Genomic DNA, 228,567 nt, shown 5'->3' with positions numbered 1-228,567 from the left:
AAAATTGAACACGAATCTAATTTAGGGATCTTAAAAGTCTCCTGTCTGGAGAACTGGCAACTCTTTTACATTCGTGAATATTATAATATATATTATTACATATACAGACTGTTCTGTACCAACCTGTGAACTCCAAGCCATCTTTCATAAGGCTGGTAATAAATGCATGCACTAGATCATACTGCTTTATATTAACCAGAACCATAGCTTATAACAACTTACACAGAACAGAAGCTGTTCTCTTAACAGTGATATGGTGCCCCATTAACCACATTTGTAAGTTCAAAGGGGAGGGGGAGTTAATTAACTATTAGCCAATTTGCATTTAGTAGCATTTAATATGTACCTATTGACTTTTTCCTAACAATGTCAAAAATCTTCATTCCCCCCCCCCCCCCGACAGTGTTCAGGACATTGTTCACAGGAGTCAATACTGTATATGATTTTCACAATGCAGATTTCAATCATTGTTGCCCACTGGATGCACATTAGGTGCAATTAGGCTAATTGTGCATTCTGTTCCCCATTCATACAACACAGACATCTCAGTAAGCAATATAATGCAGATTGGAATAATTGTTGCATATCACAGAAATAATTATCCCAATTACACAGAAGCTTGAGCACCCAGTCATTGCTTTTTTGTGCGGGTCTGACGACAACAATCTCAACCCTGATGCTGTGTCCAGTATACTAACCCATAAAAATGAATATCTGGCTTTTGCATAGAGAGGGGGCAGTCAAAAATATTCATAGGATTGTTAAGATTTTCTAATAACAACATCTTCTGTAATGAAGAGCTGCTTGCATTACTTACCATGAGGCAAATTTCTTTGACTGCTATCTCTTTCTAGTTGCATAATAATTTATCCACTAGAGATATTTGCTAAAAATATTGCAACAAGCTCCAGGTAAAAAGAAGCAAAGTATGTAACTTTAAATCGTTTGGTACATAAATAAAAATATATGTTAATGTATCATTTGTTTATTAAAATGTCCTTAGAAACATGTGTCAAGCAGTACAGACTTTCTGCAACATTTTGTTCAAATCTTCTCACAGTAGGCAGCTTACTCAGTCTGAAAATTAATTTGAAGGAACATGACTGACCACTGAGTAATTTTAGCAATAGTTTTTGCTGAACCTTTTGTGGTAAACAATGTTGTTAGCTGAGCAGAAGAGTGACTAGACTTCAAAATGAATAGGCCTACAGGCAAGTACTGAAATACTTCATAGCCCAATAGTATGCTAGAGATTCTTTTATTGGGAGTAAAGCACATTAAATTCCTAGGCAGTCACCACACTAAAACACACACACAAGCAGAGAATGAATCCACATTTAATTCTTTACTTCAATTCCTGGAAACTAGGAGCATGCTTCCAAAATCTTCCCTACAAAATATTTTATAAATCAAATTGTGTTTTCATACAGGGAAAACCAAAGTACATTGTTATGGGTGACATGTAACAATATTTCTAAATAAGAGAGTCTATGTTTGAAATGTGCACAGGGCTGTCTTTAGCAACAGTCACCCCCCCCCCCCACCCCAATACACGCACACCACAACACTTTGCATAGTGTTTTTGCTACAGCACCAAATTGAAAAGACTTCCCCTATCCTAAAACCTTATTGGAGCACAGATGCTTCTACTATTCAGGAGCCCTGGAATCAAGCAGATTCATCCCTCTTGTCTCAGTTTTCAGGGTCAGTTCCAGAGGGTGGCAGGACTGGACATTTCCCAGGGTCCCAAAACAAACAGAGGGCCCAGCAACCTAACTGTGATATCACTTCCATTTTTCACAAATTATCCAACGAGATCAGCTAAGGAAATTCTCAGCTTGCATGGCCCTCCTCTTCTAGGTTAGAGAGACTCACTGGAGGTTCCTCCTAAATCCTGGAACCATCGTTGTCTGTATTCCTGCAAGTTTGCCTGCTGGTCATTCCAGCTACAAATGGGTATATAGGAAACCAATCCAGCCCCACTCATTGTTCCACCCTTCTCAGTGTTCAGCTCTTCCTTTCTGTTTCTGTTCCTATCAGCTTTTCTGGGAAAATACCAAGCTTCTACTCCTCCTCCATTTTCCCTCCTACTTTGTGAAGACAGCCTGTCACGCAAGCTCCTGCCTTCCCCTCTCTTGTCTCTCGAACTGCCAGTGTGCATCACAGGCTGTTTCCCCCTCCACCTCCTTATTGCACTTCAACTCCCAAGTTAGTTTAAACATTCTTTGCCCCTGAGTATTGAAGTTTTTACTGTCCTAAAACCTCCCTGGCATGTCATGGGGAAATGGCTAACAATTGTTATCACGAGGGAGGTATTTATCTAATGATTTTATTTTCTGGCTTTGGAATAATGGTCAAGTGTCGCTGTTAACAGAACCTGTTAAAATACAGTTGCTTGGGAACCTGCTCTGCACCCACATACTTGCTGCAGATTCACCTCCCTGCTTTGAGATCTTGTTAAAGTGCTCCATTCTTGGAAGATTGTGTACAGTTCTGGTCACCCCCGTCTCAGAAAGGATATTGAAGAGCTGGAAAAAGGAAAGAACGGTTATTGAAGGACTGGAACAACATTCTTGTGAGGATCACAACTTAACTTGGCTTTTTAGTTTAGTAAAAAAGGTAACTAAGGGAGGGACATCATAGAGGCCCATAAAATTATGAATGACCTGGACAAAATGGATAGAGATCTTTATAGAATTCAGGGTTCAGGGACACCTAATGTAAATAATTGACAGTAGACTCAAGTCAGACAAAAGTACTTTCTTCACTGCTACACGACGTGGTAATAACCACTAGCTTAGAGGGTTGGGTTTTTTTAAAGACATGTAGAGAAAATTTAATGTAAAGTAAGCCTGTTAAAGGTTCTTAGGCCTCTATCACAATGGGCATTTGCTGTGTAAGAGCCACATATTCTTCATTCACTTTTAAATATAGTAACTGCTTTCCCCATAGCCACAGCCTTGGATTCCAGGAGAAATCAAGCATGGCTCTTTCTCTCAGCTGCCGAGCCTGTAGCATGTTTCTAGCTTCTAGCTCAAACACACCACTCTGGCCTTGAGGGAGGGGGCCCACCCATTTGCTTTCTGGTACAGAGCCCATACATAACAACCTATACTTGGGGGGGGGCATTATGGCCTTCGCCTGGTTAATTCAGCAGTTGAATCCAGGAATTGGAAAAGACTCAGATATACAGCCTAACCTCCCCCACAAACTCACAATAATATTGTTTTCATGCCCTGTCCATGAACCTTTCATTTGCCCCAGTGGGAAGCAGGATGCTAGACTAGATGGACTTTTGGTCTGATCTTGCAGGCTCATAAGAAGCTCTGAAAGGAGTCTGTTGCCCTGTCACTGCAGATCTGAAAGGAAGAACCAACTGGCATCTGCCAGGACAGCTGGGAGTCTGCACAACTTGCTTTCCTAAAAGAGCGGCATAGCAAGGGGCCAATCTGGCCCTATGCATCAGCCAGGGATTGTGCAGTTGTTCCAGTGCTTGTTTTCCTCTTCCCTCATCATTTCTTCTTCCTTTTGAATCTGTTTGATTGTGAGCCTGCAGGCAGGGGTATCCTTTAATATATCTACAGTACTTAGAAAAATGACAGCTGCTAAGTGATGATAATGAAGGTACTGGCTTGTCACAGAGCTGGAGAAAGTTCAGTAGTGCCAGGCTCCGACTAGATCATTTGGATTTTTAGGAAATCCAAATTCTCTGCATGGAGACTGCCCTTATGGCAACAGACTCCAGTATTGCCGTACTTTGACAGTCCAAGGAAAGTGGTCAGAGGGTCAGACATTCCATTAGGTTTGCTTCATGATACCCTCTGCTCTCTTCTGGCAAACAGCATCTCTAACCTTCAGAAGGGCATATGTGCACAGAAGCATGCAGTGCTATAATCCAGCACACGTTATATCTGCTTTCAAAAATCCAGAATTTTCCCTTGAGAGAGAAAAGTACAGGGAATGGGAAAATACATACGGTAGAAAATGTATCATCAAAATATGCCTGAAAGGGAGAAATGAGATAAACAGCTCTTAAAATCAATCAATTAAACAGTGAACATTTTTTCTTTGTTCATAACAGAGCTAACACTGCCCTTCGTATTATTGTAATCTTTAATATGGACAATTTAAAAGGCCGTATCTGCATTGGAAGTGGTTAACCACAGTCATGCTGAATCAAACCGAGAGCTGTTTTAAAGGACATGCAGCTATCATGGGAAAAACTGTATGTGGATAACCACATTGAGCAGTTGGCATTGTTTCCAGTAACAACACCACAAAAACTCCTATGATGAATTTCTCCTTTTAAGCAGAGTTGGGGGAAATTATGCATGGTGCAAATGCAGCAAACCTGCCAAAGGTAAGCTTGTCTAGGTCTAATAAGTGCTTGGATGAGAGACTGCCTGGGACTCCTCTCTCTGTTGCTGCCAGGAGTATCATGAAACAAAAGTGGAATATAGGGTGTAATATAGTAAGTTAATAAATATGCCATGCTCAGTGGAGATCCAGAAAGTTACAGGCTAGCTTCTTGACTGCATAATGTGTCCTTTTTTTCACCAAATGGGTAACATTCACAGTTAATAGTTCATCACAATTTATCTCAGCTCTAATTATTCCTCTCCACACACTTCCTTGCAAGTCAACAGCCATCATCTAGCACTTCACACACAAGAGGATAGACTGGTGGAGTGACTCAGCGAGGAAGACAAAAGCCACATTGGTGGTGTTCCCTCCCAGCACTACAGTAAAGTGTCTTGATGACGTATTGCTGCTCCAAGGCAGTGGGAAGCTGCAACCGCAGGAGCACTGGTAGCCACAGCAGAGGTGTTATGGGTTAGATTCTAGCAGTGGCGCAACGCTGCCAGTTATCCCATTGCAGTTATATTGGCAGCAGGCTCCTGGTGCCTGGCCTTATGCTGTGCTGGCATCTGTGATCCTCATGGGATATCAGTGTTACCTTCTGATCATGCCAGATGGCTGAATTGTACATGAAGGGCAGCTCGATGATTCATCTCCTTTAAAAAAACCGAAAAGCTGCCATGAAGGGCTGAAATTTGGGGCAGTGGAGGAAATGGGCTAGTAATTGTCTTCCTGTTATTTGTCAGCTCAAACTTGACCCCATTAGATGCTTCTGTCTTTCATGGAGGACAAGGCTATATCAGTGGCTACAAGCCATGATGACAGTGTTGGAGGCAATATGCTTCTGAATGCTAGCTGCAAGGAATGAAAAGTGCAGAGAGTGCTGTTGCGCTTATGTCCTGCTTGTGGTCTTCCCATAGGTATCTGGTTGGCCACTGAGAGAACAGGATACTGGAGTAGATAGGCCCGGTCTGATCAACCAGGGCATTTCTTATGATGGAGAAGATATGAGTTCACATCTTTTTCTCCACAGATGGAAAAACAGTTGGGGCATGGAAGAGGGCAACTTTCAGAAGACAAATGGCCAGGAAACAGTTAAACAGCCTCTTTCCCTATCAATCATCTCTTCAGTGTTTTCATTTTAAAAAATTTGGACGAAGAATTGCAGAACTTTCCTGCATGTGCAGATTGGCCCAAAGAATGGACACAAATATTAGCAGAAGTTGGGATCCAAAAGCAATGTGATATATTCAACTACAAAACAAAGCTATGGTGTGAGAATTTGATTGCAGATTAATTTTTTGCTTGACTTGTTTGAAAGTGGAACCTGCTAGTATGAAAGGTGAATAGTAAATAGAAAGTATATTTTGGTACAATGTTTTCCTCATTTTCAATTGTATATATTAATTAAAATACTTTCTACACATCATGTATATGTAAAGGTACTATTTCAGGGTAACAGAGAAGATTGAACTGGCTTGATTTTTTTCCAGCATCATGCACTGTGATGAAGATGTAAAGGTAATTTAAAGGCTAAATATAAAATTTAATATAAATAATTAAATGTAAATGATGCAAAATAGGTGAGGTTAAATAACATAGTTTTACGCTAACATAGATTGTCCATGAAAATTATTGGGTAAATACATTAGGTGTAGACGGGACGTCATGTATAAAGATATGAATTGTAGCATAACAGAATGAAAGAGTACTGATATTGTAGTTAACTGGAAAATTATTAGTGTTTTTTCCTTTGATGGTCTTTATTGTTTCTATCAACTTGTAATGCAAATTCTACGTTATGTTTCTTTTTGAATTTATCAAATAAAGGGGGGTGGAGAAAGAAAAAGAAAATTATTTAAAAGTATGTTTTGGGATCTGTAATTCCAGAAGATGTTAACATTTTAAAGTCTGAAAAATTCTGTTCCTTGGAGAATTAACAATGCACTCCCATACTGGAATCATGTTTGCTGGGCAGGAGATAAAATCACTACTTGAATTCCGTTACACTGGTGGAATGTCCAACAACATTGACACTGCCAAATTATGCATTGTGATTCTGTTATGTCAATCATACATATCACTGGTTTAAGCCCCATGGTTGGTGATGGGTGGAGGAAGAGATGCCAGGATTGTAGCAGATGTGCCTGTTAGTATTGCTATGTTATCTCTTGTTTTTACTTGTATTGTTTTGCTTTCTGCTTTGCTGCTGGGAGTGCACATAATTACAATTAAATTAGGCTGGCGTGTGACCCTGGCATAGCCCTGCGTAGCAACCACCAGCATAAGAGAATCAGTCTGTGAATCTAAAACACAAGACTGAGATGATTTCAGATTTATTCTCACCACTTCTCACAGCTTCTTAAAATTTTTGTCACATCAAGCAGGACAAAAATGTCACATGAAGCTGCTGTATGTTTAAGCGTGTTGGTTCAGCATGACTGAAATGGCATACCATTGGCATGGTATTTAATTCACAAATGTGAGCTAAATAAATAAGAGAATAACTAGAACCATTTTGCTCATCTCCAATATTTAGTATGGACATTTAATGGTAAAAGGCTCCCTGGGGAACAGAAAACTCACCCAACGTTTGTTTTAGAAAACTGAATAAAGGTTTTTCAAAGCTCTCACCGTATGGTTGCTTTGGCCATTTACTTTTTCCACTACAAATCCTGCTGCTTGTTTCAGAATCTTTTATGCAAACACAGATTAATAGATTTTAAAAACTGCAGGCTCAGTGAAGAGATTAGTTATCCTAGTAATGATATATTACTGGGTACAGTCCAAATTCTACATTCTGATACACCTGGGCAACCCCAGTCTTGCATCCAATCATAAGCAGCTTCATTTGGAAATCCAGCCGCGTTTGGAACCATCCCAAGCACAAAACTAACACAATACCTCACCTATTATATTAGTCAACTGAGGTTATCAGAGGTCATCCTGTATCATACACCCATATTTGTTTCTGTAAGAGGGAAGATCGCCCTCTCCCAATAATGCAGTAGAGCCTAGTATTCTATTGTGAACAGAAGATGATCAGCTAACTGTTATGCTCTAATTCAAATAAATGTGTTGCTAAATGCTCCTGATCAATTGTCATCATTTCTTCAGTAAATCATACAATTTTAGTGCTGGAAGGGACCCCAAGCGTCATCTAGTCCAAACCCCTCCAACACTGGAAACTTTAACCTTTAAGTGAAATAGGCACATTTCTGCCAAGGCCTATGTACAAAGAAAATTCATCCTGTTCCTCATTGCAGCTTCGCAGGCTGAGAGAAGCACATTAGGTGTTCTCAAGGGCTTGTGGGTGCTTGTTGTATTCTTATTATTTGAAGTGCTGGCCATCCTACAGCATCTCAGAAACAGCTTTTGATTTCCCCACCCTGATTAAAACAAAACAAAACAGTTTTCACTGTGACAGGTGGGGCTATTATTGAAATGTAAATCCACAAGTCCTCCCAAGGGCACTGAACTAGTCATACAATTCTTTCATTATTGGCCTATATAAGTCTATACCAATATTATACAAAGCCAAGGAATATATATCCCTCCATGACTACAGGCAGAAGTGATCAGGGAATGCCCTTTCATCATTAGGGCATTCCTTGCTTTATATTGCCACAAGTTCAGAATGACATGCAATAGATCTGTTTATTCCACATTCTTTTTTATACAACCAGTAGATACAGGGTTATGTGGATTATTGGCCAAATCCAATGAAGCATTGCTTATTTCCTTGAGTAATTGGATGCTAATGTTCAGTGTCTTCTCATGAGAATAAAAATATCCCTGGCGTGGTTTTCCTCCCCCATTTTTATGTAGTCTAATCATAGTTAACCAAGCCATTTCTTTTCCTACTTATGAGAATGGATTTTTGTCTTAAGTTTTAGATTTATGGTAATATGATTATTAATATGAATTTAGGATCATAGAATTGTAGAGTTGAAAGGGACTCCTAGGGTTATCTTGTGCAACCCTCTGCAATGCAGGAATCTCAACTAAAGCATCCATGACAGATGACCACCCAGCCTCTGTTTAAAAACCTCTAATGAAGGAAACTCCACCATCTCCTGAAGGTGTCTGTTCCATTGTTAAACAGCTCTTACCTTGTGTGTATTTTTCCTTCAGGTTGGACCTGTCCCTTTCTATCCAGAATAAAATCCTCTGATCCATTCAGTTTAGCAGCTAACAAGAGGTAGCCATGTATAAGAAATTCTGCAGTTAGAAATATTCAGTGCATTACTATTGGAGCATGTATCTTCCTAAACCCCAGTAGGCAGAGGATGTCTTAAGTCTTTACTAATAAATGGAAATCTGTTTCAAATGCTTGTTTTGTTTATTAATGTTTCTGAAGACTAAAAAAATATCATTCTTTCCATAAATGTGTCTTAACATTCCAACCAGAAGTAAATCCTTCTATATTTAACTGGGCTTACTCCCGAGTAAGGGTGCAAAGGATCGCAAGGCGATTTACACACTTGCCTTAAAATTGTTCCGAATTCAGAATCACTTCCTTCCCAAATAAAATGCATTGATTGGGCTCAGTTACAAGCAAGATAAGATCCATTGGATACAGCAGGGCTTATTTATTGTTAAACATGCTTGAGATTATGCTGCACACCTTCTGGGATCTTGCAATGTATTTTGTTTCAGATGTTACAAAACAATTTGCAAAGGAATTATACGTTGTGGGGAAATGTGTTTTCATGTTTTCTATGGTTTGTGTTTTGTATGCATTCTTCTTTAGCAAATAATGACAACCAGAATAAAAGATTCTAGCTTGTAGTAGTCTAAATTTGCTCATTCCGTATTTGATACATCACATACTGGTCTGGCTGATATTTCAAACTGAAGCAGGTTGAAACCCAGAAAGTTTAATTGCAGTTGTAGAACCATAAACTAGTTCAGGCTCACTGAAGTGGAATGGTATGTGAACCTTCGCAAGCCTTTTCTGAGTTTTCTTCTGAATCTTTTGTTCGTTTATCGCTTTGGTGGGAAAAATCACTGCTGAGGCCTCAGAATAGTTGAGGGAATAGCATCAGTAAGGGGCCTAATATTGAGATAGCAAATTGGAACATGATAACTTGCAGAAAGGCATCCATTTGGTAACAGTGATTTGCTTTTCTTATAAAAAAGGAAAACTGAGTTGTCACACAACTTGAAACTGAAGGAAAAAAGTTCACCTCCACAGGTACTGTTGAACAAAGAGCAGCAGCAGCTCTGTGGGTCAGCATTATATGTTTTATAGTCATCCATATGGAGGTGTTACAAATGAAAAAACCTCACAGACACAGATTCCATGTTGCAGAGCCTGCACCAGATCCATTCACCACTCTTTTCCACTCAATGTACCATTCATGCACCACACACCACTTCAAAGAGACACAGTGAAATCTGAGTAGCCACCCCTAAAACTAGTAGAATTCTTTTCGAACAAAGACTCGCCATAGAAGAAACCTGAGTGCACTGTAGGAATTTGGTTTGGGGGCTGGTATTAATGTCCTGGTTTAGATAGAAACAGGTTAGACCTAAGAAGAGCCCAGCTGGATCAGATAAAGGCCCATCTAGTCTAGTATTTTGTTCTCATGATGGCCAACAATATACCTCTGGGAAGCCTGGAAGGAGGACCTGAATGCAGTGTCCTGTGTTGTGATTCCCCAGAACTGGTATTCCAGAGACATACTGCCTCCAAAACTTGAGGTAGTACATAGCCATCAGAGCCAGTAGGCACTGGTAGCCTTATCCTTCATAAAGCTAATTTTATTCATTGTTTATATCAGAGGTTTTCAACATTTTTGAGTCCACGGCTGGCTCCCTTGACCAAGTACATTCTTTCTGTGCAGGCTCAGGAGCCCAGTTATGTCACCCCTTGCTTGCAGAGCTGGGAGCCTCTCACCCCTTTTCAAACACTCTCTATTGTGGAGTGTTCCCTCAGCCTCCTCTCCTCTCTCTTCTCCTTAGGAGTCCTCTGAGCTGTTGCAGCTGCCACCCCTGGTCTCTGAGCTCTCCCCCCCCCCCCCCGGTCCCAAAGAGAGGTGCCTCCTCACACTGCCCCACAGGGGCCTGGGAAGCACCCCCTGGCTAGCTCCAGAGGCACCATTCACCTGGGGAGCTTGTAGCCAGGGTTGCTGCAACAGACAGCTGTGCAAGCCTTGGGGAGGCAGAGACACAAGAGGGCATCAGAGGAGGGAGGGAGGAAAGAGGGACAGAGGCCAGTGTCCCACAGCATTCCTGACCAGCATTCAAGGCCCCCCAGGGTGCCATGGCACACTGGTTGAAAACCACGGGTCTATATAATTTTAATAGGATATTTCAGTTTGATTGTGTTGAACAACAACAACAACAACAACAACAACAACATATTACCTACTCCAAAGCCCAGGGGTAGGTTGGGAGGAAGAAAAGAGATTAGATAGATTCCCAGATCCATAATTCCCCTACTCCCCTCTTGGCTGCCATTAAGTGTCAATGATGGTTTCCATAAACCAGTCTTTGTAAAACCCTCTCCCTTGGCAAACTGGCAGTCAAAGAAATCTAGTACCATTGTCTCCCACTCTTTCCTATATCTTTCACTTAATGGGTGGTATAGGTATTGAGTAATCCATTTGGCTTTATGATAAGCCATATTTCCCCTTGCACCCCCTTCCAAATCTAAAATAGATTTCTTGATACATCTTATCTGTAGAATATAGGGGCAGTATGAGCCTCTTAGCTAAATTCAGTTAGGTATAACATCCCATATAGTCATGGGTTGACTAGACAATCGTAGACAAAAAGGGGACACTCGTCATTCTGTTACAACATGTAACAAAACCATATTATAGTGTTACTATGAGCCTGACAGGCACCATACCTTTGACTGGCTCTCTCTTTTCATTGGCCTTAGAGGACAATTTATATTGAGCTAATGTATACTTGTGTGTCATGACCCATGATCTGCAGACCTTGCAATGTGTGATGGAGGAATTGGATGAGGATCAGGCTATTTCCCTGGGTAAGAACTACAAGTTCATTCTTTGGGGCCCTTCCAGTTGGAGGGTACCACCTTGCCACCATGGTGGAGCAGAACCATTGTGTTCCAGCCACACAACAGCCAAAGACAGCAAGATAAGGTGAGGGTAGCCCCTCCAGGGAGGCAGAGCCTCCAGGTCTGATCAACATCTTCTGCCACTTCCTTAAGAGAATATTTAACCAGTAGCCTCCACCATTGTCCCACCACCAGCAGTTTCAGGTCCTGTTCTTATCTGTTCTGACTGTTTGCCATCCACTTCCAAATTATAGGAATCCAAACTACAGGCAGCTGGCTAGCTGGGGTAAATTACGACAGTGTAATTTACCTGTATTCCAACCTTTGTTCGGGAGCAGGTAAGGACTAACTCTGTGCAGCCCCAGCTGAGCCCTGGCTCAGCTTGGAGAGGCCAAGCTCTACCAAATCCAAACTCTGAGATCCTGCTGGATCTTAGGTTTAGATTGTGCTTCATGACAACTTTCCCCCCTCCCCAAATAAACAAAAGAAAATATTAACATCCCCAACCTCTAAAATTCCATTGCAGGAAAAATACTGTAACCCACAGATCATTCCAGTTGCTCTTCTCTGTACCTTTCTGCAGCTCTGTGATATCCTTTCAGAGATTGGGTGACCTGAATTGTACACAGTATTCTAATTGTGGCAGCACCAAACAGTTATCTAATGACACCCACATCTGCTCTTCTGTTGCCTGTAAAACCCAAACTGAACAGATCCTTTGGAGCTCTTCATAGTCTGTTCTGGATTTAATCATCCTGAATAATTTGGTCTTGTCTGCAAACATATCTACTTCACTGTTTACCCCTGCCTAAAAATCATTTAGGAATGCAAAACAGCACCAGTCTCAACACATGACTTTAGGGATCCCACTGCTTACTTCCTTCCATTGTAAAAACTTCCCATTTGTTCCTTCCCCACATTACCTTGTTTTTAAAACCTGTTACATATCCGGCCATAAGAGGAACATTCTCTTACTTCACCACTGCTAAGTTTTCATAGAAGCCTTCTGTGAAGGAAGTACTTTGTCAAAAACCTTTTGAAAATCCAAATATATTATGTCTGTCAGTTCACTTCTATCTAGTTGTCTGTTGACATTCTCAGATAATTCTAAACGATTCAAAATTCAAAAGCCCCAGACCCCTTTGAAGGCATTCTATGGGTTCTAACTCAGAAAGGCAGCATCATGGTTGCTTGTTTGCTGCTTTGTTTGTTTTTAACCGTTATAGCCTTTTCTCCTATTTTATCTGAGGCAGAACTTAGGCTGACAGGACTATAATTTCCTGTCCTCTATTCTTCTTTATGTATAGACTCCTAATCCTAATTCCTTCTTTGTAATTTGTGGAAATTATGGTTCTGCACACACACACACACACACAAAACCTGCTAATGAATTTTAATGACTTTTATATTTTTTTGACATTGTAAATTCACTATATCCCCATATCACACATCCATACTGGCTATGTTGTAAAATATATCACAGTGATGATCAAACTCAGAAACATAGCACAGACTTCCCTATCCTTTTCCTAACTTGATTTCCTAACCCCACATAGGAGCAAGCTGATTTTAGTCTTGTGTGGCCTACTCTTTTTGATGGAATCCCTATGGCCCACTGCTGCATTTTAAATTTACAAAGCAAGAGTGCAAAGCCAGAATCTCTTAACAGTTAAAGCATAACTAATCTGTGGTATGCAATCCTTTTGTATGAACTCTTACCTAAGAACACAGGAGCCACCTTGTAGAATACGACCCAGATTCCTCTGTTCCAGCATACTTTGCCAGAATCTCAGCTACCAGGAATTTTTAGGAAGTCTATTAGAGAAACTGACCTGAAACTGGACAGAATGGTCTACCCTTCTTCCCACCCCTGCTTAAAACACACATGAACCACTTTCTTTACATTGTAAAAGTTGTGATATGGATCCAGAAAATGCTGTGCCTTGAATGTTGGTTCTGTGATGACTTGGAAACACCCTTGATTTTTGCTGTTGGCAGCAGGGACAGTTATGAGGTGTGTTTGTATAATGAACTTCAAAAGTCTGCATGCAATTACTATTAGAATCTGTGTACTGGATTTGGGATTTTACAGCAACATGTCACTAGGGAATGTTGTGGATCCTGGAGATGCACCCAGCAGTGGATATGGAATGCACGGAGCTCTCATATTAACACAACGTGGGTTTAGGAGGATCTGTAACCCCATACCAGAGCTCCTTTGGATCCATAATTTGTATGATGCAATACTACTCCTGAATGTATTAGATGGAGACTGGCTTTGTGTCATTTGATTATTATTATTTGTCAATTCCATGGGGGATGTAACACTTGGAATTATTGTGGTGGTAGTATTCAAGGTCAGGGCATTTTGCTGCCTGAGGTGAGGGACAAGTTGTACAGGGAATTGCAGGCGGGGTGGGTGCAAAAGCCAACCAGACCACCAGTTGATTTTTCAACATTGGTTAAGGGTTAGCACCCTCCAACACACCTGAGGTCAGCAGGCCAGCTTAGGGGGGTGACTTTGTGATACACACACCTCTGACCTTCAACACTTCACTTCTGCTCCCCTCCCCCGCTATATCTGCTGCCTGAGGTAGGCACCGCACTTTGCCTAAGGGCAGGACCGACCCTGGATATTTGTTTTTGTTTGTGAGAGAGAGACAGACACAGAGACAGACCATTCCAACCAACCAAAAGAGTTTCTTTATTAACCAAAGGCCGTAACAATGAGAGACCATTCACCTATTGACTTGACTATTGTGGCAACACGATTATGTTTGCAAGCTGTCGGTTGTGTTCAAGTTGGTTTTGCAGGTACTCTCGTGACTGGCTGGGCTGGGGGGGAGCGGGCAACCTGAGGCAAGCTGTAACTGCATACGAGGGCTGGGTGTTTGTACTGCTGGGTTTGGCGGGCGGGGACCCGAGGGGGCCCTGCGTGCCTCTGGCTCTGGCTGAGGAAGTGGTGGCGGCGACGGGTCCTCCTCGTTGCCACACGTGGGCTGTTGACATGCAGAGAGGTTGAGACTAGTGGAGCAGCTGCGAGAGGCGGGTAACGTTTCTGCTCTGAGCAAAACAGCAAGGGGTGCAGGGGGGGCGGGTTGCGATGCCGTCGAAGCGAATACCCCGCTAGTTCAGCGGGTTGCAGGATGGACGGAGAAGGGGGCAAAGCCGGCCGCGCGGCGTGTGCTGAAGAAAGCCTGAGCCTCCCTCTGCATTGTGCCGGCTGCTGAGTCCAGTCCACAGTTTCCGTCTCTCCTCAGCAGTCTCCGTCTCTGGCAGCGGCGGAGGGCGGCGAGGCAAGCGCACGGAACAGCCAGTTGTTTAAAATCCTTCTAGAACCGTTTCTAATTCCCCCTTGCGCCGGGGAAGGGAGAGCGGGAGGGGGAGGAGGAGCCGGAGGCTGGTGGGGGGAGGGAGCCAGCGGAGAGGGAGGAGAGAGCAGCCTGTCCTGGTCTCCGCCTGTCAATCACGGCGCGGGAGGTGTGTCCGAGCTCGCGGCGGGCCAATGGCGTGTGTGTGTGGCGGCGTCTCCATGGTGACTGGGCTGTTCCTGGGGAGGCTGTGATGGGTTGACAGGTGCGTGACAGTCGGAGCTCTCTGCAGGCATGTACGGCAAAGGCAAGAGCAACAGCAGCGTCCCGTCCGACAGCCAGGCCAGGGAGAAGTGAGTACAGCCCGCCGGACCGCACAGCCCGACTGGGCGGGGGAGGTGGGCGCGCGGAAGCCCCGCGCAAAGTAACTTTCCCGCTTGTGGCAGAGATGGGGGGCCTCGCAGGAGCTCGCGGGGGAGCAGAACCCCGGCGCGGGGGGGAAAAACAGGAGGCGGGAGGGTGGGGGGGTGTGATGCCACAAGTAGGGGTGTAGGCAGGAGGGTGAGTGTGCGTTTGTGTGTGTGTGCGGCGGATGCGCGCGCGCGCGGCCGCGTGTGTGGTAAAAAAGTGAAGTGCGCGAGACCCTCCCGGTTCAGGCAGCGGCAGGGGGTAGCGGAGCCTCTTGCGAGGGGTGGGGGGTGGGGCCTGGGCGCGGGGCGCTTTGCCTCCGCTCGGGCCGCGGGGGAGCGGGCGGGACGAGGCGGGACGTGCCCAAGCCCCTCGCACGCCCCGGACGGGAGGACGGGCGGGCGGGCGGCGGAAGGTTGTAGCTCTCGGGGTGTGCGAGGGGAGAAAGTGGCTCAAGTCGGCGGTGTAGTGCCTCAAGCCTCGGGAGGCTTAGGGTAGGGATTAGTATTTAGGCTCGGGAGCGTTTTCCCGTGTTTGTGTTTTTCTTTTCTCTCGCCCTGCCCGGGTCGGGCTGTCGGCTCGGCTGCTGGGGGGGGGGGGATGGGGACGAAGATGGTGTTGGAGTAACTTTGGTAACAAAAGAGTCTGGGGTTGTGTGCTGGTGTAAAGCTTCCGCTGGGGAGGCAGAAACAGAAGCCTCGTTGCGTTGCCTGCTAACTCCGCAACACTCAACGCTCTCCCCGCTCTTTATTATTATTATTATTATTATTATTATTATTATTATTATTATTATCGAGACCTAGTATCTTTCTCTCCCCCCCTTCCCCTCATTATTTCATACAGACAGGAACTGTTTCAGTTGGTGCATTCTGGCCTAGGTTTGGGGGTAAAAGGGTACATATGCGTTTAAATGAGAAAATGACTGCAATAGTTTGCAGGGGTTTTTTTGTTTTTTGTTTAAATGTGTGTAGAAAGGGCTGGGGTAGGAAGTGTTCTGAGGCTGAAAGGTGAATTCCGGTTGTTTGTCAGTAAAGCTGAACATTCTGTAATGAGGAGAAGAAAAACTTGGACCTGAGTTTCCAGAAGAATTGGGACATAGTCCTTGTTGGGGAGTGGTGTTGAGGGTAATAATAAATGGGTGTTGCTGTGTTTTAAGTCTGTTACAGTGTTAATGAAGGAAAGACCCCCACCCCACCCCCTTACAGGAGAGTTATTACTTCCATTGCAGTACCTTGAGTCACCTGTTATAAAGACACCAAAACTTAAAAAAGTACACAAAGTCTTGTTGTAAACAGTGGTTACCTGATCTGCAAAATTGTAAACAATGCTACACACATTTTTGTGTTCTCTTGTAATAAGACATCTCATTCTCTTCAACTTGTTGTGTGATTATTTTTACCAAAAAATTGGTCAAAGAGAGTACATTGAAAAGTAGTCTTAACAAATTCAAAGTAAACCAAAATTTATAGGGGTTATTTCAGTTTGTTTGTGATTTAAAGTTTTCATTTTCCTCATTGGAAGTAGTAGAACACAGAGGGGAGCTGGTCATGAAGCTCGGTCCTGTTGCAGATAGGAAAATATAGTACATAATAAATAGTATCATTCTCAGGAGTACTCCTCCTGTACAGAGGCTTGGTCATTGCACTTGTCACCTTCACAGGCTTAGGGTGAGGTTTCTGAGATCAGGGACCCCCAGCCAGAAAAGGTTTTGGTATACGTTGTCTTTAAAAAAATGTCATTGTACATAACTTTTAAGCTTTACTTAGGATGAGAATTAATGTGCTAAACATGATTGGGAAGTTTCCCTCAAGGCAGTTTGTGCTGAACCTTCACCTAGAGGTTTTCCTTGCTGCAACCTTTTGAAGAAGAGAGTTACTTCCTGATTCCAGAGACAAAGAAGCAGGCCACAGAGACTTAAATCATTTGTCAGATATTTGATTTTTGCATGTCTAAGTCTATGTGGAGAAAGAGACACAAAAACTAATAGTGTGACTAAAATGTTAAAACAAATGGGTGAGTTACATAAACTTAAACCAGAGAACCAGTTAAAACAAAGCTTTTAGAAACTCTTTCACCCTTTTATGTACATAATACAACATTACATTTCTTGGCCAAAGTTATGTACAGTAGCTGGATTTTTTAGTTGTGATTATTGTATTGCTTCAAGTTTGTAAACTTATCTTGCTGAGTAGGTTGTGTGGGAACAAATGTAAAATAGGGCCTTGGTGTAGACCTTAGCTGTGTTGATGTTTCTTGGAAAGTTTGTATGCATCTGAGATGTTTGGTTCTTTTTTCTACTCTTAACAAAGGCATGCTCTAAGATAGGACACTACGTGAATAACTGTTTAGTTATAGAAGGCAAACTAGCTACACTCAACTGCCACCAAATAATAAGTACCTTCTGAAGTGAAGTTTAGGGAACTGCTAGATGGTGCTATTTGATCTAAATACATTTGTCGCTCCATTCATTACAGCTTGCAGCAAAGGATCTGTATTCCTCTTGTACAGTTTGCCTGGTCCTATGCAATATTTTAAACTAATAAATCTGAAAATACTTGAGTGCTATGTCCTCTTTGTTGGGTAAGGACCATAGTCTAGAATTTGGGGGATCATTAGATGCTTGATTCTTTTGGATATTGCTATATATGCAATTATATGTACTATTTTTTCATTGATAAATCTATAAAGCAATGTTGCTTTTTATTAGAGTATTTTTCCACCACTGTACAATTTTAACCCTAGGGATATGGTTCTATTGAGAGCAGTTGTCGTGATATCAAAATAGAGGTGGGAGGGAAGAGAGAAACATCTTTCTGAGCTTTTTATACACTAATAATGTTCTGAACCACAAGTATGATTGGAGGTTAAAAAATTGACCTGAAACATTTTGTTTAGAAACAATTTCTTTTAAATAGTTCTATGATTTGCTGGAAGAATTTGATGTGGCTATATACTTTGAATGCATTTATCTTTCTGTATGAGTATTTGCAGGCTGTATGTAAACATTACACATGGCTTCAATCCAGGTTCCAATTTTGCATGTTTAATGTCAGTTGACCTAAATGGAATATATATGCTTAAATGGATCCAGGATTACAGAAGGTGAAAGTCAAATTCTATTCATGTTGACTCAGAAATTTTGTTTAATGGGGCTTACGCCCAAGAAGCTGTGTTTAGGTTTGTAGTTTGAAGATTTGGGTGCTGGAAATCATGTTTCAAGATACTTGTAAACTGCAATTTATTTACTTCATCAGTTCAGGAAGAAAATGTATCGAAAACCTCTCTTAAATAGTATTCAGAGCATTTATATTACAGTGCTGTTAATATACAATGTAAGTATACAAGCGAAGTTCTACAGCAGGAGTGGGCAGTCTGTGATCTTTCAGATGTTGCTGGACTACAGTTGCTGTCATCCCTCATGACAGATCATACTGGCTGGAGTTTCTGGGAGTTGGAGACCAATAATGTCTGGAGGGCCACACACAGGTTTTCCATGCCTGTTTTATAGTGTGAGCCTGTGGCACTATAAACCTGCTGAAAGTGAAGGTTTATATGCCTGTCGACAAGACTGCGTATGTTTTGGTAGTCTTTAGATTGGAAACAATGGATTTGGCTTTCTGTCCAGTAATTCATTTTGGGAAATATTTGTTTTTCCTATGCTGACTTTGTTTCAGGAAGTAAGTGTATTGAAGACATCAGATGGTGAATTTCTATGTTGGAAAATACTATAGGTATATTTATCAGCTTTTACAAGTTTTTCTTGTGGTAGAAAACTTTTTATTCTTTCTGGCTCTAGAGAAAAGTGATTGCAAAGGTGCCATATGAATGTTCTGATTTGTTTTAAAGAGTCACATATGAAAAAGAAAGTATATAGCTATGCTGAAGGAGAAAATATTCACTTTGATCACTAAAGCTACTATTGTAATAATGGCTGTGGACATTTTTCTAAATTTAGTATTTCTCTTTCAACTGCTTTGATAGTAATTTGTAATGGGTGTGTCCCAAAAGATGGGTTAATTTTAATGAGGTGGTAGAACCTGCAAGACATTGCTGAAATAAAATAAAATAATATCTTCCATTTCTTCTAAAGTAATTTCAGAGGAGTGTGTCAGCAATTGCAAGCTGCCATAGACCTTGCCGACAAAGGTCCGTATAGTTAAAGCTATGGTTTTCCCAGTAGTGATGTATGGAAGTGAGAGCAGGACCATAAAGAAGGCTGATCGCCAAAGAATTGATGCTTTTGAATTATGGTGTTGGAGGAGACTCTTGAGAGTCCCATGGACTGCAAGAAAATCAAACCTATCCATTCTTAAGGAAATCAGGCCTGAGTGCTCACTGGAAGGACAGATCCTGAAGCTGAGGCTCCAATACTTTGGCCACCTCATGAGAAGAGAAGACTCCCTGGAAAAGACCCTGATGTTGGGAAAGATTGAGGGCACAAGGAGAAGGGGACGACAGAGGATGAGATGGTTGGACAGTTTTCTCGAAGCTACCAACATGAGTCTGACCAAACTCTGGGAGGCAGTGGAAGACAGGAGTGCCTGGCGTGCTCTGGTCCATGGGGTCACGAAGAGTTGGACATGACTAAATGACTAAACAACAACAACAACAACAAGGAGTAGGTTATATGACTGCTAGTCAAATGAATACCACTCTTGTCAAGGAGAACACAAAGGCCAGCTTTGTATGTATATATCTCATCTTAATAATCTAAGATATGGGCAAGCTTTGTGCCTGCCGTCCCTTTTCTCCTTCCTTTTTGGTGTGCTGTGATTAGCCCAGGAAATCCTAGTTAGCCATCATTTCCCATATGGATTCAATTGGGAATTATTGTTCTCAGGATTTGAATAAATCAGGATCATAAACTGTGGTTTAAATTTGATTTAAGATCCTGTCTTGTTTTGATCCTGGTAAACATAGTTTCCCAGTTTAGATGCTGTAGGAAACTATAGTTAATGAAAGATACTTGAGTCAATTGCAGCATGCTCAGGAGGAGAAGGGGTCGTGTGAGGATGGGATGGTCAGACAGAAGGCTCATTCATATCAAGACTTAATTAGCTGAAATATGTGTGTTTGAACCAGGTTTAATCCTCTGAAAACTGAATTCTCTAAAACTCTGATGTGCTGACTTGGTTGTAATTTTGGTTTTAATGAAAATTTTATTAATGTTTTTTATGTAAACCATATTGGGCTTTGACAATGGCACTATAAAGCTGAAATAAAGAATAAACGGAGAGTCTAGCAACCTCTTCCCCCTGAACATCGTGGTGACTTTGTATTGTTTGTGACAAAATGAAGTTGGATCATATAATGAGAGACTTAGTACTCGCTTTGATAAAGGACCATCCTGGCATGCAAGTATGATGTCTGGAATTTGACCTGTTTTGGAGATGCCTGTTCTGCTGCCATGAAAGAAAATGCTTTTCTACTTCTTAAGATATAGAAAAGGCTTGTCAGGAAAATGGTGGGGGGGGGAATGACTTTAATATATTTCCTGTTTCTGTTGCTCAACAGTTACAGGTATTTGGCTGGGGCACAGTACAGAACACATCATGATGTAGTCCCTTCCCAGAGAACTTAAAATTTGCACTGTTGCTGTGAGTTAGGGCTTATTATTTCTACATAGTTTTGAGTTCCTGCTTCTTTTAGAATGATTGTGGATTTAAAGAGATTGTGTGTAGTTTGGCTCTGAATGTTTTCTTCAGAGAATACAGTGAAGCTTAAAGTTTGTGTGTGAGAGAATACCAGCAGCTAGTGGTTTCAGAACTCGTGTCATACAGTCTGTTTCTAGTTAGCAGCCAAAGAGGCTGTCTTCTGAATTAACTTAAATTTGGGGAACTCATATATGTGTATAACATGGGTTGATTTCTGTAGCATCCATATGTGCTAGGCTCTAGTATATAGATGTATTAGCTCTGACTGTATTGTAGCAGACAGTTTATCTTAGCCTTCTTATAGCCACTTGTAAATAGTGTTCAAAGTATGAAACATGCCTCTGAGCAGCCTTACAACATAGCTAGCAGAATGTGGAGTATATTGCATTGGTTAGTTCATAGAGCACAACCCAAAGATGGAGGGCTTTTCTCCAGAAGCTTTCAGAAGCCAGAGTACACAGGTGTTTATACCTATGACCAGCACAACAGATTCCTTTTCAGTGCAGTTCAATTTCTGCTGTTTAATCATAAATAGTTACTACTCTTGTTATAACAATAGTACTGGCTACTTGACCAAACTCTGGGGACAACCTGCTTCACTGTTGTTGATATTTTTTAATGACTGCAAGCCCTTTAACTTGTTATTAGCCTTCTTTGTAATCAAACCTATATTTTAGTGTATGGAGTCCCAAAGTGTCTTACAAAGCCAAAATTATGGTAAATAAATTTAAAATACGTAATATGCTATAATACTTTTGCCTATTTTCGCTTGATACTAGCCATGTAAGATAATAAAACAGTAGGTTAGAGCATTATTTATGAGCATGAATAAGTTGCCAAATTACCTACACAACCCTCTGTGTGCAGGCTCTTTTGAGTTGGTAAATGTTCTTCTTCATAAGCAGGGCCCTGTATATGGGGGACTCAATGGTGTGCACCAGGAATGCTGGCTTATAACTTTTAAACTATTTCTTGCCACCATACCTGAAGCTGTAAACTAAAAGCATGGTTTTGAATTGGAATATTCCCAGTCAAGGTAGCCAAGATCAGGGATACCTTTCTTTGGAAATGACTGTGATGCTAATAAGTAAACCGTTTGCATACTTCAGGGTAAGCCTTGTTGCAATACAGGTAAACAAGATTAGAATTTTCTTGTAAAAGTGCAGTACTTAGATAGAATGTATCGTATCCATGGTCATGTACTGTACCTCCATTGAGTCAGCACATCTTGCTGTTAACTAGAAAGTGGTGGTTCAAGCCCACCCAGGGACTGTTGAGAGCAGTATTCCTCCATTGCTGGGGGTTGGACTAGATGACCTTTGGAGTCCCCTCCAACTCTAAAATTCTATGATTCTATGATTAAATAATAGGGATCAGTGAATGAAGAATGGAAGCAGCAAAGTACTGGAAAAGTAAGCTTATATAAAATTAAAAAGTACTTCAAAACAAGTAACGACATTAAAGTAACTTATATGACACATTGTGAGTCTGTGTCCTAAGGTTAATATGTCAAGCTTACCATTTTCCTATCTGCTAAAATTCTAGGGAATATTTTAAGTGTCTCTGCAACTCGTGTCTAAATATGTGTTTCCATTTCCTATGTTGGTATTTCACCTGTAAAGCAATGTTAGAAATTAGCCAGGCACTAGGCGTGTTTTGCAATTGGTGCAGGTCCACTGCAACCACGTGGAGAGCTTTGGATGCCAGGTTGGCAACTGGGGAAAACAAAATGTCACATAGAGAAAGATCTGAAATATTTTCCTTGAAGCTTGGATTTGTTTTATTCTGTTTTATTTGATGTTTAATGTGTTGTATACTGCTTTGAAATTTGTTATTTGAAATACAAAGCGGTATTGAAATAAATAACAGCAGCAGCAGCAGCGACTCTATTGCAAAAAAAGTGGCACCTAGACATTCCATTGTGGTAACTGTAACCTAGGTTTAAGGTGCCATTTGGTGATTAGATTATGTATCTGAATTTCTAATACTGCTGTAAAGTCTATGCTGGCTGGAATGTACATTCAATTTAAATTTTGCTGTACCCAAAGTCTCCCACATTTACATTGTGGCCATGAGAAGCTCAATGCTACTCTTCAGTATTGTGTGCAAATATTGTCTCGCTGACTGTACAAAAAAGCAGTTCTCCTATACTGTGATAACAGAATGAAAAGTTGAAATTTAAAATTACTTGTCTAAATTCCTCTGCTGCAAAAGATTGTGGTAATACACAAAAATTCCCGAATCTAGTCTGTAAAGAAGCTAAAAAAATTACTAGCTGTTCCTGGGGTTGATGATGGGGAAAATATGGAAGTATTCCTGTTCTAAAATATCTCTTACTACAGTAGTCATGTCTTAATGCAAGCAGGTTTATTTGCTTAAAATGGCAACAATACCTCTCTTCTATGTAACTGTGAAAGAAAAAACATTCTCCCCTATTTTGCAATGGCCCTTAGAAGCACCCCTCCCCATTTTCACAGCTGCTTTACCCATAAAACCAACTCTGCATAAAAAACCCTTAAACGGTGAATTGGCTCACTATAATAAAATGAGCGTGTCTTGCAGCATGAACCACAGGTTGTAGATTTGTTCCTGCTAGCATGCTTGTTCCTCAGATTTGAGCTGTGATCCATGAGTAAAACCAGTTTATGTGCAAACGCCTTAAGTTGTTTGCTCTTTCGTCTCCATTCTTCCCTTCATAACGTTTCTATTTTCCATGCTAGTGGGAAAGAGCACCCTTATGCTATTCAAACCTCACTACTTCAACATTGTTTCTTTCTGTATTGGTGTTTTTGATACTTTTCCAGTTTAGTTCTAATTTAAGTTGTTCCAGTTTTGGTTCAGGACAATACAGTTTAGTTACAAGTTTGCTATATTTCAACCAGCTCAGTTTTTAGTTCCCATTGGGAAATGTGGACATTATTGACAATACACTGATTTGTACATACATTAAGGTCAGTTGATGTCATCATGCATAATGTTATTTAGTCTTGATACTCAGGGTTAAACATACTATGCAGCGAAGCCTCAGTCAAGACAGAAAAAAAAATCCATTCTTACAGGATTTTGGAACTGGGGAAATGGAGATAGGAAAGGAACAATTTGAGATGATGGGGGAGTTGTTCCCAAGTTAAACTTCCATTATCATGCACGCTACCCACCCACATGTTGTAACCCCCCTTCGCTTTTTCTATTCCTTATAGCTACCTGTCTCAGAGCGTGAACAGAGCGGTGTCTGGGTTGTGTAAGACCCTCCAGGCTTAAAGAAGCAGCTTCTAAGGGATTTTGCTTCTTAATAAGCTTCTGTGTATAGTGATCCTTGGTTCAAAGGTTAGAAAGGAAGGCTTTAAGCAACCATCTGCAGAGACTGACCAAGTACTGCCCCATGGGGAAGAAGCTCAGCATTGTGACAAATGCAGAACACGTTCTCTTCTAGCCTGTTGAATTGACCTTCAATTTATTACAGTGAATTCATACTTAAAGCAGCATGCTGCTGTCCTGCATGCTGTTTCCCAAACATAAAGATCATCCTTGTTGTATCAGTCTAAAGCTCTGCCTAGTCTACCACCTTTCTTCCCTCAGTGGCCAACCAGAAGCTCAGATGTGGGACATGAAAGCAGTAATCATTTGCTCTTGCCCCCCAATGACTGGTATTCAGTGGCAAACACCCTCTGAACCTGCAGAGTCCATATAGTCATAATTAATAACACTTGGTAGACCTATACTGTACTACTTGAATTTATCCATCTTTTTAAAACCATCTAAGCCAGTGTCAATCCACACAATACAGTATGTGGCACTGGTTTCTTTAAATAACATGCTGTGTGAGGAAGTACTTCTGCATCTGCTGTCAATCTATCATTGGGCAGCCCTGAGTTCCAGTAGAATTACACCACACAACATTTTATAAACCTCTATCATATTCCATCCCTTTTTTATATTATTCATACAACATATGATTTTGGCATCGGAGTGCTAGATAGAGGATGAAGGCATAGCTGTCAACTTTTCCCTTTTCTTGTGAGGAATCCTATTCGGAATAAGGGAATTTCTCTTAAAGGGAAAAGTTGACAGCTATGGACGAAGGTGTGAAACTGTAAGACTAAAGAGGAGAATATTGTAGTAGTATAGTTGAGTGGCGGCCAAGACATAAACCAGGTATTTTGCTGAAGGGAGAGAGCAAGGGCTGTATTTTTGCAGTGCTGCAAGGGGAGAAGTGACATACCGGTACCTTGGATCCAGACTGAATTTGGGGAAACAAAGGTGAGAGAGCAGTCAAAGAACTACAAGCCTGTTCAAATGGACAGGCAGCAACATTGTTGGTGTATAAGAAAAATGTACAGAAGAGATGGGGAACCTGTGGCCCTCCAGATGTTATTCAACTCCAGCTCCCATAAATGATTGACCATTGGCCATGCTGTCTGGGGCTTGTGGGATTCTAATGACTAGAGGGCCACAGGTTCCCCTGCCCTGATGTTCAGTAAACGGAGAGTGCTTTTCCTTAATAAAAAGCCTTTGTTTAATAGCTTTGCTTCACAGGTAAGGTGCTCCATTCCCATTTATACATCCTTTTTTGTTGAGCTCTACAATATGCGTCTTGAAAGTAATTGACTAGAACTGTACACAGGGTCCCAAATGTGCCCAAAGCATCGGTTAATTCTTGAAAATAACAGCATGGACAAACTTAACTGTATAAAAATCTTCCCAGAGATTTGTCATCTTTTATACTTTTGTGTGCCAGTGAGAGTGCCTCTATACCATTTTTAAAGGCAGAAACTCAATTGTAAGTAAGTTTACTTGAATGTCTTTTTTTTTTTGTAAGCTCAGGTTTAAGACAACTGGATAGATTTGTAATTCTATGTGTTGGCTCTGTCCAAGTTCCTCTTTGTGATTTTTTTATATGGAGAATTTATGTAATTTGATTTAGGAAACAGTGCATGCATCATTTGCTTTTGCTGCAGCATTCTTTTAGTTCACCATGAATTGTTTTTCCATTTAGATTGGACATGCTCATGAATGGTTCTGCGTGTTAACACAGTGGGAAATTTGTACACACCACTTCATTCTGGGAAAAGTAATGCTAGTGTCCCTATTATTAAATGGGAATGTTACTGCTTCTTGTTCTGCACGCTGTGTAGATCCTAATGGTTGTTGTAAGGATGGAGACCCTCACATTAGGAATGCAGGATGCTGGGAGGAGAGACTTATCCTTTCTCTCGCTAGCCATGTTCCTGAAGAAAATTTTCCCCTGAGCTCCGCAATTAGGAATAGGAAAAAGCTCCCTTTGGTGCTAATGGGAACTTTATTCCTATCCCTAATTCCAGTGTATGAGAATTGCGAGGGTATTCATGGGGATCATGGCTGCTGGGGAGAAAAAGGTTATATCTGTCCTCCCTATATGCCTCCTGAGGGCCTCTCACTCTTCCTCTTAAAACAAAGCTGATGTGATTGCCAGTGATGCATTTAGCGTCACATGTAAGTTGGCCCTCATTTCCACATTGAAACAACAACGACAAAAAGAATTTGGGAAACATTTGTAATAAATTGGATATCCATTTTATAATTGTGTTAGCTTTCCCCCCCTCTTCTGTCATTTCCTATATTTGTCTAATGCAAATATAGTAGTAATTCCTATGGTTAGTTTGTAGTAATTCCTATGGCTAGTTTCCCAAAAGCTGCTTCAGAATCTTTAAAAAGAAACAGAATCATGGGATGATATTGCAATCGTCTTGGAAGCAGTTCCCTTGGATTTCCTATAATGGTCAGTGTGTAGGGAATCCCAAATTCACTCTTGAGGTTTATTGGCAGAATTAAAAAGGGATTGATGTTTGTAGCACCTCTTTGTTGGTTAGTCCCTGTTTGAATTTGCTATCTCACACAGTTAACTCTTGCCAAAGACTTGCTTTGGGAATTAGGAATGTATTCACTTCGCCACAGGCAACAGTGGAGTCCTGTCCAATCTAATGGATTGAAGCAAGTGTGATCAGAATTGGGTTTTTTGGAGATCAGACAGTTTGAAATGTAATGTTAAGTGCACATCAAAGGAAAAACATGACTTTAGGGCACCTGTGGTGTGTTTTAATGGCAGGTGGAAGGCACAGGAGAACCATAAGAAATTCTTGTGGGAAACAGCATTGTATTGGTTTGCATGTAGATTGTGGGGAGCACATAGTCCTCTTGTATTACACTAATTGGAGGAGTTACAATGCCATTTTGACCCAGTTAAGATGCAAGGAGGTAAGGGTCAAGAATGAACTTGTCTCCCCTTGCTAATTGTGTCTCAGTAGGGGATTTTGTCTCATGGCTGAAAACCATTGCTCTTGATATATCTAGTTTAAAGTGTATATTATACTAACTAGGTTTTCAGTGGCTTCAGAATATTAAATATAAATGCACCTAATATGGAAGATTCAGAAGTCATGTCTTCAGTCACTTATCCAGGCAGAATGTGTTCAGAAACATTAGTTTTGGCCTTCTGATGGGATGTGCACTCTGTTAGGCACCCCTAGAGGATTGTGTGTTGAAGCTTGAGCTTCCAGTAAATGCTCCCCCTTGCCACTCTGACCCTGGCTCTTCCACAAAGCTTTCCCCCCATTTCCCAACCCTGAAGAACTGATTTAAATGAGGAATTAATTTCAGTGAAGTAGAATAAATTAATTGGAATAGGAAAAGAGTTCTGACTATATAATACTCTAGGGTTTATATTCACTTTTAATGTGTTCACTATCCCTGTCCCTTTGGGGGAGAATCGCTGCCGCTTACTAAAGTCCCCATTAATTTTCTAGCAAGGAGTCAATGTTTTAAACCACAGTGTCTACCATATTACCAGGAACTTATATATAAATCCTGTGTTTGACCTTCTGAATTCCCATTTTTCATGTTGATAGCTGCAAGTAGGCCTACTTAAAGTTAAAAAGTGTAACATAGTTTTGGTAGAATAATGACCGGATAACAATTTGCACATACAGTTAACATGGCATCCTCAGTTTGGTGGAAGCTTTCCACCAAAAGCTCGTATCCTATTTCCACAAATGCCCAGCCATTCTAATTTAAAGAGAGCCATTACTCTGCATGGCATCTCACAGAGCACAAGAGGACAGGTCCCTGCCCAGAGAGGTTAGAATCAGTGGGGAGACAGTCGAGGCTGGGAAGTAGAAGCAGGGTCAAGAGGGAAAGAATGGGTTTATTCAACTATACTTATTTAGTCTTAGTTACAGTAGATAATAGACTCTACTGTAATTTTAAATTCTGGTATATATGGAGTGATAAGAATACCACAAGCCTGCTGGATCAGTTCAAACAAAAGGCCAGAAGCAGGACATGGGCAGAATTGCACTCTTCCCACGTGTGGTTCCCAGCAACTGGTATTCAGAGGAATATTGCCTCCAACATTGAGGTAGCATTTGGCTAAAATGACTCGCGACTGCTAGGTTTTCCGTATTAAAAAAAAAAGTAAAAATCAGGACACTTTTTTAAGACACAAAAAATTGTGATTTTTGGATTGACTTATAATAATAATACTTTATTATTTGTACCCCGCCCATCTTGCAGCTCCCAATCGAGTGTTAAAAACAATACAGCATTAAATATTAAAAACTTCCCTAAGATCCAGGAGAGAGCCCTGCCTTTCGGAAATTCCCCATGGAGGTCAATTCCACCTTTGAAATCTCGTTAATGTCTGGAAAAATCCAGACGTATGACATCCCTACTGTTGACAGCGTAATCATCCAAGATAGTATTTGCATAATATTTACATTTGATGCTTTTTTAATTTAAAGTTTGTGTCTGATGTTATTTCTCTGTATCAGAAACAATCAAGATCCTAACCCAACCACTTACATTGCTTTAAAATTACCCATCCCACACCCTCAACAAATAATCCTACCTGTTTATCATTAATGGTGTCTAGACTCCCCCACCCCCACCCAAAAAGGTGAACAAATATATGAGAGACAAAATATACTGAAAAATTCTGCATAGGCCCAATTAAAACATTTTTTTGAGATTGCCCAGGATTAATTTTATGTAGCCATGCAAGTCTTATATTGACATTCAGTTCTGTATAATATAGGTAGAAGAAATGAAAACTTTGTATTACGTGATACTACAAGCGCAGTCTGAAGCAGGCATAGGCAAACTTGGCCCTCCAGATGTTTTGGGACTACAACTCCCCTCATCCCTAGCTAACAGGGCCAGTGGTCAGGGATGATGGGAGTTGTAGTCCCCAAACATCTGGAGGGCTGAGTTTGCCTATGCCTTGTCTAAAGAATACCTAAGGAAGCCCTCCATTTTTCTGTTACTAGTTCTGTTTCCTCTGGTAACCATTCATGCATTTAAAAGGCCATAGATTGTTTGATGACTGAAAGCCCTGTGTTTTCGTGCTCAGGCTGAGAGGGGGGAAAATTGCAGAATAGACCACCACAATAAGTATGGAAGGATAAGGGAATCTGCCTTTCAGAAGTGCACACTACTTAAGTATTTGGACAAAATTAACAATGCACTACTTTCAAACTGCTCATCATGGACAGGATACAAAAAACTGTGAAAATCCAGCGAACCCAAGGATGATACCTGAGTGGGGTCTCCCTAAGTACCCCCACTCACATTTCACATGTTAAACTGCTTTTGGAACTGAAGGAAGAGTCCAAAGTATTGTCTAATATAATAGTGGGGAAGGCCTATGAGCTTCGGGGGCACTTTGGATGCTGGTGAGCCCAAACAGCTCCTTGGATCCTGGCCACTCTTTCCTTTCCAAGTCTACAAGGGGGAATAACGTGGGTGGTGCTGTGGTGTAAACCACAGAGCCTAGGGCTTGCCGATCAGAAGGTCGGCGGTTCGAATCCCCGCTACGGGGTGAGCTCCCGTTGCTTTGTCCCTGCTCCTGCCAACCTAGCAGTTTGAAAGCCCGTCAAGTGCATGTAGATAAATAGGTACTGCTCCAGTGGGAAGGTAAATGGCGTTTCCATGCGCTGCTCTGGTTCGCCAGAAGCGGCTTAGTCATGCTGGCCACATGACCCAGAAGCTGTATGCCGGCTCCCTCGACCAATAAAGCAAGATGAGCACTGGAACCCCAGAGTCGTCCGCGACCGGACCTAATGGTCAGGGGTCCCTTTACCTTTACCTTTTTAAGGGGTAAGTACTTCTGCTCAAGTGTGAAGTGCACAGCTGCAAAACGCATTCGGCAGTGAACCAGGGGTAAATTGCCTGTGCAAATGCGCCTTACCTAGGTATGAGAGACTCTGAATTTAATTATAGATATCCAGAAGAACCTAGTTTCAATTGTCTGCTTTTGTCATTGCTTATTTAAACAAACTGACATCTTGCATATTGTATATGCTTTGAAACAAAAAAAAGTGTGAAATAAGGATTTTTTGAGTGTCTTAACTTTCCTGTATCTTCTGTGAGTGCTCCAGATTTGCTGAATTGCTGTTCAGTGACATGTATTGATTTGATTCTCCAGTGACTTCCACCAGAAATAGCAATGGCATGTTGGAAGAATTCTCATGCCTAAACATTGTTTCTCTTTCTCTTAATAATGATATTAATTAAAATATTAAGTAATATAATTGTGGCAATTTGTAAACCTAATATTAGATATTCTGTCTGGATTTTTAAAATAAACCAATGGATATGAAAAGAAACAAGGGATGGGACTTTCTGCACAATTGACCTGTCTTCTCAAATCACATTTCAGAGTTTCAGTGATAATCCTGCAAGTTACTGGTCAGTGTATTCCAGTTTGGGGTAGGCCTCCAAACAATAAAAAGAAACAGAGGAAAAAGCTAATACGAGATATGAAATTGCTGCTGGGGGTTAGTCCTGCTGCTGGTTGATGTTAAATTTATGCAAACAGTCCTTAACCTAATTTACAGTTCTGTGGACAAACTGAAAGATAAACTCAACAAAATACCGAGATTTGGCAGTCACAACTAGGAAAAGTATTGTCTTTTTTTTATTAAGCATGAGATACAAAGGGGCCCTCATGTATACATGAGGTGTCTTCCACTCATTTGTTTGACCCTGTGCTATAGTTTTGTAGAAAACAATGAAACTAATCAAAAGATGTTTTCCGACCTGTGTGGAAACCGGGATAGAATTTGTATATTAAAAGGCGAAAGATCTATATCATCTTAAGGGAAACCATAGCATCTATATATTGTGGCAATGAAGAAACTCATCTTCTAGCACTCACATAAGCATTTGTGGAACAGTGCTAGTGGCTATAATTCTTTGGCTCCAACCCATTGTGCTTTCTTATGCTGGGGAAATGTCTTGTCCCTGCAACAGAAGTGCAAGCTTGAGGGGAAGATACATGCACACTGCACAAATGAAAAACAAATGCATTATACAGACATACCGCAGAAGTAACTTTAAAGAGCTAGAGTGCAATATCTGGAAGAGATGAAGTAACAGTAACAGCATAACAGAGATTAGAGAAGTAGGACAGTAGAAGGAGAATTGCGCTAGGAATGCAAAAGTATTCCTAAAGTAATGTTACTTTTTAATTCGAATTAAAGTATGAAATAGTTTCAGCATCACTCATAGCCTTAAATGCATTTGTTAAGATGGTGTTTTTTAAAGAATGTTTTGATTTCGGTTTGAATTTGGTTTTAATTTTCTACAGTTCTTGAAAGAAAATGACAACACAGTAAAAATTGTAAGAGGCATGCAATTTTAGTAAATTAGAAAAACAGCGTAATTGGGAAGTGACATCTTAAAATGTGTTGCTAAATTGATTAAAAGAAGAATAAAAGCCAGTGTGTATCTCCAGTCAGTTGTATTGGTTGTAACAGTATATCCTGTTTTTCAAGCCTTGCAAAATATTCCCCGAAGAGCTCATAATCTGCAACTGCTTGATCTAGTTGCAGAGATGTAAAGGTTCAGGGGAGGGAGTATTTAAAATTTTGGTAAACTAGTTTTCTTTCCTGTTGGTATCCCCCTTATTTTTTCAGTGGAGAGATTGGAAACCTTCAAGGAAATCTCATGCATACCCTCCAATGTCCCAATTTTCTAGAGACACTCTGGGAATTATGAAAGCCATTCTGGCTTCTGTTTTGATCCTGGAATGTCCCTATTCACCCCCCCCCCCACAGCGCTGCCATCAAGCTTGGGGAGGAGAATGAGCTGGCGCTTATCCCAAACAATGACTATGGCAGCAGCTGTGGCTGCAAAGGAGCATCCTGTTGCCTCTGCATGGCCGCCACTGCTGGCCTTCTCCTTTGGGCAGCTCGTAGCAGCTTCCAAAGAGTGGAAGAGGAGAGGCTGCAGCTGCCAAGGCCCAGCATCACGTGATGCACTGGCTCCAAGGGGCAGGCAGAGTGCAGGCCTGCCGTGGGCAGGAAGAAAGCAGGAGCAGAGTGCGAATCTTGATTTTTTTATTTTTAATGCTTTGTGTAACTGCTTCTAATCTTGCCCCTTAAAAAAATTTATTTACAGTATTTGTGTATGTTTTTCTTTTTGTAAATCTACCAAAGAATAAAATAAAATAAAATTGGGATTAAGGGGTTTTCTCAGGATGGCGGAGGGTGTGTGTGCCCCATTGGTGTAGTGGTGGCGGCACTTGCCCTTCTGATAGGAAATGACCTGGGGGAGGCACCAAAAATAGGAGGTCGAGGAGGGTCAGTTGGAGAGTGAGAAATGTCTATACTGTATTTTCATCTGAGGAATGTTGGAGAGTATGCTGATGTGTTTTCTCAGTTAACTTATTTCTGATGCAGCATGTTCAAATATTATTATTGCACAGCTAATTCATGATGCAGCAAATAACTTGTATCCAAGATATTAAAGGCTGTATCCAGTGTTAGTCATACTCAATGTATAATTGAAATCAGTAATATGCACAGGTCTTTTGCCTGCGCACTCCGCATGATTGCCATGAACTATTATTAAACCTAGAAGTCTTTAATTAACCATAGGTTGCCATTTCATCCAAATTGGTTAACTATGGTTACTAATTTTAGAACAAAACAGGATATTAAATTATAATTTGAAGTTGGTTTAACTTCCTTGTTTGCTCCAGAGTTGGTAAGCATGATTTCCTAGTTCAGATGGAATGGGAAACTTGCTTTAAATCACAGCTTGTTTGAATGGGCTTAGTAAGCAGAGATGATAGTCTTTACTGGGCCACGGATGGAAACTCTGTTCAAATGTTACAGAAGATATTCAGGTATTTGGTGCAGGAATTGAATCATGGGAAATAATCTGATGAATGGTTGAAAGTGCATATACAAAATCTTAATTTTTGTACATGTTGGTAGTAAGCAATTGAGCAGAATATTCCACTTTATGGAAACCTTCAATTTAATGAAGTCCACAAAGCTCAGATGAATCAGTATCAGGCATTATGAATCTTTCAGATACTGATAAAGAGAAATCTGAGTTATGCTAGTATTTTTTTTAAAAAAAGTGTATACTGAGAAGGAGTATGATATAAATACGGTAAATATGGTTTTAGGATAACCAATTTTCACTACTGTTACTATGGATACTGGTTACTAAAAAGGTGCATAGGGCAGGCTTCAACTCCCATGGAGTTCTTATGAAGCTTCCTTCCAAGTATACATGCACAAAATTGTGCTGGTGATATGTTGTTAAGAGGTTCAATGCTATGTTCATAAAGTGTAACCTAATAAGCAAATTGATTCCAGATTGCTTGCAGCACCAGGTAAAAATTTACTTGTTCACCTGGTATTTGGAAGTATCTGTTGGTTCGTGGTCTTAGTGTAATTACTCACTGCTTCAAACTTGTATGATTTTTTTATTATTATAAAAGCTTGACTTCTCTGGTAGTGGTCTTTATTTTTTAATTGTGTTTCTGTTCATTGGGGGGTGGAGCCATTGTTTTGTTTTTAAAATATCATTTGCATACCATCCTGGGATCTGAAATGCGTGAAGGACAGTCTAAAAGTTCAATAAATGAAAAACAAACTTACTTTTATATTGTACTGATAGCTAGCCTTTGCCATGCTTCGCATTCATTAAGGATACTTATTTTTCTCAAGTCCACAAGTCACATTTATGTCCGTTCATGACTTTAGTGGTTTTAAATCTCTTAAATGGTCTTTTGAGATATTTGCAACATATGTACATTTTAGGTAAGAGTCTTAACATTTCGTTAGTTAGGACAAAATGTGAGCATTAAGTAATTACAGGCTTTCTAACCTGATTTGCTAAAAACTCAACTTTTCCAACTCTACTGATGAAATCTATTTGCAAGTGGCTGAAATGAATAGCTACTGCTTAGAATATCTCATTTAAGAGAGAGGTCATTTAGCACCAGTATAAGCCTTGCATTGAGAGAGCTGCAGAGAGACTTCGATTGGTGTAATTCCCAGGTCTACAGGAACAAGATGAGCTTATGCTCTTGAACTTTCTAAGCAGCAGTAGATTTCTATCATATATGTATCCTGCCCTTCCTCTAATGAATTTAGAGCAGTGCTTGGGACACTCTCAGCAACCCTCTATGCCAGTTATGAGAGAAGCTGATATATCCAAGGCCAACTTGTGAACAGTGTAACTTGGAATAAATGTACCGGTAAGTCTAGATTTGCTGCATCCAAATCTAATGTACCTCAACTGCACTGCATGCTCCCAGTGCTGCTAGCGAAAGAGAGCTACCAAACTGCCCACTGTTACTTCTAGCATGTGAGCAAGAGCCAATGGCAATGCAAGGAACACAGTGAGGAAAATGTCTGTGTTCATATACAGTAGTTCACTTGTGTGCACTTTCTTATCATCTTAGATAGACCCATTGAAATTAATCTGGGAGTATGGCATCCAGTCTAGTATACCATTTAATAGGAAAGAATGGGGAATACTTGCATGTACTGGTTTCTGGATTGTCTCATACTCTTGTCTGCTACCAAAAAGGGTAGTGTTAAGGAGAAATTATTGATTTATTACAGTTCTTGACCTTTTATATAAGGTTTTTGCTCAGATCTCTTGCATTATATCATGTACAGAAAATGGCTTGATTGTCTGATGTAGTGCCAGTTCCAATTTTCCATTTCTGCTCCTTATCCTAGCTCCCAGAGCCAGCCTGTAGATCCATGTTGATGCAGTGAATGAGAACTTTGTACGGTGGCAAATCCAAATTCATCTATTTGTATACATGATGGCAGACTATTGGGGGAGTATGGATTATGAGTAAGGGCCTTTCTACACAATTATTTTTACACAATAAAAGTGATGTTGCCACTTTCTCCAGGAAAATGAAGCATCTTGCCCAGGAGGTCTGCCTTTTAGCAGGATATGCCATTTTTTTTATTACTGAATGCCAATGTTTTCTTGTTGCTGTGTAAAATGATTGCTGAACCAATTGCTTTGAGGGATGCGGTAGAGCAAATGTCACCAAAGCCTATGGTTATATTGTATCAAGTGAAAGATGTATGACCCCTTTCAGCCTCTAGGAAACATACTGTCCTGTTCACAACAGTTGTTGCAAAACCATGTCCATGATATTCCATTAGTATGCAAGTTGTCTTTGTTCATATGAGTGCATTCCTGAAAGAGGTAGGAACTGATGTGGCAGTATGGTGCAAATTCAGCTTGAGGTTTTGTCAGTTTCTGAGTTCTGAGTTTCGTGGAGTAGATAATAATTATCTAGACTCCAATGACAGGCTTTATATCCTGTATACTAGGGATGGGGGACCTATGGACTCTAGCTCCCATCTTGTTCAGCAAGCATTGGTCAATAAAGATGGGAGTTCAGTTCAAAAAGGTATAGAGGACTGCACCCCGTTCCTATTATAGAGTGAACCAAGTAATTCTCTTATAAAGCTCATGAGAAATTGATTTTGAAAGGTATGTAACCAGGAAAAGCGGTTCAGTTTGGGGTGAATTATTTATTCATTATATATGTGGAGTGCTCCCCCCCCCCATAACTAAATCCAGAACTTAGGTAGAAGGGAAGCCATTCTGCTGGATGTGAAATAATCCAGTCTGTGGACACTGAATAACCTCCATTGTTCTAAATAAAATTCAGAAGACTTCTACCCAGGTACTGACCAGGCCAACCTTTTCTTCGTTTTGCTTATGAGATCTGACAAGATCAGCCCTTGTGGTTTTATTTGTATTCTTGGAAGCCTTAGGGAGAGAAATAACTGGAGCAGCAATGAAATCTAACCTTGCTATATAACATAACCAAAGACGTATCAGTAGGCCACCGGAAAAACAGCCATATATGACAGTGAATATCTAGCTCAATGTAAATAAATTCTGGAAAATGTATTGCATCAAGAGGTAAAATTGTTAATAGCAAGTAGTTTTAAGTGTATAGAAGCTTGCTGTTTTCTGTAATAGTTTATGTTTTCAACAGTAATTTGGGAAACTTATGGTATATAACTCAGCCTTGTAAATGATCCCACAAAAGTTACTAGTCTGAAGATTTGTTTAGTAGCCTCTTGGCAAGCTTGTAAGAAAAACTTCTTTCTTTCAACACACTAGCAGGGAAAGAGGGATTCCTGCACCACTGTTTTGCCAGCTCACCCACTCACATTCTTGTTTTCCTTTCCCCTCTCCAGAAACTGCTATTTGCCTTATGGTAGGACACATGGTGGTACTGCATGATCATTTAAATTAGGTTAATGGGCAGGAGAATGAGTTGAAACTCCCATCTTCCCTGACTGCCATAGCCACGATCCATTCTAGGAGGTCCTCAGCTGCTTTATTATGTGTTGTTGTTTTTTTGCTGAGAGGGTTTCCCACCACACCATACATTTAAAGCAGCATCATACAGCGTCACAAGAACTACAGTTCACAGAGTTCCTTGTGAAAAGGGATTGACTGTTAAACCACTCTGGAAATTGTAGGTCTTTGTGGGGGAATGGGCGTCTCCCAATAACTCGCAGTACTGTTGTTAGCAAGCTACAGTTCCCTGTATTCTTTGATGGAAAACATGACTGTTTAAAGTGATATGATGGATCAGATATATGAATGTGATCCTTGGTGTTCTACTTTAAAAAGGTGTAAATTGCCTAGTTTTGAATTGGTACAAGCTTCTTTAAGCACCTACAACTTTCGTTGTTAACCTTTCAGTCGGAGACTACATCAGTCAGTAGTGGTGACTGATGGGATTGTTAGAAGTATGTGTGTGTTTTTAATACCTGTTTTGGTTCTGGTGGCTTACTGTTACAGAACAAACAAACATTAAAATGCTATTCGTCTAATAGTTTTCTTTCTAATCGTAAGGAAACTGGAAACGAGAGAGATGCCTCAGGGCCATTGCAATTTCCAAAATAAAATAATACCATAAAAACTAACCTAGTAGCAATTTTCTTTTTAATTGATTTACTTATCAATTATCTCCTTGATTTTCATTTTGAATATACACAAACTGTTACAAGCCAAAGGTTGCAGAACTCGTGACTATTTAATTGGAATATATGACGTTTATATCAGAAATATTATAGAAACATATGTTGAAGTTAACTGCAAAAATGTGGCAAAGATTTATAAACTGGAAAATAAACTTTGGACAAGCATAGAAGATGAAATATGGGCAAGTATATGGATTGTATGGATTTAAAATAAATTAATATACTGATGGTATTTAATCCCATCAAAGATTGCTAAATAAGATCACAAAAGTAAATTCATTACATTGGTGCCTAGGCTATTATCTTGTCTATTGATAAAGGGCTATCCATAGGACACAGTCATACAGGCTGTAATCGATGCAGATTTCAGACCCATGGTTTGAAGTGGAATTGTTTTGAACAAGCCATAGTTAAGATTAGCCACAGTTTGTAGGACTTGAATAACATGACAAGCTGTGGTTAATTATTTTAAAAAATGATGGAAGTGAAAGCTTCCCAACTCCTTATGATTGCACCAGAAAAAAGGAACGAGGCGAGGGAGGGGGGCATGCAAGCCCAGAGTTAGTTGCAAAGTCTGGTTCCGGTGACCATAATAAATTTTTCAACCTGACACCCAAACACAGCCATAACAAGGCGTATTATTTTAAGTGCTTGAGCACATGACGACTGTGAAAGTTGTGGGGTATATACCCTGAATACAGAGAAGTAAGGAAAATAGTTGTTTACTATGTAAAGTCAAAAGACAAGAGGTAGATTTATGTCAAAATAAGCTACTAACATGAGTTTGGCCAAACTGCGAGAGGCAGTGAAGGATAGGCGTGCCTGGCGTGCTCTGGTCCATGGGGTCACGAAGAGTCGGACACGACTGAACGACTGAACAACAACAACAACAACAAATATTGGACAGTCTTTCAGATGCCACAAGACTTAATTGTTGGTGTTGCTTTGAAAAAACTAATGTATCTAGTTATCTTCTGGAATGTAACAACTAAATATTACATGCAGTGGAGTTTAAAGACATGGTCTGGTGATAAAGCAGCTGGCAAACTGAACATAAAAGCTGGTGGTTTGCATGCATTTTGAAGCACGCTTTCATAGGTTAAGCTTGCAATTTAAAATTTTGAGAGGTTGATTTGTGGGCCCAGTCAAAGTGAGTCTGAGGTTGCTGGGGTGGGGGGCACAGGAAGCAATAAGCGATGAGGAATTTTTTGAGATTGGAGTGGCCACAGTTTTATTGAGTACAGATGTCAGTAGGCATAGGGATTGGGTATGTATCCCAACCTTCCCGATTGCTGGCTGATGACTTCATCAAGGTGAAACCTGGGTTAAGGATCAACATATGATACACATCAAATATAGGCAACTCCTCCAGGATGCCACTGGGGAGTTCTATGGCTCGTCTGCCCCCCATCTGGGCATACAGACAATATCCTTCCCCTAGGAGATGGGATTTAAATATGGGTTTCTGTGGTTCTGTTATAGCAACATTTAATTTCTAGAGTGCTGTGGCTTTCCTATTTTTGCTTCTAGAAGTCAAGTAATAGAAATTGAAGTGTTTTCAGCAGAAAACTATTTTTAAACTTTTTTTAAAAAAATGAGCCTAGACTTGTTCGGCCAGAGGTACTTGATAATCGCCTGTATAAAATCTTAGTAATACTCAGAGGGGACCCATTAAAAATAAGTGGCCTTAAGTAACTTAAATTCCTTCCATTTCTGACTGTTTTTGACTTCAGCATCTTATAACTAAAACGTTCACACTTTGGATTCTTCCCATATTTATATGCACTTTGGTGCAGCATTTCCTTCTGCCAAAGAAACACAGGTATTGTTTTAGTTGCAGATAAACAACCACAAAGTAGGTGTAATGGCATTCACTCATCCTCTCTCCCTGCCCCATCCCCCCCATCTCCTCAACTGTTGAAAGTGATATAATTTCCTTGAGGGAGGGGACCTTTTTTCTATGTTATTGTGTGCCACTAACCATCAGTTTATATAATATAAAGTGTATAGTACCTTACTAATGTTATATAGATGGGGAATAATAATACTAACCAGCCTGTCTGCTTGGCCAACAAAGCTCTCTTGGGTATTTGTACTTCTACAGTACATAAATACATCTTTGTGTCCCCAGTACAGTATTGTATAAAACAGGCTTCCTCAACCTCGACCCTCCATATGTTTTTGGCCTACAACTCCCATGATCCCTAGCTAGCAGGACCAGTGGTCAGGGATGCTGGAAACTGTAGTCTCAAAACATCTGGAGGGCCAAGGTTGAGGAAGCCTGGTATAGAATGATACAGGCCTTGATGCAGTGGCTAATGTACAGTTATTCAGTTATTTGTTGCTGTTGAGTTCATTTTTCTGCTTAAAGTCCTTTATCTCATGCTCAATTATCAAATTATTGCTTAAAAATAGCTTAAATTGTTTGGTGCATATGGCATCATAATAAAAGGATATGGTTTTTAAGAGAGCTAATCTTTTGCCAAGTAGGTGGTATGGTTGGAGCTGGAAGCATACCATCAGAACTTGTAAAGGGTGGTTCTATAGCTTCTTAGGCATGCTGACAGATAGTTGAAAAGTACCAAAACTGAAAATTCTCATAAAAAAACTTCTGTTGAAATTTGAAGCCCAAATATTTTCTGGATATTCTCAAAATATATTTTTGTGTGCATTAAATTGCCCAATGATTTTTGGTTTCTGAGAGCAACAATATCTGATTGCCATGTCATAGTGCTTTGTAGCATTTGTCAGTATCGGTAGCAGATACACAGTGGCAGTGTGTGATCATTGTGCTTGTCATTGCAAGAAAGGAGTCAGACTCTTGGGGGGGGGTGTTGAAATGAATCCAGACCTGGAACTACAGGCAGAGACAGGCCAATACTCCTCCTTCAGAGGCATGTGGGCTTTGCTCTGCAACCGGAAAGTGCACTGAGCTTCTGCCCCCCTCCAGCTCTGAGTAAGGGCTTGTTTTCTGAACCTCCTCCCCAGCTCTAGGCTTGGAGTGAAAATTAGAGAAGATTTCGCCTGACCTTCTGCTGCATTTAAGTTTTAAGACAAAGTTAGGGACAATACCCTGTCCCTTGGAAAAGGGATTTCACAACCAATTTCTAATTGAATTCTCACTCAAACTTTGGCAGATTTCTGAATGTTAATACAAGATACAAAATCAATTCCTTTAAACCTTCCGTTTTGATATATTGTGATTTTTAAGGTGGTTGTGTTAAGATTTCTCATCATGGAATGACTTTCATATCTGAAAATGCTTATGGATCACATCTAACTACCGTTGGACATTTACCAAATTAATGGGCTTTGTTTTGTTTATTTTGCTATTTTTATAATATCAGAACTGATAGATTATAACCTTGTTTTGCTTGTGTGTGTGGTTTTTTTGTTTGTTACCTAGCTTGTTTTCAGCTGTTTATCTGCATGCAAAGAACTTCCCCTGTATCCTTGATTTGCTTTTATTTGGTTAATTCACGGGAACATCATGCTGTTCTGGCCACTAAAATACAACAGTATTTTAGCCATCTGGTACTCCATGTTTCTAAATTTGCTTTTACTTTTCAAGCAAGCTTATTGGTGTGTGAAGTAGTTGCTGACTTTGGTGCATGCATTGTAAGTGTATTTTTCCCTACTCCCCTACCCCAGCTATATGATCTCTTATCTAGTGTTGGAAGTGGATACAAATAGTTGAAGCCACATCCAGATAAGACTGAGGCAATCGCCTGGCAACCTTTTTTTAAAATGTATTTTTATTTTATTTTATTGATTTACAAAAGTATGTGCAATGTCTCTCGTATTTTTTCCCATGTAACATTTTTACAAATCAGTTTCATTTGTTGAGACATTAGGAAGAAAAGGGGGAAAGAGGGGGGGCGGGAAAATGGCTAGCAAGCTTTGTGAGCTAGAGGCTGATATCTACTGTACATGGCACCTAGCTTCCCAGATCACTTAGTCTTACATTCTTTGAGTGCTCCTGAATCTGTCACTACCATTGTATCTATAAACCGAGAATGCAATAGGGCCAGGAATACTCCCATCATTTTCAGCATGTGAGAAGGTTGCATTTTCCCTCCTGACAGATGCATATCTAGTAGTGGTTTGCTTTTTGGCTTGAATCTAGACTACTGCATTTATGTAGTGTTCTTTACTTCTTTTCAAAAACTTTACTTAATGCCGAATGTGATGAAGCACCTTCTGATAGCAGTGGGTTGTAGAGAACAAACCATGCTATTGCACAAAAGTCCTTTTCCAGGATCGATAGACTAGGAGTTGCTGCCTTCTTTCAATTTGATGTTCCCAGAACTGCACAAACCATTATTTGGACCCAAATCCTAATCATAACCCATAGATCTGGTGGCTGTCCCACAACTGTGGAACTAGTTTGCACCAAGATTCCTCAAGGTCAGACCCTGATCATTTCACTGAAAGTGCTGTGATCTGTTTTGTTTAGGCTATCCTAAATAGGCTGACCTAATATGTGGTGGTCACGTACTATTAGCATGAGTATGTTAGAAATAATAAATCAGTTTTGTATAAGTGTATTGTCTGCTTCATACTCTCTGCAATGCATGATTTCTCCTACACGGATTAATCCCAGTGTAAGAAATTGTGCTGTCTTAAAATAGAAAGAGGAAGCTAAAACATTCCTCAAACCTCTACCATCTCATAATGTGAATAGCTGTGGCTTTAGAGATCTGCCTTCGGAGGAGAAAATGTTTTGTGTTCCCTAATAATCGGTTTAGACAGTACAAAGACCAGACATCCATGTGAAGCTTACCACAATTCTCAGAACAACGGGTGACTTTCTTTATGACAACCCAGAGAGTTTCCTAGGAGTAGCCCCAGCATGAATTTTGTCCCCGATCCCACCCTACTCTGCCATTTTTGAGCGTACTGCAAAAAAGGTGGAATAAAAATTGAAAGAAATTGACAGTTATCATGTTTTTCCTTCCGCTATTCTGTTTGAATTTGAAACATCTTCAAGAAAAGATCTGACATTGTACTGATATCATAACATATTTGTTCAGTCAGTTTCTGAGCCATTCAGCAATATCAACTTTGGCTCAAGTCAGTGTATGCCACTGACAGGTGAACTGCAGCGATGACCACAAAGTGGGTTGAGCTGCTGGCATTGTCAGAGACCAAGGAGGACGGGGAGAGAGGCTGGTGCGTGAGAGGGATATGCAGGCAGGCAGCCCAGGCTTGCTGTAGAGGCTTGATGAGGCCTCAGGGGAGAAGGGAGGAGTGGCCATGGGGAGTAAAGGGAAGGGTGGCTTAGGTGAATGGGGTTGTTGGCTAGGTGCAGTTGGCAAGCGAAGCAAGCAGAGGCTCAGGCCCTAGTGCAGTATTTCTCAAACTTGGGTCTTCAGCCGTTTGTTGGACTACAACTCCCATCATCCCTGACCACTGGTTCCATTTCTCACTTGCGCACCTGCAAAACATGGAGGAGGGAATAGGCAACTGACATGTCTGATTTACCAGCCTGTTAATTGGGCAAGTTAAGAGTTGTAGTCCAACAACAGCTGGAAACCCAAGTTTGAGAAACACTACCCTAGTACAATAATAAAAACACAGCAGTAAAATAGTAAATTATCACTTAAAAGTTTGGATAGGAAGCCTTTTTCTGTACAAGGAAGCCATCATTTCTTCCTGACTTGAGTTTGTCACAGAGAAAGCGACTTCCCTGTTGGTCAGGCTATTCTTCCATTCTTTACTAGAATGGAAATGTTTAAATAAGAGAACAAAATTCTGCTTTTCTCTAAACTATTCCGCTTGCTCCTCTTTCTGTTATGTGGGAACCTAAGGATTAGTTTGCTAAGCCAAAATTTCTCACCAGAAATTATGGAACTCCTCAAACCTGATTGTGTCAACATTGCCACCTATGGCAAAGCATGTGGCTATGTCTTTACTTTTATGTTTTCTTCCCTTACCCATTGTTACTCGCCAGCCCAGATTCTCTTAAGAGTTCTTGGATTTTACTTTTATTTCTAGGTGCTGGCATATCTCTAGCTGCCTAATTTATTGGTTTTTCCTGTGCCACCGTTTGTACATCAGTGCTTTCTCATGCGTTTCTGTAACTGAGCTCAGGTGTGAACTCAGTCAGCTGTGTTCATAGTTGTGTAATGTTGATGTCTGTTTATAGAACAGGGAACGTAATGCCAGGTTCTAGAAGCTTAAACTGTGATGTTGCCAGAGACCAATTGCAGTTTAGTTTTTTTCTCTTGACGATGCCTTCCTCTAAAGCCCAATGGACTTCTGAAGTGTCAAGGGCTACTTGCTATCATACTGGATAGGCCCTTCAATTTCTGAATGTTTTTGACTTCAGTGTCTCAAAACTAAAATGTTCACGCTTTGGATTCTTCCCACATTTATATGCACAGATCAAGGTTCAAATGGGACCCTGTTTTGATATAGTTGTTTGGTGCCGAATGACATTTGGTGTCCTTCTATGTTTTTCACTAGGTGTAGATTAGAGGAGGCAGACTTCAGCCATATATGGTAGTTCATATATCTACCAGAATTGGTCATAAAAAGTCAGGATGAGGTCAGGGGATGGAGCTTCACAGAATAGGGCATAATCTCTAGAAAACGCTTTTAAACTAGTGTACAGCTATTGCTTAAATGTGCCTTGCCATAGTCAACACATAATATATGGCCATTAGAGATCAATCTAACACAATCCCTCTACAACTGTGTCACTAGAGTTAAGTAAAAATTAAAAGTGCATGCAGAGCAGATAAGGGGATAGCAATCTTTGGGACATTGAGAGTGTTGGAGGGGGGTAGTTTAATCTTTCCCACCAATGCTTCCAATCCTGCATCTTGTCTGCATGTGGGAGGAAATGTTAAAATGTGTAGTGAGATGGTGCAGAGATCATGTGTGCCTGACTGTAGCTATTGACCCACTGTCCACCACTGCCTGTGTCCCTCGAGGCCAAAAGGCTTCCCCATTCCTGCTTTAAACCATGATGGGATTGAGAAAGTGCAGGTTGGGGTTAGTAGAATATGTAAAGGAGATTGTGAATATTACTATCATTCCTTATTTCATTTTCTCTGATCATTTTCAGGGGGGTAGTTGGCGGTTGGAAGACTGCCAGTTCCTGAGCCCCTAGTGAACATATGTCACAGTTATTGAGACAGAAGTTTATTCTTTAATGAGAAAGACATGTTCGTTAAAAAGCAAAAGTGCCCCAAAGTGGGAAGCTGCTTTGTAGCAGTTGCCCAGAAAAGACTGTATACTCTGCTGTTTTTAAGTACAGTATTTACCTTCCAAAAATAGATATACTGGGTGGTTTCAACTAACTTTTACTCAGAGTAAACCCACTGAAATTCATGGATCAAACCCATTTAGGAACTCCATGCATACCACCTTGGATATAAATGTACTAAACAAATGCAGTTTTTAAAAACTTGATGGTGAAGGGTGTATGTTCGCAGGGAAGCTAGAAAGGTCAAAATGATTGGAACATCAAAAGAAATTAATCCAAGATGTAGCCGGTTTCACCCTGAAAATTATTCTTTCCTTTCACAGTCAGTTTTAGGCACATCCCACTTTAATAAAAGCATAAATACATTGTTTCTTCACTCTTTCAGATGAGCAGCAAAACCAGGGCTCCCACAATAAGAATTTCAGCATGATTGATTATGCTCATTAATTTCAATGGGTCTACTCAGAGTCAAATTAGCTATATATTAATATATACCCAAACTGCAGTCCCACTGATGTTGTTTGATCAACCTGCACATTGTGTTTGCTTGATAACTCAGAAAAGGGGGAGGGGAGCCTTTTGTGTTGTAGCCAGTGGTGATTGTTGGCTCTGGATAAATGTAGGTTACTCTCCTGCTCGCCTCTAGAGACCTGCCTAAGGAAGTAGTAGGCTCTTTATTCTTTTATGTTGTGTCTATTCTTGCTCGCTCCTCCCAATCATGTTATGTAAGCATGCCAAACTATTATTTATTCTGTCCCCCCCCCCAATACAATTTATATACTGCTTGATTGTAAAGGGGAGGCGGGAAGGCTCAAAGACTACATTCCCCCAGTATCAAATCCCCTGGCAGGGTGAGGGGAGCGATAGAAGAGGAAGGAAGATGAAGCATGAGAGCCAAAGGGGAATGGGTTACTTGCTTCTCACTTGCACACCTGCAAAGCATGGAGGAGGGAACAGGCAACTGACATGCCTGATTTATCAGCCTGTTAATTGGGCAAGTTAAGAGTTTGTAGGTGTGAAAGTGACTTCCTCTAAAGCAAGGGTCAGCAAACTTTTTCAGCAGGGGGCCGATCTACTGTCCCTTAAACCTGGTGGGGGGGGGGGCAGACTATATTTTTTTGGGGGGGAGGGGAGGAACGAATTCCTATGCCCCAAAAATAACCCAGAGACGCATTTGAAATAAAAACACACATTCTACTCATGTAAAAACACGCTGATTCCTGGACCGTCTCTGGGCTGGATTTAGAAGGTGATTGACCTTAGTTTGCCTACCCATGCTAAAGCACATACCAATATAGTTCAGTTGAATTGGTACTGAACCAAGGGATGTGGTATATCTATGTGTGTTATAAGCTTGGTGGTGATACCTAGTCAGAGGGGAAGGAGAAATAGGACCAGGGTGCAGAATTGGATCCTGGGGAGGAGCTTGAAGCTGCTGATCTAGAAGCATCCTAATGGATTGTCTGGGGAGAGTCCTGCCTTAGATGCCCCAGCCACCATATCAGAGCCACCTGACTTGACAATGGCACCGCATCCTGTCACTGAAGTGCTCCCCGCTCCCGGGAAGGCACCTGAGGCTAGATTGGAAAGTGAGCTGGCCAGGTCAACTCTGCCTCCATCATAAACAACTGCAGTTTTCAGATCCTCGTGACTTCTTTTTTTAGAAATACAGAGCATCCTCAGTATTTCTTATCCCCTTATTTGATGATGCTGTAACCTATTTAATTTTAATTTATGGCACTATTAACTAAAGTGGTTTATCCTTTGTTAGTGTTTGAAGCTCTTTGGTATCCTTCCCAGTGTTGGCTTGAGTGCACTAGCAATATCCTTTATCAGAGTCAGTTTTCAGGCTGGATTCATCAGCATCCCATGTCCTTATTTGTATTCACAGCCTTAGGTATGTATGTTGCTCTTCCTGGCTTTCAGTTAATGCCTCTTATTTAATGTTGCCTGATGAGCATCTCTTATTCAGTAAATCAGTCCTTGAAAATATATTTGTATTGTAGTATTTTTAGGTATTGAATAACAGAGAGACCCGAATCACCAAAGTTTTATCCCTCTTTAAAAACTGCATGAAACTGTGTCTTTGTTTTGTGAGAACAAAATTTAAAGCTGAAGGAGGCAAGAAGAAATGCACAAACTTAGCAAGATTCTAGTAGCTGTATAGCTGGAAAAACTAGTTTTGTTTTGTTTTTTGAATAATTGCATCAACCATCTGCTCTCATACTGCTAGGTAGTCTGTAGTTTCATAAATGATTGGAAAGCCCATTGGGATTGATAAGCCGCTATGGGGCACTGTTGTGATGAAATAAACTAATAAATAATAGGTGGAGCCAGAGTCAATGACAGGTGAGGTCACTAATTTTAGGTTTGTCGGATCTGCACCTTGAATTAGACAGGTTGGTGGTGGGGCCATTTGAGATCAGACTGAGGTTGAAATGGCAGTGCCCCTTTTACCCAAATACACCACCCAGACTCCACTACTGGAAATAATAAAAAGTAGATAGCTGAAAGACCATGCTTTTCACACTTGACTTAAGTAAATGCTAGTTTGTACAAAGAACTCCCGCAGCAAATGCTTAAAATGGAAATGCCTTGATAGCTGCCTTGAAATGCTTTGCTATCAGTAGGTGAACTTGTTAAAACACTTGCTAGCATAAGCGGATGTACCGGTAATTAATTCATATTTGTTGGTCTGCAAGTCTATGTGTAGATCTGCATTTTTAAAAAACAACAAGAACAAGAACGTATTTGTGGACACGAAGTTACTTTTGTATATAATCAATAACTTCATATACCAGTATTCAGCATTGTGCTATTTCAAATTTTCCATCTGCGCAAGCCATCAGCTTGACAGGTGGATTGATCTCCCTCCTCTTTTGTGCTGTTCTGTGGGTTCTCCTGATACCCCCAGAACCAATTTTGGGGGCTTAGGAAGAGAAAATGCCCTTTTGCTCCTTACAGAGGGCTTCCATTAGGTTGAGCCTGCCCTTTAAAATGGATAAAACCAGAAGCTTAAAATATTTTGTAGCTTAACATTTTGGAACTTTTTGCCAGGGAAGGAGGAACTTTTTAACCTTTCCTTGCCCAGAAATCTCTCCCCTGTCCTGCAATACCTTTTCACCCTGGTTCTTCTGATTGCTGTAAAAATCAGCAGAAATACTTTTTACTTTTAGTCTTTTTCCTCCCAGATCATTCTTAATAGGGTAACGATTGTGTGTGACTTTTATTTTGCTACTTTAACTTTAACTGCTCATCATTTCACCAGGCAAGAACTTTTGTTTTGCTTTTCCCCTGTGACACTTTAAATAAATAAAAAAAAGCTAAAACTGTGTTGGTATTTTCTTTTATCAGCCTAGGAAGCAACAATGCTTGTCAAGTGCCACCCTTGTGTGGTCTTTTAAATTCCATTTTAGCCCTATAATGTATGTTACCTGTCTGCAGTTTACCCTCTGACTACAATTCAGTTACTTCATTCCATGACAAGTTAAGACGTGCACCGCCATGTTAAAGGAAAAACAGATTCCGTGATATCTGCCAAGAAGTAGTGAATAGGGATAAATTACATTCTGCCAAGGAAAGATGTCAACTTTTTCATCAGGCCTAATTTACTTTTGTAGATTCTTCCTTACTCATTCAAAGTGGCTATGTAGAATAAAGTAAGCTAAGCTACTTGGGTCCCACACATCAAGCAGGCCACACACTGGATTTGATCTTTGGTGCTGGCATAGATGTGATCATGCTCCCCTCTGTGGAAGTGCCATGGTCTGATCACTACGCTCTGAGAGCCAAGATTGACTTTCCGCTCCTCCCCTGCTCGGGTGGCGAGCCTATTTTGGCTCGCCCGCGAAGGCTGATGGATCCAGATAGATTCTGTCAGGCTTTGCGGGACCCTGCTCCCCCTGGCGACTCATTAGATGACCTTGTCAAAGACTGGAATAACCGACTCTTGACGGCCATTGATGAGATCGCACCTAAGCGCCCTCTGCGACCCCGCCGAAACCGGACCCCTTGGTTTACTGAGGAGCTCCGGAAAATGAAGCGGGAGCTCAGACGGCTAGAGCGAGTATGGCGGCGTGCTCGCGACGGAGCCTCAAGAACATCTTATAGGATGCTTATGAAAACCTATGAGATGGCAATGAAGGCGGCAAAGAAGTCTTACTTCTCAGCTTCCATTGCATCTGCTAGCTCTCGCCCAGCACAACTCTTTAGAATAATTAGGTCTTTAACAACCCTAGAGGGACAACCAAATTTAAATACAAATTCGACTCATAGCTGTGAGGCATTTGCGAGCTTTTTTGCGGAGAAAGTCTTGCTGCTCCGCCGTGACCTCCCTGCCAATTTGGATACAATAATGGACTGTCCTCGGGTCCAGTATTGGACCACTTTGATCGGATACTCCCTGCCGATGTAGACAGATTCCTCCAAGCTGGAAGGCCCACCACTTGCCCCCTTGACCCGTGCCCGTCTTGGCTGATTAGAGCGTGTCCAGACGAGGTACGGGCCCCTCTGGGTGAGATCATAAATTTGTCCCTTGGCACGGGGACTTTCCCACAGGAATTGAAGGAGGCAGTGGTGCGTCCGCTCTTAAAGAAAACATCCTTAGATCCTTTAGATCTATCCAATTACCGCCCAGTTTCGAATCTTCCGTACCTGGGTAAGGTAATTGAGAGAGCGGTTGCTGAACAGCTTGGCGGATTTCTGGATGAAACATTGGCTCTGGATCCGTTTCAGTCCGGCTTCCGCCCTGGTTATGGGACCGAGACAGCTTTGGTGGCGCTAACAGATGATCTCCGTAGACAGCTGGATCGAGGCGGTTCGGGCCTGCTGATTCTTTTAGATTTGTCAGCAGCCTTCGATATGGTCGACCACGATCTTTTAGACCACCGCCTTGCCGACGTGGGGATTCAGGGCACAGTCCGACAATGGCTGAGCTCCTTTATCTCAGGTCGGGGACAGAGAGTGGTGCTAGGGAGGGAGTTGTCGCCACGACACTCCTTGGTGTGTGGAGTTCCGCAGGGCACAATCCTTTCCCCGATGCTTTTTAATATCTTTATGCGCCCTCTTGCCCAGATTGTCCGGAGTTTCGGGCTGGGCTGTCATCAATATGCTGATGACACCCAGCTTTATCTGTTGATGGACGGCCGCCCTGACTCGGTCCCAGACACACTGGCCAGGTGCTTGGAGGCTGTGGCTGCATGGATGCGTGGGAGCCGGTTGAAGTTAAACCCTTCGAAGACAGAGGTCCTCTGGCTGGGTCGGGACGACATGGGGTTGGGAGGCCAACTCCCATCTCTTGCGGGGGCCCAACTAGTGCCAGCGCCTTCTGTCAAGAGTCTGGGTGTAACCTTTGATGCCTCTCTTTCTATGGAGGCACAGGTTGCAACCACAGCAAAGGTGGCATTTTTCCATCTCCGCCGTATTAAACAGTTGGCCCCCTACCTCTCTCGCCCTGATCTGGCCACAGTGATCCATGCGACGGTCATCTCCAGACTTGATTATTGTAACTCGCTCTACGCGGGGCTGCCCCTAAAACTGACCCAGAAACTCCAGCGGGTGCAGAATTCCGCGGCGAGGCTCCTTACCGGGTCTTTGCCGCGGGACCACATTCATCCAGTGCTTTACCAGCTGCACTGGCTCCCGGTGGAGTACAGGATCAGGTTTAAGGTGCTGGTTTTGACCTTTAAAGCCCTATGCGGTTTAGGACCCTTGTATTTAAGGGACCGCCTCTCCTGGTATGTCCCATGTAGGACCTTAAGGTCCTCAAATAATAACCTTTTGGAGGTCCCGAGCAACAAAGACGTTAGGTTGGCCTCAACTAGGGCCAGGGCCTTCTCAATATTGGCCCCGACTTGGTGGAACAGCCTATCACAAGAGACCAGGGCCCTGCGGGATTTGGCATCTTTCCGCAGGGCCTGCAAGACGGAGCTGTTCCACCTGGCCTTTGGGTTGGTTTCTGTTTAATATTTACGCTTCATCTTTTATTGGTGGGATATTTTTGAGATTGAGACCTGCAGTTTTAATTGAATTTTTAAATTTGTATTTTAATCTGTTATTTTAAATTGATCGTTTTTATGTTTTCTTGCTGTGATTTTAATTGATGTTAGCCGCCCTGAGCCCGGTTTTCTGGCTGGGAAGGGCGGGGTATAAATAAAATTATTATTATTATTATTATTATTATTATTACATCTATTAGGATCAGAGATCTTGTTTCATAGCAATTCCTTCCCCCCCCCCCCCGATGGAAAAGAGTATGCAATTTGTAATAATCTGCTCGACATACAGTCAACCCCCCAATTTATGCACATTTAACTTGCACGATCTCAGCTTTACGTGCTTGGTGGCTGACCAGCTGAAATTGCACAAATTAAGCGCTCACAAGGTGGAGAGCTTTAAAGTTCTTTCCATGTCAAGTTTTCTCAGTGCAGAAAGAGCTTTTAAGCTCTCCACCTTGCTTTCTAGGCTCTGGTACACTCTCATGAGATCTTGAATGGCCCCATGAGAACTTGTTATAGCCTCCCAGAGCCCAGCAAGCAAGGCAGAAAGCTCAAAAGCTATCTGATTTGCATGGGGGGCAAGGCTTGCTGAGTGAGCTGACTTAAGAAAGGTAGGATGCTTACGTGGCGGGGATGGTTCTGTGGTTGTTTTGACTATATTTGATTTAGGTTTTACACGCAATCCCTGGAACACAGCCCCCACACAGAAGTTGCAAATTGACTGTATTATAACTTAAACTAGAATACTGCAACAAAATAGAAAATTCTTTCCAGTAGCACCTTAGAGACCAACTGAGTTTGTTCTTGGTATGAGCTTTCGTGTGCATGCACACTTCTGCACACGAAAGCTCATACCAAGAACAAACTCAGTTGGTCTCTAAGGTGCTACTGGAAAGAATTTTCTATTTTGTTTCGACTATGGCAGACCAACACGGCTACCCACCTGTAACTAGAATACTGCATACTTTAGTGTAAATACTTGGACATACATTCTTCTGAAATCTGTACCACATGATGTACAGATGGTAAATAACTCATATAGTTGTTAGTTGATGGAAGAAGATTAATCCACCCTCTATCAGTGAGTGATGTATAAGAATATGGCTAATATGGACAAACTCAAAATTGTGATAAAAGCTAGAGAGGGGAAAAAATAAAATGATCAATTTATACAGAAATGGAGCATGTTCATTTGTTAATGGAATGCTAGGATTCAGGATCAACAATATTCTTTGTTGATTAGCCACAATTTCTTTTATTCATTCTATTTTACGTAACTCGGTTTACTGATACGAATGGCTATGGTTATGATTATTCTGCTATCACATTATATACCTTACTTCATGCTATTTATTTTTCCTGTTTGTTGACTGCAAAATTGTAAAAATTATTATAGTGCATTGTGGGGTTGTAAACTTTATTACTTTTTGAAGAAAAAAAAATCAATGGAGCCTACTTCAGAATGAACATGCTTAGGATTAATGAACAGCACACAAAATTGCCTTTATACCCGACAACTTGGTTCAGATGTAGTGGTAGACTATGGTTTGTTCTAACAAACAGGAGACTTGGACTCATGCATGAGGAAATATTATAAAGATTTAATTCTTGTTGGTTCTAAACTGCAGTTTCCTGTTTTGTCTGATTTTGGGAAACTCTGGCTTGAACATAAGGGCCACTTATTTTTGGATGACAGTGAGCACCGATTGTAACCTGGTGTGACTGCAGTCTGAGCCCAGGGCAAACTTGTGGTCCTGGACAATAGGTTGGGAGATGACATTCCATCCTCCTTCGACCATGGCAGGTTGCTGGGAGGCTTGTAATCAGATGGACCTACAGGTATTAGCTTAGAGCAAAATCCAGGACTGAAACCTTTTATTCTTGTGTTGCAAGTGAATCTGAGGCTCATGCCAGCTTGTATTTCTAACACTTGGTTTTGTATGAACTCTGCCACTGAGCCAAATCAGCAGACCCACTACTGTGTACTTTGGTTAAGCTTTTAAGTAGGGAACCAAGGAGGTGCAACATAGTTTTATTTTGTGGGCTGATGCTACTATGTGAGAGAACTCTGCTCACACTATATATACTGAACAAGAGAGCAGGTTGGTTACCGGTAGTTCTGAATAACTCTGGGTTGTTCATGTTGCAAGCTGAAACACGGAGTGAAAAGTGTTAAAAATTCAGAAGATTTAATGTTTAGGCATTTTGTTTAGCAATGTTCAGTACTGGTATAATTATAGATGCATTGTATTGTTTACTGTAAGCATAGCGTGTGTGGATAAATATAGATTAATAGTAGCTGAACTGTTATGAGCTGACTGGGCATATGTCCAAGATAATAAAATATTGACAGACTCAGTTTTTTGTATAGTAACATTTTTAACTTTGCTGTGATGGTGCTCACATATATAGTTGGGAAAAGTTGGAAATGTAGATCAAGCAAAACTGACTACTTTTTAGTTCATTTTCTTTTTCTGATTTAATGCATCATTCTGTCTAGAAAGTTGTGCATGATCTTGCAGTTTAGAGTTTTGTTTCAATAGTGAATATTGTTGTTTTTCCCTTTCAGGTTAGCACTGTATGTATATGAATATCTGCTCCATGTAGGAGCACAAAAATCAGCGCAGACATTTTTATCAGAGGTATGTTTCCTATCATTTTCATGTCTTCCAGAATTCTAGATAGCCACTTTCACTTGATGGATAGGATTCAGGCTAGTCTTGTGAATTCAGTGTACAGTATTATGAGCTGTCATTTTGTCCACTTATATGAGATCCGGTGTGTACTCCTTCACTCTTTAAGGACAACTAACATGAAGGTGAGAGTGAAAGAGTACATACATGCAGCAGCCACAGTTATTTTTCTTCAGCTGGAAAAAAGCAGCTGTGTGCGGTTGTTGCTTGCTTCTGTTCCCTCTTACTTGGTACTAGGACCATTTCCTGGAGGCAAGCTTTACTTGCCACAGGTGATCGCTTATTTAAATGAGTTGGTTTGAAGCAAAAAAGATTTTTTTAAAAAAGGATTCAAGTATTGTATAGCCACATTAACAACTAGATAAGATTTTCCTGTGCTTTTCTTGCTATGCTCTCAGTAGCATAAACTTCACAGTATTGTAAATTGCTTCAAGACTTTTTGAAGAGAGAAGCAATGTATACATTTATAAAATTTCAGCTTTTGAAGGAAATGGCTACCTGCGTCTGTTCATAAAATTCATGAATAACACAAGTAACACAACAGAATAACACAGGTTTTCAACATGAATATCTGTGCATATGAGTCAACTCATTATGCTGTTCTGTATTGGAGTGGTCCATTTATTTCTATGAATATTTTCTTTTTCCTCTGGAGTCCCTGCTGGGAGTAAACAAATGTGTCTGTTTCAGTTTCTCACTTTTTCAGCCATCAGTTCAGTTTGTTCCATTTCAGTATCAGTTGGCAATTAAAAAAATATCCACATGAAAATGTTAAAACATTTTGTGTATGCTTCTCTTAATATACACATATATGAATGGAATTTTCTCTAATATAGTGCATTTCCTTAGGTATATTATGGAAATTATGTACAAGTCTTGGGTTGGAAAGCTGCATCACAAAATTAAGAGAAGTGTAAATTTTGAAGGATAGCAGCACTTTGGCTCATGTAAAGGTAAAGGGACCCCTGACCGTTAGGTCCAGTTGCGGACGACTCTGGGGTTACGGCGCTCATCTTGCTTTGCTGGCCGACGGAGCTGGCATACAGCTTCTGGGTCATGTGGCCAGCATGACTAAGCCACTTCTGGTGAACCAGTGCAGTGCACGGAAATGCCGTTAACCTTCCTGCCAGAGCGGTACCTATTTATATACTTTCATTTTGACGTGCTTTCGAACTGCTAGGTTGGCAGGAGCAGGGACCGAGCAACGGAAGCTCACCCCGTCGCGGGGATTCGAACCGCCAACCTTCTGATTGGCAAACCCTAGGCTCTGTGGTTTAGACCACAGCGCCACCCACTTCCCTTTTGGCTCATGTATTGGAGTGCAAATTTCATGTACCTGATATTTGATATCATTGGCCATTGAGAACAATAGACCTTTTGTAGGTGTCTGTTTTGGCACCTTTCAGTAAACTTTTAGAAAAATTATCCATAGTAGTTATGGCTGTCAGCTGATTCATCTTTCAATCCATTAATTACCGTAAACTTGAATTTTATTAAAACATTGAATATAGATGTTATTTTAAGGATAATGGAGAATGTTGTGTTGTTGTTTTTTGTAAGGTGAATATTTAGGCCACATCTTTCAATATTTTCTTTTCAGTAATGCGGCTATCCAGCATAGCAGACAGAAAAATACACTATAGAGCAGCAATGGTTTCAATAAATTATCCCAAAACACCAATACCATGAAAGAGACAAATTGGCATTGAGTTTAAGCTAGGAACCGTGAACTTCAGCATGTGGATCTTTTTGCTAGAAGAAAAATGTATCTGCTTCCAGTCAGAAGGGAAATAGACCTTTTTAACTAATATGTACCACAGTAAGAGGAAAGGTGGCTAATCTGTGTGATCAGCAGGATGTTGTTATTTCCGGTTTTGGCTTTCCTCATTCATTTTGTGGTTCAGATGAGATTTGGTCTTTAATTCAAGCTTCATGTGACTGATAATGACTAGCATGGAGAAGATGGGTAGATAGGTTATTGAGAATCTCTTTTTCTTGCAGTGTCATTGATCACCAGTAGGTACAAAACAAACAAAAGGAAATACAGTAGTGTTTTATACAATGCATAATAGTGCCTTAAGATCACCTGAAGGGGCGCATTGTGCTTCCACAAAGAAGAGGGCCTTTTCTGCAGTGATGCCCTGCAGTTGTGCCCCTAAGGAGGCACAACTGATGCCAGCATTACAGTATAAGCTTTTTGACACCAGGTGAAGACCAGCCTATTTGTCTCAGAATTTTTGATTAATTAGGGGAATTTTGCAGTATTCTGTTGTTTATATTTTGTCTAGATGAAAAAATTTCTAATCACTATTTATGCTGGTTTTAGATAAGATGGGAAAAAAATATCACATTGGGCGAGCCCCCAGGATTCTTACACTCTTGGTGGTGGTAAGTATTTCAAGCTTTTAAAAAGACTACTTTGTTTGTTTTGTGTTTATTAAAGTGTTAGTGTACAAAATCTTATTTTTATTAAAAAATAACTAGAATCTACCGTTAATCCCTTGGTTTCTTTTTTGGAAAGACTAATGTTCAGGTTTTCCAATATGGTGTCTCTTTCACTGGGTTTCCCCATCCAAACCCCCAAGCTAGGAAAAAAAAGCACATTTACTTGGTTGCTAGTTGTTTGTAAACTTCTGAAGTCCAAGGGTAACTTGCAGAGTGTTTTTTTCTTACTGGGAGGTGGAGGAAGGCCCCTGTAGCTGCTGGTTCTCTGTCTGCTGGCTGGGCTTGGGTAGGTCTCCCCCTTGCCATGATGTTCTCCCTGGAAGGCAGGGGGAGCAACTTCCAAGACAGGTCCATGCAGCGGCCTGGAGTGGGGGGACAGGCAGCTGGATACACTTGCCCTGAGCCTCGGAAGGCTAGGCTGGCTCCGGGGCTCACCTGGGACTGGCTGCTTTTTTGTTTTTGTTTTTAACTTTATTTTAGCAAGACTCCCGCCCCAGGCCTGATGAGCTCTGCATGGGCTTGCTCCCAGAGGCCTTGGTCCTGTTACTGATGGCAGCGATCAGACTGTGTTTCCTTTAACTCTGCAGAATTTAAAATAATTGCATGCATTTGTATATGTTAGCTTGGTTTTCATAGTCCTCTTTTTATTTTTTAAATAAACATATAATTTTTAATGTTTACAATCTGTAATATTTACAATGTAAATAAACATTGGAGTAAAGTAATAGATTTTTTTTTATCCCTCCTGCTCCGCCAGCTCACTGTTCTCCTTTTCTGTCCCTTATATGAAAGTTTTGCAAGAGAATACATGCTGCACCCTGGAGGTTCAGGCTGGAAAATTGTTCATGATCTTTTAAATGTATTTAAAGCTTTTTTTCTGATGTTGTTTTAAGCTCTGGATTGATTGTTTGCTTTTAGAATAGGCGCTCCTAAAAAAAGCAGCAAAAACAACTTCACTAGTTACGGTAGATTTTCTTGTTATCCACAAGAGTTCTGAAATCTTTTCTTCATGCTTGAATCACAAAATATATAATTTGGATATTCTTCATACAGCACACCAAAATAATAAGTAAAATGTACTGTATACATGTTGTTTAGTCTGTGTAATAGCCAGTAGTCTTTGGTGTTCTTAAGTTTGCAGAACTTCAGCAGTTTGTAATGCCAAAATGCTGATGCTGCACAAAACATAGCCGGAAAGCATGAAGAGAGATGGTAATCAGTACTGTAATTACCATAATAATTTGTGCATATGTTTGGGATCATACACCTGAAATACATGTAAAGTGTTACCATGCTTTTTTTGTGTGTGTCCCCCATTTTTAGTGTGTTTTGGGATCTCTACTGCGCAGCTCCAGAAAGACGTGAAACATGTGAACACTCAAGTGAAGCTAAAGCCTTTCATGACTATGTAAGTTTTATGCTTATTGACTCTGTTTTGCCTGTTGGCTTGTTCACAGGTAGAATCTGCAATGTATGTGGCACTTTCCCAGCATTTAGGAGAGTTTTCTTTTGCCAAGTTCTTCAGTTCCTGTGATACATAGAGGAAGGGAAACGTACCGTTGCTGTGAAAGAGTTTATTTTATGTAGGTTAGCAAGGGTTTATCCTTACAAAAACCTTCCAGATATCAGCCCTATGGTTGAAGTCAAAGTGGTCATACCTTCTTATATTGGATAAGTTTGGCATCGGAATAGTGGGAAGCGTAAGCAAGAGCAGATCTATAGGCAAGAGCAAAATTATCTAAGGCTATAAATTATTAACCAACATCACTGTTGTCTGAAGGTACCGGGTAGCTAACGAGGAAAAAACAGTTTATGGGGGAAACCCAAAAGCAATAAATAGAAGCATATGCAAATCTGTTAGTGGTCTACTTATGCAAGCTTTAAGAAATGGTTTGGGTGCTACTAGCTAGCGACTTGAGCATAGTTTTTAAATGGATGTTTTTAAATGGATGGATGCTAGTAAACAGATCTTTAGCACAAGACTTCCCCAAGATATTGCCTCCTAGCTTTAAGATGATGCTGTTGGGTGATTCCTTTATCTTAGACTTGGTGGTAGTCTAGAATACATTATTAAAGTAAAATATCATTATTTTGATAGTTGTGGTTGTAAGCAAGTATGCTTAGGCTTTTATTTATCTCTGAAAATGTCATTGTCATGTTGTAAATTGGTTTCAGCTGTGATAATGCGTAGAAAATATAAATACTGACTTGATATAGTTTATATGTTCAAAGTTGGAGGATTTGATTGGTAAAAGGATTAGTTAATTGTATAAACTAAATACTAATTCACAAAACTAATTTTTTCATGCCTTGTACTCCCTCTTCTCTTCTCTGCTTCCTGTACTAGCCATGGTAATAGCCACTTTCAGATGGCACGCTTAACTATAGTGCAGTGGCAGACTTTGGGCTTTCAAATTCAGCAGTGCCCCATATGATTCCAAAATTTGGTGCCCCCCCCCACCTCTTGCACTTCATTCTAAGTGACTGTTGCGGTGCCAAACCATTCTTGGTTCGGCTCCCCATGCAGGTAAATGGCTTGCACTCCCCTAAATCCACCCCTGCCATAGCAACATGTCAGCCAGCCCATGGGTGGGTGAAGTCCAGCACATGCACTGCCACATCTGCAGATGTAAGGAAGAAGTGGAGCTGTGTGTCATCCGCAGATTGCTGACAACATACTGCAAAACTGTGGATAACTGCTCTCAGCAGATTCTTGCACTTAGTTCTCATCATGCTAAAATATGTTTTAGCAAAATGTCCAAACTGGGCCATTATCTTCTGAAAGAATCTTCTGTGCTGTTGACTCAATGAAAAAAAAAGAGCTGTATCAATATGTGTTTACTGAAGAATCTGTGCTTTATAGGACCAGGCTTTACCCACGAATAGCCTGGGTCACATTTCACATTAAACATATTTGAAAACAAACTATGGTTTCATGTGAATAAGCAGCATGATGGCACACACTTCTCAACAGTTCCCACAGTGTGTCTTCCCTGTTCCTGCTGCAATGGCACAGGTGAAACAGTCCAGAGTCTTTCTTATCATGCTACTTGAGTTAGGGTTCATGGTTTGCATCCCTCCAAACACACAATGAACAGTAACCAATATTTGTTCTTGGTTTGCTGCTTGTGGGGTGTTTTGGAGTGAAACAAGCCATGAGCCTCGGTTTGGCTGACACAAGCCACATTCTGGCTTCACCTGTTCACTTTTTCATTTGTCAGCATTTTCCTAATGCTTGTAGCAATAAATGAGAAATATAAAGGATGTGATCTAGCCGTGATCTTAAGTCCTTTTGGATTTTTTGTAAGCGAGCATATGCTCAGACATGAGATAATTTTACAGTGCTTAACTTTGGTTAGGTTGCTCTCCACATTTGCATACTCCCGGGTGACTGCAAAGGAGTCTCTCTGCTTTATTAACAGGTTGCATGTTTGGATAAGTGGATGCTGACTTCAATACAAATTTTAAAAATGTGTTGGAAGTGGGTTATGTCTGAAAAGAAAACTGCCAAAGGGAAGTCTTGGCGGCAGCATGAATTCACAGAGTCTCCTCCCCCCAAATCTAAACATGCTGCCTATTTGTTTCTTAGATAACCAAGTGCCCTAATGTGTATGTAACCTGAACCGGTATGGGACAGATAATCTGTGGGGAAAGGTTTAAATTAATACTATAAAAAATGTATGAGAAAAGCTTAGGGAAGTTCCATAACTTAGCGGTGTAGAACATCTGCTTTGCATGCAGAATGTCCCTGCTTCAATTCCTGATATCTCCTGGTTGAGCTGGGATAGAACCCTGCCTGAGACCCCAAATGTAGACAGTACTGAGCTAGATGAAGCAATGACCTTCAGTATAAGACAGCTGCCTATGTTCCCAATTCACATATAAGATTCCTTATTCTAGTTACCATGCGTATTAATGAGAAATCTCCAACTTGTGTTCTGTGTTTCCCATGCAGTGTAAAGCCACTGTAAAGGCAGCCTTTACAGAGTGAGTTTTGTTAGAAGACAGGATTGGAGACTTACCTGTAGTGTTATAGTTTACAACTCTGGTTACAAAGTTGAGACCTCTGGGATATAGGGTGGTATACAAATTCAATAAATAATAATAAGTACAAATAGTTCGGGGGGGGGGGGAGAAGCAAGCATACAGGCATCGTTGGTTCCACAGCAATATCAAATCAGTCTTATAAAAGCCATCCAGCTACCTCTCCCAACAGCAAATTCTAGCATGTTTCGCTTAAAGCACTCAGCCCCTTCCAGACCAGGCCACCCATTTTCAATAAGAAATAGAGGGGCATGACTCCCTGGTATGTTCTGCTGTTTCTTAAAGATCTCAGTTACCTACCAGTAGTACCCTACTCTCCATTGTCCTGGCTAACTGATTGTTTATACATCAAAAGTGGGGTCCATATATCCATCTTGTAATTCTTTGAGTACATATTACTTTATACCTTGCATATATTTCTGTGCACCTGGTGCTTCCTTGCATTTTTCCAGTTTATTTCCTTACATGGTGTCAATGTCAGTATCCCAATAATAGTGTTAATCATGAAAAATTAAAAATCTGCATCTACTAAAAAATGAACATAAATATATTATAGCAAATATAAGAATGTTAAGTAAAATTAAGCCAGTACTTTCTTGAAAATAAGATGCATGCTTCTGCAAGTTGTCAGATTTTTATAGTTTGAAATAAATCTGAAGCAATTCTGTGTGGTATACAATTTCGGGGGGGGGGGCGTTCCATATAATCATTATTCACATACAGTGGTACCTTGCGTTAAGAACTTAATTTGTTCTGGAGGTCCGTTCTTAACCTGAAACTGTTCTTAGCCTGAGGCGTGCTTTTGCTAATGGGGCCTCCTGCTGCTGCTGTGCCACTGGCGCACGATTTCCATTCTTATCCTGGGGCAAAGTTCTCAACCTGGAGCAACTACTTCCTGGTTAGCGGAGTTTGTAACCCGAAGCGTCTGTAACCCAAGGTACCACTGTATTTTAAAGTGTTAATATTAATGTGTTAAAATATTTTAAGGGTTATAAACTCCATGAACTGATGTGCCGCAAAATGTGGTTTCTGCATTTTCTGCAGATGCTGGATGAAACCAAGAGGAATTGCATATTCATAGCTGTCTGACCCCATAGGACAAGCTTGTAATTTAATGTGAATTTAGATCTCACCCCGCCCCTGACCTCTGTTGGAGCAGAAATATGCTTTTCACATTCGTATAAAATTAGAAGTTTGCAGTTTATTCAGTCAGACACCTATGTGGTATTTTCCCTTGATTTACTGAAATAAGAGTTGCTTGGATATTGAGCATGTAAACAAAACTGGATACTTTTTTCTTTTTAAATGCCTAGTGTTTTGTTTTTAAATCCTTGCACACTACAGTGGATGCTTTGTCTTATAGTTTGTTTCCTTGTGTGGCTTAGAGTTGAGAGAAATGGCCCAACTGCTTATTCCTTACATTTTATCTACCTGGGAAATTCTTTTGCTCCTAACCCTGTAACTTAAGGTGGCTGTTAGTCTTTGCTTGATAACTGCTGTCACTTGACAATGCTCTTCTCTTTCTCAACTAAATCCAGTTGTGTTGCTGGAGCAGTACTTCTTTGGCTTTTTGGATCAAATAACAGAAGCAAGTGAAAATCGCTTAGTTGTTCCCTGCAATCTCTCCTCCTTTGCTTCTCCTCTGGGGGCGGTTTATCATGTTCTTCCCCATATTCAGCAGTCTTGAAGCATCTGGAAGAGACTAAAAGAGATCCCTAACATTCCTGCAGTAAGGCTGCAAACTGGCATCCCCATCTGGACTGGGACGGTGTTTGGGAGGGCTTGGACTACACTGGAGGTAAAAGGGAGAGCCTGAGCTCATAGACAATCGGGACTCGAGCTCACACTGTGATGAGGGGAAGCCTAAATTGGTGGAAGCATGCTACAGTAGATTTAATCCTGTGCAGTAGCTTGCATGTCGATATCCCGATCCCTCCCGTGAAATAACGACACAAGACACCGTAAAGTAAGGTTAAATGGAGAATAAAAGGCCACAACTTTATTGGTTCCGGTTGTTGAGCGGTATTGGCATTAGGCATTGGATCTAACTAGACTATATCCGACTCCAGTACGTCGTGCTGGCAGTCCAGGAAGGGTTAACCACTGTTGGGGTGAGCCCTTGCTGCTGCACATCAGCTAAGGACACACCCCGTGATCACCGATCCGGGGCGTGCCTTAGGCCCTCACCACCCACGGCTTCGGACACGGACACGCCCCCCGGACTCCTTTACGAAGTACCCTTCAGCGCTTGGGGGGAGGTGCTGGCCCGTCCTCCCCCCCCCCACAACCTGACCTTCCTGACCTTATCCAATGCCTAACCGCCAATCGAGCCAAAACATTTGGCTTGCCGCCAATACCCTCACATCCGAAACCAATATCTAATTTCTCTGTAACCATTGTCTTATATCTAATATGACGTCCGCTAGCCACACATCGTTTCCTGCGTCAGAAAGGTGTACGCCATCATTCCTGTACAAAGCAGTCTCATTGAACTTTATAGCGGGGTGAGCGATGACCCGACCCCTCATTGCAACCACGCGGCGGGCCACCGCCTTATCCAGCAGCTTTCTGGCTCTGTTCACCGCAACCGGGCAACTGCAATCGCGCCAAACGCTCCGTTCCAGCAAAAGCTGGTGAGTTCAGGAGCCCAGGAGAAAGAGGGCGAGCTCTGGCTGCGTGCCCACTTAAATGCGGTGGGCACGCCCTAGCCGGCTGAGCCGGTTGGCCAGCCAGCTGGGCACTGCACCCAGAGCTCGCCCAATAGTGCCAGGGGATGCTGGCATCCCCTGAGCACGTGAAGGGCTCGTGATACACTGCAACCCCCCCTCCTTTCTAAGGGCGGAAGGGGCTTTGTAGAACCAACAGCAACTTTTATTATATGGCCATAGACCCTGTAAATGCAGTAGCTAGTGCATCCTCCCTTCTTTGACGAATGGGCACACAATTGGCAGTTGCACATATACCATGAAAACAATTTCCTTACAATTTCAGAACTGTGAACAATTACAGAATGCGATTAAGAAAATAATGGCTGTTGCAAATGGGCATATGCATTGCATCTTATTGGCTTTAAAACTCAATATCCATTGTCTATTTCGAGTATTTTAAAATATTAAGGCCTCTTTTTAAAAAGGACTTTCAAATAATGACTGTGTGTTGTGGTCTGTTCATATCAGATCCTCAGACCTGCCTTAGTGTCTAGCATTAAGTACAACAAAAAGGTAAAAAAATTTAACAATTTGGATTCAAGTCTCAGAGACTCCAGAACCTGTATGATTGGAGGTGGGGTGGGGGAAGAGGCAGAAATATACAGCTCAATACAGTCATACCTCTGGTTGCGTTTGCTGCGGGTTGCAAACGCGCCGGACCTGGAAGTAATGGAACAGGTTACTTCCAGGTTCGGCGCTTCATGCATGCGCAGATTCGGCACTTCAGGTTGCGGACCTTTCAGGTTGTGAACGGGACTCCGGAATGGATCCCATTCTCAACCAGAGGTACCACTGTAGCTGATTGTTTGTGACTCTGAGCTACTGCAGAGTATTGGATATTGGTAACTAATTTTCAGTTGTCCAGAATGATCCTTTAAAAATCTAGATACAAATATGAATAGATAAAAATATTTCTTTCTAATTGTGTCTGGATTTGGTAGCCATGAGGGAATTGTCTAAAATAATTAAATATGTAATGCATTCAAGTCACCTTAAGGAAAAAGAGCCTTTAATTTTTGTTACTTGTAATTAAGCTATGGTACCATACGTAGGAGGGACATTGATGGCTGTTCCTGCTTCAGAGAACAGCTTCCATTTCTGACTCTGCAAGACCTCTGCTTTAATTTTTAATCCTGACTTGCCAGGCATTCAGATGCACTGCCTGTAACTATACTAGAATCAACATATTACTGCAAATGTTTGATGAACCATGGAATTAGTTCAGCATTCATTTCCAGTTACTTGGTTTCTAAATGTACTCTTTTGGGACCTAAACAGTGTTGTCAATATTATTTGTTGTAGTTGCTCAGCAGTTTTCTGTTTAATATTGTTCAGAGGTTTTTTGTTTGTTTGTTTTTAATTGCACCAACTGCCTTCTGGGAGGAACAGAAAGAGTCCCATATTAGCACAAATGAAGAAATACATTTTCCCTTCATGTAGCCATTCATCAGTATGGTATTTGAGCTCAGTAAATTAAAATGGTTATGGTTTTCCTAGAAGTTTCAACTAAGTACAATAGCAGTAGTCAAAATAAGCCTACCTTCTGTGTCAGGGACTCTGACTTGCCCCCTGCATTGAGGGGGCCTGGCATCACGTGACCTGACCCTCCCTCACCCAGCGGGCCAGTGATATGTGCAAAGCTCAGATGACAGAAGCAACAGGAAAGCCAGCTGCATGCTCTCATCTTCCTCCTCCTGGCTTGGGGAAAATGGAAGAGAGGAGGAGGATCCAGGAATTAGCCAACCTCCTTGGTGAAGAGTCACAATACAGCAGCACTTGGGCAGTGATGGCTTCTTCACCCTTCTTCCCACCTGATGCGAAGCCCCGGAGCTCAGAACCAGGACCAGCTCCCACCAGATTTCTCCCTCCTCACACCACTCCCAGCCTAGGCAAGAGCAGAGCAGCCTGAGCAAGGGCGATCACCTCCAGAAAGGCGATGAAGAAAGGCAGCTCTGCTGGGGGAACGAGGGATGGGGAATCTGCGCTGGACCCACAGTGCCAAACATAGTCAACTCCTAGGGGCGGTGGGGACTTCAGTCCCCACAATAAAATATTTGAGGGGGCCACCCCCCTAAGTTAATGGGAATTGCCATTCAAATGGTCTGTGTGCACTGTGTCATGTGATCAATTATGTGGGGTGGGGCTTACCTGGCCCCCCCTCCCAATATTTTATTCTGGTGCCAAACGAGGACAAGTGGAAGTGTCCAGCTTCAAGCTCTGAGCCACAAGTTGAGGCATCGCTCCGCTTGGGGCAGCTCAGCCCAGCCTGCCCTTCCCTGTCGCTCTGCAGCAAAAACTGCCTGCTCCCTCTCTGCACTCCTCCTTCTGCGGAACAGGTGCCATTTGCCAATTAGAAATTACAGGGTGGTATGAGGGCAGACAGTGGAGAACTGCCCTACTCGGAGTCCCAGAGAGTTCTTTTCCTTCCCTCCATACAACACACAAGTGCTTCTGAAGCCCTATTTGGAGTTTAAATTTGCAGATCAATCATTGTGCGCGCGCGCACACACACACACACACACACACACACACACACAAACATTCCAATGTAGAAGCATCCCCTGTCTGAATTGCAAAAATGCCTATGCTTTCAGTTAATGAATTCTCTCTCTCTCTCTCTCTCTCTCTCTCTCTCTCTCTCTCTCTCTCTCTCTCTTAAAGGCCATTGACTACTAGAGTCAGGATTGTGCCATGTTCCCTGCCTCTCCCAGGGAGACTGTAGGCAGCTTGGAAACAGGAGGTGGTTGGGGTGTTGTTGTTGTTTTTAGTGGGATGGGCTTTACCTTGGAGGCACAACTTGGGCTGGAAAAGGCTGCACGTGCTGTAGGGAACGCGTCTGCACAGTTGCTGGACACGGAACCGTGGTTGGCTATCCAAAGGAGAGCTTTAGTTTGAAGAAGCGAGCCAAGAGGAATGCATGGAAAATAAAACCATCGCACATGGGGGCAACACAAAGTGTAGTAGTGATACATACCAAATTTATTGCAGTGCATTGCAACATGCATTTTTTCTCAATTGTAGCTACACTTTGGCTCTTTTAGGCCCTGTCCTAAATTTGTTCATTATGACTCATTATTTGAAACTGGGTAAATTGCCTTCCTTTTTTATACTTAGGTTATGCATCTGTAGGTACAATGCAGTTTCTGTTTGTCCACTAACTTGAAAATAATGGTAATAAAAGTCTGTACTAAATGTTAATTACTTAAATATCTTACTATTAACGTGCTACAAACGGATTAATTTATTTTTGTATTTTAAAGTAACTTGGACTTCATCAAGTTCTGTTAGCCAGTAAACAAAGGAATGATTGAAAGATCCTGAAGATAAACTTCTAAGGATGGGAATTCTACATGCCTCTGGTCAATTGAGTTACACTTCCCACTCCCACCCTGTCGCCTCCTACTTTAATTATACCTAGTGATCTGTAGCACAATGTGTAATGTATTTATGCCTACAGTTCTGAAACCTTCTCATGTCACAGCAAGAGCCTCCTCCAGACACGAAGTAGTAAATAATTTGAGCCCTCATAAGTATAATTAAAAACGAAGCAAACGTGTCTCTCATTCTAGGCACAGAGCCAGGCAGACAATGGAAAATAGGATGAGCATGTTGTATGTACATTCTGTTATGAGAAGGATCCCAGGACAGCTAAAGTGTTCCTAAAAGAAAAATGGAACTGCTCCTAAGAACTAATGAGGACTCATGGATCCACTTGAGAAGTGGATCACAGTGGATCCACTTGGCAAGACCTAAGACCATTCCCTGTATGCGAATTCTGTCCTCTTGCAATTTGACTTTGACATTTGTTTGATATTTTTCCAAGTTGAAGTGCTTCGAATTATACAGCTTGCTTCATCCAAATTCTTGATGATGTGGCACTTTTTTATTCTTTCTCATGAGTTCTTGCTATTAGCGCCACTGTTCTCCTCATTCAAAAAAGTAGCTACTTGCTCTGATCTCTAGTAGAGGCTTTATGTATGTTACCATAGGAAATATGGTAAAAAATATAATAGATTGAACAATATAACACATAGCTTGAAGATAAACTTGTTTCCATGACGACGTTCTCTAAAATAGTTAAGTCTGGCAATAAGTAGAAATGGTGTTATGCAGTGATCATTAGGTCAGTCATCTGTTTATTGAATTAAAGATCATGGATTTACAAGATCTCCCCCCTTTTCTCTCTACATTGCTACGATCTAGCCATGTGATTACATGTTAAATTTGCATGTTACTGGATTGTGTTTGTATACACAACTGTGTAAAATGTAGTTAAGCATTTGTGCAATCTAAAAGGATATTATGCTAATTTTATTTGGCAAAATGTATTTACTGTAAGTCTTTGAAATACTTGAATCTGTGCAATTCCAAACAGTACTTTTTAGAAGGTAATACAGTGGTGATTAGACTCACCATAAATCACGTTTGAGTGTCTTAAAATTTTATACTCAAAACCTGGTTTCAGTTACTTTGAATCCATACAGAACCAATATCTAAGGACAATATTCTAGGTACCTACAGTGGGCTACTCTCATTTCTGTGAACTTAAACTAATCTACTAAAGTTGGTATCTTTGGTAAAGAAAAGGATGGTAACTTCCTGGAAATACAGAAATAGTCAAAAACTTCCAAAGTTAGACCTGATTAATATCCATGGCAGTGACTTGAGTTACAACAGTCACTAAGCTGACAGCTATGATAACATTTCCATCTGATTTTTTTTAACAAAAGCTTTGGACTTCAATGAGGCAGTATATCTTATATTTAGATTTTTATAATTTGTATATGCAAGTTTTGCTATATATGGTTGAAGGAAGCTTCCAGCACTCTGTATTGGGTAGAAGGGAGAAGTTATAAAGATTTAGGGAGCTCCCTGCCTCCATATTTAACAAAACGTACATACCCAAAGTATTGAAGAGTAATCAGTTTGCCAAGATTGCATAGCTTCTGCTCTCTAGATGTTGGAGGGTTGGCTTACAGGGTTTCTTCTGGAGGACCACAGGCATCAGTGTGGTCAACCAGTGGTGGAACATTATAGAGTTGCAGTGCAGTCTATGTGGTTGCCCTAGACCAACGGTGCTTTACCTTTTTTGGGTCACAGACTCCAAAGAATCTGATGAAAGCTATGGACCCGCTCCCCAGAAAAATACATGTAAACACAAGCACACAATTTATTGCATTGGAGAAGTCATTTTGTTTGTGTCCAGTTCATGGACCCCCCTGAAGCCAATCCCCTAGGGGTCCATGGGCAGCAGGTCAACAAACCTTGCACAAGACAGGAATGTATAGCAAAATGGTTGGGGGGGGCACAAAGGGATTGGATAGGAGAGGATGTGTTGGTCTTACTGCCCTGACAAAAGACCCATAGGATATTTGATCTAGGTAGCTTTCTGCTTGTAGTTTTCTTTATTAAAAAGGAATGGACTGAATCCCATATGATTGACTTCCAGCACAATTTAGAACAATAAAGGTAGATGAAGAAGGTCAGATAGCAGGGGACTGTCAACTTTGAAAGTGTTGAGTTAAATTATAAATGAGTAGGATCTTGCATTTTTTATTTTTTATTTTTTTCTAATGAACTTTGCAGTTGGTTGTTGTTACAAAAGATATTGGAAGTTGCAACTAGAATGCTATTAATAATTTTAATCATTTTGAATGGTGTGGCACTGCTGTTTGACTGGTGGTGGACTATAGCAAAGTAATAATGATTTGTCATTTGTATTCACATGGGCAAAGTCATGTTTGGTTAGAATTATAATTAGGGGGAAATGCACAACTTGAATTAGCAGTTGCATTTATAGTGTAACTGATAGCTGATGACCACTATTTTATGCCTTCATAAGCTGAATCAATAGAATAGTGTAATGTTCTCAGTCCTACAGTGCTGATGATAACTGTTAAGTGGTTACAGATGTTTTAAGACATAACACTTAATGATACTGGCAGCACACCATCCCTACAGTCTTCAGACCTTTTTAGAGCCAGTATGATGTAGTGGAATAGGGTATTGGTGGCCCAATGACAGTGAAATTGCTGCTCAGCCATACCTATCACTAGGTGGTTGGCTCAGGGATGTACTCTCAGTCTAATCTACACTTTACAGGGTTTTATGAGTATAATATATTGGGGGTCATGAATGTTGTTCTGTCTTGGAGGAAACAATATTGTCTGTTTTTTGTGCATTTGTATAATCAGGCGTTTTGTTCTTTGTCCAAATAAATTAATACAGATTAAGCAGCACGTATTCATGGTACTGTTAATCCTTTTCTTGCTTTGCTAGCTAATGTTTGAGACAAGGCACTTGACTAGATAGACTAGGTCAGTTACATTCCTGGATATATAAGTAATAATCCAACAAGGCAGTTCTTAGGTTCTTACGTGTTTCTGAAATCACTCTTCAATTATTGCCCCAATTTGGCCAGTGCATGCTCTCTAGCACTTGTGAAATAAATGCATTCTGAAATAACTTTTGAATTCAAATTTCAGTAAAGTTTATCTGTCAGGCACAGACTAATATGCTTGAGCCACATCACTGCCATTCATGATCAGGTGGCTCTTGATTCAGAGTAACAGAAAAATGAAAAGATCAGTAATGTTAATAATAAATTTTTGAACAAACTTATGGGAAAGAAAGATTTCCTGAGATCATGTGTAGAAATTACTCTGTTGCTCTTATTTATTTGTTGTAAACACAGACTGCAGTTCATCGGAAAATTCCACAGTGGTTTACAATTAAAAACAATGCAATGAGCACCAAAATAATAAAATGGTAAAGTCAATATAGAAAATTGAAAAACCAGTAAAATTGCAGTCATAAATCAGTAAAACACTTTAAAAAAAGCAACATGGTAAAGGATAGTAGTAAGCAAGTCAAGAGAGCTTGTTAAAAAGGAAAAAGGTTTTTTTAAAACAATTTTTTTTGCAAAAAGATAGGGAAGCGGTTGAATGACTGTCTCTTGCAGGAAAGTTTCAAATTGTTGGGGTGGCTATTGAAACCGAGATGTAAGTGCTCATAGTAGAAGCCAATTTCCCTATACCTAAGAGAGAACTCTGAGCAGGACCTTATCAAAAGATTCTAAGTGTCAGAGGAGATCATACAGGAGGAGATGTTCTCCAAGATACTCACAGGTGGTCTAAACCACTGAGCCTCTTGGGCTTGCCGATCATAAGGTTGGCAGTTTGAAACTGTGATGGGGTGAGCTCCTGTTGCTTTGTCCCAACTCCTGCCAACCTAGCAGTTTGGAAGCATACCAGTGTGAGTAGATAAATAGGTACCGCTGCAGTGGGAAGATAAGCGGTGTTTCCGTGTGCTCTGGCTTCCATCACGGTATTCCGTGCACCAGAAACGGTTTAGTCATGCTGGCCATGTGACTCAGAAAAGCTGTCTGCAGAGGAACGCTGGCTCCCTTGGCCTGAAAGTGGAGATGAGTGCTGCACTCCATAGTTGAATTCAACTGGACTTTATCATCCAGGGGTCCTTTACATTTTACCTTTACTGCCAGTAAGCTGTTTTACTCACCACTGTTTATTTACTTTTTTCTGATGCTTCTTTTGTCCAACTGTTTAAAATTGGGATTGGAAGAAATCCATTGACCAATTAAAAATACATTGTTCTTTAAAGTATTTATTCCCTGGACAATTTCCTCACAATTATTTTTGGGTTTTCTAATTTTTGTGCCCTGGTTTACATGACATACAGTGGAACCTCTACTTATGGACATAATCCATTCTGGAGGTCCATCCGCTGGTCGAAACGGGATGCTAGAAGAGGTGTCTTGTACGCGTGCGCATTTGGCGGTAGTGCGTTTCTGCGCATGCACAGGTGGCGGCCGCTTCTGCGCACACACAGATTGCAGAAGCCACTTCTGCGCATGCACAAATCATGACAAACACAGTGTTTACTTCCGGGTTTGCCGCGAACACAACTTGGAACATCTGTAAGACGAGGCGTATGTAAGTTGAGGTTCCACTGTACTAAGTTAAACTTTACATGTTCTTTGATAAAGCTTGAGGTTAGCAAGGAGAGAACTTAATCATGAGTCTTAATTTGGACAACATGCTAAGCCAAACCTTAACCTGGTGCATTGTACCAGAAAGGAGCAAAATAGCTATGAGTTCCTCTCTGGGAGTTGGCATGTTCATGTGGTTTATCTAAGTGTGTTATGTGAACCAGTCCTTTGAGACCCTTCTGAATAATTTGGCTTCCTCCTCCTCTTCTTCCTCCTCCATCTTCTTCTTCCTCTTCCTCTTCTTGCTATATATTTTTCAATTTGGAAGGAACTAATATACCATTCCAGAAGTTTTAAAATAATGTAGTAGGTGAATTGAGCTCTCATTATAAAAACTTACACTTCTGTAAAAAATGATGTTTCACAGTTGCTGCAATACTTGTGCATGTGTAACAGCTTAACAAGGCCACATATAGAGGGAATTTTATTAATTCTGGTCAGCTCCTACTTATAACAGAAAAATCTAATCCTGATAGAAAATACATTATGTAAAATTAATTTCTACATGGAACAAAATTCTGGAAATCATTACTCATACAGGTGTATATTCCTTTTTCCCAAATAAAAGTATGTTGTATCTGGAAATACATTGTACCTCCTCAGCATTTATTTCTTTGCAGCAATAGCTTTTCATTCCATGCCGACAAAGTAACGTGCCACTGCTTGTTAAAGTTGAATATGAGCTCATCTTCACCGACTCTCCCTTTTGAAATTCTACTCTTTTTTGTTTAACTAATATACGTGGCTCTTAAAATCATCATTTTATCTCCTAATTAGTATCAAGCTTCAGAGATGGAAGTAATTATCTCAATTTCTTGCCTGACATGAACATAAATATGCTGAGGCTGTATTTTTACCTTAGGTCAATTTACAACGCCATACAAAAGTCAGCTGCTTATTATTATTCTCTCTCTCTCTCTCTCTCTCTCTCTCTCTCTCTCTCTCTCTCTCCTCTGCATCCCAAAAGCAACCAACAATTTTTAGGCATAGAAGAGCCCGTAAGCATCAGACGTCTTGCCTTTGAATCCCAAAAAAGCCCTTCTTACTGATTGTAACATTTAAAAATATTTTCCGCCTCGTCGTTTAGAGGTGCTAGCCCCTGATCCTCAAACCTTTTTACTTGCAAAGCAAAGTAAAGCATATATCAACAGATATAAAGCTACAGTGTAAAGCAAGATTTGTGTAGGCATAAATTTTTGTTCATATATTCATAGAGGTGTTGAGTAAGCTACATGGCAGTTTGCTGGTGTCTGTGGAATATGGTTATTGTACCAATAGTTAGCTCCTGCACCAATAGGGTGCTGCCAACTGCCAAAGGGATATGTACTGTACACGTTGCAGAGTGACTATATGTGTGGCACAATTATCTCCCCCACCCTGTTTACAAGCTATGATGAAATGGGCAACCTTTCAGTCCTTAGATATCTCTCATGTTTTGCATGTCATTCGAGAATCAAAATAATACAGTGGAAAAATACTTAAAGAATCTTAAAGGAAACAAATAGGTTAGAACAGGGACCCCCTAACTATTGCTTTTGAAGGAAACTATTGCTTTGTAATTGGAAAAGCTTTTCTGTGCACTTAATAGCAAATTTGTTCTGTAAGATACTGTTGCACAAAACCTCTTAGCTGAAATGCTATAATGAATATACTATGTTTTTAAAAGCTTCTAACATATTTTTTTAAGCTGGATTTTTTAGTTGATGTCATCAGTTTTATTTTTATTTATAAAATCTGTGGCTTTAACAATAAAGGAATCCCTTTAACCTTGCTTACATACATTCAGCTTTGAAATCTTGCAGAAATCCATAGTGTCTTAGATGGGAAAGTATGGAATTGTAGGACTTTTTGTTTGTTGTTTGGTTTTTTGCTGATTCATTAGAACATGGAGCTGTGATTTAGTGCTGCATAAATATCCTGTTTATGCTTTATGAAGCAGTTGATACGCAGTAAAGGAAATGCCCTTCAAAAATGATAATCCTTCTCTTCTAAACCTAAACTGACTCTGAAAATCCTTTTTTAAATTGTTGGGTTTTTAAAAAAATGTATTTGGAGCAAAGGAAATTAACCAAGTTACATTGAGGTGGCTTGAATAAGAGCAAAGGTAGAGACGTTTATGGTTCGATCTATTTGTCTTCCTTAGATAGAAAGATTCCTTCTGAATGAAAAATGCTTTTGATTCATTGGAGGGATCCTGCTGGCAGAGAGTGAATTTGCCAGTTCTTGCCCTTGCCATTTGGGGAACCCATCGAAACAATAAGTGAGGGGGCACTAGGGGTTACAGGAGGGAGAAAATAGCTAGCATTGGTGCCCCAGCCCACTGAAAGCAAAGTTTGGATCCAGCTCTATTTGCAGAAGTAACAGTTCTATGGAAGTTGAGTATGTGTCATGTTTTTCACTTGAAATGTGTACTTAATGTTAGCAATAATTAAGCTAATGAGTAAGATATTTCTAGTATTACATTTTAGACATTTCTATGACTTGTGCAAACAATTTCGCCACATCAGGAGTAAATTGTTAAATTATGTTTTCTGTTAATAAATGTTATTGTGATCTTAATAAAAGTTATGACAAATTGCTATAAATATTTATGTGCTATGTGTCATTCATTACTACAATAGAAAGACAACGTATATGTGCTACATTGGGATCCACATAAATTATACTGTGCTGATTTCAGTGTCAATTTTAAGTAACTCTTCTGAAATTCCTGCCAGAAGCAGCAGACACACATCACACTAAACCACATTTTAATATAGGGGTAACTAACCCTTCTTAGCCAGATGGCCACATTGACCCTTGGACACCCATACAAGAGCCACATGCCAGTGGTGGGTTTGGTGATCTCCTCCCCATCCCCCATCCATGAACACATGCACACTACAGCATCTCTTCCCAGCTAAACTTCTCTGTTCACATTAGCACTGTGTCTGCATTTTATTTTACTTGCTGTTGTAGCCACAAAAGTTAGTTGGCTCTCAGGGCATGGCATTTTGTTTGGAGGACTGGATGAGGTCTCTGGGCAGGGTAGTTAGCCATCCCTGGTTTAATGTGACGTACACAAGCCACCCTTATTCTCTAGTTTGTACTGTCCTCCTTCTCCTGGCTAGCTTGAAGGAGGAGTTCAGAAGCAAGTGATTTCCTTTACTGTGGTTTCTGTATTTGAGTCTCTTTAGCATTAACTTAATTTCAAACAAACAGTTCAAACGATGGTTTTGAAACAGTATTTTTTTAAAAAAATAACTGTAGCTATTGTTAATCACAGTCTCAGGTTGTTAGTGAAGCCACGGTTAACTAAAATGGCAATTGTGAACAGAAGAGATTGGGCAGAAGGGAAATGTGCATCCATTTGTAAGATCTTTTTCAGCTTTTTCAGCTATCTGTTTAAATAGGGTTGCTATACTTCAAAGAGTGAAAATCCACACAGAAAAGTTGTTGAGCTTTAAGAATCAGATAAGTGCTGAAGATGCAAAGAGGCGGAGGGAACGTTCTTTCATATGTGGTGGACTTGTGAAAGGGTAAAAGAGTATAGGGAAATGATACATAATGAATTGAAAAAAATGTTTAAAAGTACTTTCCCAAAACTATCAGAACCTATTCTGTTGGGGATAATTCAGACTGAAATTCCCAGGTGTCATAAAAGGTTATTTTTGTATAAATCATACATAGTCAAAAGCTTTGTTAGCTGCAAGTGGCCATTGCACTTTAGAGCTGTTGGACAGCTTGCAAAACCCAAGTGGTCATTCAGCTTTCTGTTGCATCTCTCTCTCTTATTCTTTGTGGTTTTTGTTGGAAAGAAAGGCAAAGACATAGTAGCAAAAAGAACTGGTTAGGAGTACGTTGGCTTTAAACTCCTCTCCAGGAGGCTGCATGCTTGCTAAGCCATAGTTTGGTTTAGCATAGCATGTAAACTTGTTTGCATTGCTTATTCTTAAAGCTCCAATTCCTGCCATACTGAGCTTCTGCTTTCAACTTTTAAATTCTTCTGCTTGTAGGTAAGTGAATTAAATATTGCTTGTATTTACTTACAAGTTAACAAAATGCTGCAACTTGTTCTCCAGTCCAATTTAATATCAAATCTCAATTTGTAGGATTTGTAACCATTTAAAATGAATAGCCTCACCATAAGCAACCATCCTCTCTCCATTTGCTAAGTAATTTTGTTTGTCTTTAATCACATCCACATCATAACAATTAAACAGTCATGGAAAACCCTGGGAACTGTAGTTTGTTAAGGGTTTTGGAACTGCATCTCTGTGAGCCCAACACCCTTAACAAACTATACAGTTCCCAGGATTCTCTTACAGTGGTATAAGAGTGCTTTAAATGTATGGTTTGGATGTGGCCCTAGTCTGTAAAAATGTACAGTTTTACTGCTGACTGTGATAAATAATAATATTGTATATTACCCTCATGCATAATATTACAAGTGTGCATTTTTCAGAAGCATGTCACTATATTGAAAGTATTAAATATACTGCTTGGAATTAGGGATGCACTGAACAGCCTAATTCCATCCCACTTAAGTCTCATTGGTGCTCAGTCATAGGTTCATTTTGTGGTAATTATTTTTTCAAAGAATGCATGAAAAGTCTGCATTTTAATTGTGCACATTTTGTATGTAGTTTTCACTTAAAAATGCTCCTTTAAAAAAAACAACGCACACCTCTTTCAATGCCTTCATCCATAAAATATTTATTTTAAATGCATCTCTTACATAAATAATACCTATTTTTGTGTGCAATTTCTGCACACAAACTGCAACACAAAAATGAGAGAAAAGTGTAATCGAACTGGGAGTTGCATTCTAATATGCAAAGTTCAGGAGTGCCTGATGCTTCACTGAAAAAAACAAACCAGATTAATTCTACCCCCATCTCTGCTTGGAATTGACAAGCTGAAGTCAGTCCCACAGTGTTTTATATGAGCTTCCTTGTTTTAAGAGATCTCTGATGTAAAAACCTACTCAACTTTGATCATAGTATGATTTCAGCGTAGAAGCAATTAGATCTGAAAATCGCATGTGGTAAACATATTGGGGCTAGGAGCAAAGACACTGTGGGTATGTACAATGACAGGAAATAACTTGCTATATAGATTATGCAATTAGCTAATCAAGTTTTTATGTTTACAGTACAAACTGTTAATGGCAATGAAAGGAAATGTTTCACTTCTACAATCTTTTAAAACCCAGATTCAATTAAGAAAATTGTGGTTTTTATAAATACTTTTAGTTTAAACTGTATCACCATATACTTTTAGTTTAAACGATAGTAGTATAAAAATGCAGAAAATTAACAAGATACTCAGTTTTGCAATGCTGCCCCATAGGATATGTTACTTGAAACATAAAGCCTTAATAGCTGAAACATCTGAGAGCGGTGTAACAAATCATTATATTATGGGTTAGCTGCCATTACTAACACTATTTTTCATAATTTTAATCTAACGGCAGCATCTTCTTCTGATTCTTATGTCCCACAGTCGTTACACTAATGTGCTTCCCCTTTATTTAGGAAGTGTCTAATGGTATTTGAGGGAGGGAAAACTCATTAGCTTCCTTCCTGGCTAATGTAATTTTTATTTCCTGTTGTAACTGTGGCCTCAGCCAAAATCAACAATGAGAACAGAAAGCACCAGCGTGTACAAAACATTTCCTCGTTTGATCAGAAATACATTATATAAAAATATTGTGGATAGTCGTCTGTTTTTTTAACCACATCTTTTAATGGGGTTTTCTTTTCTTTTTTTTGCTCATTTTTCTTGGGTATCTTTTTGTTTCAGCTTTGTCATGATATTAGATAATTCAATATTATATGTTATTTTTATCACTCATTTCCACCAATAAAGAAGATACAAATTCAAGACTGGCATCTTACTCTTTCCTTGGCTGACCTCAGAACCTTTCTTGCTATGTTAGGCTGTCAGCCAAGATTAAAAGAAAGGGTGGGGGAGGGAATTTTCCAGTGATCAGGCCAGGGTGCTTTAGGTTCCATGGTGGATAAAATAATGGTTTCACTCAATATCTCTGTGCTGTCAAAGATAACTGTGGCAGGTAAGCAAAACCTAGAGCAAACTGGGAAAAAGAAAACAAAAAATATCTACAGGCTTAGAGAATTGGTCCTCTATTTAGAATTTTTCACAGATTGAATTCAGTGGTAACTTGACAATATATTTTGCTAAAGTTGCGTTAATATCACAGAGCAGAAAAAACTGAATTAAACCAATTAAATGAGACCTGAATCTCATATCTTCTGTGCACATCATATGCAGAACATGTCAAGAAAAGATAAAATTTGCTACCCCTTTTTGTTGTGTGCTAACAATATTGCTGTAAAACGGACTGAAAATTCAAGTCATTTGCTCAAATTTTACTTAGGTCATGAAGTAAACTATTAGATACAAATACTATGATTAGGCAAATTGTAGGCTCAAAGAGAAACTTCTGTTCTTAGCCTTCTCTTTTCAGACAATAATACTATTTGTTAAGTGCCTTCAATTCAAAATGCTGTATGGTAACATAAAACAGTAGTACTCATCTGAAATTGTGGGGTATATGTTTTTTATTTGATAGTGTTCAATGCAGAGAGAAAACAGTGATTTGCACACCCCTTGCAAAATCCCATTATTATAACCTAAGGTAAGAATGGAGAACCTGTAGCTTTACCAGCGTGGTTGGACTTCAGCTCTCGTCAGCCCCAGACAACATTGGCAGTAGTCATGGATAGTGGGAGCGGAGCCCAGCAACAACTGGAGGGTTTCCTATCCCTGATCTGCCATCTCGATTGAGGGATGCATCAGTAGCCATCATTTGGGGGGGGGGGGAGAAGGGTGTGGAGAAGGGGAGACCTAACTTAGTCATGCTCATTAATTTCAGTGCATCGAATCTGAGTAAAACGTAGCTAAATACCACCTAAAAAAAATCTAAAAATTGAAAATGCATCCACTACTCCAGAAGAATACATACATGGATCTTGATGGCCTGCTTGCATGGATTGTATTCAAGCTTCTTTAAAATCAGGTCCGTTGCTTCTTTTTAAAAGTCCTTTAATGGTGGACCATATTGGTCAGCAGCATAAATAAATCACTGCTGCTGCTAAGGTTCAGGGAGGTTACAAAAGTAAAGTAATTAGGTCATTTGTGCATCTTTAATTTGAATGCTGCATATTCAAAAAGTAACACTGGGGGGGGGGGGGAGTAACACTTAGAAGTGTTCAAGCTTCCAGTTGATCCAAAAGTAAAAGTTATTGACATCAACTGTAACATTTCTTTCTTACATAACTTGAAATCAACAAATGTTACCTGATGCTCACTATGTTGCCATCTCCTCTCTGCTTCAAAACAGAATATTCCTCATCTGGGAATGTAGTGTTATCCCTTTGGAACCTTCTGATTTTTTTTCAGAGAAAACAACTTGACTCCCTAATGACTAGAGATTCTAGATGTTCGGGGTATATATTTAATGGCATGGAAACCAAAGGAAAGTAGTTGACTGACACATAGAATCATAGAACTATAGAGTTGGAAGGGACCGCGGGGGTCATGTGGTCCAACCCTCTGCAATGTAGGACTCTTCTGCCCAATGTAGGGCTCAAACGCATGACCCTGAGATTAAGAGTCTCATGTTGAATGCTGTCTGATAAAGTTGCTTCTGTCAATGGAAACTTAATTTAGGTATATTAGACAGAATTCCTGTATATAGAAATATGTGGTGCAGATTAATAAAGAGCACAGTCCTAAACTTTTGTGCAGTGGTACAGTAACTTTCTGGCAATGCCCATCACATGGGATGCAAGGTCTGCAGCAGCAGAGCTGAGGCTTTATGTATGCGCCGTACTAGATCCTTGTTTCTGGGGCCTTGCATCTCACCCATGGTTTTCCATTGCCACATCACACATTCAATGTAATAGGAATTGTTTCTTCTGTAAGCATTCCATTCAGCACTTTGCATTTACAGTCTAATACACACACACACACACACACACACACACACACACAAAATTTCTACAATCGGGTTTGGTTGGGGAGGCAGTGCAGGAAAATCTCAGTATGTGGCAAAGCATTGTCATATGTATATTCATCACTGACTGCTCTTTTGTTTAGCAGCAGTCACATTATTGTAAAGGAATATCGCTCGCCTCTTGATATACAGGTAGATGAAATAATGCTGTTTAGAGTTACCCCCTGTTTAGTTTGTTCCCACACTATTTAATTAATTAACAGGTTTTATATACTGCTTGATTTTAATAAAACCTCAAAGCGGTTTGCAAACAAACCCCACAGTATTATCAACGAACTAGATACTTAACAAAACATTCAGAACTCATTAAAATGAACAGTAAGTTAAAAACAGTAAGTTAAATACATGTCTGGATAAGGCTTGCCAAAACAAAAATCTTTTAAGAAGGTGCCAGACAGAGTACAGTGAAGGTGTCTGTCTGATGTGAAAAGGCAGGAAGTTCCAGTGCATAAGTGCTGCCACACTAAAAGATTGACTTCTTACAGTTGTGGAATGAGCATTATGTGGCACCCGTAGCAGCACCACTTCTGCAATTTGAAGTGGTCAAGTGGGCATATATGGATTAAACTGATCCCACAAGTAATCTCTGCCCATGTCTAACTTGAACAAGGCCTTGCATGGTTCAGCTATGGTAGCACAATTCTTGCGTTAGTGTACTAATGCAGTCTTGATTCAGCACATTATGTTATTGCAACAGACCACTGTTAGATCCACTTTCAGCCTTGCAGAGTGGACCATATATGTTTGGCTAGCTGAGACACGGCAGTTGTGGTAACTACAAACTATTTCTGTAGTATATAGCGCCAATCTGCTTTGTCTAATATGAGCATAATTCTTAGTGCTGACATCTGTCAGAGTTAACAAAGTAGAATGGTGACCTATATTTTGTGCTCACTTGTAGATGAACCAGCTCCCTTGTACTTGAATCCTACAGTTAGAATCATATATAAGAATATATTATCCCTTATATACCTAATTGATCACTACTCTCTGTAGGTGAGGCCTCCTGTAGACACCTTATCTGCAGGAGTTCCATTTTGCTTAAAATAGGACTAATATAGGACTAAGATCTTTAATGTTGTGGCAGCTACCATTTGGAATTTCCTCCCCTTGAATATTAGGTAGGCACTGTTTCTGTTGTCTTTTCAGCCCTACTAAAGACTTTCTTCTTTCAGCAAGCCTTTTAAGACAAGAGCTTTGCCAATCTGCATCTGTATTAGAATTGTTTTTAGGATAGGTATGCTTGTTTGTTTGTCTGTCTGTCAGTCACCTGTCTGCTGCCCTGAGCTACTTTGAGAAGAAGGGTGGGATATCCTACTGGTGGTTCAGTTAATCTTTTTGTCTTAATGGTGCATGCATATTGAGTATGCCATTGGCTTTAAAGCAAATGGAGCAATGATTTTTATCTGTAATTAGTATTTTATTTTGATTCTGCCCTTATTCTAAGGAGTTCCGGATGGCATGCAACCTGGTCTCCCCACACCCTAATCATTTTTATCGTTTTATCTTTGCAATAGCCTTGTGTGGTAGACTGAGAGATAGTGACTGGGCCTAGATTACCCAGTGAGTTTTATGGCTATTAACTTCAGCCCAGGTCTCTTGATTTAGTCTCAAGTTCCCAACACACTGTAACACTCTGCCACATTTGATCTTACTCTTTCTTTTCCCATGTAAAATCTTAGTTATACTGTGGTGCTTTTGGTCCTTAATATATGGTGATAAAAGTGTTTTTTTTCATCTAATGAAACCTGGAAAGCAATTAAACTTTAAATGATACAATACGATTACAAAGCTAAATAGGTTCTTGAGCACTTCATCTTCTCTTAAGAAATTGTTGCTTGAAATAAATAATGAAACTACCTCATAAGATGTAAGCAGTGAATATTCAAGTCTTCGGTGGCAGTTAAAAATGTAAAAATGTTGATGCATAAAATTTGGAAGTTCTAATTATAGCTGGAATGTGCTTAGTGTTACAAAACCTATGATAATAATTAATTCTCTAAGGAAAATGAACCCCTACAGATAACCACTCTTGGGATATACTATTAAGCAAATGACATGATTGTTTGGAAGTTAAATTAGTAAACTTCTTTAACAAAGGTATATGAGTGTGGAATTTTGAGTAATCTTTCTGGGCTACCAAGTTCCTTTCTGCTAGTCATCCTGAGTTTGACATGCTGGGTGGTGAATACCTAAATTATTATTTTAAGTAAGAGTAATTATCTTAGTTATTATCTTTCTGTAGAACAGCATATTAGTATATTTCATAACTTGGAGAAGACTTCCTGGTGGCCATCAATTTCCAGGGACTTAATCTTCTATATTTGTTTGTAAGGATTTTTGAAAGTATCCCATCACAAGCGAACATGAGGAAAGTCTGTTCCTTCATCACCCACAGAATTATTACAAATGCCTATGACCGGTTAAAATATGGGCATTCTGTTATATTGCACTGTGGTATTTATTGGTACACCCTGTTTTTATCATATACATGCTGCTGCTGCTGAATCAAGTTTTATGCTGTTAAATGTAGCTCTAGTTTTTGATGGGCAAAATCTATGTAGGCACCCTCAGGTGATTAGAGTATAAGTAAAGAAAACCATTAGAGCATATTACTAAGAAATTTGTCAGTTAGGCTTGCCTTTGATAATGATGGCTTGTTGCCCATGAAGATGATAATAATAATAATAATAATAATAATAATAATATACCCCGCCCATCTGGCTGGGTTTCCCCAGCCACTCTGGGGGGCTCCCAACCGAATGTTAAAAACACAATACAGCATGAAATATTAAAAACTTCCCTAAATAGGGCTGCCTTCAGATGTCTTTTAAAAGTATGATAGTTGCTTATTTCCTTGACATCTGATGGGAGGGCTCTCTGTCTGGTTCCCTGTAGCTTCACAGAAAAGCAGCTTTTCTGAAAACTAAAATGCAACTTTGGTGCTTAAATCTGGTATGTTCCTTGATGTTCATGGATATTGCTAAAGTTCCTGAATTTTGTTTCACTAGGATTGTGAGTCTTTTTGTTTAACTTTCAGGTGTAAAACTAGCCTATTATTTCTGATCATCTTACCTTTTGATCTTAGGAGCAAGGTGAATATAATATGGAGAAGCTTTTCCTTGATCTCATAATTTTATAATTTTAGAAGTTGGTATGATAGCTTTTATAACATAGAATAAAAAGATGAAATGCCATTAGAACATGAAAAGTCAAAAATTTACATTTAACTGTGATAATTTTAAGAGATTTCATTGTAATCAGCATTTTATATCATTGCAGCTTAATAAAGTAGGGCATGATCCAGTATCTTGCAGTCTGTCACTGCTCCATATGAGTGTCATTGCATTTTGTGACCCCATATATTATTGCTGCTGGTTCCTGGTGCTTTGTGTGTGTGTGGGGGGGTGTTCTTCTGTAAATCCCCATTCTCTAAGGTAGTAATGAAAGCCCTGCATGCCTTCTGAACCAGACAGCACAATTCTGAGATCTAGGTCACTAGTAAATATGAACTCCTGATATGTCCTCTTACTTTCTCCTGAGTGTTTATTTCAAAAACGTAACCATAAATTCAATCCAATTTATGGACCCTAGCATGCTGGGCTTAGCCTGGAGAGTAGGGTGTCCTCTTTTCAGAGCCTAGAAATCTGACTCTGTAGCTAGGAGCAGATACTACTCTGATATGATGACCGCCTCATCAGAAAATAGGAAATTACAGGTAAGCAATAAATAAATAAAAAAATTACATGTGATTTATTCCCCCCCCCCATGTACATCACTGTGCTAGTAATGAAGCCTTTAAAATAAATAAATGAAACTGCCACAAGCAAGAATGAGTTACTACAACGAGCTTGGCTCCATCTCCCTGCCAGAGGCTTCTATAATTCGTGTAAGCCTGATTACCTTCTCTTGCAGCAAAAGGAACTTAATTCTGTTTTCCCACCATCTCCTTTTCTAGAATGTTACTAAATGTTAAATTCTTCCCACGAACGATGCAAGGCTATGTATCTTTTTTCTGTCTTGCTTTTCTCTAAGATATTATATTCTTTTCTTTAAACAACAACAACAAGAAGAAGGCATAACAAGTAAAAGAAACAAGCAAACCTGCAATATTCAAATCACAAGTAAAGCAGTCAATATATAATCCCATCCAAAGTATCAGGCCCTTACTGGCCCCACTTTTTTTAAAAATTAAAGATTTTCTTAATTTACAAAGGTAGTGAGAGCCAGTGTGGTGTAGTGGTTAGGAGTAGTAGACTCGTAATCTGGGGAACCGGGTTCGTGTCTCCGCTCCTCCACATACAGCTGCTGGGTGACTTTGGGCTAGTCACACTTCTTTGAAGTCTCTCAGCCCCACTCACCTCACAGAGTGTTTGTTGTGGGGGAGGAAGGGAAAGGAGAATGTTAGCTGCTTTGAGACTCCTTCGGGTAGTGAAAAGCGGGATATCAAATCCAAACTCCTCCTCTTCTTATTAGTGCAATGTCTCTCTCGTATTTTTTCCATGTAACATTTTTACAAATCAATTTCGTTTGGAATTTCGTTTCGTTTTTTCCATGTAACATTTTTACAAATCAAGGGGTAAAGAGATTGGGGGGATGGGGTGGGGTGACTATGTTTCTATTTTACTTAATATATGTAGGGTTTGGTGTCAGCGTTGTTTGTGCAGGTTCTCTGTTGTTCACTTGTGCTCCTTTGGTGGTGAGAGAGGTCGGGGTTGGCGTAGGGTGTGATTGATAATTTGCAGTTGACTGTGGTGGTCTTCGGTTTCCTGTGTGAGTGGGGTGGGTCTTTTTGGTCAGGTTAGCCATATTGATTTGTATGCTGTTGGTAGATGTTTGTCATTATCTTGTTGGGCTGTGTGTGTGTGATGAAGGGGAACCATACCGGGGTGAAGGCATCTTCTTCTATTTGTCCCTGTGTCAGTTTCAGCTTACTTAGTTAGTTTTTCTAGTAGGGCTGTTTCCCATACTACAGTGGTACCTCTTGTACATACGCTTCAGGTTACAAACTCCGCTAACCCAGAAATAACGCTTCAGGTTAAGAACTTTGCTTCAGGATAAGAACAGAAATCATGCTCTGGTGGTGCAGCGGCAGCAGGAGGTCCCATTAGCTAAAGTGGTGCTTCAGGTTAAGAACAGTTTCAGGTTAAAAATGGACCTCCAGAACGAATTACGTACTTAACCAGAGGTACCACTGTACTTGGTACCATTGGTCCATGCTTACTCCTGATAGGTCTCTCCAGTGTCTGGTTATGATGTTTCTGGCTGCTGAGAGTAGGTGGGTTATGAGTTCTTTGTGGTGTAGGTGGGCGTTGTTGTCTTGGAAGATGTTTAGTAAGACTAATTCTGAGGTGATTTCTAGCACTTGCTTGGTTATCTTACATATTTCTCGTATGGTTGTTGTCCAGAATAGTCGGATTTGGGGGCACTCCCACCACATGTGGAGATATGTGCCTGTGGAGGTGCACCCACTCCAGCATTTTGGTGAGGTTCCTGGGCGTATCAGCACTAATTTTCTTGGCGTTAGGTACCACCTGTATGTTAGTTTCAGAGTGAGGCAAGGCTATGTATCTGAATGCATTTTTGTATCTTAACAGGTAAGGTGTTTATGTTTAGCCACAAACATATTTTTTAGCATTTTTCATAAAATATATCAAAAAGAATATTACCATGTTTGAAATGAAAGCCATTCATTGCAATAGAACTCCATTAAAATATTGAGGGGAGTCCTTCCAGTGACTTCAGTAGAAGGTCATTGTAAGTTAAATGGAAGCTATTCAGTAGTTACATTGTAGAGGTTCAGCATGGAGGAAAATATTGCCCTGGGTATTATAGTTTCCAGTAGATAGAAGCAATTTTGATCTCAAAAGAACTAGAGGGCAGGAAGTTAAGTGTTAATTCTGGGAAGGACCTATTTATTTGTAGTGTAACTGTACCTCATTTTTAAACTGTAGCACTAAAGGTCTTTAAATACTTTAACATATCAGTGCCATAAACATGACAAGTGTAATACTCCCAGGCTGCAATCCTATGCTCACTTACTCCTGTTATACACAGTTTATAATAGCATGGTGAATTTAGCTGTGTGAATTGGACCTATGTGATATTTCAATGCAAATGAAATACTTTACCTCTGCTCACTACATTGCTCTAAGTAATGGCATCTTAATATTAAAGAGTACCACACTGATTCTGTAAATCTGCTGTAGCTGCCACAATAGAAACTGTAGCAGCGCTGAAAAAGCTGAAGCCACATCTCATACTGAGAAATGCAGGAAAGATGCTCTGGCCTGTTCCTAATTTTTTACATAAGAAATCCATTGCTAAGAGGGAGAGAAGGAGAGAGAGAGAGACAGGAAAAGAAACCACACAAGTGCTGAGGAATCCCCACTCTCTTACAGTATTTGTTAGGGATATCCCTGATGGCCACTGATTTAAGTTCTTATGCCAATGTCTGAAGATGGGATGCATTAGCATAATATTTCAAGTTGTGCTAAAACATTTTATGCCACTTTAGAGACTGCAGTCAATAGTTTGGATCCAGAGTTCACCACATCTAGTGAAGTTTGTGGAAACCGACCTACCTACTCCCTCCTTGCTATGGCAGCCCCTCCCAACCCCCACAAGATACTATAGTGAGCATTGGTATACCCTGCAGAATCTGGAGGAATGTGGGAGAATGGAATGTCTTAAAATTGGGTTGAGATAACGTCAGCACACAGATCCAGATATATATGTGAACTTACTTTACTATGGTGAGAGCTTCATTGTGAGGAGTACCGGTACTCCATTCCTGTTGGACAATACAAGTGCCATATGTATTAGTTACTGCTGATTGTTTCCACAGGGTTTTTTCTCTTCCCCCAGTGATGCTTCATGTGTCAAGGTTAAGAAAGGCATCTACATATATAATAGGGGAATATTTTCCATAAGTCATTTCCAAATAAAATAATGACTATTCTACAATCTTAAATCCCAGTTCTTTTTATATTGCACTCCTGGAACCCGAGGAATGAATTATATTTCAGTCAGCTTACTATTTTATATGGAATGGCAAGGTACACTACATTTAAATCCTGCAGTTTCTCATATTTATGATATTTCGTATTATGATGTTGTCAAGGCCATATATCAGGATTTTTTTCTACACAGTCTTTCACATTTGTCTACAAGTTCTAAAAGAACAAGTAACTGTTAGTTTAGGCATCATTAGTTATCTGTTGTTAACAGCTATTAGCAATTTAAATGGGATCATGTGGGGTACACAGGGTTCTGTCTTATCCCCAGTGCTATTTAATATCTCTATGAAGTAATTGGAAGCAATCATTAGGAGTTTAGGGGAGAGGTGTCCCTAGTATACTGATTTGGTTCTATTCCTCTGTAATTTCTGAGTTAGGAGAGTTTACGGAGGTCCTAGAATAGTGCCAGGATGCTATACTAGGCTGGATGAGGGTCAGTAAACCGAAATTGCAGCCTGACAGGACAAAGCCACTATGGTTGGGCAGTTCCATTGTCTGGGAACTAGACAAGTTGCCTGTTTGTTGTACGGTTACACTCCTGATAAAGGGACAGGTAGTTTGGGAAGCTCTTAGATCCAGCATTGTTGAGGGAGGCAAAAGTGTCCTTCCTATCGAGCAGCACCTTTTACCAATTTTGGCAGGTATACAACAGCCGTTCCTGGACAGGGATAGTCTGGCCACAATGATCCATGCAATGGTTACCTCGGGGTTGGATTACTGCAATGCACTATGTGGACTAAAATTGGTATGGAAGCTGCAGCAGGTGCAGAATGCTGTGGCTAAGATGTGATGTGGCACAGCCTGCTCAGAACACATTACACCAGTTTTGAAAGAACTGCACTGACTGCATGCATGTTACAAAGCCAGTTCAAGGAACTAGTAGCATGGCTATTTTGTCCTCCCCCCTCTAGCCTTCAGCATTACCCACATGCTGTTCTGCAGGGTCCTCCAACTGATAAGAACAGCTTGTCAAAAGGGTGCAGGGGGAAGGAGAGGGGGTTTTTTGGAGGGGGGAAGGCTCCTCCCTCTAACTCCAGCACAGCTGAAACTCCACTGAGTGTAAGTGTGGTTTCAACTATATATATTTGCATATTTCACACTAATGTTGACTGGCCTAAAATAGATAATATCTAAAGTCTATCAAAACTAACAATCAAGTTTCTTCACTTCTGCCACCACCTGTCTAGACTTGTCTGCTCCAAAAATGCTAGAAACTTTCTCAGAAATGCAAAGAAACACTTAGGTGGACCTTAGCTATTCAGCTCTTTCATCAACTGAATAATACATCGGCAAACGTCTCCCCAACTTAAACTGATGTGGTCACTGTGGCAGAAAACGGAATCCCTTTAAGATGCAAGGTTCCAAAGCTTTGTAGGGCTTCTAGATTAAAATCAACACTTCTTGGTCCATAATCAAATCATGGATTATAGCAAATTTAATACATTAATTAACTTAATTACATTTGTTAATTAAAGTAATTAAGCTTGCATTAAACAGCACAAAGCAAATAATTGATTCTCAACTAGCCGATAGGCCGAGTTCCTGAAGCCACTAGATCTGATTCTGTATATGATAGGGCTCATTTTTGTTCCATGTTTCTGCATAGGTTTATACTTACTTAGTTATTTTCTTCATGTCTTATTTGGCTTTCTCTCCTGTTATAATGTACTGTATAAAGAAAGTGGTAGCTTATGGCTATTTCACTCTGCTCTGTTGATAGCCTGCTGTGGTGCTGCTGTTCTGTTTTGCTCACTTTAAGGAGGTAGGATAAAAGAAATGTGCTCCTCCCGTGCAGGAACACATTCCAAAGGATTATACTTTCCCCACTTGTTTTTCATTGGCATGAATACCTGGGCTGTAAAGGTAAAGGGACTCCTGACTATTAGGTCCAGTCGTGTCCGACTCTGGGGTTGCAGCGCTCATCTCGCATTACTGGCCAAGGGAGCCAGCGTACAGCTTCCGGGTCATGTGGCCAGCATGACAAAGCTGCTTCTGGCGAACTAGAGCAGCGCACGGAAACGCCGTTTACCTTTCCGCTGGAGCGGTACCTATTTATCTACTTGCACTTTGAAACAGCACAGCCATGCTTCCTCTCATGTTGGGCGACTTTGAGACTCTCTCCTGACATAGCGCATATGGAAGGCGTTGAGGCATCGCTCCTGACAGCTGTGAGTTATCCACGACTCACTTCCATAAAGCCTGGAAGAACTTCACCTTGGTATTGGACATAGGATCATATTCTCCCATACTCTCTTGAAGAGGCGAGCCATTGCCATAGCTGCCTTGCCAATATGTTTGTCTAGCTCAGTGTCAATGGAGAGGTTTCTGGTTGTGGTGGAACCCAGGTAGACAAAATTATCTACCACCTCAAGCGTGTGACTACCAATGCTGATGCATGGAGTGCTAGTGATGTACTGACCCAGAATGTTGGTCTTCGTCAGAGCTGCAGACACTGAGGAAGCTCTGCAGAAGCTCATGAACTGTTTTGCCCAAGCCTACAAGGAGTTTCAGCCTTAACACCAGCCTGACAAAGAAGGTAAAAAGGTAAAGGACTCCTGGGCGATTAAGTCCAGTCAAATTTGACTATGGGGTGCGGCACTCATCTCCACTTTCAGGCCAAGGGAGCTGGCGTTTGTCCGCAGACAGCTTTTTTTGGTCACGTGGTCAGCGTGACTAAACCGCTTCTGGTGCAACAGAACACTGTGATGGAAGCCAGAGCTCACAAAAATGCTGTTTACCTTCCCGTCGCAGTGGCATCAATTTATCTCCTCTCACTTCTATTCTTTTGAACTGCTAGGTTGGCAGCAACTGGGACAGATCAACGGGAGCTCACCCCATTGCGCGGATTTGAGCAAAGACTTAACATCCTGGGTCAGGACATCGCCAGCACTCCACTCATCACTTTTCATATTCAATCAGCAGTTTCACTTTAGGTTTCTTCATGTAGGCTAAGACACAGTTACAATTCCTTCTTCCTGATTAGGACAAGCTTTAAACTCTCACCTGTGTAAGATACCTACACCATTCCAATTTTTCTCTAACTAGAAATAATACCCACTTCTAAGGTTAGGTAAGCACAGTTTTGATGAGAAAGCAGGCACTGGAGTGCAGTGGACAACTTTGGGCTCTAAAATTCAGTTCTTCCTTGCGTCTTCCACTCCGTTCTCCAGCACTGCTGTGGCGCCCCCTGCAATGTGGTGCCCAGTGCGGCCACATGGGTCACAATACACTAAAACCACCTCTGTGGAGTGGGAAGGGTTCAAGCTTCTCATATTCATCTTTCCTAAGCCTTAAATTATTATTTCCTCCTAAATTTTCTTGGATCTCAGCATTATCTTCTACTGAGAACCATGTGATGGTACCTGTGTAGGTTTATGTTGCCACTAAGAGTGCAGCAAGATTAAAGCAAAGGGTGGTATTTATTGGTGTGAAAGGAGATATTAATCTCACCCCTCCAGCTGGGTCTATTCTCCCTGAAAATGGGAATAATGCAATCTTGCAATGCAGTCACAGCCAAAACCTCAGATGCAGACCTTTAAAAATTTCTAGAACCAACAAGACCTAACCCTCGCTTCCACAGTAAACCATTTGCTAATTGCCCCCCTCAGTCATTTAACTTTATTTTCATCCTGAAACCTATGGATTGCGTTTGCTTTAATTCATGTTACCTTCTTCCATAATGCAGTTCAGGAAGCTTGTTCTCTAAGGACCTTTGTATTACAGCTGTGGCTTTCTCGGGAATCATGATGAGCTCAGCAACGTCTGCCTTTAATGTTCAAAACAATCACTGAGCAATAAAAATTAGGGCTCTTTTTGCAATTATTGATTTTGTACTATGATGACTATCTCCCCTTCCCCTTGAAACTCATAAAATTTCAAATAGAAGCTTAAGTTGTTTCGTATTGCTACTCATAGTAGAAGGCTTTGAGGCATATGATGTTTGTTTTGTATGTGTTTAGCACAAAAAGAAGAGCATTGAACAGATAATCTTTCAGTCTAAGATTATGATAGATTAAGAAATGTTGGCACTTGCATTCAGATTTTCCTTTGTGAAACTTAAGAGTGTTTTAATGGCTTACTGATTACAAATAGGTGCTGCTGTATTAAGATTGATATGAAATATTTCATTAACCATATATCAGAAGAGTCTCTTACTTTCACTTTCTTGTAGGTTGGTTTAACTTCTTAAACTAGTCATGTAAAATGTCTTCCCATGGAAATCAGTATCACACAGATTTTCCAAAGCTGTAACCATAAACCGGACTTAACATATCTAAGCTCTGGGTTACAGAAAGTGTTGCAGTTGCCACATAATGCATCTGCGTGGAGCTTCACCTCCGATCTATTTTAAAAAGTCTTTCCATGAGCTCTGAACATGTTACTTGAAATGGCCTAAAGAAAAAACCCACTTCGAAAGGTATTGTTGAGGCACGTTCAAAATAGTTTTTAGTTCATATTTCTTGATTTGGGTATGTATTATTATATTGCAGCCTATTTTGCAAGCTTTGGTATCGAAATTTATTCAAGGAACCCACTATAATGCATTCCATGAGTGTTTAAAATATGTTGTCCGCCAAAGATAGCATTCAGTTTTTCCTGTGCTTTTTCTTGTCCTACCATAGTTGGCAAGAGTTGCAGAATTTAATGATTGAATTGCTAATCAGTAGACAGATTTTCAACTTGAAAAATAAACAAGCATTGTACAACCTGAGCTTATTGTCCTGTCCCGCCCCATTTTTGTTTTGCCTTGGAGTGGGGGGGGGAATGCTTTATGCCAGCCTAATAAAATTTAGTTACAGGTGGGTAGCCGTGTTGGTCTGCCATAGTCAAAACAAAATCGAAAATTCAGATGAAGAAGTGTGCATGCACACGAAAGCTCATACCAGGAACAAACTCAGTTGGTCTCTAAGGTGCTACTAGAAAGAATTTTCGATTTTGTTTTAATAAAATTTAGTTTCTTATGTTCTCGGAATTTCACTGCTCACTTTCCTAAGCTGGACATTATGTCAAAAACTTGGCAATGTAATTCACAATGTTCTTCTACACACAGGGTGCAAAAGTGACATTCAGTGGCCAATTACATTAATTAGAATAAGTTGTATTCCATAGGGCAGATTTTAGCAATTCATTAATAAAATGAAAGTAAATCTCCTTAAGTTTTACGCTCATAGGATTGTGCTGTCAGATGTCTTTGCATTGCTTCAGTCTCACACAATTACAAAATGTTCTGTTCAGATGAAGACTTTAGAAATTAAATCTAACGGGAGGCATAATAATTTTTGTAGTGGATCCCTGCTTGTTCTTCATCAGGAACTTTATTTCCTATTTGCTCAGTTTGAAGGATGTCTAAAGGTAGCTAATTTCATCCTCTGTTTCACTTAGGAAACCTAATTTCTTTTGTTTGTTGCAAAAATTAACATCTTTTCCCCCCAAGAAGCATGGAGAAAATATTGATCTGTTTGTAAGCTAATCTTATTTTAAACCTTTTGGTAAACTTTCAACATCATGAGGTTATATTTACAACATTATTACCAATAGAACAGAATATCCCACAAATACAGCACAGAAGTGTAGAAATGTTCATTCTGACAGAATTTCAATTTTTACACATAGTGAAACTGCTTTACAATGGCTGTGGAAAACAAAGGGGGGGGGGGGCGTTTCATTTTCTCCCTTTCACCTGCCTATCCATGCAGTGTGTTAATTTTCCCCAACCTAGTTCTTGCTTTACCAAAATTCAGCATGATCCAAGTTCAGTTGGGTCACTGGATCTTTTAAATTAGCCTAAAAGTAGCCACAATGGCTCCCGAGGTAGATCAGGGCAATAATGCTTGGAGGACACAAAAGGCTAACCCCCCCTGAAGCTATTTTATGCCACAGAAGGGAGTATGGAAAAGACGGGTACAACATGGGTACCAAACTCAAATTGCAGCTGCTTTTAAGCAAAGAGCAGGATGTAAAGAGATCGTGTCTAGTTCAATCTGCAAATGTTCTTAATTGTGTTTGGGTCTTGCCCATAATGCCATGCCCTACTTTGAATATTGACTGCTTCGGCTGACACATGCTTGTTCCTTGTTTTGTACAGAAGCTTAATTTTGGGCAGAGTTGTAGTAAAAGCATATACAGTACAAGCAGATGGTTGAACTGGGCTTCAGTTTAGCTAAATTAGTAATAAGATTTAAAAATCCGAAGCTTATTCCATGTGCAAGTGTAAGGCAGCCATTTAGTCAAGGAATTTAAGTTTGAGCTTAACATTTTCACTTGTGCATTTTGAAAATGAGGGCTAATGATTAAAAATGGAGGAAACTATGAAAAATGTCATGCAGAGAATTCCTTTCTGCCTTGCCACACTGTGGTCAAAGTAGTATTTTGGTTTTATGCCTATTGTGCAATGACAAAGGTTTATTTCCCCTTTGTTCTTTTCAGAGCGCTGCAGCAGCTCCCAGTCCAGTGCTAGGAAACATTCCCCCAGGAGATGGCATGCCAGTAGGTCCTGTACCACCGGGTTTTTTTCAGGTATTCAGACAAATTATGAATTTTAGGACTTAGAAATGGGTTGGTAGCATTATTTGGCACTGCCAGAAAAGAGTATCACTTCAAATTCTGTATAAAATGCATAGTATTTAAGAACAATAGTGGGTGGAATGGGGAATTAGGACAGGTTCCATGCTCAATAAAAGGCAAGCTTTAAGCTGTTTTATGTCAGGAATTGGAAATTGTGAAACAGTGCAGTAATATTCACTGTTATAGAATATTGGATGTGCAATAGTTCCTTAGTCTAATTATGTAATAGGTGAGGTATTTTCTACACTAACATAAGGAATTAGTTACTTAATATTGTCTTCTAATTAGAATCCATCTAACTGAAATAGCATTATTCTTATACATTACAGGTTAGCAGTATTTTGGAAGAACAGTAGAATAATGCAAATTCAAACTAGCAGTTTGAAGTTCAGAAACTCTAGGAAGCTGTTTCTACTCTTTAACAGGTAGCTATGTAAATCTGCGTATAGGTGTCTTTTTGGTCTGCTCTCATATCAGCAGTCCTGCTACTAATTAGTTATGTTAAGATAAGTGAGAAAAACATTAGGTTAGGAAGCAAGTTACAGAAAGCTTCTCCTCTGAAAGAGATACTAGAAAACCAAGTTAATGGGAATGTACTGCCTTCATTGACTATTTCTGACTTCAGGCATAGAGCACAATAATAATTCAGGGTACACCGTTATATATATTATGTTCTATTGTATAAGTCGGAGAGAGGTGTTGGTTTACTTATTGTAACAGTCTGATGAGCACAGAGAGAAGTACCACTAACATACATTGGGAAAGAGCCTGCTGATTGGCCTGCAGCCTTTTCAAGCAGAGATTTGTGAAACTGCCCACAACTGTGGTGTACTGTTCCCAGAATAGATAAAAATGATTGAACATTTTTTTTATATATAAAAAAAATGTAAAATAGTATTTTCTATTAAAACATCAATTCTGGTAAATGCCATCTCTTTTCTAAAAGTGAAAACAACGAAAATGCCGCCACCGGAGTGGACTGAATCTGTGTGCTTTATTAGGTGTTTCAAGTGGACAGATTATCGGGGGACTATAAAAACTAGATCTTATATATCCATTTGAAAACGTTCAGTGATAGACCATTTTTAAAATATCAAAAATTAATATAAAGACAAGTTTGGACTACTCTGCAAGTTTTCTAAAAAAATAGTCTAATTATCATAAGTAAAACTGCAGTACTGGAAAGAACTTGTGTTATTTGGACCCATATCTTTTAAAGGTTTGTCCTCTGTTCTTTTTCCACCTGTGTCTACCCCTTGGGATTTCCTTTCTGTGTGATGCTTCAGATCCTTGATAATACCATCCAGTTCATTTAACCACAACCTATGACCCTTGAGGGTTTTTTACTGAAGCAAAAGGATTAATTCCATCCTTGTATAAAAACTGTAGTGATTTGAGGATTATATTGTCCATTTGAGAGCAGTTCCTTTGTCTCCACTTTTCCACATTTGGTAACACAGACCAATGAAATTGTTGGTCACTTACCCAGGAGTAAAGAGACCTACTCTGGGCTTATTCTTGGGAATTACATTGCAACAAACAACAAAGCTAACATATAAGGGAGCTTTTCTCCTTTAGAGAAAATTTAACACCAGGAGGTTATGTTTCTACCAGTGCAATTTGTATGAGATAGATGGCAAGGATTATAGTTTTGAGGTTTCAGCTGCCTTTTTGGTGACTTTTTCAGTTTCTCAGTGGTGTTGTTTGAAGTATGTTTATAAAATTGTGTTGTTGGTTGTGGCTGGTGGCCTTTCTGGATAATAGAGTTAATTTTTATATTGGTTATGGTATTTTTACTTAAAGTTGCACTGTTGGGTGGATTTTAGCATTGTTTAATTATATTTATATATTTTGATGATTTCAATTCTTTGAAAAGTGTTTTATGGGAGTTATTCAACTAGATATATAGCATTTAGATTTTTTAGTAATGCCCATGCCACTCAAAATGCATGAGGCCTAATAAAACCACTTTTTTCAGTGCACCTTGTAGTCGTCCATCTGTGTTGCTTTGGTGTTAATACCTCCCTCCTCCTTTCTTTATTATTTTTAAATGATCTGATTTTAAAAGCGAATTGGAATTTAATTCAAACACATTGAAGACTACACTTAAATACTTTTGAAACTGAATCATCACTACTTTTTTCCATTGAAGACAGTATCTTACCTTAGGCAAAGCGTCATAACTAAAAGCAATGCAGAACATGGGTCTGGTTCACACATCACACTCAACCATGGTTTGGCATAATGTACAAGAGCAGGAATGACTGGTGGTGAACCTTGGGTTCAGCAGCCCTCTTGTCTTCTCTTCCTCGTTTGTTTTAAACTTAACATAGTTAATAATAACCATAATTTATTTAATTTAACCATGACAAGCCACAGATGAGCAAAAACAGAGATTCCAAAATTCTTTCTTCTGGCCATGTGGGTAGACAATGGGATGGAGACCATACAAACTGGATGCTTACTATTGCTTGTTCCTGCTTGTGTTGTGTCACTTTAAAACATTCAGTGTGGTGTGGGTAAGTGAATGCAGCCATGGTAGTAGTGTGAGCTTTTTGCTAGACATGGCACAAGGGTTTCAGACAGGAATCTTTCCTGGAAGATGCTGGGGACTGAAGCAATGACCTTCTGCATGCAAACCATTTGCTCTACCTCAGCCTGTGATATTTTGCTAGAACATTTTCACTCTCTAGTGTAGTTTAACCCCTTTTCATTGAACACAGAATTGTTCTAGCGCTGTTTAGTCCTTAGCTGCAGTTAATGAGCTAGCATGACAGACACACCACTCTCCCTTTCCCACACATATAAAATAATGAGCGGCAAAGGTCCTCTGTGCAGAGCAATATACACAACAACAATGATAAAGCTGTAGTCACACTTGAAGGACTTATTGGAACTGTTCCAAATTGTCTTAGGGAAATCTTCTCTCCTGCCACCCAGAACAAAATTGGAACTGTTTTCACATTAGGTTTGACTCACTGTCTATACACAGTTCTACAAAGTTCTATCATTGCTAGTGGTGCAACAATAAAATGGCTAGCACACTTGCAAAGCTAATCAGGGTCCAATATGGTTTCAAATTGGATGGAGGACAAATTGGGATTCCTGCATTGCAGGGGGTTGATGATCCTTGGGTTCCCTTCCAACTTTACGATTCTGTGATTTGATCTGCATATTTCAAGGCTTCCAGTTCCACTCTGCCTTAAAGGAGGCAGACCCCACGACAACGGGAGATCATTGGCGAAGGAAAAACAAGGATGATTGAGGGTAATTATCTTTGAAAATTCTCCCGAGGGACAGAGGAGAATGGGGTTCACTCGCAGTTCATCTCGGTACCTGGCTCTCACTCTGGCATGGAATGCAGGGGGCAGGGAGGTATTGTGTGCAGAAGCACTTTGCCTGCCAAAAACCCTCCAACACGGCCATTAAGAAGCAGAGGTTCTACTGTTACTTAGAGCTTAATTGGACTAAAGTACAGGTGCGTGCTAGAAGAGATGAGATCACAAACTGATGAACAAAACCAACTGCGAGGACTTTAAGTTCTGAACTTGAATAAGACTTCATTCGTTGCAAAAGACATGGAGGGGGGAGCCTTTGGTTTCTTTATTTAAAGTTTTTTTCTCTGCATTTATGATTTGGCAATCCTCCTCTGAGTGTTAGTTCAAATTATATTTGTACACACGAGGATGGAAGAAATTGGATTACAGAAATGGAATATAACATTAAACGGAACTGTGTGTGTAAGAAAAAGGAAAAAGGGAGGGAAACACTATTTTGCAAAAAGTTTACAATGGAAACTTAGAGCAGACTCTTTCCCATCCTTTATTATTTATGGAGTGAACTGAATAACACTAAGAGGACTTGGAATTTAATTTAATTGGTAGTATAATTGCTTATATATCTTCAGTTGGAAGGAAAGATGAAAGGAGTCTGTGAATTTGCCAAGGAACTGATAAGGTTCGTTACGGAGTGATCTGCAGTTTGACAGACTGCTCTTCTTCCCAGGCTGAGAGAGGAAATGGTAAAAACAGGTTATTTATTGGGACAGAGTGACTTTTGCAGCTGTTGTTAAAGTTGCAAAACAACAGTACGGGACAAAGAAATGGAGAAATTTCTAGAACAACAATGGGATATCAGCTCTGTCCAAGGCATGATGGATAATAGCAACAACCAAGGGAAAGAAAGATATAACATCTTACAAGGACAGGAAGAAACACCATGGACAGAATAATTGCCACACACAGGAAGAACAAGGATTGAGTTTGAGTTCCTAACTTGTAGTATTATAAATCATTAGCTGACCCGGCCACGCGTTGCTGTGGCTGATTTAGTGTGATGGGAAAGGAAGATGTAGTATAAAAGAGAAAGTGATGTCTTACCATAGGTCTTTGCGTTGAAGTTGAGGTTGTTTAGGTTTTCTTTTCTTGCTCGTTATTGTTTTTGTGTATATAACTCATTATTAGTATTGTTGTATTTTCTGATTCCTTTTTTTGAATTGTTTGTATGTCTTGGTTTGATGTTGTTGTTGTGTATTGGAGGGCAGTATATTTGTTTGTACAGTATCAGGTTAGGCCGCCCAAACCCGGAAATGGTGAACGGGACGTTTGCAGCAGACCTGACTGTGCTGTTGCTTCGCTGTGTACCTGCTGCTTCTATCAGCAGGCTATCTTGGTGTTAGCAGGCGGCTTAGCTTTCCTACTGATCCGTCTGCCCTCCCAAAAGGTGGACGGGACATTTCCGGGTGCCGTGGCTATGGCGCGGCTTCTCTCTATAGCTGCTGCAGGTGGCATCTAAAAGCCACGGAGGCCAAACTCTGTCTTTGTGCGCGGGCTGCCTTTTGTGGGCGGTGTGCCTGTTGATTGGATGGTGGCAGTGACATCAGGGGGGAGGAGGAGGGATCGGCAATGGGTGTTGTGTGCTGTGCTATTTAACGTCCACTGGCGGGTGCTTTTTGCACAAATTCACAGATTTACCTGGGAAAGGTGTGATGTTTTTACAATCTAGGTACCTAAGATCCTTCCCATATGGCCAAGGCATGTTGTGTCCAAATTTGAAGCCAATCGGTCAAGCGGTTACGGAGAAAGGCGAAAACAAACAAACATGCAGCTTGAAGGATTATATATATATATATATATATATATATATAGATTTAATATGTCAACACAAATAGAAGTTGTTAATATCGCAATTGTTGTATAAGAAATTATTATTATGACTGGAATGTAATGGAAATTAATAAGATTTCAGAACGCAGAAATAAAGCAATCAAGCCATCAGTTCTAGCATGTGGGGGGCCACTTTATCTAAATTATATAATTTGATATTTGAACGATTGGTATTAATAATTGTATTATAAATTGGTATTGTTATAATGAGACTATTATTGGATTGTAATTGAAAACTAATAAATATTATTATTAAAAAATCTGCATATTTCAAGACACTGATCATTTCTGAAAACAAATGAATCTAAATGGTCATTGCCATATTACAGGGATCTATTGTCTAAATAAGTTTACCTTTTCTTTTCTTAATATATTGATTGATATACCAGTTAAGACCATAAAATTATGCTCTCATTCTGCTTGGGGAAACTGTTACAGACAACAATAAATAAATAGTTTTCACCAGGAAATACCAACTTTGAAGAAACTGGTAGATGCCAATGGCACTGAAAGGTATATAAAAGAATAAATGGGCTATATAAAGCTGAGTAAAGTATTGGGCACCAGGAAGGCGCAATGGGTCTCTTATGATAGTCAGTTTTAATAGTAGGCTAGTTCAAAAACAATGTTTCCAGCATAGTTAAAGGGGAGATGTCACCATGTATATGAACGGAGTAAAGTATTGGGCACAATGTATATGAGCTCCCTGACTGACAAAAATTAATACCTCATGATTTTTTGTAATAGAACAGTAGTTTTCAGAAATGTATTCCAGGGAACCCTAGGATTCCTTAGAAGTTCGATAAGAAGGTGGACAAACTTTTTGCAGTGGCAGCTAGCTCACAGTTATCAACCTTCCCTGGTGATGTGTTGCTGCAGAAGTGTTGGATGTTCTTTAAACTTCCCTCTCAATTTGCACAGGTCTCGCCGGTGCTGTCTGTACTGTGCCCTAAAAATTGTAGGTGTGTAGCAGAAATCTTGGCAGCATCTTAGGTTTCTGTGGCACACATTCTCATCAGGTTTCTGCATACAGAGCTAATTTTGAGTGCAGTTTGAAATTTCCACAAACATATGCAAAGAAAATTCCGCATGTGGATTCCCATTTCATGTAACTAGCTGTGCTCATTGCTTTGTGTATTGCTTGCATATTTGCATACAGAGCTGTACAAGTGACCTTTGAAACAGGACACCCAACTGTTGGACAGAATTGGTCAAATACATTTAGACTGCATATCCTTAATTGCTTATTACTAACTAGAAGTGTTAGGCACTTAACAGACTCTCCTAACCACTTACTGCAACTTCCATGTTCTTTACTTTCTTCAATAGTAAGACATACTAGGTTTCTTTCTGAAGGAAGTTATTGAAGACTCACTATGTGACTGTAGTGACAAATATATAGGTAGCAAAGAACAAGCAGCCACACACATAGTGCTGGGTTTAAAGTAGTGATACCATTCATCTACTTTTCCCCTCCCACATAAAGATCACATAACCAAGAAGGTTGCTTCTTACCAACCAGTAGCAGGAAGATTTTTTCCTGTGTGCAGGATCCCTGCCACCTTAATACACAAGAGCATAAACTCATGGAAAAAGGGAGTGAGACTGTTCCATTGAGGACCTTTGTGTTGCATTGCATTGCATTTCATTTATAAGAGAGGGGAAAGTAGAGGAAGAAATGAGCTGGAATGAGCCACAGGAGAAGCGAGACATCTGGGGCCATCATTTTTAGAGATGCTGAGCTTGCACAAGCAGTTCATAGTTCTGATGCTCAATGAAAAAGAATCATTGAAGGAAACATTTTCAGGCATTAGGGATTGCAGTCTCCTGCTATATGTGCTGTTGGCTTTGAGTCTAGGATGTTGTGAACTAGTATGTGTGAGGAATTCATGCTGGGGCAAAAAATACTGAAACCGATTTCCATGTTTGTTTTCTGTGGCTGCCACAAAAAAAAGCCATTTCCTGTTCCAGTGCCTCTGCCATTTGTGCCATAAGGGGCAGCCTGTGCCAATGTGCGAATGCTACACTTTGGACCATAGGATGCAGTACAGAATCTAAATATCATTCTGCACAGCAGGCATCACCAAAACAGATAGAAGCTTTCAGTTGTGGCTAAAATGTAATATGCGAATGAGCATCAAGTGTAATCAGTATGTGATATTGCCACATGGCTGCCCTACCCAGTGGTTCTATATTTAGTGCTTTCCTGGTGCTTCCAAGCTTCATGTTGACAGGTATGTGCTGGAGGGCAGGGGCAGGGAATATTGGCAGCTTCCACTTCAATACCAAATGTGCAAACTGCTTAAATTTCACCTGTGAAAGGGAATGTTGTAGTTGTACTTCCCACATTGTATATGCTTAGCAGTATAAGGCCTGTTTTATGGGTTATTCAATAGATTTGGATTATAATTCTAAACACAGTCAGGGGTAAGCTCCATTTAACACAATGGGTTTTATTTATGAGTAGGATTGTTCTGTACGATTTTTTTTTTTAAAAAAAGAGAAACAAATAGAAATAAGGCAGAACTGGGCTAAACAAAAACTACTCATCCATCTATTTATCTCAGTTTCAAAACCCATATCCATTATTTGACTTCGGGGGTGGGGGAGGTCTGTCCTGAAATGCCAGCAAAAGTTCCTTTTTGAAATTGGTGTTTCAGATACTGCAGTGGAATTGTGCCTCATTGCATGGTGTGTGCATGTCTCCTGATTTGCTCTCTTGGTACATGTGGATTTGCTTATGCTTACAACAGGTAGTGATATAGCCTCATCATGTGTCAGGAGTCAATGCCACAATGCTTCCAGGATAGAACTTTATTGGTTACATAATAACACATAATGTTATTAATAGAAGTCATTGCTAGTCGCAGCGACATTGGAGGCAGCAGCAGAGGCAACGGCTCCTCACTGCTGAGCAAAATTGTCAACTCAATTTGAGGAATTTCCTTTAAACAAAGGACTTTTTCAAAAAGAACTCTTGAAAATACCTGTGATACAGCAATATTGATGAGGAACACCACTGGATTCTGAGCAGTACTAGGCAAAATGGAAATAGTTACAGTGGTACCTCGGGTTACAGACGCTTCAGGTTACAGACGCTTCAGGCTACAAACTCCGCTAACCCAGAAATAGTACCTCGGGTTAAGAACTTTGCTTCAGGATGAGAACAGAAATCGCGCAGCGGGAGGCCCCATTAGCTAAAGTGGTACCTCAGGTTAAGAACAGTTTCAGGTTAAGAACGGACCTGCAGAACGAATTAAGTTCTTAACCCAAGGTACCACTGTACAATTAATGAAACCTAAAGAATGGCAAATTGGCACCACTGGGTGAAGCACATGGTATGATGACACAACATATCACTTCCAATGTGGTAGCACCCCCATTATAGAATATCCTTGCCCTGCCTTCTGGGGTGGAACTGATACCCACATTATTTACTTTTCAGAGGCAGTGGAACATACTTCTTTCCACTGTTTTTTTACAGGGGTTTGATACAATTTAGTCGGCTGGAGGTTAATGGATAGTCTGCCTGCCCCTTTAAGAAGATAGCACAATGTTTTACTTGTTGTTGTTATTTTATGTTGTCTCTCTCTGGGATCATGGATAGATGAAGAGTGGAATAGAAATGGGAATGAATGAACAAATGAATAAAAATGAATAGAAAATACTCCCATGTAATAGCCAGTTGTGCATTCCTTCTAAAGATTTCCGAGAATCAGATTTTAGCCACTTTAAAAAAGAATATTGAAAAGGCTGATAGCTTTCTGTTTTAGAAATTTTACCTGTTAGTGATTAGGACTGGGTTTAAATAGATTTCATTTGCTCCCAGATGTGTCTGCTGCTGGACAGTGTCTGCCTTCCAAGCATTAGTCCAAATCTGGTGTTAGAGAAGTCATATATTTGTATATGCAGTTACTATTGTTCATGTTGTTTGCTGGTAATGCTTATTGCAGTACCTGAGCCTCAAACTCTTGACCTATCTTTATTTGGCCCAACCCTCAGTGATGCATGACTGGAAAATGCATAGGGGAGAAGGCAATATTTATCTGGTTGCAGTTCTTCTGCCTTCCGTGGTGCCACTTGGTAGAGGGGGTGCATTTTGGAGGTACAGGGGGCTGCTACTGGAAGGGAGAACTGAAAAGCTCCTGTACATGAGCTGAACACTGCCTGTGGTGCTCTGGAGCCAGCACATTGATTTCCACCCCCCTCCCCAAGTCAAGTCATGCAGAGAGTAGAGCACAGTTCATATTTAACTCACCAGGGAGATGCCGTAAGGATGTTAACTCTTGAAGCTCTGAGAGAAAGATTTTCTCAGATACTCAGAGGCAAATAACCAGTGGCTAAACTTCTGCTAGTGACTGATGAAAATTAATGTTGGTGTGATAGCTAGAACATAGAAGAAATGTGAAAACAGTAATAACTGCATGATTGCTTTGTTATGTGGACAGTTTCTTGGTGTATTATGGGACATATTAACAGAATTTGAAATTGCCGAATTATCAGGTGTTGTTACCAGTGCCATTCTTATATGATAGTACAGTGATGAGAAAATTTGTTGATGGCTAGTTTCAAAGTCATATTTTATATGCTGTTCTTATGTAAAAGCTTGTGGAAATGAGTATATGAAGTATATAAGATTATCTTGCCATCTAGTGGCTACTGTATTTCCTGCATTTTTACTTAACGGTTGGAAGGTATTGGGATTGAAGTGTAGTTTATCTAGTTTATAGTCATAGTGTATGTAAGATACAATTACATGTTAATGAAAGATTTCAAAACACCATAAAGTCAATGTGAGATTTTCCATTTTTCTATGGCATATTGAGTACAGTAAGTTACAATAGCCCTATTGCCACCTTATTGTTGTTGATACAAATTACTAAATGCAAGACTTATTACCAGTTCCATTTTCTTTCTGATTAAAATGGGTTGAATAGAATATATTAATAAAATAATCTTAAATATTCATGAGTGGCTTTAAAATGATTAGCTTTTCTTTAGATTCTAGTCTACAAAGGATCTTGAAGTTGCATGTATTGTAAGTTACCTTGTGCTAATGATGTTAATAGGTTTTGCAACTTACATAGAGAATGTGGAATTATTTCAGAAAAGATATATTTGTCTATCTTGAATGCTGTCCTCTTCAGAGTCAGCGAAGGATATGTTCCTGGTATTTTCTATGTGGTTCACCCATAGAGACCCTCACATCCGCATTTGTCTCAGTGACCAGAGTTCCTTCCTTCAACTCCATACCTGGGAAGTTCTGGAAAGCTTGTGAAAACACATTGTGATTCTCTCCTCATTTTGGTGATAGAATGAAGTGTCCTGAAGTTATGGAACCCAATTTTTGCAGGAGACAAACTAACATTATACAGTTTCCAAATGCTGCTGTTCCCATTTGCTGGGGTTTATTGAATAATTAAAAACAACAACAACAAATGAGCAGTTTACTTGAAGGCAAGATATCATTTTCCTGAAACAATTCTTTTTATCATCTGGAAAGGCACTTGTTTCCCCTTTGCATTAATCAGCATGTCTCTGATAGTCCAGTTTTGACTCATTCTCTTTGACTATTGAAAAAATCAGTGGTATGAATCTCAGGTGTTGTGTTCTGCCCTGTGAAGAATGGAAAGGTGGTGCTTGAACCATTATGAGTAAAATTATATGGAGATCTTAAAGAGATGCTGTTATACTTTTTAGACAGGGAGATGACATAAGATCATATGAAGAAGTTCACAAAGTATTTGTATGGTATGGATTAAAGCATGGCTGTCAGGTTTTTCCCAAGTGTTGCTCATGAGTAACAACAGAGCCTTCAGTTGCTAAGACTATTTATTGTGCATTACTATTTTACAGTGTAGAGCTAGTCCAAAACATGACCGCTCAGTCACTTGCAGAATCTGGAAGTGCCCCTCTCCGGTTTCCCGCCCAACACCAAAGTCTCGGCACCCTAAAACGATATCTGCGGTGCCTCCTGAACCCCCAATGCTGTGCTGGCGCCGGAAGTGGCAGTTCGTCCTCAGATCCTCTCTGGCTGGCGGTGCTGGGTCTTTGCCCAGAGTCTCCAAGCCTCTGTAGCTCCTCCTCCCTTGGAGAGAGCTCAGGCAAAAGGCTGGAGAAGGAGGAGTCCGTCGACAGAAGCGGCTGGGGTTCCCTTTAACATAGAGAGCCCTCCTCTCACGAAGAGCTTCTCTCCCAGGCCTCCTCCCGAGGAGGACTTCTTTCCCTGCCCTCCTCCTGAGCAGGACCTCCAACCAGCCCTTCCTCTCGAGTAGTCCTCCTGTCCCCCTCCTCCTCAAGAGGAGGATCTCTCTCCCCTCGCTCCTCACAAGGAATACCTTTGCCCCGGCTCTCCTCCCGAGTAGGACCTCCCCTCGCCCTCTCCTCGTGAGGAGCCAGGCAATCCCTGACAATGGCATACAAATATTTTTTGTCAAGATTATTGTGTCTGAGGCAGACAATTTTTACAAGTGCTTTGTAACTTGATTCACAGGCCAGTCTTAGGAGACTTTTGGGTTTTGTATTTGTTTGCTGTATGAGTTAGTGAGAGAGGACCTGAAATTCATAAAAAAAACATGTTGGGAATATTTTGGGAAGAAGTACTTCTGAATAGTCTTGCTGTAAGAAAGAGTTGTCTTTATTTTCATCTAAATATATATTGTGGCAGAGCTGGATTCCTTTAAAGCGAGCTATGTATACTGACAGTAGTGGATTTCCAGACCTTTCATGGCCAGCAAAGGCATATTGGAGAAAAATTGCATAGTGATTGTAGGACAATTCAATTCATAGTGAATTCATCCATGTTTCACACTTTCTTGAAGCTACATTCTCTTTCAGGTTTACTACCCCTTAGGAAACACAAACTAATAAATTCCTAGATTGTTTTATTCATTCATCCTGCTGTGTTCCAAAGTTAACAGTACATAAAAATATAGGCCAACACTCAAATGAGCCATTTATTAGTTCCCCGCTGTACATGAACTTGTTACAATGCATAACAGATTATTATGTGCCGCTGGAACCACAGCCACTTTCCTATTTCACACTTTCCTTCACACTTCACCTTCGAAGGTGCGCTCTTCCATTGTCTCCAAGACAGACGGATGCCAACTAATAATTTACCATGATGTGCAAACAAGCTCACGGTCTATTAGAGGTGCATTTTAATGAAGTACATGTGTGCAGATATAAAATACAACATACTGTAAACTAAGCCAAATTTCTGAGTAACACAAAAATGCAGTGGTACCTCGGGTTAAGAACTTAATTCGTTCTGGAGGTCCGTTCTTAACCTGAAACTGTTCTTAGCCTGAGGTACCACTTTAGCTAATGGGGCCTCCCGCTGCCACCGTGCGATTTCTGTTCTCATCCTGAAGCAAAGTTCTTAACCCAAGGTACTATTTCTGGGTTAGCAGAGTCTGTAACCTGAAGCATCTGTAACCTGAAGCATCTGTAACCCAAGGTACCACTGTAGCTCTAGTGTTAGCGGATGTCCCCTCTGGTGTCAGTGTTGGGGGCAGACCCACGTGCACAAGTGGTGGTCGTTCTGTGGCTTGTACAAAATTCAAGCAGATCAGTTCTACTTCATTTATCAGTATAACTGAATAAAGTAAAGACTTGTATTGATGACAGGCTGATTTTCTGAAGCTTATGGAGGATAAGTGGTGGTGGTGGTGTTTAAATTGGCCTTAACATACTGTTCTATGCTCCATTGTTTTACTTAGAAAGTTCTTTAGCGAATGTAGTTGCATCAAACAATTTTAGCTTGTTTCTATGTGCTTTCAAAACAGATAATTATTTAAATTGGGCAAATGTATATAATATAATTTTCAGTTTAGAAGCAAAGCATAAATGTTTTTGTGGATTTGCATTGTATTCTTGTTGGATTTTTCCTAGTAAAGGAATCCTGTTATGATACATAAACTATTAATTTAAGCATCAGTATATAAATGCAGCCTCTTATGTACAATTTCGTTTTAAGGTTTTAGTAACAAGAACCACAGGAGTTCAGTTTTCTAGTTTCACAATTTAGGAACTAAGACATTCTGATACTAGCTTTGTCATAGAAGTGGTCCTGCTTGTTATGGGATTACTCGTGGACTTTCTATTTTGCATTTACTAGTGTGTTTCGTGTTACAATATATTGTACCTTTTCAACATAGGCTAGCTAGTTCGCAAACACTCAAGAGACATCTAGTGTGAAAGAACAGAATACATCGATTTCATGGAAGTAACTTCAGAAAAACTAAAAACATGTTTATATAATGTGCCTAATCCAGAGTCATCTTGCATAAGCAGTGGTTCGCTCCTTCTTGTGAGTGAACATTGTGTGCTCCTTCCAGAATGTTCATGTGACATTCTTATTAGCAGGAAAGTCCTTTACCACAGGAGTGCTCTATGTTCTTTTGTACATACTCTCTGCTTGGATTAGAGACTACTGTGTAATATACAAATGGTGTGCATTTTTGGCACTGCAAACTGGGTAGAGAGAAGAAGAAAAATATTCTTACAAATTACGCTTAGGGCTAGGACCAGATTTCTTGGGGAAGGGGCAGTTGCTGTGGTGCTGACAGTTCCCTCTTACCCAAGCACAGGACAGAGCCCAGCCTCTATATGCTTTCTCTGCCTCCACTGCTTTTGTGGTGGTAGTAACACCACTCTCTGTCTTCCCTGGGTTGCCAGCCATGTTTTAGCAGTGGATGGAAGGTGGCACTTTTAACAGGATCTAAGCTATGCTCCTTTCTGTGGTTGCCACCTGCCATCTTAAGTTACTGATTATGCAATGTCCCAGCTTATAGATTCCTATAGATTTCATAGGTCTGTAGCCCAGGGCATTATATGCCCCAGCTGTGTTGACATTTTGCCGGTTTTTGAAGACTCACCTCTTTACATAGGCGTTCCCTTGATTTCTCAACCTGAGTCCTGCTGTGTTTTAATGACACTTGTTTTATTGTGTATTTTAATTAAGAATATTTATATTTTAATGGTAGGTGTATCTTAGTTTTTATACCTTGCAAGTAACTTAGCATTCTTTGGCATGTTATTTAACATGGCAGACAGTCACCATGGATGGGAGGCAAGCTGGTTTCTTGTTCAGAAGTGGAACAACTGTCCATTACTAGAAAAAGCACCTGGGGAAAAGAGGTAAATGGCATCATGGTTGTGCCAGCGAGGGGCCATTGGACTGTGCCCAACCTGGCTGACTGCTAGTGCCAGGCCCAAGTAAGGTGAAAAAATCAAGCAGTGTAAAAGATAGCTGCAGTATAGGTATGTCTCAGTACTATTCAGAGCACAAATGAATGTGTAATGCAATAGAAGTCCTGTCATTGGTTGTGACCTGCACACTTACAGGTATCTCTTTCATTGTTTGATCTCTTGGCTTTGATTTAAAGCTTTTCCTCCTCTCTGTTCCTAGCCACAGCAATTTACTACAGCATTTTTGCTCTACCTTCTGTTACTAAGATACCCAAGGCTGCTATCACAATTTACTATTTTACTATCATCATAACATAGTAAAAAATGCTTTTTTGTAACTAGATATAATTTATTTTTACTTTTTTCTTATGACCCCTGCTTTAGCAGTAACATTAGCGAAGAATATGACATCCACACTGTCAGTGTCTGTAATATCTAACATCCTGTTCAATATTATTTTTGGAATCACATTTTCACAGCTTCTTGAACCATCATCAGTCAAAAAATTGAGAAGAGCATATTTTCCAAAAATCCACACCAAAGAAAACATTCTCTTCCGCTGTAGTAGTGTGTTCACAGAATTGTTAAAGCAAATTTGCATCCTATAATAAAATCTTGGAAATAATTTTTCGTGGCACCCTGCTGCAGCCATGTGTTTTGAAGTAGAGTGTCATAAGTAAAACTAATTTCTTATTGTTAATGAGTGAGCTAAAAGCCCATATATGTTATACTAGAATACTTTCAATCCCTGCTGTAGAGTTAGTACTATCAGAGTAGTACAAGCCTTACAGATTGAGTGCTCACCCTGCTTTTTCTAACATGTGGCCAGCACTGATGAGATGTAGTCCTTATCCTTCTACTTCCTTTCCTTTACGATATTCTATCATGGAAAATGTACAAGTATTTTCCCCACACAAATAGCTCAGTCAATAGAGCATGAGACTATTAATCTCAGGGGCATGGTTTGAGCCCCACATTAGGTTAAAGATTCCTGCATTGGAGGGGGTTGGACTAGATGACCCTAGTGGTCCCTCCCAACTCTACAATCCTAGGATTCATTTGTGTGGAGCTGTGCGTCTTGACTTCTGTCCTTCTTTGCTCACAGTTTTCAGAGTCCCGTTGTAAGCAGCTTGATTGCTTTTGTGACATTTGTAACTTCCTGCTGCCTGTTGTTGTTTTACTAATCTTGGATTTGTATGTCAACCTTCAAAAGCTCTGTTGCTTCTGCCACAACACTACCTGAAAGTCAGTTTTTAAATATAGGAAACTGTTTTCTGTTTTCTATAGGTTCTGGTCCTAAATGTTTTGTGGTGGTGGTGGTGGTGGTGTGTGTGTGTGTGTGTGTGTGTGTGTGATAGAATAACATTTTGTTTTGCGACGAGACCTCATATAGATGATAGTTCATCCCATGGGATATTTGAGTAAAAAAAAATGAGGTTAGTACAGTTGCAGTTCTTTTTGTATTGCTTTTTTGCAGGGATAACATTTGAACTTCAAAATGACGATAATAGTTTTTATTAAACTTTATGCACAGTATGGCAAATTGGTTTAAATTATTTGCTGTATTAATTTGGTTAAGGGTAATTTACAGGTACCCAAATTAACAAACAAGTGTTCAGATTAAAATAATAATAATCTTCCTCCCCATCCCACATCTTACTGACATTTCACATGCTTGGATTAAACTTTTTTCTCTGTTATGAAGCACATACACTAGATTTCATAAGTAAACAAAAGTTTTAGCCTTCAGCCAGTGAAATTCTATATTTTTGCATCTAGCATCACTGTTTAATTTCTACAGTGGAAGTATTCCAAATTGTTTTGTCTCTTGTAGTACTAGCCCAATCACTGGTACAAGTCTTTCCTAGTGCAAGACTGCATGTGTAATTACACTGTTCATGGGCATCTGATATGCATGGTCCTGCTAAATGGTTTTTAGTAGGCTAATATTTTTCATCACCATTTGTAAAGTACTCAAAATGGTGCTCGTATGCTGCACTGGAGCAAGTAGCGTGTTGAGACCCTGAATGGAACTGCCACCCAGATTCAGGTCATGTTCCATCCTGAAAAGTGTTGGAAGTTTGGAATGAAATTGGGGGAAAATAAAAAAAATCAAATCAAATAAGGAATAAAATGGGATAAATAGCCTAGGAAAAGAATGTTTCTAATCTTTCCCCCCAATTTTATTAATCCATAGGGACCTGCAGGTTCACAGCCTTCACCCCATGCACAGCCCCCCACTCACAACCCCAGCAATCCCACGATGGGACCTCATGGTCAGGTAGGAGGGTATACAAAAGCACCCATATGAAACACTTTACTTGCAACTGCCATTACAACGATAGTTTGCTCATTTCAAATTTATCATTTAACTTTTCTCTTGTCCACCTAAAGTGGTTCGTATTTTGAACCACACTTTTCCTACCCGCTGTCCCCTTTCCCCATAAATCTCACCATCTACTTAATAAATTGTGTGGTCTTGTTCGTCTGTCTGTCTGCTTAGTTACTTTCCCAGTACCCATGTACTTTGTAACAGCAATTTTGGCATACAATGTGGGCCAGCAAATTTTCCGCAATAATATTCACACATGTGAATTCTTACTACTTATCTGGTTTTGTATGCAGCATTTTTCATACGTTTTGGACCAACAATTGACTATCTAAAACCATTATTCGATTGACACAAATGTAATAATAGTTTGGAAATGGATGGTTTCAGCTATTGTTCGTTAAGCTTGCCAAACCCTTTGATGCCAAAATGTTGGTAAATCATTTGGAATGTTTTCATATACTAATTTATTCTTATGGCATGATTTACTTTCTTTCAAATAGGCCTAGAACCTTGCTTTGTTTTTGTTTTTTCAGTTCTTGAGCACATACCAGTGATCTTTAGTTGTGGTTTCTTATTCTGAGGGGAAAGTGTAGGCTTCTTATGTGGGGCCATTGGGAACTAAGCAAATGAATATTTCAAAATAGTGTCTACTTTGCGGTGTAAACATTTCCAAAATATGGGGGGGGGGGATTTGGGAGCTATGAGATCTGTATCCATCATTTAATAGATCATGGCGTTTCACAAGCTACACAATTTGGAGTTCTGTGTTGTCTAACTACAACTTGACTTACAGGCATTGTGGTACACCAGTAATATTTAAATCAAGTACAAATCAAGTTCAGCAATAAGGCTATTTTCCTTTTTCATCAGTATCTCTTAGTATTTTGATATCAGGTAGTATTTCTGTGTGTTGTGTGTAACGTTACATAATTTTGACCTATGTAATGTTCAGAAAACATTTTAGATTATATGTCTTACTGTTTAAAGTTCTGGCTTAGAGGTTGGTAGCTGTTTAGGAAAACAGCAGTCAACCCAGGGCATTCCATATAAATAGCACGTGTTCGAGTGATATCTGGGATATTCTTGATCATTCCTTCAACTAAACAACTCTTCTTTATAATTATTTGGATCCAAAAGACAGTATAGTGACCTAAAACTTCCATATCTAGCTGCCTGCAAAATGAGATTCCATTGCAAGTTAGCAGAGAGGCTGTTTGGGTTTAGCATGCAGTTAATGAGCAGTTTAAATAATTGAATTTAGCACCGTAGTAACCTAGCAGCAAACATCTGCTGTATTAATGTAAGAGTTTGGAAATGAAGATCTATCTGGGTCTTGCATGCAGGTTGTATAAGTGACTCAGTTTCAGAGCTCAATTTTTTATATTATATGTATATTTACAAGTTTTTATTTGCACTGTCAATATATTGGGTTTGTAAACTTTGTCTAAATGGTAATCTTTATTTTAATTCTCTTCTCTATGTGTCATGTAAACAAAGTTCCAGAGAATAATGTTCTATGTCTAGTTACCATTATAATGTGAATCCCTGAAACTGGAACGTTATCAAAGATGCAGATATAGGTATTAGACCAGGCATCCCCAAACTTTGGACCTCCAGATGTTTTCGACTACAATTCCCATCATCCCTGACCACTGGTCCTGTTAGCTAGGGATCATGGGAGTTGTAGGCCAAAACATCTGGAGGTCCAAAGTTTGGGGATGCCTGTACTAGACTCACAGTTTTTATAGAAACCCCCCTTACAAAAGACAAGAAATTGTTGTTTGAATTACAGGTAGAGCTAAACCAAAATATTTTAAGTTTTTATGTCAAAATGTGGGTATTTGATAAGGGAGAACCTATTGTTAAACAGCAACGCAACCTGAATGAAAATTCAAAGTCTTTTCCTGCTTCTCATCCAAGTTCTTGACATTAATCATAACTCAAGCAGAACTGTACAGAATCACCCCAAGTTTGGTTTGTAAGGCCACGAGGAACAATCTAAGCCTCTGAACAAGCTCAGGAAATCTCCTGGCCTGACTTTGCTAAAGTTTAGACAGTCCTTTTATATGTTCTTGGTAAGCTCTGTCTTAACCTCACCCCCAGCCCTGCTTACAGTCACATGGCTTAGAACAGTGCTAACACAGTATGCATAAAGGGACTGTTCCTACATTCCTAACTTGTATTGCAAGATTCCTATGAGTGTAGGCACTGTTTTCTTTCAGCTCTACAAGAACTGGGTTGGAGGTATTGCTTTTCTGAGAACAGAAGTGGTGATGCCTAGTGGCCCCAGAATGTTGATAGTCCCAGATTACAGGAATCAATAAATGTCAGTTGAGAAGTACAGTAACATCTGTCACTGCTCGAATCACTTAACGTTCTTGTTAGTTGTGAGAACTAAAGTTTTTCAAGGATTTAATTTTAAATGGCTATATCTGTGTTCTTAATGTAGTTATTTTCTTTTGCAGCCTTTCATGTCCCCCCGATACCCAGGAGGCCCAAGGCCACCTTTAAGGATACCCAATCAGGTAACAGTCCTTTTATTAATGAAACGCAAGGGGCAAGAGAAAACTGAACCAGAAAAGTCAAAACTCTGCGTACTTTCTTTTTGAGAACAATACCAGTAATTTCAACAAACTCCAAACATTATACAGGCATTTGACAAGGCAAACCAAATTTTATTGGAAATGTGCCATATCAGCCTCTTGATTCCCAGAAGTCTAGGTCAAGAGTCTGAGGGGTTTTGTCTCTTGTACTTTTATCAGTCAGTAGCAGCAAAACAAAAAAAAGAAAAGAAAAAAGAACTGCAGAAGTGAATAAACTGTGTTGTTTAATGTGACACTAACTTTCTTCGCAACCATCAGCCATGGTGGGCAAATGAATGCATGGCACACACTGTGCTTCACCGCCCCCACCACCAATATTTTTTTTTGGGGGGGTTGCATTTTTTATTTGAGGCAAGACAAAGACAGCCTCCATTTAAAGAATGACAGCAGTTTACGAATTGGACCCTCTGAAAAATTCAGTTTATAGAGCGAGTGCACAGCAAAAAGCCTCATCTAGAAGAGCACTCAGAAGTCTGCTCAATCAAGACTTCCCCTGTCTGTGGGTGGATTTTTTCATTTTATATCAGGATTCTAAAAAGCACTGCTTAATATAAGGCATGGTTACAGCACTGATTGTGTTATTTCATGTTATAAAACTTGACCAAAATTAGCATGGTTAAATACGTGCTTAATTTTCATGTAGTCGTTAACCAATGTTCCATTGAAATCAATGGATTTTATACAGTGTTCCTATTGAGGTTTCCAGCAATTTTTGGTTAACAAAAGGCATCTAATAACTGGGTGAACAAAGTTAATTACAATCAAAATGATAGGCATGTTTGGAACTGGAAACCATTGTAGTTTGTGAAAATGTAAGGAAAGTCAGAGGTAGCTTATCTTAAAAACCTAACTCAATAAAGTATTTTTTTAATATTTTAATAATATTAAAATATTGTTTTTATATTTAATATTGCCTGGCATTTGAAACACATTGCATTTTTTTTAAAAAAGCCTCTCTCTGTTCATATATAATTGAACTTTTAAATGTTGGTGTTTTTATTTATAGGCACTTGGAGGTGTCCCAGGAAGTCAGCCATTATTGCCTAGTGGAATGGATCCAACACGGCAACAAGGTAATCTGTATCATCAATAGATAACAGCATGTTGATTCAGAAATCTTACTCTCACTTCTTAGAATGTTAAGCGATCAGAGTGACAGGCAAAAATGAACACAGTTGCGGCACTGCAGGTGGGATGGTTCTGTTGTTCTTCTCATGGATGTCCCATGGCATAGGATACAAGGGAAAAACCTTTGTAGTTAATCATCTCTTAATGCCAAGGGAACAGCTTCTATGCCTAAATCTGGAGTTTGAATCATTTTACTTTTGCAATATAAATTGAATAATGACATTCTTCATATTGAGGTCAAAATTGATGGGGATAAATAAGTATTTTTTACCTAAAGGTCTCTGATGATTCAAATATCTTACCTATCATAGCATTTCCTTTCCCTAAAACACCATTGCTTAGGGATTACCCAAGAAGCTATTGCATCCTGCCCAGAATCTTTGCGCTATATTCAGCAGCTACCCCGAGTTCCTAACTGTTTTCCTTTTGAATAATTGAAATATGTAATGTAGTTATATATTATTTAGCACTGTCAGTTAAAGAATGCTTAGTAAATTGCATTAGTTGTTTTAAAATTATACAGTTCCATTATTACTTCCGGCCTCCTTCTTTGTCTAAACATAAAAGTGGAGGTTCATCCCATAACTTGTCTATAGTGAACTGGTTGTTGGGGCTGAATGTTTTATTAAGTCCGCATATGAGTTAAGCTAAAGTTCTGAAGTTTAGAAGAAAGTTCTGAAGTTTAGAAGAGACTGCCTCTGTGTTAAAGAAAGAACAATAATCTATGATGGTGCCTGCCATATGAATGTGTGTATGATAAATATTTGCATTAACTATGATTAACAATTTGTTGGTGGGGGGGTGAAATCTGATTTAAGAATGTGCCTCTGAATATAAAGACATTTTAATCAGCTAACCTGATTATTGAACTAAAGGTTGTACCCTAATACATGTCTTTTCCAGGACATCCAAATATGGGTGGGCCAATGCAGAGAATGACTCCTCCTAGAGGAATGGTTCCCTTAGGACCTCAGGTATATTGCTTGTGTTGCAGTTCACATGGCCATGTATATAAAAATTCCCACTTTTCATGTGGAACTTATAATGCAACTATTTGTAGTTGCTACGTGTAAAAGGCATGACTTCCTGCAGAACACCTATGCTACGTCCCTGAAACCATTCCTTGCTTGGTTAGACCAAAATCCACCTAGCTCAGCTTTCTGCTTCCAACAGTGGCGTCTGGAAGCTTAAAAATAGATCATGAAGAACACATTTTCTACTTGTTCGTTTGTTTGTTCTCACCACCCTGTACTTAGAAATTATTCTACACATGGATGATTCATTTACCTATTAATTCCATGAATCATCAGGTATAGAAGCAGCATATTTCTGAGTATTAAATGCCTGGGGAAAATAGTGGTGTTGCATTGGTAAGGGAGCTGTAACCATAGTTTGTTTTGCGTATCTGTGTTCACTGACTGTAGTTTTAAAAATGTGCAATTTGTTGCTACATTCATTTTTCTTCCACTTAACTGAAATTGCATTCAGAATAAAGCCCTTGGTATTTCTCATTTGTTTAATAACTACATTAGCTATTTCTAGGAGAAATGCAAAATAACGTTTTTAAAAGACAGAAAATATGAAAGAAAGAAAAATTAATTTAACTTTCTAATTGTTGGCCATTCACCGTCTTTTTGAACCTATCCCTATACAGTGGTACATTGGCTTTGGGACATTTCCGTTGCCGAAAGTTTCGGTTTTTGCATGACCAAAACCTGGAAGTAAATGCTTCCGTTTTCAAACATGCCTGAGAAGTCAAACAGTTTCTGCTGCATGTATCTGTTGTTTTTCACACTTTTCTCAATTGAATTGGCAGGCCACCCTTTGCGCCTCAGTTTTCTAATGTTTCGGAAGTCGAATGGTCTTCTGGAACAGATTACATTCAAAAACTGAGGTTCCACTGTAAATCTCCTCATATGTCCCTCATAATACTGAATCATTCAAGTAAGACTTACTCAGATTTGCCTTTTAAAATATTTTAAACCATTTGACAAAATTGTATACTTTCACATAAATTGTATACTTTCACAGAATCAATAATATCCAAATCCTTTCCTATAACAGTTTTAGCATAGAAACTGATTTAGTTATTTTAGCTTCAGTATTCAATAAACATCTTAGTTTCACAAGGTGGAAACTAGTGTGAATCCTCAGATTCTTAATCAGAAAAAATTGAACTGAATAGCATGAAAATCAGTCAAGCTTTTGCTGAAAGTTTTAAAAAGAGGACAGTTTTTATATTTCAGAATGTGTGTGTTTATTTTGAAGACCTCTATTTCTGGAAGACTTCAGTAAAATATGACATAGCTCCAGAACCATGTTGTTATACATCAGCATGACTGGAGCACATGTCCTACAACATGGGTTTGTTGACTGGACTCATCTAGGGCTCTTTGTTTTAATTTTTGTTATAATTAGAAAGTGTTATATGAGTACACTTACAAAGTAAATAGTATTGGCCACTTTTAAGAACTCAAGCCTGACTTCCCTTCTCACAACAGATTGACATGCTTTCTCTTTGAATAGTACAATTCTTATAGCTGAGAATACACACAGTCTAAGATGGTCATGTTACGGCTACGTACATTGGGTGATGCCCAGTTATTCCTGTCCGCTGGTAAAACAGACTTTTGCTTGTGCAACAGGACTTTCATCTCCTCTCCTTCTCCCTGCAGCCCACACCCAGCACATCAGCTTCAAAGGGTTGAAGGATCTTACGATCCCCACCCGGTAAATAGCACAGTTTCCAGAATCGATTGCTATATGTGACAGCCTAAGAACTAGGTGGAGAGCACATTTTCGTTTTGTCCCGAACATAGCAATGGGCTGTTCATAGGCATTTCAGTACATTTTTCATGCCTTCTGAATAATTTCCCTGCTCCTTGCTGTAGATTGCTTATTAAGTAAACTTAGCAGTCATCTTATTCAGTATAAGTATATACTTTTAAATGTTAAATACTAACACTAAATAGGCTGTTTACTTTTTTAAAAACATCAATTTGAATCCCTCAAAATGTCTGTGGAATACAAAGTCAACTTTTGTGAAATGGATATTAAATCTGTCCCTCACAGACAATTGTGTTATCTATCATAAATGTTACAATCTCCATGAATCAATTAACATTTGTAAATGTGCCCCATATCCTTCCATTGTTAAGATAATAAGACTCTTAGGAAATGCTAAATAGTTTTATTAAAATTAGGGAGAGTGTAGAAACAATAATTGTTTTTAGTCAAGCAACTCAAATCCTGAAAATGAATGGCAGTGGCCTATCCAATAATCAGATGTGTAGGGAAGTCATTAACCTGCTGTCCTTTCTTTCCCCCCTCCTCTTTGGTTTTGTTTTTTTGTTTTGTGGTAGTCTGACCCTTGGTTATCATTGCAGAACTATGGAGGTGCAATGAGACCCCCACTGAATGCTTTAGGTGGCCCCGGAATGCCTGGAATGAATATGTAAGTAAAAAGAAAAATGTTGCTAAAACATTTACAAAAAGGGACAATCTTGTTTTACATTAAACCTTATAACATGTAATTAAAAGATCAACTTTTAAAAAATAAACCAGAGTCAAATTGACATCCATCACAATGCTTATAATGAATATGTGCTGAACTTCTGGTGGCCCCTCTCAAAGCAGATATGTCATGTTCTCTAGTATGGATAAAACATAGCAGGAGATCTTGACTATATTGAAAGTCAGTTGCAGTTCTGCTTGCAGATTACAACAGAAGAACAATAACTGGGTTGCTCTGAAAGCAACCTGTATCTTCATTATGTTTGTGCTGATGGTACTACACCCCAGTATGGATAAAGAAAGGAAGGCACAGTGGTGCCCCGCTAGACAAATGCCTCGCTAGACGAAAAACTCGCTAGACGAAGGCATTCATCTAGCGGGAGGCTGCCCTGCAAGACGAAAAAGTCTATGGGGCTGCCTCGCAAGACGAAAATTTTTCGTCTTTTTTTTTTGTCTAGCGAAAACCGCGGTTACATTGCCACTTCGCTAGACAAAAAACCCGCTAGACGAAAATATTTGCAGAACGAATTATTTTCGTCTAGCGGGGCACCACTGCATTGGATATGCAGAATGTTAGTGGTGTGGTAAAGATGGGGCAATTGGTGTCTATCAGTAGTACATGTTCCTGGAAGTAAATGGAAGTAAAGATGTAAATAGTTATACATTTACTTTAGAAGTGTTTGTTATGTTGCTAAGTTAAATATGTCAAATAAAAGAAGCAAGACAGTAACATTGTAATAATATGCTACCTGTCAGACATATAGTTACTTGCTCATTAGTTACCAGAAACAGCTTCTTCTTCTTTAGTGATCACTTGTAGCTAAGTAAGATTGTTTTTCATGAATATGGTCTTAACAGTGCGTCTGTAGGTGACCGTGGAGCCAATTCAGATCCGCACATCCTTCCACAGCGGAGACATAGGTTTCCAGGTGGGAGTTGATCACAGTGAGGATTTGCCAGAGGTGCCTTCCTCTTAGCTCGTTTCTCCCTTTCGTCCTGAGTTCGTGCTTCTTCAAAGTCCATTACATCTTGGGTAGAGGCTATTCTCCAATTGGAGCACTCGCAGGCCAGTGTTTCCTAGTTGTCAGTGTTTTTGCTACATTTTTTTAGATTTGTCTTGAGAGTGTATTTAACCTGTTTTGTTGTCCACCGGCATTACACTTTCCATTAAGTTGGCAATAGAGTAGTTGCTTTGGAAGATGATAATCAGGCATCCGAACAACATGACCATTCCAGTAAGTTGACGATGAAGAATCGTTGCTTCGACACTAGTGATCTTTGCTTCTTCCAGTACACTGACATTAGTTTGCCTGTCTCCCAAGTGATAGATAATTTTTTGTTTGGAAATACCGTTGTTGGAATCTTTTGAGGAGTTGGAGATGGCATTTATAAGTGGTCCATGTTTCACAAACATACAGTAAAGTTGGTACATAGTACAATAGCTTTGTAAACAAGCATTTTGGTTCCCCTGTGAATGTCCTGGTCCTCAAACACTCTACACTTCCACTGGGAGAAAGCTGAAGGACTTCCAACAACACGGGAGTGGCAAAGGATGCACAAGCAAGTGGTGGATGGTATTAGATTAGGTGGTTTAAGAATCCTCTAACTGTCCGGAAACTGTAGCATTACATTTCCCCCCAGTCCCTTCCCCCCCCCTAAAATATTCTTTGTCTGTCTTTCAATTAGGTGGTGTAAGGTTTTGTCTATATTGTATGTGAGGTCCGTAGATAGTTGCTCATGAGTAAACAGGCAAGACTCCGACCTCTCCTTTGGTAGTTTTATTGTGCATACTATGTACAGTGCAGAGCTAAAAGTTCATGTCTGTATCACTCGACGGCAGAATCCGGAAATGGCCCCTTCCGGTTCTGACCCCAACAAAAGTGTTTCGGTATACGGAATCCCTGCCTTCCCTCTTTACGTTTCACCCCTCTATGCATTTGGGGCGATGGAAATGGCATGTCCCCCTGCTCGCCCTCTCAGCAAGGGGAGTGCAGAGCCTCTCCAACATCCCCAGAGCCTCGGCTCTTCAGCCCCTGGGCGGCCTGCCCCTCCCCCTCCCCACTAGAGACATCACTGCTGCCTCCGCTGGAAGAGGAAGTGCTACTGGCTGAGGCTCTCTGTAGCATCCCGAGAGCCCTTCCACCACCCTGCGCTGAGCCTGGGACAGTTCCCTGACATATTTATGGGGAAGTCTATACCTCTATTAGAGGATGCTACTGGCCTTTATATTAATAACGGGATCCAATGCTGCAGAAAAAAAGACTTCCACTCTCAGAATTGTATTTCACCTTCCTCTTAACTCTCCTGCAGCTCAAATTATCTTGTGAACTTTTATATTTTAGGGGTCCGGGAGGTGGTAGACCTTGGCCAAACCCTACAAATGCCAATTCTGTAAGTATATATCAAAATGTACTGGAATTTGTAATCCTATTTTATGCCTTTTGAAAAAAGCAAAAAGCAAAACTTACTGTTAAGTTGTTCATAACTTTATCAACATGGATACCTTCTGGCTCAGGAATACTATCTGTATCATTCTGCTCCCTGAAGATACACATCCGAGGACCTTTTCATAAGCTGAATTCAGTACCTGTTGTAGGTCTATTTTCATCTTCCTTGCATTTAGCTTTTCTATTTCTGTTTCAGGTGGCTTTTGGTGACAAGGCAGTTGGATTACCTGTTTACCCATTCCTTATAATTATCACTACTTTAAAAATAGCCTGTTATGCTGCCTTTGGGTTTTTTATAGAAAGGCGATATAAAATAAGTTGCTACTCCTCATAGTATGAACTCAGCTGTTTTCTTTAACAAAGATTCTTGCATTCTTGATTCTGCTGATTTATACAGAACATTTGAAACCACGAAATGCTTTCTGACAACAATTGCTGCATGGAAAAACCATAATAAAATGTTCATCTTCAGCTTTACTTAATATGATTTAAACAGTGGAAATGGCAGTAGTAAGGTGGTATTTATTTATTTATTTATTTATTTATTTATTTATTTTGGGGGGCATTTATATATCACTTGATCACTGGTATTTTTTTAGCTGACTTGTTCTTTCTAGAAACTATTTTTAAATTTCAAAATGAAGCATTTTAAAAAATAAAAGAATTATATCTCAAAGGGAATAAAGCTCAGTTTTCTTTTCTTTTTCAGATACCATACTCTTCTGCGTCACCTGGGAATTATGTAGTGAGTATGCTTGTGTGTGTCCGCTTATATATGTGCAGTCATTAGCATAAATGCTACGTTTCAATTGGGTTAAGAAATGGTTGTCCAGATGTTGAGGAAAGCCCATGTGTATTGGTTGAGAAGTGAACAGCTGATCTGTTTTGTATCATTGTGTCTGCTATATATTTGTAGTACATATGCTGATGTTCATTAGTAAAACAGTTAACAGTCTTGCCAAAATTGCCCTGAATGCTGGGTTTTACTTCAGCATATGTTCTCTAACTGGTACAATGCATAGTCTTCAATAATGAAAAAGTAAAAGCAGCTGTTTTGAGGAACGCAATTATGAGCTTGAATTTAAGAAATTTCATTTGTATTGAAGGGTCTAAAAAGTATCTAACAGTATAGTCACAAATAAATTTTTGTGAAATAAGAGAAAATGTTTCACACACTCTTTCCATTCTGTTTTGACTTATTTTATTTTATTCACTTAAACTGAGTGGAACTTGAAAACCTGATCTTAAGTGGCAGAATCACCATTGTAATCATCAGAATAATTGGTTTAGGGGATGTAGCTAGGTTTTTTATCTAAAACTTTTGTTATTAAGTTTTCACAACCAGTGATTTTAGAGGATTATTAGAACTATGTCATAACGATACACATAGCAGATAGCCATACTGGCACAGATTGAATAGTGTGACTTGGTTATACATCTGACATCCACAGTCGCCACCAACCTCATCCTTCAAAGTAGAATTCAGTAGGGCAGAAAAGAGAGGGAAAGAGAGAGAAGCCTGGAGTGGCCAGAGAGTTAAAGCTCTGTACCCAGCCCAGTACCCAGCATACTTCCCCTTGTGTGTTCATCAAGTCAATCTTTTGAGCAGGAAAGGGGCCAAATCAAGGTGTGTGTGTGTGTGTGTGTGTGTGTGTAAAAGAGAGGTGTGACCATGGCCACCACTGGCATCAACCCCCCACCCCCGGATGACGTATTTGGGCTAAAAGAGGTTAGCCACCCCTGGTCTAGATAACTGGAGGTAGCAAAAGTGTCAAGATCATAACCTGCTGTGAAACCTTAATATGCTTGTGTGGAAAATACGTGGTTATCAAGCTTGTCAAATTTACTAGAATATTTAGATGTGCTCTATATAGAGTGTACAAATTTGAACCTGAATTCACAATTACAAAGTGGTGACAAATTGGACATGTGAGAGAAATTAGCAATTAAGATGTAAAAGTCTGTCTTACTGCCCCCCCCCCAGTAGTCAGTAGTGTAATTTGATCCCCAGATGGAATCTGATAAGGAAGGATCCAAATTTCTTGGCTGACCTTGCTAGCTAAGCCAAAACCAAATATTATGGTTGCCTTCTTATCCCCTTTGCTACCATGTTGCTAATGCATTTGGGGTCATTAACTGATTTGCATAAGGAAGGCACAGAACATGCCTGACACACACCCTCCCCTCCCAACTTGGCTAAAGTGCCCTTGGTGCTTCTACCAGTCATGGTTCAAGTAAGCTCAATCCTTGTTTGACTACTGTTTGGGGGATCTTTGCTGCTACTTTAAAAGCAATATAGACATATATTTGCACATATATTTGTAACTGGGGAGTTGCATGTGTATGTATGTAGAATTTGCGCTCTTATTTTTGAATAGCCTTGTTTCACTTCCAAATTGATAAGCACTCAACTATCTGAATGATAGTAGAATAACAAACTTAGTTGGTCTCTAAGGCAGGGGTCAGCAAACCTTTTCAGCAGGGGCCCGGTCCACTGTCCCTCAGACCTTGTGGGGGGGGCTGGACTGTATTTTGGAGAAAAAATGAACGAATTCCTATGCTCCACAAATAACCCAGAGATGCATTTTAAATAAAAGGACACATTCTGCTCATGTAAAAACACGCTGATTCCTGGACCGTCCGCGGGCCGGATTTAGAAGGCGGTTGGGCCGCATCCAGCCCCCGGGCCTTAGTTTGGGGACCCCTGCTCTAAGGTGCTACTGGAATGAATTTTTTTATTCAGTGATCCTGACTGGTCTTTTGTGTGTTTATTAATTAAATGGTTTGGTTTGGTTTTCAGGGTCCACCAGGAGGCGGGGGGCCACCAGGAACACCCATCATGCCTAGTCCAGCAGGTATCCCAATTTTAACCAGAAAATGTCAAAGCAATGCAAAATATTTTTTTAAAAAATGTACTTCATTTTGATAAATACTGGAAATACATGATTTAGGCAACAAATAATTAAAATGCATACACAGGTAAGAGAAATGTGTGTAATTTTGCTTAACATTTCAGCAATCACTTTAGGATTCTGAACCACTTTCATCTTCCTATACATGGATGCAACTTATAATTTTTTTAATTATGGAAGACCAACACAGCTTTATGAATCATTCTTTCTAAAATCTGAATACATCCCTTTGGTAGAGCATCCACAACAGGCACAAATTATCAAGAAGGCAGGCACTGTTTGCCTTTGGCCCAGAGCCAAAATGTGTCTGGATGCTTGTTAAATCATAGCTGGTTCTCCTCTGTACCTCTTCAGTTCTTCCATTTTGAAAGGCCAGACTTCTCATTGTCATTGCTTCTTGCACAAACATTAGGGAAGTGCCTTCTCACGAACCATTAATGGAACAAGTAAAGCAGATTGGATATTGGTGCCCTTCAGTTTGAATACTAATGGATTCTCATCTGGGTTCAGTTATTTTGCATGTTAAAAGAAGGAAACTGCTGCTGGTCCATGCCTATGCAATATTTGCTCCTGTTTTCCTTTTAACATCTGCAACAAGCATTTGCTCACAGTCTAGCCAAATGCTGCTTATAAGCAAAATACATTACAGTTGATGTTAATGATAATGCGTACTGTACATCCAATTTGAGAGCAGTTCTGAAATGTGTCCTTCCGTGGCACAGTAAGCATGCCTTGAATTAATAGTTCATTGTGTTCACTGGCTGTTTCCCATTGAAGATGTGTGACCTCCTAAATATATATTTGTTTCAGATTCAACCAACTCTGGAGACAATATGTACACTTTAATGAATGCAGTTCCTCCTGGACCCAACAGACCTAATGTAAATATCAGAAATGAAAACACATATTTAAATTGTGCAGCTTAAGCACTAGTGTATGAAACATTATTCTTGTATGTCTTATCTCCCTTTATGTGAAAGAACATGACATATACATGCCAACATTGCTCCACTAAATTTTCATTAATATAAAAATGTTTGCAGTGGCTGCTCCAAGGCCATACTCTGATATAATGATGTTAACATAAATATTGCTTATTTGAGTATCTCTAGTGGTTTAGTTAATTTCCTAGCTCTTTTCCTAGCTATTTCTGGAGATAATTATTTTTACTGTTTAAATACAATATTGACAGAAATAGAAACAAGATTGTTATTCATATTCCAGTTTTTACCATGCAGTTTATTCTTTACCATAGATTTATTAAGTGGTGAAAGTTACTGAATAGCATGTAGTATGATGTATTTTAACTTTCTACAGTTTCCAATGGGACCAGGGTCTGATGGCCCTATGGGTGGATTGGGTGGAATGGATTCACATCATATGAATGGATCATTAGGTAAGAGTACTACATCTTGACTTCTTAACTCTGTGCTGAGTTCATTTCAAAATGTCTTGTTTTGAATTACTTCCATTACATTTTCAAAATTTTCTTTGCAGCCAGGGAAGTTGATTTCTAAATGGCAATTCTCAGGTTTCTAGCAAAAAAAACAACCCTCACATACAAAATATATATTGTCTACTTGGGATTCCTATCGTGATTTATAAATTAAGTTGCATGTGTTTTAGAAGTTAGAATAAAACTGCACAGGTGGAAAGCCCCAACATGCTATGATTCTGGAGTAAGGTTTCATGATAACATGCCAGGAAATTTAAAAGTCCTGGAAGTTCTCTCTTTAAAGTTAAGGTGAAAAAACCCACAACAACTGAGGGTTGAGATACAAAATCAAAATACTGCAAGAACAAGGGCAGAGTGGGAAAGTCTGTTTATGCGGAGGGTGATAGCTTTTGCTCATTTAGCAATTGGTGGGGTGTTTGCACAGGACTGTTTTACTTGGGTTGACCACTTCTTCCTCATCCATGATAATGCAACTAGTTTCATACAGAGATGTTGCCACAATGCAGCAGACATACGGTAAACAACTGTGACTTTTGTTCATTTCCCATGAGCAAGGATGTCAAAACAACAACTCCTCTGCTGGTGGTAGCATGCTCTGGGTGTGAATTTGCAAAAGGTCAAGCAGAATGCAGAAAAATGGCATACATCTTGTTTAAATTTACTCATCTCGGCTGTGCCAACTTGAGCTGTAGCAACTTCACAGAAACAGAATAGGTAAAAAAGAGCATATATCCTTATGCAGTATATCATAACCTAAAGGAAAAAGTTAAATACTAAGGAGAAAAAAATTGATTTTTAAAATGTAAAAACATTGGATGATATATTCAGCTAAGCTTTGAGTAGACTGTAGGATTTAGATGTTTGTGGAATTATTAACTGGGTACTGGGACTTGACCTGAAGGTATGCTACGACCTCCTTCCTGCCGTACCTTTCTCTGGTCCCTGGGAATCCACCCACCTAGCTCAAGTTGGTACAGCTCAAGCAGATATGTTTAAAGTTCAACAGACTCTTTATTGAGAACACATACACTGTCTCACACAGACTTCACACAACTATATAAAGAAAAGACCAACAAAAGGTTTCTTATATATACTTCTAATTGCACAGTCTACTACTAGAAGTTGTCTCCCAGGGGATAATCCAACAGACCAAAGCACCAAAATAATTCCAAAAAGTAGTCTACTGGTCCAGGTCAAAAGATTCACCCACCCTTTATATGCAGTTGCTTGTACTCGAGCACTGCAATTGCTTATTTATTCTATTTTATGAGTTATTTCCCATGAGACAACTGATTTACAATATAATGACATCTGTGAAACAGTTGCATATATAAAGTTAAAAACAATTTCATGCAGAAGCATTTTTGAAAAACAACTATAAACAGAAAAACAGTTGAAAGCAGCAACACATACATAAAATCAGTTCAAATCCAGGTCAGATATCCTGTCTGATATGGTGGGAGGAAGTTCCAAAGGTTAGATGCCCAACTCTAAAGGACTGATTCTTACATCATGTGGAATGGAGCTCCTGATAGAATGGTATCCGTAGGATATTCCTTGATAGGCTCCCCAAGCTTCCCCTTTTGCTTTAACGATGACCTTAGCTGAAACTCCTGGTGTCTGGGTACTGTACCACTTTTCCAATTCATGCTCTAGCCAACCTGAAATTTTGCTATATTTCCTGATATGATACACCTAGCTTCTAACTATGAAATAGCAACCACCCACACCTCCCATTTCAACTTTTATGTCCCTAAGCCATAGCTGATAACTGATTTTATGCCTAAACTTGCAGTGTCATGCTATTGATACTGATTTATTGGACCCATTGAAATTAAAGGCTCGTAATTGTGGCAAAATTAAAGGTATTTGCATTTGGAAAAGACTCAGTGATGAAATCAACAACTAAACTGAATCTTCATTTTAATTTTAGGCTCAGGAGACATGGACAGTATCTCCAAAGTAAGCATATATTTAATGTTTGGCACTGTTTTTCTCTAAGCAGATTTATTATGGTGGTTAAACACTTAAAAACAGACGAACACCTTGTTTCAAATGAAGTAGTTGTTATTGGATTATCAACACTTTGAGGGCATTATGCAAACGAGATTATCTATAGAAGGTTGAAAATAAATCTTGAAATGTGTTCCATTAAATGGATTTAGCTTATTGATTTTCCTGAATATAAGGGATCGTTTTCCTGATGATCTCTAATCGCTTATCCTATATATGATCAATGTATTAAACTGCATGTATTCAGTGTTGATGATGCAAATTCCACAATCCAGACAGCTGCATTAAGTATGTACAAAGCTTTTCTCCTCGCCACCCTGAAACTACCAAGTATAACCCCCATCAATATGCCACCTCACAAACCAGAAATTAACACCTTTTGGGGGCACATTTTGATTTTTGGTTTGCAGCCAGAGGTGTCTTTAATAGGGGTTCTAAGAGAAACTAGCCATCTATTGGTGGTGCACTATGTGAGAGTATACATATATGTGGGTGTGAGAGGAAGAGCTCTTCTTTGGACCCCATATGGCAAATATAGAATATATGTCAATCACTCGTGAGAATTGAGGCAAGGATACAATGTGGCAGTGCTATGGGTTTTATATTTTCGTCCTTGAATTCTTTCATTTACAAAAAACAAGAATGAATTCACACATACATCATTGGCTCTCCTGTTGTGTTTTTCAAATAGAACTCTCCCAGTAATATCAGCATGAGCAATCAGCCCGGGACCCCTCGAGATGATGGTGAAATGGGTGGAAACTTTCTAAACCCTTTTCAGAGTGAGAGTGTAAGTATTATATTTTATTTTTTGGTTGCTACTGAATAACTTGCACACGTTTATATTACTTTCAGCCCTTTAGAAAGCTTACAATCATGGCAATCAAACAAATTTGAACATAACACACATCAGATGTTTTTCAGAAGAGAATCCAGAGTTTGACTGTTAGGACCTTTTTCTTTTAAAAGATTGTTATTTCCTAGAGACGTTTTAGGCCATTGTTGTTCCACCATCTACTTGAGCTAAATGTTTTGTTGTTGTTTTTGCAAATTTTCCTGCAGTTTATTGTTGTGATGCATTTAAAGAAAAGATTGAAAATGGATTTTTGCAACTCGTCCATTTAGATGTTTGAGACGATAACTTTCACACAGTTGGCCTAGTTTATGTGGGATATGAAGGCTAAAGATGACTAGAAAAGATCCATAAAATACTAAAATAGTGAAAGCGTCATGCAAATGGCATACACAGGAACATGAAAAATGCATATAATGTGAGAAGATTGTAGTATAGACTCTGCTTATGGATAAAATGGATTTATGAAGCTTAAAATATAGACCTATCTATTGTATATTATACACCCACACACCAATTTTTAGCCTGTTATCGGGTATTGTGCTAGGATCACCGTGCTTTGGCAATTCTGACAAATTAGCTGTTTTTTTACTTCCTTCTTTCCACAAGTAGAGATTGTCTTGATGATTTTGCAGAAAATGATATAATGCTGGCATGGCTGTTCTCAAAAAGTTCCAATCTGTTTCTTCAACATTTTTCTGAACTTGTATACAGAATTTATTGAAGAGGGCTGAATTTGTAGTGAAGTATATACGGACCTGTTTGATACCCTGTTATCAGCAAAGGAATACAGACCAGTGTCACAAAGCATCAGATAATTTTCAAGCTCTTAAGTATTATTTGAAAGGGAGCAAAAAAAACAACAACAATGTTTCGGTGCAAACAGATTCGTTGTGATGGTGGTGACAAACAATTTTGAAAACTGCTTTACACTGCCCTTGAAGTATGAAGATTGGCTATATGAAGATTTGCAACCTATATAGGCAAGGATATCACTAAGTAAAACTGTCCCTACCATGCTGTGCAGGTGTGTTCAGTAACAGAATGAAGATGTGACCATGGTGAATGTGATATACATTTCTTCACATACAGTGTGTTGCCAAAGACAACCGGACATCTATATTGATAAACTGATGTCAGTTTTTCTGAGCAGACGATGCCAACACATAATGCTCTATAGTCAGCATGGTGTCCCTTCCAGATGCTTGGCCACACTCCCATCACTCCCAGCCATCATGGCCTCTGATCACTGATAATGGAAGTTGTAGCTCACCATCTAGGGGGCACCATAGTTGTGGTCCTTGCTCTTCCACCCCACAAATTATTAGGCTATTATGATGAAGCACACTTTGATGGGCAGGATGAGTGTTCTTTCCCATAGTGGGCATGCTGGATATGAAGAAAATAGACTTGCTGCTGCTTGGATTAGTAGACTTTAATACATGATAGGAACATGAAGGCAGTGCACTATAGCAGCGAGCAGATTAACTCTTAAACATTGAGTTGTTCTTCCAATGTCATTCCACTGTTCCACAGAGTCATGAAAATGTCATTGACAGAGGTAGATAAACCTATAATTCAGAATGAAATATATTTGATAGTTGGGTTAGGATGGTTTGAGTTTTAAATAGGTAAACAGGTAAATAGGTATTCCTTGGCATATTGTATTCCTGGGAGCACTTCATTCATGCTGGGAAATTGCTGCAGCTGATCAACCCTTTGGATTGGAGAGCAGTGGAAGATGCATGATGCAGCAAAGAAACAGGCACAGGCTTGGATAGGATACTGCCTGGCTGTTTTGAGTTACAAGGGGGAAAGGTGGGATATAAATATATAACTATAATATAAGGACGGAATTAACTGTAATAAACACTTTATTCCATTTTTATCCCACTTTTCAGCAAACCTTTATCCCAAAGCAGCTTACAATTAAAAAAAATCTAATTAAAAACACAATAGGGTGAGGTGGGGGTATGTATTTTCCATTAGACCTAATTATTAAACAGTTGTATACTGATAGAATGCCATAGTGATATCCTTGGATAATTAGCTTTTCATGTTTCTTCCTGTTCCTATTTTGTTACAAATTAAAATAAACTTCCCTTGAGACACTAAAACATGAACTGTAACCTTGTTGTGTGTGCTATTTTTGTACATGCTCTGAGTGTGCTGTTCCATTTTTTCTTTCTTAACATTACCACATTGCCAAGTAATGCTCTTTTCCCATGAGAACATAGGCAGTTGTCACTTATTATAAACTATATTTTCAAATATGCATTTGTTTACTTTCTACTATTAATGGAGAAAAAGTGGACTACATATCTGCAAAGAACCACAAATACTTCTACATTATTACTGCTGATTGCTGAATTATTTTTAATGGTCTGAATTTAATATTTGCTTATGTGATTTTATTGTTTAGATAAAATTATTTTTGAGTTAACATTATACAAATTAACCTGAATAAAGAATTAGATGCTATTACTGATAGGCATGCATAATGCTTTGCCAAATAAACATTAACTCAATGCAAATATGACTGATTAGCTAAATGGTGTGTAATAAGAAGAATTGTAGATAAAATTCCTAAATTATTTTATCCATAGGCTATACCTTTTTCATATGGCTATAAGTGGTTTTTCCTTTGTTTTATTTTGTTTCTTGCATGATGCTTCCACTAGCTTTTCTATTTCATTGTGGCTCTCTTCCAATCATTTAAAAGCTTCTTGGCCCCTAAGTATGGCAAAAATTATGTGTTATATTCCAAACTCTTCAAACGACATAATGTAAAAATTTTGTTTAGGTTTGTTCTTTGAAATGCATCCCAACACTAGACTCTAACTTTTAGCCAATGGATGTCAAGGTTATTTGCTACCTAAATCCACTGGAAAAAAGTCATTATGAAATGGCTGAATTAAAATACGTCCCTGAGCTTATTTGTGTTAGCCTTTTAAGGTAATGATAAACAATAATGCCCTCTAGTGTTCATTCACAAATAATTTTATTTACCTATTGCACTGAAGGTAGATATTTTCATGAGTCTTCAAAATATGCTCATACTCCATTGGTTAGATTTTGAACTCGTAATGAATCCTATATTTTAAAAAATCAGTTATGCTGACCCAGTTAATGGTTTTGCTCCAATTGGAATTAAAGGATGCTAGAACCACCAATTGGAACTATTTATGCTGAAGACGAATTTGATATACTTGCTACTTTGTTTGAATCAAGAGACCTAAATTTGCCCTAATTCAAGCAAAGTTTCATATTTCCAGAACTATTGTATGCTTTTTCATTGGGTGTCTGTCACAAATATGCCATTGTATGAATTAACAGTGAGAAAAATATCACTACAATTATTATTTTTTACAAGGTGTAATTACAGTATTCAAAAATGAATAAAACCGGCTTAATGTAAAATCCGAGTTGTATCCAGCAGTGCCACTCAAGCTTATCATAAAGGTACCACATCAGCCATTCTTGTCACAAAGAAAGAAAATAAAGCTATGTGCCAAAAAGTGTTTTATGAAGTGCTGTACACAATTTTCCATAAAGTTTATAGATATCAAAACTCTTGATTCTTATCACCAGCCCTCATTCACGCAAATGCTATCTTGCTAGTCTGCAAGTTCTTTTCCCCCCCCTTTATGGAATTCACCCAATTACAGATTTGTAACCTTGATAGTTGCTCTTATGGTAGCAGAGTGTTTTGTCTTACCAGAGACTACTTACCGTATATGGCTTCTGATACTATGGTAGGTAAGATATCTGTATCTCTGTTAATTAGGAAGCTAGAAGTATGCACATGAGTATTGCATGAAATCATGACTGGGGTCAGGAGAAACTTGCATTCAGGTCTCACTATTAGTGGATTGGTGAATTGAGTTGCTGCTAAAATGTGAATTCCTATTTTTTCAGTATTCCCCCAGCATGACAATGAGTGTGTGATCCATTACCAAGTCTCTTCATGAAGGCTGCACTGAGTTGGCCCTCTCCAGAGAGCTACTAAAGAAGAAAAATTACTCATCCCTGTGTACAGTTTAACAGAAACAATCTCAGCCACAATTGGACCCACCATTCCCCCCACCCCAACCATCTTTCCAGTTCTGTGAAGAAAGTGGGTCCTGATCTGGTTTCAGCAACTGTGTGGCACATCAGAGCTGCCCAAGACTGAACTGCAAACAGTTATCTGTGTATGTATATGTAGGGATAGGTGTATTATGTATGTGTGTGTTACAGAAACATAGATATGCGCACATACATATATAGACCTGCAGGACGTTGTAAAATATTATCACATGACATCTTAAGTAGAAATAAGAAATAGGGACTTTTATTCCATCTTTTTTCATGTTTACATTTTAACTATTAAAAGAACTGCTTCCCTCTCCCCATCTGAACTGTTCTGTGCTGTTTATATCACTGCTTTGTAAGTTATTTTTTTAAGAAGATCTCGGATAAGTTCTGTTTTTTGTCAATGTCTGCCATCATGGATAGGAATAAAACTGCTTTTAAGAGGGCTCTCTCTCATAAGGTTGTGTTTGATAACAATAACATGTGGATTGAAAACTACACTATCTCAAGAAACTGAAGAAACACATTAATCTTGCTTAATAAGTAAAACTTGTCCTTTGCCTAAAAAGTGAGAGAAAAGAAAATGGAAGGGGTTCTTTTCTTGTTTCTTCGTAGAAGCCTAATACTGCGATCCTAAACATATTTGCATGATAATAAGCTCCACTGAGATAAGTCAGATTTACTTCTGGTAATGTTGAGGATCAGGGTGCAAATCCTTCAATATTTGTTTTCAAGGGAAGTCTGAGTATATCTCAACTTCTTTATCTATGCAGAGAAATACACCATTACTGTATTGGGCTCTGGTTTGATTGCTGTAGCATCCAGCAATAAAGGTGGCAGGTTTTGATTTTCTGCCTTTCAAAAAAATAAAATCTATTTAGTATGATCTTCCATAGGTGTAGTAATAGTTTTGTTTTGTTTTAAGTTATAGATTCTCTTCTAGGGCATGCTTTTTCTAACAGTCTACAATTGTCTGCTGGGATGACTGACACCCTAACACCCAATTACCTGTTATGAGTTAAAGGCCTATTAACCTTGTGTTGGAAGGGGAGGAAAGTTTCTTGCCCTTCTTCAGTGGCCCTTCAATCCCTCTTCTTCCTTACCCACTATCTGCAATTTCCCATTATCTATGATCTCATCAGACTTCTTCCAATGTTTCGGAGACCATACAAATATTCAGATTACTTCATTTAAATGTAGCATCTTAAAGAGTAGCATCCTAAATGTAGCATCCTAAATACTAATAAATTTATTATGCAATAAGCTTTTGTGGACTAGGAAAAAGTTTATGCCATAATAAATTTGTTAAGTCTCTAGTATTTTTCAGGACAAAAGCAAACAACAAACTTGGTTACCCCTTTGGAATGCAAGTCAGATTCCTTCGACTATCATTAAGGCCCAAATGACAGAGGAATTGCAACATGCAACACACAGGAAGAGAGAGCAAAAGTAAAGGGAAGTTGTGAGAATTGTCGCCATCCCCTTCTATCCCCTGGAAGCCTCCTTTGGATCAAATAATCTTCCATGAATGGAAGGAGAACATAGATCCCAAGTATGTCATGTTTTCATCTACTCTGTGCCTAATTTTTCCACTTGTATTTGCACACTTCCCCAGTAAACCACACAAATTAAAAGCTAATAATGCTGTATGCAGCATCTAAAGACACTGCTATCTATAAATTTGTGTTTTCGTCTGAATTGTTTTCTACTCCCTATTAAGGCTTTATAGAGGCTGGTAATATAGAAGACAAAATTGAACTAAGAAATTGTTTTCCAAATATTGTTTTCTTTCTAACTTGCTAAGCATCCAGTAATACCGTGTCTTATAGTCATATGCAAGCCTTAAAGCCAAGCCCCCACCCTGCCTTCGCCCCAGAGAAAGAAATGTATGTTTCGGCTAATTAAGGCACAAATACTTTCTTCTGTGCAAATGCTGATAGAATTGTTTTAGCACAGGTCTACATATGGAAATTTTTCACACAGTAACCGATCAATCATATGGATTTTATTTTTTTAAAGAGGAAGGTGGGTAGTTAAAAGAGCACCTTCCTTTTTTGCATACTGCTTATACATGTAAAGCGTTCCTGAATAAACTCATATGAATTCATGTCTGTGCCTCTCTAGGTATCCTTCAAAAAAAGCTGTAGAGTTCTAGCTACACTTGTAATGAAATATAGTCTACCTTTTGAAAACAGCGATAAATGTTTAAAATAGAGCTTTTTCTAATCCAGATCTTAATTATTTGCAGGCTTTTAAAATGCCAGATGCAGACAGAGTATCAGGTAATGGAGACAGAATAGCAGAAGTAGACAAGTGAATAATTTTGGGTGGGCTCTACGTATATAAACTGTTGAAAATGAGTTTAAAGTATTTTCTTTGTAATTGGCATGAGGATGGTCTGAAGGTTCTCTCTCCCCTCCCCCCCATCTCCTGCTGAACTATCTTTAGTGTTCATAAAATGAGTTGTAATTTAAAATGCTTCTTCTGCCAGCACTTGCCAAGTAATATGTCTCAGCCAAATCTGGATAGACTGTTGCATAAGAGTAAACCCCTAGCACAGTTCCTTCAAGCTTTTGTTTTTGTGTCACATTTGCCAAACTTATATCAGGAAGCCTGTTCATTTTCATCTGTTTTTTTGCATGGTTATCAGCTGAACGTTTTCTTTCTACTTTCCTGGCTGATTTGGTACATACCCCAAATTCCTTCTCATCTATACATTGGGTCCTAGTTGAAAGTATTGTTGCCAGCATAACTGACATCCTATAGGCACCTTATTTAGATGTCATTTAACATCCATAATGGACACAGCATTTCCCAATTGAGTTTTGGTTTTTTTAAGGAAAATTATTTAACACTAATTTAAACATATGGATCAAAATCCTGCTACAGTTGGTCATTAAGGACACCGAACACCAAATAATGGTTTGACACTTTGGGAATGAGCCTTATGCTCAGCACCCCCTTCAACCCCTCATGTACAATCCTGGTTGGCAAACCATAGTCTGCCAGTTTGAATGTAATGGCCAGCTATGGTTTCCTGCAAACCAGGAAATAACTCATCAAGCAGAAGAATGCAGAAGAAGGCAGAGAGGGAGGAGTAAGCACAGAAACATCAAACCATGTTTGGTGTTGTATGTGAAATGACCCCATTGAAAGCAACGGGGATTAAATTAGTTATTGACTATAGCAAGTTTGAGGCTATTTGTAAGATCAAATTGGGTGTTTTGTATCCTTATGGATAACAACCTAGAATCTTTGCATCAAAAAGAGAAGTTGATTAAAAGTCTATCATCACTGTGATTATCTGCCAGTATGTTGGATGTAAGTGAGGCTATGGAGTTAGATGGATTTGATGGGGGAGTAGTTACTGTTAAGTTGTACCTTTCATTTGTGCCCTCACCTCACCTTGGTATCACAAGTTTTAGCCAATAACTATTGCACTGACTCTTCCCGAGTCCTTTAAATAACTCAAGTATTGTAAATTTGTACCCTGACTGCTATTTTCAAGAAATGCACAAATGTTTATGAGGGGATTTGGCATGCAACATTCAAGAATACCACCAAGCTCATGCTTAATGCTTTAGAAAGCTGTCTTGATTTAATTCATTGAAAGTCACAATACAACTTCAGCAGCAGCTTAAATATAGTCTGAATTGTTAAGGGTGACTTTGATAAATACTTGGTAAAAGGTAAAGGTCCAGTCAAAGGTGACTATGGGGTTATGGTGCTCATATCGCTTTTCAGGCTGAGGGAGCCAGCGTTTGTCCACAGACAGCTTTCCAGATCATGTGGCCAGCATGACTAAACTGCTTCTGGCACAACAAAACACTGTGACAGAACCCAGAGTGCACGGAAACGCTGTTTACCTTCCTGCCATAGCGGTACCTATTTATCTACTTGCACTGGTGTGCTTTTGAACTGCTAGGTTGGCAGAAGCTGGGACAGAGCAACAGGAGCTCATCCCGTCATGTGGATTTAAATTGCCAACCTTCTGATTGGCAAGCCCAAGAGGCTCAGTGGTTTAGACCACAGTGCCACCTGGTCCCCTCAAATGCTAAGTATTATGCAGAGTCTTGTGGTATAATATATCACTTTCCTTTAAATAAGCTGAAATTCGGGGCAAATATACACAGATCAAAATTTTACAAAGTGTCTCAATTTGATTTCAAAGAACTAGAGTTCTGAGCATAAATAAACTTGTTCAGTTCAGATGAACAACTTGAGTCAGTTGTGAGGCACACAAATACCTGCAACATTGGTATTTTGAGCCTTTGTACAACAGTGACCCATCCTTTTTTAAAAAAATAATAATGCAGAAACCTATGTATTCCTATATATAAATAGTTTCTTGGAAAGAATTTGGCTCCCTCCCACCCCACTTTAGATTTGAGTAGTCATATTTGAAACATTTTTTTACTTACCTTGTGCTTAAGGTATGTATTCATATGAATACATAGTCATATTTTATCACCAAAATAATAACTTTATCCAGATTTATTTTGTTATTTAAATGTAAGATATGCAAGGAAGCTTCTCGTGCAATGAGAAAATTTGCCATTGATGTTGTCAGATGTATGTCCCCTTTTGTTATACTACTTTTGACCAACATGGAATCTTTATTTATAAGTTGATACCATCCATTTTCTAGACACATTTGTGAGGTTTGGGGTTATTTTTTTAAAAGAGGTTTTCAAAATTCACAACAGTCAGATACTTTACAATGATTTGATGGTAGGAAGACATTATCCTCAGCGTGTTTGCTTTGCATTATTAAATTGGACATTGCTATCTTACCTTCAAAAATTATTATGCCTAAAATCAAACATGTAAGCTGGTAGTCAGAAACAATAGAATTCATTATCACAATTTTTTCTACTTTAGCATCATTATGTTTGGTCCATAATCTAAAGGGTTGCATACAGAGTTGTGTGCCTGCACTAGGGCATTTCCAGTCTTCTCAGCTGCTGCTGCTGCTGCTGCTGCTGCGGTTCTGAAGACTCTTCAGAACAGTGTATTATATGGTGTGGGAGTTGTAGCTATGGAGAAGAGTGCTTTCCTTATGCAATTGCGTCTTCTGAAGTCCTCGCTTAGGCTTAGTATATTGAATTTTCAGTGAATAAGCCTGTTTGTTCTAGATCAGGCATATCCAACTCCCAAGAGACTGTGGTCTACTCCCAGTATAAAAAACTGGCAGTGATCTATCCATTGTCATAGGAGGGAGGAGGAGCGTGTGTGGGGTGGGTGGATTGCCCAGAGTTGTTGAGGGTTTTTTTTTTGGGAGGATTGCACAGGTTTTTTTTTTGCTTTTTCCCCTGTAACTTTTTGTACATGATAAGGATCCTGCAAAATACCAAGATCAGCCAGGGATCTACCAATCTACTGGTTGGACATCCCTGTTCTAGATTATACCACAGACAATAATTAGAATGAGCATGATTCAGCCCATGTTGCACACTTTTAAATACCACAGCTTCCATGTTGTTTATAGACCAAAAAGTTAATAGAATTTCACTTTCCCCCTGGGGGAAGATTCTAATACCTATTCTATAGTCCAGCAGTTCCTCACATGAAATGCAGAAAGTTTTATTAAAGGTTCTGTATTTTCACAGTCCTTGTATCATTTTGGCTTTTTTGTTATTACTGAATAAACAGTATCAAGACAACTGCAATAAAAATTATTTTTATAAATTCTTTACACAATAACCATTGGCAAAATCTTGCATGGAAGCCAATGCATGCCCTGTTTACAAAAGTAGTGTAATGGCTCTAATTACTTTTTATGGAGCAAACTACTATCAACAGAAATAATCCAGTTCATACAAGCAGTCGTCCACAAAAATGGCTTATTTTGAATTCTTGGGCTCTCCTGTCCAAACAACACAAGCATTACGCCAGTCACAGAAAGTGAAGAATTTCAAATTATGTTGGAAACCACCACTCTCTTCATTTCTACACTTATACTGCCTAGATAATATAAGAGGGCTGTTCTTAGCAGTCTCCAAAGTTAAGCGCATCAGGACCCTTTTGGATAAGACCAAGATTCCACCTAGCCCATCATTCTTTTTCCAGTAGTGGCTGTCATGTGCTTCCAAAAAGTGCACTAGGATGAAGGCAACCCCTTCCCTCATGATGTTTTCCCAACATCTGGCATTCAGAGGTATGCTACTTCAGTTAATGTCAACGTTCCATTAATTAATAATGGCTAATAAAAGTAAATGGATACCTTTTATGATGTCATATTTTCAACCATCTAAGCTAGGGGCATTATAATCTTTTAAATGCATCCAAGTCATCACCATTTCTTATGGCGGAAATTGCATACATAGAGTGAAAAAGTTATTTATAGCAAAAGCCTTTGCCTGTGATTGGAGTATCTCACAATAAAGCAGTTTTCCAACCATTTCCCCTCTCTCTACTTCTTCAGCTTCCTTTGCCCACCCCAAGTCCCAATTTCCCTGAGCGCGAGTCATCTCAACTCATCATTTTGTCACGCACACCCAGCGTAGTTCATCCATTTCGTCCTTGCCAGGTCCATCATCCTGTTCTGCAAATCCTTCTCCATTCACTTTTGTTGTAATACTTAACAATGGCTGACCAAGGCTCACAGATGGGCATAACAGCTACCTTGTCTTTCCACCCATTTTTCCTTTAGCTAATCCCCCATCCCTCACAGAAAATCAAACTCCTAAATATTTTTCAGCAAATCTGAATTTCTCATATTTTAGTATCTCGTTAATGAGCTTAGTTTATTGTGCAGTTTATTTCTCGTTTGCAAGACATACTCTATTCTACACGTCTTACCTCAGGATTGCAATTCTTAGCATTCAAAGCACAATATTTTGTCCCTCGGAATATGCACTTCTTACCCTAGGTAGCGCATTCATTATTGTTGTGGAGGAATATGGTGGTGTGAGTGCCAGATAGCTACTGAACAGCTTTGTGAGATAATTTAGTAATAAGCAACACAGTTCTGTTCCCACTTCCTAATGCAGGAATGAAGAACCTGTTTTTATCCAGATGTTGTTGGACTGCAACAACTCTGATCCTCCCTGACTGTCCATCAACACCTGAAGGACAGAGGTTCCCAATCCCTGCCCAGCACGAGCTTGTGAGCTGCTGGTTTAGGGTTTTTGTGATGGTGGCTTTTTAAATTCTGTGGTGGCTGTCCGTTTCCTTTTCTCCTCCACTGGAATGCACATCTAGCCAGACTTTTTTTTAAAAAAAAAAATGGAGGTGGAATTAGTAATATAGGTATCTCCACATTAAGCCTTTTTTCAGTCCATCACCCCTTAATGCATGGCAAATAGCACCATACATTCCTGAAGATACATACATACATACAGGCACATGCATACATACATGCATACGTGTGTGTGTGTGTGTGTGTGTGTGTGTATGTGCATCAAACAAAGGATAAAGTGCAGTGGGGTACAATATGTTTGTGCATTAAACCCCATATTTCTTTGGCCATAGTAAGCAAGACAAACATGTTTGCTTTATGTACCTCGGTGTTTTGTGCAGCAAGCTTGTGAAGTGTGGACTTAAAGATACACTTTCAAATAGATCTTGTCATCCCACATTTTGTTTCATGCAAGAAACACAGGCATGGAGCTTCCCAAAGGTCTGTAATAGAGAAATGCTAACTCATGTTGTAAATTATGCATATTAGTGCATAAACGTATGATTTAGTAAGTAATAACCCCTTTTTCTGTTGCTGTATATTTTTTCCTAGTATCATAATTCATAATAGAAGTTTACCTCATGCTGCAGGCAGTTAAAATGTATTTTCAGCTGTAGCCATGAATTCATCATCCTATTGGGGTTTCATCTTGTACAGTGTGAAGTTTACAAGAGAGTAGAGCATCTAACAATGTGAAAACAGCATCCATTCAAGCAGGCAGCAGTCTGAATATTGCTGTTTGGCATAAAGAAAATTACACATGTCCAAAACTTAAACTGTCCCTTGAATATACACAGAAAGTCAACATTGTCAATAGGAAAGCTGGTTCACACTGAAACAGACATCAACAAGCTAATAATCCAAGATGATGCCATTGATTTAGAAGTGCATTTGTTGAGCTGATACGTGCTAGTAGAAGGATCTTTCTGTGGAAAATCCCTGCATTATAAGATTTGTAACCAATAAAGCTTCTGACTGCTCTTGACTTTAGACAGAACTCTGAATCTACAGGGGTGATCCACAAACAGAAATGCAATTCCATGTATAAATTGTCCCTGTCATGGGTTCAATGGACTGCTGCAAAAATACAGAATCCTTCCACCCAGAAGCTATTCAGAAGGACTGTAACCCAGAGATCTGCTTAATACTTGTGCATGCTAGTTTAACGGGGGGGGGGGGAGTTGATCTACAGCTCTGTGGATGGGATGGAAAGATTTAAAAATGCAATGCAGAAACCCATACATTACCATGACTATCATTGTATTTTAAAACATTCAAAACAGATAATGGTCCCTCCCTCCTAACAAAAGATGTTCATAAAAAAGTAATGACCCATTTTAAATTGTGTTTTAATTTATTTAGTAAAAGATTAGGAATCAAAACCAGAGTATTGGCTTTAAATAATGGTAAAACCTACAAGGAATAAAGTGTTCTCTGCAGACTATGATTCAGTAGTATCTTTTATTTCAGAAAAGATGAGATCTTTACCAAAACATTTCTTAAAAGGGATAATTAGGTACATTTTTAGTTAACTAATTTTTATTTCTTGTGATTATTCCCTTGAAAATAATTTATTGTGGCATCTGTTTTGATTTTTTTATCATGCCTACTGTTAAAAGACAAAATCTTTTGTTACACAGATTGTTGTTTTCTGCCTTGAAAGTGTTTCTTTTAAAGGAAAAGGGACATCTGGGGTTAGGTCTGTTTCAGTTGTCTAATCCATCAGTAAACTATTGTCAATTTGCTAACATTTGCACAAGTTATTCTATGTAGACAATTTACTTTTCCTTTAAGACTGGCATTATAAACATCCATAACTATGGATATGCTGTAAATTATTGTAGGTTTTGTGTAAGAAAACCTTTCACCACATTACTACTGTTGATTCTTGGTTTTTGATTGTATAGCCATATGTCTTATATACATGTTCTGTCATCAAAACCTCCTTTTCCTATATTGTTAAACACTTATTAAGCATGCTTAGTAGTTTCTCATTTTATTTCATATAGCCCATGCAGCAATCACTGACAACATACAATTCTAATGTAATAGTCCAACCAGTCCACTTCATGTAAGTTACAGGAGTAGCTTGCAGACTCTAGGACAATTCAGCTGCATTGTAACTTATTTCAGTGCAATCTTCTGCCTGTTTACTCAGAAGTAAGTTTCACAGAGTTCAGTGAGGCATACTCCCAAGTAAATGTGCACAGGATTGCAGCCTACAATATGTTTGTTTGGGGCATGTATGAATCTAGTGGAAAATTAGCTATTGAAATTAAGGTATAGAGGCTGGTAGACCTAGACTTTAGACTGCCAGGTGAAAAAATCCACACAAACAGCTTTCAGGGAGACAATCCATTTAGAATTTTAATAGCAGTATCAAAAAAAGAAGTCCCATATTTTTCAAAACCCCTTCCAGATCATCTGGAAAACCTAGCAAGTTTATTCTTGTGGCTTCTGTGTAGTCCTGTATACAGGATCTAAATGTGCTTAAATAAAACATCAAAAAGCAATACTGAAATGGAATGCAGTATAGCAAACCTTGTCAAAATGCTATAAAATGACAATTAAATCAAAATGTAACATGCTTGAGGAATAATTGCCCTAATCCAGCAGTATTTACTGTAATCCTAAATACTGATGCATAGTAAATATGAGCACTCTCTTCCACCTTAGTGTCTCTCATAATACAAAACTTCCCAAAATTAGTTTCCTAGAAATCTGTGTTTGGAAGGCCATTCTAAAATGTGGGTTCAGCATCAACATCATATTTTCTCCCCAACCCAGCTTCTTAATGAGAGTATCTAAGAGTAACCTCTTAAGTAATTAAAGAAGCAAGGTAATCTGTTGGTAATCAGAAATTCTGCAGCTATGCATATGCAGTGGCGGAGGAAGCCTCTTCGCCACCTGGGGGGGCGGAGCGTCACGACGCACGTCGGATGCACTGCGCATGCCCGAAATTTCTGGGCGTGCGTAGTGCATCCGGGCCAGCGCTGCTGCTCCCGTGGTGAGCAGGCAAGCGAGTGGCGGCTTGTGGGGCTGCCCCCTACACCCCGCCCTTCCTACACCACTATGTGTATGCCTATCAAGGTGCTGTTCTTGCTGTGCAAATCAGTTTTTAATTATCAAGTAATATTTCAAGGACTTAAAATAGTAGATGCATTAGAAAGCACGCACAGTCATCAACAGCAGCATCCTTTGGTTTAAAACTGAGAGACCTGGATCACTGTTTGATAGACCTCTAGAATGAATGAGGGTCTAATTTTGTGCACCAGATAGCTAAGCACAAATGGATTCCACTGACTTGATAAATAATCAAGGTCAGCCAGAGTCCCTTTGTAGTAAGCTGTCACGTATGTTGGTTGAGTGATGTGTTTGTACAGATACCAAAACAATAATTTTATCCAGATAATTTGATGATACACTCCTAAACCCATTTGTATACCAATGGGGTTTCATTAAATTAAGAATATGTTGGGGTGAAATTCTACTGTACTGTACATTTGAATAATTTATATAGTAAACATTCACTGCACTAACATAGCAAATATTATACTATTTATTAATACTGTATTTATGAATCTTAACTGCATAAAAACATTTAAACAAAAATGCTTAGATAATGCATTGCTTACAATACGTAGAATTTATATCCTGATTCTGAAGAACCTTTATTTAACCGTCTTACGACTTAAGTAGGATGTGCTTCCAAATACAGATGTTTCTAACAATGCTGACTCTTATATTAGTGCTTACTATGGTTTAGTAAATTGAAAATATTCTGTTTACATATTCATCTCCATGAAGCAACTTATGTCTGTCTGAGATTGTTTCTCCCCTAGAAAGTATGATATTATGGGGCACAAATTTGAACACCCTAAAGCCTCTAAAGTGAGTTTGATGGATAGCCATTCTAAAATACCATTGATACCCTCACTTCAGTTTAACCTCATGTTTCACATATAAAATAGCTATAGGATAGATGTGCACTGATCTTGCCACCTTCATTCTACCATAAGAACTGCACCACTGTTGACTATAATTCTTACTGTTAACCTACCTAGCGACTTACTTAGACAGGGGGGCCCGGTACTTAGGGATCTCTGCTACTCCTTCACATATTCACATGTTAAGTGAAAAACTTTGAACCATGGAGGAGTTTCACTTACTCCAAGCCATCTGTTTCTCCACAGCATGGAAATTGCCATGCCTGCTGCAAATGCTGGGTTGATAATGTGAGTTGGGTCCAAGGAGTAGCAAAGGTTGTAAATTTGCCCTATGCTTCTGATATATGCCTTGTAGTTCGGCACCAGCTTTCTCAAATCCTTTACTCATAGATAGTTCTTTATTGGGAGAGTAGAAAGTTGCAATTTGGAGAACTTACCATAGTAATACCGGAATACATTTTAGCAACACCAAAGCCCTATTATGACCCTTTTGAATATTAATTCAAGAATAGCAGCTCTTTCAGAAAACACACACGAGATTTCATTATGTGCTTTACTATCCAATGAGAGAGAGTAGTAATAGTTTGTTCAGCGGTGCAAATGTTGTGAATAAGTTAGCATCTATTTGTTTTTTATGATACTTTTCAGTCCACCTATACATTTTGTATAATTGGTTTAGGGGAGTTTGGGACAGGTAATGTAACTGTACCCAACATTATTTACAATTTACACTGTTTACATTTCATTGTCTTCCCTTCCTGTGTCTCTTAGTGTATGTTGATAACCAAAACAACTGATTTTTAGTAGTAGTTCCCTGCTTTCTTTTCTTCAAAAAACTTTATTGACTATGGGTGCAGCTGACATCTCATTCTATATCCCATCATGGGCAGCAGATTCCCTTATTAAAGTGCCATAAGATTATAAAGGGTGTACACACACACACAGGCCTAATTTTCCTAGTAATCTTTGTCCAAGTGACCTCATGTACAGAATAGGAAAGATTAATCAGAACGCAATGTATTCATATACACATTCTGGTTCATGCATTAGTGTCTGGATCATGCATTAGTGTCAACTGTTAGAAAGCTTCCTTCCTTATCACGCTTTATCAGCACATTGTATGTATTTTCCACTATGAAAGACAGGTAGTGTTTCACTGACTCTAATTGAAAACACTGTGTATGCTTGGCACTTCGACAGAATTCCAAGATGGAAATATCATACTGTGTAGATGCTTCTTATCAAAGTTTCATCTGATATTTTATGAAACCTGAATCCCAGTGGAATCTACACACTTGGATTTTGGTAAACCAAACAGCAGCTAGCCTGAAAAGTAACAGGTGAAGAAAACTATAACAAATACTTTTTTAAATGAGATTGGTTGGGGTATTTCGGCCGTTTAACAATTTTAGCATATTCAATATTTTACTGCAGTTCCTTGAACGTGAACTTTCTACAAAGTGACCTGCACTTTGTGCAAAGCAACCAAACGAGTGAATAGCCTACTTTGCACCTGCCCACCTAATTGTCTGAAATGTCATTCAAGCCATAAATTCCTTTGAGATATTTTGTGTTTGTGCAATCAAGGCAGTTGGGTTTGACGCCTTAGGTGTAAAGATGGCTCTCCATATACAGTTTGTGTGTATGAGTGCTTGGGTGCACATATACGCAGATAACAGTAAGTCTGGTGTCTTTTTTGAAGCGAGGTATCTCTTTGAATTCCACCTACTGTGCTCTAGAAACTAGACACTTTTTAAATAAAAAAAAATACAAACATTTTCTTTGAAAATAAGTGATACAAAAAACCTTGCTTAGTAGATTTGATATCAAAACTGAAGACCAAGAACTGAACAGGCAGGACTGTTTTGGCATCAAATCTTTTTAAACTGTTCTCAAAATTATTTAGTGGAAGTATAATTTAGAATTAAGTGGAATGTCAGAACAAACTGGGGAGTTTTAGAAATAAATCACTCAGCAATCATTTTATAAAGTTTAACTTCTAAATGCACTATGATTTATTACAAAAATATATTTTCTTCTGCTTGCAGATATGGTTGTTCCATTTTGTGATAGTTTTAAACGAAAGCAGTTAATTTTGTTGCACTGTGTAACTGCATGAATTCATCAAGTGTACATATGTACCTGTGCAACATTTTTTGGGGTTTTGTATTTGAATTTCAGTATTGGTTATTTTTGTATTTTACTTTACCTGTATTGGAGTTGTAGTAGACATAATTTATACATATGATTTAAAAACAGTTTTGCAACTGAAAAGTCTTCTTTAAATTGTAAAATTTTGTTGATGGAAACTCATTAAAATGGTATAAAATTATATTAACAATTGTTTTGTGTTTTGATGCTCTCTGTACATAAATATGTATTTATCTGTTTTAATGGTGTTGTGTCTTGCAATTTTGGATACATTTTAGAATAAAGTTTCATTTTACAAAAATAAGTTGTACTTTAAAAGCTATGTCGTTATCATGGTCCAGGCTTGTTATTCATCCAAGATGGAAGAGTAATTTAAGCATTCTGGCCGGAATCCATAGAAGTACTCTAGGTGCATCTAAGGCTTCTGACATGTTTAGTAGTGGGTTATGTCTTTCCTTCCTTCTGAACCATTCCATACTGTATCCAACTGTTTTGGAAAGTCCTCTCTGTTTTAAAATGTGTTTTGCCATGTGGCACAAGTACCTGCCTGAAAAACACAAGAAAGACTTTGTGTCATGCTGACCTCTGACTTCTGACATGAGATCAGGAAGGGGACCTATGGAGCTGCAAAAAGCCAGACGTTCAGCTGACCAGGGTTTTGCTCATCCTTTTTAGTTAGCTGCATCTATACACGCAGAGAGAAAGAAAGACAGTGTAGAATTAACTCCTTGTCAAGATTTGCTGTCTAGAGTTATTAAAAACACGGAGCAAAACAACCTTCGGGGAAAGCCGATTCAGGTATGTGTGTGCATGCGCACATATATTATTACTTAAAACAACAACAGAGGGTCCTTGTTATTAAACAAAACTATTCTAGAATGGATTTATATTGCGTGTATGAACATCAAATTACCGTACTTGAAGATTTTGTTATCTGCTTTGCCTTTTGAGATTTTCTTAAGTTGCAACTGCATGTTATAAAACTTTATTTGCATTTATTTCAAACATCCTATGTATTGTTAATTAGAAAAGCCCCAGAGTTCACCAGCTGAAGACTTGCCATGCATTAATCTTAGTCAAAAATTTAACTAGCTACTGCCTGTTTATAGTGGTTTCTCTCCCCTCCTCTCCATGGTCAAGCTGTTGCTGCTTTACAGAATATTCAAGAACTACAGGGAAAGGCTTAATACAAATGTTTGAAATTGGGAGATCTGCTACCTAGAAAGAGAGGGTGAGTCTCGTTCTCATGCAAGGCCTAGAACCAAAAGAAAATGTGCTGCAGGAGGCCATAGAAGTGGGCAGTGGAGTCACTGCCAGAGACATACCTAGGCTTGCACCCAATACAACAAGGAGCTGTATTGGCATCCCCGACCCTTGCGCCCTTGTAGAGGCATACTTTTTCACTCCCTGGGCCTGTGCCCTTGGCGGGGGTCAACCTGACCAACTCCTAGGTACGCCCTTGGTCACTGCCCCACCAATAACAGTCTGCCTTCGCCCAGCCACCACCTACCTGCTTCCATACATACATCTAGTCCAGGGGGTGGCACTGTCTTGTCAGCCTCCACCTTAGTCTCAGTATTGTCCTTGAAGAACTCAGGGTGGGAGAGGACAAAGCTAGAATGGTTTTCTTCGGCTGTGTATTCTGTAATTGTACAGAATCCTAGAATGCACAGTTTGCAAAGAAGAAACTTGCACATATAGTACATATTCACACATTAATGTATTCATTGGTATCCACATTCAGAATGGCTCTTTATTGGTGAAAAAACACATACAGTACTTAGAAGTTTTAACACATTAGCTTGGATTCTAGCAGCTCTTCCATTTTGTCATTGTTTCTTTACATTTCCCTTCAGATTATATATTTTTCCTTTGTATAAATATGCGAAATATTTAGCAGCTAAGCATACACATGCAGTACAGATCTTGAAGTTGGTCTCTATAACCTTGAAATGGACTCTTGATTTCCCCCCTCACAATTTAACTGCACAATCTCCTCCTTAGAAACTAGTTATTGCAGAGAAGTTTAAAATAGCAGCCTTCCCTCTCTGCAGTAACTAGAAGGGCTGCTCCCCCTTCACCCCCTTTCTTTTTAATTCCAGAATCCCTCTATGCTGCCTAAAAGAGATCTCATTATCCAGGCTGAGCACAGACAGCTCCAGGGAATTCAAGAAGGCTTATACGTGAGCAGATTTAGACTTTGCATTGCTCTGGGATGCCAACAGCTTTGCAGTTCCTAATCTTATAGCAAACAACAGATACACTATGGGCAGAAACTCTGGTCAGCTGGGTCAAACTCAGCTTAGATGAGTCTTGAACATTAAAGAAGAGTTTATTTAAAAGAGCATTTTTTGTGAAAACTTAAGCAATTCAAATATGACACTGTACATTTGGACCCTAATTTAGTGATTGAAGACAAATTTGAACATGTTTAGCTTTGAAAATATACCAGTGTTTTGTTGAGGTTAGAGCTTCTTTTTTGAGTTACGTTCATAGAGAAGAGAGTCTGTAGACTATGGAAAAGGCAAGGGGGGAGAAAATAATGGGCACTATGCTTAGTTTATACACACATTATTATACAGCAGTTTCTAAAGCTGCTGGAGTCAGTTTTCCTGAGCAGAGATTTCAAGATTCCTCACTAAAAACCAGCTGCCAATGATAATTGAGTGTAAACTTCACTGTTAAAAACAACAGGCAATGGAAACAAACTCAGTGTTAGGTTCTGCCTAATGATTTGTAAACACACCTATGCATCTGCAATGCTGGATTATATGAGAAATTATATTTTGCATCAGGTGTTCCAATGGGGAAATTGATTGGCATTGTTACTTAACACTTTGCTTTCAAAACAATAGTTTTAAGTCCTGCCAAAATATAAATCTCCTAATTTTGTGGGAAATTCAGCTGGAGATAATTAGGTCAGAAATGTATAGACCATAGTTCAGGCATGGCCAAACTTGGCCCTCCAGCTGTTTTGGGACTACAATTCCCATCAACCCTGACCACTGGGCCTGTTAGCTAGGGATGATGGGAGTTGTAGTCCCAAAACAGCTGGAAGGCCAATTTTGGCCATGCCTGTGCATAGTCCAACTACAAAACCAATCAACACAGCTTTTAAATACAACTAAGAACAAAACCCAGGACCCAGGTGGCGCTGTGGGTTAAACCACAGAGCCTAGGGCTTGCTGATCAGAAGGTTGGCGGTTCGAATCCCTGCCACGGGGTGAGCTCCCGTTGCTTGGCCCCAGCTCCTGCCCACCTAGCAGTTCAAAAGCACGTCAAAGTGCAAGAAGATAAATAGGGACCGCTCCAGCAGGAAGGTAAACGGCGTTTCCATGCGCTGCTCTGGTTCGCCAGAAGCAGCTTTGTCATGCTGGCCACATGACCCGGAAGCTGTCTGCGGACAAACGACGGCTCCCTCGGCCTATAGAGCGAGATGAGCGCCGCAATCCCAGAGTCGGACACGACTGGACCTGATGGTCAGGGGCCCCTTTACCTTTAAGAACAAAACTCTGCATAGAAGAAGAAGAGGAGGAGGAGAAGGCAGAAGAGTTTGGACTTGATATCCCGCCTTTCATTCCCCTTAAGGAGTCTCAAAGCGACTAACAATCTCCTTTCCCTTCATCCCCACACAATAAACACTCTGTGAGGTGAGTGAGGCTGAGAGACTTCAGAGAAGTGTGACTTAGCCCAAGGTCACCCAGCAGCTGCATGTGGAGGAGCAGGGAAGCGAACCCGGTTCACCAGATTATGAGTCCACCGCTCTTAACCACCTACACCAAGGAACACAGATATTTTTAAAAATACCAAATCTTCTGGCAAGGCTTAGCAGAGGCTCCAATATAACAGAGTATGCAACCATTCTGCTTGCTGTGGAACTCAAACTGAATAACAGAATGTTTCACTACTGTCCAGCTCCTCTCCTGGAAGTAGAAGGTCAGGTTGACCAGAATTAAAAGCTCACACGTCCCTAGAGACAAGAAGATGTGTGCAGGTGAGTAGAAAGACTGAGGACTAAAAATCCTTACTATAGTCAGAAGTAAATCCTATTGAATTAAATAGGGCTTACTCCCAGGTAAATGGGGTTAGGATTGCAACTGGGGTGTTGGGGGTGGTGTTCTTGGGAGGTTTGTTGCTGTTGGATTTTTTATTTTTAAAGGTGCAAAAAAAGAATATATATATATATTATGACTGGTGTAGAAATTGTTCAGGCTGGTTGTGTATTTTTAAATGTTTTATTTATTGTTTATAACTACTTTTATGTAGTTGCATAGTTTTTCATGTTGTAAGCTACTTTGAGCATGGTTTGAACTGTGGAAAGGCGGCATACACATGAAATTATGTATGTATGTATGTATGTATGTATGTCTGTCTGTCTGTATGTATGTATGTATGTATGTATACCTCAACAAGAAACAAGAGGGCTGGGCAGAAGGCAAAGACGTTGAAATCTCAGGGAAGAGAAGATGGAGATAACCCCCTTGAGAAAAAGGAGGTTGTATAAGAAGCTTGCAGGAAGTATGTATTGTGATCAGTTTTTGTGGGGTGGAGTTGGCTGAATGCCTGGCTTCTAATTCCTGGACCCAGCATGGATTCAAGTGCTGGAATAGCCAGGCCAATGTGGGTAATGGGCCATTAAGGAAAACAAAGCAGTGGCTCTGTGCCAGAGGGCAAACAGGTGGGCCTCCGTTCCCCAACTCCGTTAATCAGAAAGACAAAAGGCCAGAGTTGAGAGTTGTGTTGTGTGAGCTAGAAGCTGCGAACCCCTCCACCACAGGCTCAGGTTGTATATGTGTGTAAATAAACCATTTAACGTGTGGGACACCACTATGCCTCATTCCCTGGAATCTTGCACCACTCAGAGATTGGGGTGGTGTGCAACAGTATGTTTCTGGCAGGAAGGGAGTAAATGGAGAGGCAAGTATGATAGACAGTCAAGAAGGATGGCTGGGAACCAGAAAGAAGCAAGACAAGCGGCTAAGAAGTAGCCCCCTTGAGAAAATTATACGGGTGACTGAGTAACAGAGTAGAAAAAAAGAAGTGAGTCTGAGAAAAATCCTAGGGACAGTGTTTATTCTTCACCCAAAGGCCCCAGGACAAGAGAATACCTTCCTTTTCCTGCTGCTCTGGCTGGGATTTTTTTTTATCCCACCTACTCATATAATTTTAAAAGATACACCACCATATTCTTTTATAAGATGCAACCCTGTTGCCATGGCACCGCTTATTTCTCAGCCCCAACCTCACATTCTTCCTGTGGAGATGTTTACAACCTGCTTGTAAGTCTGGTTCACATTGGATCGTAATGCAAGAATCACTTTGGGTCTGTAATTCCACTGTAAGCTTACATGCCATGATTTCCACTTGTAAGGTCAGCATAGCCATGTCATCCAGATTCAAATACACTAGCTTTGTTCCCTATATCTTTTTGAGTCTGAATCCACTCCCTTCAGAAAAGTCTCCAATCTGACCAGAGCCATAGCTAGGTGATCTTGCACCCTGGCAGAACCATTCAGATTGTGCCCCCTAGCCACAGACAAATTAGCTCTTCTTTCTGCCTCTCCTCCAAACCCCCCCCCCCAATTCAATTCACCCTCTATTTAAAACCATTTATTATGAGGCAATAATATTTATATTTATGGACATATTTTTAGCCAATTTTGCACACACACCCCTCGCTTGCGCCCCTGGCAGGGGCCCACCTCACCACCCCCTAGCTACAGCCCTGAATCTGACACCTCCTTTTTCCACCAGGTACCCAACACAACTACTGAGCAATTCAATTTATTTACTTTCCACATAGCTTTGACATTGCAGGTTCTTCCTATGAAATCCTCTACATGCTGTTGGAAGACCCAAAGACAAATGAGGCAGTAAATGCTATACCTGTGAGAAAAATCCCAGAGAGGCTGAAATTTGCTAGATCTCCATGAGAATTTTCTAACCCCCACCCACCCACCTGCCCCATCATCTTATTGCCTCCTTACTGTTGAAAAAGTTGTACTTCCCAGTTACCACCACAAGATGTCATATAGGGAACCTCTAGGCAAGACACCTGTCAGCGTAACTATCTCAACTTTTCCCAACTCTGCAGTTCCCTTAGTATAAGCCTGTTCTTCTAATTTACCTTGCACAGAGATCTGGTAAATAAAACTTTTTTTAAAAAAAGAATGCCATTTATTCTTTGGTAAGCATGGATGCCAAGATGGTTGGACAGTGTTCTTGAAGCTACCAACATGAGTCTGACCAAACTGCAGGAGGCAGTGGAAGACAGGAGTGCCTGGCGTGCTCTGGTCCATGGGGTCACGAAGAGTCAGACACGACTAAACAACAACAACAAGCATGGATGCAGGGGCAGTCCGTCATTTTGTTATCTGGGGCAAATGGAAGAAGATTTGAGTGAAGTTCTACATCAGGAATAAGTGGGGTGGAGGAAAAGATCTACATCAGGCTTCCTCAACCTCAGCCCTCCAAAGATTTTTGGTCTACAACTCCCATGATCCCTAGCTAGCAGGACCAGTGGTCAGGAATGATGGGAATTATAGTCTCAAAACATCCGGAGGGTTGAAGTTGAGGAAGCCTGATGTAGATCTGCTGCCCCTGCAGATCCTGCCGCCTGAAGCAGTTTCCTCACCTGGCCTCATGGGTGGGCTGACCCTGCGTGGATCCCCAGCAGGTATAGCATTAAACTTACAATCAAGAAGAAAAAATGGGAAGGCAACCAATTGCAGAAAAAGGGGGGTGGGGATGACTGGACAGAATATGATTTCAACATAATTTGCAGGTGGTGGTGGTGGTGGTTTCAACTCAAGCCTGGGCTCCAATTATAATTTTAAAATTATTGTGCAACTGGAGGTTCACTTCCTTCATTCCTTTTGATACGTAGTTTTTGCAAAGGTAATAGATAAAAAAAACCCAGCAACTCAACTGTTGAGAACTTGTGAAATATGCACCCCCTAATGACCAAAGGGTCATTTCCATTTCCCCAGAGGCCTCCACTGCTTAGCAAGACGACGGATTATATCCGTTTAAGGCTGAGGAAAGATAATGGTCGCTTGTGACAAAGGGCGACCCCTTAACCCTTTTATGGAGGTCGGCTCCCGCGCTGCGCAACGCCTGCTCAACATGCCCACTTTCGGGTTCGCCCCATTGCCTTAATCGGTGTCTCCCGCGAGCTGAATTTTAATAATGCATGATATATCAAACGGTGGCGCCTTTTGTTATTATCGCACGCGTTTAAATTTTATTTTCCGTAGCTGTTCGAAGAAGGCAGAAAGGACGGGAAGCACGCAGCAACCAGGCGAGGGCGAGAAGGTGAGGTTCCCTCCTTCCTTAGCTACTAAGCAACTTCAAGGAACCTGCCCCGCGTGGGCCGAGGACGCGGCCGCCGAAGGAGGGAGCTGGTTCGCCGCCAAAATAAGGGCACCGCCAGTTTCCCTTCGACGCCCAGAAAGCGAGCCTTGCGCCTAATTACACATTAGCCCGGCAGAGGGAAGCAGCAGCAGCAGCAGACGCAAGAACAGGGCGCGCGGGCGGGCATGCGAAGGTCCGAGCTGAATCTGCAGGCGCCGCCACAGACGCGAGCGAGCGAGGCGCAGGAGGCGGCAGCACCTCAGGCTCCATGGCGGCGGCCGCGCAAGTGCACATGTGCCAGACCATCTTTCCCGCGCACACGAACTACCGCGGGGAGTTGGGCGCGGGGCAGCTGCTCAAATGGATCGACACCACGGCCTGCCTGGCGGGTAAGCGCGAGCGCCCCCTTCACCCACCCACCTGCTTCAGGCGCTCAGGGTGGCCCTCAGGGCCAGGGGGACGCGCAGCGGCGGGTGCTTCTAGCCCCCCTAGTCTCTGGCGAGGTCCAAGATAGCGACGGTGCCTGGCTGTTCACCACCTACTTCCAGGCCTTCTAAGAGTTGCATGGCACAGGCAGAAAGTCTACTGGTGCAGCTCTTACCCACTTAACAGGTGGAGATAGGGCGAAACGTGATGGATTTTTTACTTATCTCGCAAGTAATAAGAGACAGCAAGCCCAATCCTCATCTTCATGATGCTGCGACTTTCTCCTTTACACAGTATCCATAGTTTGGGAAGAGAGGATTTGCAGTGTCAGGTAAGGCCAGGTGCCAACTTCTCCAGGTTAGGAAACCTTGTTGAACTCAACAGGACTTATTTCTGAGGAGACATGGGTAGAATGGTGCTGCCAGCTCCTTAACACTGCAATCCCAAGTATATCTACTCATAGGTAAGTCCTATTGAATTCATTCATTGAGGCTTACCTCCAGGTGAGTGGGTTTAGGATTGCATAGTGCCAGCATAAATCCAGTTGTGTTCATTAGCAGATACTAAGGAGCACAAAAATATTAGCAAAGTGTTATCTCTCTCTCTCTCTCTGCATGGTATCATTCTAGAATTATATGATCATTATGCTGGTGTTTGCAATTTCCAGAGGTTTTTTCTTCCTTCAATAAGGCTGGAGCATCTGTAATGCAAACTAGCTTAATTACAATACTCATTTTGTTGGTAAAGAATTTAGGGATTTCACAGCTTTAAAAATTAAAAAAGGTTCATTTTTCTCTTTTATATAACCCCAGTTACTGAATGATTTTATCTTTTTTGTCACAACTCCTATGAGGTAGGAAAGAGTTACTAAGCTAGGGGTAACCATAGACAAAGGGACGTTGGTGGCGCTGTGGATTAAACCACAGAGCCTAGGGCTTGCTTGCCGATCAGAAGGTCGGCGGTTCTGATCCCCACGACGGAGTGAGCTCCCGTTGTTCAGTCCCTGCTCCTGCCAACCTAGCAGTTCAAAAGCACGTCAACGTGCAAGTAGATAAATATGTACCGCTCCGGCAGGAAGGTAAACGGCGTTTCCGTGCGCTGCTCTGGTTCACCAGAAGCGGCTTAGTCATGCTGGTCACATGACCCAGAAGTTGTACGCCAGCTGCTTAGGCCAATAAAGCAAGATAAGTGCCGCAACCCCAGAGTCATTCGCTACTGGACCTAATGGTCCAGTACCTTTACCTTTTTAACGGTCCAGTACCTTTACCTTTTTAACCATGGACAAATTTGGAATTTTGAGAGTGTCATGTGCATCTCTGCCCTGGGCCATTCCCTACAAAAGACAAAAAGCGAATCTGTGTGTGTGTGTGTGTGTGTGTGTGTGTGTGCGCGCGCCTTTATGGCCTCTGGACAAAAGTTGGAAGCAGCAGAATTAACATGCATTCTCTTGAACTTGTATGATTTTACAAAGACCCTCCCCCCCAACCTTACAGTGGTATATTTCACACCCAACAGAACAGATCCAGTGCTTGCCAACACAAACACACACACACACACACCGGGCGGACAGAGATACTAAAGGATCCTCATAATTTTTACTAAAGATGGCAACAAACCCACCAACAAATCACAACACCCTCTGTAGATAGAGAGGTGACTTGAATTGTTGGTTGTTTTGAGGGGATCTCTTGTAAAAATTTTGAGGATCCAGAAAGAAGACTCAGGGGCTTCTTGGGCACCAGGAAAAGTCCTCAAGACTGCTATTGTGGCTATGGGCACCACACTGAGCAAGCCATGTTTTTAACATTTGTATACAACGCCGGCAGCAGAATTAAACAGCATTCAACAGAAACCCACGTTCTGCATCCTGCATTTGCTTGTACTGTTTTCTGTGAACTTGCACAAGACAACTACTGAACACATGCACTCTACCCACCAGGTCAGTTTCTCTCTCCATGAAAATTGGTATATGGTTACAGCTGTTGGATGACATTCCTTAGTTAAGCCAATTGCTCGCTAATAGTCAAGAATTATTGGTTGATGTTCTCTCAGTGTAACATAGGATTGGAAATGTTTTCCTGAATGACCAGTTTGCCTGTGAGGTTAGATCTGATACCACTGTTGTGCCAGAGAGTGTGTGTAACAGAAAAGGCTATTCGAATCTGAGACACTCATGGGAGAAAGTGGAGAGTATTGAAGGTGAGCTGGTTAGAAACGAGAGATGGTGCAGGTGCTGTATATTGGGAAACCCAATACAGGATTAGCATATGTACTGCCTGTTCCCAATATTCTTTGCTTATCTATTTGTAAGGAAAGTTCCCAGCATTCTCTCAACCAAAGGAAATGACCGGTAAAACGAAGCAGCTTTGCCCCATGACCTCTCGTGGGGATGTGTGATTGGAGTGGGGATCATTTAACAATAAAGTTCAGAGAAGCACACTTTGTTTAAAGGATGAGCCAGCATGGTTTAGGAGGCAGAGAACTGGACTTAGTTGTGGGAGACTTAAGTTCAAGCCCCACTTTAGTTATCTACTTCAGAGGTGTACAGAAGGTAGATCAGGCAGCAGGTTTCTGCCTCTGAATTGTTTAACAATGGCAATAACAAAATGAGCATTCCCCTCCTTAAATTAGGCTGCTGAAAGGAATAAGCCTTTGAGTGATCGGAAGTAGACTTCTGTGTGAAAGCATATTTAATGCACATTTAAAGCACATGGCTTTCTCCAGAGAATTCTGGGAACTGTAGTTTACCACCACCACCACCCCACAGAGAGTTCTAATTAGCAAACTACAACTTCCAGAATTCTTGGTGGAACAAACCATGTGCTTAAAATGTATGGTGTGGGTGTGACCTGAGTTCAATTCTGATACTGAAAACAAATCCCTAGGCTCAGAGGCATCCTGCATGTCTTTTGCACCTGGCTCTACCTGGTAGATCTTAGGGTTCAAATACGGTAATATTTAAAAAAAAAAAAAAAAAAAAACTTCTGAGAAATCTGAAGCCTGGCTACCCTGATGAACCTCACAGGGTTATTATGAGGATGAAATGGAGAAAATTCTATAAATATCCTAAACTCCTTGGAGGAACAGTAGGCTACAAATGTTAACAGATAAATAGGGGGGGGGGAAGGTTTGCCATCTTTTCCTTCGGAAGTTAAGCATTACTCAAGAGGTTGTAAATTATTTCTAGCACTATCTCACCAGTACCCTTATATCTAGTTCACAAATGACCCAGTTTCGTGTTCTTATTGGCTTTAAAAGATGATTAGACAAATTCTGGCTCTCTGGCTATTAGAGATGATGACAGTGTTCTACTTCAGTTGTCGGAGGCATATACTGCCTCTGAATATCATTTGCGAGGAATCGCAAGTGGGGAGGGTGCTGTTGCATTCAGGAGCTGCTTGTGGACTTCCCACAGGCCTCCAGTTGACCGCAGTAATTAGGCTGCTGGACTAATTTCCTTACGTATAATTTTTAAGAAAACAGTTTTGTAGATTTCAGTTGTGTTTTATTGATAATCTTGCTATGTAAGCCACTTAGAGAGTGCTGTCATGAAGCAATCTATAATCTTAACAAATGAATAGAATTTATAGATTTTTTTGGGGGGGAGAACATGTATGATTGTTGGGAAGCTGCAGTTGGAACTGGTAAATGCGATAAAATAGATGCAGGATAACAAAACCGGATGGGGTAGCCAGTGCCACAGAAGACAAAATCGGGATTCAATATGACCTTAACTGGGCCCAACTAAGAAGATGAATTTCAATAGGGACAAATGTAAGGTTCTGCACTTAGGCAGGAAGAACCAGAAGCACAAATATAAGATGGAGGACATCTGGATTGCCAGTAGTACATGTGAAAAGGATCTAGGGGACTTAATGGACCACAAGCATAATGTGAGTCACCATTGTGATGCAGCAACAAAAAAAGCAAATGCTATTCTAGGCTGCATCAACAGAAGTATAGTGTCCCAATGAAGGGAAATAATAGTAGCCCTCTATTCTGTTTCGGTCAGACCACACCTGGAGCACTGTGTCCAGTTCTGGACACCACAATTTAAGAAGGATGTTGACAAGCTGGAACATGTTCAGAGGAGGGCAACCAAGATGATCAAGGGTCTAGAAACCAAGCCTTATAAGGAATGCTTGAGGGATTTGGGTACATTTAGCCTGGTAAAGAGGAGGCTGAGAGGAGATGTGATAGCCAACTTCAAATAGCTAAAGGGCTGTGACATGGAGGATGGAACACGCTTGTTTTCTCCTGCTCTGAAGGGTAGGAACTGAACCAGTGGATTCAAGCTACAAGAAAGGAGATTGGAACAGACTCCCTAGGGAGGTGGTGGACTCTCCTTCCTTGAAAGTTTTTAAGCAGAGGTAGAATGACCATCTGGGAGTCCCTTCCAGCTCTACAATTCTATGATTAACAATGTGCATCTTTGGAAGGAAAGCATCATATGTGTAAAGTGGCCCTTATAAGACAACCAAATTAACCATGATTAAGGGCAAAGGCATGTTGAGAGAAAACTTATAATTGCTTACATTTTTATAATTGTCTTTTCTTCCAAGCTGAGAAACACGCTGGCATGCCTTGTGTGACAGCATCGGTGGATGACATTCAGTTTGAAGAGACTGCCAGGTACAGCTTCAAGTAGTTATTATCAACACTTTTCACAGCCTTCTTTATTTTCTGTGTAACAGAGATTAACCAGAACATTAAGAATTGGTCCAGTGAATATAGGAAATGATTCTCTTAAGGGTGGGCAGCATCTCTCAGCCTGAGGACCATGTTCTGTCATGAGGCCTCATGACAATAGTGAACAAGGGCCAGATGCAGAAGGAGGTGGAGGAATATATGAGGCTCTTACCTTGGTACAGTAGGTTACATTCCAGCCATGTTGAAATCCAACACACACATTCCTCAATTCTGCATTCAGCCAGTGGCGAAGCTGCATGCTCTGCTACCGGGGCGGAGAGCAGGCGGGGCGGGGAGCACATGCGGGGGCGTGGTATGCTGCCTGAGAGGGCATGGTGCGCTGTCTGCAGGAGCGTGGCAAGCAGGGGGGTGCACGGCGCGTGTCTAGGGGGGGCTGCGATGGCACCCTACCAGAATAGTGGTGCCGGGGGCACCCGCTCCCTCTGCACCCCCATTTCTCCACCAGTGCATTCAGCTAAGAAGTATTATGATCGTAGTTCAAATAAACATGGAGACAAAGACAAAAACACTCAAGGAGGGCATGGGGGAGGGGCATAGCCCAAGATAGGAGTGTGTGACTTATGGGGGCGGAGTTCAGATAGGAGTGCCTGCTAGGGATACAAGTTTGTCTACCACGAGATAAATACAACCATTTACTGAGAAAGGAAACGACTAAAAAAAAATCTTAGTGTTTTTCTTGATATGACAATGAATGGCATTCATGCATAAAAAGTCATAATTGGCACACACACACACCCAATTTTCAAAGATTATGTATTTAATGGACTCATAAAAGTGCATGCAACTCAAGAAATAGATCTTGCTTTTAACTTCCAGGAATAAGGAAGGGGGGGTTCCCCTCTGAAGCTAATAGCAAGCAATTTTTGCCAGTCAACTGTTTGTCTCGATTGTTAATGTGGGAGAAGTCTGGCAGTTTTATGAAGTTTAACCTTCCACCTGAGTGTTAATTAACTTTAAAAGCATTTATAATTAATGTTAATGTTCATTAATTTTGAAAACTAAGATAACATTTCTTTCTGTTATGTTGTAAAAGTATGGAATGATGGCAAATGCAATTATTAACTTCTGCTGGATTTTATACTACAAGTCTGTGTTTTCCTGAGGAGCAAGGCATGATGGATTCATGCAGTATTTACTGAATGACACAACTTTGTGAGCACAAACACATATGTAGGGGCCATATCCATGCACATCAAGGTCATATTGCAGCAGTTACCTCTGGTATGAAGAAACAATAATATATCTACAGTGATGCTCCAGTTATAGTGTTGCGTTAATCACTTTTCACACAGATATTTAATATTATGCTCCCCCGTATTGAGATTTGTGTGTACTCATTAGTGGCTTAAAATGCAGCTAGGTCATTCTTTTTCTCAATTCAAGCTGGTATTGGGGTAGGGAAGGGACGCGGGTGGCGCTGTGGGTTAAACCACAGAGCCTAGGGCTTGCTGATCAGAAGGTCAGCAGTTCGAATCCCCGCAACAGGGTGAGCTGTTGCTCAGTCCCAGCTCCTGCCAACCTAGCAGTTCGAAAGAACGTCAAAAGTTCAAGTAGATAAATAGGTACCGCTCCAGCAGGAAGGTAAACGGCGTTTCCGTGTGCTGCTCTGGTTCGCCAGAAGCGGCTTTGTCATGCTGGTCACATGACCCGGAAGCTGTACGCCGGTGCCCTCGGCCAGTAACGCGAGATAAGCGCCACAACCCCAGAGTCGGACACGACTGGACCTAATGGTCAGGGGTCCCTTTACATTTATTGGGGTAGGGAAGCCTCAAAACACAGTATTTCAGAAGAAATGACAAGATAGAGGAGTGCACTGGATGCTGAGTAAACAAGCATGCACGCAGCCCAAGTCCTGTGGAATGCGGTGGAGCTTATTTCTGGGTAAACGGGTATGCTTGGACTGTATGTTGTTCCTAAGCTGAAAACAAGATGTACCCAAGTCTTCTACATTCCCATTTCCCAAGAAATTAGCTGTGTTTCTTTAATCCACAAGGAATATAGCAGTGGTAGCCAACATGGTGCCTCTACATGTTGTTGGATTCCAACTCCCATAATTCCTGACCGGTGGCTCTGCTGGCTTTGAGTTGGACTCCAACACTATCTGGAGTGTGCCATGTTGGCTACACCTGAAGTGTAGGAGAAAATTACTTGTAACAATGTGATTTTTGCACAACAAATTAAGAGCATCTTATTCCTTCAGCTCTTGCAATCCAAATCAGAGTTGTTGTAATTATTACTCCTACAACTATGTTTTGACCTGTCAACTCCTAAAGCACCAAAGGACTAGAAATCGGAGGTGCCCAACCCCATGTTTCTGTTGTAAGATGAATGTGATGGCAGAAAGGCAATCACAGGGGAGAATTGGGAGGCAAGAGAAACCTGAACTCTTTCTTCTCTGCCAATTCTCCCTGCAAATGCCCCCCCCCAAAGCTGGTTTAGGTATCCATCCTCCCTGCATAGACAAACTGTAACTGTGCCAGGTTTTTGTGCTCCTTGCTTTGTCTTTGAGATGGTTAGAATTTTCGAATATCTATCTTGTATGAGTAAAATCTGCTGCTTACATATGGTTCCCCTCACCTAACCTGCCTACAGGGAAAACAGCTCTCCCCCCATTAAAGAACAAACATTGTTGTTTGTGTTCGTACACCGTGTGAATTCATCAGCAGTGTCTATTTTACATAAGTTTGTAGTTTAGATTTCCCTCTCTTTTTGCATTTTCTTCGTGTACCCTTACTGAGAGCATTCAGCCTGCTACACTTCAAAAGGTCCCCATCAGTTACAAATGAGAATGCAATGGTCTGTGACACTGCAGTGTTCCCTGAATTCCAATTCCCAGAGCCTCTGTTCAGAGCAAGTGGCTTTCGGGGTACTTTTCAACAGTGACAATGGAACTTCCTATATATATATAAACAGAATTATTAACCATAGATGGGATGCCCCTGGCCTTACAATGACTTTTTTTTATAGAATGTTTAGATAGTGTTCACATGCCAGCCTTCAGGAGCTCTGGGTTCTAGAGAACGAGATTAGATTCTAAGCATTTCAGGGAGATACTCTGAAAATAAAGGGTTTCCGTGGCATAAATATAAGAATAAGCCAGAACCACATAGTTGTACGAAATTCAAGGTGAGGGAACTTAGCTTGGTGATAGCATGGCATCACCAATTAAAAGAAATGGGTAGCAAGTGATATGAAAGACCTGAGGCCCTGTAGAACCACTGCTAGTTAAAGTAGACAATACTGGACAAAATAAATACTTTTACCTGGCGTAAGATAGCTTCTTATGCTCCTAAGGGACTAATGAAAAGAAAAGCAACCGTGTTGTTTTGGCTACAAGCAGCACCAGCAACATAATGTGGAAGTGGCCCCAGCCTTGCAAAGTAAGATAAATGAAAGCAACTCTTTATGCAGCGCATAGTTAAATCTGGCCACAGTGATTGGCCAGAAACAGATAGCTTTAAAAGAGGATGAGGTAAACTAATGGAAGAGGAGGCTACTAACCATGATGGTTCTGCTCTGCCTGCTGAATGCTGTTTGTGGGAAACTGCAGGAGGGGAGGGCTCTCTTGTGTTTGTGTCTTGCTCGCTGGTTCCCCATAGGCATCTTGTTGGCCACTGTCAGAATAGGATACTGGACTAGATGGGACATGGACCTGACCCAGCAGCCTCTTCTTATGTTTTTATGTCCACAAAAGTTTCTAAGCTGCAAAAAAATTCTACTAGCATGATGAAGTGCTGCTAGAGGAAGAACAGAGAGTTCTGCCCCTCCTAAAGCAAACCAGAGCAGGACAGCTCACTCGGTTTCCATGCTAGGTGCAGAGGAAGGACAGAATGTTCAACCTCTTCATTGGCCGGACAACCTCTCACATACCTAATGGAATTTCCTGTTACCATTTGCAATCAGGCGAGAGTGCCTGATCCAAGGCTGAGATAGCCTTTCTTTGTTGGTACAGTGGTACCTCAGGTTAAGAACTTAATTCGTTCTGGAGGTCCGTTCTTAACCTGAAACTGTTCTTAACCTGAAGCACCACTAATGGGACCTCCTGCTGCAGCTGCGACGCCAGAGCACAATTTCTGTTCTTATCCTGAAGCAAAGTTTTTAACCTGAAGCGTTATTTCTGGGTTAGCGGAGTATGTAACCTGAAGCGTATGTAACCTGAGGTACCACTGTACTTCACATGTGTGGATCCTGGCAATGAAAACCAGATTCCAGGTCCAGGGTTATATACCATGCTGAAACTAGGCTCTAATTAAGACCTGCTACTCTTTCTGTCCTCGCTCCCTGGAAATAGCAGAACAGCCTCAGCCTGCATTGCAATCGTGTCTAGAGGAAGAACACAATTTGTAGCTTCCCCTTCACTTTAGAGTCCAAATCAGGTTATGCTCTCTCCTTCCTTGGAGGTTTTTTAAGCAGAGGCTAGATGGCCATCTGTCATGGATACTTTAGCTGAGATTGCTGCATTGCAGTGGGGAGTTGGACTAGATGATTCTTGGGGACCCTTCCAATTCTACAGTTCTACGGTTCTATGGTTCTATGATAAGTGTTCAGCAGCTTGCCTGTGGGCAGCAGTGGGCAGAGGCTGACCAATCAGCAAGTCACCTTCCTTGCCATTGCCCTGCGGAGCCATAATGCTTTATTTCTGCCAATACCCCTCTCTGCCTCTGGTATTGATGGCTGGCCATGCAGTAGCCAGCAGTGTCGTGTTGCCATTGCTAGATCATGACCAGTAAAGTCCTGGACCAGCTTATAATAGTCTGTTTTTGTATAATGAGATTATGGTGCTTTTTCTCTTAATAGAGTCGGACAGATAATCAGCATTAATGCTAAGGTAAACCGGGCATTCACTACAAGTATGGAGGTAAGAGACTGCATTTGTTTGTCTTGGTGTGTTTTTAAGCTGAGATGATATATGTTGTTATATAGGCAGAATGAAACAAATGAAGGAATGAATTCATGCTAAGTAAATGGCCATCCCATTCTCTACATTTCATAATCATTTATTGCCACAACATGACTCTTGTCTTCTACCCCTGGGTTACAGGTCCAAAACATACCCCAGTGCCCATTACTCAGAGGCTATGTCCCAATTGTCCCATGTGCTTCTATTTACCATGGTACTGTTTCAGTAGATCCACTCCCGCAAAATCAGCTCTCTGACAACTTTTGTGGTCATCAAACACTTGTACTCTTTTTGCAGAACTACCTCTGGCTTCTCTTTCAAATGAACCAGTATCTGCCACAGTACACAGCAAATTTTTAAATGTTTACATTCTTCTCACTCAAAACATTTTGTTCCAACAGTTTGTTAAAGAGTTGAGCACCAAAACTGAATGAAAAAGTTCATAAATACAGAACATCTGCAGGCTTATCAGTTCAAAATGTGCCCTCAAGTCTACATTAGTCTTTATGGAATTTAGTCATGCATGACAAAGACTATAAAAGCTATAAAGAGCGCCAGTGTGGTGTAATGTTCAGAGGGTTGGACTACGACTGAAGAGACCTTGATTCAAATCCTCAGTCACTTCAAAGCTTGCTGGAAGACGTTGCACCAGTCTCAGTCTAACCAACCTCACAGGATGCTGTGAGAATCTGGAGAACCATGTATTCTTCTTGAGCTCCTTGGAGGAAAGGCAGGACATAAATTTAATAAATCAATAAATATTGCCTAAAAATGGTCCAAGTGTTTCCTCCCTCCTTTCAGCACCCCACCCCCTTTAAAATTAGCCACCAATCAACATTTTATAGAAACAGCTTCTACTTCTACTTAGGCTTACAGTACTGCATGTACTTAGCAGAGAATAGGTCCCGCTGAACTCAGTCAGTATCTCTGAGCATCCAAACTGAACTCCAGTTTACCTGAAGGAGTGTCTCCATTGTTCTGCCCGGACACTGAGGTCCAGCTCTGACGGCCTTCTGGCGGTTCCCTCACTGCGAGAAGTGAGGTTACAAGGAATCAGGCAGAGGGCCTTCTCGGTAGTGGCGCCTGCCCTGTGGAACGCCCTCCCATCAGATGTCAAGGAAATAAACAACTATCTGACTTTTAGAAGACATCTAAAGGCAGCCCTATTTAGGGAGGTTTTTAATGTTTGATGTTTTATTGTGTTTTTAATATTCTGTTTGGGGCCGAGCCACCCAGAGTGGCTGGGGAAACCCAGCCAGATGGGTGGGGTATAAATAATAAATTATTATTATTTTATTATTCTGAGTAGATGTAACATCGGCTTGCACTGTGAAGACACTTGGGAAGCAATGGAGATAATAACATAATTATGAAACCAGTTGGTGAGGTCAGCTGTTTATTCAGATGAAGGGAGTGCTGCTTATTATTACATAAACCAGTTCTAAATTATATAACTCCTAGTAATCCGGTGTTGTTGTTTCCATTTGCATGTAGGTCAGTGTCAAAGTTACATTGCAAGATCCTCTTACCACCTTCCAAAAACTGATTTGTGTGGCTTTCTCTACATACGTGGCAAAACCATTACATAATGGCAAGGTGATATATTTCATTCAAAAATGGCCCTTAGTTTACGTGGATTGCAGAATGGTCTGTAAACCAAGTTGTGGTGTTCATGGCAGCTTATGCTTATGTAATTTGTATTAATATTGTTTGTCTGACAGCAGAGTAGTAGCACCGCAGAAGAATTGTAGTGGGTAAACATGCATCAGAAGCTTTTACTACGGTAATTTGGCAGTGGGTTAGCTAAGGGGAAGTGCCACAATTTCATTGCATTCGGTGCCTGCTACGCATTGCATTTCTAGTTCTGTTTTTTGAGACAAATTTTAGCTTAGGTTGATTTTAAGACGTGTGTATCTGTGTGTGTAAATAAATAACCAACATTTGGTAAATCTGGAATGTGAGCAAATGCATGTCAACATACTGTTGGTATGTTATCTCTTCTTACCAATTATTAATGCAGCTTAATACAAAAGTGACAGACTGAGGTGCAGACTTTGCTGTTGTTCAGATAATGAAGACGCACCTTTTTACCCAGGTATAAAGGATATTTTCAGGACCCACACTGTTGTTTGTGGTTGCATTTTTTATTGTAAGTTTAAAACTGCTTTTAATGCTGTATTTTCACTTGTAAACAACTCACCCTGAGAACTTAGGGTAAAGGGTGGGCAATAAAATAAAATAATTATTCAAAGTAGAATTTACTTTTACAATCTTTTTAAAAAAATCTTAATTTGTTCAGGTTGATTTAAAACCAGTGGAGTTTGTCACTGCACAGGATTTTCTCGAGCACACCCTGGCTGCTGAGAGAAGAAAAATCCGACTGGATCATGAACGCGTCTGTAAGAACCTGGTGGAAGAATGTGGCATGAATAGTGGTCAGTCATTATATTTATTATTATTCTTGTATCCCACCCTTCCTCCCATAGGTATCCAGGGGTCAGCATAAAATATAATTCAAACCATATAATTCAAACCAATATCAGCAATGAAACACAGTGCAGCAGACTGCAACACTTGGACTATTGAACACCAGTCCAGCTATGTGCCAATGGAAAAAACAAGTATGTCTTAAATTAGATCCTGGAAGATATTGACATGGGGGACAGCTAAAACAGACACATTGCTGTGTGCTTCCCATTTTCAAGTGGTGAGGAGTTTCAGGGAAGCATTATCCAGATTGGGTTCCTATGGAGTTTCCTATCTCTGGAAACTTAAGGCATTTTATAATATTTGGTTTATTGACAAATGGAGCACAAAGTAGAGGCATACAGATCTCCTGTTCCACCTTAGATCTCCATAAAAGTTAGCTGCACATACGAAGTGCCTTGAGCTCATCACTCATACGCACATTTTTGTTTGTGTGTATTCTCAGTCTGCTTCTGTTGTTCACACCCCTCCCCTACCATCTGCCCCCTCACTTTGGTCAGAAGGTGGGGTACATCTGCAACACTTCCCAGTGCATGGGTCACTGTTTACGAGTAGCAGGAGGTGTAGGGCAACAGGGAGGTGGGTGTGGCAGAAATGGTGAGTCCATTTGGTATTATGCTAATTTGCTAATGGACCAACGTGGCTGCATACTGTATATTGCTGTTTCCATAAACTTAAACTATCCATGTTAGAAAACGTTTTGCACTCATAACTTTTAAAACTTACAAAGTCCTTTTGTGCAGGATGCATAGTTTTAGCAATTATCTTAGACTAGATCAGGGGTGCACAAACTTGGGTCTCCAGCTGTTTTGGGACTACAACTCCCATCATACCTAGCTAGCAGAAACAGTGCTGTAGTCCAAAAGCAGCTGGAGACCCAAGACTGGAAAACCCTGGACAAGATGAAATCAGTATAGGACATTTCAACCTATGGAACTGGCACATGCTCATGTTTTAAAAAAAGAAGCAGCAGCACACTGTGACACCGTAAAGCAGTTTTTCTCCTTAAAACACACTACCATAGCCAGTACTGGCTTAACAGTGATAAAGAGCAGAAAAAGTAAAGTGTTAAATTATTTTGTGCTAAGATTGCTTTACATGAAACTTCTACAAAGTGCACGAAGCAAGGTGGAATTTGTCTTCTAAATACAAATTGTACAACTTGATAAGTAGGTCCAAAGTGCAAAGCACTCAGATGAATCCAAGCTACAACACAGGAGTTATAAAACAGATGTAAGTGGGGCAGAAGCCAAACACTTAATTCAGGTCAAGTGGGATCATGTGATAGATTAGCGTGATTGGCATTTTTTGAAATATAAAGATCTTGCTTTGCTAGAGATCTCTTCACCCTGGAAGACAGATCCCCCCTTTCCCTGTTGAATTATGGGTCTCAAATAGACCTGTAGTCCAATTTCTCTCTGTCGTTAAAACATACATTTATACGATTCAAATTCTAATAAGCTCACATAGTGTGAATTTTAGTCTTGACAGTATTAGAGAACAGGATCAACCAACTAGCCCTACATTACATGTATTCTGTGCTCTCATAACAGCCATAATTGTCTTATGGGATACAAACCTCACAAAGTGTAGTCACCCTGCTGATTTCAGTGAAGCTGCTTTATTTCTAAGACATAGGACAATGGCAGCCACAGTATAATTGGACTGGTCTGTAATTTCACTAACACCCTTGGCTATTCATTTCATACATTTTAGAACAAGTTTGCAATCAAGAAGAAGGTGCAATTTCCACAGATCTCACCCATGTGCAGAGCACTGAACTTGTATTGCCTCCTCATGCCAATCATCAAGGAAATACATTTGGTGGCCAAATTATGGCTTGGATGGAGACAGTGGCCGTTATTTCAGCAAGGTACCTTTTTTTATTATTCAGCATCCTTCCGTGTTACACGTTACTGGGCAGGCCTAGTGAGGAATGCAAGGTTTCTTTTTGCCTGCCTTTCTTTTTGTCTACTAGTTTAATGTTCATCTAATCACGCAGAGAATTCCATCATCCCCCTGTTGCTTGGTACATGTAGCGCTCTCTCTCTCTTTGTGTGTGTGAGACAAGAATTTCTATTAGAATTCCCTTCACACACCAGTGGGCCTGATTCATTGCCAGGGTGCTGGATGTGTCATTCCCATTCATTATTCATGTAGCTCTGATTTGTAACCTGAAGTTATACCAATAATAACTGGCTTTCCTTTGTTACTGGATAAACAGCTCATTTTATTAAAATTGCAAATCTGTCACAGGTTTTACACGGTCATAACACCAATGACCCGAGTGAGCGGCATTTATATGTAAGCACACAACCTCATTTATATATCTGTATCTATAAATGGTTCCCAAATAACTCTGCAATAAATCTAGTCCAGAAGAATGGAGATTGGGCTTAGCTGCAGCAAAATAACACATCAGACGCTGAAAATATTTCTTTTTTTGCACTTAAAAGTGATGAGCCAAAATGTAGGAGAAACAGTGCTAAACAGTGACAGAGAGCTGTCTATTTTGCTTGACAAATAGCTGACCTTGCTGCAAAGCTTTTGTAAAACAACTTACCGGTACAATTAGATTTGACCTTTGAAGGTGCCAGTTAGAGTTGCTATGACCACAGGCTTACAAGGAATGAGAATGAGGTTTATAAAAGCAAGCAGTACTCAAAGAACAAACTGAATATATGCTCAGACGGGTTTTTTATATCCTCTTTTAAATAATTGTGATACTAACGAAGCAGTATCAATGCTGAACTCAACAGAATTCCACTAGAATTAGATTTGGTCTTTCAGATACACCATGTCTGTAAAAATATGGAAGGCTTACCTTTCTAGCAAAATAAGATCAGGTTTTTAGGCCTAACGGTGAAAAAAGATTGCAAACTTCATCTACACATTTATACCTCCATTTTTGACATTAATCTGCTTCTATCTTTATTGTTGTATTGCAAATGAGATATTTAGCAATTTAAATAGGAGGAGCAAATTATTCCTAATGAAAACCAAAGTAATTTGAATGCATTATAAAGATGCACAATTCAATTAATTAGAAACAGATAATTGTGCACACTTAACAATTCTGGTACATCATAAAGGGTAATTGAGTTAAGGCTAAAGATAAATAATGGTGCAAAACAGTATTAGTCTAAGCTCAGCAAAGGTTAGGAAGAAATTTCAGCCCTACAACACCACCACAACAAAACAATACCTAATTCTCAGCAAATTCTTTTTAAAAGATTCATGCTGTTAAAATAAACTCTCTTCTTCTTCTTCTTCTTCTTCTTCCATATATAGGGACTAGTGGGAAGTGCCTAGCACCGCCTGGGATTGTTTTAGGAACTAAAAAGCAACAACTGTTGTTTTTTTTAATTGATAGTGTTGTTTGTAAGTTTGGACCCATCACATCAAAAATCAAGCGAAGCCACTACAAAGTCATGTTTCATTTCACCATCTGAATTCAAAATTGCACTTAGTGTCCAAACTTCAATGAAGATACCAACCTCAAGAACCTTTGCTCAGAGTTCAGCAACAATACACTGAGAGGTGGCCAGACCTATGTCCCCAAATGGGTGCAGTCATACCAAAGTTACCGGTACATTTGGGTCTGCCCCCTTGATTCAAAATGGCACCTGGCGCCCAATCATTGGCACAGACCCTCATCCCCCCATCTGTGATGTGTTTGGCAGTGATACATTGAGAGGCAGCCAAAACAGGCAAAGAAATACCAAAGTGTTTATAATTTTTTTTAAAAATTGTTTCTGTACTCAATTGTTTTTAACTGTTTATATTTGTAACTGTCTTATAAACCTCATTATACTGTAAATCGATTTGAAATGTTTCATGGGAAATGATTCATCAAAAGAATGAATGAATGAAGAAACATAACACTTAATGTATGGAAGAGCTAAGCAAAACAGTCCCCCCCTTTAAATAATAGACATAGATACCGGAAACCACAATTCTCAAATACCTCAAGTTCCAACTGAAGAGAATGTTTCTACTCCCAAACCCATATTAAAACCAGTATTAGCTTTAAACTTGGAATTTCCATTTTGTAGACTTAGTTTGTTGCACAGAAATACTGAAAGGTTGCCAGTGTGGTGTAGTGGTTAAGAGTGGTAGACTTGTAATCTGGAGAACCGGGTTCACGTCTCCGCTCCTCCACATGCAGCTGCTGGGTGACTTTGGGCTAGTCACACTTTTTTGAAGTCTCTCAGCCCCACTCACCTCACAGAGTGTTTGTTGTGGGGGAGGAAGGGAAAGGAGAATGTTAGCCGCTTTGAGACTCCTTTGGGTAGTGATAAAGCGGGATATCAAATCCAAACTCTTCTTCTTCTTCTTTCAGTCGCCTGTGTAGGCTGCATCCAACTTTGAAATCTGTAGATATGTTTAAATTCCGGGGACCATCAACTGTTGGTGACCGCCTGGTTTTCAATGCTATAGTTAATAATACTTTTCAGAAAAGGTAATAAGCTTGTCTCTTTCCTAATGCTACTGTGTGGTCTAAAATGCTTCAGTTTCAATTTGCAGAAAGAATGTAAGAATTAAAATGTAGTTTGCAGTGGTATTTTTCTAGAAAAAAATAGGTGCCAGAACTCACCACGAATGCCTTACTTGTTCTTTTATAATGGCAACTGTGCCCACCTGAGAGGTGCCAAGATTGAGTTCCAAGTGGGGGGGGGAGCCCTGGTAGTTTGAAATTACACCATTCTGTGTTGCACTAGCAAGAACATTAAGTATTAAAAATTCATATTCAGATATTTCCCCTCTGTTTATTGTACAACAACTGGAGATTGTAGTTTCTTTATGTATTCTCCATTATTCATACGCATTCCCTTTGACCAGTTATTACCCTGTATGTGTTATCCTAGCCCAGTAGTAACAGACCCTAGCAAATCAGTAAATCTCACCACAGAATAGGAAGTTGTATGTCATGTCATAACATTTGGTATGAGAGCCTAACTAACATCTGATGTACTTTAGAGATCAAGAAATATAAAAGTATACATAGGGTTGGATCCTTACAGTCCAATCCCATGCATGTCTACACAGAAACACCCTATTTAGATCAATAGAACTCACTTGTATAAGATGGCAGGTATAATAATTTATTTCCATCTTTTTTTTAAAAAAAACCACAGCTTGTAGCTTCTCTGTATAATTCGGAGCTGCATCAGTCGCACCCCAGCTGCTAAATTAACTGAAAGCTCTTCTTTTTCAGCATTGAAGTTGGAGTTCGCGTTGAGGCCTTCAATTGTGAGGAATGGGCCAAAGGCCAAGCTCGGCATATCAACAGTGCCTTTTTAATTTTTAATGCTGTAAATGAACATGGAGAACTTATTACCTTCCCCAGAGTCAAATCTATTACAAAGGTGAACCTTTAAAAAAAAATAGGGAGAGAACAACTGTGTACATAAACAAGATAATCAGATTATTAATTTAGAAATTATGAAATGGATAGACCAGTAGAAGAAGTGAATATTTATTTGAGTTTTGTAAGATGAAAAATATATAAATCGTATTTGTCCCATAAGGGGCACTAATTCTAAAGTGCTTTGGATTAATATTTCATCCAGAAGATGATTATTGAACTCATAGCCAAGGACTAAAATACTCTGCCAGTCTCAGGTAAAAAGCCTTGCCTTAGTTTTGTGATCCTAAGACAAACCAGAATTGTACTTTTCAGACAGTATTGTAGTTAACTTACACATTTTATTTAGATGGTTGGCTTCACAGTAAAGTCTGTGTTATGCTCTTTTTTTTTAAAAAAAAAAAAAAGCTTGTTATATTCAATCTGTCGCTATTCTGAAAATTAGCAAAACTACAATGTAAAATTTATAACTAATTATTATTTTTTCTTGCTTTGTTCATTGCAAAGGATGGTTTAAGGCGATACCATGGAGCTATTGCACGGAAGAAAATTAGATTAGCCAGGTACAGTAAGTAAGCCCCAAAGACAGCATAAATGTTTAAAATGCCATTAACAGTACAGCTGATGTTATTTCTCAGCTACTGTTGTAGAGCTGATCATGTTTGGTTTGTGAAACATCAACAGAAAACATCAGACGTTCCTCATAGAGGAACCGTGCATGAGACGTTCCTCATAGATTGTACACAAAATCATTTCGGTGTACAGTAAAGGTAAAGGTAAAGGGACCCCTGACCATCAGGTCCAGTCGTGTCCGACTCTGGGGTTGCGGCGCTCATCTCGCTCTATAGGCCGAGGGAGCCAGCGTTTGTCCGCAGACAGCTTCCGGGTCATGTGGCCAGCATGACAAAGCCGCTTCTGGTGAACCAGAGCAGCGCACGGAAACGCCGTTTACCTTCCCGCCGGAGCGGTCCCTATTTATCTACTTGCACTTTGACATGCTTTCGAACTGCTAGGTGGGCAGGAGCTGGGACCGAGCAACGGGAGCTCACCCCGTGGCAGGGATTCGAACTGCCAACCTTCTGATCAGCAAGCCCTAGGCTCTGTGGTTTAACCCACAGCGCCACCTGGTCCCTCTTCGGTGTACAGTAATGTGATATAAATCCAGCTTGAACACAACAGATTCTGGAATATCTTCCTCCATATGGAATTGTTATGGGAGTGAGGTTATAGTTAGGATTTTTCCTAACTTTTTTCCGGACATGCATGTCCATAACATGTTGCTTTTAATAAGCTTTGGTAAAGAAGTCTGTTTTAATGAACAGTTTGATGTTTGAGCAGGATTGTTGCACCTTGTCTGGAGGTGACAGCTTTAATGTTCCAAGGCAATATAACAGAAAGTAGCAGGTGGAACCCTTGCCTCCTACCTTAAGTCATAGCTGTCAACCCTCCCTGCTGTTTTCCAATGCTATAATAAGGGAATTTCCCGCAAAAAAGGGAAAGGTTGACAGCTATGCCTTAAGTGTTGTGGTGGGTAATCTTTTTCCGTGCTGGTGGAGGAAAAATTGGGAAGTAAAGTGCCTGTGTCCTATCTCAGTGCCTTAGCAGGGGTAGGCAACCTAAGGCCTGTGGGGCAGATGCGGCCCAATCACCTTCTCAATCCGGCCCGCAGATGGTCCGGGAATCAGTCTGTTTTTACATAAGTAGAATGTGTCCTTTTATTTAAAATGCATTTCTGGGTTATTTGGGGGATATAGGAATTTGTTCATTTCCCCCCAAAATATAGTCCGGCCCACGGCTGAAAAAGGTTGCTGCCTTGGAGCATTTAAGAACTCCTTGTAGATAACTAGGGTTGTAACCAACATCAACCATACTCATGACCAATTTAAGTCCATTAATTCCAGTGGGTCTATTTGTTGATCACTTCTCCTACCTGGGCAGTTATCTTTCCACAAGAGCTGACATTGATGCCGAAATCCAGCATTGCCTGAGCTCTGTAAGTCCAGCTTTCTCCTGACTGAAGTGCAGTGTTTGAGGATCGGGACATTCGCAGGGAAACCAAAATGCATGTTTACAAAGCTATTGCACTACCAACCTTACTGTATGTTTGTGAAACATGGACCACTTATAAACACCTCCTCCATCTCCTCAAAAGATTCCATCAATGGCGTCTCCGGAAAAAAATTACGTATCACTGGGGAAGACTAATGTCAGTGTACTGGACGAAGCAAAGATCACTAGTGTTGAAGCAATGATTCTTCAATATCCACTTCGTTGTACTGGTCATGTTATTCAGAAGCCTGATTATAGTCTTCCAAAGCAACTACTCTATTCTGAACTTAAAAATGGAAAGCGTAATGCTGGTGGTCAAAAAAGAGGTTTAAAGACTCTCTCAAGGCAAATCTAAAAAAAAAAAAGTAGTATAAACACCGACAATTGAGAAACATTGGTCTGTGAGTGTTCAAATTGGAGAACAGCCTTTACCAAAGGTGTCATGGACTTTGAAGACACTCGAACTCAGGATGAAAGCGAAAAACATGCTATGAGGATGGCACGGTTGGCAAATCCACACCTTGATCAACTCTCACCTATGCCCCCACTGTGGAAGGATGTATGGATCCAGAATTGGATTCCACAGTCACTTATGGACTCACTGTTAAGACCGCGTTTATGGAAGACAATCTTACTTAGCTATGAGTGATCGCCAAAGAAGAAGATTCCGAGTATAATTAAATTTGATACAACCCTAGTTTTGCAGGACGCAGATCGCATATGTGGAGTCTAGGCATTTATAGCTTATATGTACAAAAGAGCCAACCATCACAAGGTCAAAGGCGGAGCTAGTTTATGCGAACCTGTTCCCATCCCCTCTGTCATCCGCACAATGGCTATCCTTGAATTTTAGTTAACTGCACCTGCAAATCTCCAGACAAGGACCTGGCAATCCTAGTTCTGATGGTTGCAAATTATAAGAATTAAGCATTTGCTAGCCGCAGCATATTTGGAAGAGTGAATGCTATATCGATTTGTCATTCTTATATAACTTGAGGAATTTTAAGAAGTTTTAAACAGTTGCACTAGTAGGAGCCAGTGCAACAAATCCTGTTAGTGCAATGGGGTTTTCCTAACTGACTTGGGGTGCGGGTGTTTGGTTCAGGACAAACCCCAGAAAAGCACATGGGGGAGGTGGTTCCATGTGGTAAGCAGAAATGCTTGCGCTGACAGCACAATCAAATCGCTCAACAATGAATTTCCCCCTGAGGATTTCCTAAGCTTACTTTTGGCCTTCTTTCCACATTGTATCAACTACAGGAAATACATTCTTTTGAAGCAGGAAGACAATTGCACACTTGATTTCTGGGACAGAGGCAATCAGGTAACATCAGTAACATTTGCATATATACAGGTAGTTGACCGTGTAGGTCTGCTGTAGTCGAAACAAAATAAAAAAATTCCATCCAGTAGCACCTTAGAGACAAACTAAGTTTGTTATTGGTATGAGTTTTCGTGTGCATGCACACTTCTTCAGATACACAGATTTGCATATATACACTGGTACCTCTGGTTGCGAACGGGATCCGTTCCGGAGCCCCGTTCGCAACCTGAGCAACACGTAACATGAAGCGCCGAATGTGCGCGATGCGTTCCAGTACTTCCGGGTTCGGCATGTTCATATCCCGTGCCAAATGCAACCCGCAGCTATTGTAACCCAAGGTATGACTGTATAATGTACATTAAGGCATTAAGTGTATGGCCCTAAATGTCAAAAATTGGGTGTAAAATGATTGTATTTTTATATTTGTTTATTGTCTCCTGATATTTAATTATAATCAGAATTATAGGAGAATATCTGGGATATTTCCTATAACAAGTAACAGAAATTTGGCCATATACTGGCATTAAGTGGGACCAGACCACTCCTTTTCTCTCTCTTTCTGCCACCACAACCCTTCCTCCTCATCTTTCCTTTCCTTCTCACACATGGGAATTAGGCCAAGGACCATAGGCTGTCTACCCCTGGTTTAATTGATCAGTGAAATGTAGCTGTATACACACAATACATTTAAAGCACACACATAGAATTCTGGGAACTGTAGTTTAAATCTCACAGAATTACGATTGCAATCCCAGCACCCTTAACTAACTACAGTTCCCAGAATTCTTTGAGAGAAGGTATATGCTTTACACATGCCATGTGTACACAGTCACAAATTAGTCTCCTTTTAAACAGAATGACCTTGAGTTATACTCCTGCTGTTGAAAAGGTTCAGTTCAGACACTGTCTTTTTCAAGAGGAGAGAGTGAGAGAGAATAAAATATTTGTTTTGCAACCAAATTCCAGAAATTATAAGAATTTCTGTACCTTGTACATTTTCCCTCATTGGTTACCACATTGCTTTATGTTTCAGGCAGACAAAATCGAAAGCAATGTTACAGCATTGACTGTTCTGGCAGAAAAGCCTGGATGGGAAATGATTAGCACTAGCCTGGACTATGTAAGTACTCAATTGTGCAGGAGACACACACATTTCCCTACCAATTCAAAGAATTAATATGAATGGAAAGTCCCAGTACAATCAGACCTTTTAGACTACAAAGTAATTATGTGTCATTAATTTTATCTCAGACACTGTCCTCTACGTTTCTACAATTTAAAAGCTGCAGCTGTTAAGGTATTTTCTAAAACTGTTAAAAATTATTTGTCTGCTTCCTGTTTGAAATCAAAATGTACATTTTAAACTAACTCGCTTCTCCTCCTTTCTGTGACTGCTAATTAGTATGCTGCTAGAAGACAGGCTTTGAATGTCAAATTGCTCACATGGATCATGTGACTATTCATGTGATGCTGTTTGTTTGTTTTTTCTCCTGAAGATTTTGAGTTCTATGTCTGGTCGGTTAAGAAAGAAACACATATTCTCAATTGTGACAGTTTCCCAGTAAAACTAACCTGAAATGATTTTTGCTTTTGGATAACTGATGTCTGACCTCTGCTTGGAGTAGATAAACATTATATAGTATTTTTTTGAATCAACTGGAAGTAATAGTATGCAGTATTGATGTAAAACATGAGTCCCAATTTTTTTTCCTTCAAGTAAATGAATAATAACAATACTTTCAGCATTTCCTTGCAGCTATACAAAAAAAGCAAGGCAGCAAAAAAGCAATTTAAAAAATATTCCAAACATTATATAAATTAAGCCAGCAGTCATTAAAAAAAGAAGAAGCAGTACCCCAAAAAGCCTGTTGCAAAAAATACATTTTAATTTCTCGTCAAAATCTGAGCAGTAGTGGGGTCAGGCAGGCTTCCTTTGGCAGATACAATGCATTGTTTTGCCTACCCCAGATGAAAGGTCCTGTCTGTCATGCCCGATCTATATACTTCAGATGTCTGGGCAACACAGAACAGGCTTCTCAAGGATCAGACAGATTTATATGGGTCAAAGTATTTTTGAGATACTACTTCAGATCATCATATCTAGACCCACTTATATCAATAGCCCGGCCACTATTATGCTCCTTCTGCCTACGGCAAAACTGATAGATCAAATCTACTGTCACAGCTCCTAAGTCCAATTTGTCTCTTTCCCTTGCATAATTTAGCTCCTATTTGCATTTATTTTTTATATCTCTAGCTATATCCACTCTGTTCATCGCTGAAACTTAATCCTAACCCCAGTTCGCGAAAAGCAAAATGGATCGGAGTGGATCGCCACATCCCAAACCCCGCCAGCTCACACTGGCCAGCGAAGAAGGTGGGGGGCCATTTTTCCTTTTAAAAATTGCTGCACCATCTCCAGCTGCGCCATTTAGGTGATCCAAGAGGCTTTGGAGTTAACGTATCTGATCAAAAACTGCTGACAACATGCGCTAAAACAGTCCATTTGGGGGCTTGCTACTGGCAGCAGCTGGTTTCCTACCCTACAGGGTGCACTGGGACTTCCATTGTGAAGGAGCCCCTCCCCACCAGCCATATGCTTCTCCACCTATGGTATCTTGGGCCCATCCCCTCCAGCCATCAACATTGAGGGAGTAGGATTGCACTGTAAAATTATAGCAATATTCTCTTATAGTGTTCTACTCCAGTGGTTCCCAATTGGTGGTCCGCGTAACCCACCCAGGGGGCCTGTGGCACCATTCACATAACGAAAACTACCATAGAGATAACAGTATTTTCTAAAGTAAGAGGTCCATGAATGGGATTTTGAAAAACGGGGGGGGGGGGGTGTTGGTGGTCTGTAGCACGTAGCTAATTGGGAACCACTGTTTTATAATATTGTATGGCTGATACCGTTTAGAGTTGTGACTCTTATTTCCCTGAGTACAGTGGTACCCTGGGTTGCGTACGTAATTGGTTCCGGGTTACAGTTCATAACCCAAAAAGTATGCAACCTGAACAAGCGCGTGAAAAACCCAGAAGTAGCGGTTTGTGCATGCATGAACTGCACAGAACGTTTCTCCGCATCCGCGCATTGCGTGCGCTTCCGGGTTACCGGAGTTCGTAACCTGAAAAGTACGTAACCCGGAGTGTACGTAACCCGAGGTACGACTGTATTTGCTTTTAAAAGCAAAAGGACCTACCAACGTTGTTATCTTAATCCACAATTCTCTCTCTCTCTCTCTCCCCCATATAATAAAAAATACTTTTTTTAGATAAAAATGTTTACTCTTGAAGAGACAGATGCTTTGTCAGTCAAGGTTGAAATGCAAGTGCGGATATCTTCAGAACTAGCATTCTCCCTCTTATCTGACTTCAGACATCATGTGCAGTGGGCTAAACACTATTCGTAAGCATTCCCCCCCCCTTTTAAAGTCTGTATCCACTCTCATGATCTGGTTGAAGTACCGTAGATTCTGCTTTCATAGACCAAAGTGACCTGTTAAAATGATTTCCGTAATATTCAGTAGGACAATGAGGAAGTTTCAAGTAAAATACACAATGGCTTTTATAAGCTTTAGTAGCCAAGGTTTGTTGCAATTCATACTTAGTCTGCAGAGAGCTAAAGCATGAGCCTGGATTCAGATGACATGCTAAGACAGTGGTTCCCAACCTTTTTTTGGCCATGCCCCATCTAAGCATCTCTAAAATCCTGGTGCACCCCTCCCTCCGTGACATATAATTCTTATTATTCAAAAAGTGAACTCCTATTCATGTGGAGGAAGCCTAAAAGGCTGTTAACTTTAATAACATTATCAAATTGCCCCCCTTAAAAATCAAATTGCCCCCCTGTGGGGCGTGTGCCCCACATTGGAAACCATGGTGCTAAGCTAAGCCAAGCCAAGGTTTAGCTCAGCATGGCCAGCAGCAAAACAACTAGGGAGGCTTGACATTCTCAGAGTGGTTTAACACTCAGTCCCTCTTCCCAGGGAACTCTGGGTATTGTTGCTCTGTGATGGGAATAGGGATCTCCTAACAACTCTTTTGGAGAAGACTGTTATAGATCTATGATACCAGTTTAATAGTCATTAAACTGGTATCATAGATCTATAATGTATAGTATAGATGTGGCCATTGTCTTTAGAAAAAGGTACTTTGGCAAATATCTAAAACCATGTTAGTTGGACAAGGAAATAGTTCTGTAAAGGTATGCTTTTTATAAAGATAAGCCTTGTCAGCAGTGAAAGTGTTGAACTGGCCCAAATATATCCTAGCTCTTAGATTTCAAAATGATTAAATGTGCTCCTATTTTGCATAGTTAGTATGTTGAAAAGTAACTGGGGCTGCAGTCCTAAACAAGCTGTGTTGGGAAACAGGTGAAGAATTATATAAGTGGTAAGGCAGAAATGGTAAACATTGACTTTCTCATTTTAATGCATTAACGAAGCATATTATTTTTATCTTCAAAAGTTTTGTCAGCATGGCATTTGAAAGTGGAGCAAGGGAGGAAGAAGATGCAGAGCAGGTTTAAGCTGAACCTGAAGTGAGCAATCACCCTTCCCATTTTGCTTCCTTTTGCCATTCTGTTTGGTTTAAATGTTTACTGAAAAAAATGAAGTCATGTGTAAGTTATTTAATTTGAAACGAAAGCTGCACATTCCTAGTCACAATGTAGATTATAAAGAACATATCCTTTAATTCATGTTTTACATGATACCTCAGCTACTAAACTTCACTAATGTATGGCTCATGTTCTTACAGAACGTGTAAGGTTATCCAGAATGTGACCGAAGAGGACAAAATATATCACATTACATCCATATCAATTAATGGAAATAAACCAGATGATTTTTTAATTCTCGTGTCTCAAAGAAAGCCTTGCAAGACGGGGTAAGTAGTTGAAAGCATGCCTATTTAGTGGCATTTCAAGCTTTCTACAATAAATAACAGGGCCCACACACCCAAAAATAATTATTTGCTCTGAGTTTGGATGAAATAATTAATTCTTGCAAAATGTGGGGCGTCTTGATTACTCAGAAAGTCTGGACGTAGCAAAAACTGCTTTGTAAAGACTGAAGGCAAAGGTGCATGTGTGAAAGGCCATTTGTGCAACACTCCCTACACCAGGGGTAAAGAACTGGTCTCTCCATCTCCATGGGTTAAGTGTCACAATCTTGTCAAGTAACCCACTTTTGCCTGTGCAGAGAATCAGCTGATCAGTGGGGCCTGCTAGCATAGAACTGCAGTGACTGGTTCTCCCGCACTGGGCGCTAAGCAGAGAGGTTGCCACAGGGGGCACCGCAACAGTGATGAACCACTGAGGGCAAGAGACAAGGGGGACTGAATTTGGTGTTGCACAGGGCACCGCTGAAAGCCCAAAGTCTGCCACTGCTTCTGGGAATGAGTTCGCAATGGGTCCTACTGTGGAAGGCATGTAGACATAGAGAGAAGAAAAACAATGCAAGGGTGAAGGGGCAGATGGAGAGAGCCATCTTCCTACTTCTCCCCAGCCCCATTCCACTCACCATAAATTATTGCATATCACTACTTCTTTACTATATTGTGTGCTACATAAACAAAGAAATGTAATAACCTCCCGTGCAGTGCAGAGTTAAGGCATGAGGTTTTAACAATCCTCCCCCTGCACAGAAAAATACAAAACTGAGCATCCACTGTCTTGTAACCAATACAGTAACTATAAACGTAAGTCAGCATATATATTTAAAAAAAAAGTAGCAGCAGCATTTTGGACAGCTTAGATTTTTGTTGTGGCTTGTTGATAACACTGCTCTTATTAAATTTAGAGACCCTTACATAATAGCTGTGAGGTCAGTTGCCTTGACATCTGTTCCACCTTCTGAGAATTACTGCAGGCGTGAAATCAAATGTGCGGGATTCCTGATCTACCCTGATGGAAACTCCTCTTTTGTAAGCAGCATTGTAATTAAATACAGTTATTTTATGTGCTTTACTCTCTCGTTCCCTGCCTTTCTTTGTGATACGTAGGGCTGTATGGTATCTGGTTTTCAATACTGTGATATATCACCAGCTAAACATCGCAATATGTTGATATATCACAGTATCTGAAAAAAGGAAGGAACTGCGCAGAGGTAAACAGGACAGTGTCCTAGCAACTGCTACTAGTTAAGGGTTGGGCTTGGCTACCAAATGGTGGCATTCAGGACAATCCAAAGTATGGTGAGGAGTCATAGTGAATACAAATAATCTGGAGCTGCCAGACAGACTGCCAGTAGGCTTGCTAGGCAGTAGCAGCAGGACTCAGCAGGTTGCCACAGCTTTTGCTACTGCCTCCCACTACCGCCAGGAGGACTTGCAGGCTGCTGCCACTTCTTCCCACCACTGAGGTCTCGCAAGCCCCACTGCTTGTGCTGCCACGAGGCCTTGCAGGCTGCAACTACTATTGCTGCCACTTTCTGTTGCCACCACAAGTCCTTGCAGGATGCTGCTGCTACTGCCGTCACTTCCTGTCACTGCCACAAGTCCCCACAGGCCTCTGCCACAAGGACTCACAGGCCACCGCCGCTTCTGCTGCCAAATCTTGTCGCCACTGTGAGACCTCGCAGGCCAGTGCCATTACTGCTGCCACTGCCATCGCTCCCTGTCACGGCCTTGCAGGCTGCTGCCGTTACTGCCACCACTCTTCATCGCCACTACAAGGCCTTGCAGGCTGCCACCGCTACTGCTGCCAAGTCCCATCACTGATGTGAGTCTTTGTGGGCCACCACCTCTATTGCCACTGCCTCCCATCGCTGCCATTGAGTCACCCATCCAGGCACCGATGAAACCCAGACCTACTTAGCTTCCACAGGGCTTCAAGGCTTACCTTTGGGTGCAAGGTCACTTCAATAATCTTTCCCTGTTAATCCAGAAGATGACAGTGTCATGCCTGCCAGTGCTATCTGCACTTGTCTGGTGGCCTGAAGCACCAACATAGGTTTTTCCTATGCTATCTGGGAGGCCAACACAGAAAGCAATTGAAACATTCTTGCATATTCATACTGCTCTGACCAGCAAGAAGTGATACACTGAAATAGTGTTAAGAATGAAGCCCAAGTTGTTGAGTATGAAGTAGAACAAGATGTTTTTAGTGGTTATTTCACATAACTCATGTTAACCTTCTGTATGTTTAAAGGTTTCCTACTGCATCCAAGGAACACCTGGTGTTATGCCTTATGTTGCTGCAACTCTTGATGGCTCATCAAAATCAATTGAGGATACAGCTTCTGGGTGCATTCACTTCTTGGAGTTACAGAGCAGCACAATGGACTGCATTTAGTTAAGCAATACTGTGTAAAGTACTTTACCATTTATATCTTGTACACAAGCTGTCATTAACACCAATATTTATCAAGCTGGCAAGTCAGTTCCTACTTACTTTTATGTTCAGGACCTGTATATCTAAATCCTCACAATGTTCTACGTCATCATACAATGGAGCTATTTAATGATAAATTCAGTAACAAAGTTAAGTCACCTTTCACCAACATTTCATTGTTCTTTTGCAGTCCTCAGAAAACTTGTCAAAGCAATACATATTACTGTGCACAATTTAAAATACTGATTTTTTATTTAGAAAATCTCATTGTATGTAAATTTAAATTTCTATTATAATTTTCCTAGTCTATTGTTAATCTCAACTAACAGCCGTATTTGTTATTCACGATTTTGCAGTTACATAGTGCACATATGACACTCGGTAATAGGCACTGATTTCAGAATCCCGAGAATGTCAGGTTGTGTTTCCCGTTTCTTGTGGTTGCAAAGACAGATACTGTGCATAGGCCAAGGCTGTATTTGAACAATTAAGTCCTGGCTTAGTGAGCTCCATGTGCTTTCATGCAGCTCCTTTGCTCTTCCCTCTGCACAAGAGTAGGATGCCATAGTTAAAACTTGTATTCCAAACAAGTCAGGATTGATAAGCCATTAACCATAATGATATACTGCTGCTGCCCAGGTTGTTTTCCTACTTGCACAAAGGGAGTAGCAATGGGGCAGCATGTGAATATATAGGTGTCCTATGCTATTTTAAACTACTTGATACTGCTTTCAAAATGAGTTACTGTATACATTTTAGTCACATCAACACACACCTTTGAATTAAATAATTAAAACTATGAGTATTATGCTAATTTAATTTATGGCTGTATAAGCATTTCATTATTTATTATAACTAAAATCAACCCGTTTTGGGTTTTAGATATTTTTACTATTGAACTTCCCAGGAAAGCAATGAATAACTAAAACTGACAGAATTCCAGTAGATTTTAGTAGGAACTGAATCAGGTGCCCGAAGACAACATTTCAAGAAGTGCAGTCTTCCTTCAGTGCTGTTCTATCACTGAATCTTGCACGCAACTATGTGCTCTAACCTGAGCTACAGCTGTTTCTCAAAATGTGATGTGCCTTTTGCAAATGGCCACTCTCCACTCGCTAACCATTCCTGCTCCTCCAAAGTAAAAGAAAACCGATATCGCTGAGAAAAGTTCTTCCAGAAGCCACATGGGCAGTGCCATTAACAGATCATCCAGGAAATACACTTTGGAATTGTTGAAGTGTGAGTAATTTGTAAGGAGAGAATGGTAGTTAAAGACTAAATCTGTGATTATCCAGATGTCACAGCAGACAGCAAGCAGTCAACATAAATGAAATTGCAAACTATAGCACTGCAAAGAATACAATTATTCAGAAAACACAAGAACTTGATACATGTGGTTTTATTACACTGGTTTATTTGTGGGGGAGGGAAATGACTTCATCAAGTATTTAATTCAACTAAAAAACACACAATCATTTCATTGTTATTCATGCTGCAAGATCAACCCTGCTACCATCAATGTTTTAACTTTGCTTTTGGCTATTCATCTGTGGTCTCATTCCCGTGTTCATGGTGAGGTCAAGAACTTTAACACTAAAATAGGACTCAGTTTCATTTTGAGATACCTTCTGTCGTAGCACAAGTTTCATTAGTGAAAAGTAGACTGACCTATTAGCTCTCCTTCCCATTTGTTTAGTGGTACCACATGTTATATTACCCAGTGACACGCTGGTTGGTAAACCAGCAATTGCATAGATTATCTTTCTGTTCGGAGATATACTGTCATGCAGATATACTGTCATGCAGTCACTTGCTGCAATTTATCTTCAAGCAAGGCATTTCCTCTCCTCTCTAGGAAGCTTCCATTTAAGTCAGGGTTTTATTAAGTGATCATCACTTAGGAGAGTGCAGTTATGGCTTATTCTGGAACTACAGTTCACAGTCCATTTTTAGTACTATAACTTTAAGCCAAACACAGAGAATTGTTGTAAAGAATGACGCCAGGCAGCAGTTGTCAGAAGTTAACAACTTTAGCTATTTTTGGTTTTGGTTTTTGTGGTTTAGGGCTGTCTAAAACCTCTTGGTAATCTGCACTCATTCCTTTGAGCCATCGACCAACAGTTGCCACTCGATCTAGGAAACGAAAAATAAATGTAAGAAATCAGCTTTCTGATCCAAATGCTGAGGAACACTTATATGTAATTCAGCATTGAAGTTTTACAGCCCAGATTATGCTCTTTATTATTTTACTATTATTTTCTTATTTGTACCCCGCCCATCTGGCTAGGTCCCCCAAGCCACTCTTTACTCCAAAATAAACCTCAATGGAGGCGATTCCTAAGTATTGCACATTTTTGTACAAGACTTTTTGGCAGCAACAAGTTGCAAATTCCAATGCAGTTTAACACTGAAACTGATTATTCAAAGCAAAATAAAAAATAAAAATAAAATTCCTTCCAGTAGCACCTTAGAGACCAACTAAGTTTGTTCTTGCTATGAGCTTTCGTGTGCATGCACACTTCTTCAGGGTGTATCTGAAGAAGTGTGCATGCACACGAAAGCTCATACCAAGTACAAACTTAGTTGGTCTCTAAGGTGCTAATGGAAGGAATTTTTTTATTTTTTATTTTGTTTCGACTACGGTAGACCAACATTCATACCTGTAACTGGAACTGATTATTCAATTCTGTATGTCACTTGCTTCATATAAGCCATACAGAAATTAAGGGTATCAAAATGAATACAATCTCTACCTGCAACAGTTGATGCACTATGTAGAGTTAGCATCACACCCCCAGTTAATGGCCTGTTTAAAGATGTGGTCAATAAGGTAAAATTGAGGGTTGTACCACTTAGTTTTATACCGGTAATTCATAATCAGTAGTCAAGAGTTCACTATTTTTATAGAATGGTTCACAGGTATATAACTACGCTTTAGGATAAACAGAAATTATTTGATCCCTCACCTGCATTTTGATTCTCTGGACAATCTTTTTTAAAGTGCTCCACAGATCCACAGATCCTGCAAGCACCTCCTGTAAAAGATAAAACACACCCACACAAAAGAGGTATTTAGCCACAATATATGAATTATATTAACAAATGCCAGATGTCAAGTGTACAGAGCAAGTTCACAGTTCATAAACACAAGGAAGCAAAGCTCACTGTTCATATTTTTGTGTTCCATCACATCAAAACTACAAGGCTGATTCAAATGGGCAACTGTCTTAGTTTTAAGGGATCACAAAGTTCTTCACTGTTTATGCTGCAACAGGCTAACAAGATTTGTTGTAGCATACACTTTTATGCACAAATGTTATTTCAGTTGGCAGTTATATATATAATATACACAGTGTCCAAATGGCAAGCCAATACAAAAAATACAGTCTGTGACAGGAGTCCATTGTTTCAATTTAAGCTAAACAGAATCAAATTTTTTCATTAGCAATGAAATGAGATCCTATCAAGAAGTTTGATTCTATTGAAACAATGAGTTCCTATTGTTCTATGAATCACAGCCCAATGATTCCTTATTTTGATATTTCCAGTTACAGGTGGGTAGCCGTGTTGGTCTGCCATAGTCGAAACAAAATAGGAAATTCTTTCCAGTAGCACCTTAGAGACCAACTGAGTTTGTTCTTGGTATGAGCTTTCGTGTGCATGCACACTTCTTCAGATATGTATCTGAAGAAGTGTGCATGCACACGAAAGCTCATACCAAGAACAAACTCAGTTGGTCTCTAAGGTGCTACTGGAAAGAATTTCCTATTTTGTTTCGACTATGGCAGACCAACACGGCTACCCACCTGTAACTGGAACTATGGAAGGCACCACATTGAGCCGCATGAAATGGAAGTCCAGGTATCTGAAGAAGTGTGCATGCACACGAAAGCTCATACCAAGAACAAACTCAGTTGGTCTCTAAGGTGCTACTGGAAATAATTTCCTATTTTGTTTTGATATTTCCAGTTACTGCTCTTGCAAATGGTAACTTTGGTTGTCTTAAGCTTTATAGATATATATTATATTGATATTTTATACTTCGTTGATTGATCAACTATCATAAACACTTGATTGAACTGACATTCAAGAACTTAGCAAGTTATTTTTTAATGCATTTCATGATGTAGCACATGATACTGCAGTTGCTGTGATTTGTGTGCATGTGGTGGGGAATTGCTAACAATTTATGCTATATGTACATGCACAGATAGGTATGTTATGGGTTTTCTGGATCAGGATCAATATGGCCGACATTTAAAGAGAATAATGGAATACTACTCTGCTGTATCTCTAAAATTTAGTGGGTGTCCCCCCCCCCATTAAATGTAAATACTTTGAAAAATCTTTACGGGAATCCATTTGTAATTTTAGAACTGCTTCTCAAGTAACCAGTACAAAAATACTCGTGATAAGGGGTGAACAATGTCTTTGACAATGAACCAAAATTCCCAAACAGTGGTGAGAAGCATACAAGGTCGCCAATGATAAAGCTCTCTTTTTTTACTTCTCAAACTAAGAAAGGGAGAGTACTCTCATGTCCATCAACTTAGTTATCTTTTTGGCAGGGGAGGGGGGGTTTGCAACAGTTGCACTCACCTTCAGCATAGAGTCCTTTAGGATTATCGGGACATGACCTTGAGAGGTGTCCCATCTCACCACAAATGAAGCATTTTGCATATGGAAATTCCCCTGTAAGAATTCAATGATGTTACAATCGAAATAGCCACACTAAGTTTATATAAGACACTGCAGTGAAGCCAGCATTACTGTAATCTAGAATAGTTAAATTCATTAATACTATGTGAATTGTTGAAAAATATTAAGATAGGCATGTAACTTTTACCATGCCCAACATTCAGTCGGGTTGTAGATATTGCACATACCAAGAGCGGGATCTATTTTTGCTCTGCATTTGTTGATTTCATGCTCTGTAGATCCACAGCGGTAACAAATTCCAGTTCCCATATCTTGGCTTTCGAGTACAGCTGGGCAATCTGCCACACCGTGTCCTGGCTTTCTGCAGTGGAAGCACACCTTTGGCGATACAAGGTGAATTACTAAGTGAGCAGAAAGAGATGTGAACTGAAAGCAATCTCTTTTTCTGCTAGCCACATTTAAAATGAATCTTACCCCCCCCCCAAAAAAACCCAATGAGATCTGATGAAGTAGGAGCCCGTGATGCATAGTTAGAGAAACACAGCCCCAGTGTTTTAGGGTTAATCTTTGCATTTAACATGCAGGTTAATGGCACCACCCAAACTGATGGAATTAGGATTTTTTAAGAACTGCCCTATATCTTTAGCATCATGTCTAATTTGGCCATTAATCTGAAGCTAAGATTCCTGAAGAGCAAAGCCATTATTCTCACCAAGACTTTAACAATGGTATTTGAGTAACCTATCCAGAGAAAAGCCAAAGGCACACACCTTCTTACTTAGGATCCTAAATATTCAATGGCATCACCTTTTTCTAGCACTAAGTATAACCTGAGACACCCATGGAACTCAATTTGAAAGCAGTTCCACAAACCATACTTAAGCACAACAAATTCCACATATTTACCTATTTAACCTTGAGTAGGAGCTAGCTAGGAGATACGGATGGCGCTTGTGGTATACACCACTGAGCCTAGGGCTTGCCAATTGGAAGGTCGGTGGTTCAAATTCCTGTGACGGGGTGAGCTCCTGTTGCTCAGTCCCAGCTCCTGCCAACTTAGCAGTTTGAAAGCACGTCAAAGTGCAAGTAGATAAATAGGTATCGCTCCGGCGGGAGGGTAAATGGCGTTTCCGTGCGCTGCTCTGGTTTCACCAAAAGCAGCTTAGTCATGCTGGCCACATGACCCAGAAAAACTGTCTGCAGACAAATGTCGGCTCCCTCGGCCAGTAAAGTGAGATAAGTGCCGCAACCCCAGAATCATTCGCGACTGGACTTAACTGTCGGGGGTCCTTTACCTTTTTTAGGAGCTAACTTATGGATTCATCACTCCAGAAAATTACACTGAAACAGGTAACTCAAGTAACCCAAAGTATACGTGCCCATTAAATAACTCTATAAACTGATGCCAAGAGTACCAAATTCTACATCATAATCATCCCCTAAATGCTTTGTGAATTCTGGAAAGGTGATATTGCTCCAGAATATAATCATGCCCAGTGAAGTAGCATAACTAAACTATTGGATTATGAGTGCCATCACTCTTTGTAAACCTAACCTAACAAACGGGCTGTAAAGAAACATAAAATAAAGAATTTTGTTTCCCCCTGCTGCGCATGACTTCTGAAAGTCCTCATGGATGATTTTCTCTATAGACAGCTGCTTTTACAGCTCTCTTACTGTGATCTGAACTGCATAAATTGATTCTGCATTTGTATCAGTTGTAATGCAATCTGCAGATGAAAACTGCCATAGAAAACATTACTATTGTGCATAAAACCCATAACTTTCATTTATCAGTATTTTATTTCCCATCCCTACAATCTGTAGGATGACTGAATTATCACTCTGCTATAAAAGAGAGAATAAAGACACAACAAAAATCAAGAGTGCAGAATACAGTAATAGAAATACAAACATCCTCAGCTCATAAACATTTAAGTATAACAAACATTTAATTATAGCAGAACAAACATAAATTTCTAGTTCAGCTTTAATAATTTTGAATATTCAAAGCAAAACAGTCTTAAAACATTTTAAAAAATCTGAGCACTAAACATACATGCAGATCCAGAAACTGCCAATCTAGTTCAGAAACAAGCTTTTTACAAGTATATAAAGTTGTGCTGTGTACACAAAAGACTGCAGCATGAGGAGAAAACCTATTTTCAGGCTAAAGTGGGGAACCTGTGGCCCTTCAGATGACTGGCTGCGGCTGATGGGAGTTTGAGTCCATCCCTGTGCTAAACATGCTCACTAATATATGGAAGCCAAGACACAAACGTGTTCACTAATGGTTATCTGGACTGAGATAAATTATTGTGATCTCACTTATGTGAGTGAGTAGTGTCATTTACACTATGAAAAGAAAAAGTAACAGGCACCAAAAGAAAGAAATTACAATGGAACATCACCTTACCATTGTGTTCTTTTTCATTTCCTGCCTTTTCACTCTTCTCCCCTCTCGCCGCCGGTCCTTTTTCAAAGCTGTTGCTATTTCATCCTTTGCTTCACGGCTGTTGATCAGCTCTCCTTTATGCAACGTCTGAGAGTTCTGTTTTAAATATTCCATAAAACCGTTGACATCTTCATTCGTATAGTCTTTTTTCTTCTTATTTTTCTTCTTCCCTTGAGTACTTCTCAAGGAAAAGTTGTTTGAAGAGCTTTGCTTTCTATTTGTTGTTGTGTTTCCGGTGGCATCATTTTTCATATGTTCCCATGGTGTTGCATCCAGAGCCTTCTTGTTGTGGGTGACATTTGCTCGTGCCCACCTGGTCATGACTTCCTATAAGACTTAAAAGATGTTAGGTTCACATTACTGGATTACTGCTATTTATAGGTTCAGCCTTGATTAATGAGGTGGACTACAGCTCTTATCATACCTGACCACTGACTGTGATGAGAGCTGGAGTGCAACAACAAATACAGGAACACCGGTTCCTTATCCCTGGCCAAGATCCAGAAGTGAATAAGCATTTCTATTTGTTTAGACCAGCACAACTGTGCTAGCTGCAGCTGATAGGAGTTGTACTCCACAACATGGGGGGGGGGGAGGGAGAGAGAGAGAGAGAGAGAGAGAGAGAGAGAGAGAGAGAGAGAGAGAGAGAACAGAATCAGGCCTCCTTTTATTCCCCTCTGGGCAGTGCCTCAGATCCAACCTTTACCCTTTCAGCTCCCAGTCTGAGGGGAACTGGAGACCAATTGGAGACAAATTAAGAGTGAGATCTACTGGCAGGTAGATCTGGATGACTTGAAACAGATGGGCAAGGGTTGCTGGTGCCCACCCATAAGTCAAAGGACAGCAGCTAGAAAAGGCTAACCCACAGATCCTACCCTAAATTGTTGGCATCCATCTGTCTAGAGACAGTGGAGTGCACTTCCAAAGCTGAAGTTAAATTGCTAGAGAATCACAGTTCACAGTGCCTGCTGTGGCTGTGGAGACAGGTAACTTGTTATGACTGCCTCCGGCATTGTTTTTGCTGCATTAGCAGCACCAAACTGATCTCTACAGGACGCAAGCTTGGGCAGTGTGTATGGAGGTACTTGGCTGCCCAGAAAACAAATCCCCCTCTTGGCCTCACTGATGTGGTCCAAAGGAAAGCAGAGCAATACATTTGGCACCAGCTTGGCTGCAGGAGTTGCCGTAAGGAGGCATACAAAGCGCCATCCAACTGTCTTAGGGACACCATTCGGGGATTTGTGTAGCCTTAGCCTTTTCTTCTCCCAAAGTTGTCCTGCAAGACAGCGGGTACAGATTTATCCTCGGGGTTTTCTCGAGTTATAGCTGCAAGGCAGCAGTGGCATGGCATCCTTCTCCCTACCCTAAATAAGACTGCTTTAAAGCGACAGGGTGGGAAACGACCACAATGATTTATGACTTGCGAACCTGTTTCTGGCATTGACCAAAAATTCCGGGGACTCAACATAGGCTCAGAAGCATCCCAGGGTAATAATAATAATAAACCCGAAATAGATCAGACAACAAGCCTGGTCTGCAGGATCTCCGCCCGGGATCATACCCAACCCCGACCTGGGCATGTTCACTTCCGCGGACACGTGCGGAGCAGCTACCGAGGGAACGGAGGAGCCCCCGGCACTCAGGCCTTCCGGGACAGCAGCCGAGCTCCAAGTGCCCTCCTGAAGCAAGTGCCCAGCGGCTCCAGGCGCCGCTTCGCCTTCCCCGCCTCCCGAGCAAGAAAGAGGTCACTCACTCACCAGTGTCAGGACTCAGGAGGCGAGAAGCGCCACGGAAAACCTCCGGCGCAGTCGAAACTCACAGCCCGGGAGGGAGAGAGAGGCACCGGAAACGTCCGGAGCCCGAACTGCTGCACTTCCTGTAGGTAGGCGGGTGGGTGGAGGCGGAGCGGTTGCTATGGGACCAGGCGCAGGCGGAAGCTGAAGCAACAGGCGGGAAGCGCGAGGTTATGTCCTGGCTCAGCCTAACACTGTGGAGGTTTATTAGGCGCGCGCAACACATTGAGCCTCAATGGGCTGAAAAGAGCCGGGCTCTGTATACGATTGCAGGTTTAGGCGGTGTGGGCGGCGGCAAAAGAAAGCCACCATGCACTCCCCTCATTTCTTGGTTTCTGATGAGAGTCTGTAGCTGTAGCTAAGCACATACAGTCATGGGAAAAAGAAAAAGAAAATTAAAAAGTGTGCATGCACACGAAAGCTCATACCAAGAACAAACTTAGTTGGTCTCTAAGGTGCTACTGGAAGGATTTTTTTTTAATTTTTTATTTTGTTTTGACTATGGCAGACCAACACAGCTACCTACCTGTAACGGGGAAAAGAAAGGGCACCCTCTTTGAATTATGTGGTCTTGCATGTTGCTTAGTCATAATAACTAACTCATCTGTTTCTTAGCAGGTTAGGTAAATACAACCTCAGATGAACACATGATGTATTACACTGTCTCATTTAACTGAAATAAAGCCAAAATGGAAAAGCCATGTGTGAAAGAGCTTATGTACACCTTATGATTCAATAGCTTGTAGAACCACCTTGAGCAGCAATAACATGAAGTAATTGTTTTCTGTAGGACTTTATTAGCCTCTCACATCATCGTGGAGGAATTTTGGCCTGTCTTTACAGTGTTGCTTCAGTTCATTGAGATTTGCTGGCATTTGTTTATGCACAGCTCTCTGAAGGTCCCACACAGTATTTCAATTGGATTGATGTCTGGATTTTGACTGGGCCATCGCAACACCTTGGTTCTGTTCTTTTTCAGCAATTCTGTTGTAGATTTGCTGGTGTGCTTGGGATCTTTGTCCTGTTGCATGACCCAATTTCAGCCAAGTTTTAGTTGTTGGGCAGATGGCCTCACATTTGACTCTAGAATACTTTGGTATACAGAGGAGTTCATGATCAACTTAATGACTGCAAGGTCCTCAGGTCCTGTAGCTGCAAAACAAGCCCAAATCATCACCCCTCCACCACCATGCTAGACAGTTGGTATGAGGTGCTTGTGCTGATATGCTGTGTTTGGTTTTTGCTAAACATGGTACTGTGCATTATGACCAAACATCTCCACTTGGGTCTTGTCTGTCCAAAGGACATTGTTCCAGAAGTCTTGTGGTTTGTTCAGCTGCAACTTTGCAAACTAAAGCCGTGCTGCCAAGTTCTTTTTAGAGAGACAAGGCTTTCTTCTGGAAACCCTTCCAAACAAACCATACTTGCTCAGTCTTTTTCTAATTGTACAGTCATGAACTTTAACATTTAACATGCTAACTGAGGCCTATAGAGCCAGAGGTGTAACTCAGGTTTTTTGCAGTTTCTCTGAGCATTGCATGTTCTGACCTTGGGGTGAATTTGCTGGGACGTCCACTCCTGAGAAGACTGGCAACTGTTTTGAATGTTTTTCATTTTTGAATAATCTTTCTCACTGTAGAATGATGGACTTAAAATTAGTTGGAAGTGGCCTTAGAACCCTTCCCAGTTCCATGGGCGGCAGCACTTGCTACTCTAAGAGCATTGTGTCATCTATCCTCCTTGGCATTGTGTTAAACACACCTGAATGCTCTAGACCAGCAAACTGCTAAAACTTCAGCTTTTATAGAGGTGGGCACACTTGCAGAGGCATTTGATTAGCAGCTCCTATCTGCTGTTTATCCACTTAATTCCTATGGAAGTAGTAAGGGTGTACTTAGTTTCTCACAGATGATTTCTCCATTTTGGCTTTATTTCTGTTAAATAGATTGTGACACAGTGTAATATGTCATGTGTTGTTGTTCATCTGAGGTTGTATTTACCTAATTTTAAGACCTGCGAAGGAACAGATGATGACTATTATGTCCTGATATGCAAAACCACTGAATTCAAAGAGGGTGCACTTTCTGTTTCCCATGACTCTAGATGCCAGAAGTTCACACACAAAATAGGGGCACGTGCAATTATGAGAACATCCTTGTTCTCATCAAGAGTCACTGCTGGGATGTCTGTCACTCTCTCCCCACTCATCCCTCACCCTGCCCTGCTTTGGCTTCTTAAACGGACTTGTTGGGAGGCAGACTGTAAACAGCCTTGGTTTTTATTTTGACATTGACACCTCACTTTCCAGCCATCTAGGTTTGAAGGCTGCTGAAACCCAAGATTGTTGAAAAGCAGGTTTAATCTCACTGTGAGTTGGGTTGTACTTAGGACAACTGCAACTCAGAAACAGTCGGTGTCATTTACCAGTGGGTAGATGGTTATTGTTGGGGAAAATAGAGAAGTTCATGAGCATGTATGCCCTAAAAAACAAACAGACCCCACAGCCTCAAAAACTCTGCCAAGGTAAAATATTTGTTTTTATTTTCTTATGTTTATGATTGGTTAATATATGATAGCAGTCCATATTGTACAAAAAATTTAAAAACTTGCGCTTTCTAAATAGCACCCAACTCTTATATTTATTCTCTGGCTCAGTGGCCACATTTAGATGTTGCGATAAACCATTATTTGTTCTGATGAAAAGGCGTCACAACTTTCTTCTTTCTCTTGTCTCCCTTACACAGGATGGTGTGACAATTAAAAGTCCCAGTTGCAGTATTTCATCTGAGGTAGAAAACTGCAATTTGTACAAATTATAATTAAAGCAGGATCAAACCATGGTTTGATATCCTGATTTGTTAACTAAATTTAATTGGTAAAAACCACAAGTTCTTGTATTTAGATAGGAAAGGAGGTTTGTTCCAGATCAATTGGCACATTCTTTATAACACTAACCTAGGGTATAGTATAATGCCTGAATATGGCCAGTTCACTCTTATTTATATTTACTTTGGAGTAATTGAACTCAATGAGTTTTAGTTCCAAGTTAACATATTGCCTGTGCCAAAATAGTTGCTTACAATAGGATACACAGATGTGTTCTAACATGACCACATCACAAAAATTGCCATAAGTTAGGGGTGTAGAATATGATGCCCCAGGAATCTCCTAGGCACTGGTTCAAATGTTTAGGACAGATGGCAAGCTGATGAATTATTTGAAGCTATTACTAAATTTTCCACTAGAGGGAGCATGCTGACAGATTTTTTACAAGTACAGTAATGTGAATACAAAATAATAATAAAAAATTCCTTCCAGTAGCACCTTAGAGACCAACTAAGTTTGTTCTTGGTATGAGCTTTCGAAGGAATTTTTTATTTTATTTTGTTTTGACTATGGCAGACCAACACGGCTACCTACCTGTAACTGGAGTAATGTGAATGTTTGGGAGTTTCTAACTTCAAAAGTTAAGCTTTAGTCTGCTTCTATGTAGAGGTAGGCGTGCTACTGATTTTCAGCAGATTAAGATTTCTCTAACTCAGTAAACGACCAGGCTGCTCATACTTCTATATATCTTATAGAGCTGCTATTGGAAATGCAGGAGACTACTAGGCGACACTGAGGCAATGTTTGGTGCCTAATTCTCAGCTCCATCAAAACTGGTTGAGAGGCAGGTATTATTGATAAAACAGTTACCAGTGGAAAGAGTGCATCTGTAGAGACACTAAAATAACTTCATAAAAAACTTAATGAACATTCCTGCCTACGTTACTCACACACACATGGAATGTGGAAGTTCCATTCCCTGAGATGGGAGGGGAGGGGACAAGGAACCTGTAGCCCTCCAGGTGTTGTCAGCATAGCTGTCAAGTCTCCCTTTTTTGCGGGAAACTCCCTTATTCCAAGCCGTTTCCCGCTGCTATCCCTGATTTTTTTATATCCCTTAAATTTCCCTTATTTCAAAGGGAATATTCCTCTCCCCAGGCACATCTCTACCCTGTGGCGCCAGTGGCATGGGGAACCAGGGCTGGGCGGCAAGCTGAGTGTCCGGGAAGGAGAGTTGGAGTCCAGGGAGAGCAGAGCTTCTCCCCCTCTGCAATCCTAGAGCGCCGCTGAGGGAGGAGGAGGAGGAGCCGGAGAGGAGGAGAGTCCACCACCCACCCATCTCCCCGCTCGTGCAGCTGGAGGACCATGCTAGGGAAAGAGGCCACGCTTCCCAAACTTCCTGCCCCACGTTCCTCAACATCCGGCTGCCGAGCGCACGCCAAGTGTGAGGAGCGAGGAGAGAGCCGCGTCAGAGACCCTTAAAAGTTCTCCTGGATCTGAAAGCGAGCTATCGTGCAGCGCATAGAAAAACATCAAGAGGTGGGCTCCGTGGGTTGCCCATGAAGCCGCCTAGACCTTTAACTCCCAACCCCACCCCACCCCACACGCCTCTTTCTCGCGCCATCGCCCCCCATCATCTTCGCAGGGACAGCAAGAGCCGCGTGGTTCGTCTGGGAAAGGTTTTTAAGGCAAAGGTTAATATAATGGAACAACCTATGGAGTAATATACCGGTACCCTCATTCAATTTGCTGTGCATACTAATAAGCCTCTTTTCTTAGTTATACACCTGTCCAATAGATATACTCTGTCCTTGTTATTGAGTGAGTCAAATACTGTTGTTGTTGTTGTTGTTCAGTCGTTCAGTCGTGTCCGACTCTTCATGACCCTATGGACCAGAGCACGCCAGGCACGCCTATCCTTCACTGCCTCTCGCAGTTTGGCCAAACTCATGTTAGTAGCTTCGAGAACACTGTCCAACCATCTCATCCTCTGTCGTCCCCTTCTCCTTGTGCCCTCCATCTTTCCCAACATCAGGGTCTTTTCTAGGGAGTCTTCTCTTCTCATGAGGTGGCCAAAGTACTGGAGCCTCAACTTCAGGATCTGTCCTTCTAGTGAGCACTCAGGGCTGATTTCTTTGAGTCAAATACTGTACTACCTGTTAAAAATTCATGATAAAATATTATTTAGTATCTTACCAATCTTATCAATAATACTTCCTTCTCTTTGCTGATATGTTCCTTTCTGCTTTACAGAGTTTTACCAGTAGATGGAGATATGTACAAAGAAACAGTTTGTTTTACTATTAAATGCTTCCTTCCCTACAGAAAGAACTGGTCTTGATTTAAAAATCATTAGAGTGCATTTAGTATAGAGAATAATAATCAGTGAATGACGTTTTGAAATGGATTTTAATAAACTGCAAAATAAACACTGACTTCTTGCTACAGTACTTGAGAGTTTAGTGAAATAATTGGTTTCCACGGCAGCTTATCTGTAGCATGAATAATGTGTGGGTACAATACACATTCCAACAGATATTTTTCCTCCAAGCCCCACTGAAATAACTGTAAAGCACGTCAAATGCAAGTAGATAAATAGGTACCGCTCCAGTGGGAAGGCGCTGTGGGTTAAACCACAGAGCCTAGGGCTTGCTGATTAGAAGGTCGGCGGTTTGAATCCCCGCAATGGGGTGAGCTCCTATTGCTCGGGTCCCAGCTCCAGTCCACCTAGCAGTTCGAAAGCACATCAAAAGTGCAAGTAGATAAATAGGTACTGCTCCGGCGGGAAGGTAAATGGCGTTTCCGTGTGCTGTTCTGGTTTGCCAGAAGCAGCTTAGTCATGCTGGCCACATGACCCAGAAGATGTCTGCAGACAAACTCCAGCTCCCTTGGCCTATAGAGTGAGATGAGCGTGCAACCTAGAGAGTCATCTGCGACTGGACCTAATGGTCAGGGGCACCTTTACCTTTACCTATATAAAATGTATATTTGACTGCAACAACAGTATTTCCTACAGATACAATAACTGTATTGATAAAATTTAACCATTTGACTATCGTTATCACTGATTCATTAGAGGTATTTTTCTTTTTTTAAGAACACTTTGAATTTCTAATGCTTTTCGGATCAACCTACAGACCAAGCAAGAGATACATACATACATAATTTTATTTGTATGCCACCTTTCCATCATTTAAACCGTGCTCAAGGTAGCTTGTAGCATAAAAGCACGTTTTGTTACAAGCATAACAAAACAGCAATAAACAATTACTAAAACATCAAAAAGTACAAAACCAAATTAAACCATTTCCACATAAATCACAATAAGATCTAAAATAAAGATACAAAAAATAATATCGAAAACAGCAACAACCCCACCCACACCAACAACAAAAAACCCTGAACAAAACCTCCAGCTCAATAGACCTTCATCAGCTTCAGCTTCTGCAGCTGGAGTCAGTCAGGGCCCCGCCCTCCCAGGCCAGGTGTGAAAAGGCCTGCAAGGCAGGAAGCAAGTCTTCCAGAACTCACAGCCAAGATGGTAAAGGGCCAAAACTGAGCAGCAGGACACCTGTTCTTCTGGAAGGTCCTAGGTTCAATTTTCAACATCTCCAGGTAGGACTGGGAATATCCCTTTCTGAAAGGTTAGACTGTGTATGTATTACCAGCTGAAACATAGCAGGGTGATTGTTGTTCTTTTCAAATTGAAACTGTTGGGTTTTTTGCAGGGGACAATGCATCAAAATGCAGTATGCCTTAAGAAATGACAAGATAAATACTGTACAGGATTGTGGCAAACTGTGTGTACACAGCACCCAAACCAGCAATAGGAGCAGACTGGATACTGTGTGAATGGGAGTGGGAGTGAGTAGATAATTCTGAGCTAGATTGATCAATGGTCTGATTCAGTATAAGGCAGTTTCCCATATATCTATATCAGTGTGGGATGTTTAAAAAACGTCATGAAAATTCAGCAGCATTTTAGTGAGGTTGCCCCCCCCCAACATACACATCTTTATATGTACCAGTAATTTTGTCTTAAGATACACATTTTTGCAAAGCAATTTTCCTTTATATAATGCATCTCTGTATGCTATTTTCATGAATCTATGTGTTTTTTATGAACATTTTTACTTCAATATATGCATTTTTGTACACATAACATAGCTGAAGAACTGTATTGCAAAAGTGCAAATTTTGAAGGATGACTGTTTTTTATTTTTGTGCTTTGTTTCTGAAAGCATGGATTAGGTAGATTCGCCTATAAATGCAGTAAAGTTCAGAAGCCAATGGTGGCCTTGTGCTCTTAGAAAGGCTTCTGATCCAGTGGAGGCATCTGGAGCATGACAGCATTGCACCCAAAGGGTCTAACTTTCAATTGAACATGCTTAGAATTGGTATAACTATGGGGTGAAGCATCCAGATGAGAATTTGTATGGACTGGCATGAATCCCTGCTCCCTTCACAAGTACCTGAATGGTTGCTATACTAGGAAAGCTGCTATTCTGCTGCTTCCATTCACATCACTAGATAGAGCTTGGCAGAAAATATCCTAAGTGTGAGTTTTTGTCTCTTCACTTCTCAGTTAGTTTACAGGATTAAACTCTCATTTCCTTGGTGTTTGGTTTTTGTTTGAAACTTATTTACTTGTGTGCAATTCTGATTTAATGCGGTGGGGAATCAGTCGGTACCTGGTCTCTTCTTGCTGTTTTTTCGAACCTCTCTAGCATTGGAGAAGTATTTTTTTGGGGGGGGGAGTGCAAGTTAGCAAGGGGGTTTCCTGCTGCTGGGAGACTCTTGGGAAAGTTTGAAAAAACACAACATGTACTTCCCCATTTGCAAATTAAATGAGAGGTTTCAAGTTTTACCAATTCCTTGCATTACCAAGGTGACCTTTCAGAGTTGTTAAAGGCGTGATGCAGAGGACAACGACCAAGATGATCAATACAGTAATAGAATGTGATTCTATGGCAGAGAGAAATGAAATGGATCATTTATATCAAGATTTTTTTAATGGTACTGTGCGTTTTTTATTATCTTCTTCCACACACATTTGTGAGGTTAGAATGCATATATATTCCTTTTGTTCATCAGTCTAGCACCACAGCTTTTGATAACCTTTTATCTGCACTAGTTTTATCTGAATGAAAGGTCAATAACTATATATGTGTGTGTGAGAGAGAGAGAGAGATTATAATACGGCAATGGAGTTTGCATGTACTGTATTAATTCAGTAATCTGATTGTGTCTCAAGCTGAGCATCCTAATCACATTTCAGTTCTCTCACCATGTGGATGGAGTTTTATCAATCTTTCTTCCTTACATTCGCTACATGTAATCTTTCTGAAAATGCATCCCAAAGAGGCTGTAGGATAACTTTGGTCACACCCATACCATACATTTAGAGCATTCGTATATCACTTTAACAGTCATGGCTTCCCCCAAAGGATACTTGAAACTATAGTTTAAGGGTGCTGGGAACTATAGCTCTCTTAGAGTGTCCCTTACCAACTCTCAGCACCTGTCACAAACTACAGTTCCCAGTATTCTTTTGGGGAAGCCATGATGGTTAGAGTGCTATAAGAGGGCTTTAAGCCAGTCTTTCACAACCTTGGGTCGCAAGTTGTTGGGGGACTACAACTCCCATCAGTTGGAATTGTAGTCCAACAACATCTGGAGACCCAAGATTGAGAAAGGCTTCTTTAAATGTATGATGTGTATATAACGAGTGTGAAATTCATTGTGCATAAGATTCAATCCAGGAGACTCTTCTCTTTGCCTAGGCTCCTATTTCCCCCTCTTCTCTGGGGCTTGTACAGGAGCAGCAACGGATTAACTGCAGAAAGCGTCTGTGTCATTTGCCTTCTGCTCTTGCCTCTCTTCTCTCTATACTCTCCTAACCTTTATTCTTCACCAACAGCTTTTCTATTATATTGATTTCCTTTAGTTGACTCGATAAGTCATGGAAGGCTCCCACAAACATTCACCTCTGCCAATTTGTCTCTGATGCATCCTCTCTGTTGTGATTTACTGTTGAAATCACACCTGTTATCGTGGATATATATTTAATCCAACCCCTTATAATCTAAGATGAACCCATTATTGATGTGTAGGATGTCCTTGGTGTGTAGGACATTTGAAACTGGAATGAACGAAAGAGGCAAATTATACAAAGTTGGCACACACTTTGGAGGATTTAAAAATGCTTTAAAAAAATTTTCCCCACCCCCACCCACTTGAGTGGGGATGAAATCATAATCAACACACTCCTTTTATCTCTGGCAAGCTCTCTGTGCTGTTTGTCTCCTGCTGCACATTTTCACCAGATTCTTTTCTCTGCAAAACACTTGAGCTGTCACCCTTGTGGCACTCCAAGTAATGATTTACAGCAGGAGCCAAAAACAGGATGTACTTGGCTGGGGTAGAAACATGGCCAGCTTCATTGAAAACTAGCCGAAGGGACTGCTGTGGCACCCATGGCTGATACAAACAACAAAGCATAGCATTGCCGGGATATGCCAAGTGAAGAGCCACAGGGATTTGAGTTCTCTCATTGCTATCCGATTTGCTTATTATAATGCCTGGAAAGGCCATATCTGCATGCCATGCAAAGCGGAGTAAACTTGGAAAAGGGTACGGGCAAGAAATAAAATGTAAAAGACATCTGAAGGTGATATTGATTATTATGTTTGCATAAATAGTTGGTGGCTTGTGTGCAGTTGTGCATAATGCAGCACCTCCAGTTACACTTACGTAATTAGTTAGTCACTGAATGTACCTCAGGTCTGCATCACTCAAAAACAACAGCATTACTAAGACTAGGAGCTCAGCCTTAGGCAAATTCATGGAGGATAAAGCTATCAATTGCTACTAAGTCATAATGTATATATTACCTCCCAGTATAAGAGACAGTATACTGTTACCTCAGAAGAAAAATTGTTGGGGATCATGCGAGCATCTTGCTTGCGAGCATCCAACTGGGTGACGCCTGGTTGGCCACTGGAGAACAGAGTGCCAGACTGGATAAACTATTCTGATCCTGCAGAACTCTTATGTTCCTAAGTGTACTTGGAAATTAATCCCACTGAAATCAGTAGCTATCACACCCAAGTAAACATATGGCTGAGCTGCTAGTCTAGATTTTATATTATGCTGCTCCTTCCCACTGCACTGCAGAGCAACAGGTGATATCTGGTTTTCAACATCATGTTATATCAGCAGCTAAACTCTCTGATATGCTGATATATCACGTCTGAAATTGCCCAGCCATACATCAACCTGCTCCTGCTTGCATGAACCAGAGCGGTATGGAGACTTGCCCAGCTCACTGAGCTGAGCAAGCCCTTCAGTGTGGCAGGAGGAGTATGGGGTGTTGATCAGCTGAAGGCCCGGCACCCTTCCACTCACCTCTTAGCAGATCAATGCCCCAGAGGGGTCTTCATTAAACTGTTCCGCTGAGGTGCACCCACCCACCCCTCTGCTGAGGTCACCCACCCACCCCTCAGCGGAGCAGTTTAAAGAAGCCACCACCACCTTCAGCCCCTGCCTCCCCACCCCTCTCTTTCTAGGTAGAAGTTGCCAGGACATTACCCCATTTGCCTCTACATAGTTCCATCCTTATTTCAGACATCATGATATATCAGTACATTGCAATGTTTAGCTGATGATATATCACAATGTTGAAAACCAGATATTGCCCAGCCCTACTGCTCACAAAGGGACGCGAGTAACACTGTGGGTTAAACCACAGAGCTTAGGACTTGCCAATCAGAAGGTCGGCTGTTCGAATCCCTGTGGCGGGGTGAGCTCCTGTTACTCACTCCCTGCTCCTGCCAACCTAGCAGTTCGAAAGCACGTCAAAGTGCAAGTAGATAAATAGGTACCGCTCCGGTGGGAAGGTAAACAGCATTTTCTTGCGCTGCTCTGGTTTTGCCAGAAGCGGCTTTGTCATGCTGGCCACATGACCCGGAAGCTGTACGCCGGCTCCCTCGGCCAGTAAAGTGAGATGAGTGCCGCAACCCCAGAGTCGTCCGCGACTGGACCTAATGGTCAGGGGTCCCTTTACCTTTACCTTACTGCTCACAGACCAAACATTTATTATCTGTTCTAGAAAATTTCCTGGTATCAGCATCGAGCTTGACTGGTTCATAGCCAAGGAGAGCTCATCCCATCATCCCAGCTGTTGCTGCAGATTGGTTGCTGCCTACCTGCTTGGGCATTGTGGGGGTGTCAGGGACATGCAATGTGAACGGTTGGAGGTGGCAAGAGTTCCCAGGGATGTAGTATGAAGGCATTGATACCTTGGCTTTCATTTCTGCTTATACTGTTTTGCTTTCTATTCCATTGCTGGCATCACAGATACGTTATGCTGGCCTAACACTCCCATAGCAGGACCACAGGATTGGTCACGTCATTTCAAAGAGCAGTCAAATAGGTGTGCAATTTTTATTTTTATTTTCTGTTTGACAAGTTACAGTATTTAAGGAACTGAATATACAGAGTTAAAAGTCTGTCACAACAGACACATGGCAGATCAGTTGATACTCATTGGAAGCAGCTTCACTTCTTTCCAAACTGTGGCAGCGGTGGTGGTATCTTGATGTCTTGACCTTTCTCCAACTTCTTCTCACAGTCAACCATGTAATTGACACCATCAATGACTAATTGAACAAGTTCCACCTTAAATAACAAGAAGAAAAGCTTGCTGAGGTTATGTTTTAAAAACCTTGGTTTTTCTGTGGATAATTATTTACCACAGAACATATGTGCATGTTCAGTAAAACTAGGTAGAAGAATCTTAAGTTACTTGGTTTGAAAGTACTTTGGGGATAATGAATGTATTGACTTTATTGGTTTTCCCCTCTTCAGATAACTGATCCTTTGTCATGTGAGTACAGAAATGAGAATATAAAGGTGGCATAGGCCCAATAAGTCATGCTTTAATATAGGGATTGATCAGATACCAGTTTAGGATCTATTCCAGTCTGGCATGATTTTATGTAGGTCTCAATGAAGTCATTGAAAATACACACATAGGCATAGGCTTATACAATTAGGCCATTGTTCATATCGCCATATCATGTTGTCAGTTGTGTTTATTTCAATTTGGGAGAGAAGTTGTTCTTGGCATCCATCTGTCTCGAGAGACAATGTAGTGTGCCTCCAAGGGTGAAGTCAGATACCTGTAACTCTTAACTGTTGCCTCCCATATTGTTTTTGCTGTGTTAGCACCTCTGGGGTGTGTTAGCAGCAGCAAAGTGACCTCTCCAGGGTCCAAGCCTGGGCAGAGTGTATGGAGGTCCTGGGCTGCCCAGATGACAAGACACTCCCCCTCTCAGCCTCACTAAAGCAGAGCAATACGTTTGGTACCAGCTTGGCTGCAGGAATTTCCAGAAGGAGGGCGTACAAGACGCCATCCGACCGTCTTAATGCGTTCATTGAAAATAAATGAGAATTACGGTACCTTCTGTGTGGTAGGACTGCATGCAGGCACTGAAGGGGCATACCTTGGTGGTAGAACACTTGCTTTGCATGCAGATGGTCCCAGGCTTTGTCCCTGGCATCTCCAGGTTGGCCTGGAAATGTTCCCTACCTGAAATTCTGGGGAGCAGCTGCCAGTCAGTGTGACAGTACTGAGCTAGATGGACCAATGGTCTGACTCAGTATAAAATAGCTTCCAATATTCATATGTGGAAGTCTCTTTCCTTTGCTCATAACGGATCACTGGCCTGAAGTACATGAGTCTAAATAATCTAATTTATACAAATGTTTTTTAAGAAGAATACTTTTGGCATATCAGGTGTATTCTATGTTCTCGTCTTGCTTGTCAAGTAAATGCAAGTTGGTGCCACAGAGTTTCCTGTTAACAATACTTGCGTGTATGTGAAGACATTAAATGTTCAGCTTGAAAATATTCCGTAGTATCTATAGCTTACATAAGAAGCTGTCCCCAAGTTTTGCTCCAATTTAAAATGGGAGGGGGGGATCTTACCTCTGATCGACCCATGCGGTCTAGATTGGAGATATCGTATATATCTGCTACAGCAGCTGTGTCTACTCCACCGGTGCCACGCTTCTGAAGCCTCAAGTTTTCCAGGATCTTTGCAAATCTAGGATCCTGCCATAAAAGGAAATATATTATTTCTAAAATAGTGATTGCTCCTCAAGATATATATATGTTTGCAAACGCAGGGTTGCCTAATTTTCACATTACATTTCTAGGTGTAAAGGTGTCTAAGCAGGCACTACAATTTTATATGGATTGTTCTTACTGACATTTGTGATCAAAAGCCATTTGAGTTGGTTTACGCACCTTGCTGAGCTTTGGAAGCTTAACGTGTACTCCTGCACGCAATCCTGTTCCCAGATTGGAAGGACAGGTCAATACATATCCTAAGCGTTCGTTCCACATAAACTCCCACCCTCGTTCTTTAATTAACCTTTCAACCTACAGAGGAAATAAAAGGCAATGAACTGCTGCATACAGATAGTGCCATCTGTTAACAGTGCTGGCTTTCTGTTAAAATACAGCTCCTAGCAGCTTGTATAATAATTGCACGAGATCCATCTTTGGCATCAGAGACTTGTAGTAAAGATTGCTGAGAATCAATAGTGTGCCACAAGTGAAAGCAAGAACAGAATATTATCTCTAAACTGAAGCTTCAACTTGGGAGGTTAGATTGATCACTGTATTAGTTCTCCATACAAAGTATTTGTATTAAAGAAAACACAGTCCTGTTAACTTTCATTGGGACTTCCTTCTGGACAACTGGAGTGAAAATTTCAACTTTGCATTTTGAAATGGAAGTGTATCTCAGAATTTATTGAGGAAATGGAATATTTATTTTTGCGCATCCTTGTAATTTGATCTCCACCCCCACCCCCGGACATGAAAGAAAGCCTTTTCTATCATGGTGCCTCTATTATGCAACTCACACCCAAGAGAAATGCTGTCCAATACTTCTCTTTTACTATTTGGGATTGCTACGAAAATTATTTAAATCATACTAATTTTTTAGTATTTTTGTTTTGATGTGTTTTAGTAACTTTGTGAGCTGCTTTGTATTCGTCCATATAGAAAAGCAACGTACAAATTTCTAAATGAATTAAAACTGTTTTTAAAAAATACAACTTTACTAGCAAATGCAACTCTGTGAAGTCAGCACCCTTAACAAGCTACCGTTTCTAGGATTCTCCATGATTGCTAAAGTGGTATAAAAGTGCTTTAGACATATGTGTGGATGTGACTTAACTCACCATGCATATCCTGCATATGCAAACTAGTTCTGTAACCCAGTTAATGAAATTTTACTTGATTAATTGACAAAAATGCAGCCAATCAATTAAAACAGGGTAGATTTGCTTATGAGGAAACCATTTGCCAGGCGATTTGACTGGCCATTCTTGAGAGGGAAGGCTTTGTGTATCAGCACCTGAAGATTATCCATCCTAGGTTTGAGCTGTACTGAGCAGACTGATGCAGGTAACAACATTTTTCTCTTTGAGCTGCAGGTGTGCCTGCAAGATATTGTTCTAGGCAGGTAGGTAGCCGTGTTCATCTGACGCAGTCAGTGTGTGTGTGTGTGTGTGTGTGTGTGTGTGTGTGTGTGTGTCCAGTAGCACCTTAGAGACCAACTAAGTTTGTTCTTGGTATAAGGTTTTGTGTGCATGCACACTTCTTCAGGGTGTATCTGAAAAAGTGTGCATGCACACAAAAGCTTATACCAAGAACAAACTTAGTTGGTCTCTAAGGTGCTACTGGACAATTTTTTTTATATTGTTCTAGGCAGTGAGGGAAAGAGGGACTCTTCCTTTGGGGGTAGAAAGGTATAGGAAGGGAAACAGGTAACACCAGCTATGTGGACCCCTTAGGCACCTTTGAGGGTGATGGGCAGTTCCTGAGGCTGCAGATCAATGAACACAACCTAAAATTACAACAATTAGAATGTGGGAGGTTGTAATAAAAATTGACCACCATGAATGTATTACAACTTTCACTGCAGCTTCGTGTACAGAGTTAAGTGAATGTTTATGCCTGACTTGCTCTCATACCATTAAGAATCTCCAAAGACACTCATGCTCAGGGACTCCCAAACCCCAGGGGGGTTTAAATTTAAAGTTTTTCTGCTTATGTTTTTTTGCTTAAAACTCAGAAACACTTTTTAAAATGACAATAAAATGCCCACCTCTAGTAATCCACGGCAAAATCTTTCAAAGACCCGTTTCATGTTGCCTCCCTTTTCCATGGATATCACCCTGGTGTGATCCTCTTCATTGATCCAGACGAGAAATGTTTTGTCATTGTTGTGCCTGGTCGGAAGCGAGCAAGGCATTGGTATTACTGTCACACAAGCCCCTCAACAACAATTTTCACAGGCGCCTGATTGTTTTGTTTCACCTCTCCCCTTTTCTTATCTATCTCTGTTGTGGGCAGAATTGAGCGTTGTGTGGTGATATTACTGTAGCAAGGTTAAGGATAAGGGTTAGTGAAGATTTCCGCCATTTCATTCCACTGAACAAGTACCAATGATAAAATCATTCCCATTTCTAGGGTTATATAAAGAGCACTGCTCAGTCCTGATCTCACTGGTACTCAACTGCTGCTACGCTAGAGAGTACGTTTTGTTCTCTGAAATGAACGCAGCGTGCGGCATGTGCTGCTATGGGAACTGAGAAAGGGAAAGCGTGCACTTCTTTTTTAATTGGGAAAGAGGGAATCTGCCTCTCTAGTTTATAGTAGTTTGATACAGGAACATTTGAAGGTGTATCCTGTCTAAAGCCCAAACCATATTCAACTTTTCTTTAAAATTAGTTCATTTTTCAAGTGTTCCACAAAAGAACTGGCATGCAGAAATGCATTACATGCTCAGTGAAATACTTTCCCACCCCATAAGCACATAAATGCAGAACTGCAAATGGTACCTCAGTGCAGCATGTTTTCTGAGCCAAATGTGTTCTGTGTTGCCTACTTTCATTTACCGGTAAGCTTCTTGGTGACTGGAAAGCATTCAGGACAGTGTGTGTACATGCTGTATACATGATGCTCCCTGACCAGTTTCTGCATTGCGTCAAACACCTTTGTATGATACTGCAAGTATTGCTTAATAAAGTAGCACAACACTTGACATTTCAGGATGTTAGGAGTTGCTTTATGGGGAATTTACTCTGACAATTGTAGCTGTCCTAATACCTGATATCCTTTAACTGAAGATGCAGAGTGTGGAACCTGGGTCTTGCAAGAAATTGATATTTTGCTATTTTATCGCTCATTTGCACTCAAATTATTTTCGTTCACCAAAGTACCAATGCTAAGATTCCCGTGCAACTTTTTATTGTAGATATTTAAATACAAACACACATGCAAGTTTCAGTTCTGTTTATATACTTTGGCCCACATTGACACATGATAACAGCTGACACATTCAAGGATAAAACAATAAACTCTTTTGGGGGGAAAAAAGTAACAAAGACAATTAAAATAATACACTGTCACGTTTGAACGTTCATGTAAAGCACCTAATACATTTCAGTCCTTAAGCATTCATTCATTCATTATCAAAGTAGTAAGACATCGCTGATTCCAAAGGAACAGAAATTCCTTCAGAGCATCATAAATCTTCACAAATGATTACCAGTAGCCTTTATTCAGGATATCAGGGAGACAGAACTAATATTTCCTTCAAATCATTTAGATCTCTCTCTCGTTCTCTTCCTTTTCATCCCATTATTTACCGATTTTTATTATACTGAATTTCTATAATACTGGTTTTATTATACTGAATTTCTATAATACTACCAATCCAAAACTGCTTTTAGTATAAATAAGAATCTCATACTTCCATATACAGTGGTACCTTGGTTCTCAAACAACTTGGAACCCAAACACTGCAAACCTGGAAGTTAACTTTTGCTGAACGTGCTCCGTTTTGAGTGTTATGCTGAGGTCTGTCTGTTTTTGCTATTTATTTTGTGTTTTTGTTTTTGCGGCTCTTTTTTGTTTTGTTTTTGTGACTGTGTGGAACCCATTTCAGCTACTGATTGATTGATTGATTGATTGTGTTACTGCAGTACAGTCATACCTCAGGTTGCGAACGCTTCAGGTTGCGTACTTTCGCGTTGCATACTCTGCAAACCCGGGAGTAAAGATCGCCGCGCCGCACATGGGCAGAGCATCCTGTATGAAGAGCAGTTGATCGAGAGAGTTGGTTGGTGGGTGGTTGTTGATTGTGAGGGTTGGTGGTGAGGTAGAGTGGTGAGCGTAGGCAGGGTTGTAACCAATATCTTAAGTTGTTGAAGTTTTTAAATAAACACTTATTATTTTGTTTAAAATTGCACCCTGACTGTGAAAGTTATTACCAGGGAGGGGATCCTGGTTGGTGGCAGCGAAGCGCGTGGTGGCACAGGGATCAATAGTCCGTCAAACGACCGGGGACCCTGTGTGATCGCCACAAAAAAGCGTTGCGTACTTTTCGCCGAACGATCAGGTACGTAACCCAAGGTACCACTGTACATTGTTTATTGCTTTGATTTATGTTAAATTGCTGTTTTAGGGGTTGTTTTTAAAAGTCTGGAACGGATTAAGCCATTTTGCATTACTTTCTATGGGAAAGCACGCCGTGGTTTTGGAACGGACTCCCAGAATGGATTAAGTTTGGGAACCAAGGTACCACTGTACTATAATTAGAGTCAATGCCTCCATTATTTATTATGAATAATGCCTTCCCCCTTCAAGTGCACCCCATTCCGCAGGGTCTCCTTGAGCCTATTTAGAGAGCTGCTGAGGGAGAAGAACCCTGTCCACAGACTTCTCTCTGAATCGAACTCCTTATGAACTGAAGAAAGCAATCCAGTCACTAGGGTTTTATGCTACCTTTTTGTCACTGGTGATATAGAATAATAGACTCAAGCACTTGTCTTTCTTTTTTATGTATGCTACTGCACTTCCCCTACAAATTAATTAATGGAAGAAGATGAGAAAGTGTGTGTGCAAAAGCATGCAGTCGTTTTTAGGAAGAGCAGCTGCTGTTGTGTTAGGAAGGAACTAATAAAGCCATTTGTTCATAGCTTAAGCGTGCACAATTCATATTCCATACCAGATTCCTCTGGCATCTGGCCAGTCACGGGCCATCCCGGCACATGTTAGCAAAGGGGACACTGGTTTATCAAATAGGAAATGGTCCTGCAGACCAGCATATGCAAGGCAGAGGGAAGGAAGGAAAGAAAGAAAGAAAGAAAGAAGTGAATCTTGGGTCTTATAATCATCATTGCAAGGAAGAACATGCAAGCACCACCACTGAGCGAATAAAGATTCACAATGGATTATTCTTCACTGCAAATGACAATATTCTCTCCCTAGATAACTTGGTAGGCTTTTATTTTGTTTGTAAGAGCAATGATTCTAGAGAGTTATAACCACACTGAGAAAAAAGAAGGAGAAACAATGTACAGTACGTATAAGGATTAAAGTGAATTTTTATACCAGTTATCAAATTGTATGCCAAAAGCTTTTAGGCAGTGTCTAGTTTTTAACAAAACCTTAAAGATAAGGTTTTTCAGACATGAGACCTAATCAAAATCCATGATAGCAGTCTAAAGGTCAGGTTGATATGACCTTTTTGTATTAGTGATTAATTTGTTCCTCGTTACCATTTGTTTTTACTCATAAATAAAGCCTCAGATAGAACTTTATTTCTTAACAGAATTATCCCACCCCCATCTTTATTCCCCCAACAAATTTTCATTTACAGGTGCGTAAATCCCAGCTCACTTGTGCAGTGTTCCTTATTTATAGACTTAATTTCTTTATTGATTGTGGGGTATGAGCTAATGGATCTTGTTTGCAGAGTCCACCAGCAAGTTAAATATCTGTAATATTTTTGTTTTGTGTGTCTAGAGTTTATTAGGACATTCATGCACACACCCTTTAATGCAGTTTTAGGTGTACATATTTTTTCACTGTACAGGTTACCAAGGTACATGAGAACACAATTGGTATAAATTAAATCCAGTGCTGTTTTTTTTTTTTACAGTATTCCCTAGTTTACATTACCATCACCTTTAAAATAAAAATACCACAGTTAGAGGCATGTGGACAGCTAGATGAAAATGTCATGGTTTGCACAAACTCAAGTTTCTACTTCTATACAGATCACTTGGAATCAAGGTAAGGGTGTCCAGTGCAACACCAATGCACTTGTTGATCCCTGAACTATGCACATCATGGGTGAGATCCAATGTCACTCCAAGTAATGCAAGTCCATTATTTTTAATGGATGTGACTTCATTGAATATCACCCAGAAGGATAATGGCATCAAGGATGTGGTTTTTAATGTTGCTTTACACATCACCAGCATTTCTATTACTTGCAAATATGGGTGAATATAATTATCACCATCTAATAGGGTTGCCATATGCCTGGAATTTCCGTTGTAATCAACGCCCGGGCGAAAATCGCTGAAATGTCCAGAGAAATCTTGACATATGGTGGCTCATGTTGGTAGTGTAGATTTTGGCAAATTTCATTAAAAAAAGAAAACAGCTCAAAAACTCTATTTGCGAAATCTACATTTTTACTTTCTGGAAGGGAAATCATTCATTGGGCTGGGGAGATACTAGATGCAACACAGCTCCAGGGTTTCACTCCCATAAACACATGGTGGCTGGTGCCCATTGGGATTAGTGGGGCAGAAAACAGAGAGGCCAACAGCAGGTGGAGCCAGGGCCAATGACAGGAAGAGCCAACGATTTGTTTTGTCCCCATCCTCTTCCCTGCTGTGTTCTACAAGAGCAAAACAAAGGCTAATGGGGAGGGGGCTGGTGGCCAGGGCATCCCTGAACTGCTTGTAAGAGCGGTAAGGCAGACAGGTGGGTGCAAACTGCGGTTGCTGAAGCACTGCCCCATTTGTCCCAAAGGACCAGCCCCCACCCCCAATTTGGGGTTTTGTCTCAAAACCTCAAAAGTGAGTGGAAGATTGAGGGTGGTGCTTAACCCTTTCATTTCCTGCCATTTGTCTGCCCAAGCTGCTTTTTGACCTACAGGGGGAAGGGTTATATGCAGGGACTGGGGGGGGGGGTGGACAAGAGAATGATCCCCCCCCCAATCTCACTATTCCACTGCACATCAGGCTTTTTATTTTAAAAATGAAGGAAAACAATACACATCTACATATCTAGACTGGCACTAAATAGGAATATTTATATTTAAATATCTTAAATTGGTCCTAAATATAACCATTCAAACAAAACAGAGCCCTTTCATTTGGTATACCTAAACTTAAGCCTTTTGCAATATTTCAGGCCCTCTCAGGGACTTTTTCCAGCCTATTTTTAGGCGTTTAGGATTCAAATGCAACATTAACAATAGCCTAAATGATCTGTGCATAAAACATCTGTATGCAAAAGGAAGCGGCGTAAGATCCCTTAAACCTCCAGGCTGGGCATTGTACTTACATCGATAAGCTGTTGCTGCTCTTTCTCAGACATTGTGGTCAGGCTATAATACTTCCCAGAGAGATCTCCTTTCAGCCCAGCCAAAGCAGTGATTACAACGTTCTCTACTTCTCTCCTCTCTGCCCGGGAGCAGGCAGGCGGTAGGCTCAGCCCCCGAATACTGCGGCCAGTGCGTACACGGGATGATAAGACGTAGCGTTCATCAAATTGCCCATGGGTGATCTGATCCACACAAAAGGGAGTTCGTGTCACAGAAAGGGATGTGTAGGACTGGCCAAAATACATTGTTCTGCCTGAGAACAGCAAATGGTGCTCCCCATCCCCAAGTCAAGTACCCGAGACTGACCAAGGATTTTTGATACCTGAGGCAGAAAATCCCACAAGCAAAAATTATACAGTAATACATGAAATAAATAATTTTTTCTGTTCTTTGGCATTAACCCAAAATCAGTTATTTGAGGCAGACACCTGATAATGTTAATCTAGCACTGTCCTATGTGTTGTAAGAAATATTACTTGGAAAACAAGTACACAAATGCTAATTCTATCCATGGCAATATACTTTTATAGTTATTCTCAGCCCCCTTTCCCTGCGGATAAGATTTCTTACATTGGTCCTAAATTGTACCTACCTTGGAAGAGTCCAGGTCAGTGTGATGCTTCATTACTTTTGGATCATAGCCATTGTGTCTTACTTTGATAACTGGGTCAAAAATTTCAGCAAATACCTGTAGAGTCAATGGCATATATTCATTATTATTATTTTCCAGTCACTTTGGTGGTTACATCTCTTTTGTGTATTTGCAATTGATATGTTTTAATTCTCCTCACTTTTTTGAACCGTTCCACATACCAGACCTCCTATCTAAGGGGAAAGAGCTACACAGAGATGAAGAAGTAAAGGAAGTGATGGGAAAGGAATATTGGGGAGAAAGGCAGAACTTTGATATGCTATGTGTCAAGCACGTGGAAAGAAAAACTGTGACAAGTAAATCAGGTTCCTATTCTTTGGTCTGCAGTCATTAGCGTACTTACTAGAAAGTAAGTCCTGTTGAAATCCAGGTGCCAAAATTGTCCAGTAAAAAGTTTGGCTGGCACAAGGGGCATGGCATTCTTAGTGGTGGTAGCATCCTTTTTATGAAACTCCGAAAATAGGGATATTCAGGGGATTCACTTATTTAGGGTTTATAGTTCTTGCAGGCATTGTGGAGATGTGAATATATATATATATATTGCGAGAAGGGGGGGGGGATTGAGAGAGAAAAAGACCCTGAATTTCATTTAATATACAGCACTAATGCTGAGATCAAAAGTAAAGACAGAAAGAAATTAATAGTTTCTAGAGACTGTTATCACTATAGTGGGGCAAATCTTTTCCAGCCTTGTACAAAATTATAGTTCCTATCACTAACTTCTGCTTCTGATTATACTAATTAGCCAGTATGTCTGGCAGTGGCAGTTTAAATATTAGGGAACACCTGACACAGCCTCCATCTCCTCTGTTTTCTCCAGAACCTTTATTGTTTCCTCTTGTAGGGTTTAAAATATGCTCTGACTCTTCTGTCACAGTCTGGAGAAGAGCTGTATTGTGCCCAGAATTATGCGTAGGTACCATATACCACAGAACTTAGACCCAATAACAATATTCTACTTATTCTGTTATCAACATGCTATATTTTGACACAAGAAATTAGGTCATTTCAGATCAATACTCTTAAGATTTTGAAGATTTTTGTTAAAGTGACAGGATATTTGGATGCTTTGTTGCCTCAGTTCACATATATTTAAAGCACTCTTTTGCACTTCCTCCAAAGAATCTTGGGAACCGTCATTTGTTAAGGGTGCTGACAATTGTTAAGAGACTGTTTTCAAGTGTGACATATCCTAAACAACTATTGTGAACTTCATGGATGCCCTTCTAAAATAGTTTTAAAAGCCCCTTAGAAACTAGCCTAAAATAGAAAGGGAAAAATAAGAAATGTAGGGAGAAAATCCTGCCTGTGTTTTGCTCATTTGGCTGATTTTATTGGGGGGGGGGAGGGAGGTACACTGTATGCCTGAGACCCTTCTAGTTCCTGGATTCAATTCCTGGAACAAAACAAAATCGAACAGCCAGGCTAGCTTCCTGATGAGGTCAATTTTGTTGTTGTTGATAGTCGTGGGCGTAGTCAGGATTTTTGTTGGGGGGGTACAACAGACATGATTGGTTAGTTACTGGTAGTTAAGTATTTCTATTTACAGGTAGGCAGCCGTGTTGGTCTGCCATATTCGAAACAAAATTAAAAAAATCCTTCCAGTAGCACCTTAGAGACCAACTAAGTTTGTTATTGGTATGAGCTTTCGTGTGCATGGTATCTGAAGAAGTGTGCATGCACACGAAAGCTCATACCAATAACAAACTTAGTTGGTCTCTAAGGTGCTACTGGAAAGATTTTTTAAAATTTTGTTTCAAGTATTTCTATTGTTTTACTTGATGGGGGGGGGGACACAGCTATCCCCCTTCGCCTCCTTGGTTACGCCCATGTTGAAAGCTGTCTATGCATGCACACACATTTTTACAGCAGAATTTCTGTTTTATTCAATTTAGTGAACAACGGTTCCATGTTTTTACCTCAAGCTGAATTTACCAGCAAGAGACAAGGCAGCTACAGGAGGCAAATAAAATATTGCCTTCTGTGCCTGCATTTATTATCCTGGATATTATTATACAGAGGGTGCCTTTAATGGTGTTTTCTCTTCACTGAACTTCCCGCTTGGGGGGAAACAATCCCACAAGGAAGAGAAACAACTACCATCATTATCCATATGCCTTGGTGTTTTGTGTACACTCTAGTGTCCTCTTATTTTCCTTTAAAACTACACCCTGCGTGAAGAAACTGTGTTTATCTAACTGTTTCATCTAGTAAATGTACAAACTAAACAAGTGGATGGCAGTATATAATAGGAAATCTTCACCTCATAAGATTCTTCATCTCCTGCAACCATGCCAACCGTTTTGATGAAAGGGTGGCCAGGATTGTCAACACCAGTTTGGATGCATTGATCCAGCGTGTAGCCATTGGGAGTCATCTTGTCCCTCAGTTTGGCATAGATTGCTGGAGTGAGGCATTCAGCCATGCAGTTGTTGTGCTTACGAAGATCAGGGAAGTCTGCACTGGTAAAAGAAGAAAAAAGAAAAGGAATGTAAAGCATTCATATTGTTCTGACTGCAATCTTTGGTTACATTTTCAAGTTCATATCAGGGAAGGTGGGCAGAATCTGCATCCTGCTTGCCTATCTGCTTTTATGCAAAAGAAAAACAAAAAAGAAAGCACACTGTGAATATGTTAGTTTGAAGAAAATGGCAGGGAACTGGGAAGTGTGGCTGCTTGTAGAAGCAGCAAACATACTGTGCTTCCCCAGGGGAATGCTGGCTTCCAGCTGAAACCACAGAAAGAGTTTCAGTAGTGGACGGAAGCACTTAGGCAGATGGAAAGGAAACAAATGACCTTCAGAATTTATATTTTTTTGTGTTAATCTGCAAAATTAAAGTGCAAGTAAATTTAATGAGATGAATCTGCAGCTGGCATTAATCAATGTAGCTCAACAAGAATTCCTGGAAGTTTATCTGCTCACAACATTTACAGAACTTTTCCATTACTATTTTGATACTTGTTACAGATATTACGGAAGTAAACAAGCTTGCTGTAATGTTTAAAGCAGCTTGGTCAATTTATTGCCATCCAGATGTTTTGGACTACAACCCCCATCATCCCCAACCAATGCTAGTTGAAGCCAATGGGAGTTGTAGTTCAAACCGTCAGGGGGAGTTGGTACTAGATAGGTGAAGGCTGGGTTGACCTATTGGATCAGGGCTGGGAAAGAATCTCATTCAAGACTCTGGTCAACCATGAAGCTCATTAAGCAATCATGGGCCAGACATCCACTTGTGGCCTAGTCTCCCTCACAGACTTGTTGTGGGTATAAAATGGGATGAACTCATTGGAAGGAAGATGAGAGATAAATGTAGTAAATAATATTGTTCATAAGGAAGAGGGAGATTTATTATAATTAGTTCCACAGGAATCTCTGGAATGGAGATTTTAAAAATGACACCTGCTTATTATAAGGAGCAGCACTATGACTCTAGCTTGCCATGTTCTGTGTGCCCCTCAAACTCAAATCAGTTTGGGAAGTTCAGCCTCAATTGCCCCATTCAAATCACTGTATCTAATAATAATAATAATCAATAATAAATATTATTATTTTCATTTCTATACGGCTTTATATTTTAAGGGGGGGAAACCCCTAAGCAGTTTACAACATACATAAAAAACATAAAGCAAAACCATTCAAAATAAAACATTACTGAATAAAGTCAAGTATACATTCAAAGCAACATAATTAACTGGAAACTAAAATGCTATCTTAGAAAAATTCAAAATAAAACATTACTAAAGTAAGGCTGGATCTAGACAAATCAAAGAAGCGTTTCAGTTAAACGTGTTGTAAACTTTGTATGAGAAATCGGGTTGGCAAAAACGGAACTCCACAGCGCCATCTGGTGTCACGGTGTTAAAATGCACAAATCGTATAAAACTCCTTTTCTTTCCCAATCTAGCTGAGTCCCACGTCAAATATAAAATGCACATTTAAATAGTATAATTAACAAGAGAATAAAATATTATCACAAGCGTAGAACATATCTGCTGCTGCTACTGCTGCAAATCCTGCCCATGGTAGTTCATTGTGGGCGGTGGCTGTGGAAGCTCAGGCTCTATGACCAAGGTCTGCACTAAGAGACAGCCAAGATGGTCTCTGGCCACTTCAGCAAACTCAGCTTTTGTAGTTTGCTCCCTGGGCAAGTGGGAAAATGCCAGATGGCAGGGAGCAGGTCTTCTAGAACTCAGAGCCATACATTTAAAGCACATGGCTCCGCCCAAGGAATCTTGGGAAATGAAGTTTCTTAAGGATGCTGGGAACTGTAGCTCTGTGAGCAGTAAACTGCCGTCTTCAGGATTCTTGGGGAGGGGAAAGAGCCATGCCTGTTAAGGTGGTATGCCTGTGTGCCTTAAATGCAATGCTTTTTTCTGGGGGTACGCATACCCCTAAACATTTTGTGAATCTTTGTACTTTTGTCCATTTACTGTATTTATTTTCCCCGATTTGAACTATAAAATGGTGATTTTCTTGAGTCAAAATGAGAGTACCCCTAAACATTTTTTTAAGAAAAAATGCACTGCTTAAATGTATGGTGCAGCTATGACCTAAGTCCATTGCTAGTTCTGTCCTGCTTCTTCAACCTTCTCACCTGCTGTTCCTCAACACCTTTGCTTCTTGGGCTCTCTCCCCACTTAGCAGCCTTGTTTTTCTCTTTACTGCCAAATACTATTCAGCGGAGACACTTAGGCCCTTCAAGCGACAGGCCCCAACACTTGTTCATCAATGATTTGAATCGAAATATTTACCTTGGAGGAAATAGTCTTTGTCTGTGAAAGGATCCAGCTTTCACATTTTGCTGATTCAGCAGGTATCCGGTGGTCAACGCCCCGGTACTAACAGTTGCAAAGAGAACTGCAGTTCTTCGACCAGCCAGGAGACGTGAGAAGGTACTGGCCATCTTTTGTCACCTATTAGTTTTGGAAGATGCTCACAAATCTGCAATGAGAGCTGAAATAGGTACATAAGTAATAATATGAGAACGGTGACAATGGGGCCAACTGGTTGATTGTTTTGTGCAGGCACATATTTAGCAGAAGTCTCAGATGTTTCAAACCTAATCTTCTCTTCTACAAGCCCAACTCAAGTTGTTGGTTTTGAACTTAAATTTTGGAATAGTAGGGATCATAAAGAAGAAAGTGCCAAATTAGCCAAGATCCAGTCCATTAAAGGCTTCAAATTAGCAGGGTCTGTCCTGGCTATCTCAGCACTTTCTCCTTTATGATTCCCCTCACTGTTAGGTTTTTTAAAATTTACCCATTTGTTTAAATATGTTTCAGTATCGGTGGTTTTCTTTTGTTGTATAGGTCTGTGCAGTGGCAGACGCCAGTTTCCATTAGTCCTCAATGCAAATAACATTTGAAAACTCGTCTCTGCATTCCAGACATGCACATTCACATATCGGGGTTTAATCACTAAGAAGAAGCACTGACCTATTGAACAAAGGAAAGAAAGCACATCAATAATTCCTGTAGTTCAGTAGAAATGTTTGGCTTAAAACACAGGCAGCAATGCTTCAACTCATGCTTTAATTTTTCTTTCATGGCTTTGAACTACTGTGATTTCCCCCCCTGATCTACAGTTATCTCAGAAGCAACTACTAAATAAGTGGCTATGGTCCCTAAACCATAAAAGTATAAGGGGTGGTGGTGGTGGCAATAAGCAACTGTCCTCTTGTAGCCTAGTTTTATAGTGCTATGAGGGAGGGGTATAAAATGTTTCATACCTGGAGTACTGGTAATTAATTCCTGAATTTTCAGGACTGGCCTCCATTTTAGAAACCCAGTTGTCAAGATGGATTAATTAAGAATATCATCCTACTTTGTCCAGCTATTGTTCCTTAGCTGCCTTGTATTTTGTAAGAGACCCATGTATTCCAGGGACATTATAGCCCATTCCAAGGTGACTGAAGGGGCATTGCATGCATGCACTGTGCTGCGAACTTCATCATTTAGCAGCAGTTACTATAGCCCAGTGGTTCCCAAACTTTAGGAGTTCGACAACCCCCTTTAGGAGTTCGACACACACCCCTCACTAATTGTTGTAATTTTAGGCTCCATTCATTAAGACAATAAATAATGAGGAAAAAACTACTCTGAACTTCAGTGACGCTTTTAAATGAATTCACTTTTTATTCATTGCAACAACAAACGCCAGTTAGTTATTTCTGACTAGGTTTATATCCCTTCAACTTCAAACCTATTGGAGTAAACAAAACGATAAAAATATAGGAGATAAGTAATTGTTCAAAGGAATATTCACTCAAACAGCATTGCCCTCTGCTCTCAGTAGAGAATAGTTGGCTCCAAACTGTACTTAAACCCCAGATTTTCAATAGTTGGATAGTCCACAAGTCCCACAATGGGATACCTTTTTGCTCCTCAATATTCTTAAAGGTCAGACCTATGCTTTGCTGGACCATGGGCTAAGGCAGAGGTCAGCAACCTTTTGCAGCTGTGGGCCGGTCCACCGTCTCTCAGACCATGTGGTGGGCAGGACTATTTTTTTTGGCGGGAGGGGGAGAACGAATTCCTATGCCCCACAAATAACTCAGAGATGCATTTTAAATAAAAGCACACATTGTACTCATGTAAAAACATGCTGATTCCTGGACCGTCCATGGGGTGGATTTAGAAGGTGATTGGGCCGCATCCAGCCCCCGGGCCTTAGGTTGCCTACCCCTGGGCTAAGGAATTGGAATGACTAAGAGATGGTTGCTTGGCTGGTGTAAGATTTTAGCTCTTGCAGAAGGCAGGGATCTCTGATCCTTGACTTTGTGTTAGGCTTTTTGGTCAGATATGTCTCCTCTTTCTTTTCTTTTGCTCTCTTTTTTGCTTGGTCTGTGGCACATTGCTTTTGGGTAGTTAGAGACTCTTTTACACTTTAGATCTAAGGTATGCGTAGGCTTAATGAGTGTATTGCTCCTGCATATTTGTAACCTTGCAGTCTGAATGTCAGCATCTGAATATATACAAGTGTTGAGTGTGCATGTGGGTTCAGTTGTACGCTGCATAATACTGCATTGCCTGGCTTGCATTTATCTATCAGTAGGCTGAGAATGTCTGTATTGAGGTGGGTGGGTATAAGCTCAGCTACTAATGAAGGAAGGAGCCCATCCTTCACTTTTAGTTCAACTGATCCTTTTCTCTGTGTGTACATTTGTGTGTGGCAGCTGAGTCCGTGGTGGTGCTGTGGCCAGGCAGAAGTGATGGCCGCTTCACCTGCTGGACTGTGATAAAACAAGAGGTTGGCAATGGGAGAGTGTCCTTTGGGAATTTACTCAGAAGTTGCTGGTGGTGCCCCCCTTGCTGCCACTGGTTGCTGTCACCTGCTTCATGGACCCTTTTGGGATATTTTTGCAGGCTCCCGGGGGACTGAAGCCCACAGGTTGAGAATCACTGCTGTGGTAGATAAATAAAAGCCTTTTAAGAGGATATTCAGGCTCATATCCCGAGGCCTGCTTTAGAGCAAGCAGAAACCCCCTTCCCACCATCGAACACATGCATCTTTATAAAGTTCAAAGGGCTTATGCTAGAGGATGATAGGACATCAGTGTCTAGTTTCACATTCAAAATTAAATTAGTTAATTGAACACAGCCTTTAAGGCCCACTTTTCCATAGCAAAAGGCTCGCTGAAATCTCAGGCCATTTTGAGCTTGGGGGAGAACATCTCTAAATGCTTACTGCAGTTAATAGAAGTATTTCCTGTGACTTCAAAATAGCCATGAGGGTCAAGAAGTACTGTCATACCAATGGGTATGAAATTGCTGGAAATGCTTCTGTTCTGAATGATATATATTGCATTTTTATTCTGTCAAGGGATTGTGCCTTCTAGTGTATTTTCTTAGACTGGTGATCTGTCAAAATTAAGAAAATAGAACAAGACAATGGTCTTCATAAAAATAACCCGTGCATTGCCCCTGTTGAATGCAGGATATTCTGTCAAGTCACAGGTAACGTTAATGGCATCAGATGGCCTGTCATGTTTAGCTAGCTCATATCATTTCTGTTGGCAAGGAGGCACTGGGTGAAAAGTTGTTTTCATATCCCACCCATTCCTTAAAGTAATGGAATGTGACACAGTCATCATGTACATTGTACTAGCAGTGATTGATTGACTGGCTGACTTATTATTTTTACACCTTGAAGCCCTTTCATACAATGAGCTGGAGAGATCAGAAAATGGCAATGGGGAAATGGCAAAAGCCTCAATAATATCAACAAGATGTTTGGTTTAAAAGTCTGAATAGTAGAGGATCACATTATTTGTAAAAAGCCTTACTGGGTGTCATTGCTGTACCCCCTCACCCTGTATCCAGATGTGGTTTACCTGGAAAAGGCTCTAGTTCACAGAAACCATTTCACACTAACACTCCACCAGGTAATTTGAAGATATGGTTAAATTCAGTAGAGGGGGATTTTTCTGTGTTAGAAAACAATGTGTGATTCTTTCCCTTATTCAGGTTATTTGGTGTTACAATGACTTGGTTTTGAAATTCATTTGCAGATGTGGCCTTATTCAAGACATTTATCTGCTGTGCATAAATCCAATTCACACGCCTTGGATTTTCAAACATTGCTGCTAGCTGGTAGCCCTTTCAGTCCTGCTGTTCCCTGTGACTTATCCCATGTGCCCTTAACCTCCACTGACATTAACTGATAGAACAGCTGATCCTGGAGCAAGCTGAGCTGCCTTTGCTCTCACCCCTGTGCTAGTTTCACCAACCTTGGCTCTTAACTAGCATCTAAAATTAGTACATGTTCCCATATGTGAGGCATGCATAACAGAAGGTACAGCACGACAGGAGTGGGTGGAGAACACAAAGGAGGCTGAGAGTAGGTAAGCTTGTGGGGAATGAGGGGCGGGGGAATGAAGGGGTGTAAGTGGGGGGAACAAAACATACAGGGTTGATTCTAAAGTTCCTTTCAGATGTGGTTACGTTGCCACAGTATTATTTCAATACTTCTGCGTGGTGACTATTTCATCAGAATGCACACAGCCATAAATCTGTTGCAGATGTTGTGTATGTGTGTGTCTAGAATGAATGCATATTGGGAGGGCAGCATTATGATTGAGGGTCCACTTTGCAACCTATGCTCATTCATTAGAGCACCAGTCAATGAGAGTTCTGTTTAGGTGTTGTAATGAGCATGCATTCCTCAGTTCTGGGATAGCTCAGTTGGTAGAGCACAAGACTCTTAATCTCAGGGTCGTGGGTTTGAGCCCCACATTAGGCAAAATATTCCTAGTGGTCCCTTCGAACTCTACAGTTCTATGATTCAGAGTATGTAGCCACAATAATACCCCCCCCCTCTCTGGCCCCACCGGCAATGCACATTTGAAGCAGTATAGTGCCACTTCAAAGAGTCATGGCTTCCCCCAAAGAATCCTGGGAACTGTAGTTAGTTAAGGGTGCTGCAGGTGTCAGCCACAACTCTTTGGCTAGTGCAATTCTGTTTTACTTCTGGGCCTCTGCGCTGTCTATACTTTTCCCAGGAATTTTTTCCTGGTAGTCTGTGTTGAGTTTCAGAAAAGTTGTGGGTCTGTGTGTGCTGTATTTCCCCCCGCCACTGAGTGCAATGTGAATCTGCAGTGTAATTCCTCACTGTTGGTGCCTTTATTACTTCCCTGCTTTATTTTACTGCAAGTGGAGGTTATTATATTAAATCCCATTACTCTTGGAGAGCAGTCTCTAGACAATATTGCTGAACTGAATGTGTTTTGTTTGCTTTTACTGTGACATATCCTGATGCCCTACAGCAGAGGCCAATGATGTGTCATCCCAGCACTAATGCCTCAAATACATAACAAAACGATGCCCAATGTCTCAATGGCCTATTTTATTTTATTTTTAAGACAGACAGCTTGGTCTTTATCCATACTCCTAGCATCTGGAAGGGGAAATTGGAAAGGAAATATTGCCCTTGATTTTCCAGCAAGCTGATAGCCTTATGACCTACTGTATGAAAATGGCTCATGCCACTTTTCACTCAGTCTAGGAACTTGTACACTGAACACATGGAGAGACCCTTAATGTGTATAACCTGCACATTCCATGCAGCCTTTTCCCACAGAGGAACGTTGAATGCAAGGAATTTGAGCAAGAGCACAGTGAGCATGATGCTGAGGACAAGGCAATTCTGTACATTCTTCTGTGCAATGCTAGCTTCCTTCCTCCTTTCCATATTCCAAGTCTGAATCCAAGCATAGAGAGCAGAACCCTGGTTGAAATCATGTTATTGTCCCTAACCTGGAACTTGGCAATCCTATTTAGACCTCTCACCCAGTTGTGGGATGCATGGATAACTTAGCACATCTATCAAAGTTATGGCTCTAGCAAACTAGGTAATACCAGATGCTCCAGTCAGGTTAGAGGAGCAAAGGTGGTCTTTTACAGGAAAACATAGCAGCCTTGTTGCTTATTGCTCTGACCAGAACAAGCGTGACTTGGAAATACTTATAGGAGTCAGCCAGTGTGACATGATCCACTGTGCACTACTGCCATTAAGAGGCACATTTGCTGGTCTGGCTGGTTTCCCTATAAGACACTTTCTTTGGTTGGAGCTTGGCAGTAACAGTAATGAAATCCTGTCTGATGTCATGCTGTGGGGTTGAGTCTTGCCAGACACACAGGGTGCTGCCCTGTACCTGGGAATGCAGCCCACTGAACTCAACATAACTTAATTCTGCAGAGACATGGGAATAGTTGCACCATAAAGCTGCCTATTTTAGAAGATGGTTTAATCCTGCTCTGGATAGAGGACTATTTCTTAGACCTCTGTAGTCACGGACAGCTGGAAGTTCTACCTTGGTGAGTTCTCCCAGCGTATGAACCTCTCCCACCTTTTCAGCTAATTCACAGGGACCCACAGTGCTATTTTTGTAGAAAAAGAGGTGCAGGAACTCACCATGAATGCCTCCCTCTTTCTCTTAGAATGCCAATGGTGCCCACCTGAGAGGTGTCGGAACTGAGTGCCAGTGAGTTCCCCCTGAAAAACCCCAGAGGACCCATATTAATATGGTTCATCTGGGGTTTTATACTTGGGTTATAAGCTGCCCTGAGGCTTCCCTAAAACATCATGTGGCGGTTGGGGCGGACACATTCTTAAATAAATTCAGTACACAACACGCATCCAAGAGTCTTCAGCTTTCCCAAAGAGTCTCTGAATGGGCCATAGTTAAAGGTCGTGAGAGTTCCATTTGCAACCAGTATGAAGCAAGTTGTGGCTAGGAAGATGGAAAGATGTTTTATTGCATTGCCGTTGGTCTACCAAGCTGAGGGCTGCCTACCACTCTGACTGGGCTTTCTCCTGGGTGTCAGAAAGGGTGCTTTACAGACTTGCCCACCTGGAAATGCCAGGGATTGATCTCAGGGTTTTGTGCATGCATGTCCTGCCCCAATAATAATAGTAATCAAGGTGACTTGGTCTTTTAGCAATAAATGCCAAAAGGTGTCTGACTACAGCAATGGAGAAACTCACATCAGCTAGGACAGAGATAGCTGCTAAGTGCATTTATGGCACCCCAATTCTATTTTATAAGAGAATTAAAACAAGGATCAATGCATGACATGTTCGAAAGATGAGGCAGCCAATTTTGTGTGGGAGTAATTAACAGAGAGCACTGGTGACTAAACAAAGCACACCATTTTTATTTTGTACAGAGATTTCAAAAGCGGCCCTTGCTGTTGATTTGTTGTCACTGACCTTTCAAGCTAATGCTGACTGCCACAAACATGGAGCAAATTTAATTGCTTTTTCTAGAGCAACATTTCTTAACCTGAGCCTGATATGTGAACTTCAAGAAATGGAGAGCAGTCAATGTAGAAGGTCACACACTTGAAAGCTTTCACCTTTCTCCAGAATTTCTTCAAGCAGATTTGTGCTGTGATCCAAGCTTTCAAAGCAGACAATATTTGTTCATTCAATAAAAGAAAATCAAATACTCAGAAGACTAGTTGCTGACTTAATAGAATTCATTCAGTAGTTTGGCAATTAGCCACTAAAACTTGCACAAGTTATTTTTAATTGCTCCCAGTGTATTTTTATTTTATCAAGGGCAAACCTTAACAAAAGTGCCCCTCAGTCCCTTCTGCTGAGAGATTCAAAGCATGATATTCCTTAGGATTGTTATCTATCTATTTGCTTAAAATGAGATATAAGAAAGCAACCATAGGAAGTGTTACTTTCAATTTGATATTGAGTATATCCAAAAACTGCCCTTTTAATTCTTGATTGGATTCTTCGCCTTGCCTTAGTGCATTTCCCCAACTTCCCACAACTCATTGTAAGTGTTGTAATATACAATTACTGACTCACACTTGCATGTATAGAAAGGGTTAACCTGAGCTCAGGATGCCAGTGGAGGTGGAGCTAGTAACCTCCCTACAGTCTTTTGTTTCCTTCCTCCCATTCTTTCTTTTTTCTCTTTCTCTTCCTGCTTCCTGGGACAATCAAGAAGTCATGCAGTCATGGCTCACTGCAAGTGAGTTCAGTCTTTCTAAAAGGAGATTTTAAAGCCTGCATATTCACTAATCCCAATATTGCATGGAGCTTTCTGAAATGAAACAAAGTTATTTTCCTTTTAAAGTCATTTGGAACCTGTTTCATCTTCATTTTACTGCCAGCAGATGGAGACTTATTTGCTGTAACTTCTGGAAACTCTGTGAGAAAAACATTCCCTTATTTGCAAAGTGTAAGTGTCTGTGATTTATTCTAGCCTAAGTATTTTCTTGGAGAATGTTTGCTTAAAGGTGAATAAGGGTAAATGTAAATCTAACCAAATTTTAATGTGCTTGGTAGCAGTCACTATTGTGCTCAATCGGCTATGAGAGAGTAGGAATCTCTCTTCCAAACCTCTCTCTCCAACAGAAACCTCAAATTGGCTTCTGCTTCATGTAAATAGTCGCAGGCAAACCACTCTCCCATGCCCACTGCACTAGGTGCACCTGCTGAACTTCCTAAGTTGTCACAATCTCATCTGCAACACTAGTGCACCCCTTTGAAAGAACTGTTTTTTTAAAAAAACCACAGCTCTCATTTGAAAAGCCTGGTACCAAGAAGACAATAAAGGTGAGTGTTCTGCAATTGAGGCACCACCATTGAGAAGGCCTTCTCTCTGGTAATGACTTGCTTCATTTCAGATGCTGGGGTTACCCACAGGAAGTGCTCCACTGAATATATTAATTTATAATGGAGACTGACAGTTTTTCCATTTGTCTCTTTTATTCTCACTGCAGAATTTAAGCTTCTTTCATCAAGGAGTTATGTTTTTTTAAAATTTTAAGCACAGCTGTGCAAGTAAGATAAAAGAAAGCAAAAAACAAAACAAAACAGCTTATGATGTGGGCATTCCCCTCTGATTCACACTGGCATCGGGGCTCCCCAGGAGTCACCTTGCAACCTGTTTTAGTCAATGCCCAGTCCCAAAACATATATGGAACATTCATAATGTGCTCTGGGATCTTTTGCTACAGAATGGCAAGCTACCTTTATGTAGATATTACACAATGATAACTTTGGCTTTTCTCTGATAAACATCACTGAAGTTTTTGCCTGGCAAACTAGATGAGTGATTCAATGAAGAGGGCTAAATGCTCTAGTCTTTGGAACAATATCCATGATAATTTGTGTGAGAAGCAGGAGTTTGCAGATACCTGGCCCCAAATGCATACACTGAACACATGGAGAGGAAGGCAGGACTGCCCCTGCTAGCTATGTCTCCTGATGCAACACATCTGTAGCCATTCATAAATGTTGAAAGTGCAGCCACTGAGGTCATGCTAGCAGACATGACCTTGCTGCACCCCAGCATCTGCAGTGAGCTAGAGAAGCAGAGAGAAGAGATTTTTTGCTGTTTGAATTTGGGCAGAGACATGGGGGAAAGTTCTGAAATGATGCATCTTAGGATGCAGTTGGCTTTGTAGAATTTGATGCAGGATTAGCAGTTGTGCTGCCTGCTTTTGGAGTCTGCTTACTTCCAATTGGTTCGGTTCTATATGTGTAGATATCATGAGAGACATATTATGAGTCTCCAGCGTGCTTGCTATCTCTCCCCCGCCACCTTCCTCAAAGGACCCTAAACACTGGAGTGCTGCTCATGGGCTTCTTACTGCTTGGGGAAATGCATGTGTCCTGTGTCATTATTCACCTGGGAGGGAGGGATATAGCCACGCAAACCCACTTCCGCCTATAGGCAGGAGGTGGCGTTGCGGGTATCACGACCCGAGCACGCGTGCAGGGGCTGATACACAGCCCCTGCACGATTGGAGGATTCCCGACGCTTCTCCCCAGTGGCTGACCAATCCGGTCGGCTGAGGGGAGGGGCCAACAGCCCTTTAACTGGAGACGGCGGGAATCCTTCCCCCTCTCCTTTCGCTGCCCCCCAGCTGCATCGGTTCTCCCGCCCGCCCACCCTGTAGGTTAGCTATTGACCTTGCTATGGACTCCGGTTGGTCGCCCCAGTTGGCTGGGGGGCCTGGTAGGACTTTTTCCCATTTGGACTAGCCAAATCGGGTTTTTTCACCTACCTCGTAGCAATTTGTCACAACTTTGGTTTTGGCGGTTAGGCATTGGATAACATCAATAGAGGTAAAAAGGGGAGGTAGCGCCATCACCTGCCCTGTGTCATTATTCACCTGGGAGGGAGGGATATAGCCACGCAAGTGGGGAGCACAAAATAAGACAGAAATATACTCCAGCAAACTGCAGGTTAAATGAACCCATTTCCAGCCCTGGTAGCATTTGCGTGACACACATGCACACTGCAGCCGACACACTAATCTGTCACGAAACACAGTTTGGAAAACTCTGCCCTATAGGTTTATCTGCATAAAGAAGAACATGGCATCTTCTAGCAGAGTCAGTGTGGCAACCAGGACAATCAGAAATCCAGTTTGAGTACTATATTTTGGTCCAGGAAGCACCAGTGTCAGGCCCCAGACTCTTTTTAAGTGCAGGTGCCAAGCCTTGTAATCTGAGGTCCTCATATCATGTGAGTTGTGACTGCAACTTAGCTGTGTGCAAAAGGAATTTTCCTCATCACTAACTAAGCACAATTAACTCCCCCCCCCCATATGAAATTTGGGAAAGGCCTTCCAGGTCAGAGGATATGTCTTTTACTACACTGAGCTCCAGCACTTCCTATTTGTTTCAGTTTAAGAACAGCAAAGCCCCCTCGTGTTACTTTTGGCAGGAGTTTCAGAGCTGACCTAAAGTTAGCACCTCCCATATCGGCAACATTTTCCAGGACAGTTGCCCCCTTGGCTTGCATGTTCAAATGGTGTCAGATTAAGCACAGCGAATTTATAAACTGCATGTTAAAGCACTGAAGCTAGAGCCGCGAAAGGAGAAATGGTTGTGGCAGGAGCACTCTTTGCTCATTTCTTTTCCTCTTTCATTAATAGTAGGAAGCGTATGAGAGTTTGGTTTTTTGTTTTGCTTTTTAGGCAAAAATACTACTGGCAGGAAACCCAGCCGTTTAGAAATAGATATAGATAAAATACTGTCCTAGTAGAATAGAAATGCATCATATGTATCATGTGACTCTTGACTTTTTCAAGACACCTTAAGCTGCGGCTTAAGCTAAATGTTATGCATCCGCTGAGATACAGCACAGATGTAGTTTAAACAGCAAAGAAACAACAAGACAAACACAGTAGAAAGCTGATAAAGGAACAAATTTGCATATTGCACTGGCTTTAAAAAAAACAAAACCCAAACATCGTTGTTGTTTTTTTAAATCAAAGAGTGTTTGGGTAGATACATTGGTGCATCTGTATTTGAGAACTATCACCGTTCTCAAATACCAATAATGGCTGTTCTGTTTCTAAAGTATAAAAATGTCTTACAATTTTTGCTAATCAGTTCCTGATCCAGTGCCTTGGGAATCGGTACTGAAGAATGAGTTCATAAATTCAGAAAGTAAGCACATGAACAAACCAATACATACATAAAATTAATTAAATCTTAATTTTAATTGTAATACTTGTGTACATTCAGTAAGCAAATGAAACAAGGCACTTTATGTGTCAGGCTAGGATATTGTATCACTGTGGATTATCATAAGGTACTAGTAGTTTTATATCATACAGAGTTTGATTATTAACACCAGCATGGTAAAGAATAGTTCAAAATACTCTACAGTTAGTCCACAAACTGTTAAACTACACTACCTGATGAACCATTTATGCCATATTATCGCAACCTAAGCTGGTCTGGCGTGTGATCCTAAGCACTTGGACAGAAGCTGCATTCAAAGAAAATATGTGTTCTGTGGATGATATCCAACTAAATCATATGCAGAATAGATCTACAGAATCTATGGACATGGTTACTTAAATTCCTATACAGTGGTACCTCTGGTTACGTACTTAATTCGTTCCGGAGGTCCATTCTTAACCTGAAACTGTTCTTAACCTGAAGCACCACTTTAGCTAATGGGACCTCCTGCTGCCGCCGCGCCACCAGAGCACGATTTCTGTTCTTATCCTGAAGCAAAGTTCTTAACCTGAAGCGTTATTTCTGGGTTAGCAGAGTATGTAACCTGAAGCGTATGTAACCTGAAGCGTAACCCGAGGTACCACTATATACAGTGGTTGTACTCTACAGTATGGGGTAACAGTCTATGACTGGTTATACTGTATTATGAAACTATTCTAATATAGCTAGTTTGCCGATTAGACTAAAACAGACAGGGAAAGGTTATAATCAACAGTAATTAATCTCTCGAGTTCCTCTGCTGGCAGATGAGATCTGTTTGCAGGCTTGCCAGATCTAAAATTTAAAAACAAGGAACACTCTAGCAGAGCATTTGTATGCATATTTAGTTAGAAAGAGGACTCAGTGTGTTTAGCGGACTTCCAAGTAAGCGTGTTTCGGATTGTTACTGTACGGTTCTACGGAATTCTGCAGTACAATTTTATGAAATATGGAGCAATGAAAAAGGACTATTTGCTTTCATAAAGAAGAGAATAGACCTGGAAGTGGGCTTATTTTAACTTGTTCAAAAACCCCAGCATCTGATGTTTTCTTATTACACAAAAATAAATCAGTACTTGTTAATCTGGGCTGTTATTCTGTAATCCCTTCAGAGTAAGCATCATTGAATTTGATGGGGCTTACTTCTGAGTAGATGTGAAACCAAACAAGGCATGTAAATGAAGCAAAATTCTTTACTGACATCAGTTGGCCAATTTGGAGAGATGCTTGCAATTCAGACAGAGATAAATCTTGATACTAATCAAATCTTAGGATACAGCATTCGGTTACACCAATTAAAAACGCCCATCTGCAATACCATTTTAGCCTCTCTAGTTAATGGAACGCATTTATGGACAGTCTTGACATTTTTTAAGTTGTCTGCTCAGCAGACTGCCTGCAGAAACATTACTATTTGCATAAAAGAAGGCTTTATTTTCATATATTTAACATGTTTGCTTCGATATCGCTATCTGGGTCAGAAGCACAGTGGCCTGACAAATCTCAGTCGCCGTTTTCGAGTACTTATGCAAATGAGCAAACTGCATCTCCCAAAAGGCTACAATCTATGGCACTTTGAAAACATTTTTAATAACCCTCCCATTCGAAATGTCACTGTCATTGGTGAATAAACAGAGGCAAAGTCCAACTGACCTTGAAGCTGAAGCCAGACACGTCCTGCAACGAGCCTGGGAGCAAAGAAGTGTGAAGCAGACAAGTAGTGCTGTGACAAAATTACAGGTCATATGAGCAGCAAAATGAGATGCTGGCAGGGGAGGGAAGAAAAGGAGAAGTATTTATTGCACTGGCCAATCCCATTCCATTCAGGTCTATTCAAAATATTTGGCTACACAGCCATGTCCTTGAGGGAGCAAGAGGGTGACCTGGTTGGCTCCATCTTCCATACAGTGCACAAACTACTGAGAAATGTTTTTCAATCTTGGCATTTTTGTTCACTTCTCTATGGGAAAAATATTTATTGGTTTCTCTTGGCGGTGGCAGGGCATGGCTGGTTGCCCATAGTTGAATGCAATGAGTTTTGTTTGTGTGTGTGAGTGGGAGGGGGATGTTGGGTTTACTTAGCCATATCAATTCATATGCTGTCAGTGGGTTCCTGTTGTTGTCTTTTTGGGCTGTGTATATAATAAAGGGGAGCCACACTGGGGTGAAGGCATCCTCTTTTGTTTGTTGGTTAGCTTTTCTGATAGGGCTGTTTCCCATATGGTTTGGTACCAGTGGCCCATGTTTACTCCTGACAGATCCCTCCAGTGTGTAGTTATGATGCTCCTGGTTGCTGAGAGTAGATGACTTATGAGTTCTTTGCAGTGTGAATGTGCATTATTGTCTTGGAAGATATTCAGTAAGGCCAGTTCTGGAGTGGCTTCTAGTTTCTGTTTTGTTATTTTGCATATTTCTTGTAGGACTAATGTCCAAAAGGATTGAATTTTGGGGCAATCCCACCACATGTGGAGGTATGTGTCTATTGAGTGGCAACCTCTCCAGTATTTTGGTGAGATTCCTGGGTGTATCAGCATCAGCTTCCATGGTGTCAGGTACCATCTACAGATTAACTTTAAAGTGAGTTCCCTTCTTTTGGCCAAGATGGATTTAAAGGGTGGTTTAGACCACAGTTTAATCCATTTAGCAGGGTTTATTTTGTAAACTATATCATTCTCCCATTTATTTTTTTATTGAGATGAGTGGGTTTGTATGAATAGTATTTTGTATATTGTGGATACCACCCCCATGTCATGTCCCATAGAAATTACAGGTTGGTTTGGATAGCCAAAGAAGTGCTAATTGCCTTCTTCACTTCTTCAGAACACTTGTAATGAAAGTGCTCTTCTACGAGATGGTGCAAGAGAGTTGTGCATGCTAGTAGGTAGAGTCAAGATTCCTAAAGTTTGCAACTAACTTGCTTTTGTGTTACAGCAGAAATGTGCATAGAAGCCCATTTCCTTCATCCGATTGGGGCGACAGTGATCTATTCAGCTTTGCGTGAAACTATAAGAGGTTAAACACAGACAACAAGGACCCCACAGCCACAGGGTTAACTTATATTTTAATAACAGGAGTAAAATAAATAGGATAAAGACACAGAAATGCACCTTCTGCTGCAGTTATACACCAGGATATGCAAAGGCTCCTCCCCAAGTACAAAGCTGATATTGCAAAATGAAATACAAGAAAATGAAGTTATAAATGATCAATCCCTGTACATCACAGATAATGCCCATAAAGAACTATAGGTATTACATTGTATAGGTTTTGTGGTGGGTAGGTGAGCAGAACAGAAATAATAGAAGGGGGGGACCCACAGACAAGTAAAAAGGTACCTCCTTTTGAGATGTGAGCACCTTTCTTAAATAACTGCCGTATAGATCTAAAAAAATATTTTGAGAATACGCAGTAAAATAAGTGTTGGGTCCAAATAGCCCATGCTTCTGTTTATCATGCATCAAGATGCAGTCTGCTTTTCCTGTTGGACACTAATGAAAGGACAAGCAATAAATGCACATCTATAAATAGCATTCCCCACATTCATTAACCAGCATTACCACATTCATTAACCAGAAGTACTTAAAACATGCCTCAGGAATTTTACTTTTTTGTTTTTCCAAGACTTCTTTGACATCCAGTCGTGCGTTTGTTAATAATAGTAAAACCCAGGCCTCTAGCAGGTAGAAACAATAAAACTTATTACTGCACAGATACTTAATACATGCTAGTAGTATTTGCAGTTCGACATAAGTGGAATATATTGTTCAGCACTTCTCTGGGCCGATAATATATATTAAAGTGCAAATAAAGATGAAAAAATGCGCAAACGAAACAGGAGCTAGGCAGATCCATTTTCTATTGTTAGATTTAGCAGCTTACATCTGGTAAAGATCAGTTCAAATATGCCTTAGATGGCAATCTTTTTTAAAACACTTATCTCCCTGAGAGGGTTTAAGGGAGGTAAATAATGATATTTAGCCCTATTTTGTCAACTGGCT

The 228,567-nt window shown here is 40.4% G+C and overlaps 4 protein-coding genes across 18 annotated transcripts; 2 read left to right on the top strand and 2 right to left on the bottom strand.

Annotated features, from left to right (window-relative positions):
- The first annotated feature begins 14,861 nt into the window (after positions 1-14,861).
- SSBP2 (single stranded DNA binding protein 2) lies at positions 14,862-129,925 on the top strand. Of its 8 annotated transcripts, none has more exons than XM_033164696.1 (18): positions 14,871-15,056; positions 52,857-52,929; positions 55,307-55,368; positions 56,749-56,833; positions 91,651-91,740; positions 108,346-108,429; positions 110,946-111,005; positions 112,090-112,156; positions 113,115-113,185; positions 115,574-115,665; positions 118,067-118,115; positions 118,881-118,916; positions 120,972-121,026; positions 121,894-121,964; positions 122,401-122,479; positions 124,473-124,501; positions 125,244-125,342; positions 129,324-129,925. In XM_033164696.1, exons 1-18 carry the CDS (start codon positions 14,998-15,000, stop codon positions 129,351-129,353), a joined length of 1,191 nt encoding a protein of 396 aa, XP_033020587.1. In that variant the 5' UTR covers positions 14,871-14,997; the 3' UTR covers positions 129,354-129,925. The 8 variants fall into 8 exon arrangements, with proteins under 8 accessions (XP_033020591.1, XP_033020595.1, XP_033020587.1 ...); XM_033164697.1 differs by having other exon boundaries at positions 14,872-15,056; positions 115,598-115,665; positions 129,324-129,353; XM_033164698.1 differs by lacking the exon at positions 14,871-15,056 and adding an exon at positions 51,254-51,312 and having other exon boundaries at positions 129,324-129,353.
- Positions 129,926-150,274: 20,349 nt separating this feature from the next.
- ACOT12 (acyl-CoA thioesterase 12) lies at positions 150,275-178,754 on the top strand. 3 transcript variants are annotated; one of them, XM_033163926.1, is made up of 16 exons: positions 150,275-150,499; positions 155,099-155,168; positions 160,044-160,104; positions 161,641-161,742; positions 162,446-162,581; positions 164,350-164,506; positions 166,976-167,095; positions 167,852-168,002; positions 168,509-168,564; positions 171,311-171,374; positions 172,408-172,494; positions 173,632-173,751; positions 174,650-174,783; positions 176,136-176,264; positions 177,179-177,302; positions 178,528-178,754. In XM_033163926.1, the coding sequence occupies exons 1-16, from the start codon at positions 150,379-150,381 to the stop codon at positions 178,669-178,671; spliced, it is 1,776 nt and encodes a 591-aa protein (XP_033019817.1). In that variant the 5' UTR covers positions 150,275-150,378; the 3' UTR covers positions 178,672-178,754. The 3 variants fall into 3 exon arrangements, with proteins under 3 accessions (XP_033019817.1, XP_033019818.1, XP_033019820.1); XM_033163927.1 differs by lacking the exon at positions 161,641-161,742; XM_033163929.1 differs by lacking the exon at positions 173,632-173,751 and having other exon boundaries at positions 150,276-150,499.
- Positions 178,755-180,513: 1,759 nt separating this feature from the next.
- ZCCHC9 (zinc finger CCHC-type containing 9) lies at positions 180,514-187,706 on the bottom strand. 5 transcript variants are annotated; one of them, XM_033163923.1, is made up of 6 exons: positions 187,582-187,706; positions 185,786-186,151; positions 183,597-183,747; positions 183,310-183,402; positions 181,677-181,745; positions 180,514-180,843 (listed from the first exon to the last, which is right to left on the bottom strand). In XM_033163923.1, exons 2-6 carry the CDS (start codon positions 186,143-186,145, stop codon positions 180,725-180,727), a joined length of 792 nt encoding a protein of 263 aa, XP_033019814.1. In that variant the 5' UTR covers positions 186,146-186,151; positions 187,582-187,706; the 3' UTR covers positions 180,514-180,724. The 5 variants fall into 5 exon arrangements, with proteins under 5 accessions (XP_033019814.1, XP_033019812.1, XP_033019813.1 ...); XM_033163921.1 differs by lacking the exon at positions 187,582-187,706 and adding an exon at positions 187,397-187,547; XM_033163922.1 differs by lacking the exon at positions 187,582-187,706 and adding an exon at positions 187,438-187,547.
- Positions 187,707-198,882: 11,176 nt separating this feature from the next.
- CKMT2 (creatine kinase, mitochondrial 2) lies at positions 198,883-226,365 on the bottom strand. Of its 2 annotated transcripts, none has more exons than XM_033164770.1 (10): positions 226,223-226,365; positions 213,340-213,541; positions 210,848-211,046; positions 208,525-208,620; positions 207,893-208,114; positions 205,536-205,621; positions 202,629-202,752; positions 200,756-200,890; positions 200,435-200,560; positions 198,883-199,122 (listed from the first exon to the last, which is right to left on the bottom strand). In XM_033164770.1, exons 2-10 carry the CDS (start codon positions 213,489-213,491, stop codon positions 199,003-199,005), a joined length of 1,260 nt encoding a protein of 419 aa, XP_033020661.1. In that variant the 5' UTR covers positions 213,492-213,541; positions 226,223-226,365; the 3' UTR covers positions 198,883-199,002. The 2 variants fall into 2 exon arrangements, with proteins under 2 accessions (XP_033020661.1, XP_033020662.1); XM_033164771.1 differs by having other exon boundaries at positions 213,340-213,501; positions 226,223-226,342.
- Positions 226,366-228,567: the final 2,202 nt, after the last annotated feature.

This window comes from Lacerta agilis, chromosome 11, assembly GCF_009819535.1.
Source record: "Lacerta agilis isolate rLacAgi1 chromosome 11, rLacAgi1.pri, whole genome shotgun sequence".
NCBI lineage: Eukaryota > Metazoa > Chordata > Lepidosauria > Squamata > Lacertidae > Lacerta > Lacerta agilis.
This window is presented reverse-complemented; position numbering and strand designations above follow the sequence as displayed.

What these genes read in the sequence shown, in the direction of transcription:
- ZCCHC9 (XM_033163923.1), bottom strand. Translation starts at nt 186,145, where the DNA reads ATGACCAGGTGGGCACGAGCAAATGTCACCCACAACAAGAAGGCTCTG. An exon ending in TAAAGGACTCTATGCTGAAG is followed by an intron (nt 181,746 to 183,309) that starts GTGAGTGCAACT and finishes TATCTTTTACAG; the next exon opens with GAGGTGCTTGCAGGATCTGT. An exon ending in TCCAGAGAATCAAAATGCAG is followed by an intron (nt 180,844 to 181,676) that starts GTGAGGGATCAA and finishes TTCGTTTCCTAG; the next exon opens with ATCGAGTGGCAACTGTTGGT.
- CKMT2 (XM_033164770.1), bottom strand. Translation starts at nt 213,491, where the DNA reads ATGGCCAGTACCTTCTCACGTCTCCTGGCTGGTCGAAGAACTGCAGTT. An exon ending in CTGACCTGGACTCTTCCAAG is followed by an intron (nt 208,115 to 208,524) that starts GTAGGTACAATT and finishes TGTGTGGATCAG; the next exon opens with ATCACCCATGGGCAATTTGA. An exon ending in ACCGCATGGGTCGATCAGAG is followed by an intron (nt 199,123 to 200,434) that starts GTAAGATCCCCC and finishes TTGTTATTTAAG; the next exon opens with GTGGAACTTGTTCAATTAGT.
- SSBP2 (XM_033164696.1), top strand. Translation starts at nt 14,998, where the DNA reads ATGTACGGCAAAGGCAAGAGCAACAGCAGCGTCCCGTCCGACAGCCAG. An exon ending in CGCAGACATTTTTATCAGAG is followed by an intron (nt 52,930 to 55,306) that starts GTATGTTTCCTA and finishes TGCTGGTTTTAG; the next exon opens with ATAAGATGGGAAAAAAATAT. An exon ending in TTCTTACACTCTTGGTGGTG is followed by an intron (nt 55,369 to 56,748) that starts GTAAGTATTTCA and finishes CCCCATTTTTAG; the next exon opens with TGTGTTTTGGGATCTCTACT.
- ACOT12 (XM_033163926.1), top strand. Translation starts at nt 150,379, where the DNA reads ATGGCGGCGGCCGCGCAAGTGCACATGTGCCAGACCATCTTTCCCGCG. An exon ending in CATTCACTACAAGTATGGAG is followed by an intron (nt 160,105 to 161,640) that starts GTAAGAGACTGC and finishes ATTTGCATGTAG; the next exon opens with GTCAGTGTCAAAGTTACATT. An exon ending in AAGAAAATTAGATTAGCCAG is followed by an intron (nt 168,565 to 171,310) that starts GTACAGTAAGTA and finishes TATCAACTACAG; the next exon opens with GAAATACATTCTTTTGAAGC.